Here is a 288,358-nt window from a genome sequence, read left to right as displayed (position 1 = left end):
ACACACCATCGTAAACACATTAATAAATGTGGAATGCAAACGATGTGTATGAGTAAGCTGTATCGTCGCTTTTATTCAAAATCAGGGTGTATCAGTATATTCTTAAATACAAGAGTGAGTATGGTTTTACGCCGCTTTTAGCAATATTTGAGCAATGTCACCGCCTGGGACACCACAAATGGGCCTCACACATTATACCCATGTGGGGATCGAACCATGGACTTCACAGTGGCAAGGGAGTGCCTTAACCACTAGGCTACCCCACCGCCCCCATACACAATCACACCCAATTCACTGCTGAGCTCATCTTCGCCCGCTTTAAGCTCTGGGGGACATGCTGGTTCCTGTAATCTCTACGGTCCCCTTGAACTTGTTTTCTATAATCATGAACTATACACACGTTTGAAACGAAGCGTTTTGAGACAATGGGGATTTTCTGACGACACCGATGTGTCGTATCTAGGAACGTGTCTTGTTGGCATTTGTTTCTTGAGAGATTTATGTATACACATGAGCATTAAGTAAGCACAACCACAGCGCATTTTTTTAAAATTTGTCCCAAGCAGGCGATAAAACCCTGGCATACTTGAATGCACCTGTAAGGCACGTGCCTCACTCAAAACTGTGAGACGCCTGTTCAAGTGAAGCTATCATTTTGGTATAAATTTCATAATTGTAAAATTTGCACCACAGTTTTCATAACCGATTTAAAAGACGACTGAACTAAAACTTGACTTTTGTAGAAGAAGCAAGACGTAGAGTTTCAGAAAACATACGATGATATGCACGATACAGTATGTAGCAACATCTGGGCCTATTTGAGCATTAACAACACTCTCACGCCTATGACTCGGGTTCGATTCCCCCATGGGTACAGTGTGTCAAGCCCATTTCTGGTGTCCCCCGCCGCAGTGTTGCTGGAGCTGTGCTGAAAGCGACGTAAAACTAAACTCACTCACTCATTACCTGTGAGTAAGCACGTAGTCACCCTCGCAGTAAAGGATCATCCGATACATAGATGACAACGACATGGATGAGTGAATGCAAATTCATATGTGAGACATCCCATGACCCATGACCCATGACCCATGACCCAGAAACTGCCCCTAGAAAACACAGTTAGGGGCCCGACCCCCTAGCAGTACCACCGGAAGGAGGCTGGGGTGCGGACAGCGGGTTGGGGCTGCTGCCTGCTGGTTTAAGAAAACGTTGTCCGATCAGATGCCCCTTTCTCACAGATAGGTACAAACGTGGATGTCTGATATGGCGCATTTTCATGGGAAAACACTTTGAGGTCAAGACGTAGAACCTATTGACTGATCCTCTGATGAAACTCATCAACGCGTTTGCACGGCTTTTAGCAATATTCTAGCAATATCACGACGGGGGTACCTGAAATGAGCTCCAGGCATTGTACCTTCATGGAGAATCGAAACCAGCTCTTCGACATCACCAACGTTTTAACCACAAGACCACCAACCGCTCCAACGGACATGTCACGGGAGACTCAAGCAATATAAATACAATACTTAACTACACACCTTTGTACGCCACGATCAGTAAGTGTAACACATATCATATATTTCCATACGGAAATATCATGGTTGTCAACAGCAACGGACGAGCCATGGGTAGGAAGAGCACGCTGGGGGTTCCGTGGTCTGTAGAACACGTTAATTCTTCGTCAATATTGCAACAGGAGGGCTGTTAATCCTCCCTTGCTTATAACGGCGGGTACGTCTATGAAATATGTATGCAAACGACACCACTTGTGTCTTAATCGACAGTCAAGGTTATGTGATACGTAGACTGTTGCAGCTTGAAAGTCATATTGTTTGGAAGTGTGGGATTAAAACTCTAATGTGTTTTTTTCTACCGAGACCCTGGGTGTGTGGATCGATAGACGGGTGGGAATATATTGAAGTGTGTTTATCACCCACGTGCTCCAAGCCCTTCTGATGTCGATGCCATCGTCATTTGCATACTGTATACCACATGGGCCCTTTCTTTGGGTTCATTAACAGTTGGACATCTGGCGGTGCCAATTTTGGTGAACATGGGAAATGTTCCTAGAATTCAATGCCACTTGTGCATTAGAGACAACAAACTTATTCACAGGCGAAATGTCCTGGTGAAGCGACCTAATATTGGTCAGTGATCGCCAGACAAGTATTCGTGTGATATCCCCCCTAAACTGATGGTATAGACTCGAGAATGACGGAAAATACTCAGGGATTCAAAAATCCCATTGTCCGATACCCGAGACAAGTCAATTTTCATTTCATGCGATTTAATTATGGTATCTTACATGGCTGTGAGCTGCTAGACAATTTCCGCTTGCGGTTTCAAACTGCACATAGACTTGGAGTATCTGCTCAAAATGTAGATATTTAATTTCGCAATGATAACAGAGTAGAGTTGTGTCCGATTCCCACATTGGACATAGACTGTATCCCAAATGTTCCTCGGCATGACGTGTCTTGAATATTTCTAAAAGTGGTGAATAACTTTATCAATCATTTATAAACCTGGATTTAATCCATTTACAGTCGATATAACTTAGTATAGTGTTCTCAACTGGGTTGTCAAAATTGAGGTTGTCGGCTTTAACAGACTTCACTTTGACTAAACATGTCGACAGGACCTTGATACAATGTCTTCTTTAAATAACATGTCCACTTCTGGAAGTGTCCGGGTTAGACTCTAGAGCAAGACCAGACCGAAATGAAACGTCCTCTTTAACTAAGTTGTCTTGGAAGGGTACAATAACTATATGTGCGGCATTACCTGCGTCATTTCAACCAAATGCACCTCATCAACTCAATTCTGCCACCATTTTCTACCACCCTACATACAATCAAGCCCGATTGGAAGTAATCTTACCACCATGGCGTCCCCACACAGGGGACGGAGGTGTCTAAAACAGCAACTCCCTGCCAGTACTCCATGCCGTCCGTTCTCAATATTTAGATTCAGCACCACAAATGAATCGTTTTTATTGTGGATCAAAGTGAGCAGTTTGTTATTGATGTCTCTGAAATTTGAACTTTGCGAAATCTGATAAGAAATTAAGAGGCGCCATGCTGATATTATCAAAACCTGTCTCCCCACAGAATGAGATTCGAACCGTTCACAATTTGATTTGGGTTGGCTCAAGTCAGAAATACCACCCAACCCTTTCAGGCAAATTGCCTAAATTCATTTATGAAAGCAAATCATCAATCAAAATGAATGGAGTCGGTAAAATAAACAGATTTGGCAGCTCGAGTGGAAAGACTTTCCAACCGTTCTGAAGAGTAGTGCGAGGACAAAAGACCAGAGGTTTCGTCTCCTGTGTCCGGCAGAAGCCTCCCACTCGGACAATCTCACAGATCTTCAGCAGTGATTACTGAATGATACATCAGTAATGGAGTTGCGGCAGTCACATTCACTCACTGACCGGCCGGAAGTCGACGTGATTCGGTGTTCGAGTCCAGGTTTGTCTTGATTTGGGTCATTCATCTATGCACATGCTGCCTGCGTTGTTTGACGTTTGCCAAGCTGTAAAAGTAATTTTCAGTACCCTAAAATTATGTGGCACCAGAATCAACACCACCCAATCGTAAATAAAGTTAAGGTTGTATTCCTATAATAGTAAACGTTTTCTTTGAATGAGTGTATTAAATTCCTATAATAGTAAACTAGTAATAGCTGCTGAGAGCAACTATATCACATCACACTTCTCTGAAACTAAATAATGCATTTCTCGCAATAATACTATCAGTACTCAGACAAGCTACAATACAATTTATTCCAAAACAATTACGTATTTAGATAACATTAAATTAAAAGCTTCGAATGAACCGATTATGGCGCCCTCTACCGACCGAACATATTTCAAGTTAACCAGATAGAGTTATGTCCCTTGGAGCGCTCTTTACGAACATCCTACAGTGCATTTTGTAATTGAAACCAGTTCGGAAAACACCGACAACGCTGCGTGCAACAGTTTTCGATGTACGCACAAATTGTTTACATTCCATGTATGGCAAGTGTTCTCTGTTTGGAAGCTGTTCGCCTCGAAGTTTTAAAGATCGATTTCGGACTAGTCATAAGGGATAATAAGTCTAAAGTGAGTGCCTATGCTCCAATATATACAACATAGTCCAAAATTTTGTTGGGAATGTGTGACAGTGTGCCTCTTAAGCCAATCAGCAATATTTCAGCTATATTTCAGCCTGTATATGTTCGTGTCTAGACAAACCTGTGACTGAACAACGTCCCTCACCGTTGGGTCACGATGACATGCAGCCATATAAAAGAAAGCTCATTTTGAACGCGGGGTCATCCTCCAAAATGAAAAAGGATCCCACCCCTTAGAGAACTTTAATGAGCGTTTCTCACGTTCCATATTGCATCGATAATATTGCAGGAAATTATGAAAGTCATTAACGGCAATTGTATTGCTGGTATTTTGTGAGTCGTGCCGTGACGCTTCCATGAGTGAGGGTTTACACCACTTTTGAGCCCTTGCAACAGCATGAGTTCGATTTTCAAATGCGATATGACCATTGATCCGTCTGTACTATATATCCGAGATATTTTGACACATGCTAGAATAACAATGAATCTGCAGTGCAAAGACTGTGTACTAAAAACGGGGTCCCTGTTGTCTAAGGTGCTGCAAATCGCTGTGCCGAGTTGCTTCCTTTGGGCATGCCAGATGCCTGTGATCGACTGAATTACAATCGATCGAAACTCGAATCCCTGGTGTTTCCCAGCCCCCGGCCTTTATCAAAGTGTCAAACGTCTGAGTGAGTGAGTTTAGTTTTAATGTGACACACTGTACCCACGAGAGGAATCGAACCCGGATCTTTAATCTGACTAGGTCACCTCACCACTCCTCAAACGTTTAAGACCAGCAGCAGATCCGGTTTCCACACCAGATTAAGCTGGCACGCTGTGATATAGTTGGAATAATGAACAATCTTCTTTAATCCCAGTTTAATTATTGACTCATTTATTTTGTATGCCTGCAAGGTTACAAAACGAGCGATAGATGCTGGCGGATTAATGCGTGTGTTCATGATATCAATCAGTAATTTGTATGGTCTAGACGTGATAAAATTACAAACCGGCATCATGTAGCTGGGGAACAAAGAATCAGTGCGCAATCCCTTTGTGGAAGACAAACAGTGTACAAAACAGGATTACGCCGCTCACGCCACTGCCAGTACGAATCCTGTTGTCGCGGATTAAATTTTCCCATTGTTATTTTTCGATTCTTGCCTTAAGTATCCCATGTAAAGCGCGTCTGATTTACAGACAGTAGGAAATGTAGACATTAGTCTCCCTCTTGTAATCTAGTTACAATCTTGACTGGCCATTTAGCTCGTGATTCCAGTAATGGACAGATTCCTCCCCGTTTGAAATGATTGATAAAAAAAATCACGTTAGTGATATCGACATTGTTCCTCTCCCCTCACTCGTATTGGCGAAAATTTTAGTCTCGCGAGATTTGGAATCGGCGACGCGAGTCTCGCGAGATTAGATGGAACGACTTAAGTCTCGCGGGTTCTCGGATCGATGAGATCTTGTCTTGTATTGGATGCAATTAGCGCCATCTAGACCGTGTGTCATGCGCATTGGACAGCCCCAAAGTAGCAGAATCGAAGTAGTGCTATCTCAAATTTCCATAACTGCCGCACCCGCTTGAAGCGTCCTAGGAGGCCGATTGAGACCAGTTATGAATCGAGACAAACATATTAGCTATTTCCCGGTGATTGAACATCCAATTAAGCGAATCAAAGTGAATTAGAACAAATTTAATTCAACCTCCCCTGTCAGTCGTTAAAGAGAGTTGCAGTCACCGTGTGTAGAAATTTGTGAAGTCGGCAGTTGGTCGGGAAGGACCCTGAAGGCCAATTTGGCACGAGTTCCCCATTATGAGTTTTATATGTTTTTGATTTTCGCTGGATTCCGTGCTCTTTTTCTTTCAAATCTGTGGCCCGTTCCCCGTCCGCGTCAAGAGTTGGATCAATTTTGATTTAATCTTCTTTCATTTGGTAATTTGTCTGCATGAGGGGGGCATCGACAGAGAATGAGGACAGACTGATTACCGACCACAAGGCTCCACAGTACTTAATCTCTATCGGCAGAATACAATAGAGAGGACGCTACCCTACGGGCGCCCATTTGGTTTAACTACCAACATCATGCGTAATTGGTCTGGTGGAAAGCATTGTGATACCAGATGTCCAAGACACTTGATTGCTAATTGAATCAAGTGGTCAAAAAATTCCAGTGTCTCTTTAAATCCAATGACACGTTATGCGTTCCCGTAGATGTTTCAATAAGGGTTTAGCAACAATTTCTAAGAGATCGCCACCAAGCTATAAGCAAGAAAGAACATCATGAATATTTCCGATCATGAATTCCCTAACGATCTGGCGTTACAGTTTCAACTGTGATTATAGATGCAGTGCTGAGCTGTTCTTTCTATTACGTTTAAACTGAGTGGTGTTTAATTGAGTTTAACATTCAGAACACCTGCGCTTCGTCTTTGTTTCTCGCTGGTTACCTACGGAAGAGTAGCTCCGTCGTTTTCGCCAGTTAACGTTTCAGCCATGGAGATCAGCTTTATCTTGTGTGCGCCGTTAACATAAACCTTTCTTCTCATCAAATTTGCAATTCGTTTTCTTTTGTCAGCTCGCAACGCAGACAACATGTGCATTCGGGGAAAGCTTGAGAAGGGTGAAATGAAACATTAAGGCATTAAGGCAAGGACTTTGAAGAATAAACAGATTATATATTTCACAATACTTTAATATCCAAGTATCATCATTCGCCAGCTATTCGTGAATGTACGCTATTACCTCGAATACGGTCCGCCGTGAAGATCAAGAGAGGATTCATGATAACAATATTTCATGATAATAAGTGTTCATGATATTGATAATGGCCATTTCTAAAGCTCTGAACTCCACACCGCAGGGACATGCTCTAGGTTCATACAACATAATCGACATTATTACCCCAGATAACCCAAGCTGCCTGTGACGTATTAGGAGGTTAATAGTTGTATGACTTATCCCACCGGGTACCAATTTTCTGGTGGGATAACAGAAGCAATTTTAAAGTCACTTGTCTCACTTGTTGTGATCACATAGGCACTTCGTTGTGGTGCAGGACAGGCGTCCTACAAATACTCAGGAGTCAAGCTGCCAGCCACGGCCACCCATCCATGGTTTCTCTGTGACCAGCGTGGTCTAACTTTACCTGATTTGTGATTGAACGCTATCCACAGAGCCACACACCACCACATTTCGTCAATCATAGGATTATCTGGTCCAGACTTGACTATCTACACACCGCCGTCATGTAACCGCAATATTGCCCAGTGCGGCGCTAAACAACCAACAGACCATTGCTAACATTCGAGGAGCCAAACCAAGTTGTACCATATTTAGAAAATTGTTTCGAAAACCTCATTATAACTACATTTAGAAACTCTTTATTTACTTGTGTTTTCAAGATGAGAAATTGAGATATATGACAGAAAAGAGTCAAGTTTCGTACTACCCATTTCAGGATACGATGGAGAAGAATGTTATCACAACAGGATACATTCCACGTGATGTGTACAATAAATAAATATATTACATAGGACGAAAAAATAACATTGACTTGGGCCGCAATAACGTGCGATTTCTTACATATTACAACAAGGCTATAACCTTGTTATCCAGGTTACCACAGCTGTAAGATGTAATTTTGAGCAAGCAAACAAACTTTATTCATTTTGGCTGTTGGCGACGACAGTCCGCGGCGCCTTCACCGACGACTACACAGTCGCCTCAGTTCACTGGCCCACGAGAGTTAAATCATTAATCGGAAAGGCAACTGCTTGTGTCACGTGACAAGAACGATTGAGCACATATGGCTCGCATCTCTCATTCATCCCCGAAAACGCCGTCTAAATATGAATAACAAAATGTTGTAGCCTTACGCCATACATAGCTGAAATGTTTGTATCCCGATATAATCTTCCAGAGAACATTTTAATTTTGTTCAGAACCGCAAGTGTTACCGATGTCTTCTATGGAAATTCTTTAACACCTCATCGCAGGTGACGCCATCTGTCACAAATTTCATTTAAGATCGAAACAAAATCATTATGCACACTAACCATAATTTAACCACTAAAATTGAACTTGATTTCAACATTGACACTTTAATTTTAGAGAGTGTGTAGGTCACTTGTTGCGAAAGGAATCAATCACACGACAATTCTCTCAATGATGGAGCTACAATGCCAAGGAAGTCGCGCCATTCTGAAGTGTTTATGAATATCTGAACAAGTTCAAGACATTTCCTTCGTTTTCCATCCATTCTGAGAAAAGGAGTTAACTTTCCCATTAAACCTAGGGCAAACAATCAAATTACACTCAGCAATATTCAGATAGCAGTCGGTTAGACCGGTGTCCCCAGGGGAATGTCCAACTTACATCAAATATCTCCGTAATGCCAACGTCCACACGGGGGCCTCAAAAATAAAAGCTTACGATTTGCAGATATGACAAGCACTAGCGCGGACAAATCTCAGATTATGTGTACCATTAGATTACGTTTTACCTACATTCATGTGTGCAACAGAGGCAAGATGAACCGTGAGAGTTAGTTGAAGGGCCTGTGCACAATATCGGAGTTATTGCTCGATGTTTTAGCTTGACGTGGGTGAAAGCACGACTACTCGCTTGCTAACTTTAAAACATTATGTGTAATGGGATTCGAACCCTCGATAATATGCCAAATGGACACATCTCTGCGGTGGTTGAGTAGGCTAGATGGCCGACATTCTCTGCCTACCATCCACATGCCATTTAGAAGTGGCCAAACGTAACACGTTATATTTGGGATTGCTGAAGTCACAGTGCATGGAAGCAGTGGTTGAGATGGTAAGATGGCCGACAGTCACTGGCCTGCCATACAACATATATATGTTATTTAGAAAGTGTTATATTTGGAATTACGTGGCTGGAAGCCACAGTGGGTGAGTGGGTTAGAAGGCTGACTTTGTGCGCTGGCGATTAGGTGCCTGAGAGTGGGGATTCGAAATCCGGATAGGACTCAAACCCCTAAAAGTACCCTACAATACAGAATCTGTACTTTACAGAAAAGTGCAATCCCAAACATAACATGTGTTAATGTGATGGAGTCTGGTCCGCTTGTTCCAAGTCTTTCCCACAACATCACTCACTCATCCCGTCCAATTCATCATCCGAGCAGTCCTTAAACAAAACGATGTGTGAAAAAACATAGAATTCATTGTTCCACCAGATGGATTGCCTTCCTTCAGATGCAGTTTTCTATTCATGACTGGACATGTAGATCAGTTGTTTTCTTCACCTTTCCAGGACTTCGTGTGAGATGACACAGACAACACTGCCTCACGCTAATTTCATATATCGGCGCAATGAATAATTCCTATTGTATTTGTAGCTTCATACAACAAGCAACAACAAGCCAAACGTCTGCAATAGTCCAGGAGGAGAATTTCAAAATGGGACTAGAAATAGGATTTCGTAGCCTCCCAAGTACTGATTTTGTCTGACACTATTTTCAGTTAGTATGATGTCTTGGGCTCTTGAAAATGCCTGTAATACTCTCAGATTGTGGTATCAGTTTTGTTTTTTTTCCATAGGTCATTTTATGGGGCGTGTGTGTATGTGTGAAAGGGTGGGTGGGTGGGGGTGGGGGGCTCTATGAGCATTTTCATGACATTTGGTTTGCTGCCCGACAACACCTCAAAGTTAATCGTGGATAGTTTTACTACTATCAATCTGACCACTTTCAATTTGACTTCTGTGTATTGGTATAGGATGTATCATTTTTTTACATATTTTTGCTTTTAAACATAATCAAAATGGCCGCCTTTTTTCCCGCCATCTTGAATTGTCGTGTGTTGCCTTTTCGGCAGTTGAATGTACATAAAAGTAACACCAAATGTGTCCATTTACATCCAATGTTGATACTTTTGATGTTTTTTCACACTCGTCTCTTCTGGAGTGGTGGCTTGGGGACAAAACAAGTAAGTGTGTATGGCCAGGTCGTGGTAATATAATGTTCTTACTGCTTATTCTTTGAGACACTGGATTTTATATATATGTCAACGCAGGCCTGTGGTCATCGGCTCGGGGTGAATTAGCTCATGATTTGATGAACACTACGTTGACGATGATGAAGACAAATGCATACGGTGGTGAGACGAAGGCATGGTTTAGTTGTTCAAACTTCTTTAGTTGGTTTCACAAGACATGACAAACAAGTATACATGAATGAGGTGAGCGGACTTCCAGCTCAACCCCAGGGCCTTTCCTGCGAGCGGCATAATCCTGCTCGCGGTCGTCCCTACAAAGACAGTCGAAATGCCGGTCTCCACACTCACATCTCACCTCTCATCTCTTACGTACAGTATAGACGTGAGCATACATATATATAGTTTTTAACAACAATAGACAGGCAAAGATTCAACAATGGACAGACAGAGAAGCTAACAGCACTTCCTTCTATAGCTGATGTGATGACAGACACATCCAAGGGGGATGACCAATAAAGGCCATAAATGTCATATACAGTAATTAATGGAAGTGACAAAGAGGAACAAGGAATGGAAGTGACAAAGAGGAACAAGGTAGCTGACAAAACAATGTACTCTGCGGTAGTGATAAAGATCAAGATTGCAGATTGAATAATAATAACTAAATATCATATAGCCTGGTCACATAGTTTTTGGTCAGTAGAAATATTTGGACATGGCTGTCCTGAAGTAGACACTATAACAACTTCCCCCTGTTCCGTAAAGCTTGGACCCCAAGCTTAAATAAATTGAGTTCAAACTGATAGGAGTGAAGCTTTGTAAATACCAACAGTGCGAATCAGTACATAATCACTGTAAAGTGATTCTTGACGTCGTTGACATTCCGTGCGGCAAGTATATCTATGCATAAGAGAGTGATCATCTTGTCAATTTGACACCAGAAAAATATTCATAGGATCATTGCAATGTACATTTCACATTCGGGTATTGGCTATTTAGGACAGTTTCAAGAACTATTTCAAAGTCTGAGCAGGATATTCAAATCTGGGGTCTGGATTTGTGGTGAGGTTCAGTACCAAATAATGATAATAATTAGCGTCATAAAAGTATGCATTAAACATCTCAGCAAATATTTCACATTAAGAAATTTGAAACCAGGAGTCTAACTTTACCGCGCGGCTGAAGACGGTACTTGTGGGTACTGTTGCCCTTTTAAGTATGATGGGTGCTCTTCCCGTGTCTGTGACGGAGCTTGCCCATATAGTGCGGGTGCTATGCCCAATAAAAAATAATACTCCTACAATGGGAGCTATTCCTGTGTCGTTGACAGAGCTTGCCCATATATTGTGGGTGCTATGACCAATAAAGAAGTATTAATAACAACCCTACTCTGACTTCAAAATTCTAAATGCTGAGTATTGCTTTGCTGTTAATGCCTTAATATTGACACATGATAAAAATGTGGTTATGGGTATCTGGCGAAAAGAATATTCCTACTCTGACTTCATTCCGTATCTATATAAGTAATCAATGTTCACATGCTCGAAATACAATATGATATAGACATAAGGCGGTAGTAATGTACTGGTCTGTGATCAAACATACCTGGTTGCACTTAGCAACAATAACACATTGTATATCCTCCACTCAGTTCATTTAAGTACACACAGATAAGTAAGTCCTAATGAGCTGTCTTGTACACAATGTTCATGTTGAAGATGTTCATAAGGTGGCTTCTGGATGAATACACGATCTCCATGGGAGAGACGCACCTACTTTCTTGGTCTGTCATCTCTTGCTGTTCCATCCTTAACTTGTGGGTTGTCCATTAGGTGGTTGCTGTATGATGCTCCATTCAAGATCTCTTCGTTTTGACGTAGAACTTGGGGAATCATCCTTGATACATGATGTTAATGGTAGGCACATAGAGAGGTTTCAAGATCGGGAGTAAGCTAAAAAGTTACTCCATCCGGATTCTAACACCAGTTGTCAACGGGGATCCTATGTCAACGCGTAGTATGTGATTGACGTGATTACATACATGCAATACTTTGACGAAATGATGAATGAATACGTTGATGAAGACGAAGGCATGGTTTAGTTCGAACGTCTTTAGTTGGTTCTACAAGACATGGCAAACAAGTATGTATGAATGAGGTGAGCGGACTTTCAACTCAACCCCAGGGCCTTTCCTGCGAGCGGCATAATCCTGCTCGCGGTCGTCCCTACAAAGACAGTCGAAATGCCGGTCTCCACACTCACATCTCACCTCTCATCTCTTACGTACAGTATAGACGTGAGCATACATATATATAGTTTTTAACAACAATAGACAGGCAAAGATTCAACAATGGACAGACAGAGAAGCTAACAGCACTTCCTTCTATAGCTGATGTGATGACAGACACATCCAAGGGGGATGGAGAAATGATAACTTCGGCCTTGTTGTAGCTATTCAAAGTGGTCTGTCAGACAACCCTTAATCACTTTTGACACATTCAGAAGCTTACAATTAACTCTTCTCTGTTCAATTTCTTTCTCATCATATGTTACATCATGCCAGAATTGGAGTCATCTACGAGCCAAAGCTGTTCGGGCAACAATCACCTGCCTTACAAAAAGACATGTCTCTGTGCACAATAAATCAGTTCATCTGCATTAACATAGATCTCTCTGCTGGCATGCTGACCTTTTGCATCTACTCGGCGTCAGTTCAACCAGTCCAAGGGGAGCAGGATCTCTCGACATCAGAAAAGGGATAAGCTGACCATCACAAATGCTCCAACCATGGCCAACTGGTGAAGGAATCTTCATGATTGGTTGTATCCACACATGCACATTGTAGTTAACTCGCCCAATAAGACGTTTTAGACTGCTTGATGTTGGTGGGAGTTTTTGTCAATACTTCATCTACATGCATTACTAGATTATTTGGTACATACATTGCATTAGAAACCTGTCCACAAGATGTAAAGACGTGTTTCGTGAACATTGTGACCCATTAGTTGTGTGGAGCTTCTCATCCCTGGGCTTTTGGGGAATCAATGTAGAAGATTCTCAGTTTCAGGTTCAATCGATGTAAAGGTGACCAAAAGTTCCGCTGACTACATATGATATTAATCCTTTTGCTCTGTTCAACATGCCAGAAGCTGTGATTTTTTCCTTTGAGACAACAACTTTTGGAAGACTGAATGGATTTTCCAATCAATCCTGATTAGCACATTGACATTTCTAGTGTTCCTTTTACAATGGCTCATTCAGATGGAACATCAAGAAAAAACATCAAATGCGTTTTGTAAGAGGAACTTCGAATGGGAGTGTTTGGTCCTTCATTGCCCACAAGCAGAGGAGATAATGCTGGTTCCTCATATAGTTAATGGCATGGCAAAATTGCAAATGTGCAGAAAGGGAACTGCTTCAAAATTTGGAGACTTGGCTGATATGCATTGAGATAAATTCGGAATAAAACTGACTGCATTAGAGCTGATGGTGTTTGGGACAGGTATGCCAGGCAAGAGTCGGTCGAAGTAGGGGAGCGAATCAAAGGTGGTCGTCAACGGCACAAGAAGTCAAGATTGTTGGTAAAAACGGTCCTTTCAACAAGTCTAGTTCTTGTCGCACATACGAACGAACGATGGAGTTCTGTTGGTCCGGCCATGCTACCTGTTGGTAGGCCCGAGGCGCGCCAAGGTATATTTGTTCTTAGGTCGTCCTGACCTGTCTAAACAATAACTGTAAAAGGGATTGAACGGGATAGAACGTGTAATGATAATATAAATTACAATGCTCGTTTGATCATAACCAGCTGTCATTATGTCTATCTCACCTGTGCCCAATCCCCAGACAGTTGGTAATACGTATAAACAGGGAAGAAATGCGCCTTCACCCAATGTTAACAACGTTTTCAAGCAGTTCAAACCCATCTTTAGTCAGTTTATATCCGTTCTGGATTAGACCTACCACTTTCTTAACATGCACTACCCAGCACTAACTCTTTCTTAACTCAAACAGCTCGTATTCAGGCACCTCTTCCAGTTCGCCCTTCATTTTCACTCTAGCGTGTGCAGTGGTACTAGCAGACATCTCCTGGTTTGATTTCTGTAAGTACCCAGCCCATTCTATTTCCGTTATCAGTTTCAACATCGACATCACCATGCCTCAACAGAAAAATGAGGGTGGACCAAGAAAGACATCTTATTTAATTAAGGGGTGATGCATTCAAGAATTTCAACTAATCTGAGTGAGGTGGTTCTCAAGAAATTATATGACTCATGATCATCAAGGCGGAGATCCTGTGTCAGTTGATGAAAAAAATGTTCCATAGCTGTTCCCCTCTCAAGTTAAAGCCAGTTTCTCACCCAACAAGTTCTTGTTCGTTTCCTCCTTTCTTGTTCTACCAACCCATTGTATTCTTGTTCTGATTCCAATAACAATTCCAGCAAATAAACATTCAGCATGTTGACAGCTGCAAATTTGTTCATGTTTCACAGGCAGAAGTTTTTATCCCAAATGGAGAACTTGTTAAGCACGCATGTCTGTATACCCTACCGTGTCATATCGTAATGCACACAGTGTTGGCATAGTAAGACCTGTGTGAGACATACATAAACGCAGAACGAGTAGAACTTGATGAGAATCTATTGCGCTCTTTCAGAACCGAATAAAAATGTACTACAAACTTCTTAAGAACAATTCATTTGGATTTGAGAATATTTACACGGAATACCAAAGTAACTAAGAACATAACGCGGTCGAGTTTCGTCTGTCCGCGAACGGAGTTAACTGGTGGAAACTGTGTACAAACGTGTTGCAACTGATGTCCAACTATATTGTGTCTGCACACATCCCCATTAAGTTTGCAGTATGACGATTCCGTTCGTCACTGTCCCAAATCATATCTTCATTACACCTGACAGCGTCTTATTAACACACTTCGGAAACAGGTCAAAACACTTCAGTGTAATATCAGAGAGTGTCAGAGAATGTTCCCGGTTGTATACGCATACAACGCAGCCATCAAACCCCAACGTCACGAAAAGCTGAGAGAGAGAGTGAGGCGTTTTGACAATTAGTGTAGGTTCGATACCCCAAATTGTTCGTTTCAAAGCCTCAAAGATTCTCACGTTTGGTGAAGTCCTACATTATTATGTCCTCATTTTGTGCAGTTGATCCAGCCTACCGAATATGCCCTTCCCCGAAACAAGACACAAGAAAGGTCATTAAAACATCGGAATTTCACAAGAATATCTTTAAATTTTAAGGGAATAAATAGAAATTTGATACAATTATATAAAACATGTATTAATTTATATGTTCTATTGTCTGCAACCAGATCTTAATACACGCACAGGTAATGAACGATTATTCAAATCCAGATTTAATCCATAAATGTGCAATCTACGATCATTTAGATGCAAATCTGAATATACACATGTACAATCCACGATTATGTAAAACCAGATCTAAATCCACAGATGTTTAACCTACAATGTACGATGACTGGAAAATGCATTAACACCATGACTTGTATCTACGTGACAACTGATTCAGCAAAAGAACATGTAGCTAAAATATATCCAAAAGGTATTCTAAACACTGGCTGGCAAATATAACATCTTATCACCTGGAAAAAATAGCTGACTAGGAGCAAGTACTGTTATCAATAAAACGTGTCATGTGTTTAAAGTTATATTGTTGTGATTTTTAGAATGTCTCAAACCTGGGAGTATACCATATGTCCTCTGTAAATTACCTAGGTGTCAGTATTGTGGTTTCAAATGCATATTCCTTTAACGTCAAATTCATCCATATCGAGAGATTTAATTCATTCAAAATGTATTATCCTACTTTATCTTTCTAGGATGCATGTCGCATCACAACACATCTTTAGACCTAGTTTGCACAAATCAAGGATGAACAAACCCACCACTGAACATGATGAGCTAAAACAATTCAGTGTCCACCATAGCACCATATCTTGATGATGACATGCATACAGTAATAGATGTGGTTTGTTTGTTCCAGTGGTGTAGTGTTGGGTGTAGTTGGGTGCGTCCCATGTTGTGTCGGTGGCTGTGGTGTCTATATGTGGTGGTGGTGCCCCATGCATTGGTGGATGTTGTGGTGTACCCATGTAATGTCGGTGGTGGTGCGCCATGTATTGGTGACTGTGATGGTGGTGTCTCATGTACATGTATGGTGGTGTCCGATGTTGAGATGACTTCTCACTTTACACAAAAAGTAAACCAGACATAGTGAAATTAATAGTTCGAATCCACGTAATTTTATCTTGCCAATTGAAAATTTAAGTCTTAGAATTTTATTCAAGTTAGGATAGAAGTTATTTAACAAACGATCATAGATTCAAATTGTTATTACTGGTTTGTATCGCAAGAGGGGAGGCGCAGCAGTTAGAACAGTAAAACAAGAGCACGTGCGGTACGTGATGAGCGTTAACTTAAACCAGCCCAACTTCTTCTCGGCGTCTTATTTAATGCGCATACCCCCCTGTAATACAAAGTGATTTGAAATTACGATCGTTTGTTAAACAACTTTCACACTAAGTTGAATAAAATTCTGAGAATGAAATGTTTAATAGTCAAGGTAAAATTATAAGAATTTGCAATCTTAATTTCACTTTATTCGATTTACTTTTTGTTTAAAGAGACATTCATCGGTACGTTTTCAAGGCAGACTGTAACCGCATAATAACACGAGTGAGTCACGAATGCGACGAGCAGTGATAAGCACATCACAATTTACAACATTCCCACCCACGGACGACAGTTTGTTTTAATTCATTTGTATTGAATGATCCATATACCTATGTCAGTTGGGGTTTAACTTGTAATGTTAAATTTACACTGCGTCATACCTGTATTGTATTAGCCGTTGATTATGGTTTAGCTATATTGTCTTACATAAATAAGTCTGTAATTAATGAAAGAAGTTTTTGTTTCGTTTTGTTTCAAAAAAGAATATTACCAGGTCTTTCTTTGCTCACGCTAAATTAGAAAACATGTCTCTGTGCAAACACTTCTGATTGAGGTGTTTTCAGTAGCTTTAACCCTTTGTTTCGTGTTCGGCGACTGGGATTAGGTTGCGTAAGGGGGCTGGTTTGCCCTTTGTCTTTTCCAGCTCCACACTTAAATTTCGCGACCGAAGCGAGCGACTTAAGCCCGCTTGGTGTCTGAGCACCGACTCACAATGATGTAAAATATTCGTCGTGGGGACAGAAAGTCTTGAGATCCTGTAGAGGTAGGACGACTTCAAGTATTCTTCGGAAGGGCGACAGAGGACCAGACAGGCAGGTGTTTCCAAATATATTTTGAAGAAAATATGCGTCTTCATTAATATTTGTTTAACATACAGTGCGCACTCATTCTCTCATAGTATACAGCTATTTAGGTATAGCTGGGAAAGGTTGATACTGGTGTCTTCATGTAAAGGGGGTGGTAGTGTAGCCTCCTAGTTGTTCAAGTGATGGTACGCCACGTTCACAGTCTAAGTAAACTTATCCTCAGTACTTTTCGTTACACTCCACTACTGAGTCTAACAAAACCTAATGGGAGGTCGCGTCTGGTAACCTTTGAGATTGACCAATGAGAACACAGTTTACCAAATCGCGAAAGTGGACATTCGCACATACCTTTTGAATTTTTTATCTCGAAAAGGTTTGTACCCGAACGATTCCGAATGCTATTTAGCGTACGCTCGCTTCCGGGTGATGCACACGGCGTACGTACAACCATGACAACGGTGAGTAAACAGTCCCTGAAAATGGTGTTTTGGCAATATTCAAGGATGTCGTCTTGCGGAAATATTAGCTAATGGTAACCATGTCAACAGAAATCCCAAAGCGTATATACTGCAGGTCAAATAACTGTGTTATATGCTGATTTTTGTTCTTGGAGAGATCTGTGTCAGTGTCGGGAATATTTTGAAAGTCCCTCCGATCCCTAAATAGTAGCCGTTGTCTCATTGGTTAAATCTATTTAACCGTCTCGCGTTTGATTGGAATTTCGAAGTCATTGGTCGCTCAAAGGTTACCTGACGCGACCTTCTACTAGGTTTTGTTAGACTCAAAGGTGGAGTGTAACGAAATACACTGAGACTAAGTTTACTTAGACAGGCCATGTTCAGTCAGGATGGTTGTTACAGCAACCCAGCTAGTTTAGGGTTGGCACACTCTGTGGCCCCAGTGTTTTCAGCATCCCCAGTAGGCCCAATGCTGACTGCACTTGACTGGTAGATTTAGGTGGTAGTGTAGATAGGGCCCCCTTCGTGCATGCCATGTACGATGCTATCTATAGATGGCATAACGTAGTGTTAACCCACCATTCCGTCCTTCAGTAGGTAGTTCGAGACAAAGCAAGTCCCGGATGGTCACTTTGAGAGTCAGTGTACTGGCCCAGTGCGCGGCCACCTGCTGGTAAAGTATTTCAATATTTCAATTTAATATTTCTAAAAGGTCATTTTAGACACACATTCTGCGGCAACAATTTTGGTGTTTGTGTCCAAGGATTTCGAACTGTTCTATGTTGGGAATGATGACATCAAAAAACGTAATCCGCACAGCTGGTCCAATTGTACTTGTTTGTTTTGTTGTTTTGTTTTTGAAAGTTGTGAACTCCCGAAGAACTGTTTTTGTCCATGAAAATCGGGTGTGTCCGACTTTATCGCCGAGTAGGATTGCTTGTTTAGACCATACACTGCCATACACTGCTAAACACTGCCAACACAGAAACACATCAAGAAACAAGTCCAACACCAGTATACGGGCGTAGTATATAATATCTACAAACCAGAACAAAATAAAAGTCTATCAACATTACCACACATCACATCGCACAGACTTTTAGTTCAATGTATGTACCAAACAATCCAGTGATGTCTGTAGATGAGACAAGACATTAAATGAAAAGCTCCCACCAACAGTGTAGAATATCATATCGAGCAATTAAACTAACAAGCGCATGTTTGGAAACAGTATCTGCAGCCAATCATATTCTTTCATCAGTTGACCATGGTTGGAGCATTTGTGGTGGTCAGCTTATCCGTTTTCTCGTGTTCTGATGTCGAGAGATTGTGCTCCCCGTGGATTAGTTGAATTGACATAGAGTAAATGCAATAAAGTCAGTATGTCACCAGAGAGATCTATGTTAATGCAGATGAACTGATTTATTGTGCTCAGAGACCTGTCTTTTTGTATGGCAGGTGATTGTTGCCCGAACAGTTTTTACTTGTAGATGACTCCAATTCTGACATGGTGTTTCAAATGATATGAAAGAAATTGAAGAGAAGAGTTAATTGTAAGCTTCCGAATGTATCAAAAGTGATTGAGAGTTATCTGACAGACTACTTTGAATAGCTACAACAAGAGCTTAGACGCAGTTATCAATCGTGAAGCATAGTCTTCTCATATTTTGGATAATGTTATTTCATCAAATATTTTAGGAATGTGAAGCATTTATTAACCATAACATTGAAATTATTTTTTTTTCTATACTGTGTTAAACGTGTGACACCAAATGAATTGTTTGTTTTATAGATCAGTTGTCCTCTGGTATGCATAAGTAGTAAAACTACAATGGCGGCCATATTGGCAGCCATTTTGAATTCTGGATAATATGAAATAATTCGATATAACATGCTGTCACTCTAGAAGTAAACAGGAAACAAAATCAACTGATTCTAGTTACAAAAATAATGTAAACTTTCAATAAATAAATCACCACCACACATTAACATGAAAAGTCGGAGAATCGCTAAAATCCCCTGTCTCATTATATTACCACGACATGACCATACACAATTACTTGTTTTGTCCCCAAGCCACCATTCTAGATTAGACAAGTGTCAAGAAACATCAAAAGTATCAACACAGCATGTAAATGGCCACATTCGGTGTTAATTTTTATGCAAATTTAACGGCCGAAAAGGCAACGCACGACAATTCAAGATGGCGGCCAAATTGGTGGCCATTTTGATTATTTTTAAAAGCAAAAATATGTAAAAAAAAAAAAAGGTTAAACATCCTTTACCAATACACAAAAGTCAAAATGAAAGTAATCAGATTGATAGTAGTAAAATAACTTTGAAATGTTGTCGGGCAGCAAACCAAATGCCATGAAAATGCTCACAGACCTCCATAACATCAAATGGCCAATGAAAAAACACTGATACCACACTCTAAGAGTATTACAGGCCTTTTCATGAGCCCAAGACATCATACTATCTGAAAAGTGTCAAACCAAATCAGTACTTGTAAGACTACAACATCAGATTTTTCACCTGCCTCCTCCTGGACTACAACGTAAGAAACTGATAAATCGTCACGGCCAACAACCTGGCTTTTTTGATTGTTTCATTTTGTAAACTCCTACACGTTTACCTGGCATATATAAACAAATCAATATACTATACAAAAAAAGAAACGCATAAGCCAAAAATCTGTTGTGATATTGGTATAATGCACGTGCGTGTAATTGTTGAACAACGACACATCGGAACATGAAATTTCACACCCATAATGCTGAAACACTAGAGCATAGAATCATTGACAGCGATACGGATATGACAGAATCGTTTTTGACCAGGGTCCACTGAAATGTCAGTATTCCTTGTGTCCGCCACACACACGAATAGCAGTTCTGACACGCCTTGTTATAGACTGGTTCAGACGCCGTGTGTCGCCGGGGGGAGGGTGGGGGGGGAATCCTTCTTCACTCCTCTGGAGTGTGTTCTGTAACGTTAAGATCAGGTTCTGTAACGTTAAGATCAGGTTCTGTAACGTTTAGGTCAAGGCAGCAGATTAACGTTGTTGTTAGTCAGACAAAATCTATTGTGGCACCACCGAATCTATTCACTTCACGTACACAGTTTGGAGCGTGACGTTCATGAACACGTCCATGCACTCTGCTTCTTGCATCCTGTCTTTGCAGCAGAAACCTGGATTCGCCCCTAAACCAAATACGCCTCCAGTTTTGTAAGTTCCAGACCAACACATTGTTGCGTCACCGGGGACGTCGCTCGCGATGATGACGTCGTGAAGATATTGTGCTCTGACTGACAGCATTATGTGACGTGGCACCGTGATTTAGGCAAGTAACTCAACGTTACAATGTTAATTTTCGGAAATGATGTGGGAATTTATAGGCCTACACAGCATTAAAGCATGCATATGCATAATTTGCACTTGCAAATGATTTTTGTTGTTTCACAAAAACAGGTCATGTCAATAAACCACAACACTTTCAGGATGGTCCTGTTTTGATGCATAGAGTTGTGTGAAAAGTTCCCTTTAAGAGATGTGTGGTACATTGGGACGTCTGTGTGGAACTGTGTGTTGAGAAATGGATTTAATAAGACCTAAACTCATCTATCTCTTACTCTTTTGGGATGGTATATATACAGGTTCAAAGCTGCGACGAGAAGCTGAAAACGTGCATGTCTTTGCCTTTGAGGGTGAGTGAGTGAGAGAGTTTAGTTTTACGTGCTTTGAGCAATATTCCAGCAATATCGCGGTGGGGGACACCTGAAATGAGCTTCACACATTGTGCCCATGGGGAATCGAAATCGAACTGAGTGACAAACGAACGCTATAACCACAACGCTACCCTACCGCCCTCATATCAAAGAACGCGGTGGTCCTTGACTTCCTTTTACAGTATATATCCAGATATTAGATATTACCCAAGCGCCTACATCGTGGAGTCCAGCTTTCAAATTGCTTTTTTGATACCAATAAAATCACCATAGAATTTAATTTCAACTTGTGTGTTGGAATAGGAATAATTTGTTTCGCCATTTAACATATGATAAGAATTTTATGTTAATATATCTGCGAGTGCTCGGATAAATGGCAGTCTGCTAGTAGTTTTCAAACTTGGACGTTATGAATACACTGTAATCCTAAATATTCCAAGACGACCCGTGTTAGAATTGACGCAAGCATGCAGTGTGCGAAATAGCCACTAGACCGTTAGTCCGTGGCTACTTAAAAAACAGTTGGGCCAGTAAATCTCCACTGTCACAGGCACTAGTGAGTTACACTACACTCGTCTTTTAAATTATGCAATGTTTTGGCCTGATGACAATGTTCATCATAGTGGCTGCTTAATGATGAACCCAGCGTCAAGTCGACAACTCCTCGTTCTCAATGTACCTTTTTGTAATCTTTCGCTTAGTTTCAAATTTCGGCCTAGCGAAATATTCTGTGGACCAGTAACGTTCAGGCATAGCTAGCAAAATTTGGAAACTACCACCCACAGCGCATGGGCTGCTGAAGAGCAATTCGAACCTGGATCTTCACGAAGATCATAAACTGAAGCTGTTGTACAGGTTCTTATCATGTTATTACCATACGTCATACCATTTCATCAGTTACTCAACACACTTAATAGCATATAATAACATATTCTTTCCTCAGCTATTTCCGAGTAAAGGCTACTTTGTTTAACATGTGTGAATTTAACAAATATATTTTAACTGATTATACGCTATTAACTGACAATAATCGGATAAGCTAATATCTTTATCAGCTGATTGATTAAATCTCATCAATCGGTCCATCAGTTGAATAAAAACCCAATATAGAAACAACCATCCCTTATTAAGATTAAAGCACTGCCGCGTTCTTTGAAATTGACTTTTTGGAAAGCAATGTAATTTTGCCCCAAAAAACTTTCAGTTCAGTTAGAGTTTTTTAATTACATATATATCTCCAGAGAAAAGCAAATTTGACATAAACCATTACAGAGTCCAATAAAGGTTTCACAATTAGACAGTGATAAATCATATTTATGGAGAAAGAACGAAATGTAGTTTACAGACTGGCAAGGCGATCCCAAAACGCTCAATTATTGGAGTATTCCATCCCGAAGAGCACACTGGGTAATCCTTCGTTGCCATAAAGATGTGATTCTGTTCGAGGAATGTACCGAGATACCCCTGTAGCTTATCAAACAAAGTAGCTGTTCCACTTTGAAGTACGAGTTCAAGTAAAACAATGAAAAACAAACACATGAAATGAGTCAGTAGGGAAATAAATAACAAAACACTGTCCGAAACAGACGGTTGAAAAAGTCCATACTGTTGTTTTGCCGGATACTGAGCTGAAGATGTCTCTCTGAAATAACGGCAGCCCCTGCCTGCTCGTGTTGCCGTCCCCAAGGGAGGTAAGTATTCACTTCCGTCGACAGACAACGTGACGTGACCTGAGCTGTGTCTGGCGCGCGTCTTTGAGCGATATGTACTCTTAAAGCTGTAGTCAAAGTACACTTAAGGCTTAAGGTTTCACTTACATTAAGGCTGGAGTCACTTAGACCAAGGCTGGAGTCACTTAGACCAAGGCTGGAGTCACTTGCATTAAGGCTGGACTCACGTACATTAAGACTGGCTGGAGACAAGTACACTTAGGCAGGAGTCACACTAAGGCTGGAGTCACTTAGACCAAGGCTGGAGTCACTTGCATTAAGGCTGGACTCACGTACATTAAGACTGGCTGGAGACAAGTACACTTAGGCAGGAGTCACACTAAGGCTGGAGTCACTTACACTGAACGTAGAGTCACGTACACTTAGGTTGGATTCACTTACACTTAAGGCAGGAGTCACTTACACTTAAGACTGGAGTCAAGTACTCGTAAGGTTGGAGTAACGCTATGGGCTATGTTCCAAAGTACCTACGTGGGGCTTTGCGGGAAAATACTACGTGGTGTAGGTGCCTGTAATGGTTGATATTTACCATGGATAACATGATAAATGCTTTAAAAATAATGCATAATTGAGAAATGAGCTTCACACCCTGGACTCCAGCGGGGAATCGCACACTTTAACCAATACGCTTCTCCATGCACCCTGTATGTGCGAGTGTGCACGTTGCCTCGTGCGGGTGCGCGTGCGCGGACTCGTGCATAGACGTATGTGTTGAAATGGAGTCTTCATTTGGTATATTTTCTGAGTAGCCTTGATATAGAGCTTTTCACTCTGATTCGATTCCCAAGATGGTACAAAGTGTGCAAACCTGGTTCTTGTGTTCCCCGCGCCCGCTCTTAACGTCAAAGACTCAGATTCGATTCCCCTCGTGGGTACAATGTGTGAAGCCCTTTTCTGGTGTCCCTCGCCGTGATTTTGCTGGAATATAGTTAAAAGAGGTGTAAAACCAAAGTCACTCGCTCACTTGACCCCCAACGTCATGTTGCTGCAAGTACACTATTGATAAAAGCAACATAAAACCTTACCTATTCATTCAGTGGGTTGTTACATTCAAAATTTTTAGTGTCGTTATTTATTTGTTGTTGTTTTTCAAAAATACACAGACCTGCAAAGATGTCGATGAGAGTTAATTCTTTCACAGTCTATAAAAAAATCACACATAAAAAGAACATTTACAATATCTCAGTACCTAAAAGAAGATAGAGCATGACTGATTTTATAATTTTCAAACCAGCATTTGTGACACTGCATCTCAAATTCCGATAAAATATACATTTCAGCCGGGCGCTTGTAATAAAGTCCTTCCCAGACTATACTGCCACACATTCAAGTTTTTCAAGTATGTCATTCAGAGGCATTTTTGCTGTGAATATGCAAAGATGTCTCGTTTTAACCATTTTATTCAGTAAGATTCACACTACAAAATACTAAAGTGCACTGTTAGATTTTCATGCTGCCATAAGTTCTCCAGCCATTCGGTTCCTGGGATGTCCGTGACTTTACAAGCACTGAACAGGGAACTAAAGGGTAATTGTGGGGCCGGGGACCCGGAAAATTGTCACTGTCAGAGACTGTCCATGGGCAGACATATACCGGGACGGCACACCTAACCGTAGTCATAAAACCCTTCAGACAGCCACACGAGCGAAGGACGTCGTTAAAGCCCCCAAGTTGGTCCCACGAGTGATACAATAAGAGTCCTAGTCAAGTTGAAATATTAACAGCGCATGATCCGTATGCTGAAATCCCCCTGGTAGGTTAATATCCACATGACAGCAGCTTATGCTTCACCATGTTATCAGAGTGTGTACCGCATCCACGCAGGTTGCATCAGTGTACCAAGGTAACCTTGAGCAATGGCTTCATCTGAGATGCGGGCTTTTGGGTAGTTTAGTGGTTAAAGCGTTCGCTCGACACACCGAAGACCCGGGTTCGATTCCGGACACAATGTGTGAAACCCATATCTGGTGTCTCCCCGCCGTAATATTGCTGGAATATTGCTAAAAGCGGCGTACAACCACACTCACTCACTCATTCATCAAAGATTTCCATATGCAACACAAGCATCGTCAGGTGCAACCTTTCCTCACACCACATTGTATGTTTGTAAGTAAATGAGTATGGTTTTACGCCGCTTTAACAATATTCCAGGATCTCACTGTGAGGACACCATAAATGGACTTCACACATTGTACCCATGTGGGGAATCGCAACCCCACCGCCAGTGTGTGTGTGTGTGTGTGTGTGTGTCTGTGTGTGTGTCTGTGTGTGTGTCTGTGTGTGTGTGACCCACTACTAACTTTACAAGGGAAATAAACTACATCTATTTGATGTACACATGTGAGCGTACACATGTGAGCGCGTGTGTGTGTCTGTGTGAGTGTGCGTGTGTCTGTGAGTTAGTCTGCGTGTATGTGCGTCTGTATGTGTCAGTATATATATATATATATATATACATGTGTGTGTGTGTGTGTGTGTGTGTGTGTGTGTGTGTGTGTGTGTGTGTGTGTGTGTGTGTGTGTGTGTGTTGCATTATGATCAGACTTTTATCGTGCTAAACATCTAAGTTCTTAGTTTCTCTACACTGAAGCAACAACCGAGAACCATCTTTTAACGATGATGGTTGCGATATGACGCGACAGAGGATCAAACCTTTAACTCTCCACTAACCTACGGTGACAGTGTCCTATAGATATTTCAGGATAATAACTTTCAGAAATCCGTACCCTCTACCATGATTAAAATTTTGTCAAATCACACATTTGAGAATTAATACCATCTATTAATGGAATTCCACCATGATCAATATAAGTTCCCTGAAACCCAGTACTCATCACTGAATGTTCGTAATTATGTAAACAACAGAGTATAATGAACATTCATATTACGACACTTGAGAACAGGCTCCAGTACCATAGTAGGTATCTGCACCCGAGATGGAACGTCAGTCCGTAATTTACCCGTGTCACTGGGGCAGCTGACCAATCAGCAAGAGTATACGAGATGCATTTCCTGACAAATGTTTCTGTTCACAGACATACGCTTCAGTAATTACACGGACGCTGTTCAATTAACCGCTTTAATGGACAGATAGTGTTCTTTTGTAAAGTGAATCTGTTTCATACGGATTATTCACCCCCGACACTTAGACCGGAAAATTACTGTCTGGTTTTCAGAATGTGTTCCTCTGACTATAAAAGCCTATTTTAACAAAGACCAAAACTTGAACGTCTAAACAGTTTGTGGATATAGTGAGATATTAATAGGGTTTTAGTCAAGTGTAGTTCGTATTGTAAATATTGTATGTTACAGCACTAAAGCCTCAGGCTTTCATAATAACAATGTTTATTAATAATAAAGACTTTCACAGTGAGCATTTGGAAACCAAAGCAGGTTCTACGTCATAATTTATATGTCTTTATAACTTACTTTCATTCGACGTATAAGGAGTCGTTTTACTGGAATTATATATATTTCAGAAAGCAGGAATCTAGGCGCGCCTGTCTGCAATTATCCCTTGTAGAATATAATGCGAAGTGATTTCCAGATTTAGTGTACAAATACACTTATTGTCTTAATATGTCGGCAACAAAATGCAGGTTCATGATTGGGGTTTGGTTCTGTCTTGTCACAAATTTCGTAGAAGGTGGGCAATTATATGAAACAAAAGGATTTTCAGGCTTAAAATTATACAACAGAGGCTCAAAATGAAAAATCTTTGGGTTAATATTTTATCCCCCATTTCACATCATACGTTGCGGGTACGTAGCATGTCCAATATTGAGGTCCGAATGAGTGGCATTCAGAAATATTCCACCATTATCACAGCTTCTCACGCTGTGCCCATGGGGGAGATCGAACACAGGACCTAGGCGTGACGAGCGAACACTTAAATCACATGGCTGTTCGGCAGGGAATCATATGTTCTGTCCTCTTTTGTGGGGCTAATTAAAGATATTGAATCGGATTGTATTACATGATATGAAGTACATTTCATGATAGTATTTTCATGAAACGATATCTTCCAATATACACAGTTTGAATTCAAGAGAGCAACGTTGTCACGGAGTATTAGGATCGTTTCTGCCGATGATGGGGCATTGGTGATGATTTGATGATTTGGAGGCAGGGGAGTACCCCACTGGAGGTGGGGATGGGCGTGGGGTGGTGGTGGGTCACCAATTGTGATCACATGCACGAGTGTATGTGACATGTGGGGGAAGCTATATTCTCTTGGTTCAAACCGTTCGTATAATTATTCATAAGTACCTAACCCGCTATGATTATTATGAATTATCCTTACAACCGCATCTTTCCGGCTCAATATGGAGTTTTGTATTCACCCCTCAAAGCATTGACTGATACGGAGACCCGCTGTTACAGTACCTGCTTAAGACCGCCCATTTATCTGCCTGTTGCTTTCACGCTACTTCACGCATGCATACAAAGTCAAGCTGTCGAAAGTGAAAAGTGTGCTTGATTTCACACTGAAGTGTATTGTCACCTTTCGCCACACGACATAATGTGAATGAATAAACAAACACTTTTCATCTGTCTCGTGCATGGAATGCTAGAAGGGACATTGTTCGGCTGTTTAGCTCACAAAGGAAATGGTGCCACAAATCAACATAGGACGACATCTTAACCCATAGATGCATTGGCGGGTTTGGAATAAATGAGCAGAATGTCGCATAGTCGTGCGTTTGGTACATGGTCTTGCGATTGACAATGTCTCCTTAAGTATTCCATAGTTTCTTTAGATCCAGTTGAATGTTTCGGGGGTCTGTTATTCTATGTGTAAATAGTATTTATAGGGGAAGCTGCAATGCAAAGACGTTCAGCCTTCGTTTCTTTTGTGAAATTGTGGGTTTGTTCTGTACCGCTGTCAGTGTGTCATCTACATGTTTTGTTTGCTTGGCTTTTTTAAAGACTAACTGTATGAATAAGAACTTCTTTGTTTAAAATGTTATTGTGCTTTCCATCTAACCGCCTCCCTGGTGTAATGGTAAGAGCGCCCATCAGTAGAGCGGAAGGTCGCGGGTTCGATCCCCGACCGCGTCACACCAAAAGACTTGTTGGTCCTTGGCTGGCGCTCGGCATTAATGGGTACAATAAGGACTGGTCGGCCCGGAGCCAGGATAAAGTGTCCGAGTTGGGTATTCATGCAGCATGGTATCTCAGTAAAGTGGCACTATAAAACCAGCTTGAGTCTGGCCTAGTACACACGCACGCACGTCGTCATAGGAGCGAAATACTCTTAAATACGACGTAGAAAACCTGATTCGACCTCACTTCATCCAACTTCTGGGTGTCACTGAAAGATCTTACATTATTTGTTGTTCAATACCACTCTCAGGATCATTCCGGGTGTATGGCAGTGGTCTGTGAAGATGCGAGGCTTAACCAGACAAACCAGTGATCAACAGCATGCGCATCAATCAACGCAAGTTGGATACGATAGCATGTGTCAACCAAGTCAGCGAGTCTGACCACCCGATCCCGTTAGTCGCTTCTTACGACAAGCAATTTTAAATTTTAGGTTCGATTCTCCGGACGGCGACAATGTGTGAAGTCACTTCCAGGGTTACAGTGGGAACCAGTGTCATGTAGGTGACCCCCAGTTAACAGTGGGAACCAGTGTGATGTAGGTGACCCCCAGTTAACAGTGGGAACCAATGTGATGTAGGTGACCCCTGGGTTAACAGTGGGAACCAGTGTGGTGTAGGTGACCCCCAGGTTAACAGTCGAAACCAGTGTGATGTTAGTGGTCCCTGGTTACAGTCGGAACCGGTGTGATGTAGGTGACCCCTGGTTACAGTCGGAACCAGTGTGATGTAGGTGACCCCTGGTTACAGTCGGAACCGGTGTGATGTAGGTGACCCCGGGTTAACAGTCGGAACAAGTGTGACCTAGGTGACCCCCGGGTTAACAGTCGGAACAAGTGTGACCTAGGTGACCCCTGGGTTTACAGTCGGAACAAGTGTGACCTAGGTGACCCTCGGGTTTACAGTCGCAGCAAGTGTGACCTAGGTGACCCTCGGGTTTACAGTCGGAACAAGTGTGACCTAGGTGATCCTCGGATTTACAGTCGGAACAAGTGTGACCTAGGTGACTCCTGGGTTAACAGTCGGAACCAGTGTGACCTAGGTGACCCCCGGGTTAACAGTCGGAACAAGTGTGACCTAGGTGACCCCTGGGTTTACAGTCGCAGCAAGTGTGACCTAGGTGACCCTCAGGTTTACAGTCGCAGCAAGTGTGACCTAGGTGACCCTCGGATTTACAGTCGGAACAAGTGTGACCTAGGTGACCCCCGGGTTTACAGTCGGAACAAGTGTGACCTAGGTGACCCTCGGGTTTACAGTCGGAACAAGTGTGACCTAGGTGACCCTCGGATTTACAGTCAGAACCAGTCTGGCGTAGACCTGTGTGACGTTACACATCAGCCATAACCCTGAGTCCATAACCTTAGCCCATCGCACCCGTACACTACACCCCAACATCCATCACCCATCCCCCACATGCGCACACGCATATATGCACACAACCACCTTTCATTCATAGTAAACATGTCCATGGTTTCACGCTTGATTGAACACAGTTAAAAAACATCCCCACGTCATCCAAAACCCGACTCCACCAAACCCAACGGTCACATCTTTTCTCCCGGAAGTGTACTTTTCATTCGACTGTATTCTTTGTGAAGCCGACAATTGTTGGGTTCCTGTGAAACATGGTACTCAGGAAGTTCTTAAAGTACACTGACGTCTTAAACACCACCCGAACGTTAATACCCGGGACATGTTTTATCCACACCTCTTCATACCAAATAATTCATCATGTCGCAGAAAATCGTATTCTTCCGAACATTGTTGGTCTAAACAAGCATCGGACAATCAAAGTATCAATGCTTTTTTCTCCAAAAGTACAACACACTTAAAATGCGTTCAAGTGATGTCGCCTTGTGACGCTTTGTAACGGCCGGTGCGAGGGTGGAGTGTCACTCGAAACAAAAGATCACGACTGGTAAATTTATGTATGGAATCCTGGAAGGGACATTGTCGCGTTGGCGCACTGTCCAGTTGTCACGCATTTTCAGTATTTTGGTGCGACAACGCGACATATTTTCATCTTGAAAACTGTCGCTATGTTGCCGTATGGATGAATAGGAAGATATTTTTTCAAAACGCGACAACGCGACGCAGCGACAATGCGACAAATGTTTGTTGTTGTTGTTGTTTTGTTGTTTGGTCTTTGTTGTTTTGTTTCTTTGTTTGGTTTTTAGAGGGCGATAACGCGACAGTGCGACAACGCGACAATGCCCCTTCTAGGATTCCATAATAAAGTCTGCATCGATTACAATGCGGATGGAGATTTGAGGCTGGACGGTAAGCGTGTTTATTTCGGAACATATGGACTGCAAGAACATAAACTTTTATCGGCATTGTTTATCATTCACTTGTTTCTTGTGTGAACAGGTTTTGCATTACATCTAAAAACACATAAAACGGTTAATCGACATTTTTACACGAACAGTATCAATTTTATGGACAGTGAAAAGGTAAAACGGCCAGTTTATTTCATATTGTTAGTGTATGTGAATGCCGGGAAAGATGCTTTCGGCAGTGTTGTTGACTCAAGAAGAGACCTTTGACCGTGCGATATTCCCGCGATGTGTGTGCAGTCGGGCGCGTGTGCATGGGTGTGACGGTTGCCACCGCCCCACCCCTTTTTCAGGCGCTTCACTCATAAAATGGCTTAACTCCCTCTGTCGTGTGTCGTCATTTCGTGACGTATAGTACAACAGTAATCTTATACAGGTGTTGCCAAACGTTTATTTCATCAGTCGATCGATCAGCTTTAAAGAGTGCACATAGGTTAACAAGTAAACATTATGGAGTGAGACTTATGGGCAGAGAGGGTTAAGCGCTGCCGTTTCCATCCAACCTATGGGTTGTGTGGGGCTTTACGTCGCATCGACATTATTCCAGCGATATAGTGACCCAACCTATGAATTAAATATGTACGTTATTATAGGATTAAACAAGACGATTATCTCTTTATTAGCCTATCTGATTTACATAAGCGAAATTAGCATAACACTAACATAACTTACATGGAAACCTCCACTGGCTGCATTGCTCTGACACATCGTTTTAATGGAACTGACATTTCGGCTTGGTGAATATTTTTCCGATATCAGTTGATTTCATGGAAATGTTCACTGCACACGCGTCCCTTGTCCACTGTCATATTTATATAAACGCTTATATACATGTACCAGAAATCTGTTAGCTTTTTCGATATTTTTCGTTTGTTATCATGGTATTTAGAGCGAACGAGTTTTGCTTTGAATCCATGCTGACACCGAACTGGCATGAATACACCGGCCGAAAGTTATGAATACACAATGCCAAGACCAATTAGAAAGTGGCCAAATTTTGCATATGTTATATTCAAATTATATATATGACTTCACTTTCTCGGTACTTATCCCGCATGTGAATCAGCCCAAAAAAGCATTAAAATCCACAGGGGCTTGTATTGCTGAAAATAGTACGTCCTGGGTCCAACAAGTCTTCTTTATATGTATATGGATATCAGTGTATTTATCTCGATAGAACCGTTTTAAATATACTTTTCTTGTATGATCGCAACAGTTTTCTATGCATTTAAAACAAATGGGGGTAATTTGGAAAAAATCAGTAATTCTGAGAAAAGTGATAATTAATAGAAGAACTACTTAAATAAGTAGGGAATTTCGTGATTCAAATTTCTTTCAGGCACAGTGTATATACGTGAAGAAATCTTCACATGATACCATGAAACATTTCGCTCAAAACGTCTCTCCTCCAGTCTCACATCACAGTGAGGAGTCTGAGAAGCCATCGATTTTCGCCGTGTCTCCGATTGTTGGGCCCCGCCAGTCCTCGCACAAGAGATTTTACGAGTGCTTCTTTCATCTTGCTTTTCAATTTCTGTAAATATATTTGAATATGGCGCTTCAAGCAGTACGAGGTAATTCTTTGGAGTTTACTTGTTTGGTTTGTCTTGGAAATTTACTAGTAATTTTTATTTTCTGTAGGATTTGGTTTGCTTAAAATTCTGCTGAAATCAATTTTGTTTTACCTGTAATGCTGTTATTTACAATTTATAACGCTGGCTTGCGAATAATCGAGACTGCCCCATGCAAACCAGTTGTTGATAACATGATACACACCGAGTCAGCGTAATCGATTGTCCATTCGACCCCCTACGGGAGTCGTTCATATGAAGATTAGGGATGGAATTGGTCTTCAAGTGGACTGGGTGGTCAGGCTAGCTGACTTGGTTGACATATGTCAACAGCATAGTTCCATGTCCATGCTGTTGATCACTGGATTGTCTGGTCCAGACTCTTTGTATACAGACCACCACAATGTAGCTGGAATATTGATGAGCGAGACCTTAAACAACAAACATACTATCTGCCCGGACTCACGGAAATTATGTTTCTACATGTAATAACGAGAATAATGCTTTTGTTAAAATTCAGGTTTTAATGTCACGGGATAACCTTTACCATTAACATTACGCAATATCTAATCGCGTGCTTCGACAATAACAACGTAATATTTAAAAAAGGGATATATGTTTTCAAATGAGTAATTCCAACGTTTGAATTTTCGAAAAGATCTCTATTTCATGCTCTTCGGCTGTGCATTTACATAAGCTGACAAAAACAGAGAATCTCAGTGCAAATCAATATCAAATACATTTTCAAACCATATCCTGACAGAGTATTGTCATGCTCGTAAGACTCGGGTAAATGAGTGCCTGTGTTGCGTGTGGTGGGTATGTCTGTGCCTCTGTGTGTGTGCCTTCATATGTGTCTGCGTCTGTCAGTGTGCCTCCCCGTGTGTCTGCGTCAGTGTTGTAAGTGTGTCTTGGTCTGGGTCTCTGTGTGCGTGTACACATGTCTATGTGAGTCCGTGGGTGTTTGTTTGAGTCTCTGTGTCTGTGTGTGTGTGTGTGTGTGTGTGTGTGTGTGTGTGTGTGTGTGTGCGTGCGCGTCTGTGTGTGCTGCGGGTGTGTTTGATCCTGTGCATATGCCTGTGTGTGTGTCTCTGTCTTTGTGTGCGTTGTGAGTGCGTCTGTGTGTGTTTCTAGCGTATACACGACATATGCCCAATGAATTACACTTCTACACGGACCATCTATATATACAGAACGAATACTGTCAGAATCCCAAATGAATGTTCTCATGTACAGATAGAAACACTGGTGTTTAGTGAGTGATTATGGTTTTACGCCGCTTTTAGCAGCAACACCATGACGGTGAACACCAGAAATGAGCTTTACACGTTGTACCCATGTGGGGAATCAAACCCAGGTCTTCAGCATGACTGCTACACGATCCTCCAAACCCGATTATTTACAGACCACCGCCATATAGCAGGAATAATACTGCCGAGGTAGCGTTAAACAACCAACCAAAGTAATGAAGAGGCGGCTGTCAGGGGTGTTGACTTTCTCGATGAGTATTAACATCGTCGTATCCGAACTGTGTAGATCGATGCTCATACTGTCGCTCACCTGATTGACAAATGTTTTGGAAGTCATTACTAAAAGTCAAAGTACCAAAGCTCATCCTTCAAGGTAAATGGACAATACTATAGAAGTAGACATTAATTTACGAAACACACTTTTGTAGCTGGCGGTGACGTAGTAAACAATGGTCTATATATCCTTCAACTTCCTTCAGCTCATGTGTTTTTATAACTGATCAGTGACCTCAGACAACCACTATCACTTAGTCAACTATCAGCTGAAGTGATCTATGTTTCTGCAGCGAAATAGGTCGCAAAATATCAATCTGTATACATAACACGATGCAACTATTTTATTTCCCTGAGCGTGACTCGGGAAAGACTACCAGTCAAGACTGGCCTCGTCATGACAATGTGATTAATCGAAGCGTTGTAAAATATCAGTGCCGAGGGAACGTGTACCGCTCAGCCGTGGACAAGACACGTTCAGTGGCCACTGGTATTTGTCTCGATACTCGGATCTTCACTTCATTTCGCGAGCGTATTTTTTCCTCTTTCCAATAAAAATGTTTCTACTTCAAAATGTCTTAGTTTTAAGTTAACCCACAAGAGAAGATCTGAAAAATTACTCCCTAAATCCTAATTATTGTTCTTACTTTGATTTTTCATTTAAAACGAAATCAGTACACGCAAGTATACTAAAGTTACCATGAGTATAGTGTAAGATAATACACCAGTATCGTGTTTGGCTATCGACTGTGTAGATACTATGTAGAGAGGTTCGCGGTGGATCATGAGAGACATCATCACCGGTTGTTCCATAAATGTGTTAACGCTGCTTTCAACAGCTAAATATTCATACTTTGGATTGGACAGGTATAGTGCGTGACCACCGACCTCATTCCGTCGTACTGCACCCAGGGGATGTTGTTTTTCGTGCAACTAGACTCAGTCTATCATTGGCTCGACGAATTCACAGGCTAGTGTGAATAGTATAATGGTGAATAGTGCAGCATTAGATAACATGAAGCTGGCCTGCGTATGTGACGCTCTACAAGCGTCAGCGTTTATACGTGTACTGTCTACGTTTGTCTTCACTCTCTAGTTATACGACCTTAAGAACTGAGCTAAGAAGGAACTACATTTCGTACTTTTTATAAGATAATAAATTTGAAACGTTTTCCGTTTTTCACGTTGTAAATTGTCAATGCCAAATAACAAATAAACAAAGCAAATCAATGCTGTCACTACTACTTTGAAATCCAATCTCCAGAAACATATTTAGCTAAACAAATTTCAGATCGGATGGGACTTCTGGGGTCAGATTCGTTACGTGACAAGGAACGGTCTACGTTTTAACTTCTGACATTTAATATTTACGAGATATGTCTCTACATCTAAAAATGGACCTCTCATAAGTCATAAATCTTTTTTAAAAAACGGTGTTATTTTCATGACAAAGTATATCTACTTATCACTAATTCCAAATATAAACCAAATTTATCATACCATCTAATGTCAGATTTATTTTTAAGCTGGCATACCCCTGCGATAAGGCGATTATGTGAAAGGGGGAATAACTCCTGCTACTCTAATCCACCCCGTGAGACGTCTGTCAGCCAAGCGCAACTGGCGAGAGCTATTTAGAGAGCGGGCTAATATATTGCTCTGGCAACGGTAGTGCAAGCGAGCGTCACCCACCCTCACAGTTTTGACAGGAGCAAGAGGAGCGAACGGTGCCTCAGTCTCAGAAACTTGTCTATCCCACGAAATGGCAGCGGCACGGGGCGGTAGATCCCGCGGAAATCGCGTGGATGATTTGGAGATGCGTCGACTTCGGAGTGATTTAGATCGGGTAAGTTCATCACTTTGAAAGATAGAAAGAGCATTTTATATGTTGTTCAATATTCACGCTTCATCGCTTGACCTCTGCCAGATAATACAGAGGTTACTTCTTGCTGTTTATTTACTTCTTGACAGATTAGATTTTGTCGACAAGACTTACTTTCACATACAAGTAAAACCTTCTTTCGTTGTCATTGCCGTTTTTGATTCATGAAACCTTCCAATTATTGTTTATTTATATGCACGTACAGTTAGTTTGTTAAATAGACCACGACACGCTTTGCTAGCGTTGACATCAGTTTCTCAGTTGTTAAAACTAAATACTTTTCTGGGATATATCGAGAAACGCTGATAAAGTTGTCAAACTAGTTTTTTTCATATTTGTTTTGCATAGTTAATGAGTAAATATTATACAAAATTAAAACCGTTAATTAGTTACAAGAACTCAAGTCATTATTCAAAGAGAGAGCTAAACAGATTAATGTCCTAGCAACGTACTAATGACACTGATTTGTGGATTAAGATTACACTAATCACAATAGTTAATCCTGTTGTGAGGTATAAAGTTGGTATTTGCCTACAACCACAGTTTGTAAAGTTTCTATAGAGAGTGAATGAGAGCTGTGAGTTAAGTGTCCATTCAGAACAGCAAAGCCCTGTTCTGTCAGAGATCCCATTGACTTGAAGACATTGTTACTTGGTCAACACTAGCCTTTCAGCTGACCTGTCCCTAAGTTCCCTGTTACCTTGACGCCCACGATATCTGACATTAAGGTTTCAAAACAATTCAGATATGACCACCAACCATAAGACATGGGCCACTCCTATTAATCTAATCCTTTCGTGTATACAGTGAAACACATGTGATTCTGTGACTTGTATTAAATAAAACAATTAAAGATTATGTGAGTGTATATAAATCCCATAGTTACATAACAGGGAGCCATTTAATGGTCTCTATCAGATTGGACATTTCTTTTTCGCTTTTTCTTGTATAATGCATAATACTTGTTTTGAAGTTGGCATATTGTTTAGTTCATAGCGGCTTTCGTATGATAACAGGTGGCTTAAATTGAGCTTTGCTTGATTTCGTTGGCTGCTGAAGTTAACAGGAAGCATGTGCTTTAGAAACTATAACAGACAGTAGGTAGTTGTATTCATTATTACAAGACTGATTACTGGGAACAGAAATTTGCCTTTGTCTTTATATACTCTCACAGTGCCCTATGTGCATGATAGTAGATTAGTGTTCACTACGTCGACCAACAGTTTGCACAGCAGGCTTGACCACTGACAGGAGCAGGGTGTCATACTGGGGCATATATATATACCTGTCGACAATAGTGCTAAACAGCTAATACATTCATATCAACTGCATAGATTCAACATCTTGTTTCATATGATTTTCTTTATTTGCATGTACAACAATATTCAAACCGTGCTGCTTTCCTCTTTGTAAAACATGACTATACAATGTGTTGAATGTAATATATGAATGTGTACACATTGTTTTCGTGTGTATGTGTATACAATAGTCATGTGGACATACACCTGTCGTATACATCATGTTCAGACCACTCCCTGTACACACTGAACTGTCATATCTCTAATTTCATGGAAATATTGACAGTATATAAACATGATATTGATTTTTGATTGAGCCATGACAAGAATGTAAACATAGATTGAAATAGCCTGGTTTAATTACTTCACTGACTTGATATCACTGAAACTCATCAGACCATCTTTCTTTTAAGAATGAAGATTTATGGATATCAATTTCTTTATCATAATAAAGAACTTCTTTATCATAATAAAGAAGTTGATATCCATAAATCTTCATTCTTATGTATTTCACTTCTAAATGCTCTTCAAAGACTCATCTTTCTTTTGTTTTGTACTTGCTGTTGATCATCAACACGGCAAATCTATTTAAATGGCCTTATTATGTTATAAACGTGATGCAGAGCACATTTATGGCTGTCAGCTTCATTCTTACCTTCACCAGTTTGATGAACCTGAAAAAGGAGTAAGAATATACTCCAAAAATATTCCCTATATGTAAAAATTGACAGAATAATATTTTCCTAAATGTAACAACTTTAGGTCTGACAACTTCTTGCTTATGTTTCATTTTGACTCACCAACTTCTATAATCATATTTGTCCTTTCTTTATTGCAAAAGTTGTTAGGAAATATAAAGACAGTTCATAAAGGGTAATCTCACGCTTGCAATGACCTTGAAAGTGGATGCTTCCAGGTCAGCTGGATTAAACTGGGCAGATACACTTTATCTGTGAGTGAATAATTCTTGGTAACATTTCTTAGTCAGCGTAGACAGTGTGTTTTATGGGTCATGCAAGAAATTGTCACAGTGACAGACAGACAAGGGGGAGCTGGTTTTGTAATATTTCATTAAACAAGCTTGGACTATCTGTTCTGGTGTGTGCATCGGCATGGGCTGAGTAAACAGTGTGACTAATGAATAAGATGTAGTGATACACACACAGAAATTATAGGTCATGGGAATGTGTGAAAGTTAATGTCAAAATGCTCTTGGCATATATCTAAAATTAATATATGTCTCTTTCATTTTGTAATTGTGGTTTCATAATTTTGATTTTGATTTTTTAAATTATGATTATTATGATACATCATCATTTTATCAGTATTACTTGGGATGAAACAACATGTTACATACTGTATTGAACACCAGCAACAACACAGGTTTAAAAAAAAGATGAAATCTCATAGCTGAAAGTCCTATGTTGGCATTAAACTTTCTAATTTCTGAAAATAATGACATGTTTGGACTAGACAGCTCCTGCCTTACTACAGGGGTACACACAGTGTGTGGCCTAGAATAGGCACAGTTTTGTGGAAGCCATGGTGACTGGTAGTCTGTCTCACAGCCCCTGAACCACATAATTTTCCCTACTGCCTTGCTCTCTCTGCAGTTTTAAAGCTGTAAATGAGGCAAGTGTAAATTTCATTCAGACTCAGGATCTCTCGGGTCCCTGGATCCCAATTTCAGTTTAAATGTGTTTATTTGTTACAATCAAAATTGTATATATTCATAGACTAAGCATTAGTCTAGGTGGCTGGCCACATTGCTGACTTAGTGAACTTGCGATGAGACTAAACCCAAAAGTACTAAAGTCTTTACTTTCCTGAAAATATGTAATCCCAACATATGTGGCAGTGTGTATTGTGTCTGAATTGAACTGTTCTCTACCTGTATCAGCAGGAAGACAGGTTATACTATGTGAGACAACAAGATACCATCAATAAGGCACAAACTTAAAGAGATACCCAGATGCATCACATCGTGAACCTCTTGCTGTTCCAAATTCTGTCAATCAATAATGTTTTTTTGGTTGAGAGATACCCAGAAGTTGAAAACTGATAATGAATGGAGCAGCTGCAAAATTGGACATGCTTAGTCCCTAAATATGTATAATTTTGACAATAATAAATACACACTTTATACTGAAAAGGAACCCCAGTGAGTCGGAAGGTTCAGGGGAAATCTAGACTTGCCTCATGTAGGGCGTTAGCATTGCAAGGATTGCTAGACAGGAGGAAAATAATCTGGTTCAGGAACTGTGAAACAGACTACTGCAAAGTGTACATCTTTGACAGCAACATGCTGTAACAGCAAGCCTCATTGAAGAGAGCTATTAACAGTGCATCAAGGTTACAGCACTCTCCTAGTGGTGTCATCTCCTGCTGCCTGCATCAACATGAGAGCCTTGCACTGACTGCCACAGCTGGTCTGGCACAGATCTATTTAGATCTCTCTGTTGTATCAGTTGCGGATTAGATACAATAGCCACTGGTGATGGGAGTAATTGTCCAGTAATTACTAATTGATTTTACGTATACAAAGCTGTTGTTTGGTTTGTCTTTCCATGTAGTAAGAACATGAATATTGATGACGGTTACCGTACATTTTCAGTTAGAGACCCATGATAGACCTGCTTCTAGTTTCCAAAATTTATAATTTTAAAGGAAATAAACAACTTTATTTGAATTGAACAGGAGTCATAGTGAGATGTAGAATATCTGGACTGTATTTGGGCATGAACACGGCAGTAAGGGCTAGGTTGAAGGGAAATTTTTTAGATCAGCTGAGACCCAGAAAAAAGATTATTTCCCAAAATACTTCTAATGTTGGTATACTTGAAATTGAAATGTCTTTGTTGAAAATTCTTCCATACTCTTGTCACTGAAGCATGAAGTGGTGTACTCTAGCAGGTTCATGTGTCATGTTATCAGCAATTCGCTTGTCTGCTCATAACCCTGGCTCATTACACTCAGATGTTTTAACCAAATAGAATACCTCTGCCTGAACATGTGAGGACATCTCCACAGGAGGTAACGTCAGATAAACGATTGCTGTGTGATCACACAATTGCATGGTGATTACAAATTGTGAAATGTGTGATACGGATCAGAATTGTGTTTGTTAACCTGTTATTCTAATTTTACTATTTATCACCCTTGTTAGTTGTTTACAAACATTATTGATGCATATTGAAGACAGAACAATGCTCTTGATATATCATATACCCCAAATTTACCTTTTAATAACATGCACCATGTGCTGCTCTCTATTGTTTGGTAGGCTGCTGAGGGAAGGCAGGAACAAATCAATGACTCCAGTTCATTTGTTGGTCAAAGTTAGCAAAAGGTCATCCTGACATGCCCCATAATAGGTCCTCAGATGTTGGTTTAGAGGTATTGATAATTGATATCTGATACTAATGAGAGCTGTGTTAATTAGATTAACTGATATACTCACATCCTGTTTCAAGGAAGTGTACCATATCTATGGTGAAATCAACTTCTTAAACATTTCAGTGCCAGCAATGTGCTTATGGATGTTTTACTTTAGATTGTATAATGTCTGTCCATATGGGAAATATCAAAGTATCTGTGACCCATGTTTGACAAATATCAGTTAGGTGTTTCTGAGTAGGGGCATTATCCCAACTAGTGTATAACACTTTTCTATCATAGGTTGTCATGTTGCTGTAACAATATGTTGCATATTGTGTCATACTGTTGTATTGAAAAATTAACCTTGTCTTATACATTGTTGTCATTCTTATCAGGTTTGGGGTCTTATTTAGTGTTTAGGATTTGGTTTTTTTTCACAAATCCATGAAATATTTGAAAAAGGACATTTTTTTAAGTTTGAAAGTGACAGTGTTTTGAATTTGAGAAGTTAGGAAAATATGAAGTTATCATTGGAAAAATGTAGGCAAAATGTGGCAATATGGATGACTTTTCTCATTTATAGGGAGCATTGTTATGTTATTGAAGGTGACACCCACCCACCCACTCCTGAGTCTCACTTCCCCTGACTAATTACCGTTATCTCAATCTTATTGCTAACCCCAGAATTTGGAATACTATTAAATACACATATGCTAAAATGAACTTATTGAAATATGATATGTAAAGGACATTGTTAAACGTTGAATCAGTGTTCCAAATTTGACTTTGTTTGCACACCAAATATCCTATAAGTCAATCCCCAAAATCCTGTGAACCAAGTATTTGCGTGTAGCTTGGAAAGCCTAGTGATGTAACAGAATTGTTCATTATGCCATAATCACTTTAAGATGAATTAATATCATGGAGGATGGTCACTATCCTAATGTCTTACACTAGCTACTGTGCTGAGACTACTTGTTAATATTGATAACCTGATATAATATTGTCCTGATAGTGGGGTACCTGACAGAGGTAACATTATAAATCATTCCTGATTTACGAGGAGTCGCAAGTACATGGCAATCAATCACTGAAACTCTCCTTCCTGAAATGGACGAGTTGGAGTTGCCTTGAAGTTAAAGTGTTCACTCAACACAACGAAGACTCAGGTTTGATTCCCCACATGGGCACTACGTATGAAGCCGATTCGGGTGTCCCTGGCTGTAATAATGCTGGTGGAATATTGCCTTAAGCTACATAAAACTAAACTCTCTTACTCACTAGATCCTGAAATGGATGAGTCTTCTGAAGCGAGTGACGGGACGTTAGTCTCATTCAAGATTATGGTGTAAAAAGGTAAATCATGCAAGTAGGGGTGGGTGTGGGAATGGGTAGTTTTGTTTCTCAACACTTGTCTTTTTTCGTAGCAAATATTGACAGTAGAATTCTTGGTACAGTCGAGCACCATTGTGTCAAACTGATAACTCGATATCTCGGTTGTCGCAATATTGCATCTAGGTCCCTTCAAAATCCTTTATAATTCATCATTATTCAAGCTCTTTGAACTTGATACGAATGTCTCGATATTTTGGATATCTCGATATGTCATGGTCAAAACAAGCAAAAGTACCCTTTTAACTCAACATTTGCATAAAACATTTCATGGGTAAGTGTCCCTCTTAAGTGAGGTTGTTTCCACACATTTGCACATGTTGTGGCCTGAGTCAAAGGGATGTGGTAGTGTAAACTCTTCAGGACAGACAGCAGACAGACAGACAGAATAGTTCTTTATGTGTCACGTGAATGTATGTCAAAAATGGCAGTGGTAAAATAACATAGTAGAATACAAACGCCAGGCCAGATGGCCTATGAGACACAATAGGCACTGTGTTCATGGAAAGTGTAAAATATAAGTTTAAAACATGAAGGATAGTCATTCATGTGGAATGAAAAACAAATGAGGCTAACTGAAGGTGTCACTTGTATGTTATTTAATTAGGATTAATTAAGAAGTAATTAATTAGGAAATGCTCATGTTACTACTAAACACTATAGTAAATGAGTTGTAGTTTTAAATAAAAAGCACTGAGAATCCTATGAAAGTTTGGCGCAGCATGTGATTGTTGAATTGTCTCAAAATTCTAAACAGACATGTAATTTTCTTGTTGTTTTGTATTCTTTCATAGTGATATATGATGGTATGACCTGTTCCGATATCTCGAAGTTCAGAAAACTCGATATTTTTTCTTCGGCCCATGAATATCAAGACTGTATGTTCAACTGTACATTTCATTGGCTTGTTGAACTGGCAATATGAAGTAGCTGGGTAATGAAAGCTATTGTCAGGTCTGGCAACACCGGGTCATTCAGTCAGTTAGGTGTGACTTCATCCTTCCTTAGGAATCATAATGTTGACTATAGGAAGTCCTCACTGTAGTCCTCAGGGGAACAGGATGCGTAATCTCAGCTGTGTGTGAATATGTATGTCACATGTTTTTATGTTGAATCATATTACATTACTTCACAATTGCATCCCGACCAAAATAACATTTGTACTATTTTGTATGTGAGACTCCATCTACGCATTCTGTACTTGCATGAAAGTACATGATAGTGCATCCTGGACAAACTAAGTCGAACAACGTGCCAAATCTCAATGTCCACATTTGCCAATATAAGGGCACAATTTAAGGACATTCATGTAACCTGCACTGTGTGCATGTTTATGTGAACCGCTAGTAGCATCTGACGCTCAAGTGCTGAGCTGACTGCTGAACCCATGGATGTATAATAATTCTATCCTTCAAAGTTGATCAACAATATACCAGTCTGTTATTTATTTTTGTTATGAATTATGTCTAAGTGATATGTGCAAGACTATGTTGTCCCATACCTATATGGATGTTGAAACACATGTATGCTGGTCTAACTATGTTATGTTCATCTTCGGTAATTGTGATGAAATCATGACAACATCAGGATTAGTTGTAGAGTATGGCAAACACAATGGACATACTCAGTTCTTTCAAACAAATGCTCTCCTGTGACAAGTAACGGTTAATGAGACACAAAATTGACTTTGTCACGCATTCACTTCAGGTGGATGCAGACAAAATATCAAGTTGCACCTTTAGATAATAGGGTGCACTCATGCATGCACTTTATATACCAAAATTGAGCTCTTGGTCTAAAAACTGCCAGCATGAGGAAATCTTGACTTGTTTCCTCTGTGATAAAATCCTTCCCATGATCTGAATGTTAGAAGTTTGACATTGTTAGCCATGGAATGTGTGAGTGTTTGCACTTACATATAGTGCCTTGAAAAACACCTGATATGAAGTTATAAATTAAAAACAGTTCATTGAACAATCCTTGATTAAATAAGAACCCAAAAGTTTGTCAAATTAAGGACATGAAGGTTGTGAGAGTATGGACACTTTTGGGGTCATTATTTTGTGAAATATCTGCTCAAGGGTATGTTGCATGGGAAAGTATAGGCAAATAGCCAGGGGTTAGATTGGTAGACCCATGCAGACATTTCCCATTGGCTGAACCACCTGTCCATGGTGTAACAACACCCCACAGGGCTATGTCATCTACACCCTGGAGAAAAAAAATAAAATACAAATCAAATCTGAAATTAATCTTAATCAGGGTTTTGTGCTTTGGAGATATTTTTTAAATAATATGACTATTTCTTGAACAAAATAAGTCAACTAGTAATATGTGCTTACTGACAGTACTTGGAGTTATCCTAAATTTAATCCATGAATAGTATTTTTTAAGATGTTGCTTTACAGAAAATATGTGAACTGAACTGAAAATTAGTCTTCAAAAATATATTTACTTAGGTTATTATTTTGTTCACAGAAATTAGACCAACCTCTGAAAACAATAGTTTTCTTTGATTCATGCAATGGTTATTTCACCCTAATATTTAGAATTTTTTCTGCCCCTTACCATTGCTTCAGAGGAAATCATGCCGTTCCATTTGTTTTACAGTTACCTACTCTTTGTACAAATGAAAATTCATAGGGAAATACAAGGCGTAGTGAAAACTGATGCATACTGAAATGAAAAGCAAAGATATATTCCTTGTATGGACTTAAGGTACATACACGGGAAGGTATAGTTAGTGGTTTCTCAACATGTGATAGTTGTTTGGGTGTTTGCGTTACGGGATTTTGTTTGATATTTCATGAGGAAATGGTATTTTTGTGACCTCTACCTTACAAATTTAGAAAAAGGTCAGTTTGTACAGAGTGTTTGGGTAGCACTGGGAAATGTTTCCTCATACATAGTGTGATCATGAGTGTATTTAGGTTGCATCTCTATGATGAGTAATTGAGTAAGCGAGTTTAGTTTTACGCCCCACTCAGCAATATTCCAGCTATGTGGTATTGATCAACACTATGAGCATCAATCTGTGCAACTGGGAACCAATGACATATGTCAACCAAGTCCACTAGTGTGGCCACCCGATCCTGTCAGTTGCCTCTTACAATAAGCATAGTGCCTGTAGGGGCAAGCAAGGGTTAGTGAAGACCTAGTCTATCCCAGATCTTCACGGGTCCTTTCTGTCATGAACATTTGAAGGAGCACACTAAGTGGGTTCGATAAAAACATTTAGAACCTATAATAAAGAAGTTGAACCATAAAGCACTTTTAGTTTGATTCTTCCAACTTCTAAATGCCTTTGAAACAACTTATTTAGAACCTAGGCTAGTTAAATTCTGGACTCTATCTTCTTGTATCAATATGTATTCATCACAAATGTAATACAGCATAGTCAGTGTTGACAAAAACAGACTTTTCTATTGATTGTATGAAATTTTTCACTCTGTACTGTGTGAGAGCCAGGCATAAATCAATTAAACCAGCAGTATCATCTATAAAGAGATTCATTTGATCATTTAGGGCAAGTTTTTCCAAACAGCAAAGATGATGCTCAGCAATGCCAATCATCAGCCAGTCTGCATGAGAGGAGCTTCATTTGGCCTATCAGGAGAATATCATTGTGCAGGATTTGAGGTTTCTCTTTAATCATGACTGACTGGTGAAAAATGGGGGGCTGGTACATTTCACATCAGAAAATTGATATAAGTTTTTTTAATAAATTTCTTTTGCATTTCTTTGTAGTAAATGGGTGTGTATTTAAGTTTATTCTATTTTTTTTCCAAAATAATTATGCAGATATTTTTTTTCTCTTTTTAATAAATGATCATGTATATAAAATGTTCCATAGCATATGAGGAAAATATGTAGGCTATTGATTATGCAATAAATATGATCATACACTGGGTATATAACAGACAGTTTGCTGTTTATCCATATGATAACTACATTCTTGTATTGAACTGAACTATTATACATTTGCATTAGGAAAATTGAAAACATAATTCAATAAAAGAATTTTGTATAAATATTTAGTCTTCATTGTATCTATAGAAAAATTTGGCCACATAATTAAATTGTATGCTCCTTAAAGACCCAGCCATCATTCTATAAACACGAAACATGACAGACTGAAGTGAGCTGGAGTTACTGCTGGCAGGACATGTTCATATCAGATGACCTAAAAACGTGAAGTTTGGTGTGTGGTAAATAAATGACTCATGAGTTAACTCTACTGACAAGGTATGTCGTGTCACCCACTGTGCTGTCATAGCAACTGATTTTGGATGACTGTTGTATGAATGAACATTTAATTCCAAGGGCTAATTATTCTGTAACTTATTGACTAGAATTATTTCATTATCACAGCTTGTTTGTATGTTTGTCTTGGAAAAGGATCATAGTTTAAGTCCCAACTCAGCAATGTTCCAACTATATGGCAGCAGTCTGTAAATAATAGAGTCTGGTGATCAACATAGTGAGCATCAATCTGTGCATCTGGGATACACTGGCATGTATCAGTCTAGTCAGCAAGTCTAACCACCCGATCAAGTTGTTGCTTCTTACAGCAAGCATGGGTTCCTGAAGACAAACTCTAACCCAGATCTTCACAGATGTCACCACAAGACTGATCCCAGTGGTTTATCCCCATTGTACACTAGAGGAGCTATCAAACATTGTGATGTTATATTATTACTGTTGTATATATTCGAGACTTTATCTGTATCACATGACCTTGGATATATAAGCTTTTGTCCAGAGAAATAAGGCAGTCTTGTGGTTGAAGCATATTCACTCATCACACTTAAGATCAGGGTTCGATTCCCAACTTTGGTGCAATGTGTGAAGCCCATTCACGTCTACTGCCGTGATATTGCTGGAGTATTGTTAAAAATGGCATAAAAGCTCGCACGCACACATGCACACACATACGTATGCTAAAGTACTCTTGGACGCCAAGTCACCTACCATTATGTGATGACCTGATACCTGCTGATATTAGTATGCGTGTACAAATCAAAGTTGTATTTTCTGCATGCTTTTGAGAACTGTATGCTAACCATATACCCAAATTCAAATAGTCATGTTTGACTTCTTTGTCTCCAACATGTCACTAAGACATCCATTGACTGTACAGTTTACACTTGCCCTAGTTGTGTTCTACTGGTCAGTGAACAGCAGTGAGGGTCAGGTCGGGTCACTGATATCTACAGAACAGTAACCACGGTAACATTCCCCACATACTGATGGATGTCAAGTCAGTCTCATTGAGTGAAGTGCTATACCTGCCCCTCCCATTTCATGAGCACATACCTACAGTAAACTGATATCACAATTACTTCTTTATCAGCCACAAACTGCATGAAACACACAAAGATATTGGGTTTACACACTTCATCATACTTCATAATCCTCCTGTTAAGATTTTAAGAAATGTGAAAAGTTGCATGTTCCATCATTTCATTTTCTGGTTGTTATTTAATGAGCTGAAGGTAATGCATCATTGTACATTGATACAATTTTGTACATATTTTACAAACTACATGTATTGTATGTCTATGTGTATGCAATTACTTAATTGTTTTGTCAGAGATCAAGATCATCATTCAGTTTATGTTTTGTACCTTACCTTGCAAAATGAAAGTACCAGCTGGGGATGTAAGCACAAAATTACTAGTTTTTATGATAATTTTAATGAACATATTTTACAATAAAAAAGATAAGTTTCTGCTGGTGAAATTTCATAGCATTTTTGTAATACTTTTGTAATGAAAAACCACACAAGCTGAATGTTGCTGAAAGAATTTCTGGATTTGTTCATGTCTCACAAACAGGATTTTATCATTTAACATTTCAAAATAAACCTTTAAATTCAAACAGTATAGAAAAACACCTTATCGTCTAATGAATTAACTGTGTTTTTGTGACAATAAGTGGTCACTGAAACAGGATGTGCTCTGAGCCAAGTTTATTGTGTTGAGGACGGTATTAGATACGCTTCTCTGGAGCAGGCCTACATGCTGTGTCATAAACCACTCAGGTAGTCACTCACTGTTATACACCTTGTCATATTAGAAGCCTCGGGCTGCTGTAGTTTTTGGAAGACATCTAGAAACATCATGTCGAAGGGACGGAGAAGTCGGACTCGAGGAGCCAGTGAAAATATTGAAATGCAGAGACTCATGACTGAGGTAGTACTGACCACTTCAAATTCATGACTGTTACATTTTTGCTAGTGTTTTGTATTCATGTACCTTACCACCACGTTCAGCTGTACCAAAATGCCATGTGCTCTATGTATTTCTGTACCAGCCACTGTTCATTATTGCTTAACAATTTTGCATGCATTGGCATGTCTTGTTTTGAAATCAATATATTCACCTGGCTGTTGTGAATTGATGATAATAATGGTGGTGAAGAAACTGAACTCTGGTGTACGCCATGTGGCAAAGGCCTACCTTGCCATGCTCATTCTGCTGTAGTCAAGATATAAAGCCCTGATTCAGGCTTTCGTGTATAGCCTTGCACAAAGGCAGTGAAAAACAGCACAGTTTTATCAACAGTTATTAAAACCAGTGACCTTGACCTTCTGTCTCACCTGTCCTGAGTTGTCCAGTGTGTTATGGCTGGGATAGCTTATGCATGGTTAATGCATCTGATAAAGTGTGGGGAAAGTACTTGCTTGATAATCAATATATAGTCAAGTAACAGAGTCAGGTCATGAGAAGAGCCGTTAGACAATTCATACAAATTCAGATCATGCCAAGTGTGGAAGCATGTACTTACACGATCAGCAAATGATCAGTTACAGAAATTATGAAGATGTTCCTAATTAAAATACCACACGTGAAGACACAGTTTAGAGGAAAGAGCATTGCATTCTGTTGTCACAGCTAACAAGCACTGACTGAATTCTGATAATCTGCCTGGTTCTGTTGTTGGTAGTTGTGCTATTTTTGTTTAAAGTTTGTGAAAACATATGTTTTGTAAAGTGTCCACAAATAGTATACTGTGCCACCTGTAAATGTAATGCCTAAAAACTCTTTTGCCTTAACAGCGTGCACCCTAGCGTCTCCAACCTCAAGGATTTATAATGTATATAAGTAATGAAATGAACTGTGACAATTCTGGAAGTACACTGGGGCTATCATATGGAAACCTAAGATACATATACAAGTACATGCATGTGTTGTGCATTTGTTTGACAATATAGTTTCCCCTTATAGTAATTCCTTCTGTGTGAGGTAAGGTTTAGCAAGTGTAAAAAACATCAGTATTCCTATACTATCTGTCTACACAGCATATCTCATTCATGACTCACATCTGCATTGTCTGTTGTTTCTGACATAGCAGAAAGTTTTATGATCTGACTTGACTGTGTTTCAGATAGGGTGACCCAGATGCTGAGTGTTTTGTTTTATCAATTTCAAAGTGAATTCAGTGTTGCAGATTTTCATTCAGGCCTTTGCCCAAGTTGGAGCAATTCTGCTAGTTCATATGAAACTATTAAAGTTCAGTGCAGCTTATGAATGTTTACATTGTACAACGTCATATTGGACTACTTGCATTTTCAGAAATTCATTTGCATATGTGGACAGGGATCATAGTGTGAAGTTAGTGTCACTATAAACAACCAGGTAATAAGATTTCAGTGTTTAAATTATGTACAGACATTTTTAAGGCCATTAGTTTGGCATTATGCAAATGTGTGTTCTTTTCCAATTATGAATACATCCCTTTGTGATGTAGGTAGAAATGTATTTTTCTAGCTTAAATTCAAATTCATTGTTCAACAACTTTACACTTAAGTGTAAAAACAGAAACTTCAAATTTAAAAACTAGAGTCATCAAACCCTGTTTGCACAATTTAGTTATAAATATTTATTCACCTCTCAAGGAAGCTTATTTTTAAAGCATGAAACATGCTAAATGACTGTCAACATGTCGTCTTTTTCTGACACCTTAGTTTATCCTAAGCTGCAGCACCAGGAGCAAGGTGTCACTCTTCACACAGTGAGATGAAGTTTGTTCATGCCTCACAGCTTATGATGTACCCCACAGTCACCCACTGGGATAACATTGTAGCATTGTGGCCCAAGGCTAATCGGCGTCAACAGAAAACAGGTTTTCCCGCTCTAAGTGTGTATGCCCTGTGAGTTATCAAGTGTTTGAACATAACCTACAGGATAACCTCCTATTTCTTGGCATTTCTTATACTTGTACCGTAGTCCTGAAATAATTCAGCCAATGAAATCTGATGAGTCTTTTGGATGTATGTTCACCATATAGTATGGGGAAAACCTCCTATTTCATGGCATTTCTAATACCTGCATCGCACTCCTGAAATTATACAGCCAATGGAAGTCTGTTAGTTGCCTGTTTTTTGAACCTGCAGAGTCATGTAATCCTGGGTTCAAATCCTGGTTCTCCCTGATGATGTTTTTAGGTTTGTGAGCACCATATGGCAGGCTTCATGACCTCAGATTTTCCCATCACATTAAACCAAGAAGCTGTGAGATAATTAGAATACTGCTCAAAGTGATTTTAAACCCAACTCACTCACTCACTCACTCACTCATGATATATCATTTTAAAGATACCTAACATTGATTCTTACATAGTGATATTAAAAAGTGTTCATACTGAATTTGTTGTGCATGAAATATACATTTTTAGAATAATTACTATTCTCATTGAAAGGAATCAAGGAGCACATGAAAGCACAAATGTTCCTATACAGTTTCCAGGGTGTCTTGCCGTGCTTTATCTTGCACTGTTGGTGAAAATCTGGAAATAAATAAAGGAACACTTGTACTTGTTTTCCCTTATTTGTTTTCATGAGTATATTTAAACTGTGTATTGAATTTCTCAGGTTCAGAATACACTGTTGACAGTAAAGCCTGTGTAGGAAATATATTGTATTTAGAAACTTGTGCCATGAACTGTATGAATGAAACTTTTGTCCATTTGAATACACTGTTTTTGAGTGGGATGGCTGTTATCAAGCATTTATCAGTGGTATGAAAATAGCACCATAGGGTTAGGCCTACATTAGACAAATTAAGACTGTTACAGCAAATTTTGTAGGTAATGGTTTGAAATAAGTTTTGTGTTCTACAAGTATTCCACAGCAGTATCAATTTGTTTTTTCAAATAATACATAGCAATATCAATTTGCTATACAAGCATTACATAGCAATATCAATGTTCTACAAGTATTACATACCAATATCAATTTGTTATTCAAGTACTTTGCGGCTATATCAATTTGTTCTACAAGTATTCCACAGCAGTATCAATTTGTTTTTCAAATAATACATAGCAATATCAATTTGTTCTATAGTATTGCATACCTACAATTATTACACAGCAATATGAATTTGTCCTACAAGCTTTGCATATCAATATCAGTTTGTGATTGAAACAGTACAAGTGTTAGGTATTATTTGAGACAAGAAGCTGCTACAATTAGTCTGAGGTCGGTTACCCTTATCACAAACACCTGGAATATTGCTGAGTGTGGCGTAAAACTAAGCTCACTCACTGTGACACTTGTGTGTAGTATGTTGTTGCTGGTGTTACCCTTACATCCATCACCTACTTGTGAGTTGGGGCAACATCCAAACGTAAAAATAAAAAAAACAAAACATTCCACTATCCTATTATATTTTATTAATTACGTACAACTGACAAAAGTGGTAAACATGAGTGATCATGCAGTTTTTAACTATAGTTTCATTACAGGTCACATTTTATGCTAAGCTGTTTGGGGATATTTTAACTTCTGAAGAATCGGGTTTGAAATGTTCCTGAGCAACCCATGTTTGGTGTAAGAGCCAACTAGTACTGATATAAAGTGTTGCATTAAACAGCAAATAAACAAAATAAAATATACACTATTCAGTTTAGCCATGCAGTAAATGGTGGTCATTGTCTAGTTCAAGCATCCATTAAAACCTGCACAGCCGTTTTGTTGTTGAAAAATTAATAAAAATTGATCAGTTTTATACACATCGTACATATTTAGAAAGGGTCAGCAAAAGTCACAACAACCTTCTAGGGAGGTCACATAATGTAATATGTATTAGGTGATGGATAGACTAACGCTTACTCACTGAACAACATTGTGTAATTTCTACTGTAACAAATAAACCCATTTAAATTGACAAGGAACCCTAGTGAGATAGGAGATTCTGAACATTGGGAAATCTCAACTTGCTCCATTTAGAGCTCTAGCATTGCATTAGGGTTAGGTAGTAGGGTAAATAATATGATTCAGGGACTATGAGATAGACTAGGTGGTGGGTTGCATCACCTAGTGAACATTATCATACCCCATATACAAGCACTCTGTGATATTACTCAACATACGTTGGAATTGTGCTTGTTTGTTAAACTAGCTATTTTGTAGCAGATGTCTGATGTTGAATAAGGAGTGTAGTGATTTTGAGGTGAAGTTGACTATACCATCTGTACTAGTTTTTATGCATTGCAGATGGAATCAGGTCAAGTACATAATGATTAGTTATTAACATGCAATAATTATGCAGTTTGGAATGTGGAAATTGTATGCTGCTCTCTTCCCCAGTGAAGCAGCACACTGTTATGTGTGGCATTTCGCCCCAATGTGTGTCATAAAAATAGTCCTGGAGATGATAAAGTGAGAGAGCATCTTTGAATATAACAATTCTCTGGCTAACTAGGTGCAATAGTTACAGCTAGTGTTGTAGTGTTTAATTGAGGAAGCTTGACACTTTATACCACAACTTCCTCCGTCTCATGTTAATTGTAGTAACCAAACCCATGACAAGTTTTTGAATGGGCACAGCTCAAAATATAGGCAGTCTGTTCTCAGGTTTGAAATGTGTGCAAAAAATACATTAAAAGCCCTCTTTTTATTGCATTGTCAAGAAATTGTTCAGTTCATCATCAACCTGGTACATGTACTTCAATACATGGCAGGAGCAGGTAACTCTAATTTCATGAAGATAAGATTTACTTTGGTAAATGTTTTCTTCGTAAGTCTGCATTTGTGTTTTTATGTGTTTTGGAAATGATTGATTTTGATGTAGATTTATAAAAAACATGTTGGAGTAAAATATCTATTTCAGTATTTGAGCAACGTTTAAGCTAACAAATGTTTTCTCTTCATTTTCATATTCTACACTTGATTCTGACTGGTGACAATATATCCATCTGCGTTCTCATTGGATAATGCTGATGTTACATGATGTGGATGCTGTGCTCCTGATTGGTGACAATATATCCATCTGCGTTCTCATTGGATAATGCTGATGTTACATGATGTGGATGCTGTGCTCCTGATTGGTGACAATATATCCATCTGCGTTCTCATTGGATAATGCTGATGTTACATGATGTGGATGCTGTGCTCCTGATTGGTGACAATATATCCATCTGCGTTCTCATTGGATAATATTAATGTCACATGATCCGGGTGCTGACGATTGGGGACATTTTATTCTTTTCATTGGATTTACCTGCTGTGGATGTCTCTGATTGATGAATATTGTCAAACAGAACTTCAAGCCAATATTTGATAGAGTAAGTATCTTTCACTGAGAGAAAATAAAATAATTTTGTGTTCAGATATATTGATCACCTGTTATTATGATTGCTGTTTTTGTGGCAGTGTTCAAAATAAGCCTATCTGTGTTTCAATCACTGCAAATGTATTTGTCAGTCTGTTAATCACAATATGCACTGGTTTTGTCATTTTCAAAGAGGGCTTGAAGAGTTAGTCACAGACTGTAGATAGTCTGTGGCTGGTGATGGTGGTTAGGCAATTTTTGTTAATTCATAATGATAATAAACTTCACTCCTAAATGTAACATATTACAAGATTCAATAAACTTTAAATTTCTGAAATTTTAGACTGATGCTTAGATACTTTTTGGAGTCAAATGTTTATGTCAATTTGAATCAGAAAAGGAAATGTATTTTAAGCACAAGTAAATTGTATGTAGTCTTTTATTTCTCCATGCCATTCTGTGAGAAGCATTGACAACCTTGTACAAACATATGGGGTTGCAATTATAGGTTGTGTTCGTCAGCTGTGGTGGAGGTGTTATGGGCACTGGGAACATGATTTATATCTCCTGCAACAGCTGTAGACACTTGGTCCATAGACAGAGATTGGGACACTTGCAGAATGGTGGTCACATCAGATTTTACAATATTTATCCTGGAATTTTCTACCTTTGGAATAGAACATGCCTATAAGTACATTGTCCTTATAAAAAAGATGTTGAAACTAGTTACATGAATTGATGTGAACAGAGCCTTACAGAAGTTGTTGTATAATACAGTCTAAGTAAACTTCATCTCAGTGTATTCATCACTGAGTCTAACAAAACCTAGTAGGTCACGTCAGGTAAGCTTTGAGCAATCAATGACAGTCCAATCAAATGCAAGACTGTGAAATAGATTTAACCGATCAGACAACGGCTACTATTTAGGGATCGGAGGGACTTTCAAAATATTCAGATCACCAACACAGATCTCTCCACAAACAAAAATCAGCATATAACAGTTATTTGACCTGCAGTATGTACGCTTTGGGGTTTCTGTTGACATGGTTACCATTAGCTAATATTTCCGCAAGATAACATCCTTAAATATTGTCAAAAACACTATTTCAGCGACTGTTTACTCACCGTTGTCATGGCAGTATGTACGCCGTGTGTATCACCCGGAAGCGATCGTACTCTAAATAGCATTTGGAATCGTTCGGGTACGAACCTTTTCGAGATAAAAAGTTCATAAGAAATGTGTGAATGTACACTTTCGCGATTTGGTAAGCTGTGTTCTGATTGGTTAATTTCAAAGGTTACCTGACGCGACCTCCCATAAGGTTTTGTTATACTCAGTGGTGGAGTGTAACGAAAAGTACTGAGGATAAGCTTACTTAGACTGTTGTATAACAGAGCCTTTGAACAGTTGTTACCACAGAGAATTTCAACAGTTGTTACCATAGAGCCTTATAACAGTTGTTACCATAGAGCCCTCAAGTAGTTGTTACCACAGAGCCTTACAGCAGTTGTTACCACAGAGCCTTACAGATGTTGTTGTGTAATAGAGCCTTTGAACAGTTGTTACCATAGAGCCTTACAGAAGCTGTTACCCAAGAGCCTTTGAACAGTTGTTACCATAGAGCCTCGGAACAGTTGTTCTTACAGTAGGTCCTCAGAAATTTGTTGTTATTATAAAGCCTCAGAATAGTTGTTGTTTGTGTCAAGCCTTGGAGCAGTTGTTACCTTGATGTTGTTGTTGCAGCATGGGCCGGAGGGTGTGGCGCTGGGGGATCTGCAGCGTGAAATGGAGGAAGAGGGTATCACCGACAAGATCAGCAAGCGGCGCCTCAACCAGCTGCTGGACCGAGCTGACTACAATGATGACAACATGATCACTTACACTGAGTTTGTTAATCTTGTAAGTAGTATAGTGTCTGAGAAAATGCTCACCCCCTCCGAGACATTAAAGCTTCTTATTTTAGTCCAGCTCAGGACAGCTTCTCTACCTTATGTGACTACTTGTTTCACACAGACTGATAGAGATGAGAAGATCATTTGTTTTACATAAACTTGACCATATCCGACATCAAAAGCCAAATTTTCAACTACATAATGATTACAGTGCAGTTTCCACAACACAGACCCTAGTAGGATAGCGTAGCGAGTCTAAACATGAAACACCGATGTTTATCAGTCATTTTTCAATCTTTTCAGATGACGAGTGATGAAGGTCTTACAAAGTCTGAAAGATCGGCTTTCAGAAGTGTCCTTGGGGCAGCCATTGCCAACATTGTGCCACAGAGTATGAGGAATGACTTTCTTGCCAACTACAACTGCCGTCCACCTCCTCTCTTCATAATCATCATGAGCACTGCTGAAGTAAGTCACACCATCACTGGTGCTGAAGGGGTCACTGTTGGCAGAACTGCTGGATGTTGTCACATATACGTGGTTGGTAGTAGACAATAGCAGACACAACCAGTTTCTTTCTGAACACACGTTCATCCACCAGTGGGGTTGTTGTCTTCAGGGGTACTACAGACGTACACCTCAGTTTGCTGTATGCTGTATACTGTGAAACTTAGTCAAAATTTCAGGAATTTCATTTCAGTCGGATTTCATTCCACAGGCTCCTATTTCATAAATATAATCAATATATGCAGAAAAAGTCATTTGCTCGGGGTCATAAACTGGTATTTGGAAACCTCCTTCGACACTACACGATTGGTCAGTATTGTGGGAGCCAACAACTTTCTGTCTGTCCTGAGGGACAGACACTCAACAAAACTGCAACAATAATAACAAAGAAAGTCTGTTTTTCAATCACATGTCAGGTTTTCATCTGTTCATTTCATTTCAATTTTTCAACCAAATGTAGGGGCTAACAATCAAGGCACTGTCTGGCACACAAAACATTTATTTGTGACAAATGTATTTGTGTTTGCATCTCACAACACTGTGTCGTTTTCTCAATCAGATCTGTGATACTGTTGTATTAGATGATTATTTGATCGTGTTATATAAGAAAGGCACATACAGTAACAAATGTTTCACGGTGCGGAATATCATTCACAATCAGCCGAACAGGACCAACAATATACACTTTCAGATTTGGATTACGAAATATGATTTTGTTGGCCATTTAGGATATCAGGTATGTTTCTGCATTTTGACTTTGTTGAGTGTACATTTCTGTGTGCGAAGACCTGTGGTTCACATCTGTAGCACCTGTGTTGACAGTGACTCCCGTGGTGGATGAGCTTCTGTTGAGAAAGAAACTAGTTGTGACTGGTAGTATCTAATACTGACCACTTACATGTGACAACGTCCAGCAGTCGTGTCTGATTGTTTCTGTCTGTCCCTGATTAATCCAGGACTGATTAAACCAAGGTTTGTCTGAATGTGTATGATGATTATGCTTTTGTACATTTGGTTTGGACTGTCAAGACGACATGAAATATATATTGGAGCATCAGTCTGAATGACCAAGAGTTATTACAGCTCAGTGAGATAATATTACTATTATCACCATAAATATAACATTGGTCTATCAGTCTTTCCCAGTGTTACAAACTCCTGATCCCTACATAATTTATGAATCTTCCTTTAGTTACAGTAGGGAAAGATTAATACACAGTGCCATTTAGAAACTGTTTAAATGTTATGTGTAGTATTTGGGATTTCTCTGTCTAATACAGATTCTAGTACTTTGTTGGTTGGGTTGAGTCCAAGCCAGGATTTGAACCCACACCCTCAGAGGCTAGTGGCTAATCGGCCTTGGAAGCTGCCAGTTTATATTCATCAGAGGGGTACACAAAGTCTGTGGTCTAGCCAACAATTTGTCCAACTTTCATATTTGTGGCAGTCATGTTGGCACAGTGGGTTAGATGGCTGACTTTATGTACTGATTACTAATCAGTGATTAGGTGCCTGACTCTGTTGGTGGGGGTTCAGATCATGGATGAGACTCAACCCAACAAAAGTGCTTGAATATGTACTTTACTGAGTCATTCCGACCCTTAAACAAATTTATCTAGTCTAATCAAGTGCCAAATCTAGATTTCCACACCTGTCTGTTGGCTCCTTTTTTATATTTATAATTCAGGAACTCTTTTTCTTTTTTTCTGTAGAATATGTTGATTTCAGAGACTAGACGTTAGTCTAGTGTAATCTCACATGTAACTCTTGACCACTTTCCATTGAAACATTTCTCACTTGCCTACTGCAAATACTGCAGCTCCAGACAGCATAACACCAGTGACACATTAAACTAGAATCTCAGTCAGTAATACGAGATATTCCATGAATTCATATCCACAGTATCTTTGCAAAAATCATGCAACATCTGCACAGACAGTTATGGTCAACATCTGATCAAAGGGAGATAACTCTTCACCTCCTCTTGTTTCTGTTACAGATTGTGATATTTGGTGTTTATGCTGCCGAATTGGCCAAGCAAGGTGAAGCTGTGACAGCCACAAGTGGAGTACCTATGTACAGTCCCCTTGTGTACACCCCGAGACGCAGATACGAGGCCTGGCGATACCTCACATACATGTTTATACATCAAGGGTATGTACACCAACAAACTGTTTCTGAATTATTTTAAGCAGCTTATAACAATCATGAAATTATACTAGCACTACACTGCAGTTATTACTAAAACATGGCCAGGTTAAATGCCAAGTGGAAGTATATGCAAACTGTCAAATGGCTGTATTGAGAGTTAGAGGAATAAATGTAAATTCTGTTTTACAGGATTTGGGAGTGAAAACAGGGATAAAAGACTATCAACTGAAGAGAATGACAGTATAGTTGGGGAGATATTTTATGAACCAAGCTTTTTAATAATTACTGAATTTGAATTACACTATAAATGTACAAATGTGAATTCTGCCAATTTTACTGAACAATTTTAGACATTTCATAAACTACCAGGCCAACACAAAGTACAGTTTCTCATTAGAAAGTAAATATTTTCAAAAGCCGAATATACATGCCTTCATTTGCTTCTTTTCAAATTCATAGTCCACCATTGCAGGGATAAAGCTGTGCTTAACACTTATCGTAGCTGTAGATGTGTCACAAAGCAAACCAAAACAAATCAAATGATTTTTGTATGATACAGTACATGCATCCACTTTCCAACAGTGTGTCAATGTTACCCCAAATGCAAAAGAAAATGAAGTACAATGGAAGCTGTCAAAAGTGGCATCTATCCAATTCAGCAAGTTGTCAACACTGGCATTAAGTCTCAGTACCTCTTGTGGCTTGTACATTTATTATCACGTCTACACTCCGGCACATTGTCTAAACCAAATTGTTTGTTCAGTCCCGATGAGTGCCGGTTTAGCAGTACCACCAATAGCATTTGTTAAAATTTATGATTATATAAGGAAGATATTCAAGTGTTAGCTCATAATGTCATTGAAAGATTTTGCTATATAAACAAATTGAGCTAATGGCTAGAATCTAAGATCAGGCCTTTTGTTACAGATATCTACATATACTGTCCAACATGATCTTTCAACTGTTGTTTGGTCTGCCACTAGAGATCGTACACAAGTGGTGGAGAGTCATGGTGGTGTACTTGTGTGGAGTTCTAGCAGGTAGGTATACTGACAAACTGAATAATGTTGTAATCGAAAAATAATAATAATTGGTTAAATGCTGATGGAGACTGTTGCTACTTATTTTTGTCAATACTCATCAAGCTGTACTATCATTTTAGCCATCTGACTATTTGTAGTAAACATAGACAGACTTAGCAGCACTGGTTATGGTCAGACACTGAAACACAACCACTAGCTTCAGTCACACAGTACAAGTTACCTCCCTTGTATCCAACCAGCATTTGTAACTACTTGTGTCATTCTGGCAAGCCGATGGCGATTCGTACCTTTCTCTTGGCCATGTTCATGACCGGGCGTTGTTTAAGCATGGAGATGAAAACAGTCTTGGAGTATTTCCAGGGAAAGATCTAAACTATTCCAATTATGGCTACTCCTAGAAATTATGATAAAGACACAGTGTGTAAGTTTCTTATGTCATTAACAATAATTTTATAGTCACGGAAATGATAATGAAAACCTCTATTTTCAAGGAAATTATCTGACCTCATGTCACATTTTATGACATGAGATTCAATTAGTTTGCCACAATTCTTGGCAAAATGCTGTACTATACAGATACAAGGTCATGGAAAGAGGCGAGTTATTACAGATGATGTAAACAGATGTCCATTACATATCCATTCATTTCACAGTGCAACAAATGTTTATAACAAACGATTGAAAGTTGTGGTTTTTCTGGTTAATATTTTATAAAATCATTCTCTATTGAACAATGGCATCTATGTATAGCTGAGATTGATTTCTGAATTTATGATACTTGTTTTGTTGGTTGTCTCCCTTTACAGCTTAAACTTGAGGCTTAAAATAAGAGGCTGATCTAAATGATGGGGCTAATGTAGAGCTTGTATATGTACCGATTGACACTAAACAAATGTATATGTTCTGCTTGTGTGAAACGTCACCTCTGTTATCCAGGTTCATTGGCTCACTCGGTGACAGACCATTCTGTGGCACTTGTCGGGGCTAGTGGAGGGGTGTATGCCCTGCTTGGAGCTCATCTAGCTGCAGTAGCAACGGTACGTCACCTCACATAACCTGCTTATGAGCGCAGTTCATAGGGATGTGTGTTGGCAAACAAATTGCATTGCAATCTATAGCAACTCAGGTACAGGTATTGCAATGAAGATTGTTGGGAACTTAAGTCTTTGAGTGAGTGACACTAACTGTACATGTTTTCTATGTTAGAAGTCTCTAAAAATATGTGTCCTATCGGTTCTCCCACAAAATGTCTACTCTGTGGCTTGAAGTGAAATGTAACATGGTCTCTGTTGCAGAACTGGAAGGAGATGAACTACAAGTGCTGTGAGGGTAACATCGTGCGTGTTCTACTGAGTGCCCCTGTCAGGCTCTTCATTATCCTGGCCCTCGGTGAGTCACCCAGTAGGGTCACATGTCACATGTAGAAGTAGTGGACATGTTGCTGTGTGTCCTCATGCTTATAGTGATTGGCCTATGGAAATGGCAATTCTATATCAAACAATACATGTGGTAAATGTTTCTACCATTTTTACTTACCCACATGTGCAGCAGTCACCAAGCACAGCTGTATTGTGCTATTTACCATGCCTGTTATCCTTTGTAATCATGTTGGTTAAAGACAGAAAATCAAAACTTGTAAAGGCTGCCTCCTTTCATTCAAATATTCAAATGTATGTTTGTAGTTGTGCCAGATACCAGTCTCGCAATCTACAGAAGAGTCACAGCACCAGAGAACCAGAAAGTTGGTGTGTCCGCTCATATTGGAGGGTTCCTGACAGGTGAGTGCTGAAGGACATAGGTGTCATCATGATGCCGGAGGGAGACAAGTGGTTGACATAGTAACAGGTAGAAAGTTGGTGTGTCCGCTCATATTGGAGGGTTCCTGACAGGTGAGTGCTGAAGGACATAGGTGTCATCATGATGCCGGAGGGAGACAAGTGGTTGACATAGTAACAGGTAGAAAGTTGGTGTGTCCGCTCATATTGGAGGGTTCCTGACAGGTGAGTGCTGAAGGACATAGGTGTCATCATGATGCCGGAGGGAGACAAGTGGTTGACATAGTAACAGGTGAAAAGTTGGTGTGTCCGCTCATATTGGAGGGTTCCTGACAGGTGAGTGCTGAAGGACATAGGTGTCATCATGATGCCGGAGGGAGACAAGTGGTCGACATAGTAACAGGTGAAAAGTTGGTGTGTCCGCTCATATTGGAGGGTTCCTGACAGGTGAGTGCTGAAGGACATAGGTGTCATCATGATGCCGGAGGGAGACAAGTGGTTGACATAGTAACGGGTGGAAAGTTGGTGTGTCCGCTCATATTGGAGGGTTCCTGACAGGTGAGTGCTGAAGGACATAGGTGTCATCATGATGCTGGAGGGAGACAAGTGGTTGACATAGTAACGGGTGGAAAGTTGGTGTGTCCGCTCATATTGGAGGGTTCCTGACAGGTGAGTGCTGAAGGACATAGGTGTCATCATGATGCCGGAGGGAGACAAATGGTCGACATAGTAACGGGTGGAAAGTTGGTGTGTCCGCTCATATTGGAGGGTTCCTGACAGGTGAGTGCTGAAGGACATAGGTGTCATCATGATGCCGGAGGGAGACAAGTGGTTGACATAGTAACGGGTGGAAAGTTGGTGTGTCCGCTCATATTGGAGGGTTCCTGACAGGTGAGTGCTGAAGGACATAGGTGTCATCATGATGCTGGAGGGAGACAAGTGGTTGACATAGTAACGGGTGGAAAGTTGGTGTGTCCGCTCATATTGGAGGGTTCCTGACAGGTGAGTGCTGAAGGACATAGGTGTCATCATGATGCCGGAGGGAGACAAATGGTCGACATAGTAACAGGTAGAAAGTTGGTGTGTCCGCTCATATTGGAGGGTTCCTGACAGGTGAGTGCTGAAGGACATAGGTGTCATCATGATGCCGGAGGGAGAGAAATGGTCGACATAGTAACGGGTGGAAAGTTGGTGATGGATGGTCAAGATGGTGATGGGTTGGTAGGTGGATCAGGAATGGCAATTTTATGTGCATTTCAGCTGATTTTATTTCAAACTGATCAATTTTGTTAATCATCTGAACCCCCTTTTCATGACACATTGTTACGTTTTCATTTGAAAACTGATTTTTCTGTTGCCATCCCTGGGTGATGGGCAGTCCAGATGGTGATCGGGTGGTTCAGATGGTCACTGGGTGGTTCAGATGGGGACAGATGATTGAGAGGGAGACAGTTGGTCGACATGGTGACAGCTGGAAAGATAATGATGGGTGGTCGAGATGGTGGCGGGATGATGGGCACTCAAGACTGTGGCAGGAGTTTAAAGGTGGACAAGATTGATATGTGGTCCAGCTGCTGGAGGTATAAGGCGGTCCAGCTGGTCACAGGTCTGATAGGTGAATAACATGGTGACAACTGGTCAAGATGGTGACGGGTGATCCTGTTGCTTACAGAAGATGTAAGCTGATCAAAGGTCTGATAGGCGGTTAACATGGTGACAGAGGGTGAGATGCTGACAGTGACAGGTGGCCAAACTGGACAAAGCAGCTGACTGGCTATGGATGATAATGGAGAGTGTATGGGGTATTCAGTAAAGTGGTCTGAAAGTGTGTTAGGTGATGAATATGTCCAAATGAGTTCAGTGGCTAGGACTGGCATGGAAGGTGTTCAGTGAGCAAGTCATGTCCAGTCTGTCTCCAGGTGGGATATTCTTCTGATGTTCCTCTCTATCTGCAGGTCTGTTGCTGGGTATCCCTGTCTTGAAGAACATCAAGAAGCTCCCCTGGGAGACAACTCTCGGCTGGGTCACAATGGCTGTGTTTCTGCTGCTGGTGGCGTTTGCCGTTCTCTTCAATGGTCTCTACAAAGGCTACCCGGCCACAGATTGGAGTTAGTGAGCTCAGAGTGGCAGCATGCAATTTGAACGTTTTAGGTTATATGACATTTGGCATAACTGTACATACCCATAATATTTTAAACATTTTTCAGCATATCCTCTTCTTTCATAACTTTCTCAGGATAAATTTGAGTGTAAATGTGTATGTGTCATCACTGTTATGTCCAAACTAGTATACTTTCATATGTGCCTTAAACTTGTCATGTAGATCTGAATATAAACTTGGAATATTTCTGTCCAGCTGGCATGATCTAATAAGACAATCATTTCTGTATATCAAAAGTGCAAATCAGAGTTTAGTATAGTGTGTGGTGTTTTATCATGGCAAGCTCAAAGGAAAATATGTCATGTATTGCCACACTAATATCACAGATATGGTAAATATATATCTACATGGCTCATAGTTCTGTTTCATATATCAAAACACTGGTGATCAAAATATTAACAAATATTAAAAATTTAGATATGTATTTAGAGTGATCAAAGCATCAGTGATCAAAGTCTAAAGGAAAGTTCAAAATCAGATCTTTTTAGAGTATCTGTAAAAGTTATTCCCTTTTATAAAAATGAAAGAAATGGGCTGCATGAGTGAAAGCATTTCTTAGGTTCCAAAATGATGTATTGTAAGATTTTGTACGTTGAAACAATTCTTTAGACTAAGGTATATTAAAATCAAGTTCCCAGTCATAATAAAGATATAATTGTAGAACAGGTATTTATTTTTATCAGTAATATTGAGTAACACTTCGGTATGTTATTGTTGTCTTTTAAGTAGATGCATAATATTGTTTGTTTCTATTGTCACTGAGAGTGATGACAGTTCGAGTTGATAGTTCCAAGTAGATGCTCAGAGGGTTTACTTCAGGACAATCCTCATGTTTGTTATCAGTATTGAAGAATGTACAGCAATGTCCTCTTTCAAACTGAAAGTATTGTAGAGAATGAAAAATCAGGATATGCATTATCCTATTATACTATTTATTTACCAAGTTTTGATGATGTAATCAAAGTATAAATGTTTCATTAGAGTGACTTACAAATGATTTGATGCTGGATTTGACAAGCTGATTGGACACTGGTACATCAGTCAAATAGTGACATGTTGGTCAAGTAGTGAAACAGAATAATAAGTAATAAAGGTCAATAAATAGTAATAAAGGTCAATAAATAGAAATACAGTGGTCATTGAGTAATAGTGGGCAAGTAGTAACACAGGTCCAGCGGTAACACAGGCCCTGTAGTAACATGAGTCCGGTGGTAACACAGGTCCTGTAGTAACACAGGTCCAGTGGTAACACAGGTCCAGTGGTAACACAGGTCCAGTAGTAAAACAGGTCCAGTAGTAACACAGGTCCAGTGGTAACACAGGTCCTGTAGTAACACAGGTCCAGTGGTAACACAGGTCCTGTAGTAACACAGGTCCAGTGGTGACATAGGCCAAGAAGCAATAGTTGTCAAATAGTAACACAGGATCAATTAGCAACACAGATAAAGAAGAAAAGTAAAAAAGTAACTTGCCAGACAATGACATACAGGTAAGAAGATGGCTGTACAAATTGTAATGAACTCAGGTCAGAAAGTGAAATATTGTGACAAAGAGATCAAGCAGTGAAGAAGAACCTTATAATCAACTCCTGGTCAAGTATCCAGTACACTGTATAGTGATCAGAGAGTCAGACAACATGACTTCAAATGAAATGGTTTAATATGTTTACCAGGCTGAACAGAGTGGAGTGTCAGATCAGTGTGTTTTTATATATGTAAGGATAGATTATTTATAGAATCAATATATTTGTATGAATTGGTTTTATTTTTCAGTTTTGTAGTGCTTTTGATCCTTTGCACTGCCAATTTATCTTTGTATTACTTTTGTATTATAAGAGAGTAATTATCTAGTGATGTACATGTGTATTTTGTATTTGAGTGTGAACAAGTTAATTAACTAGAAATATACAGAAAATCATAGCATCAATGTTAATGTATTTTTCTATTTTGGGGGTGTATATTATTAAATGAGAAGGATGATTGTGAGTGTAGTCCATTGCTGATAATTCACGGACATTGCTCTTGTTTCATGTAGAATAACCCCTGCAACGAAGTATGTGTATTACTGTTGACCTTCACAAAGCACTGCATGTGTTTTACTTTCCACAACAGAACAGCCCTCCTTTTCTGGAGACCAGAGGGTTGAAGTAAATGATTTCATTTTATTCCCTCACGGTATAAGATACAATCATTTTGTCATGTTTTGTCATCAAATATTCTTGCCATGTACACTACATGTGTCATATTCTTAGTTGCACAGTTGGTCCACATGACTCTGATAAAATACCATGTAAATCCAACACAATCCAGGAGTGGGAGTATAAAAGTCATGTAATCCCGCTACGAAAGCCATATCACCCCGCTACGCCTCGGTGACGACGCTAAGTGAGAAAAGCATGCATCGACAAGCCTTTAGTAACGTGCGGTGCATTGAGGTCAAACAGTGGCATCTCACATATATAAACACAAGTCGATTCGATGCTTGTTGTTTTGTTTTGATTTAGTAAAAACATTCAGCTAGATAAATGCGTTATCACATTGTGTTTAGGGAAATACGGGGTTTTATCAGTCCCTCGTAAGGTTGTATTCCCCGAGCCTCGTACAACCTTACGAGGGACTGATAAAACGCTGTATTTCTCCGGCTCGGGGAATACAACCTTACAAGGGACTGATAAAACCCTGTATTTCCCAAGACACGATGTGATAACTTATAGTGTCTACCAATTCATATTTTTATGGTCAGTGATGTTTTGAGATTTTTACTATTTTTCTACTGTTAGCTCTTTGAAATATCCATATACTGTGGCATGTCTTGACTTTTGATATGAATATTATTGAGATTCACAAGGCTTATGAATAAATACATTGAGTGGAATCAGTTGATGCTTATCATCTGCATCCAACAGTCGGATTTGCGTGCTTGCTTGTCTTGGGTTCATTCACAATCTCCACTATAGCGTCATGTGAATTTGTCTCCGAGGTAAGTCATGTCAGTAAGTGTGTCGGGAGGAATGGTACATGCTTAACCATCACTTCCTGTTGAATTTTTATTTAGTCTTATCAAATACCTTGGTTTGAGACAAATGAGATGTTGAATGTTCTTTTGTGAAACATTGCTACTTGAATTATATATGTGTACATATTTCAGTTGAATTTGATATCTTTATTTCCAGCATATCCTGTTATGATGGTTCAGTATTTCTTTACGTCAATAATTTATAATGAGCATGTTGTTATTTTGTTTTATAATGATGTTATAACAAGTGTAGATGTCATGCATGTGTGTGACAGGACATGTCAAGCAATATGTGATTCTGGATAACTTGCACTGTTTTGTAAGGAATTAAATCTTAATATACAACTTTTGTTTGAGTTTAACTGTTTCTTTCCAACAACAAGGAAACAACTTGCCCTTGATGCCATGTCATGAGAACATGTCAGTGACTGGTCAACTCAAACATCCTGTGCAGTCAAAGAGGGTGAGTGGCTAACTGAGATGAATCAAGACCACTACCAAGAGTACCTGATAGTGTTTTCAAGTTTGAAGCTGTGCCCTGGTCACTGAATGGATCAGTCAGTCAACATCATGTGGAGTGACTTAATAGATCTGGATGATATGGAGAAATAGTGAATATCAGAAGGGAAATGTTCACCAGAACTCTTTAATGGGTGATATCACACTTCAGTACACAGGACGCATGAATAGACCTGTTAGAATTGGTCTTCAGCAACCCACGGTTGTTGTAACTAATGGCTCGGGTAGTCAGGCTTGCTGACAACCCACGGTTGTTGTAACAAAAGGCTCGGGTAGTCAGGCTTGCTGTCAAGGTTGCCATCATGTCACAGTTGCATAGATTGATGCTCAGACTGCTGTCCCCGGGTTATCTTGACAGGGGTCAATTATTTGATCACTTTAGATGGGATATTGCTGAGTGTCACTTTGAACAAGAATCAAAACAAACCATGTAGACCACCTGGTTGTATGCCACTTTGGAGTTATTGTCTCTATCACTGTTTAACAATAACAAATTGAAATACCAAAATGCAGCACCAGACAACCATTCTCTGCAGAAACAGACTCCATTTTGGGCAATAGGCAAACTGGAAAATTCTTCGAAAGGAGAGATGATGTAGAGAACATCTGTACAGCCACCCGTAGAACATCTGTACAGCTCGAAACACTGTGGACTGTGGAGGCATTCACCAGGCACACAAGTTATGTATGATATAGCTTACTCAAGCTGAAACAATTCCCTTGACATAATCGGAAGAAGGGGACGGTCACGAATCTAGTTTATAAAACGTTTTACTGCGACACCCCCAGCCACTAATAAGAAACGTCTCCTTCTTAGGGATATGGCTCCCCTCGCCATCGCCCTTCCGACACAGAATCTGTCCACCCGTAGAACATCTGTACACCCGTAGAACATCTGTACAGCTCGAAACAAAACGCTCCTTCCGACGTCAGCAGACTGGTTGTTTTTCATCTCGGTGTTGGAGAAGAAATAATGATTCACTCCTGAACCAGACACGCCGTCAGATGCTCCGATTCTTCTGTCATGTCTTTTTTACACACAGTAATTATGGCTGTAAAATTACAACCAGAACTATTATCAACCAGCTATGAATGGGACAGTCGCAATGATATATGTGTCTTTGTGTGTGTGTGTGTGTGTGTGTGTGTGTGTGTGTGTGTGTGTGTGTGTGTGTGTGTAGATTGATGCTCATATATCCTATTGCATATATCCTATTGTAATTACTAACAATAATCACCCAACGTTGCTGTGTGCTTTGCTTACTCTGTGTGTCGTGATTCGTTGAAGTCAAATAGCAGACGTCCTTCATTTCACCATTTCAGACTCAGAAAGGAGATAGACAGAATGTCTGGGTCATACTCAATGCACAATGAACTTGTCAATACAATGACGCCACATATTCCGATCTCTTATTCAGCGTCTGTTATGCGCAAGCTCTTGGTGCCTTTTGCTCAATGTCCAGTGAACCATGCAAGGAATATGACGCAGAATGTCCAGATGATTGTATACACCCCCTCCCCACTTGTGTCACGTGTTGTCACGTACGTTACAGAGAAGAGGGACGAGAACAAAATACTCCCACCTCTATGTAAACAGTCGTGTCCCATACACAAGCTCAACGTCCGGGAGAATCTACATATTCACTTGAATCAACCCTGCAGCAGGCACACCTTACACTGAACGAGCACCAGTGTATGTAACATCACTCATCATTGAATATTGAATGAAGTCATTAGACGTACTGCTTTGTTTTGAAGTGTTCGACCTGACATACCTGTCGAGGCCTGCCAGTGTAGATGCATATACATGTGAACAGAAAGGAAGAGGGCGGCAGCTTCATTGGCCACAAATTCTCCATCACGACCTCATTATACGTCGACATCGGGTACGTTTTATCCTACTAGTACAAGTGTACTTAAACGCAGCATTGGCGTGTTTAAACATGTGAATGAACGAATTATACAAAAATGTCAGTTCTCATATCGGCTTAAGCTGTTAAAGCACTTGCTAACATTGGTTTGTTGACTGCAAAGTCGATACTGAAAATACAAAAACTGTCAAGGTCATAAACTCGAAACGCGGATCTACCTCTCCGTCCCACCCCGTCTCCCGTCTCCTCTCTCCGTCTCCCCACTAAAGATTTACAGGGTATATATTCACACTTGTGTTATCCTCGAATAGCTGCAAGGCTGAATGCACCGGTATTCAGTAATATTCACTCACTACATTGATATGCTTATTCCCCGTGTAGATGCACCTACATATTTATTGACATGTCAATGCATAACCCGATGTCTAACGTACCTGAACTGAGTTGCATAGACCAGCCATGTGTCACACGTCCCATATGCTACACCTGTTATCAAACAAAAATAAGATTGCAAGTTGTAATTGCGAACTGTACGTGTCCACTTTACTCTTGAAAGGTGGCTTTGAGAACAAGCACAGATGACATCCAAGCCCTGGCATCACCATCGGGAGTTCATTCTTGAATATCTACAATAGTATTGAACTGTAAGGTGGGTAAAAGGTACAGTGACATGCACATCTAGTTGATATTCGCTGCAGCAGACCGCGACGAGGCATACAGACCGACAAAAGGAACTTCCCAGGTCTGCAGTACTGTTCCTCTCCTGGGGAGGCGTGCATGCAAGATATCCCTCGCTGGTGTGGCGGCAGGGTGTCTCCACATACTACAGTGAACCTTGGACAGTTGCGGACTGTTGAGGATAAACGTGAACAGTTTCAGATACCTTACAGTTTCAGTTCCGGACAAATGGCAATGTGAAAGAGAGTCGAGGACAAGGGAAAACTGTGGAGAACAGTGTCTGATTATGTAAAGGAACCGAGCATGGCCGAAGACAGCTAAAGACGACTATGCACCATTGAAACACAAAACATATCTAAAAGACGTTGGGGACAGTTGAAGACAACTGAAACTAAGATATCATTCTTGGAAACAATCGAGGACATGTAAAGATGGATCAGGACAGATGACCTATTCAAGACAGCACAAGACAATTGACTAGAGAAAGCAGAAAACAATCGAGGACAGTTGAAAACATCTGAGGACAGTCGAGGACATCAGAGGGCAGCCATGTGTATTGGATGTGGCTGCAGATGCAAGGATGTGGTGGATGCTGAATGGGGTGATGTATGTACTCCACTCGTTACATAATACATGTACCGTGGTTATACGCCAATGTGTAACCGACATTCCCAGGTAGTGACTCATTCGGTGTAACGAGATTTCGGGGGCTCTGTGCGATTATTTAAATTATTTTAATTTAAGAATTACACGACACAGCGATATACCAGCTGATATTAGATTTGTACCACATAATCTCAGCTGATATCAATGTCCGGGTTAGAATCGACCTTCAGTAACTTGTCATGCTCGCTGACTTGGTTGACAAACCTCATAAAACAAGTAATGCATTAAGTGTCAGGTGAATGGTTACTTTGTATTCTTATAACTGTGGACAAATTATGTGATAGTATTTTTAGAACATGTTTGTGTCTAGGTAACATTATTACAGCTGTCATCCCTTCCAATAATATGCTGTAACATTATTGTACCAACTGCGTGTTACAGGATAGCAGTACAGAGCTGCATCCGTGCAAGAGGTGTATGTTGACGCCTTGTGTGACACACATCTGTATCGGGGTCAGAAAGAGTGACTACCTGAAGCACTGCAACTGTTACCCCCCGGCAATATTTATCCCTGCCATAACAATAGTCCAGGTGAGACATCTATTTTCCCGTCATAACAATAGTCCAGGTGAGACATCTATGTTCCCGTCATAACAATAGTCCAGGTGAGACATCTATGATCCCGTCATAACAATAGTCCATGTGAGACATCTATGTTCCCGTCATAACAATAGTCCAGGTGAGATATCTATGTTCCCGTCATAACAATAGTCCAGGTGAGACATCTATGATCCCGTCATAACAATAGTCCAGGTGAGGCATCTATGATCCCTGCCATAACAATAGTCCAGGTGAGAAATCTATGTTCCCGTCATAACAATAGTCCAGGTGAGACATCTATGATCCCGTCATAACAATAGTCCAGGTGAGAAATCTATGATCCCTGCCATAACAATAGTCCATGTGAGACATCTATGTTCCCGTCATAACAATAGTCCATGTGAGACATCTATAATCCCGTCATAACAATAGTCCATGTGAGACATCTATAATCCCGTCATAACAATAGTCCAGGTGAGGCATCTATGTTCCCGTCATAACAATAGTCCAGGTGAGAAATCTATGATCCCTGCCATAACAATTTTCCAGGTGAGGCATCTATGTTCCCGTCATAACAATAGTCCAGGTGAGACATCTATGATCCCGTCATAACAATAGTCCAGGTGAGACATCTATGTTCCCGTCATAACAATAGTCCAGGTAGGCATCTATGATCCCGTCATAACAATAGTCCAGGTGAGAAATCTATGATCCCGTCATAACAATAGTCCAGGTGAGGCATCTATGTTCCCGTCATAACAATAGTCCAGGTGAGGCATCTATGTTCCCGTTATAACAATAGTCCAGGTGAGGCATCTATGATCCCTGCCATAACAATAGTCCAGGTGAGACATCTATGTTCCCGTCATAACAATAGTCCAGGTGAGACATCTATGATCCCGTCATAACAATAGTCCAGGTGAGAAATCTATGATCCCGTCATAACAATAGTCCAGGTGAGACATCTATGTTCCCGTCATAACAATAGTCCAGGTGAGAAATCTATGATCCCGTCATAACAATAGTCCAGGTGAGACATCTATGTTCCCGTCATAACATTAGCCCAGGTGAGACATCTATGTTCCCGTCATAACAATAGTCCATAGTGATACACTGTGAAATTTCTGAAATATACATCTGGACAAAATAGAAACTCACATACTCGCCTTGTCAGTAGAGTTAATCGTGTGTGTACACCGACCCATGTTGATCTGTATCCGTGTATTATGTTTAGCGACAGCTTGACGCAATCATACGTGTATTAGAGATACCAGTCCAGCAGTATTGTTGGCCGTAGGTGGGGAGATGATAGCTCGGATTAGAAATTTAGACGTAAATCTTTGTGATGTATTTATTCTTTCTTTTCTTTCAGATAGCGATATTCGCTGCTTATGTTGTGGAGCTTGCTGGAACCTCGAATCCCGTGACCGCTACCACCGGGTACCCCCGGAACAGCCCTTTGGTGTACTTGCCCACACGGCGTTATGAGGCCTGGCGATATCTCACCTACATGTTTATACACCAGGGGTGAGTGAGGATTTACGTCGCTTTGGGCACTAATCACGACAAGGCACACCAGGATTGAGGTATGCGCATGTGTCCGTGTGGGGAACCCAAACCTTCGGACGCTTTTACCGCCACTGTACCCCACAACCCTGGGGGAAGCCAGATTGTTGAAAGTCACACAGTATGTTCCTATTTTGAATAAGAACTGTAAGGATATGGCTGTTTCACGACAATCAAAGGAGCAATACCATCGCCGTCTTTGTCGTATTCATCGCTGTTTTTTTTTCTGTCTTCTTTATTATAGATATGAACACCTGATTGGCAACATGCTTCTCCAGCTGTTCGTGGGCCTGTCCCTGGAGATGATTCACAAGTGGTGGCGAGTTATGATAGTGTACCTGTGTGGCGTTATTGCAGGTAGGTGCCACGCCCCTGGCAGGTGGATGCGTCTCTCTGTATTACAGCAGGTGACATGGACATGACCCCCATGGCAGTACGAGGCTCACACTATCACGATTCACGCCACGATTGAAATCGCGACTATAATCGCGGACTAGCCGTGGTGATGCTGTCAGATCTAATCAGATCGTAAGGTCAGTCGTGGCAAAAGTTTGGACGGTGCTTCGATTAACACGATTAATTGTCAGTCGTGATCAGTCGCATCAAATCGTGTTGCATTGTAAGTAAGCGCAACATATTCCATCTAATCGTACTTCAGACTCGTAGTGATCGGAATCAGTCGTGGACAAGACAAGCATCACAAAGGTTGTGCGATGTTGTGTTCATTCTGTAGAAGTTTAAGAAACTATGAAGTCCATGGTCAGTCGGGCTGTATGCATACCCGACGGGGTCCAGTCGTAGCTTCAGCCGTTATCATCCACGATCGTGATCGTGAAAGTCATCGCGACCACAAACGTATCTTGTCGCAACAGAGGGTATGGCGATGAAGGTATCGGTATGTACCTGCAAGTACCAGATCCCCAAACGTGGACTCGATGGGAACAATCCTATCACAACGTATGAGTCTGTATCTGAACGGGACACCAGATAGTGACATTGAATTGAGGTGCCAATTTCGCATTCCAGCGCAACAACTCGTATGAAAAAGCATCGACTCGTGTCAACTCGTATTCGTATCAGCTACGAATGGCCAATCGATTGCGTGGACCTATATAACTTAGTCCACTGTTGATATTCCAGGTAGCATATAGGTCCCCTGTACTTCATGCCTGTCTCCCTGTGGTTTTTCCAAAATGAACAGTTCCCAAGTATCCCTGCCCGGGCCATTACTGTGTACCAGTGGGGTATAAGCGAAGATTTGTCCAACCCATGTCTGTCTCCCCGCGTGGATTCCAGAAACAATAGGTCCCCATTTTCTCTGTTCTACAGGTTCTCTGCTCCATTCAATGATAGAACATGACCTGGCCCTGGTGGGAGCGAGTGCTGGATCGTTTGCCCTTGTGGGTGCCCACCTGGCTGTTGTTATCACGGTGAGTCAGAACACAACTTCTCCCTTGTGGGTGCCCATCTGGCTGTTGTTATCACGGTGAGTCAGAACACAACTTCTCCCTTGTGGGTGCCCATCTGGCTGTTGTTATCACGGTGAGTCAGAACACAACTTCTCCCTTGTGGGTGCCCATCTGGCTGTTGTTATCACGGTGAGTCAGAACACAACTTCTCCCTTGTGGGTGTCCATCTGGCTGTTGTTATCACGGTGAGTCAGAACACAACTTCTCCCTATCACGGTGAGTCCGGCAGAGTAATTGGATGAATTTAGTTTTACGTCGCCTTCAGCAATATTCTTGCAAAATCAAGGCGAGGGAACTGGCGAACACTATAACGACTAGGCCACCTCACCGCTGAGACAAATAAAACACAACCCGACCCGTGTGATGCTAACTGGTATCACGTTATGCTGTTAGTACAAATGTCCTATATTTATTAGATTTGATAAGCTGTACAGATTATTGAATTATACTATCCTAACTGCCAAACCGATCCATTTATATGGGATTAACCAATCTGCTCCAAAACTTCAAAAGTTCATGTGTGTTTTTACAGAAATTTTCAATTTTCATGACACAAAATAGGATCTATATTCCCAATATAACATTGATAATAGACTCTATATTCGAGACGTTCTTTTGTACTCCTGTATCAAAGTTCTGAAAATATTTATGCAATTTGAAATTCTATCTTACAAACTTTCAGAATTGTGAACCGGTACTTACTGATGTACCCTTAAGAATAATAAAAAACATTCTAACATTCTAAATTATATGCTGTTTGTGTGCAACATTGTTAGAGACATGGCTATGACACTATACCATATTACATAAACGTTGATAGGGTAAATCACACTTACGCTAGACAGCCATATTGTAAATGACCCTTCAGTACAGACGTTAATAACAGTACTACACCGTCGTTGTCGGGTTTCTTCGCTGTATTGATGATGTGTTTGCAATGTAACATTTACAGAACTGGAAACAAATGCGAGTGAGGTGTGAGTGTTCATGCAAATGTCTGCCTCGTCACATGGACCGCACCGTATCAACTGCTCCGATTCGACTCGTAGTGGTTTTGCCATTAGGTAGGTGACACTGTTAAATATGGGACAAATTGTTCATAGAGAGTCAGTCGCATACATTGAAACTGGTCGTGAGTGCTGAAGACGATTCCCCAATGTTCCAGTTGTACAAAGTTGTGAACCGTAGGGAATGACCTGTGTGGCTACAGAACCAGAAACGCGTATATCTGGCCTGTTTAGGGGATTATCCAGGTACTTCGAATACGACCCCAGTCAAAAACAATTTGTTTGCATCCCTATCGTTTGCAACGACCACTGGAAATGGTGCTGCAATGAAATAGCATCAGATTGCCTTGTTTCAAGAACCATTTTGGGTGCTAAATCTCACGATTTTATATTTTGCAGTTAAATATATCGCCTTTTGAAATTTGAATACTGTTTCACGCCATAAATGTTATCTCCAAGACACACGAGACCATTGGCTTTACGTGGCAAATGTTAAACATGAAATCCCAACGAGATATATAAATATGTTAGGTAAATTTTTTAAAAGAATCTAAATATCGAAATAAAACGAGACATTTGGGAACGAACCGAAAAGGGCGGCTCTTACGTTGAATAATAACGATATTTACCCTGTTTCAGTTTTACATGAATTCGGTCGCGCCATATACAAGCACGTGGTTTCCCATGAGGACTGGAGAATTGCAGTGGGGGCTCATATTGGCGGTGTTCTAGCAGGTATTGTACACACAACACATACCGTGTTCGACAATAACTACGTTTATCACAACCATTCACAAGAGCACGTCAAACCGTTCCTCGATGCAGGGACAGGCGTGAAAACGTCTAGTACACTCCATATTGACTTCATTTTCTATGTAAACATAAGTTCTTCAGATATTAGAGATCGGAAACGTACGATTTTCTATCAAATGTATCTGGGTTTCTTAATAACTGGCTCGGTTAATATGACTGGCCTGGTTTGAACGTTGCATCAAGCTTATGTATACTTTTATCTAGGAGTTTCTAAACCCGCGAATATCCGGGCAGTTATTGGTCTTCTTCAGCCGATGTGCTAGGCGACTTAGATAAATGCACGTCATCGTATCCCAGGTACAACAAGTACAAACAAGTACGTTTAAAAACATTTATGGTTAGATAACAAATGAGCTTGGTGGAATTGTTGTTGTTGTTGTTGTTGTTGTTGTTGTTGTTGTTGTTGTTGTTGTTGTTGTTGTTGTTATCAAATATGTGAGCACATTTTGCCGACTATTGCGATGTCATCGGTTTCCACGACGTCACAAGTAATGAGATCGTGATTATATAAGCTGGTTAGCTATATTATTTGAAAGGTCGAGAGAAATTGCTGAATATTTTACAACATAGACTGATCATTAATGACACTGTCACATTATGAATTCTTTCTCATCATCCTGATCCAGTGTTGGTCAAGATTTAACGGAACTGTAAACGGAAAACTATGCTTACTCGGCCACCATGACTGCTAACGAGGTTTTATCATTTGCACCCCAAAATAAGCGGCCTTAAGTACCTGTGATTATGAAAATGTGCTTCAGTTGAGAGATCACTTCTTATATACGAACATTGTTTATCACAGGTGTACTCCTGGGCGTGCCAGTTCTGAAGAATATGGTCAAGCACCCATGGGAGACAACTCTTGGGATCGTCACTGCCGTTGTGTTTCTTTTGTTCGTCACTGCTGCTGTTCTGTTTAACGGGTTGTACAAGGGTTATCCCCCGACAGACTGGAGTTGAATAGCGTTCGAGGGTCATGACACATCCATTTTATTGATGCTGCATCTTTGCTCATTTACATGTCATCATTATAATCTTCACATACACATCATTATGATGTCACATGTCTGTCACATATACGCCACATTGTCCTCGTCGTGCACATTAATGTTGATGTCACATGTCACATGTATGCCACATATATGCCACATTGTCCTCGTCGTGCACATTAATGTTGATGTCACATGTCACATGTCTGTCACATATATGCCACATTGTCCTCGTCGTGCACATTAATGTTCATGTCACATGCATGCCACATTGAGGACCACTCAGTGAAATCAGATCCAAGACATCAATTCCATGAAATCAAATCCATACGTTTCATGACATGTCTATATATGTCTCATTTACATGTTTATACGAATCGTGATCTTCATCATAATCATGTCAAGTGCCAGTGTGACAGCCCTAAAGTATTGCCACATTCTGGTGTTCTTCCTGGAAAAGTATTTACGTCAGTTACTTTGATAAACTTCATATAGTGACAATACCGTGGCTGGTGAAGATCTTTTACTCATCATGATTCTGCTCTTGTAACAGAAGGGTTCTATTTTCAAACAAATCTTGAAAAAACCGTAAACAATTAGTATACTTATTAATCAGTTCAGTATGCATTCATGTTGCTGGAAAGAACTTGGTGGTAAAACTAGTACCCGTACTAGTGTAGGAGTCACTCTATCTTCATTGAACGAAAACCGGTCTCAGAATCCGTATTACACTCCAATATTAAGCTGTTTATGGCCTTTGTAAAATGAATAATGAACAACAAAATATTTCTAAACAGACATGTATTTTCAGACATCTAAATTATCGACATCTCTACATATTCGAGTCGTTTTGTGCATTTACTAAATCGACCTCTCTTGGGGCAAGAGATATTTGCAGTCGACACAGTTTCTATAAGGAACAAAGTTTATGGATGACAACTTCTTTTACTTCCTGAGTGCGACGTTTCGATATAGTTTAGTGTACGTTGTCAAGCAGAGGCATTCTTGCTTGACAACAGTACACAGTTTAACAACGGTACATTCCTGCTTGACAACGGTACATTCCTACTTGACAACGGTACATTCCTGCTTGACAACGATACACTCCTGCTTGGCAACGGTACATTCCTGCTTGACATCGGTACATTCCTGCTTGACAACGATACACTCCTGCTTGGCAACGGTACACTCCTGCTTGGCAACGGTACACTCCTGCTTGGCAACGGTACATTCGTGCTTGGCAACGGTACATTCCTGCTTGACAATATAGTCACTGGTATCTTGTCATGATGCTGAACTATTTCATTTTTAATGCACGTTTTATGTTACCCACATAGCTGATACCTTGCATAACTGTTTCAAGTTGTTTATATCGTTCGATAATATGGACTTGTTCAGCTTTGAGTGAACAAAATAACTTACTTGACATATTTCAAACTTGCAAGCATGTTGATTTTATTGAATAAAATAATTCAAGAAAAAAGACTTTCCCCGTGGTCATGATAATAGCAACGTGTGCATACGAAAAATTAAAGGTCAGTTCATTAGGGCTTTGTAATGCAACCTACTTACAGGTATAAACCGGTTCAGACACATGAAAACAATAGGTAGTGCAATAAACTGATCGAAGCCCGGTATTCTGACATGCATTCGGAAAACTTCGTAACTCTCAGAAACCGAAGGATTTTTCCGTTTTACACACCGGAAGTTGTAAAGTGGCGACCCCCGAAAAGGAACAATATTTATTTATTGTGTTGCAACGGATTCAGTATGACAGCATTTGGGGCTGAACCACTGTGTTGATGTTGATTTTACTTTCCTTGTTTCATTTGTATCAAAAACTAGGTACATTTGTATTTTTCATAGTTAAAAGGTTGTATTAAAGTTTTATCAAACATATTAATTTTGTTGTGCTTTTTAAATCAAGCATTCACCACATTATAAGTATTTTGTGTAAAAAAACACAATATGTTGCATTTCATATCGCAATATATGCTTTTCGCATCGCAATGCATCTGCAATACTCAAGCCAATGAATTATTTTATAGCCGTCCTCACGTGTTCATTGAGGTAAATATTATGACGTAATTACCAATACATACCTGATTCGGTTGTTATATGCAACTTATGCAAGACAGTTCCTTCGTTTCAATATCAGTTGCAAAGACGAATAGGATAGTGAGGGATAGTAGTAGAACTGATTTAGTTACCAGAAACATTTATGACAATTGTTGGTCTGGTTCGGCTTCCTTGCAGCTTTCTGAATTCCGAAAAAGGCCGAGAACAAGATTTGCTTCATTCAAACTCAGAAAATCTTGTTTTCACGGCTAAGGTAACAAAGTTACAAGGAAAACAAGTTAACACTTGCATTAGCTATACACATTACGATCGTCACTTGCATGTTATTGGGGAAACCTGTCTGACTCCTGCTGACGTCGGGCTGGTCCGCCCTAAAGCTAAAGGACGCTTTGAGAAGAATTCATGTGTTAACGGATTTGGTGAGCATCACGTGCCACAAGACATCCCGCAATCATGAACCTTATGTAAAGGTTCAGATTGTTTGTGCATTAGCTCAATATTTCTCAAAGGGAAACACCAATCAGACTTTGACGGTGAAAATGCTGAATGAAGATAATCTGATTTACCATGAGGTACTCAATAACACAAACACGGCATAGGCGTGTGTGGAACAAGCAACAAGAGACATACCTATATTGGTCTTTGTCCAGGACCGCCATTTCATGGTATTCACTGTCGGGTAGGCCCCAACCTCAACCCTCACCCTAGGATACCAACTTTAGGTCCCCTAAATGTTTCGCAGTATCATAATATTTAATTTGACGAATTCATTGATAAACTGATCAACTGATGCTTATGTTTTTGTATGACAAGTACGACTTTCTTAGCGCTAAGAGAGCTTCGAAAATCTAGCCCCAAGTCAGACTCTGGTAGCTACGTGACTGGGTACTGTTGTGTGACGGACGCAGACACTGTCTATGGCGATCTGACGGCAGAGTCAGTGTCTACAGAAGGAGAAGCGAAAGAACAGCTCGTTGTTGTGTCTTGCCAGAGCCGTGGTGACGATAGTGTCATGGTCTGGGGTGCCATTTGCGGTGACCAGTGGACTGACCTGTTTGTTTTTGGGTTTTGTTTATTGTTTTGTTTGTTTTTGTTTGGTTTTTTTTGTTTTGTTTTTTTTCAAAAGTTTGTGTTTAACACTCGTGTACATGATTAGGCGACAGAGCAAAAGGATTACTTTTTACTTAGTTGTTGTTGCTTTTAAATATGTACAATTTTAAAGAAGAAAACGTTTCTTTTGCGCGTCAGTCTATATTAATCGAGGTGACGCACATTCAGTGAGCATTGATTATTTATCTTACCTCACGCACGAATGTCGCTTTTCTGACTGGCTAAGCGCTATTCTATTATTTCAATGTACACCGCTGGGAATTCTTCTGGTTCTTCACGGTAGTATTTTTTACCTCGAATAACATTGAATCATGCATCAAACACGGAAATTACCGATATTTTGCGATTGAAAATCGATGGAAGGGAGATAACTCTAAATCCGTTTACCTTGTGTCGTCTGCAAAATGGTGATTCTCCTCATATTCAACAGCAGTGCTTAACAGTTTAAAATTAAATTTCAGGTGTTCGGGAAGATAAATACGTTGTTCACTGGTCCCTCGAGTGAACATGAGTCCATGGCCCCCTCGCGACCAGTAAACAACTTATAATGGAATGGCCTATTACGCTACACTAAGCTATACGACGGCGGTCGTTAATGGAGTCAGAACCAGACAAACAGTCACAGGGCCAGACAATCCAGTGTTCAACAGCATAAGTATCGATCTGCGTAACTGTGATACAAAGACGTGCGTCAGTCAAAACAGAGATCCTGACGACACGATCCCGTTTGCCACCTCTTACGACAAGCATGGGTTACTGCGGGAAGACCAGTCCTAATCCGGACCTCACAGGACTTCACTGATATCCGTGTCTTGGTACACGCAATTTTCAACTGAAGTTTAACTGGTACTTTGCTGACGGTACACTTAAATCCTTTCAAAGTATCCCGCTGTGCACAAACGTTCCTTGAAAATGACAACGGTTTACATGGAGAACAGAACTCCGTATGCGTGTCATACAGCGTCAGGGATCACGTGTCAAGGTCGAAAGACCTTGTTTGGATAGTCGCTACAGCACTGCCGATGTCATGGCCCCTGACGACAACGCCGTCGCCAATGTTCTCCCACTCAGTGATCGAACATTTCTCTTCCAACTATATATTTATAGATTTCGTAACTCTAATTGAATCTTAGTAATATGCGTTCAGTGGTACCTGAATAACGTTGTTATCACCATACATTGCGTTTGTAAAGTTTGCCCCATTCCATAGCTCACTACGTCATTGTGGATGAATTCAAAGATGAAGTATCTCTATTTAAATAATCTTACATATTACTTATCCAACTCGTTTGTGCATTTACTAAACCGACCTCTCTTGGGGCATTTAGAAACTGAAATTGAAAGCGTGGGCCATTACAAATACAATGTACCTCAATGTTATATTACATTCGAATCTTTCGGTTTCAAAACACATCGATCACATCAAAAAAAAGGCCAACAGCGACTGTATTTTCTTCGCCACTTAAGAATGTTTTTATTGGAAAAACCATAATGACTGACAGTGTTATTTTTCAGTTTATTTATCAAACCTTTATTCAAACTGTGGTGACCTACATTGTTAAGGTTGACACGGGGGTCTGTCTGCTCTCAATAAAAAAACAAACATTTCAAAATTGTTAATGCTGCTAGCAAAATTACCGGTGTGTGTCTTTGTAGAAAATTTCCTTTGTCTATGCGCACCAGATTGTAAAAAGAGGCAACTAAAATTAGAATTAACAGTGCCCATATTTTATCTCACCATTTCGAACAACTTTCATCTGGAGGCCGTTTTGGATTACCTTCCCTTATAACAGACAGAGCTCGTTGGCAGTCCTTCACACCATCCAGTGTTCGGGTTATTAATGCAACAAATGTTTCTGAATAGTCGTCATGCTAAAATCCCCCCCCCCCCCCCCCCACACACACACACATACATACACACCAACACAGTGCGTGACACTGCAATAAGACAACAAGTTAACAAGTTAACACTTAATGTTACTAAGTATGAAGATCGTCACTCGTGGTTTCTAGTGAAACATATTTCAGATTCCTGCCGACGTCGGTCTGGGGCGAGTGCTGCTAAATGGCGACGTGTGACTACCACGTGACACAAGAAATTTCGATAGTCATGCATGAGGACACCACAACATCCACCAATGGATCGTGCACCGCCACCGGCATACATGAGGACACCACAACATCCACCAATGCATGGGGCACCACTACCGGCATACATGAGTACAGTACAACATCCACCAATGCATGTAGCACCAGCACCCTCATACATGAGACACAACCATCACATCCACTAATGCATGGCGCACTGCCACCGGTATAGATGAGGACACCACAACATCCACCAATGCATGGCACACCGCCACCGACGTACATGAGTACACCACAACATCCACCAATGCATGGTGCACTGACACCGGCATGTATGACTACACCACAACATCCACCAATGCATGGTGCACCAGTACCCTGACACATGAGACACCACCATCACATCCACCAATGCATGGCACACCGCCACCAGCATACATGAATACACCACAACATCGACCAATGCATGGGGCACCACCACAGGCATACATAAGCCACCACCATAACATCCACCAATGCACAGCGCACCGCCGCCGCCATACATGAGTACACCACAACATCCACCAATGCATCGTCCACCGCCACCAGCATACATGACACCACCACAACATCCACCAATGCATGGGGCACCAGCACCCTCATACATGACACACCACCATCACATCCACCAATGCATGGGGCACCAGCACCCTCATACATGACACACCACCATCACATCCACCAATGCATGGCACACCGCCACCGGCATACATGAGTACACCTCAAAATCTACCAATGCATGGTGCAACGCCACCGGCATACATGAGTACAACACAACATCTACCAATGCATGGCACACCACTATCGGTATACATGAGTACACCACAACATCCACCAATGCATCGTGCACCGTCACGAGCATACATGAGCACACCATAACATCCACCAATGCATGGTGCACCGCCACCGACATACATGAGTACACCACAACATCCACCAATGCATGGGGCGCCAGCACCCTCATACAAGAGACACCACCATCACATCCACCAATGCATGGCACACCACTATCGGTATACATGAGTACACCACAACATCCACCAATGCATCGTGCACCGTCACGAGCATACATGAGCACACCATAACATCCACCAATGCATGGTGCACCGCCACCGGCATACATGAGTACACCACAACATCCACCAATGCATGGGGCGCCAGCACCCTCATACAAGAGACACCACCATCACATCCACCAATGCATCGCACACCGCCACAGGCATACATGAGTACACCACAACATCCACCAATGCATGGGACACCAGCACCCTCATACATGACACACCACCATCACATCCACCAATGCATGGGGCACCAGCACCCTCATACATGACACACCACCATCACATCCACCAATGCATGGCACACCGCCACCGGCATACATGAGTACACCTCAAAATCTACCAATGCATGGTGCAACGCCACCGGCATACATGAGTACAACACAACATCTACCAATGCATGGCACACCACTATCGGTATACATGAGTACACCACAACATCCACCAATGCATCGTGCACCGTCACGAGCATACATGAGCACACCATAACATCCACCAATGCATGGTGCACCGCCACCGACATACATGAGTACACCACAACATCCACCAATGCATGGGGCGCCAGCACCCTCATACAAGAGACACCACCATCACATCCACCAATGCATGGCACACCACTATCGGTATACATGAGTACACCACAACATCCACCAATGCATCGTGCACCGTCACGAGCATACATGAGCACACCATAACATCCACCAATGCATGGTGCACCGCCACCGGCATACATGAGTACACCACAACATCCACCAATGCATGGGGCGCCAGCACCCTCATACAAGAGACACCACCATCACATCCACCAATGCATCGCACACCGCCACAGGCATACATGAGTACACCACAACATCCACCAATGCATGGGGCACCAGCACCCTCATACATGACACACCACCATCACATCCACCAATGCATGGGGCACCAGCACCCTCATACATGACACACCACCATCACATCCACCAATGCATGGCACACCGCCACCGGCATACATGAGTACACCTCAAAATCTACCAATGCATGGTGCAACGCCACCGGCATACATGAGCACACCACAACATCCACCAATGCATGGCACACCACTATCGGTATACATGAGTACACCACAACATCCACCAATGCATCGTGCACCGTCACGAGCATACATGAGCACACCATAACATCCACCAATGCATGGTGCACCGCCACCGGCATACATGAGTACACCACAACATCCACCAATGCATGGGGCGCCAGCACCCTCATACAAGAGACACCACCATCACATCCACCAATGCATCGCACACCGCCACCGACATACATGAGTACACCACAACATCCACCAATGCATGGCGCACTGCCACCGGCATACATAAGCACATCACAACATCCACCAATGCATGGGGCACCGCCACCGACATACATGAGTACACCACAACATCCACCAATGCATGGCGTACCGCCACCGACATACATGAGTACACCACAACATCCACCAATGCATGGCGCACCGCCACCGACATACATGAGTACACCACAACATCCACCAATGGATCGTGCACCGCCACCGGCATACATGAGTACACCAGAACATCCACCAATGGATCGTGCACCGCCACCGGCATACATGAGTACACCACAACATCCACCAATGCATGGTCCACCACCACAGGCATACATAAGACACCATCATCACATCCACCAATGGATAGCACACCGGCACCTGCATACCTCAGTGCACCACAACATCCACCAAAGTATGGGACACCGCCACCGACGTACATGAGTACACCACAACATCCACCAATGCACTGGGCACCACCATCGGTATATATGAGCCACCACCATCACATCCACAAATGCATGGCGCACCGCCACACGCATACATGAGTACACCAAAACATCCACCAATTCACAAGAATGACTGCATAGAAAATAAAAGTCACCGGAACCGTTATGTTGAAAGAAAACGTGTTTAAAGTCGGAATGAAATCACATCTGATCTGAACGCCCCGTGGTACAACTTGTCGTGTATTTGAAAGGCATTAAATCTATCGCTTCCCCAGTAACTTTTAATTTGTTTTCCAGAAACCGCTGACACAAATTGCATAGTGTTATTTCCAAAACAGCCCCCGTCAATTTCCCACACTTAGGTTCGGCTCGTGTTAAAGACGTCATTCATCCTGCCTTGCCTATTCCAATCTGTTTTTTTAGCCATCGATTCCATTCCGTTACACCAGTCTAACTTACTGAATGGTATAACAAAGGTTCCTCCTTACACGTGTCTGAAATCACATTTAGTATCAATCTTGGGATAATGCAAACACGACTCAGTGAAGAATGGCCACCCCTACCTATCGATGAACGTTTGGATGATTCAGGTGATGTATTATACCATTATATGAAGTGATGTATTACACCATTGTATGAGTGCCCATGTCAGATTGAGATTCATAATTTACCTTTACAGACAATCAGTGGTGCCTACAAAGACGAAAGTTGGCACAGGTGGATGACGAAACATTGATTATAATGTAGAATGTACAGAAAGTACCTTATTATTTAGCATCATTTCATTTCTGAGACAAGAATCTTTATACAAATATTCACCTAAATTACACAACTGTTTTACATTTCTAACACTTACAAGTTGAATGCGTTTATGCATTGTACTAATATGGTTTTATATGTTAGTAATATGGCATCTGTAGTAATATGGTTTTATGTACAGTTTTCTGTAATTAATAAAATAGCGACATACTAATATAAAATGCAACTCGTCTTAAATGTCGTCTTCACAAAAAACATAGTTTCTTTCTGTTATTTCAACATGCTGTTTCTATAGCTGAATTACGAGAGTTACGTCGGAATTTAGATAAATATTTCCCGAAGATGTGCGGGATAGCTTTACATAGATAATACAGCAGAGTGCAAATATAAATAATATTTATATAAATTACACATTCTGATCAATTGGATAAATAACAACAATCTCTTGAGATGCTTGATCGAAACTTCGTATGCAAGAAGGTAGGTATGCAGGACATACTTCATCTCTATGTCATAATTCATTGATACCAATGTTAGATTAAATATTGTTCCCCTGACACGCCCAGCTATTAACACGACGGTTCTTTACTTCTCACAAAAGACATTCATAATAATTTCGAAGGATAAGATCATTTGTGTGAAGCAACTTGCACCAATACTTTATCATGTTAAATTGTCTCTGATATATGCGAGGGAGACGACCCAATTCTGCATAAGCCATAGAATTACATGTATAGTTTTTTAACTTCAGTGGAGTAATTCAACAACGAATCTAACTGCTTTTGTGTACCATCAACTGATTCAGAAATTAGGACACGTCGTCTGCATACAGTAACAGAAAAATACTTAGGGATTTACATTTATAAGAAATTCAGTTATCTTCAAAAAAGGGGGTCTCAAAATCACTGAGAAAAAATGAAAATAGAATTGGAGACAAAACATCGCCTTGCATTAAATCCGAATTATTCTTAAAGGATTCACTAAAATAGCCGCCAACGCTAACAAACGATCTAACGTTCAGATACAAAGAATATATAACTGACATTAATTTTCCATTTACATCTAACTTTGACAACTTACCACAACTTACACCTGTCTACAGAGTGCAATACACCCTGAAAGTTGACGTAAGCACGATACAATACGCTTATTATTGTTAAGGCTGTTGCTAATTAATGTGAAACTATGTTTACGACACAAATTGGAATGTTGGTATTCCCCGAACGGAAGCGAGGGATATACAGATATTTAGGCACGAGTGTGCCTATCTATTACCAAACTCAACTTTCAAACATGGGCTGGTTACCCACAATGGCCTCATTTAGAACACAACGTTATAGAGGAGACGTGGCGTCCTTGCATTGCTCACGACATCACCTCACCATGACAAAGTAATATTTTCCCCTAGGTCATCGTATGAAAAATATGAATCCCGATATTTTCGACCTCGTAGTTAATATGGCTCATGGGCCAGTCTGGTAGAAATATTAATATTAATTCTTCTGCTGGAGTAGATCATCCTTGGTGTTGTACGTTGGAGACCCACTTGCTTTTAGCATTGTCCTTGTGATACTCCGTGGTGGGTGGGTGGCTCGGATGATGAACCATATTACACTAACCATGGCTATGAAATTCCTCCCAAAATCCCAAAATGTCCACTTGAAATTGACCCTATTGATACTGATCACAGACCTTCTGCATCGATTGAGTATTGGCCGCTTTTCCTTGTGATCGAGACTCCTGACAAGACACCGTAAAAGGTGAACCCCTTTGCTGTATCCAAGGGTATTGAAGTAGTACAGGAGGAGGCAGCTGAAAAATCTGATGTCGTAGCCTCCCCAGTACTGAGTTTGTTTGACACTATCTTCAGTTAGTATGATGTCTTTGGCTCATGAAAAGGCCTTTAATACTCAGGTTTTCACAGGCCATTTTATGTGGTGGAAGTCTGTGAGCATTTTCATGACATTTGGTTTGCTGGCCGACAACATCTCAAAGTTAATCATGGATACTTTTACTAATATCAATCTGATCACTGTCATTGTGACTTTTGTGTATTGCTTAAGTGGTGTATATTATTTTGTATATTTTTTGACATATATTTGCTTTTGAAAATAGTGAAAATGACCGCCATTTTGAATTGTCTTCTCGGCAGTTACATTTACATAAAAATTAACACCGAATGTGTCCATTTACGGCCAATGTTGATACTTTTTATGTTTTTTGACATTTGTATCTTCTAGAGTGGTGGGTCGGGCACAAAACAGGTGATTTTGTATGGTCATGTCGAGATAATATAATGTTTTACAGCTTACTCTTTGAGACGAGATTTTGTTTCCTGTTTACTTCTAGAGTGACAACATGTTACATGGAATAACTTGATATTACCCAGAATTCAAAAATGGCTGCCAAGATGGCCACCATTGTAGTTTTAGTGCCTATACAGAGCAGAGAACTAGCAAACAATTCATTTGGTGTCACATGTTTAACACACTTTAGAAGAAAACAAACTTCAATGTTATGGTTAATAAAAGCTATACATTCCTAAACTATTTGATGAAATAGCAGTATCCAAAGTATTAGAAAACTATGCTTCACGATCGATAACTGCCTCTAAGCTCTCGTAGTAGCTATTCAAATGGTCTGTCAGATAACTGTTAATCATTTTTGATACATTCAGAAGCTTACAATTTGTTCAGTTTATCTGCTTTGATATAGATCTCCCTCTGATGGCATACTGACTTTATTGCATTTACTCTGTGTCAGTTCAACCAATCCATGGGGAGCAGCATCTATCGACATCAGAACACCAGAATAGGGATACGCTGACCATCACAAATGCTCCAACCATGGTCAACTGGTTAAGGAATATGATTGGCAAACATGCACTTGGTTGTTTACTTGCGCAATGTAATATTCTAGACTGTTGGATGTTGGTGGGAGCTTTTCATTTAATGTCTTGTCTCATCTACAGACACCACTGGATTGTTTAGTACATACATTGAACTTAAGGTATGTGCGATGTGATCTAGTAATGTTGATGGGCTTTTGAATTGGTTTGTAGACATTAGAATACCCCCGTGTATTGATCTATTGTTTTAATGTTGGACTTGTTTCGTGATGTGTGGCGGTGTTTAACAGTGCATGGCAGTATATGGCTAAAAACAAGCACTCCTACAAGGCAATAAAGTCGTGCACATCCAATTTCCATGGACAAAAACAATTCTTCTCGAGTTCACAAGTTTCACAAACAAAACAGCAAAACAAACAAGTACAATTGGACCAGCTGTGCGGATTATGTTTTATTAATGTCATCATTCCCAACATGGAACAGTACCAAATCCTCGAACAAACACAAACATTGTTGTCGAAGAATGTGTGTCTAAATTGATCTTGATCAAATTTGAGATTTGAACAAGGTCAAAGGTAACTGAAGCCCGACACGTAAAACCAGAGATAAAAAACATTTTTGAGAAGAAAAAAACTCTGGAACCGTGTTCCCTCAACGTATGCAACGCTACCTATTCTACTGGAGGGTTTACAGTAGTAGACACGCAGAGTACATTGTCACAAAATATCCGAACAGTAACACATCCACATGCTGCTCCAGAAGAATCCTTGATCCACTTCTGTCCACGGAATATCTTCCTGGCAGTCGTCCTGCCTCTGGGGGACTTCAGGGTCCATTTCCGCCCCCAGGTAGATGGCATCCACGTTCCTGATAATAAAGGTAAACATATTTTACATCATTTGTACTGTGTGCATAAATGCAAAATATATGATTCCACGAGAACACATCTCAAACACGAAAATCAAGTTGTGACTTGGCAGTAGACGTCAATGTACACAAGGAGGCACTTTATGTTTTCTTTAAAAGATCGTTTGGAAGAACACAGTGGCTTCTGCTAATAAAGGTAAACAGTATTCTGTATCATAATTTATACTTCCAGCACATATTAAGACTGCATGAATGTCGTTTTCACACTGCTTTTACCAGCATACCAGCTATATCACGGGGAGAAACAACAAATATATGCTCCACACATCATTCAGATATGGAAAATCGAAATAGGTTTGTTTGGATCGTCATGAGCGAACGCTTTAACCATTCGGTTATTCGACGATCCCCTTACATTTAAATGCAAAGCAAATATATCGGGACGTGAAAAACAAAATTTCATCTAAGTTTTAAACTGAAATAGTGAATTCTTTACCAGCAGATGGCCAGCACACTGACTTTCAAAGTGACCATCCGGGACTTGCTTTGTCTCGAACTACCTATTGAAGGACGGAATGGTGGGTTAACACTAAGTTATACTATCAATAGATAGCATCGTACAGGGCATGCACGAAGGGGGGCCCTATCTACACTAACCCCTAAATCTACCAGTCAAGTGCAGTCAGCATTGGGTCTACTGGGGGTGCTGAAAAGACTGGGGCCACAGAGTGTGCCAACCCTAAACTAGCTGGGTTGCTGTAACAACCATCCTGACTGTACAGTCAGGCCCTAGCACCGAACCTACTCCATGTACGCTCGGCAGGGGGCTACGCGGAGAGCAGACGCACAATGGAGCCACCATGAGACAAAAGCTCATCCCATCGGACCCTCGGAAAGCCAGTGTACTAAAGTCCAGGTGGAAGGGTTTAGAGTGACACAACACCAAATCCAGAGTGTGCCAGGGTTCCTGCGTCTGAAAGAAATGAGTCATGCATAAGCATCAGTAATCACATTTCTCTCGGATGTAGATTGGATTAACAACAGCGAGTAAGTGTGGTTTTCTGCCGCTTTGGGCAATTTTACAACGACGGGCCTCATACGTAGGCGTGGGGCATAGTATTTAAGTGAGGACTCGAACAATGGTACTGAGCATGACGTGCCAACACTTGAACAACTAGGCTACACTACCACTCCGTTTACATGCAGAAACCAGTATCAACCATTCCCATCTATACCTAAATGGCTGTGACTATGCTGGTCGTAAGAGGCGACTAATGGGATCGGGTGGTCAGACTCGCTGACTTCTTGGTTGAAACATGTCATCGGTTCCCATTTGCGCAGATCGATGCTCGTGTTGTTGATCACTGGATTGTCTTGTTCAGACTCGATTATTTACAGACCGTCACCTTATAGCTGAATATTGCTGAGTGCGGCGTAAAACTAAACTCACTTACTCCTAAATGGCTGTTTTCTATGAGAGAATTAGTGTGCACTAAATATGAAACAAATATTTTCTTCCAAATAGAGTTGAAAACACCTGCCTCTCTGGTCCTCTGTCACCCTTCCGAAGAAACTTGGTTCACGTCTATCCATGGAATATCTTCTTGGCAGTCGTCCTGCCTCTGGGGGACTTCAGGGTCCATTTCCGCCCCCAGGACGATGGCATCCACGTTCCTAATAGTAACGATAACGAATAGGTTAATGTTTCATATCACTGATACTTACTACATAGATAATAAATATTAAAAGCATATGCTTTTTGGTCAGGAAAACGCTGTAACCTGAAACACAAGTTGTAACTTGCTCATGACGTCATTGTCAACAAGAATATATTGTATGTCGTCTTCAAAGGATAGTTTGGAGAACTTGCCTTCCTGGTAGTCTGGCGGCTTTGTGGTCGTTGTCCTGCCACCAGAGGAGACCTTGATCCACTTCTGTCCACGGAATATCTTCTTGGCAGTCGTCCTGCCTCTGGGGGACTTCAGGGTCCATTTCCGCCCCCAGGTAGATGGCATCCCTGCTCATAACAGTACAGAGAATATAGTTTACATCGCTGGCACTTACTGTGTGCATAAATGCAACTTATATGCCTACACGTAAAATCTCAAACATGAAACTCAAGTTGTAATTTTGCAGTAGACGTCATGATAAACAAGGATGCATTGCAGGTTATGGTTTATTCAAAAGATTGTTTGAGAGGAACAGTAGCGTGCGTAAGCAACGGTTCTACTTAAAAAGGCAAAGAACACTTTACATAATTTATGCCTCTCACACAGATTATGACTGCATGAGTGTCCTTTTACACCGCTTTCAGCAATATACTAGCTATATCACGGGGAGAAACAACAAATATATGCTTCACACATCATTCAGATATGGGAAATCGAAATAGGTTGTTTGGATCGTCATGAGCGAACGCTTTAACCATTCGGTTATTCGACGATCCCCTTACATTTAAATGCAAAGCAAATATATCGGGACGTGAAAAACAAAATGTAATTTAAGTTTTAAACTGAAATAGTGAATACTTTACCAGCAGGTGGCCAGTACACTGACTTTCAAAGTGACCATCCGGGACTTGCTTTGTCTCGAACTACCTATTGAAGGACGGAATGGTGGGTTAACACTAAGTTATACTATCAATAGATAGCATCGTACAGGGCATGCACGAGGGGGGCCCTATCTACACTAACCCCTAATCTACCAGTCAAGTGCAGTCAGCATTGGGTCTACTGGGGGTGCTGAAAAGACTGGGGCCACAGAGTGTGCCAACCCTAAACTAGCTGGGTTGCTGTAACAACCATCCTGACTGTACAGTCAGGCCCTAGCACCGAACCTACTCCATGTACGCTCGGCAGGGGGCTACGCGGAGAGCAGACGCACAATGGAGCCACCATGAGACAAAAGCTCATCCCATCGGACCCTCGGAAAGTCAGTGTACTAAAGTCCAGGTGGAAGGGTTTAGAGTGACACAACACCAAATCCAGAGTGTGTCAGGGTTCCTGCGTCTGAAAGAAATGAGTCATGCATAAGCATCAGTAATCACATTTCTCTCGGATGTAGATTGGACTAACAACAGCGAGTAAGTGTGGTTTTCTGCCGCTTTGGGCAATTTTCCAGCGTTAAGTAGGCGTGGGGCATAGTATTTAAGTGAGGACTCGAACAATAGTACTGAACATGACGTGCCAACACTTGAACAACTAGGCTACACAACCACCCCGTTTACATGCAGAAACCAGTATCAACCATTCCCATCTATACCTAAATGGCTGTGACTATGCTGGTCGTAAGAGGCGACTAATGGGATCGGGTGGTCAGACTCGCTGACTTCTTGGTTGAAACATGTCATCGGTTCCCATTTGCGCAGATCGATGCTCGTGTTGTTGATCACTGGATTGTCTTGTTCAGACTCGATTATTTACAGACCGTCACCTTATAGCTGAATATTGCTGAGTGCGGCGTAAAACTAAACTCACTTACTCCTAAATGGCTGTTTTCTATGAGAGAATTAGTGTGCACTAAATATGAAACAAATATTTTCTTCCAAATAGAGTTGAAAACACCTGCCTCTCTGGTCCTCTGTCACCCTTCCGAAGAAACTTGGTTCACGTCTATCCATGGAATATCTTCTTGGCAGTCGTCCTGCCTCTGGGGGACTTCAGGGTCCATTTCCGCCCCCAGGACGATGGCATCCACGTTCCTAATAGTAACGATAACGAATAGGTTAATGTTTCATATCACTGATACTTACTACATAGATAATAAATATTAAAAGCATATGCTTTTTGGTCAGGAAAACGCTGTAACCTGAAACACAAGTTGTAACTTGCTCATGACGTCATTGTCAACAAGAATATATTGTATGTCGTCTTCAAAGGATAGTTTGGAGAACTTGCCTTCCTGGTAGTCTGGCGGCTTTGTGGTCGTTGTCCTGCCACCAGAGGAGACCTTGATCCACTTCTGTCCACGGAATATCTTCTTGGCAGTCGTCCTGCCTCTGGGGGACTTCGGGGTCCATTTCCGCCCCCAGGTAGATGGCATCCCTGCTCATAACAGTACAGAGAATATAGTTTACATCGCTGGCACTTACTGTGTGCATAAATGCAACTTATATGCCTACACGTAAAATCTCAAACATGAAACTCAAGTTGTAATTTTGCAGTAGACGTCATGATAAACAAGGATGCATTGCAGGTTATGGTTTATTCAAAAGATTGTTTGAGAGGAACAGTTGCATGCGTAAGCAACGGTTCTACTTAAAAAGGCAAAGAACACTTTACATAATTTATGCCTCTCACACAGATTATGACTGCATGAGTGTCCTTTTACACCGCTTTCAGCAATATACTAGCTATATCACGGGGAGAAACAACAAATATATGCTTCACACATCATTCAGATATGGGAAATCGAAATAGGTTGTTTGGATCGTCATGAGCGAACGCTTTAACCATTCGGTTATTCGACGATCCCCTTACATTTAAATGCAAAGCAAATATATCGGGACGTGAAAAACAAAATGTAAATTAAGCTTTAAACTGAAATAGTGAATACTTTACCAGCAGGTGGCCAGCACACTGACTTTCAAAGTGACCATCCGGGACTTGCTTTGTCTCGAACTACCTATTGAAGGACGGAATGGTGGGTTAACACTAAGTTATACTATCAATAGATAGCATCGTACAGGGCATGCACGAAGGGGGGCCCTATCTACACTAACCCCTAAATCTACCAGTCAAGTGCAGTCAGCATTGGGTCTACTGGGGGTGCTGAAAAGACTGGGGCCACAGAGTGTGCCAACCCTAAACTAGCTGGGTTGCTGTAACAACCATCCTGACTGTACAGTCAGGCCCTAGCACCGAACCTACTCCATGTACGCTCGGCAGGGGGCTACGCGGAGAGCAGACGCACAATGGAGCCACCATGAGACAAAAGCTCATCCCATCGGACCCTCGGAAAGTCAGTGTACTAAAGTCCAGGTGGAAGGGTTTAGAGTGACACAACACCAAATCCAGAGTGTGTCAGGGTTCCTGCGTCTGAAAGAAATGAGTCATGCATAAGCATCAGTAATCACATTTCTCTCGGATGTAGATTGGATTAACAACAGCGAGTAAGTGTGGTTTTCTGCCGCTTTGGGCAATTTTCCAACGACGAGCCTCATACTATGAGAGAAACCATGCAGAAACCAGTATCAACCTTTCCCATCTGTACCTAAATGGCTGTGTACTATGAGAGAATGAGTGTGCACTGTATATTAAACAAATATCCATGAAGATGCATATTTTCTTCCAACTAGATATGAAAACACCTACCTGTCTGGTCCTCTGTCGCCCTTCCGAAGAATCCTTGAAGTGGTCCTACCTCTACAGGATTTCAAGACTTTCTGTCCCCACGACGAATATTTCACATCACTATAGGTGGGTGCTCAAACTCCAAGCGGGCTTCTGTCGCTCGCTTCGGGTCGCTCGCTTACGCAACCTAATCGTGGTCGCCGAACCCGAAACAAAGGATTAGAGCTACTGAAAGCACCTCAATCACAAGTGTTTGCACAGAGGCATGTTTTCTTATTTAGCGTGAGCCAAGTAAGACCTGGTAATATTCATTATTGAAACAAAACGAAACAAAATTTTCTTTCATTAATTACAGACTTATTAATATAGCTAAAACATAATCAACGGCTAATTCAATACAGGTATAACCCATTGTAAATTTAAAATTACAAGTTAAACCCAAAGTGACCTAGGTGTATGGAACATTCAATGTAAATGAATTAAAACAAACTGTCGTCCGTGGGTGGGAATGTTGTAAATTGTGATGTGCTTACCACTGCTCATCGCTTTCGTGACTCACTCGTGTTATTCTGCGATTACAGTCCGTTTGCCGTGAAAGCGTACCGATGAAAGTCTCTTTAAACAAAAACGTAAATCGAATAAAATGAAATTACGATGGCAAATTTCTTATAATTTTATACCTTGCCAATTGAACATTTAATTCTCAGAATTTTATTCAACTTAAAATAAAAGTTGTTAAAGAAACGATCATAATTTCAAATCACTTTCTTTGTTTGCATTACAGGGGGTTTGGGGTGCACATTAAATAAAACGTCGAGAAGTTGGGTTGGTCTAAGTTAACGCTCATCACGTACCGCACGTGCTCTTGTTTCACTGTTCTAACTGCTGCGCTTACCTCCTTGCAATACAAACCAGTAATAACGATTTGAATCTATAATCGTTTGTTAAACAACTTTTATCCTAAGTTGAATAAAATTCTAAGACTTAAATTTTCAGTTGCAAGATAAAATGACGTGGATATTAATTTCACTATGTCTGGTTTACGTTTTGTTTAAAGTAAAAAAAATCATCTCAACATCGTACACAACAATACATGTACATGAGACACCACCATCACATTCACCAATGCATGGTGCACCACCACCGGCATTACATGGGACACCAAAACATCCACCAATACATGGTGCACCACCACCAGCATACATGAGTACATCGCAACATCCACCAATGCATGGTGCACCACCACCGGTATACCTGAGTACACCAAAACATCCACCAATGCACGGTGCACAGCTACCGGCATACATGAGTACACCAAAACATCCACCAATGCATGGGGCACCGCCGCAGCCATACATGAGTACACCACAACATCCACCAATGCATGGGGCACCACCACCGGCATATATGAGCCACCATCATCACATCCAGTAACACATGGTGCACCGCCACCAGCATACATCAGTAGACCACAATATCCACCAATGCATGGTGCACCGCCACCAGCATGAATGAGTACACCACAACATTCACCAATGCATGGGGCACCACCACAGGCATACATGAGACCTAACCATCACACCCACCAATGGATGGCACAACGACACCGACAGGAGGCACCACCACCGGCATACATCAGTAGACCACAACATCCACCAATGTATTGTGCACAGCCACAGGCATACATGAGGACACCACAACATCCACCAATGCATGGGACACCACCACCGGCATACTTGAGTACACCACCATCACACTCACCAATGCATGGGGCACCACCACCGGCATACATGAGTACACAACAACATCCACCAAATGCACGGTGCACCACCACAGGCATACATGAGCACACCACAACATTCAAAAATGCATGGGGCACCACCACCCTCATACATGAGACACCACCATCACATCCACCAATCCATGGCGCACAGCCACAGGCATACGTGAGCACACCAGAACATCCACCAATGCAAGGCGCACCGCCACCGGCATATATGAGTCGAACACCACATCCACCAATGCATTGCGCACCACCACCGGCATACATGAGTACACCACAACATCCACCAGTGCATGGGGCACCACCACCAGCATACATGATACACCACCATCACATACACTAATTCATGGGGCACCACAACCCTCATACATGAGACGGCACCATAATATCTACCGATACATGGCGAACCGCCATTGGTATACATGAGCACACCACAACATCCACCAATGCATGGGGCACCACCAAAGGCATACATGAGACATAACCATCACATCCACCAATGGATGTCACACCCCCACCGGCATGGGGCACCACCACCGGTATACATGAGTACATCACAACATCCACCAATGCATGGTGCACCACCAACGGCATACATGAGTACACCACAACATCCACCAATGCATGGCACACCGCCAGCCTCATACAAGAGACATAACCATCACATCCACCAATGAATGGCACACCACCACTGACATACATGAGTACAACACAACATCCACCAATGCATGGTGCACCACCACAGGCATACATTAGACACCACCATCACATCCACCAATGCATGGCACACCGCCACTGACATACATGAGTACACCACAACATCCACCAATGCATGGTGCACCACCAACGGCATACATGAGTACACCACAACACCCACCAATGCATGGGGCACCACCACCGACATACATGAGTACATAACAACATCCACCAATGCATGGGGCACCACTATCGGTATACATGAGCCACCACCATCTCATCCACCAATGCTTGGCGCACCGCCACCGGCATGCATGACTACATCACAACATCCACCAATGCATGGTGCACCACCACAGGCATACATGAGACATAACCATCACATCCACCAATGCATGGCACACCGCCACTGACATACATGAGCACACCACAACATCCACCACTGCTTGGCGCACCGCCACCGGCATGTATGACTACACCACAACATCCACCAATGCATGGTGCACCACCACAGGCATACATGAGACATAACCATCACATCCACCAATGCATGGCACACCGCCACTGACATACATGAGTACACCACAACATCCACCAATCCATGGGGCACCACCACTGGCATACATGAGTACACCACAACATCCACCAATGTATGGGGCACCACCACCGACACACATGAGTACGTAACAACATCCACCAATGCATGGGGCACCACCACTGACATACATGAGTACACCACAACATCCACCAATGAATGGGCACCACCACCCTCATACATGAGACACCACCATCACATCCACCAATGCATGGCGCGCCGCCAAAGGCATACATGAGTACAACACAACATCCACCAATGCATCGTGCAAAGCCACAGGCATACATGAGTACAACACAACATCCACCAATGCATCGTGCAAAGCCACCGGCATACATGAGTACAACACAACATCCACCAATGCATCGTGCAAAGCCACCGGTATACATGAGTACAACACAACATCCACCAATGCATCGTGCAACGCCACCGGCATACATGAGTGCACCACAACATCCACCAATGCATGGCGCATCACTATCGGTATACATGAGCCACCACCATCACATCCACCAATGCATGGCACACCGCTACTGACATACATGAGTACACTACAACATCCACCAATGAATGGGCACCACCACCCTCATACATGAGACACCACCATCACATCCACCAATGCATGGCACACCGCCACTGACATACATGAGCACACCACAACATCCACCACTGCTTGGCGCACCGCCACCGGCATGTATGACTACACCACAACATCCACCAATGCATGGCACACCGCCACTGACATACATGAGTACACCACAACATCCACCAATCCATGGGGCACCACCACTGGCATACATGAGTACACCACAACATCCACCAATGTATGGGGCACCACCACCGACACACATGAGTACATAACAACATCCACCAATGCATGGGGCACCACCACCGACATACATGAGTACACCACAACATCCACCAATGAATGGGCACCACCACCCTCATACATGAGACACCACCATCACATCCACCAATGCATCGTGCAACGCCACCGGCATACATGAGTACAACACAACATCCACCAATGCATCGTGCAACGCCACCGGCATACATGAGCACACCACAACATCCACCAATGCATGGTGCATCACTATCGGTATACATGAGCCACCACCATCTCATCCACCAATGCATGGCGCATCGTCACTGGCATACATGAGCACACCACAACATCCACCAATGCATCGTGCACCGCCACGAGCATACATGAGGACACCACAACATCCACTAATGCATGGCACACCGCCACCGACATACAGGAGTACACCACAACATCCACCAATGCATGGCACACCGTCACCGACATACAGGAGTACACCACAACATCCACCAATGCATGGCGCACCGTCACCAGCATACATATCGATCATAAACTGTATATAAATAATAAAAGTGTTTGTGTATCAGCACAAAAAAGTGTTCTTAATGTTTCTTGGTGGGGAAAAAAACAATCTGACTTTGAAGGTGAAAATATTTAAGGAGGATAGTTTGTTTTCACAAATTGTAATCCTTTGTAAGGTACTATATGACGAGGGATCAGTTTACTGTGAAATCGTGACATCACTACTCCGATTGCAATGCTGCCCTGTTATATTGACAGCAAATTGAGCGAAGCGCAACCGATTGAGATCTCTTATAGCTACGCATGTGGGGCTGTTTCTGCAACTGATCTGTGTGTTTGGAGAACGTAATACGATTTTACCACAAGACTCGTAACCAGATTTGAACGTGTAATACAAACATGGTATAGGTGTGAGTGGAACAAACAACAAGAGACAGACACTTGTGTGTGGCCCTTGTCCAGGACTGCCATTTTAATGGTATTCTCTGTTGGGTGGGGATGAAGACTTGTTTTGTAGGAAGTATTTTCTCAGCCCCAGGCATACAGAGATCGCGGTGACTTTGTGGAAGATCAGCTTCATTATTCTAACAATAGAATCAGTATAGGTTCTTGTACCGTTTTCAACCATGTAGGGAATTATAGGGTACAACAGATACAAGATACATGCATATGTGATACTGAGACAAGAATAGCAAAGGTGGGAAAAAACATCAAAGAAAGTTACATGATGAGCTAAAATAAATGAGATTACAATGAGTGAATGTAAGTGAATATAAGGTAATTAGGCAGGTAGTGGGAAGCCAGTCTCGAGCAATGTGAGCAAGGCAGGTTGATGAGAAGCCAGAGTGGACCTTTATCATGCTTACAGCTGTGTCATCGCTATACTAGCAGCTCCAAACGCCATTCAACAAATCAGGCATACACACACAACTAAATTAGAACTGCAACAACGAAATATCATATATAATGTGTCGTACAACATAATAAAAAAAAAGTATACAGTATAATTATATACATGTATTTAAGGAATTTTCTGCGAAATAGTTATCGTTTGATTGTTTTGGTTTTTTTTTTTTTTTTTTTTTTTTTTTTGCTTTTTGCTTGCTTGCAACCCACTACCTAGGATATCAATCCTACGTCCCCTAAATGTTTAGTCAATCATATTAACATTAACGGGAAACTGTCATACCTTCTTTCTTAAAAGGAGGAACACCCGTAGGCAGTCATTCCTTTCGATTAAATAAATTATTTAGACTTTGCCTTGGCATATGTGGGCGCATCTATTGAGAATAATACGACGTATCTGGGGACACAGTGCAACGCTCCAGTGGTTGGATCGTCAGTAGCCCCGACCCTGTTCCACTAAACGGGTTTATTGTTAAAAGTCCTACGACAGGTGATTTGGGGGATCGAATTGTAGCTATGAAGACGAACAGTATGTCTTCGGTAAAACTTAGATTGGTGTCCCTTCGTGTATATCTATGTACATATCCATGTATGAAGCATTCTCCCTAAACATTCCCGGAGAAGAAATAGGTTTGTTTTCTACAAAACAAGGGCCCGATTTTTCTACAGAGACGGCTTGAGGAACGGAAAATTTGATGGGCTTGTGAGACAGACGTGGATGATTTAATCCGTGTCGTATATGTACAACGCTAATTTCATGAACAACAAATATCCCGAATTAGTCATGGAATAACACAATGTTTTGTACATTTTGTCCTACACATTGAGTACAGTACATAGCTGTTATATCACACTTTATTCACAGAATGTATGTAGGCCATGGGCCCACATTACAACATTACTTGCTTGCAGCCATATTTGATTGACTGTACTTTGCAGCAAAGTATATTAACATTGCTACGTTTCTAATTACAGAAGTGTTGTTTGAGGACATATTAAAATTTTGCAAAGAAGGATACGTACAGAACTTAGCAGGAATGTATTTAGTGCGCAATGAACTATATGCGGTACACACTAAAAGGAAGTGATACCCGTTTTCAGTATATCCATTATCAGACGTATTACACAACCTGTGATGTCTTGGCATATTTGTGCATCTACCTGTCTCAATAGTCAGCTGATGGGAACCACAGCGAAACTGTGCAAGAGCAATGCGAAAGTTGATAACACTAAGATATGGTTCCACAGAGAGATTAAACTTAAAAAGAGAATATGGATAAGTTTCAGAATTTGATGGGTCCTGGTCATAAATTCAGACAGAAAGGAATTTAAGCTACTACTATACTGTCTTCCCATACATATCCAAATCCCATACTGTACAGTAATAACCTACGTTTTCTATACCCAGTTTGTTTTTCCATTGCTAGCGTCTAACAGTAACAAGTTATAACACTTTCTGTGTAGACAAGATACTGGCATATTCAATAGTTTATACCAATTTTTAATACAGCGTCCATAAGCGTAAACATAAACAGGATCCGTTGATACCCGCTTTACAGTGAAATCATGAATTATGTACACTCCAGTGCTACCCGAGATGTTATATAAGCAGGCAATAGACGGAGCAGCCCCATGGTGAGACCACCTAACCACCACTGTGCCCCTGTTACACGTTTAGTTCAGGCTCTGAACCTTTCAGAAGCTGCAGTGAATAAACCTTCAACACAAACTTCACGTGCCTGTTACAAATTAGCTAAATTGATAATTTTGCATTAAATCAGGAACCATATGATATCCGTAGTATGGTCTCTGTTTATACACATCCATGTAAATATACAGTTTATGTTTACAAGCCACGGATTCTTAACTGTTAATAAAGAGATGTTACGTAAAACAGATTAGCATCAGTAAATACGATGTACTTTAACGTTTTTTGTGTTTCTTTGTGTGTGTGTGCGTGCGTGCGTGCGTTTGTGTGTGTGAGAGAGAGTTTTGCATATATACACCTAAAGGGCGTTTGTATGGGGAGGATGGGGGGGGGGGGGGAGAGAGATCATGGTGGTGATGGCGATGATGATGAGGAGGAAGAGCAGCAGCAGATATGGAGAAGCATGTACAATGTGAACATCCATGGTAAGGTTCGTGTATAAAAATAGTGAACATCCCCGTATCCCCACCCCTATACACACTCTTGTATATCATGTACGAAATCATTTACGTCCCTGCCCCCTTCCCATATTTTTAAGCATAACTTTAAAGTATTATTACGTACAAAATTGCTGATCCCTCCCCTCCAACCTACATGGTGTGTACAATACGAACACACACACACACACACACGCACACGCACACGCACACGCACACGCACACGCACACGCACACGCACACAGAGTCAACATCTCCAGTAACCATTGATTATGAACGGTCATTTACCCCGAGAAGAGCAAGTAATTATTGCGGTAAATATGGTACCGTGTGCAAACAAACACATTAGCTGATACGCTACGATACTCACACTACCTCGTTATACCGTCATCTTACAAGCGTGGGTCGACAGCCACTGTTCACAAGTCAGCAGTCAGCTCTCGGAGATAGTCGTCATGGGTTGGGGAATCAAATGCAGATATGAAGATGATCGGGATGCCATCGACGAAATTGACATCGGTATCACCGAATCGGGAGGATCATATTATGTAAGTCTATGCCAGTATTTCAGTGGTGGCTGGTTGATCAATGATACAAGTAGTCTCAAGCGTTCGCTCCGATCGTGGTATTCGAAGTATGTTTATATGTGTCAATAACGGCTCATGTGATCAAGCATGAGAGTTTAACCCATTCGCCATGGAGACGTGGTATTACCTGCGTGGTTTTTCAAGAGACAGTTTACCTGTTACCCTACTTATCTTGCCGCTGCCATTGTAACCAGGAAACTGGTCCTGTTCGTTGCAGACTTAGTCACTGTAATACCAGGAATCTCTCTGATATTGAACCAAAATCTTTAACAAAACCGTTTTCCAGTGTTCCTTATTTTATACAATCGTTCCGTCTATTTATGTCTCTGTTCATTACAAAAACATGCACTTGGTAAACCAAGTGCGTAATAACGAAATACCTGTTCATGGCGATTCCTGTATACGGACATGAGATTCTTTACCCATAATTCATATACATATGGATACAAAGTATGTATGTTATCCCCTTTTTGCGTTTATGGTTGAATTTGACAGTTATAGACCAATACCTGAATAAAACAATAGGTATCAGGACTACTTTCTCAGAGGGGATTCCCCATGTTTCACAATCTGCGATAGCTGAGACAATGTCCTAAAATAGCATCGGAAACTCCCAAATATCGAACGGCCTAAAATTAGATCTGAATAATATTTGTGAATATATTTGTGTAATGTGTGAAAAATAGACATTGATATCGAGTATGGAATGAGTTGTTTTAACGAATAAGACTGATGTTTGGATGTTTGATTATCTTTCTGAAATGGAATAAATAGGAACCAAGTGATTTTCTCTTTTTTTACGAAATTTCAGTAACATAGATTTGCTATAAACTGTAGACATAAAATGTGTTATACTGGATATGTTTGTTCTAGAAAACCCTGACCTCACATCCACGTTGGAAATCGAGGGAACATGTTTCAGTGATATTTTAGACGTTTTGACATGCAATGTAGACCATACTTAATGGATGACAAATAAAGAAGTTGTTATCCATAAAGTTTGTTCTATATTAAACGAGGTGACGCCCGTTATTTTCTGTATACTGATGACGTGGAATGCGAATTACGCTACACTCAGCAATATGGCGGCGGTAAATAAATAATCCAGTCTGGGCCAAACAATCCAGTGATCAACAGCATGAGCATCGATATGGGTACAAAGAAATTATCAACAGCCTTCAACGAAAATTGACGTTTAACAGTTTCTTTGCTCACGGTGCAGTTGATTGTTATTTAAACTGACCCCCTAGCTATATCTAAACGTTCGATGAAAATGTCTGTCTCATGCAAAGATTTATCGCATGCTCAATGTCACCGCATCACACCGGAGTTTAAAATATGAATTTGATGACAGTGTTTGAATAGTGTACAACATATTTGCATAACGACGGTTTAGAAGTAGAACAGCACTCCGAATATGTCATACCGTGTCAAGGGTCACATATGTCAAGGTCGAAAGCCCGTGTTTGAATAGCCGCTACAACACTGCTGATGTCATGTCGACAACGTTGCTTTCAGTGCCTCCTACTCAATGATCGTACAAAGGACACTTTTCGCTTCCAACTGTATTTATAGAACTGATAACTCACATTTGAATTTTAACAATCCGCGTTCTGTCTGATGAGAATAGAGTTGCTATCGCCATACATTGACGTTGTAAAGTTTGCCGGCTTCGAGTGTTTATATATAGTTCAAATGGGAGATAAATGCAGAGGTGACATCCGTGTGTTTTGATAATCTTAACGCTTACACCTGTATGCATGTGAGTCATAACTGTTTTTGATAGCCTTAAAAAGCCGCGGCAACCCGTACCGTAGTTACCCAGTTTAACACCAAATTAATAATTCGTGGTAGAGGTGTGTGTTGTTACTGAATCCCCCATTTCACTGAGGAATCCTTAAAAGAATTATCTGTTTCTTAAATACTGAAGTAGTACAATGGAAGCTGTCAAATCCGGCTTCTGTCCAATCCGATAAGTTGTCAACACCGGCATAAAATCTCAGTCCTTTTCGAGGCTTGTACATTTATCATCAGCTCTGCTACTGTAGTAGTAGTAGTAGTAGTAGTAGTAGTAGTAGTAGTAGTAGTAGTAGTAGTAGTGCATGAAATAATGAGACGTCTGACAACTGCGTTTCCTTCATATGGTGTCCAGGTCCCGGATGAGAACATGCACCCGTGCAAGAGATGCATGTTGCAGCCGTGTATCACGTTTATAGGGTTTGGGGTGAAGAAGAGCGACTACCTGGTTAAGTGCAACTGCTGGCCCCCGGCTTTGTTCATACCAATAATCAGCATGATCCAGGTGAGCTTTCATATCTACACCCCACGTCTTATTCCATTCAAAATAAAACACACAGATTGCAACCCAAACACCATGCTTGTCTTAACTAGGAGTGGTTATCTATGTGCATCATAGAGATCCATAAACGTTTTTAAATATCGATTGATTAAGAAAGATCAGTCTAAGTAAACTTAGTCTCAGTGTATTTCGTTACACTCCACCAATGAGTCCAACAAAACCTAGTAGAAGGTCGCGTAAGGTAATCTTTGAGCGACCAATGACTTCCAATCAAACGCGAAACGGTTAAATAGTTAACCAATCAGACAACGGCTACTATTTAGGGATCGGAGGGACTTTCAAAATATTCACGTCACTGACACTGATCTCTCCACAAACAAACATCCGCATATAACACAATCATTTGACCTGCAGTATATACGCTTTGGGGTTTCTGTTGACATGGTTACCATTAGCTAATATTTCCGCAAGATGACATCCTTGAATACTGCCAAAAACACCATTTTCAGCGACTGTTACTCACCGTTGTCATGGTTGTACGTATGCCGTGTGTATCACCCGGCAGCGAGCGTACGCTAAATAGCATTCGGAATTGTTCGGGTACGAAGGCATGTGCGAATGTCCACTTTCGCGATTTGGTAAGCTGTGTTCTGATTGGTCAGTCTCAAAGGTTACCTGACGCGACCTCCCATTAGGTTTTGTTAGACTCGGTAGTGGAGTGTATCGAAACACGCACGCACGCACATATAATATAGACTAGTTACTCAGGCCCCCCTAAGTAATCGAAGGAATTACAGCAAATTTGAAGGAATGGCATCTCAAATGTAAACAAACGCAGCCCACTCGCGAAACAACTGCAGCCATATCGGCAATTTAGCGGTAATAACAGAAACACATCGGCCATATCGGAAGCAATGTCGGTAATACTTGAAACACACTCGGCCAGCTTCGGAGATTTTTCAGATGTAAACAACCTCCAGGGGCATGACTTGTGACACTCTTCTGCAGTGACAGTCTGTTCCTGAAAAAATAAGCTATAGCCTCAACAACCCCTCATACCTAAACGAATTCAACAAGGGTGGTCAAAGATGGATAAGTATAAAAATGTAATAGTAGGAACTAAGAACAAAACTCACCGAGACGGGTGCTTCTTCGAACGACGCCATGTTTTGCTGCGTGGGTTTCCGTTCGCGACCGACAAATCACGGATGTGAGCCGAAAAATCTCCGAAGCTGGCCGAGTGTGTTTCAAGTATTACCGACATTGCTTCCGGTATGGCCGATGTGTTTCTGTTATTACCGCTAAATTGCCGATATGGCTGCAGTTGTTTCGCGAGTGGGCTGCGTTTGTTTACATTTGAGATGCAATTCCTTCAAATTTGCTGTAATTCCTTCGATTACTTAGGGGGGCCTGTTACTGGTGATGCATGAATTCTGTTGCACGTTTTCTCCTCAACAGTTGATAATATGCGTGGTATATGCCGCTGAACTTGCCAACACCAACACTCCCGTGACCTTTGCGAGCGGGTACCCCCACTACAGTCCTCTCATCTACCTGCCGGCCAAACGCTACGAGGCGTGGAGATTCATTACGTACATGTTTATCCACAATGGGTATGTAAACCTTTTGTATCACGCAAGCAAACATTTTTGTCGCACATATTGTACAATTGTTTTGTTTGCATGTTATTTAATGTGGCACTACATATGACTGCGGTGTGTAAACAGTCGAGTCAGGACCAGACAATCAAGACGTATCAACAGCATGAGTATCGTTCTACGCAAGTGACTTACGATGACACGTGTCCCACTTGTCGCCTCTTACTACAAGCGTTCCTGAAGACCAGGACCCGGTTGTTCAAAAGCCTGTTAAATTTTGACGGTCCGTAACTACTCCTTAACAGAACGTTAACGTTAAGAGAGCGAAAAGATGTTGCTCAAAGTTCCGTTAACTTCTAACGGTCTGTTAGGAACACGTTAATTTAACGTCATTTGTTGTCCAACCTAATACAGCATTCATCAACATTAGACCGCAAAGAAAACCTGAGGAATTCCAAAACGTTTCTGCTGATTTTAATGAAGTGGAATTACACCAGAGGTACAGATTTCGGAGAGTACACAGTCCGTTTTATCTCACGCCGCACTCAGCAATATTTCAGCTATGTTACGGCAGTCTGTAAATAATCGGGTATAGAACACACAACCCAGTGATTAACAGCATGAGCATCTATCTGCGAAAATGGGAACCGATGACACGTGTCAACCAGGCCAACGAGCCTGACCACCTGATCTCATGCAGGAAGTGATACGCAACGTATGGCTTTAAAGACGCCAACGTGTAAGGTGCTGTCTAACAACACTGGGATCCGAGCAGCCTATCAGGACTTGTTGTTCGCCAAGGGACGTTACTCTGTCCAGCAGCCACTCATTCCGTCAGAGGGTGGTCTCCCTGCCAAGACTTGCCGTGGTGTCTTTAGAGTATTGCTGATGTACCAGTCACTCAGTCATTTGTATCTTATTTTTCAGGTGGTGGCACATTTTGAATAACCTGATATTCCAGCTGGGGATTGGACTGTCCCTGGAGATGGTGCACAAGTGGTGGCGTGTCATGATTGTGTATCTGTGCGGCGTCATAGCGGGTATGTGTATAGCGATGGTGTGTGGATACCCGATTCTTTCATATTTCTATGGTTACTCAAATATGCCGTTGGCGGTAGAGATTAACTATGGTCATATGAATGTTTGGCGTATGGGTGACTGAGTGAGTGAGTTAACATTTTACGTCGCCTTGGCGTTATTGCAGACTTAAGGGGCGACTAACGGGCACCTACTGGCTTCCTATCAACTTACCATTTATTGTACAAACAACTCATCCCTAATCTATTGTAATAACAAATTATGTATATATACTCTCTAGCAGTTTCTCATGTATCACTTACGTGATAACGACATTAGAATCTTTCTCGTGATGTCGCCTTTACGGAATAAACGAAGTTGTATATCCATTAAAAATGTCCTCAGTCTTCATCAAATGCAACTTCTAAAATGCCCATCAAAGAAGCATGGCATCTTGCGTGTACACCATGTACGAAGTGGTGGGTGAGTTTGGTTTTACGCCGCTTTTAGCAATATTACACCAGTGTCACGGTGGGTGACACCAGAAATAGTCTTTACGCATTATAACCATGTTGGCAATGGAACCGAGTATTGGGCGTCTGTATGAAATAATAAATGATGCTCTTTGGTACACCATCATCATGATTCTGAGGTTATCTTTTTTCAGGCTGCCTGCTTCATTCTGTGATTGAGCACGACCTGGCCCTGGTAGGAGCGAGTGCTGGAGCCTTTACACTTGTAGGGGCACATCTAGCTGTCGTTATCACGGTGAGTCCTATAGAACAGCCTCATGGCATGAAAGTTGCTGATTATTGGATTGTCTGGTCCATGTCCGATTACTTATAGACCGTGTTCCCATAGCTGGAATATCAGCCAGCCAACCACCCAGCTAACCAGCCAGCCAGCCACCCAGCCAACCAACCAGCTAACCATCCAGCCAACCACCCTGCCAACCACCCAGCTAACCAACCGGCCAACCACCCAGCTAACCACCCAGCTAACCACCCAGCCAACCACCCTGCCAACCACCCAGCTAACCACCCAGCTCACCACCCAGCTAACCACCCAGCCAACCACCCAGCCAACCACTCAGTCAACCACCCAGCCAACCACCCAGTCAACCACCCAGCTAACCACCCAGCTAACCATGCAGCCAAACACCCAGCTAACCATCCAGCCAACCACCCAGCCAATCACCCATCTAACCATCCAGTCTATAGGACAGTCCTTGTCCCTTTCTGAAGATGAAGGTGACAACTGACCAACTGTTCTCAAACATATCATACCCATTGACCCACTTAGATGAACTGATCCACTTTTCTGGAAGTAGGCATAAAAATATGCCAATTTTCTTCAATTTTTCGATTGCACCTTCCTGAAACAGATAATCCGTTTACGTCGCTCAATTACCCGTCAGTCACTACTTTTCCATCTTCTCGAGACAAGGGAGGTAACTGACAATACAACTCATGATTCCTACCATGCCGAACTTTTCTTGAATTATGAAGGTATATTTAAACTGACATTGCTAACAAGTGTGTGCAGAGTTCTATATGAACTTCATACAACAAATATTGGCGTACGGGCCATAAACATCATTGCAACTCCTGTATAGATTTCACTCGGTTGCAGGATTTGTATGTGTATAGGTAACAATTGTATCGGTTGGTATTTCCCATGCTTTTAATCAAGTGATCTGATGCATATTGACTCGACAAGTGATATGAAAGGTAGAGTCTGATTGGTCATTTGGAGGAACATATATAACATCACTTCACATGACTTCACACATAAATGTCCTTTTGTGATTGGCTAATGTAACCCCACTTACAAGCGATGTGCGTTTCAGTGTACCCCGCAGCCAGTGGCAACTCATTCGTGGTAGTACTTCTTTATCTCGAAGTACATTGAATCATGCAGGATGCACTAAAACTGAGTCTGAGTAAACTTATCCTCAGTACTTTTCATTACATCCCACTACTGAGTCTAACAAAACCTTATGGGAGGTCGCGTCAGGTAACCTTTGAGATTGACCTATCAGAACACAGTTTAACAAATCGCGAAAGTGGACATTCGCACATACCTTTTGAACTTTTTATCTCGAAAAGGTTCGTACACAAACAATTCCGTATGCCATGTAGAAAAACGATCGTTTCCGGGTGATGCACACGACGCACATTACAACCATGACAACGGTGAGTAAACAATCGCAGAAAATATTCAAGGATGCCATCTTGCGGAAATATTAGCTAATGGTAACCATGTCAACAGAAACCCCAAAGCGTATATACTGCAGGTCAAATAACTGTGTTATATGCGGACTGGATTTTTGTTTGTGGAAAGATTTGTGTCAGTCATGTGAATATTTTTGTAAGTCCCCCCGATCCCTAAGTATAGCCGTTGTCTGATTGGTTAAAACGTTAATCGTCTCGCTATTGATTGGACGGTCATAGGTCGCTCAAAGGTTACCTTACGCGACCTCCTACCAGGGTTTGTTAGACTCAGTGGTGGCGTGTAACGAACAACACCGAGGCTAAGTTTACCTAGAGTGGCACTAAAATTGCCGATGTTTAGCGAATGCAACTCGATAGAAGGGAGATAACTCTAAATTCGTTTTATCTTGTGTCGTCTGCAAAATTTAGCGATGGTTAGGAAAAGATTTGCCAGGCATCCCAGTGAGTAAATTTTGATTGGACGTTCAGTAGTCACTGTCAATATTAAGAAGGGGAATTACACTGTGTCGACGCTACTATGGCAATGCCTGCAGAAAAAACCAGCAGGATGCATGATTCGAATCGTTTGATTCACATGGGTTGGCTGAAGTGTACGATCCGATGAAGCACCAGAAGAGTTCGGAATTCCCATCGGTGTATATCGAAAATAATACATCGCCTGTAAGCAGGGTACTTTGAAAATAATAGAAGAGCGCTACGCCAATCATAAAGCGACATGCGTGAGTGAGGTAAGACAAAGGGTTGTTGATGTACCCGTGCCCCACTCGTGACTAGTGGCGCTACGTCGGGCACGGGTAGAAAGTGGACTTTTATTGTCAATAACTCCCTTGACCTGGGAAGATGTCACTCGTTATCAGAACCAACTGTCGTACCGGGAACCGGCTGACTATATGTCTTTGTATACAGACGGCGCGCTACTCATGCTGTTCACCATTTGTTAGCTAGCCCACGTCTCAGTTCTCCATACACCACGACCACATAGCTGAAGTAATGCCGACAGTTATTTTGTCACTCACAGTTCTCCATACACCACGACCACATAGCTGAAGTAATGCCGACAGTTATTTTGTCACTCACAGTTCTCCATACACCACGACCACATAGCTGAAGTAATGCCGACAGTTATTTTGTCACTCACAGTTCTCCATACACCACGACCACATAGCTGAAGTAATGCCGACAGTTATTTTGTCACTCACAGTTCTCCATACACCACGACCACATAGCTGAAGTAATGCCAACAGTTATTTTGTCACTCACAGTTCTCCATACACCACGACCACATAGCTGAAGTAATGCCGACAGTTATTTTGTCACTCACAGTTCTCCATACACCACGACCACATAGCTGAAGTAATGCCGACAGTTATTTTGTCACTCACATTTCAGCCCAACTGCTTGTTATTTATTTCAGAACTGGAAAGAGATGCGAATGAGATGTGATTGTGAGTGCCTCGACAAAGAACTCAAAGTGCCCACTGGTCCATTTCGCCTGACCGTCATCCTGCCGCTAGGTACGGTGAAAAGGGCAATCGAACTTGATAACTGACAAAACATTAGATCAACGCTCAAGACTTAACGGTACTGATAAATTAAAAGTGTATTTTCTCCTCCAAAACGATATCATTACATTCCAATATGGCCAAATTTCACGACACTAGTTCTCTCGAAAACGACATTAGGGAACAAAAGTGTTCATCTGAGCTCATCCACCACATGATATATCATAGGTCAAAGCATAAAAAATACGTTAATACAAAACCACCGTGATATTTTCAGTGTTCTATGAAGTAGGCCGTGCCATCTATCAGCATGTTGTGGATAAGGATTCTTGGAGGATCGCCGTTGGTGCTCATCTGGGAGGTATTGCGACAGGTAATCATGGTGATAGATACTGTTTCATTCCTTTATTTGTCTGCCGAAGAAATGAGTGAATGATGGTATTGGCGTACAAGCTGCGATACGGTACGATTTCCCATACAATACGGTGGCGATGCAATACGTCTCGCGATAGAGAAATTTTTAATTCTTAACACCAGCTATAAAACATCTTAAGATCAAAACAAATACAGTTTTAAAGCATATCGTCAAATTCCGCCAGTATTATTCAATGGTCATTCGGAAAGGAGATAATTAAATTTATACACGGACATGTGAATGTTGATAACACGCGAGCCTCATATCTGACATAGTTCTTGACGCAAGAATGACCTAGAAACGTTTACTTAAAGGAAAATACGTAAGCATACATTTCAATCCTCAAATGAAAGTCTCTTTTTTTCTTGACAGATATCGCGATTCGGCAGTATTCAAAGTTAAACATCGATGTATAGTAGCACATTTGAAGTATCATATCGGGATATACAACAATGTTAAACTTTGTGTGGATTCACTGTACCGGTTTCCCGTGGATCGATGCGTATATATTGATGAATCGTCACACCATTAGAATGTATAAGTTGCTGCAACAACACACTTCGCACGTATAGTCTGGTCCTAGGTTTTCTTTGCGCTGCGAAGTTTTACTGATGATACTTGTCTTCTCCATATCCAGTGGATGTTTGTCCAACTGGGCAGGTTTCACTTTTGTTTTCATATTGTAAATATTATGTTTATTTCAAACCTTCCAACAAACTCAAAGAGCTTTTTCGGAGATAGCTGGACGCCATGTCTTAGACCCCAACAAAGCTTCCCATTCTGTGATAAATTGGTCACATTTGATACACCATGAGCAAAGTGCTTATCAAATTCCTGCTGTTGGATCATGTTATTTTATTTTCAACACGCTTGCTTGATAACGATGTTGGCACCTACACGGTGAAGTCCCACTCACTCCAACAAAGAAGTCGGTCATCCATAGAACCTGGTTTGGCTTCACCTTTACAACTTGGAGAATGCCTCTCAAAGAAGTATATTTTCAATAGACCTGATTGATTAAATTTTATGAACGATTAGCACGACACGACCTATACCTTGGGCAACTTTAATTTATCGTTTTGATTGATTGATTTTCACAGGTATATTACTTGGGGTGCCCATCTTGAAGAATATGCAACGGCACCCATGGGAAACAAGGCTTGGAATCGTCACCTCTGTAGTGTTCGGACTAGCGGTCCTGTTTGGAATACTGTTTAACATTTTCTACAAAGGTTACCCCGAAACCGACTGGGATTAAGATGCCTTAACTCAAGATTTTTCTGTGTATTTTTTTATACCTAATCCAATATCATTTTGCAGCAGAAACTATCAACTGATTATATATTTTTGTCTTTAGACTGTTGTTATGGATTTTTAGTATGTGTACGTGTATGTAGGTTGTTTGAAGCAATGAGTATATATTTGTTATTGAGTGAAGGAGTGAGTGAGTGAGTGAGTTTGGTTCAATGCTGTTTTGAACATTATTCCCGTTATATCATGCCAACCGGAATTAATGCAACATTCGCCATTCTGGTGACAGCAACACGCACGGGTATGGAGCTTACACAAGTAGAAACATGATCATGTCAACATGGATTCAATCCTTGTTTGATTCAGATAGTATTGATTGATTTTGTTAGTATTATGACATTTTGGCTCAACTGTACAAGATTCAGTATACATGGGCATTTATGCTTTATTACAGATCTTCTAACATCCATATGATTTGTTGTACAATAACACCACGTTACTATGAAGTCCTTTTGTCCGAAACTTCACCATTCCATATTATTTCTTCGAGACAGTTCACTACACAGTTTTCCATCTCAGTATTGTGCAGCTGGGCCAACGCGTGGTTTTACTGTTCATAACTGATGACCCCTTCCTCCCCAGAACCGAATGGGTGATGCATAAAATTATCAACTCCACTAGCTATAAACTGAACGGACCCTAAATGTACTTTGAACATGAATTTGGTTCGTTTGTATTTATTATATGTTTGCCGTATTTTTGTTGGTTACAATTAAAGTGTGTGGGTTTTTTTAATTTCTCATTTGTCACATTAAGAATTGTTCCCACCATGTGTATTTTTCTAATCCAAAATCTGTTTATATATTTTCTACTAATAAAACACATGTCAAATCTGTCATATCATACTTTGTATTGAAACCTTCATCATTATCGTTCATACTTTTGACAATAAAAGTATCTACCTTGCCATCGATTCTGTTTTGTTTTATGAGCATACAATGTAGGTTGTTATTTCTTTATTGTTAAGTTCGCGTTATTGTATGGAAAACGTTCAGTTTTCACATATTTATGAATATTTCATAGTAACAGTCATATCATCAAGTGAAGTCCCACTTTAAACCACGGGAACAGGAACGGAGTTCCGCTTTAAGCCACTGCTACAGGAGTGGAGTTGCACTTTAATACACTGCGACAGGTGCGACACTTTAAACCACAGCGACTAAATTGATATGACCTCTTGGGATGAAAGATTTAAAATGGGAATTAAAAACTAAACGTTACAGGCATGTCATCTCTCACTGAGTTCGAGAGTTTTATTGAGGCTGAGATATTCTGTTGCCATGTTGATGGCGTTTTACTAAATGTACAACATACAAATGTGTGTATGTGATTTTTAAGACATAAGAAGTTTAAATGTTAGGGACATCTTGTTAAAATATAAATACCCTGTGAAATGAGAGATATTTGGCGAGGTGCGGTGGGCGAGCTGAATAAAGGGCCATGGCTAGTTATCCAGCTGACTTACCTCAGCTGACCAGGTTGAGGTGTTGGGCTCGAGCCCAATTGTGACCTGGTGTAAAAACCCTAGAGTCAGCTTTGTCTGCAGACTCTTTCAGTGTTGTCACAACCCTCAGTGTACATTACACAACCCTGTCCTCTTGAAAGAACTCACGAATCCGAATCCGTTGGTATATAACCAGATAGTGGCCACATGAATACGTGCAAACACCTAGTATAGGGTACAGCCAACTGCAGTGAAGTTGACAAAGTATTGTAACTATGTGTTCCCGTCCCTCCAGGTGTGAATAGGTACTTCACCTAGATGAAAATTCACACGAACTTGGTGCGCATAGTGGCAGCAAGAGTTGTATACTCCCCAAGGGGTTGAAATTGATAATACGATGTGCCTTTGACACTGACATCCAGTGACTGAGGAAAAAACAAAACGTCTTGGAGCAGCTGAACTGGATATTGGCGCTATACAAATGTTAGTGTATATGTATGCATGTGTTAGTATATATGTATCATGCCAGTCACATCACAATCAAGGGCAAGTGGGCACATTTGCATTGGATGGAGAGGCAAACCAATATATGTGGCATCATAAGCTAATCCTTGTACCACTCAGCTACCCCCTGCCCAGCATAAATATATATAATCACACTAGAGTATGAATGTGTGTGTGCGCGTGTGTATGTGTGTGAGAGAGAGTGTGTGTGCGCGTATGTACAAATCTAAGGTATGCATAACATAAACACTTTCAGAATGTTCACATTAGCTTTTAGTTCATGTAACATCAGGTGCCCTTTGAACATTGGTACTAATTAAAGTGATTGACAGCTAAAGTATATGCAGCTGAACGCAGTCAAGTATGTTCAAGGTGTTCATGTCAATCTAGACATTTTCTGTGAAGTCCAAGTAAAGACATTTGTAAAATCCTCAAACAACGGCGTATAGCATTTCAATGGCGAAATGTCATATTTTTCACACACCTCAATCACCTCAATTTTTAAGTCTTAAAAACTGTCACTATTATTTGCAAATACCTTTCAACTAAAGGTATGTTCTCCTTCTAAAATTTAAAAGAATGAAAGAAGTTTTTTGTCGGCACAATTTAGTCTATCTTCGCACTGAATCGAGTATAGAAGCCAGTGAGCTATAACTTACCGACTTGAAACTTTACTACAAATCTACTGTCCTAATACCGACACTAATACCAATTATTTGACTTAAACTGAAGTGGCAAAATAAATCTATCTTCTACATGTTGGATTTCAGTTGTTACAACACTCAGCGAACTTAATCAGCTGTTGAAAATAAACCGGGCTCAATCTTAAATACTACGCTGCCACCATATTGGCTACACTGGTTACGTAACGACCCGAGACATACGTTCAGCGGCTTTTCAGGGAGTTTCTTCTCCCTCTCTATATAGGCTCCCTGGTCAAAGGTTTCTGAAAATACATTATTATTTCTGACACAAGCATTAACATTATCATATTTTTGTCTTCGCCCTCTAGTGTCGACTGTAGAAAATATACATCGGAACATTCTAAAAAAATTTTTGAAATATCTCTTTCAGTCATATTTGAACACGTCTACAACGTTTTTGAAAATATCTGTACAATTCAGGGATTTACAAAATGTATCACATATGATACGATGGGAACAAGCGTGCTGTGTATCATACATCATATATTATCATATAACATTCAAAACTAACATAACATTCGTTTAAACAGCTGTTTTATTAACTGAATTTAAACGCAGCAAATTGAGTCAACTTTGCAAAAATTGAGCTCATCTGTGTTTCGTGAGTAGAGATATTGTGTTAGTGTTTGACTGTGGGTACGATATGGTAAAACTGAATCTAAAGTGTCCTTATTAGGAGTTGAAATTTACCATGTGTAATACTTTAACCATATCGTGACCAGAAAAGCTACACATATATAATAAGCACATGTAGTTAATACAGAATCCTGTCATTGAATGGCTGTAAATAATTCAGCTGTATCTGACGTTTACAACCAATCGTAGACATACGTACGTAATTCGTGGACATATCCACCATGTGATCAGACCTCCCAAACATATTTTTACAAGCCCGTATATACTGAGGATGGACTATAATGTTCACACTAAAAATTTCTCTACCTGCTTTTATCATATCCTTGGAGGTGACACAGATTTCGAAAGTTGTTAAGAGTCATTTTTCATCCACGGAAATCGGTCAAATGATGGCTTAAAATATCTTCAAATGTCAAATGAAAGCTGAAAGGAAAGTATTGATGTCATTTCCATCTGAATATCATGTAAAGTGATGTGATTATGAAAAATGTATAGTTATTGCTAATCAACAGCCATTCGTGACCAACTCGTGTTATTCCGTGACAAACTTAAAAGCGATTTGTCACCTTCTAGAAAGATACATAATGGTGTTTTAAGAACTAGTTCAAATAAAGACGATATGTAACAGCAATGCGTGCCCCGGAAACACTGTTTTTAAAGAACTGAACCTATTACAGAAATTTGCTTCTGATAAGACAAACAAGGATATTTTGGTGAAAACGTATATATTTATCGATTCTCTGCTGTTTGTTATACTTCCAAATTTATATTTCTACACATGGTTTAAATGTTTACAAATAGGAAATTATGTCTGATAAGTGCAACTGAACTTCTTCAAATTTCCTTGACATTTGAGAATCGCAAATGTTTCCTTGAATAGTCAGTTGCATTAACACTTTATTTAATCATATCATTATTGATTACAAATCTAGTATTTATAACATAAACAAGATTTGAAAGCCAATATATGAAAACAACATTAGAGTGACCTCCCCTTACAACTGACATCTTTCCCGTTGTATTATATATGATACACATCACTTGTCACACATTTTGATATTGAACTAAAGTGGTTTATGTGTAAATAACATACTATACAGATGCATGGCAATCCCTGAACAAGGAAAATACTACAAAATATAATGTAATTTCACCTGTACTATCCAGTCAACGTCTGAGTCCACCCTGACGTGTCTTTCGTGTAGGGCGACGTTTTGGACGACCTTTCTGCACTAAGCATGTAGAGCAAATATTTGTACGAAACTACTTAGTGACCAGAATGGATCAAGGTCCTGTAAGGGAGATAACTCCAGTTACTCCATGTCAAAACAAGATAACAGAAAATAACATGCATCATATATGATACGCTGCTCACTAGAGGATTAAGAGTTTATTAATTTTTGGTACTGATGATAACACAAGTCCACTTGTCTTTAGAAGGTTCCATGATTTATTTCCTTCCTAGTATTTAGTCAACAAATAACGCATACAATTCTCACTCCACCACTTTTAAACCTAAGATTCTGGATGCTGTCTAGTGTATCTTTCCTGGTTAAAGGCGAGTTTAAGCGATTGTTATCTTTTTCACATTCGGATATTTCGCCATCTGTTAAGTTTTTGATCGAAAACAAATTTTTAAAGTGATCAAACCAACGTTTTGTATCAATTGTATTCGTCTCCTGCTTCGAATTGAGACGTTTTAACTCATTCCTAAATCTTTTAATCATATAAACATACTGTATTTTCTATTGTTACTTGTTTATTGTCAGTCAGTTGCCCATGTTTTGGTTTTCCAAAGTTTTCTCTTCATATCAGATGCGGCCAGACTAAATACCTCTACAATAAAATCAATGTTCTAGCAATTCACGTAAATGCGGAGTCCACGGATTTATCTAGAAGTTCATCAGCATCATCAGATAATATGTTTTGCCTTGACTGTTCTAGTTTACTACTATTCCAAATAAACTGAACGCCGATATTGCTATCTGTATCTAATGCATTAGGTTGTCGTGCATGAAGCGCTCGTAATTTTAACGAGACTGGGAGGTGGGATGACTCGCCTGTTTGTGCTCTAGCGAAATTGCCAACAAAATCAAATACAGTTGCTGAGGATATGATACAATCAATTACACTGGCGCCATTAAAACCTTTATATATGAAATCTCCAGTTTCTAAGTCAGAGCCACATCGTCTTTTCATTTTATAATTATTGAATACAGAGCATAAGTCAAACAAGTGTTTGCCATTGCTGTTTACTTCCTTGAAATATTATTCATACAGAAAGCGGCGTAAAACCTTATTCACTCACACACTCAAACAATCAGAATGTCAACTAAAGTCTTTAAGATCCTAACTCATGAGATCACGCAGTGTCCAGTACTGTACAAATGTGACTTTTAACTGTCCGAGTATTCGTAAAAAATGCGGATCTGTTTTTGTTTCGGTTGGTCCAATGTATCAAGTAATTCTTCAACGAATGTGTTTTGTTACATTACCAGATTGCACTGTCTTCATAAAATGAGGAAAACAGTCAGATGTGTGCTATTACCGACTCTAATCTTGGGACTAACAAAATATGTTGTTGGGAAGTAGTTTCGCTCTTCCTCGATGAAGATTGGAAAATGTTGAATGACAACAATTGGTGACGTCATCGATTGTAGTGCACATTGAACTGCGGCGCCACTTCGTTGTCGTTGATTTCGGGAGCTTTCAGTTGAATTCTGCATAAAGTATTGAGTGCATTTAATTTCCTGACTGGGCTTGGATTTTTAAAATTTGATGCTGATATTTATGCATGAAAGGTAAGTTTCCATGCCCCTTTTCTTCGCACTTGACACTATATGCATCGCAAAATGTGGAGTGAAAGATAGACGAATTTTGTTGATTTTCGTGAAAATTTACATGAATTATAATACATTTTCGCTCCAGTATTCAGACACCTATTTTCAAGGTGAAAAGTCACCATTGATGGTTAAGTCACCATCGGAACATATTCACAGTATTTCTTTTCTATTTCAACATTTGATTTTGTTCTAGAAAGGAAATGGGTACAAATCAAAATTATCGACACCAGAATGTTGGGGCCAGAATGTTTGTTTTCTCACGGATTATCATCAGCATTGATAGACACAGCCTACTGAAATTACCTATTTGACTTCCGTTTAGAACAAAAATACCGACAAGGAAGTGTCTTAGTTGATCGTCAACACTTACCAGTATATGTTTACGCGATACGGTTGATGAGCACAAATGTAAACACAGCATGGTCATATGTCATATTTTCAGAATTAATGATTGGAGCATCCAGTCAGATGACTAAACGTTTCTTTTGGTCATTATTCATGATTAACATTTTGATGTAATTTAATTTATGAGAGTGTAATAATTGTCAAGTGTCAAGTAGTATAATTTTTCTGTCCTCTTCATGTCATAATATTGTGGAAGTGTCTGGCTGAAATACTGGCTAGAGACCAGATATCACCGTATACCAGCTATCGCTAACACCTGCTTGTGCAGACCACTTGACTTGTACTTCTGTAGTATTTCACACAGTGATACATCACAAAAGCAGTAGGCTATAGGAGTTAAACTCACTCTAAGTAGTTTACACTGTAAATTTGTAGATGAATACCCACGGAATACTACACCCATACACGTTTGGGGGATGTCATGTGACCATTTGTGTTGACATGACATGTCATAAATGATGAGAATTGAATGAAAATCACCCTGGCTATGTTGTGAATCTGTAGACCATTCTTAATGAGGCCTCATGAATATTCATATCTGTGCCATAATGAGGCCAAATTGGGCAAGGACACATTCACATAATGGAGACAAATTTCAGTCAGTATTCTTGGTTTCAAATTTCCTTTGAACAGTACATTACGAAACTGTCCAATAGTCCAGGAAAATTGTGGAGAAATGAGAATGGGTTGCAAATACTTTTCTGAAGCATGTCCATGGAATGAAGTGTGAGTAATTACTGTTCTTCACACCACATCACGATCAGTCATATGACCTAGATATCATGTTTACAATGTTGAGTAGCACTTACGAAGGGAAACTACTCTAAGTCACGATAGTGGAAATAATACCAAGGGAAATCATTCCTGTTTACTTTGTCAACATATGAACAAAGCAAAAGATGTATTTAGGGACCTGGATTCAAATAATCCACTTCCACATGGAAGTGGTGTTCATATTTCTTGGGTAATCGAGATCATAATTAATATAATGTAGATCAAGCTTGCTCTCCTTGAGTGGATCTGGACCATCACCACACATGAATTTTCCAAATTTTTCAAGTTCAAGTTTTCTGTTCAGTTCTTTTATCTTATCCTTTTCTTTGCTGCTGTATCACTCTCTGCTTCACTGTAATATACACACTGTAAAGCATCACTGTTTATTTCTATGTCCTCACAAAGAACAAAAATTATATCTCAAGTAGTATATACAATGACAGTTCTGGACCACTTTCAAGAAATGTCTCTACAAAGCCTTATTTAGTAAATAAGGCTTTGGTTGGGCCCTTAGCTCTTGCTACTATTACCCCTACTACTTAACGTGTGTTGGAGGTAACACTGTGCCGTACGGTACGATCAATAATTCTTCTCTTACAAACCCCCTACCCGGCCCATCCCTCAAGTAGTATAAGTTAGGTTCGTCGGCTTTCATATCCACTTTATCTATGTTGTAAGTTTTGACTGACCATATAGGATCGGTGGCCCGCTTACAGCTATCACCCTCGTGTTCCCCCGGCTGGTATAGATACCTCACACTATAAAAAGTTGGGGCCTATGTCATGTTTATATCGATGAAACAGTTTAACGTGAACCGCCTACGATCTCTTTGGTGTTCATAATAAAGGCTTGTTGGGCTTTTTGTATCCCCTGTTCTATGTACTTTTTTTTCTCGTCCTCGCTGATAGCAGACTTACGAGACTTGGATCAAATATCTTGTTTCATTCCGTTATATTTTTTGAGTTCAGAGAGGATTGAACGAAACTCCTCTTCTGAGATCTTACTGTCAGAGAGTGCCGTGGAAATTCGCTCACTCACTGTGTTCAGCTTTGCTTCGGCCAGAACCCTGATCTCGTCGTGTTTCAATGCCTTACGATTAAGTCTGCGTGATACTAACTTAAGCGCCAACCCTGCCAACCCTGCCACCCCAGCTGTTATTTCAATACCTAGCACTATAGGTGCGGCCACGATGGTAGCTAACAACCCAACGCCTGCCGCCCCTAGTCCCATGCTGGTTGTCATAAGGGTAGTGTCAGCCCCGTCCACGATATTGAAAGCTCTATTGTACTTTTTACATAGTGCTTTCCGCGTGTCACGGTCTTGTTCTAGTTGGCGTTTCACATCACATAACTGCCTCAAGCGGAACCCATCTACGGTTTCCAGCGTCTTCGCTACTTCCTCTACGACTGGGTACAGACCCATCCTATAATATATATTTTGAAAGATATTTTAATTGGGTTTCAGTTAAAAATCTATCAATGAATTTGAAGTCTCCAAGTTCTAGACTACTAGTCAGGGTAATAGGTGAGAGGCTAATAGACTTTTCTGTTGTAATAAAAACCCCAAGGAGGCTTATTAAGTGGTTTATAGGACCCGTGGTATCCCGTTGTATAACAATACGACAATATTCGCCTTTGTGTACGCTAAACCAGTGTATTGACACCCCGGGTAAAATTTGGTGTACTATTTGGGGGTCTCCATTGTCTGAATACTCAAAGAAGACTTCTATGATGAGTGTGAAAGGGGGGAATATTATTTCAGGATTACTAAATGTTAATTTATTTTCGAATGAAGACGTTATCCTATTTTTGTAAGTTCTTATTAATCCCCTCTCCGGAATGAAATCCCCGGGCCAGATACCGTTGTTCCTAATCTTAGAGATACGCCCCAATTCGGTTAATGTGATATAAGGTGAGGCGAGTGTTAAGTTGATCAGCCATTTGGGCTCTTTTAAATCTGATAACGACATTCGTCTGTACACGTTGTCTTTGAATTGCAGGATGTATAATTCATCTTCCTCACCAGGCTGATCGAATCCCTCCGTATCTCCTAAGTCGTTAAGCGTAGTGTTGGGATGATGACTGGTCATTATTATACTATTACGATATAATTTCCAACTGGTTTTCTGATAATAATTCAGGGGTGAACTTCATACCCATGAAGTGTATGTTGTCAGGTAGGAAGATATTGGTTAGTGATATCTTGTTTTCCATGATCACGTTGACCCCCTGCAGACTGGTGTTGGAGCCGACACCCACCCGCACGTAAACGTTGCAAACTTGATACTGGTGTCGTTTCACCCACCCGAGTTTGATCCCCTTCACGATCTCGACATCATTCCCCGATGGTTCCCCTAGGTAGACTTTGATGATCAGTGTTGAGTTTGCCGGTAGATCCTCTAGTATAGTGACCACACCTTCGAATTCAGACACCAACTGCAATTTCACGTTTTGTATGGTCGGTTTACTCGATAGCATGTGGGCTGCTATAGTGTTGACTGGGCTGACGACTACGCTACGTCTCTGAGTTGGGACGTAAGCCACGAGCAGGGTTCCATTGTTCACGACTTTGTTTAGGTGGTTGTCTTTGTTATCCGTAAACACGTAAGGGGAGACGAGTCTAATATTGAGAAACCAGTCGTTATCGGGTAACAACACCCACTTGTCATCTTCGGTGAAGACGAGCATATATGGCTTGTTTCGGGCGACGGTAGTGCTCTCAACATCGTCTAAGTCGAACAGTTTACCCCCGAACGATGGGTATATTATCCAATTATTATTACCGGTGTTGACAAGGGCATACTTAGTGTTGACTGTTGCTCTTGTGGTATCTACTATATCACTTAGTGTTCCACCGGAGGGGATTTCAACGCGTTTGTAAATGTTGTTTTTCAGTTGCAAGGCGTACGATTTACCATCTACTCCGGGAGCATCGAAACCGCGTGTGTCTCCGAGGTCGGAGATCCCGATATTGACGCATTTTTTCACTCCGGGCCCTTGTGCGCTGGTCATTTTACATGAAGCGTTAAGCTGAGGTATCCTATATTTACAGGATTATGATTTATATCTAACACCGATATTGTCAGCTCAGGTATGTTGCCCTGGGTTAATCTCTTATACTGCCGTGGTGAAAACGACTCGGTTCTACCGTCGTTGTATTTCTCAGTTTTCACCGGCACTGCTCTCAGTATAGTGGAAGGGTGACCTCCTTGAATGTTGTACGTTGTGCTCACCTGACCGAGATGAATGTACAGCTCTCGGTACGGTACTAGGTCGGGTAACTTCGTGCCTGTGACGGTTGTTGTTGGTTTTATCTCGTCAGGAGACATACCGAGTATCCTCGCTAATGGTCGGCCGAGCCTCAAGGGGTTTCTTCCGTTGTTGATTAACACCACTGTACCGTTTGAGTCGTTCATCTTGAGTTCGGCTCCCAGGGGTTTGAAGACCTCGTCGTTTAGAGAGCACACGCTGTAGTAGCCGTCAGTTATCTGACTGCGAGTTCCACTGACGAACAGCTTATTGTTGCTGACGTTGATGTTAGTCCATTGCGGTAGGTAGGTGATATCGCAGAGTGCGACTTTGAGTTGGCCTGACGTGTTATCGATCGCGTGCGTCAGCTGAACGGCCTCACCGCTCGTTATTCCTGGAAGTGTTATGTACATATTATAATATATGAATTAAAATCGTGGTGGAAGGTAGTACGGGGTTTAAAACAACCTTTATTAATATCTTTGAAAACTATATCGTGTCCGTTAATAACGCGCAGGCGGTGGTAAACTGGAATCAAAACCCAATGCAGTTTTGGCAGAACCAACTAAACTTTGCTGTGTGGTGTGCGACGACAGGGTCGGGTGTGACACCAGACTACGGTATAGACGAACTGAGTAAGGCGGTTATTTTGTTTCATATTTATTATCAAACGAGACGAATATTGAAGGAAATAAGTGCTCCTCTTCCCCAAGATAAAGCGTGGAGTATGACGAATAACCCCTATGATAAACGCGCTTATGAACGTGTTTGTGGGGAGTTTGAGATTCCAACGAATAAAGACTTTCGCCTTCCTGGTGTGAACCATGGTCTCGGTATAGTTCTCGTGTACTTCTACAGGTCCGGAACATATTATGCCGGTTCTAAAGATGGTTCATACAACCCAAACCGTCATACATTTACAGGCCCCACAACGAATGAAAAGATCCATGTCAGCTGTATAAAGCAAACCAATCCTGATGCAGCCACAGCCTGGACTAAAATGATCTCAAAAACATCGAAAGAATTCACTCGTGCTGGTACAATACGCTTGAACGACTCGATTCGAACGTACGTGTGGGCGCTGTTGGGTGCGCAGTCGATGACGCGTTCCAACATCCTCGGTAAGGGAACTGCTTACGACGCTCAGAAACAGTTCGTTTCCAACGTTGAGGATGCTATAAATTCTCCAGTTGATCTGCCGCGGGCCATCGACCGTTACCAAAACGTGTTAGAATACGCCAGATCGAAAGTCAATTACGTGTTTGGTGTGGGGCTGTACATGGCTCCGAGTGATATGCAACTGAGAGTAAAAAAAGTGGTGGGTTATAACAACAAAATAGTCATAGCCACGGCGGATCAAAAGTTGGGTATCAACCCCGATATTAACACCCCCTATATCCCACACATCCCACCACGTGAAACGGGTATAGTGGCGCCACCCCCGGAGCCTAAAGTTCAACCAACACCACAGGAGGTGGCCCCTCATATTCAGGCCTCCTATCAGCAGCATATTGATAGTAAAACGGCCCTAGTGGTTGGTGGGGTAACTTTGGGACTTATTTGGTTAAAGATTTCTTAGCCGCTACGTACACCAGACCCGCCACGGCGACGATGGCTGCCCACATGTTTTGACTGAGCCACATGGCAGTTTTAGCCAGAGCGCCCAACAACCACGAGACGATGCTACCCAGGATGCCGGGAAGGGCTTCGGCGGCTTTACCAGCCAGTTTAGCTAGGTGTTCCCCGAGTTTTTTTATCCAGTCTTTAACACCACCGCCTGTGGGAGTTCCCCCGCCGCCAGGTGTGGGGGTTCCCCCCACCAGTGACACCACCAGGGTTGATATAATGAAACCCAATGCAGTCAGAATGCTGGCGATGGTGATCCCTTGCTCCCGGAACAATATCCGAATCCTGTTGGCTAAAGTTGTATCCTCATTCAGTATTCTATCAATTGTTTCCCGAATGCGACTGATCTGGGATCGAAGCTGTTCACGATTCGAGGAAGCGGATTCCAATCGTGTACGTCTCTCGTCTTCTAAATCACGTAGTCGTTCATTGATACGACGCTTCATATCATCGTTTTCAGTTTCGTTGAGTTTGGTTTTTTCCCTAGCGATGTGCTCGTCGATTTCGTTCAGTTTCCCCATGTTGTTCACGAGTTCTCCACGCACGCGTTTCACGGCTTCGTCTAAGCCGCGCAGTTCCCTTACCGGAAAGTCAAACCCCGGTAACGGTTTGTCCCAGTAGGTGCTCAACAGTTTTTCTATGCTGTCCGAGGCTTCTGTAGCACGCTGTGGTGTCATTTCATCTCTAGTGGTGAGGTGAGATCTGGTAGCTTGCAGATCTTCTTTAACGGCCTTAGGTATTGCACCACCGTAATCATGCATGTTTAGATTTTTACGGATAAATTCGACACCATGGCGGCTGGCTAGAGTTGACAAGGCCAGTGGTTTTTTATTGCTCGTTAAAGAGGTCAACCCCTGGGTCAGACTTAAGGCGTAGAACACCCTTTGTATCAATAAAAAAATTCTTATGGTATCGACCCTGTGGTTCAACGTAGTTTTTATCTCTTCTTAAACTTTCGTAATAATCATTTACCGTTGTTTCCAAAAGTTCTTGGTTCAATGGTGAACTAGTAAATGAGGTCTCCTGCTCATCGAATGCCTGGGCACTATCGCCCGGCATCTCCGTCATATCTATGTCTTCATCCATTAGTATTAAACATATATTTCTTTTATATAACAATGTACAGCAGAAAATTAGATCCTTTCAGAAGATTGAGAGAGCCATTAGGAGCCAGAGCCGTGCGCCAGTCGGTGACCATCACCAACAATCCCAGCAAGATAGACCAGAATCAAACTCTGCTGGTTAGATTTCCAAACCTTGGTGAGAATGACCTCATTGTACCAGGCACTGTTCGACTGGCGTTCAATATCACGTTGACCTCCGACAACGATAAACGCGAGCTAGTGCGGAACGTGGGTCGAGCTATCATCAAGAAAACGACCGTCAAGATCAGCGGTAACGAGGTGCTGAGTATCGACGACAGCGACGTGTTTCACTGCTACAGGGATCTCTGGAAAAGCGAGGGAGAACGAGTCAATGATGTGTACCAGGGTATCAGCAAATCAACCCGGGCGCGCATAGGGTATGTCTTCACGCAAGACCAGCAAGACAAGCTATCGGACGGTGAAAAGGCCATCGCTCGAGCATACGGGAATCGATTCTGCGTGCCGCTCGACTTCGAGTTGCTCACGGGACACGCGCCGTTTTACCAGGGCGCTGGGTGATAGGCTCGAATACGAGCTCACGTTTAACGACTATAGCAAAGTAGTGCGTACGCCGAACGGTGATGAGGCTAGTTATACCATAGACAACATCTCTCTGGAGTTCGACATGGTCACTAGCCCGGAGCTGGCCAGGCAGGTTCGAAGCCAGTACTCTGGGAAGATGGCTATCCTGTACGATCGCGTACTGAGGCATAGATCAGTCGTGCGAGATAAGAGCGACACTGTGTGGAATATCAACCTGAACGTGCCGGCGCGATCGATGAAAGGTATCCTGGTCGTCCCCGTGGAGGATTACGAGCCATTCCGGAGGGACAGCGAGAAGTTTTTCAACCCCGAGATTGAAAAGGTGGAAGTGACCATCGAGGGCGTGCCCAACCAGCTGTTCAGTCATGGTATGAGACCACACCAGCAGTGGGATGAGATAAAAAAGCTACCAGTGGGGGATTACATAACAAAGGACCTGGACCTCGGCTCCGTGCAGATCGGTGAATACCTGACCACCAAGTACGCCCTATGGTTGGACATGCGATCCACGGATGATGATAAACTGCACGGTAGCGGGCGCCGTATAGATAACGGCAGCGAAGGGATAACCATCCAGATTACTAAGAAGGCTCAACCCGCTGGTAAGTTGAAATTATATCTGTACGTTATTATGGACGCGCAACTTAATATAGACAATGGGAGATTCGTGCAAGCCATCTACTGATGGGGGGTACCCCCCACTGCCCACTGACCCACACTGCGCCATAGTGTGCGGGCAGATTGGCTGTGGGAAGACCGTTTTCGTGTTGGATATGTTGGAGGGTTACTACAAGGATGTGTTCGATAACATCGTTATCATGTGCCCTACTCTGAGTATGAATAAAACGTACGCGCGACCTTGGGTGATGACGGACCCGGACGTACACAAAATCGACCCTGGAACACGCCTGCAGGACTGGTTGAAAGCTCTTCACGAGAAATTTAAAGGGGAACCGACGCTGTTCATACTGGACGACTGCAGCGCTAATCGCGAGATAACAAAAAAGAGAGACATGCTATCATACCTGGCCTTCTCCGGCCGGCATGCAAATCACAGCGTCTGGGTGCTAACGCAGAAGTTCAACTCGGTGTTGAAAGACCTCAGGGAGCAGACGCGATGGGTGGCCTTATTTCACTGCAAGGACAGGGATTCGTTTGAGGAGTGTTTGAGAGAGAACGATGTGATGAGTAAATTAGAACGGGAACGGGTGAAGAAACAGCTCGCTGAAACTAAACACGCTAAGCTCGTGCTCAAGACCGACCAACCAGTAGCATATATAGTATGCTAAGCAAAGCTAAGCAAAGCTAAGCTAAAGCTAAGCAAATGCTAAGCATAGCTATGATATTTGAAGTATTTGTCGTGTGCAACTTAACCTTCATTTCTCTGTGTTTTGTCTGCATCGGGTATTATATAGTTAAAACTAAATCTTACTTGTTATATTATAAGATGGAGTGTGAGGAATTACTCGAACAATTGGGGGTCTCCCCCACGCCGCCGGCAGGCCCCACTGGGGGTGTGGGGGATTCCCCCAAGCGAGAGAAACTGGTGGCGTTGGCTGTTGGCGGCAAAGCCAAACATTACTTTGGAGACTACACTCTGGATAAAATTCACAAAATGTCAGCCGAAGAAATCGATAAGCTGTACGCTAGATACGAGTCCCGGCTCGGAGCAGAAATGACAAAAACAATAGGATCGGCTATGACCCAGATATACACCGGTATTGTATCACACTTCCTTCCCATTCCACCAGAGCGCCGACTTTACCTGTGGGAGGACCTCGAGAAAGACCCTTTTATCGAACACGCCGTGAGCTCTATCAGCTGCGGGCTGTACCACAAATATGGTATGTTGTTGGCTCCAGTGACGGCGGCGATTATCACGGCAAAACATTGTCAATTTGAGAGAAAGAATAATAATAATAGTATAGATGGATGCTGCTCCCGAGGTGACGGAAGTGACACAGGAACCAGTGAGGGAAACCCCTCCCGAGGTGATACCCCCCACAGTGAGGGAAGTGACCCCTTCACAAACAGTAACCAGACAGAAGAATCCTAAGAGAGTAGCTGCCGGTAAAAAGCGGTGGTGTAACCAACATAAAGTGACCAACCCCCGACTGTTGTTGGCTGTAGGCGTAACTGCTGCCTTGGCTATCTCGTGGTTATACGTGGGGGTACCCTCCCACAGTGAGCCACCACCCAACAGTGAGCCCCCCACCCCCATTATTGACCCGCATATCATGTTATAATTTTAATATTTTATATCATATACATAATGTCTGAGGGGAAAACGTTCGTCAACGACGCATACCACGCCACAGTGGTCGCCAGTCTAGCCGTAGGGTACGCTCGGTTGACTAAAATGGTGCTTAAACAACCAACTATCAAGCTAGATTTCAACCTGCAGGATATGGGTATGCTCATAATGAACCTTGGTATGGCGATGGCCACAAAAGACATCCTAGTAAAACAAGGGATAATACCTGATAATATAATGAAATAAATATAGGGATGGCTACGATAGCTATGATGGTCGGTGGGGCGTTAGTGAATGCCCTGGCATTTTCCGGGAGTAATTTCCTCTTCTCGAAACTACGAGATGATCACGCGGCTGAAATACAGGAAGAAAGGAAGCGGCACGATCTCGCTACTGAGAAATTACAAAGAGCACAGGCCGAGTACGCTAAAAAACGCCTCCAGAGGATCGATTTTATTAACGAACAACTCCAGCGTGAAAACCATGCCGTTCAAACATTCAACGATGTTGATGAAGCAATGAAAGAATACTACCTACTAACTGGTAAACAATTGGAACCGCTCAATAAACCCACACTCGCTCAGTACTACACACCATCCAAGGGACAAATGAATCGTGAACTGGGCTTCATAGTGTTGGGTATAGCAGCTACTGCGTTGGTTGCGAAGCAATTAAATTAAAATACCTATATAAGTAAACATGAGACCCGCTCCATATCGATGCGAATACATACTTATGGGGAAGACCGAGGCCTGTGGTAGGAAATGCAGGAATCAGGGGTTCTGTTGTTTCCATATGGGAAGTCCTAACTACACGTGTTCTGTGTGTGGTATCGGGGTTAAAGGACACTACTGTCTATGTAAAGCTCACGGAGCGAACGTAGTCAGACATCAACTCATCTACGAGAATAAAAAAGGCTACATAAAAGAACGCAGGCGACTGCTCAAGATAGACTCCAGTGCGTGAAAGGGTTATCTCCCTTTACTGTGAACCAATTAGACATTGGTTCTCTTAGGTGTAAACACTATGACTACTGTACGCAGGCTGAAGCGGGTCGCAAAACAGAGAGGTGTGATCGGGTATTCTCGAATGCGGAAGTCAGCATTGTTGAGATTACTAGGTTTAGAAGCCCCTCCTTCAGTAAAACAATTAAAAGCTCAAGCAAAACAGCTTGGATACACGGGTTATTCAAACCTGGGGAGAGCCGGGTTAACCGCATTGTTATCACATGCCCCCGTAGCAAAACCTCCCACTGTAAAACAACTGAAAGCCGAGGCACACGATTTGGGTTTAGCTGGGTATTCCCGTATGAGAAAACCACAGCTTTTAGAATTATTACGACAGAATAGAGCTATTGACCTGCAGTTCGTGCGCACTGAGCGCGCTGTAGGCAACTATTTGAGAGGTTGGCGCATGCACGTTGATAGAAACATAGACATTACAGATATCAAGCCTCTGATAGCTGATAAGGTCAACCAGGAACTAAATAACCTAGGAAGTATCAAGTTTCAGATCACAGTGAAAATGTCGCTCGATAAGCAGGTTGGGAGTACCACTGAATATGTTCAGCCTTACTTCCGAGGTAAACAAGAGGTCGTCACACATACAGAGACCATTGACGCATCAATCGATACCAGTTTTCAGCAGATACGAGAATACCTAGAACGCTACACACACTTGGGGTCCGGGTGGGCTGTAGATAAAATCGATAATGTCTATCTAGACATAGCTAACTACGTGCCATTCAGAGGCGGGTCATACCTAGCCTTGCCTCCCTACTATAGGAACAAACATGCCATAGTAAACGTTAAGAATAGAGGAAACGATTGCCTGAGGTTAGCTATCAGGTCAGCCTTATTTCCAGCTGGCACTCATTCAGATAGGCTTTCTAGCTATCCCCAAGACGATGGGCTCAACTGGGATGGTATAGGTGAACCCACCCCCATATCCCAGATCACTAAAGTAGAAAAACAGAATAATCTGGCTATAAATGTCTTTGGGCACGAAGGTAACACAACAATAGTACATAGGGTCAGCCCGGGGGTACCCCCCGCTCGCGTTATCAATATATTCATGATCCAACGAGGTGAAAAGTATCACTACACGTGAATAAAACATCTCAGCCGGTTGTTGCACGACCAGTCGAAACACGATGGGGAAAAACATTTTTGTGTACGATGCCTACACGGTTTCAGTCGAGCTGATTTATTAGAATCCCACTGGGAGGATTGTCAAGGTGTGGGGCAGACGGCCATACGAGTCGACATGCCTAAGGAAGGTGATAATATCCTAAAATTCAGTAACCACAAGAACCAAATGTCTGTGCCTTATATCATATACGCCGACTTCGAAGCCTTAGTTGTGGGTGGGGATTCCACCAGTGGTAGCTTCACCGAGCATAAAGCCTGTTCGTTTGGATACATTGTCGTCCGTTGTGACGGGGAAACGAAAGCTCCGGTAGTGTATAGGGGGCCTGACGCGGCTGAAAGGTTTCTAAAGTGTTTGCAGGAAGAAGAAAAAATTATTAGGAATGCATTGTATAAAATCGCTCCCATGCGTATGACCCGAGTCGACAGGCTAGCTCACGCTAGTAGCACTAACTGTCACGTGTGTGACTCACCACTTAACGGTGATTCGGTGAGAGATCACTGCCACATAACTGGTAAGTATAGAGGCGCCGCTCACAACGCGTGCAACCTCAAGCTTAAAATCAACCCTAAGACAATAAACATCCCCGTTGTCTTTCACAACTTGAGAGGGTACGACTCACACTTGATCATGCAGGCCATCGCGAAAATCGATGGTAATATAACGTGCATCCCCAACAACATGGAGAGATACATCTCCTTCAGCTTAAACGGACTTAGGTTCATTGACTCGTTTCAGTTCCTCCTGTCGTCACTCGACAGTCTGGTCAAGGCCAACAATACCTTCCCTATCACCGATCGATACACAGACGCCGAGACTAGACCCCTGCTTATAAGGAAGGGTGTGTACCCCTATGAGTACATGGATAGTTGGGCCAAGTTCACCGAGACCAGACTACCCCCTATTGACTGCTTTTATAGCAAGCTGAATGAGGCGTCCGTCTCACGAGATGATTACTCGCACGCGACTAACGTATGGAATAAACTGGGTTGTAAGAACCTGGGTGATTATCACGACCTGTACTTGAGAACAGATGTACTGCTGTTAGCCGACGTGTTTGAGACGTTTAGGCGGACGTGTTTAAAACAGTATAAACTCGACCCCGCATGGTATTACACCAGCCCAGGTCTGTCGTGGGACGCCTTGCTTAAAAAGACCGGAGTTAATTTGGAATTGCTCACAGATTACGACATGCACCTATTCATTGAGAAAGGCTTGCGAGGTGGGATTTCCATGGCATCCAAACGATACGCGAAAGCAAATAATCAATACGTGAAAGGTTACGATCCTAACAAGCCAACCAATCACATTCTCTATCTCGACGCAAACAACCTGTACGGCTGGGCCATGAGCCAGTATCTACCTACAGGGGGATTCGAATGGGTACCCCACGTTGATGTTATGGGGGTTGCACCAGATTCGAACAAAGGGTATATCCTCGAGGTTGACTTAGAGTATCCCAAGGAATTACACACATCGCACAACAGCTACCCCATGGCCCCCGAACGTATGAGGGTTAACCCAGACTGGATGTCTGAGTACCAACATAACTTGTTAGGTGGGCGTGTGACAGACGTTGAAAAACTCGTTCCTAACTTAATGAATAAGACCAAGTACATCGTTCACTATCGCAACCTACAGCTGTACCTGTCGTTGGGTATGAGGCTGACCAAAATACACAGGGTGCTCATGTTCGACCAGAGCCCATGGATGGAGCCCTACATCAGAATGAACACAGACCTACGAAAAAAAGCCACCAGTGATTTTGAGAAAAATCTCTACAAGCTCATGAACAACTCGGTGTTTGGTAAGACTATGGAGAACCTGAGGAAACGCGTGACCGTGAAGCTGGTTCGGTCGAGTGAGGAAGACAAGCTCAGGAGATTGATAGCCAGTCCGGCATTCAACCGTAGTAAGATATTCACAGACAACCTGGTTGCCCTACACATGAAGAAAAGCCACATAAAATTCAACCGGCCTGTTTACGTGGGGATGAGCATCCTCGATTTATCCAAACACCTGATGTACGACTTTTACTACAATGAGCTCAAGAAACAGTACGGCGACAGGTGTGAAGTGCTGTACACTGACACGGATTCCCTGCTGATGGAGATTCGAACCGAGGACGTGTACGAGGACATGAAAAAACACCTCGATTTATACGACACCAGCGACTACCCTAAGACCCATGCCATACACAGTACGGTAAATAAAAAGGTCCTAGGTAAGATGAAGGACGAGTGTGCTGGCACGCCCATAGCCGAGTACATAGGTTTGAGACCTAAGATGTACTCCATACTGAAAGCCGACAATAGTGAGATCCGGAAGGCTAAGGGGGTTAAGAAGTATGTGGTGAAACAACACATCAAACACGCCAGATTCAAGGAAGCCCTGTTCAAGACCCGTACCTTTAGGCATAAAATGAACACACTTAGAAGTGATGGACATAAGATATACGGACTGACTATAAACAAGACGTCCCTGTCGCCTATGGACACTAAACGTTGGATAGCTATTGATGGGATAAACACATACGCGTATGGACATGAAAAAATTTGAGGCTATTTACTACAGCCCGCGTGGGTACTGGAAAGGAGCTAGCGCAGTAGATAAGCTAGCTAAAATAGCGTGAGTACCCCCGGAGGAAGCCAAAGCGTGGCTTGAAAAACAAGCCCTGTGGCAGATCTATTTGCCGGCACCACGCTACGTGCCTAGAAGGAGGTTCGGTATTAACATACCTAATAGCGTTCACCAGGCAGACCTACTGTTCCTACCCCACGACAAGAGGTACAAGTATGCCTTAACCGTAGTGGACGTAGCCAGTCGTTACAAGGAAGCTGAACCCTTGACCACGAAAGATTCGGCCCAGGTAGCCAGAGGATTCGAACGCATATACAAACGCAGCCCGCTGACGTGGCCAACAGAGCTGCAAGTTGACCCCGGACGGGAGTTCATGGGTGCCGTGTCACAACTGCTAACCAAACACGATACAAAGGTCAGGCGTGGCACGGCCGGAGCCCATCGCAGCCAAGCCATAGTTGAGAGATTTAATAGGACTTTGGCTGAGCGCTTGTTCGGCCATCAGTATGCTAGGGAGATGGTCACCCCTGGAAAACAATCGACTGAATGGGTCACGAGGTTACCCAAGGTGGTGTCGGCAATCAACCATGAAGTCACCCGTCTCACCGGTAAGAAACCGGCAGACGCTATCAAACTAAAATCAATAGTTGCAGAGTCGGCCGCTCCATTGCGTGGGAAGGAGAAACAGATACCAGATAGGGCCCTAGTGAGGTATCTATACCAGCCGGGGGAACACGAGGGTGATAACCGTAAGCGGGCCACCGATCCTATATGGTCAGTCAAAACTTACAACATAGATAAAGTGGATATGAAAGCCGACGAACCTAACTTATACTACTTGAGGGATGGGCCGGGTAGGGGGTTTGTAAGAGAAGAATTATTGATCGTACCGTACGGCACAGTGTTACCTCCAACACACGTTAAGTAGTAGGGGTAATAGTAGCAAGAGCTAATGACCCAACCAAAGCCTTATTTACTAAATAAGGCTTTGTAGAGACATTTCTTGAAAGTGGTCCAGAACTGTCATTGTATATACTACTTCTCAACTTACAAATATATACTATATCAAGGAATAGAGGCTAACATCATATCATATTTTAGACAGTATGGGCAGCCAGTATGTTCATATGTACAGAACATAGAATATAGATCAAAGTTCACTTGTATGCAATACTTTAAAACCATGTTTGTGTGAGGTTCCTGCACTTGTGACATGCTCTCCAACTTTTGATCAGCAATAGCTGAAAAGAATAAATAGAACACTAAATATATTTCATTTGTTTCCTGGATCCCTGAAGTAGTGGTCAGTATGCTGTAATTTTGAAAGCACATATTTAAGCGGCTTATAACAGCATGTATGTGTCTTAGATATACTTGAAATGTTACTTTGATTACCACTTATAGTTATACAGAACATTTGCAAATAAAATTCCCTTGCCTTCACGACAAGAGTGTTTCCATGTGCCCAGTGATATAATGAACCATTCATTATTTAGTTTATCTGGGGTGGGGTGTCTCCCATTTTGTTTTGTGTAGTCCGAGGCTGGGGGTCAGTTGTGTACATGTGAACTAAGAGGGTGGTCATTGATTTTGTACTTGTCGGGGAGGGTGTGGTGGTAATAATGTGTGTGTATGCATGCATGTGCATATTTGTGTGCATGTGTGAGTGCATTTGTGACATTCACATTGTACAGTTAAAACCTTGCATAGTGAACAGTTTGTATATTTCACGCCATATCTAGACTATGCCATATGCTATAATTCGTTTGTACCTTCTATGAATAATTTTCCAGGATTTCTCTGTATTTTTGTCAAACACTGCCATCTTATGATCTTATCCTTGGGAATATGGTGAAAAGATACTGTAAAATCTGTAAAATCTTACAGGCTTCACTCTGACACAAAGGCACACAGCTGTAATCTTTCCTTCTTGAGGTCACCATTTTCAAGGCTTGCTCAACGTTTTTAAGCCTCCTTTAGATTTGACCTCGAGGTCATGTATAATGGCCAAGAATGGTCTATGACATTACAGTTCAGTCCATAGAAAGTGCAGATTTTAATACTGTGTGTCTAAACATACCCATAATGCCAGCACTCAATAACCATACTTTGAATTGACGTATATTTCCATCTCCTTTTTCTGGTCTCAACAGATACCATGCAGATGATATGAACGAAAATTAATAAGCTAACAGCAGGTCAGTTTTCAACTTTTTCTTGACCTTTTTTCCCTGAGAAAACAAACTATCAAAATTGCAAACATCTATTCAAAAAGCCAACTTCTATAAGTTCAACGGTGGCGACATCTCCATATTCCCATCAGCTTATATCAGCATCTGTGAACATTCACAGTGAGAGCCAGTTTTGTTCTATTAGTTGTTTTTTTTAAACAAATTCAAATTGTGAAATTTCTTCAACATGTCAAGGCTTGAAACATAATGGTTTTATTACCAAATTTATGTCACATTTGGTGAATAAAATGAAAAATTCAGCATTACTGATAACTGGTCTTGTTAATTGTTGGGAAAGCACAATATACGCAATGGCACTTCCCAGTCATTTGCTGGTTGCTAGCTAGTAGAGCTTGTGTAATTATTCATATTAGGTCACTATATATAGCAGAAATGACAAACTTAATCACAAAATTTTATATGTCATAATGATGCTGTTCAAATTTGCTGAGTGTTCACTCACTGTTCAGATTACCATCCCATGACATGAAGTAGCCTTACATTTGATGATAACATTCAATCTATCAAGATGGTTAATCCATGCTATTTGTTATCAGTGAATAGTTTCTTACAGTGAGTCAGATAAAAGAGAATAGTGAAAAAGTGAAAACTGCCATGACTGTTTTAAACAACATGTAACAATTTCTCTGTTAAAAAATTAAAACTGTAAGTGAACACAAACATTAGCATTACTTCCTTCATTCCCTTTTGGAATAAAAAAATCGATTTGTTCATATTCTCAGCAGCTCAGAGGTGTAATTTAAAGAGTCATGAGACCTTTCAATTTCAAATCATTTTCTGAATATGTAGCCATGTGTGTGATTTTTTAAAAATATTATTCTGTCATGTTTCTGCTTTTTTTCTGATTTGCTTTTCAAATTATCCTTTGCATTGCAATCTTATATACAAGATCTGTTAAAGACTATGACAATTTGACACCAAGGTGATGTGCACCTATCACATATTGTGAGATGTTCCAGAGTTGCTTCCCTTTGTTCTAGCAAATAAATGCTTCTCATGGTGAATCAGTTTCCACAATGATGTTACCAACTCCAGCTTTGTATACATTGTTTTATTAGGAAGTTTACACACTGACTAGTAAATTGATGAAGACAGTGGGGAAACACTATGAACAGTATCAGTAGAAGCAGACATATAAGAAGTGATCATTGAATCTTCATGCTGTAGTCAGTACAGAGTCGTCTCCCTTTTCTTCCCATATCTAAGTTATGTTCCTACTTAGAATGTGTATCATGGAAATGGAAACATCATCAATAAAATGAATGCACAAACAACATTTTGATATTATCTTGTAGTTATTTATAAGTTGCAGTGAAAGTTGCATTGTGCATGAAATCTGCACAATAGATAACTACTGCACACTTAACTCTCTGAATACATATGTGCAAGATATTTTATAAAACAAACAGCGGTATTAGAACTCAGTACGCCATTACCCTTAATAACCTTTTCAGCTTACTTACCTGTATTTGTTTTCTGGTCTTTATGAATCAAAAACAGGTATCACGTGTTTACATCATGCATGATACACAAACTTTCCAGAGAATGCTGCATAATAAGTAGTTCATATCACTAGGTGTATCTTTGACATGTATCACTGTAGTGGACAATAGTGACCTTATGTTTATAGGGTTAAATGGAAGTCATTCGAAACCACATTTCAGTAGAACTGTGTTGATAAAAGGTTCACACATGTAACATGAAAATATAGTGGATATCCAAAGTAAGGTCTGTGTACAAAGTGAATGATAGTGTGTTGGTAAATCTGCTGGATATATATGTAATAGTTCATCATACTGGGTTTTGGGGTGTTGTGGTTTTGATAGATTATTATGTCAGTGGGTTGGCTTTTTTGGTCTCCCCCAAACATTTCATGTGACATTCTTAGTTGATCTTAAAACTGTGCTAACCTCTCTTTGAAACAGCAAGAGGTGACAAATGGTACAGTTTGGTTCGTTGACTTGGTTGACACATCATCGTATCCCAATTGTGCACATTGACACTCATGCTGTTGATCACTGGATTGCCTGACCCAGACTCAATTACTTACAGACTGCTGCCATATACCTGGAATATTGCAGAGTGCAGCGTAAAACCAAACTTGCTTACTCTCACCCACTGAAACACTGGGATGTACAGGGCAGGAAAGTGGGAAAAGTATGAACATGACCAATATGTATTTTATTATAAACATGATGTCAGATCATCATCATCATCATCATCATCATCATCATCATCCACCTGAAAACATCCACATATCTGTGCACTTTATGCCAATTCTTGATCTGTTTTAATAGCATGTACATCAAACAACTGGGCTGCGTATTCTTACATGTAGCATCATTATACAGGGATTGGGAAAGGCAGGGGCCATGGACCACTTTGCACACTGGAACAAAAAATGGCCCATTACAATTTGGAAGTTTACTATTGATACAAGGGCAGTGGCCCATTCTGAATTCAGAAAATGGCTAATAATTATGAAAATGGCTCATTGTCAAAGTTCTCTTTCCCAATCCCTGAATATATGATGTCATATAGTATAGCAGTAACCTTGTAATAGTGCAGTGACAGAGTGCTTACACCAAATCAGCATTGGCAGTCAGTACAGACCTATGGTACTAGCAGCTTGTTACTTGTTGAATCCAGAATCTCTGTGTTTCCATGGTAACCATATGGTGAAGATATGATTTGTTGCAGACTTGCAAAGCCAACCTCCTGGAATGGTTGACCAGTGGTTAGTTCATTCACCCAGTAGTGTTAGGTCCTGAGTTCTATTCCCCTGAATGCATATAGTGTAAGGGACCCTATCTTGGGATTTACTGAGTTAATTTGAATGTTTAACTCAAATTTGTACAAACTGTCAGTTCAGTGTTCCAGTTTTGAACGTGTTGAATAATACCTCATTGTGAACTAATTTTACATCATACAACAAGATGGCTGATCGTACTCTTTTTACAAGGTTAATAATGAAAAGGGTCTATGCTTTGTTTCATATTGCTGCATTGAATATGAACAGGCTAATATTCCTTTGTATGGGAAAAAATAAAAAGTTACAAGCACTCTTGTCTTCAGACAATGTTGTTTTGTCTCAATTTTAGAAGTCCCTTATGTAATTGAAATTAGATAATCTTAATTGCTTCAATTATGTGCATGTGGTAAAAATGATTGTTTTAATAAATGATTGTATGCCGGTGCGTTTAGTTAAAGGATAACTGACCAACAAGTTTAGTAAGTATTAAGTTTTAAGCCACTTTTAGCAATATTTCACCAATAGTATGGTGGGGGACATCAGGGTCTGGTGTGATAAGCCTTGGCTTTAACTACATGGCTACCCTACCAACCACCAACAGGTGTAAACATATAGGCATCAATAGTCCAGATAACTTAGTTGCCATGGCAAATACACTTTTCAATTGATGGCCAGTATTTGTTTGTTGACATCTCAATGCTACTTGCATAAATCTTGCTGCTGGTACAAGTTCGACAAGTTCTTCTTAAATGTTTACTAATTTATTGAGTTAGCATGACAAGATGGGCTTTCATTTTTAGCCTATGTGCGTTTTACAAGTAAACTGTATGTTACTGACCATGATCTAATGGTTTGGCTTCATACATTTCCAAATTTTTATGTGTTTTTACATCAATATTACTTGTAATGAATGGTATGTGTTGCAATACAGGAACTGTTATGTGGTCATGATGTACTGTAAGCCTTGAAGTACAGTACTGTAAATTGTAATGCTGTATCATTACACCATGGCCAGTCATACACCACATATTTTTCCTTACCAGCAAACATACAGTATTGTGGTGATAGAATGTAATGTTAGTGAGTTTAGTTTTATGCTGCATTCAGCAGTTCCAGCTGTATGGTGGCAGCTTGTACGTAAGTTTGGACCACACAATTCAGTGATCAACAGCATAAACATCTATTTGTCCCATTGAGATATTTATCCCATTTTACGCTGCACTAAGCAGTATTCCAGCTAGATGGCAGCAGTCTGTAAATAATCAATTCTGGACCAGACAATCCAGTGATCAAAACCATGAGCATCGATCTACACAATTGTGATATGATGACATGTCAACCAAGTCAGTGAGTCTGACCACTCAATTTTGTTAATTGCCACTTACGACAAGCATGGATTACTGAAGGTCAGTTCTAACCCTGATCTTCAAGGGTCATGAACCATGTGAACTGTAATACTGCTCAAAACTTAATTAGTTAACTGATCAAATATATTCACACATTCACTGCATTTGTTGACATGTGACTATCTTCACTCTTGAGACGAGACGTAGACTGTCAGTGTTGTGATCTATGGCCACCTTCTGCTGTCAACAACAACCTGTTATTTTGACATTCAAGTAGAATCTACCAGTCTATACCAAGACAATCCTGTGACATTTGTCATTGTGTGGGTGTAGAGGCTTGGTATAAGTTTGTTACCTTCCAGCGTCATCGTCTACCTGGCTGCTGTGTTTGAAGTATATAGGTGTGCTTTGTGACAGCGTTGAGTGATGGACAAAGGGTGTTAGATTTATTCTGATTTATACAGCAGGAAATGAGATACAACTGGTTAAAGCCCCGAAAGCCTGAAGTTAGTAAGCTGACTATCTCAACTGGTCTCAGAGCAGTTGAGTTCAACTCAAGGGCATTTATATTGTTGTTTAGAGACTTAATGACCTTTCACTATGTCAGCTGTATCAGTTGGCGATGATTATCAAAATGTACTTTGAAATAAGGACAAACGTTATGGATGATTGTATTGTATCAAGCAAGTATGATACTTGACTGACAGTGATACAAGAATCTGTGTCAAGAATATACAGTCGGTCATCCGTAAAGTTCGTCCATATCTGACTCCCAAATTCTGAATATGCCACTCAAAGAAGTTAAAATATGCTTTGTCATTTGCTTCAAATTCCATTTCAGAATTTACACTGAACAAGTTTGTCTAGAATTGAAACTTTGAAATTTAATGGTTCTTATGGTTTCAGAGAAGCAAGATCAATTATTCTGAAGGCATGCTTGGGCTTGCTCTCTGATTCTAAAACAAAAGTTAGAAATGATGTTGATTAACATCGCTTTGTAAAACGTATATTTCCTGTAAATGTGTCAGCATTAGCAACGCCATAGGAATGCGAAAATTGTTAGTGTTGAAGTGTGTTAATTTATGCTTGAAAGTCAATGCTCCTTCACGCAACATTGATAAAGGAGTAAAAATATATTCGGAACTCCATGTCCATCACAGTAGAGAATTTGACATCCATAAATCCTTGCCTTTATGTGTATCACTTTGAAATGTCGTTCAAAGACTGTAATGCTAGTTGTGAAGATCTTGGAGACCCTCACATTCAGATTTGGGATGAAATCATACACCAGCATGTTAAGAATTTCATGCAACTATCAATATGTGATGAGGTATTTTTTTGTAATAGTACCACTCAAAACAATCATAGTGGGAATATCTCTACATCAATCTTTCCGTTTGGAACCTGCTCTGAAATATTTATTGTCAAGAGTTTCCAAGTGACTGACATAATTTGTGGCTTTATGGTGTTGTGTTCTTTTGGTATAGATAGTTGTAACATAACCTGGATACTGTTGTGTCTCCAAAAACATTTTTTCTGATTGAAAGCTGAAGTAATTTATAAGAGCTCTTTAGAGTATGGTCTCTAGGACTTTTTGTACATTTTTACACTTTGAAATTAGTAACTCCCTGCTGCCAATGTATAACCAACTCCAACATGTCTGTAACCCAAGGAGTTTATTGCTGGAGTCTTGCACTCCCTGACTTTGTGTACCTATATTTTCCCTACTCTGAAACTTTGTAACTTTTTGTTATTAACTTTTAATCAGCTCAAACTTGGAGTCATGCACTCGTGGTCTTTGTATGCCTATCTGACATGAATAAAAAGAGTTTTGAAAAAAAAAGAGAAATAAATATAATGTATGAATTAACATGAGAATTATGGTTTTGCCTTGAATCACAAACATAGGGGTCCTGGGGATGTCCAATTATTAGTTTGAGGTGTCATTGCAGGCAATGTGATGTCCTATGAAGTAACGGTGTAGAGAACTGTATGCTTTGATAATTTCTTTAGAGCTTGGAATGAATCATTGATCATGTTGACAGGTGGATGAAATGATGCATGTAACTGCTCTGAAACTAACAACCAAACTCATAGATGTGTTTTGGGTATGGTGAATAATATCATTCATCCCTCAGGATGCAGTGAGTTTTATATTTTTGTGTCCATTCTCTACATTTGTACATACTGGATGCACATTTGCCTGGCACATGAAACTGAGAGAATGAAGTTGAGAAAACAAAGTTTGCATACAGTAGCAGTTTCTCTGTCACTAATTGGTTACTTACCGCTGAGAAGACAGGGTCAAGGTCACCTAAGATAACAAATTGTGAGATGGACCTCTGCAGGTTCACCAAATTACCAATAAATGTTTGAACAGATAAGTGAGCTATTTATATGCCTTTATCTACATTTCTCACACATTTCACTCATAGTAGATGCCAAGGTCACTTCAATGTCATCCACTCATCAAAACAGTAGTTGCAGTTATAAGAGGAAGGAGTTGGTCATTAAGAATTCATACTTGATGCACACATTCACTGCAGCTGCACTGTACAGCATGCTGGCTTGGCAACCACTTACACGAAAATGTGACAGATTTAATCTCTAAGCAAGAATTCTTTTTCTGATTATTACAGAAACAAGAAAATAAGACCATGTCAGTGTTTTATTTGATCGAAAGGATATAGAACCCTGCTGAATATGCAGTGACACATGCATTTCGATTTTATCAAGTACTCTTCGAGTCAATATTTATGTCATTAAAACATCAGACCGCAGCAAATTAATTCCCTTTTCATTAGATTTTCATGAAACTATGAGATAGTTGATGACAGTGGCAGATAATGAATTTTAAGAAAAGTGTTATTTTTTTTCATGACACTGTTCATGCCAAACGTATTGATCCACAAAAATAGGTTTTGGTTGTGAGCGGACATCAAAGAGTGTACACCCATATTCAAGTCCATTATTGATCCAAATGGGGTGACATTACAAAAAAGAATGGTACCCAGTCACCTTTGGTGAGAGATACTGTTAGGAGTAGTGAATTGGCTCCAGGCAATCAGGCCATAGCTCTATATTACAATGACCTCTCTGAAACTTTAAAGAGAAAGTCAATACTCATTTCTTAACAGCTTAAATAAACGGCCACATCACCTTGACCGGCATTGAGTGTTGTGATGTATAAATGTGATCATGCCTTGCCTTGCATAAACATCCTATTAAGACAGGAAGCATGAGGCACATATTGCATGGCACCATATGAATGGCAGATCTGATGGTTCCCTTGTACTAGTTGACTCAAGGTTAATCAGGTTACTATGGGAAACAGTAATCTGTCATACAGTCCCTGAAACAAATATATCCAAGCCCATTAAGTCTAGAATATGTGGCAAGTGCCATTCTCACAGTTTCTGAAAATGAAGAAAGTCCATTTTTGTCATATTTTATGACTGTAATTTAGCATGTTTTTTTTGTTTTGTATTTTTGGGCTATAATGATGATTTACGATGAGTGTAGAGAATTTTAGATGTGAATATGCCATCCCACTGTAATGAAAGTGTTCACTTCAATGCAATAGCTGTGAGGTCAAGGACACCTCCATAAAAGGTCATGTCAATTGGACTGGGAGCAATTTTCATCAGCCTAATCAAATGAACATTAGAGAAATGAGAAATCAGCTTTCTGAAGCAATTTGACTTTGTTTCTATGCTGGGCTGATTCAGAACTTTCCATCACTGGCCAGAAAAATTGACAGCAAATAATAATAATTATTCAGGACCTGCTATGTAAAAGATTTGCATTTTGCTCCCCCATTTTGTTGTGGGGAGGTTGGGGGGATCATCAACTTTGTGCACGTGTACACATGCACATGACATGCAGCAGTGTCACTGTGTACATAAACTTTAGCACATCGTTCACATTGTACATGTGTTTCTATAAAGTATCATCATTACATCGCCATAACTTATGAATGGTCCATAAAAGACATGTTTTGGCTAGTTACCTGAAAGCTCTTGGCACAGTCAGTTTTTTGTACCATATATTGGTGTGGTAAAACACTGTTTGGTGTCAAGGACTAGTTCCTAAGTAACGGCCCTGAAGTTTGGAGGTGCTGAGTACTTCCTGTGCACTGTCACAAGGTCAAAGGGTGATAAAATTTGGATTACAGAGTTAAAGTGACCGAACCAGCTCTACCAAGAGATAGATTTGTAAAGCAGGAACAAAACCAATCAGTCCTTCATTTTGTTTCAATAGCCAAACTGACATTCTTCTCTACAGTAGCTGCTAACCAACATTAATTTGGAAGTAATTCGAAAGTTAAGTTCCATTGAGCCTGATTAAGAAGTTTGGAAACTGCAGAAGATGGGTTGAATCTGTGGGCTGTACAAATTAGGGACAGAGGTTACCTTTCAGACTTCACTTAAATCTGTACTTGTTGAATGGAGGCGGTTGGGGTAGCCCAGTGGTTAATGGATTCGTTCATCAAGCCGAAGACCCTAGTTCAATTCCCCACGTGAGTACAATGTATGAAGCCCATTTCTGGTGTTCCCTACTATGATATTGCTGGCATATTGCTAAAAGCGACATAAAACCATGCTCACTCACTGTTGTGACCTGAAGGGTTTGCTGTTTGTTTTAAAAGTGGGTTTTAGACAGTTTTGTTTGCATGAGGGAGTTGAGATCTTATTCTTAAAGGTATGGATGATTTTTTGCTCATGAAATGTAAAAATGATTCCCTTTGTCATCATGAGTACAACATGGGAAAGGATTGCATTGGGTGTGTGGGGACTCTTTCATGTGGTGTATACTAACTGAAAGATCGACCTAGTCATCACTCACATCCAGACAATATGATTTCAGTCTGTAAACCACTAGCCTGAAGCCACAGTCTAGTAAAATATCTTTATGTCTCTTAAGATCATATGACATTGGTCCTTGCTTAAACAGACTGAAGGTTATCCAAATTTGAAACAGGCTGATTATTTATACTGACCAAGAAAAGATGTCGTGAATGTGTTCTGATACTTATGAAATTGCGTGCTCAGTCTTTACTGGGAATGGATGGTGGGGTATCCTAGTGGTTAAAGCATATGCTCATCATGTTGAATGCTCGAGTTTGATTCCCTGAATGGGTGCATTGTTTGAAGCCCATTTCTGGCTTTTTCTGCCATGATTTTGCACAATATTATTAAACGTGGTATAAAACTAAACCCACTCACTTCACTACAGAAAACTGTCACACAAATATTGATGATGCCTCCTAACCAGTGGTTAAGAAGATATCTGACATAGTGCCAAATCTTGTAATTCCCGAAAACATTATAAGCCAAAATGGCATCTAGGGATTATAGAATCTATGTCTTGTAATGGCTGTCAGAACTTATCAGTCCCTGAGGACAAGCATTAGATTAATCCCATGTCTGCTGTGATCCATCGACCATTAACCTATGTCCAGTGTCCCTTGGTGCCATCACTGGTTTTCAGTTGCTGGCCATCATCTTTGAGTTTTGACAAACTCCATAAACAGACCGATAAACCATCACAGCTTCATAGAGATCCAGTGACTGATTGACCAGACCGTAGTGGTCATTATTGACCAGGCAGCTCAAGGTGTGATAGATACATGTACCCAACTGCTAGGTGAAGGTGCTATCACCACCTTGACCATCTTCATGTGAGCACACTCTTCACAGCCAAATTGATGCTCCTCAAGCAGTTGCTGCCAGTCTACCCCCCCACCCCGCTTCCCTGCCTCCCCCTTCCCTCCCACCCACTCTTGTTGGATCTGTGAGTGGCACATGCCTATGGAGAGAGATAGGTTTACACTACCAGAGTCTGTTCCTTACTTCTTCACCTCCCTGCTATTTTTAGCTCGATAAGTTATGCTAAGTTTTTGGAAGCAACAAGCTTTCAGACACATGGACTGGTATCATCACAAGTTGGGCGCGCAGCCCTAAATCTGAGGACAGCAATTTTTTCGACAAACTTGCCAAGTGTTACATTTCTATGATGGAGTTTGACGTTCTGGTTCAGACAATGGATGGCATCCAGCTCTGTCCTCGGAGTGCCTCGCTTTACAGGGCCAGAACGGTAGGTAAAAGATTTCACACTTACATTGCCTCTCGACTTCGAGGGCGTCCATCTTGTAAAAAAACAAAAACAAGTTGGGAACAGTGACCAAGGGATGAAGACTTTCCATTCAAGACAATGGTTGTGTGAAGTTCTGATGCCATCCATGTCTAGTCGAATTTTGCCATGGTATTGAAAAGCCTTTGACTTGCTGTTGTCTCTGTAAGTCCTGTGTGTTGCTTCTACCTCCTTTCTTTCAGTAAATTATTATACAAATATCGGACAAAGTGCGAGCTAATGAAAGGATAGCTTAGGCTTAAGGACGTTGTGTGAGACATGATGGTCTCTGTCCTGTCAAGGTTTAAACAGCTTTCTGTCGAAATTAATTTTTATCCTAGACATTGTGACAATGGTTAATGTCCATGGGTAACATGGGTGAACCCTCCCAGCTTGTTGGTTATTATACATGGTGAAGGTATGATATCACTTGTTTACTTGGTGGGTTTCAGTTACAGATTTCATGCTGTATTGGGCAGAGAAGAAGCTGTTCTTTTAATGTGGGGTCACTGGTTACTAGCTTTGGAAAAGTTATATGTTCCTTGAAGATAAAGCTATGGATGTCAGTACCAATGCTACAGTTTGTGATAGTTCAAACTAACTTTCACAACCTCCCTGATTCTATCACTTTGAAATATGTATTCATAATGCTCACTACTTGTTTTCGAACCTCTAACTTTTTAAGGATTTTATTGAGTGATTTTCTAGAACTGAAGTCACATTGGCCATGTAAATAACAGGAATCTTCTTCATCAGGACATTTGCAATATCAAAATGCAGTATTTCAAAATGTTTGAAAAGGTTTACAGGATTCTTTTGTTTTCTTGTTAGATTGGGGATTTGTTTTCTTGTAATTCATATTACAATATTATTTTCTTGTATTTACTGGGTGTGCATTAACATTTGCCTGAAATCTAAATTGATGAGAATTTTTATTTTTAATATTTATAAGCAAAAACAGCTTGAACTACAACAAGAATGTGTTTCTTTTGAGAAATTTATCTTGTTCATTTCATTACAACACTTCATTTATTTCATTTATAGAGGAGTTTTTGAAAGACAGTTGTGAAAAAGCTTTTGGGCATATTACAAAAATTCAAGGTGTGTGTGTTTTGTCATGAATTTCACTTTTAAAAGTAGGGTTTAATTACCTTGCGAGTAACTGTTCTGCATTTTTGTGGGAGCTTATCTCAGTTTCCTTCTTTAACTAAGCTTTAACCCCTTCGTCTTGTAAACATGACAGTGTTGTGATAAATGTTTATTGTTTACACTGTGTTGTTCTACAGACGAATTGACCATTCTACTTTCATTAAGTCAATAGACAAACAAAAGCACAGACAATCTGTAGCATGGCTAAACAATGCTAATTATTTTTGAAAAGGCAGTTTACAATAGAAACAATACTTAGCATTGTTTGTAAGGAGGCATAGTGGTATCATGTTTATTGTGCAGATGTGTTAGTGATGCTCATTTTACCAATTAACACATGTGTTAATTGCAATTAAGAAATACTGAGTTATACTTTCTGAAGTGGCATGTATTTCAAGGTGTTAATATCATGACTGTCAGCAAGCATGTTGCAATGCCATGATGCATGTATCAGATTTGACTTCTTGTTAATTGCACTTGTTAATTTCACTGAATGTCAGTTGGTTGTGTAATAGAGCAGGTCAGGTTGAAGTCATTTCCTGGCATCCATTTCACCATCTGCTGTACACTGTCTGTTCCGTACTCCCAAGGCTGAGGATTGTTTACAAACTGACCTATATGCCACCACCATTCCCCCATCTGGTGCCAGCCCTGCCCCCAAGGCATCAACTGGACCCCCCACCCCTACCTCTGTAAACATCCTCCCATTCAACTCTTTGTGGTCACTGGGTTTCAGTCTAATCTATTTCCAAGATGCCACTCTTGACCCTGAATGTTTTTGTGCAGGCAAGCAATTTGCATCATGCTGTACAGCTCTCTGAAATATGAAGACATGTATTTTGTGTTTACTTTGTGTAAAGCAAACATTTGAAATGTGAGCTTTACCTAGTTGGCTAACTGCCATAATTAAGTTGGCAAGAGTAATAATTAAGTTGGCAGCAGTGATTTGCTGTAGTATTTTGTGACAAATTACAATTTCTGTTGAACTTTAATATCATTAAGTACTTGACTTGTAGCAAATAGTAGAGTAGCTTCAAGGACTTGGTTTCCAGTTTTTTGTAAACAAACTGTCTGTAATTGTGCAACCATTCGAGAAACCGAACTTTACAGAATGTCACGCTGAATTAGGAGCTGACATTTATGTTCCAGAAATCAATAATTCTTTTGCAGTCAGAAGTGATGTCCCCAGATTAAGACTGGCATCACTATAAATAAGTACAACAAGACTACATTATCAGTATACTGTGCTTTTCAAACTGAACATGTTGAAAACAATTTTTAGTGATCAGCTAAAGAATGCAACTCGGGTGGGGGGGGGGGGGTCAATTTTTTTCAATAAATGACTGCTTACTTTAAGAGATTTCATTATTTCAAAACTTGCATTGGTAAAGATTTACACATACTTTGTTTCCGTTTTACTGAGAAAACAGCGTACATTACAAGTTTAGCGTAAAAAAGCCAAACATTTTCCCAAACTATCCAACCTAATTTCCATAATGCTGTTATCAAAACCCTGACAATTATGTTTAAGGCCTTAGTATGTAGAAAACAGGACCTGCAAGTACAGTCTGAACCATTCGCTGTGAAACACTTTAGCTGCCAACATATTATTGCAATATGTTTTACAGTAGAGATGTTGCAATATACTGCAATACAGTTCATTTACCAATACAGTCCTAGAGTTTTTGCAATCATATTTATAACAAACTGTCAAAATTAATCAATATAATCAGGTCTGTATACATTCACCTGATCTCAAACATACCCAAAATACACATTCTAAAGTCCGTTTCATCCTACATCTTCTCACTTTCACCTGGCTTACAACACCAAGCTGATTTCTTGCACTAACTTTCACATACCCAGAACACATACCTGAAGCAGAACCACTCAAGCGCAACCCCTTTGAAGTCTGCTAATACCTAATGATCCCAACCAGGCTGTTCTGAGGCAGTCACGCTTCACCAGTTGTTTATCTTGCAACTAGAGGCCATAGATTGACACTCCTCCAGATATGGGCTGGTGAGCAGGCTTCAGAGAGCCTTTGTCCCAGCAGGTTTATGACCGGGTTCTGACTGTGACCTGCTGCAATCTCTCCCAGTCAGCATGGAGGACACTACTACTGAGATCAGTCCTGTTGGATTATGTACCTGTTATGAGAACATCCATGCTTCCAAGAGAAAGGTATGAATGATTTTCATGTGATACCGGCAAGGCAGTGATGTACATGTATGTGTGTTGAAATGTACAGGTGTAAATTGCCTTGGAGGACAGGTAACTGGTGTTATCATGTATAGGTATTTGTAGGTGTGATGGACTGGATGGACCTAGTGTTTGAATATACATGTTACGTTTCACAAGCCAATTGTTTTGATAATTCTTGCCTTTGTTATATCTGCTCTTGTGGTATAGGAATAGGAGGTATACATGGTGTGTGTGTGTTGGAGGGGAGGCTTCTAGTTTATAACTGAAATATGCATGAAGTGTAAAGATTGGGATGTCTGTCAACATTTCACCTGGGAATATTTCACCTGTGGGTAAATCACCTGTGAAGATATTCGAGAGGTTGTTAAGTACGTGATTCAAACACATCTTGGGACTAGCCCAACCTTATTGAAATATACATAAACATCTCCAGCATCTGACAACCTATTTCTTGCTATTTACAAACTGTGTATTGTATGCCAAGCTATTGTTTCTATTATGCCATTTGAAATGAACATGTTTGTCCCCAGTCACCCTGTTTACAAACTGTCAAAATGCGTGCAGTGCCAGGAGCTATGTTCAAGGAGTAGCTAGATACTTGAAATAGACCTGAATGTACAAAGATAGAAGAATAACATAATGGAGCCCTGCACAAGTCTTTCATAGGCTGCCTTCTTTATACGCTTGTATGGTCACGATCCAGTGTTGTACAGTTGTGAAGACAGTGGTAATATGTTACACACCTGTGCACAGCTGCTGTTGATTGCAGTGTACAGTATACAGGCGTGATGCTCATGATAGTAGTTGAAATATATATAGCATGTTATGGTTTATAGTACACATGGCATTCAACAAGTGCATTACTTGACTTGTGATATAGCTAGTCAATAATCAAATAGGTCAGTCATTGAACATGTTGACTGTGCTGTTTCTTTGTTACCACTTTGAATTTAAATGTTAGCAAACACAGTATTTGAATGATGACTTTAAATATTGTTTTAGAAAAAACATGCTTGTTTTTGTTGTTAAATGAGCATGTCCGGGTTTTGCCTCATCACAAGTTGTTGATATCAGCTGTAGTGTTGTTGATCTCACTGTCAACAAGGACCATGGAATGAAAGCCTCCCTTAAGTTGTATGTACGGTCAGATACTGATAGCTTGTCAAGAGGGACACTCCTTGCCATGACACAGATGTCATATCTTGTCTGGCACTGGTACAAGAGTCGGTATCAAGTATACCACCCACTACCAGTTACGTCAGTAGGTGACACCAGATATTTTGTGTGTCAGTACAATCAAGTCTGTGATGCACTTGATTCTGTTCATTGGTTCTTGCATTTCAGTTCTCATCTTGTATTCCAGTGTGAGAAATTTGTGAATCCCATTTCTAGTGATCATAAACCTCTTTCATCAGGTTCATATGTTTCTATCATATCCATGCAGCCTTTCATGAGAACCTGTGTAGTATTGATCAGGACTGCTTGGTTATGGTCAAGTGGGTCGCTAGTGATGACCCTGTTTTGGGCCATAGATCAGCACAGACAGCAGCAGCAGCAGCAGCAGCAGCCTCAGTGCTCTTAAATATCTGTGAAATACGTCCAAAGATGTAATATGATGGGACCCACATTGATGAGATTCTGTAAAGAGTAATGTCTGTCAGTGGCTGGACTCTGAAACCAAAGTCTCATCCTTAGAGAGGTTGCTGACCCCACATTTAAAATTGTCTCTGGTTTCTGCTTGTAAGGATCTTTTAACTTCAGGTGGTGGATACTTCCAAAAACTGATCTTACTGATCTCACCCAGTTAGCCATGTAAGACCATTACATGCAGTTTCAAACTTAGAAAGTCGCAATATTGATGTTTTGGTCACATGGGGACAACTGAAGCTCCAGTTCTTTCATAGGCTGAGACAACTGCCCATATTGATGATTTCATACAGTCCACTGACAATTCATCATGTGTGAAATGACAGGTTGGGTATAGCACGTAGCAGTGAAAAAAGACCATCTAGAGGTAGATAAGTCTATCTAAGTTGTCTAACAAGCAGCCTCTTCCTGACAGTGTTATCTTCCTGTCTGTCATTCCGCGGTGATCAGTTTCTGACAAGACACCATCTACGTGGATTTTAGCAAGTCTCTGTTGATCCAGGGCAAATAAAATTCTTTATAAATCGTTAAGAGCTGCAGCTGAGGTCAAGTGTCAGTACAAGGGGTCTATTTCAGGACTTAGTTTCCGTGTAGGCAGCAGACAGTGCAGTTTTCAAATTTGAAATGCCCGCTCTTTTTTGATTTGACATGAATAGGTGTGGATTTCATTGATGTGCATTGCTCAGCGTTGTCTGTCTGACACCCGCTACCAGATAGGTAATATTAGTTTTGGAAATGTACACTTTCACCAAAGAATTAAAGTAGGGATTGTGTGATAGTCGATGTTATGTAATTTCTACGTGTAGTGTGCTTTTGTGTCTCACGGTTGCAGTAGGTTTGAAAGTTTTATTGAATGTTTGGTTAGTGTGTCTGCACACGTGATGGTTGAGAAGAACACATGTATTATTAATGTGACCGGTAAGTGTTACTGACTATGTTATAAATATAGCGTTTTGAAATGTCACATCTTTTTTTCTTAACAAGAACCAAATTCAACTTGAATGACAACAATGAAAATCGTGGTGTTTGTCAGCAAAGATGGGTCTTCAACACTGAAACAGTATTGACGTTTATGGATGGAGACTATATGGGTGGCAAACTTTAAATTATGAGGAGCACAATGTCTAAGAAAATTCTTCCTCCTTCAGGGGATCAGCAAAATTAGTTTTATTTTTATCACTAGTAATCTCCCTCCCTTCTACACCAAAATTCATTATTGACTTTGAATGACGATGAAACAACTGAAATACCCCTTCACCCCAGCTGTTTGTTGCATGTACCTGGCTCGGTACAACAGGCCATACTTGATGCTTGACCGCGACTTTTGATTACATAGTTGAGAATTAATTACTCCATGTATGTTGTCATGGTCTGACTGACAGCCTGTCATGTTCACATAATTAATTATAGAATTATGTAAGATTTCAAACTTCTTTCTAATTCACATGTTAGCACATCATCACTATTTTCTGCCTTACTCAGGCTGTGAGAGGTCAACAAATATGTGATATATCATGTTATATTTGGGGTTTCACTTTCACAGTAAAGAACAGATACTAGAACTTTTGTCCCATCAGGGACAGTTGAGCACTTTCTATATGGCATTGTGTATTAAAAAATGTGGTTGCCTCTCTTTACAGGGCAAATTGGAATTTCATCCAGGATTCATTTTTGTTGAAGGCATGACAGGCGTGCTGTGTTTGCATTGTGCATGGTTGTCACCAAGTCACTGATTGCACTATGGACACTATGAAGGTCTCAGTTGCCTGCTAACCACCATCTCAACACACATCACACAGGCTGAAACCCTTAATTGACAGGCACACATTTCAGTGTATTTGCAGGGTTTGAGGATATTGCTGTTAGGGCATGGTTGCCAGGATCAGTACACATCAGGACATGGTAATCATCTTGTCTGGAGATTCCAAAAGTCCCTGCCAAGCAGGTTCAGCTTAACTTCAACCTAGTATTGATTTTTCAATATTAATCCCAATGTTTGTACAAAATAGTCATGCTGTGTCAGACTTGAGATTGTTTTACAAATCTTGTATTTATTCTTTTAGAGCAAGGTGAGGAGTTGAAAATTGTTGTACAGATGAAAGGGAGCTATTAATAGCTTCTGCAGATTTGCAGAGTGTCTTTAGCAAAAAAGTATGTTAAGTCTTAATTTCATGTGTCCTCATAAAAGTCGACATTCATAGACTAGTTAGACTAGAATTCCAAAATTCCCATCTTCACTACAACTATTGACTGTAGTTTGAGATGGTAACGATCAAGTACTTGAAACTAGTTGATAGTTCTTTGTGACTAAAACCATAGGTGTTGTGCCATGCAGTTGTGAATCTTGTTGTGCCTGTACTTCATAAGTTTGAAACAACAAAAGCACCACAACAGTTGTTTTGTCATGTTTAAGTGATTATTGATAAACGAGTGATTGCTCCAGTCACAAGTATGGCTGTTGACTTGACCCTACGCCCACTGCCTTGTGTTGCTGAGATCTATGTAGACTTAATGTTTAGCCCCTGAATGTGTATAAGTTTAAAAATAACAAACCAATTTGAAGAGTAATCTTAGTGAGTAGGGAGATTCAGGACTTGTGGAAGTTTCAACTTGCTTCTTTTGGGGCTACTGCAACACTGTAGTGCTGGAGGTTGTGTCCAAGCCAGTTCAGCTTTGACAAAGGTACAGTGCACATTACTTTACTATGTTGAATAGCTTGTATCTATGAAAAGAGCTCACACAACCACGGAAGTCTGCAGCGAAAGGATGCTTACCGCCAAATGTGATTCAAGATAAACCAGGGTGAGATTATATAAAGTTTATGGTACATTAGACTGAGCTCAGATTTTTCTGTGAAACAGAGCCTTGGGTGTGGGATAAGCAAGCATCAAGCGGGGCTATGATAGTCAATCAGCAACACGTCTACCTAGACTGAATGATGTTCCTATGAACCATGATGTAAAGTGTTGATACCTAATGGCTCACTGACCAAACAAGAACAGATACAGATTTCCTACTAGTGGTGTTCCCATGATCAAATCAACTGAAAGAAGGATTAAAATAATTAAAACTTATTTTCGATCGGTCTGAATTTTGATTTGTACACTTGAATGAATGAACGAACGAACGAACGAATGAACGAACGAACGAATGTCCACTCATTGTATGGATTGGATTCCTTATATAATCTATTCTTGGAGATATGGGGCAAAGGGCTAGAGGAAGTGGATGAATTCCCAGGAAATGTGGTTGAAATTGAAGATGAGATGGGTATCCAGGGGACACTATGTCCATTCAGTTTTAGCAGGTGCATTCACTGTTGGGCTTGCTGACTGGACGCTTGTTAGAAAGGTATGTGAGGACGAGGTTTATATATATTGATGAAGAAACCCTCAGTGGGTGGTAGAACTGGCATATTGTGTGAGATAGTACAGGTTGTGTAGAGGAAACACCTGTTACCTCGCTGCATACAAATGATGGTGAGCAGACGGCACACTTATGCATTATGTAGTGAAATAGATGCATCACGATGAAAGCAATGAAATTCAGCTCATTGTTGGTTTAGGTAAGTCTTTTGACAACAACATGAAAAGAAGTATATTTCACTATATTGTTGTGAGTTAATACTGCCTTATGTGTGAGTGCTATGTATTTATAAAATGGAATGCATTGAAAAGCTATAACCATCCTGTTCATTGTGTCGAAGGCAGACATGATGAAAAACAGTCTGTGTTGCATGTTTGCGTAATTGTCACATTATACTAGAGGCATCCTAAGGGGATGTTACTATAAGGGTTTTGCTGTTTCTCCTGGTAGCAGGTAATACTACACAGCAATGTGGTGACAACATCCTGAGAAGGTACACACCATAACTATGTAAATTCTGCTGTACACAGAAGCCCACTCTGCTGCCATATAGCTGTCTGTTTCACTGTCAGTCATATCTCTTGTCAGTTTCCCAATCACTGGCAGGTTGTTTCTATTTGAATAGTCTTTGGGAATCATCTTTCTCTGTCAAGGGTACCAACAGAAAACTGTTATTCTACAAATGCCTAAGGTTGTTAAGAACAACATTGGCATTTTTCACTAGCAGATATAGACATGGAACTAAAGCTATATATCAAAGTTATATATATATATATATATATAAAACATATTGTATATGTACATGTATTTTTGTAAATTGACAATATTATTGTGATTTCTGTCAATGGTCTCATGCATATAATGATGTAAATAACCTGTTGCTGCCAGTATGACATTATTGCACACAGTGAACATGAAGTCTTATTTCGTTGCTATGATTATGTGTCAGTTTCACTGTTCACTGTGTTCATCATTGCACTTGAAGTCTATTGATGAGGTTGTCTACGCTTAGTAGTGTTATGATGAGATTGTACAAGGACATGTCTAGCTGCTAGGCTTCCCCACAGTGATGAGAATTCCCGGAATGTGTGCTGTATACCACCACAGGGCTACATTCAGTCATGCATGGAGAAACTACTTTCCAATAGCTGAAAGTATCAGCTGTGATCAGTTGTGAGGGAAGGGTTAGATGAAGATTTTGATTAGATAAATACCTTTCAAAAAATGTATAAATAATTTGTTAAAAGCTTGAAAATATCTGAATGAAACAGCAAATAGTTTGTATGAAACAACAAATAGTTTGTATGAAACAGCGCATAGTATGTATGAAACAGTGAATAATTTGTATGAAATGATTCAGTGGAGCTATGTGATAATTGATATATTCAATGTGGATGTTACTGACACTGAAATGGTGCTAAAGCCCAGCCATTGTGAAACCTGAACATTTTGCAACACAAGGTTAGGCCACTCAGAGTGGAAGATGTTATTCCATCAGAGAATTCTGTAAAAGTCATCCAACATGCTGCGAATGCATAAATGATTGCAGGGAATATTATCCTAAATAGCGATTGCATCAATGAATGCTGGGAATATGATCCTGCATAGCGATTGTGTCAGTTGACAACAGTAATCTGATTCCTTGTTTACAACCACCTTGTGTATTACCACACTGTTGTTGGCAGTAGAAGCTAGTATTGTACGTAAATGTTGAATGACTGTTGTTTTGTCGGGACGCTGGGAAGAAGAGATTTGTGAGAGCAGGTAACTGCTTCAGGTGGTTATTTACAGATGAACTCACCACAAAATAACGGACCCTTGTTCTAAAGTTAGAAAGTGCACAAATATTTACTGGGTGTGGGGCTATTCCTGTAGTAGACTGTGTTGATTGCTGTGATGATAAGTGTGAAGCAGGCATTGCTCCCACTGAGAGATTACCCCTTCCTTCCTGCTAAATGCGCAGATTGATATGAAAAAGCAGCCTGTTTGGTTCAACATAGCCTTGCTCTAATGCTTTATGGAGTGCTAAGCCCGTGCACGAATGGTAATTCTATCCTTTAAAGTGTACAGTAAAATGACCCACTTTTTATATTTTTAAATCGAAATTATTGTGTGAACTGTCATCTGCATTCAGCTACTTGCATGTTTGGATCAGATTTCAGCATTTGCTTTACGAAATGTCTTCAACACAACACAGAGGTACCCTTCACCATGATTTCAGCTTACTTGTAATCTAGCTGGTAGATACACTCACAATGCAACACTGGGTTACCCTTCATCATTAGTTCAGCTCACTTGTACTCTACATAGTAAATAAGCTGTAGTTACATACTTTTTGCTGAAAATACAGGAGAAGGGATAAAACTATCCAATCTATTTCAACAATGCCTTTGTAGTTTCAACTGGGGAACAACAGACATGGTTAAACTGACTGTTGAGCTTTGAGCAAGTTTAATTTTGCAGTATTGCTTAGGTTTCCATCTTTTGCAACACTGTCTGTCTGTTTAGTGCATTTTTCTTCTAGTACAAAGGCATGCGGAAAACTTTTGTAATATTTTCACACCAAGTCTGTTACTTGAACATGTTCTTTTATGCTGTAAAGGATCATACACAATCAATAATGATAGAAAATATCTATGATACACCCTTCTGGGGACATGTATCCAGCTAGCTGTTAGCTGATATTCACATATTGATATGTCATTGTGAAATTTGACATGATCCTCCATGACGATACTTTGTTTTAATGGTAAAGGACAACAACTTTACCTAAAGTTGAAATATTTGATTTCCCCATAAAAGTAATTACAATCAGACCGCAAATATTCTACTGGGATTACCATGGAAAAAGGACATCTCAGAAAGAAAGTCACACCAAAAACAGTTATGGATGAGAAGTCACAATTTTGGCTAGTAAAAGTCACCAGGAAAAAAGTCCAAATATTTGACTATAAACAATAAAGTAATCTCAAACCACAAAAAATATTACAGCAGGTTTATCACTAAAAGAAACATCATTTTACAGATCCATGCAGATTAAGCAAATCAACCCTTCTTAACAAAAAGGGTTCACATCAAAGAACCACTTTCATGTGCAGTTTAGTCAGGGGGATTGACTTTGTCTGAATTCATTGTCTCTGGGAACTCGAGCATGAAACTAAGCCTTGGTTGAAAACACACCATTGTCTGACTGATGCTTTGATGTTGATCTCAACTGAAACAAGGCTGTTTGTTTTTGTCATAAAACCCAGCATTTTTGGATGATGCAACTGATTTATTGCTTGAGGGACCAGGTGTGAAAATTGTGCAGGTAATTGGCAGTGGTCTGGACTAAGTTCCCTATGTTTATGAGGTTTTAGGGTGCCTTTGTAGGGCTCATTATGAAGATTATGCTGACTCGTCAGTAATAGGATTATAATGATTGAATTGCAAATCAGCACTCAGGGAGATTGCTAACAAGGCAATTTTCAGCTCCCCGTTATTTAGAACTTCCAGTTCTTTTTCTTGTAACATCAAGGTACATATATCATTGTATATGTGGCTGTGCAGTTGTGGTGATATACATATCATGTCATTTTCTCTCTCCTCTCTCCTCTCTCCTCTCTCTCATGGCCTGTGTGTAAAGACCAGGCATGCTTTTCAATAACAAATCCATGGCAGATACCGGTAAACATGACACTGCATCCAGGGGCATGTTGGTGTAAAATACATGCTTGCTGCCTGTTATAAAGGCCTGGGCACAATTGTTAAAGCATTTTCATTGCAAACCATCACCTGTCAGCTTTGACATACACACACAAGGCGTACTCCATGATGGATGTTGAACGTTTATTGTCATCTGCAGCTCTGCACTTAGTTCAATTGCATTGTTTATCATTTCACATCACAAGTTTAGAACTGTAACTCAAATAAACACTTCACATAGTACTATGCACAGAGAACAGAAATCTTTGTCTTCAGCTTTCATACTGCTGTATTTCTATTTTCAAATGTTTTTCTAGCAGTGATTGTAGAAATTTGACAAACTTATTTTTAGTGTACTGCAGTATTAGTAGAACCATGGTGTATATTGTAATGCAATAAAACATTCGGTATGTTCGGATTTCTTTCTGCCATTTTACTGACCTTTTTAAACTTTTTCTAAATCTAGTTCTTTCCTAGTCAGGTACGAAAAACAAAAGAATGTCACAATAATATCTATGACAAATTGACAATTTGAGATCTACTTTAATAATGTTTAGTCAAGTATGCTGAAATGGTAAAGTTTCCGTCATTAAGGACTACTTTGTTTCTAGGGTGAGGCAGTCAAATCACTACATACCTACTTCTCCTGACAACACCCCCTACTCCTTGTAAGAATGCCATGACTATCAGTCTTGTGAATCTGTCATTATCATTCTGATGACATACATCAGACAGCCAGGATGTACTGATACATCACCGGAGGAAATGACAAACCTTCTTACTGAGATTCGCTACAAGTTGATAGGCCCACTTGTGCACCTATTGATCGTTTAGCTGACGATATTGAATTTTGTCCTGATCGATTGTTGTACCGTTTTCAGACTGTAAAGCGCCATAGTTCCTACCATGGACCTCCTTCCAAGCAGCGACAACGAAGGAACTTGAGGCGACCGTCAGGATCGTATGTCTATGTCAGGTAAGACTAGGATACATTGCATCATGTTAAGGTCAGGGTCATTGGAGGAGAATTTCTCCATGCAAGATAGAGTAGTATGAAGACAAGGCATAAAAACGAATTCACTGTCACAATCAGTTTTTCACCCATTTCTCTTTCCCAATATGGATTCTGTCAAGTTTAGTCTGAACTGAACTATGAGTGGCCACAAAGATTTTGTGAATAAATATTCAGAGAGCACATATTGTTCAGAATTTGGATGTTTTAGTATTTGTGGGTGTGAATGACCAGGAGTTTACTTAAACAGGGACAAAATTAATCAATATTAACTTGTTTCTATTGCCATTTTTCCACAATGATATGATTTTGAAGTTGAGATTTGCATTTTGAGATTTTTTTGTTCACGAGAATTGAAATTCATAAGTCAAGTTTTGAAATGTGATGTTCATTTCATAGTGATGGGGACAGGTATCCCGTGCTGTATGGTGACTGGTTCCTTCCCTTCTTTGTTTTGCATGTACATTTTGCTTGAGTGCATGTATATTACACATAGGACCTACTTCCGTACAGTAAGGATGTCTTCCTACACATAATTATAACTTGCCACAGTGTAGTAACATAGTTCAACAGAGCATGGACCTGTGTCAGTACCAGCTCCATTTCAACCAATGTTGATTCAGGTAAGCATATGTTTCACTAGTGTATATTATTTTCACTGAAATAGACATCTTTGGTTAGGGTTTGGCTCTGCAGACATGGCTGTGGGCAAGTTTGTAGACAGTAACTGATATCTATGTAACACATGTTTCGGATATCTTAATACTGTCACACCCTTGTTATGTCTGGAAGGGTTTCTATGACAACGGGTATCTGATGTACTTCAACTTCAATGAGCAGCTGTTCACATGTGATGGCTTGACACAATCTGCAGTGAACAGATTGTCAAGGATTGATTTGGGAACAATGTTGCTCTGTTTGGGATACTGAGAAATGATTTTAAAGAAGTGATTCATGGAGATTGGAACTAGCCACTAGTTAAAACTTAAAGTGATTATGCTTTGTACAGATGAGACGTAAGCATAATAATAGTGCAGTTTATCAATTCGAAGTTGAATGCTGCTTCAAGAGATGATTTGAAGGCGTTATAAGTATGCTCACGATTCTAAATGATTCTTTTTTCAACACCTTCCTCCTCTTTACTATTATCTGTTTACTGTTATGAATCTGTCACCACTGGAATGCAGTACATGTTCAATGTCGGTGTTATGAGAACACAGCAGGTCTGTGGTTTGTTCTCATCAGGGAAACTGACAACACCACCATACTCATATATATCTGAAAAGGTCACTTGTTTCATTTCTTCACCAGTCTGTCCGGTGGGTGTCTGTGTCTGAAATGGGATACTTTGCAAACAAAGCCGCCAAGGCTAGTTATGTAATACTGCTGACTGGATGAAGCAGCTGAGAGTAAGGAATTTGTCGATATATTATCGGGAAGTGGAGGAAGGAAGTGTTGTGTGGCATGATCTCCTTGACAAAATTGGGTATTGTGTAGTTAAGGAGTATTTGATTTGAGAAGAATTGACAATGTTTGTGTACATACTTAGCTGTTGATGGGTTGGGTTAGGATCAATTTGGAGTTTGCCATGGTTGGATACTGTTTAGTGTTTGAATACAATGTCCTGGTTCCACTGTGCCCTCCAACATGTGTATATTTCGCCATCTGCTATGGTGTGACATAGCTGGGTTATATAAAAATATTTTTTATTTTTAAAAAATCCTTCCTCTTGGAACTTCAGTGAAAGTCATATAGTCTGATATAAGAAACACTATAAGAAGATGGGATATCAAAGGGGACAAGATTGGTTCAACTTGTCTTTAGACTGTCCAATAGTCTTGGGTTCAGATTTCAGTTCCCACTTATCATGTAGCAACCATGTCCTAGTAGGTTGCACCATAATTGTGAGGGGGTGATGGGTAGCACAGTGGTTAAAGCATTAGCTTGTCATGCCAAAGACCTGCATCCTCACATGCTGTAGTGTGTGAAGCCCGTTTCTAACCTTGATATTGCTGGAATATTGCTAAAAGCAGCATTAAACAATTCTGTGTCACTTCTCAGAAAGGTGACATGCCACTTTAACTGGACTGCAAAGAGCTCTGCCCACTCTCAAGCGAATGACTGAAAAACGTGAACAATGTAAAGTTTATAATTTTGACCAAGTTCATATTATATATCATAACCCATACATTATAGACACATCAAAGATGAAACAGGTATTAGCAAGAAAAGAAACTTGTATACGTGCTACTAGAAATGAATAATTTCATGCATTTCAAATCCAGTCCTCATCAGTTACTGGGCATCTGCTTTGAAGAGTGTGAAACTGATGTGAAATGTAGACAGTTGTAGCCTGATGTCGACTGCGGGTTCACCACTAGGGACGATTCACACCACGCTCCCCTCAAGCATGTAACAAACTGTCTGCCTTCCATCTTCAGTGGCTTACTTAATCCACTATAGAAATTAATTTTCATGCACAAACACTGGGAAGATTTGCCAGCTGAATTGATGCTGACTCGCATTGTTAACTGGAACTTCTGGAAATGGGTTTTATGAAAATGTTTGACAGATATTGACAAGAGTGACATTAAGATACAGATGAGCCTTCTTGTGTGATTTGAATAAAACCAAAATTTTAAATCCTGGCATTTATGTCCCGCTTCAGGTAGGGGACTCATCCAGTATATTTAAATAATGGACTAATTCTATCTGCTTTTAGCAATATTCCAGGAATATCATGAGGACAGAAGAAATGATCTTAGCACATTTGTGCATGTGGGGATTCAAACATGGGTCTTTGGTATGGTAATGGAACCTCTAGGCTACCCGACCGCCCCATATGTATATGTATAGGTTGATAAGGTTTCATTGTACATCATGGTGCAGCCATTGTGCTGATCAGTAAAAGATGGACCTGGGAATTGGATGGTCAATATGGACGACCCAGAGAGGAAGGTCATCCTCTATGGTCAGTCGCTGAACATGTTGTCAGTCTTCCCAGCTAAGGTGTGAGGCAGTGGGATGAGGTGGGTTTGAAAATGGCAGACCAGCACAATATGTTAATGGAACTTCCTCATCAGCCTCAGCAACTAGGCCTTTCACATTTCTGAAAAACTTTTTTTTGTTGTTAACACTATCTGACATTAATTTCGGAATCATTTGCCTAAGATTTTAATGGGATTGCACTAAGCTCTTTTTCTGACCTTGTGGTAGTCTACTGATGTGCTTTTGCTTTTCGCATATTGAACTGAAGCCATCAATCCAGCTCTGCTGACATAATGTTGAACCCAGGAGAAAGGATTGTATCATTAAAATGTAAGAGGCTTGACTTATTGAGTAATTTGCAAGGGGCTGTGACACAGATCAAACTTAAATTGGAAAGTTTTCCGTGCCACTATGACTGCGAGTAAATTATCCTGCCATCCTTCATAGGAGCTTGTGTTTTGAAAAAGCGGCTTTTAAAGAAATGAATCTTTTGAGTTTACAGCTTGGGTGATTTAAGTCTCAGCTTCACAAAATTGATGTTGCTTGTTTTGTCCATAGATTAAGGGGTTTTTGGTTGCATGTTTTGTCAACACCTTGTCGAGTATTGACAAGTCTGGCGCTAGCTGGATGCATTGTAGAAAAATAAGTAGACATTTGGTGTAATGCCAGTAAAACCAGGCCCTTAAATCTTAGTCATGGTCTTTGTGATTGTGGTAGCAATTAACAGTATCTTAGTTAGGTGTAGCACATTGCTAATATGAGCATCGTCTTCTTCCTCTACACTACACACTACTCTTCAACACTTGGGCATAGATTTCTGATGTTCTTTGCAATAGTTTTAGTAGTGGGAGCGCTGTTACCAAAGCACCATGATCACTTTGTAAAAAAACAGTCTTAGCAGTAACTTACACGTCTACAAGTCTACATCAGTATCATGGACAGAATTGGCATTGATATATGTTGTGAAGATAATAAATAAACCAATACTGTAGGACAATAACTTGAACATTGTTTACATTGTGTTACTATATACACTACTTACATGTTGAAGAGCATTCAAGCTTATAATGTAAACCCTGCATACATCCCAATAGAAGAATAAGACTATTCAACGAAAAGACAAGACAGACAGATTGACAGTAACTTTTACCTGTAAGGAAATTGTTTTGGATGGATCACTGTGCTTGAGGAAAATACATTGAATAAAAACATAAAATATGAAATTACTAAAAACAATTACTAAACAAGTTAAGTGAACAAGATGACAACTGGACAATCAACATTTGTGTAAAATGCAAGATGCTGATGTACAAAGAATGTTCGAACTCATTTAGCCTTGGTGATTGGTGGCACTGTGTAACAGCGACCAGGTTGTAATTTCATAATTTCTGTCAGATCCAAGGTTCTATAGCAGGAATAATTGTCCTCAGGAAATAAATAGTCTGGTCACCCAATTGAAAATAGGTCATTACCATCCCTGGTCAACCAATGGAAACTATGTTTCTCAACAGGTGGTAGCCATACAAATGCTTGGTGTTCAATGCAACCTACTTGCACTGGTCTAAGGGCTAATGTGATCTATATGCTTCCTATTAATAAGCGTTTGGGTGTGGCTTTTCTAAACACTTAGAGTATGGTGGATGGTTTAATTGCCACCAATATTTGTCCTGGACAAATTTATGGTTAATGTTAAAAGGGAGGCTTCCTTTCATTGTGTTACAGTGTTGTCGCCTTTTTTTTAATTCTTTTTTTTTCTTCACGAATTCATTTACCTAGAACTAGTCTTAATGGATTGTCAGATAGTATTGGACTCAGTGTTGGTGATCATTGTAGCTTACTTTATGGTTTGCTGCTAATAATGTAAAACATTATATAAAATTCAAGTTAGTGGCAATATTGTTGAGTGTCAAGTTAAGCAGATAAACTTGAAAATCATTCAGAATTCAAATTTTGTTTTAAAAATGTGTGTTATTGTCAGAGCATGTTTGAATGCTGATTTAGTTGCAAGTTAACAATGTAGTGCACATTCATATTTACATCTTTACATGTTAAGAAACCTCAGGTTATTGTCTTGGGATGTGGACTAAAGTAAGGACAAACCACAGCTGGAGCTGATGTTTGATAGTCTTGAAGACAGACGTGACAGGTGAAGTAAACTCTCAGGTCTCTTGTCTTGTCATGAAGCTGTATCATTAACCAGAAAAATAAGCCATACTTCACAGGGATGGGTCCTCCTTGACAACGGCCAGGTATGTAGGGCTGATGAGTTTTCTCCATGGCCTACTTAGATGGAATGTCAAGGTAGGGGAGACGCTGGAAGGCAGTCTGGCTTCACCTTCAGCCATTTACCATCATACCTTTGGACTACGGATTATTACCTGCATTGGAACAAATGAGATCAGATTCACATTTTTAATGGATAGATCTCATGTCTTCTCTTTGAAGATGGCTGTTTGAGCAGATTTTGAAATTTTTCCATGTGATTTTTGATGGTTTGTGAATATGAATTAAGAAAGGAGAACTTTTGAAGTAGTGGTGCCCAGAAACCTCTATCATCTTGTTCTGCCCATATCACTTCGTCCTTGGAGATTGTCATCTGTAGTCACAGCTGTTGAACAAGCTTGATTGCATTGCCAACGTAATTGACAACATTTTCTTTGACTAAAGATCCGCCACAGGGCACATCCGTGGATACACAGACTTGAGATAATATCTGCAGACGTGACTTGCAGTTCTTCTTGTTCTTCAAAGATTGAGTTGATTTTATTTTGTTTCCTTCTAAAACCTGTTCTTCCTGTGACCATACATGCTGGATGTCATCACGGTTGTACAGGTGAGGGTGTAGGTAAATAAACCCATCCTATGGTGAATACTTCTCCATGCATAATGAAGTGAGAGGTGTATAATTCAAGGATAAAAGTGCTCGGTTGGAGGTTTAGTCGACAAATACATCAAAATGTTCACAATGGAGACGGCACACACAGGGCCACAGCAAACCCTCACCATGAATATGTCTGGGAAAGTTGGGTAAGATCAAAACCATTAGCTTAGTGAAAAACAGTAGTCATATGTGATGAATTAACTATGTTTTTATTGTCATATCATGTTAGTACTTACTGTGCTATAAACTGCATGATTTGACAAAACAGAATTCAGTGATGAATTTCTGTACAAATCATCATGACTTTATGAATGACATTAAAAATCAAGTCCTTTTCAAAAATCAATATCTGTATTAGATATCCAGACTCCAGGCCCTTTATGTGTGTACCAGCTGTTAGTTTAACTGTCCGCTATGTGTAGTAGCTCTGCTCGCATTCCACGACTGGACATTATCTTCATATTACACTCCATAGTGACATTCCATAGATAGCTGAGGTCAGAGGTCACATGTTTCCTTGTAATAGTATGTAATGATACAGATTTGTGTTATAGATATAAACATCTGTCGCTTGGTGAGATGGATATTTGGAAAACAATTCAAGAAATTACAGATGGTATGTGTTCAGGAATATTTGATGTGAGAATTGGATTGCAGCAGGTTGTGGTTTAGAGAGGAGGAAGGGTGCAGGAACTTCTCAAATATCGACTAAAACATTGCTGGTTGTGTCACTTTCTGTTCTAGTCCCCAGTTCCTCAAAGATGTGGTTATCATAATTAAATTCCAGTGGCCGTAGTATTTAGTATTCACCAACTGTTTCATTGTCCCACAACAATTTTCTTGTAGTTGTAAGTGCACATGATTTAATGCTTGTCGTAAGTGCACATGATTTAATGCTTGTCGTAAGTGCACATGATTTAATGCTTGTCGTAAGTGCATTCATTGGTTGGGAGTCACTTCTATTGTTGATGTGTAGCTCATCACTGTTATGTATAAGAGGTCATGTCTAGTACACACAAAATGTTCAATACATTCCAGGCATCAAGCTGTCACTGCATTTTATTGTCAAATTGTAATCTTTTGGCCCATTAGTTTTTCTATAATAGCAAAATGATTATTGACAAAACATTTTGAAAATTGATCTTAACTAGGGTCAATTCAACAAAAATAATTTCACATCATTTTGGGATCAACATTTGAAATCTGATGTGTGTTCTTGACCCTGATCCCCAGACTGTTGGAAGTAAAGATTTTTTGGTTGATGATAATTTCCTCAGTGGGTGTGCTGGATGATGAAGATGAAGGTGATGTAACACAGTGGAGGCCATTGACATGATAGCAAGAAAGAAGAAAGAGAGAACAAACAAGGGTGGGCATATGATAATGGTTGTGAGAGGAGGTGGGAAAGGACGAAGATAGAGGGGGATTTAACCAGGCAGGGTTAGTGCTAATTGGGACAGGGTGGCGTGACTGTGATGTAACAGTCCACTCCATTGTGTGTTCATTGATGAAGGTAGGGAGACTGCAGAGGCTGGTCGCTTGTGTGGGAGAGGAATGTAGAACTGTTGTTCACTGGCTTGCTGATAGCAGCCTTAGTGGATAAAGTTCAGGGATACCTACAGGACGGGCCTTTTGTTGGAGGTGAGTAAGAGGTTTATATCCAAAATTGGACCTTTGTTCTGTGGGATGCAGGTATGGATTGGGTTTGTTTGTCTGAAGGATGGATTTTCAGTGCTAACTGTTTGATGTTTGTAGCATGCAAACAGGATTAGGATTAATTGTGTGGTGATAGAAACTGTGACCATAGTTGTGATATGGTTGTTTGATAGTTGTGAACTTGATCATTGTTGTAAGTTCATTGTGGGGAATTCATGGGTGAAAATTGTGTATAAATCATACACATATATTTGATTCCGAGGATGCTTTAGTGATCTTGGTAGATAGTGTGAGTTTCAGCATATGTTCATTTTAGGAGGACATTTCCCCTTCAATAAATGGACAATTCCCATAAATACCTCAATGACACTGGCAGATGAGACATTGGTAGCATTTAATGTGAATCAAAAGTTGGTTTGATTTCTTACCTCTGTGGTAATAGAGCTCACACAATTCTTATAGGTGGCAAAATTGGATCTGAAGCACATTATAGGTTTATTGAACATTTTGTGTGTATAGATGGATGGTCATGGGAGGGGGGAATTTTCAGTTGTCCAACACAAGTGTTGGAGACACATAACCCCATTCACTGATATACCAAAACTTGGACATGGCTTCCTTATCACAATGGCATGACCCTCTAGCCCAGTGACCAGCAGGTCCTGCTGATGAGAGGGCACATACAGCTACAACTGACCACTGCCCATGATCTAGTACACATGCAGATAACCCACATTTGACTATTGTTCACTGTCCTACTGGAATCCACTTGATTTTTAAGAAATAGTGCGGACAACTTGCGGCTGTAGCTAATTGGATGGTGTTTGATATTGAAGCTGAGTCTGGGTAAGGTAAGATGACTGTGAGTGCCATTAACCTAGATCCAACAGGAGTTGGTACTGGCTGTCACATAGTCTGTCTCACAGTCCATAAACCACATTGTTTTCCCTACTGCCTTACCCAAGGCCCCAAATGAAGGAAGTCTAGATATCTGTAGCATTAGTGTAGTCGTCACATGTTGGTCTTTAGGTCTTCCGATGGAGGTGACAGGGATGAGACGTACAGATAGAACTTGAAGAGACTCTGCTTCCTTGTTGGTATCAGAGTTCTCATTTTGAACCAGATTTGTCAGCACTAACTGTTCTGGAGGTACACTGTAAATGCCAGCACAATACATTGTCATCTGGCAGTCTGACTTCTGATGGGCTAAATTTACAGAATCTGTTAGATCATTACACTACAAAAAATGCAGGCTTATTTCAAAGTATTATTAAAGCAGCCCTTTATGAGTGAGGCATATTATTTACATATGTACTAACGTCTGCAAACACATGATGAATTGTCGAATCTCAGAAAAGAATACCTGTGAAGTTTTTCATTCAGGAACAGTGGTGAAATTTATCATGGGAAGCACTCCCTGCTGCCCCAGAATATCCCAGTTTGTAGACTGAGTGCTTGTGTTGAGAAGATTAGCTGGTCACCTGTGAACCCATCCTAATGGTCAAGCCTGAACAATAATGGCCGGTACCTGACACAGACAGACACACCAACTATAGCCCTCCATTGTCAGACTGACAGGTCAAAATACATTGACAAGGACAGAAACTGTTGTACACATTGAGCAGTTCTGATTGATATTCAAAGGAGTCTTGTGGGATGTTACTGAATTTGACTGTATTAGTCTGTCTTTGATTTGGATTTAGTTTTGCATATGTGGAACCAATTGTCAGATACGCTGAACTTTTGGATGAAGTGAGTATTAGTAAATATATTTCAGTGATCATAAGCGTGACTTGATTTCTTTGTTGTCTTGTAAACATTTTATTTGACATTTTCTTAGCAAAATAAAAATGATTTCACTGAGAATATGCAATGGCTGCTAGCTACTGTTATGGAAATCACTGAGCAGATTGAGGTTAATAGCTTGCATATGAGGTGATGTTGATGAGAGAGATTGTTTATTGTCCGGGTCATGAGCTGGTCAGCAGAGCTTGACCTGTTGCTTGCCCTTATTGACCGCTGACCTTAATGTGATTGGACATCCTAAGTAGGTGATATCAGCAACAGCTTGCTACCTTGATTAATATATAGTTGTTGATAGCTTTGTTGATATAATCAGCATTACTGATTTATTGCGATCAAGGAAAGGTCATGACTGTGATTGACATTGACACAAATAGCAATAATACTTTACAGTAAAATTTTTCTCCATGACAGTTTTATGAAAATGAAAAAATAATCAACAAAAATCTCTGCATACTGTGGTTAATACAAGTTTGGATACGAAATTGACAATTTGTAATTCACACAGCTGTCAGTTGTTTCTTGGCGAGAATTCTACTTGAAATTATTGCTCGTTTGTAATGAAGTCCTTATTAGACAGACACTGACCGAGTTCACTGATTTGATGCAGGCATGGTTCTGGCTGTATAAAGTGGCCAGGAAATAATCCTGTCTGCCCAAGATCCCCAGCAGGATTGAGGAGCCAGAATATAGGTGTCTGTTGTGAAAGGAGTTATCCTTCGGGGAGCTCCAGGCTCCAGTATGTCATTATACCACCACTGTTATTGCTTCTACAACCTGCCTTGGTAATGCTGGAATATGGCTAAAAGCGGCTTAAAGCTAACTAAGTCACTGTCTCCACTACCACACCTGCTACTACCACCATTACTACCACAACCAGTTGCTTCAAGGCTGTTTTGATGCACCCTAATATCTACCAATGGTTTCTGTGACAGCAAACAGTATGAAAGCTTATGCAATCCATCTGTTTGCATGACATTTCCTCCATGAGCAGATAATCTTGTGATCAACAAACCAGACTTGGCTTTAATCCATTTGGACCTGGTCAGTGACACTGGCCATTGTCATTCTGTGCCTGACTGCATGATGTCAGAATGGCCTTAATCAGTGATAAGTGCAAGCTTAATAGGATGAGATTATGATGTATGGGATGAGGATTACAATTTACATTGGCAGCATTGGAAATGTCTGAGAGGGGGCTCAGCGATTGTGTCTGCAGTCTCACAGACTGAGTGACATTAGAAGGGTCATAATACCTTTGGTTAGAAAGGTTGTTGCCAAAATATTGTTCTGTTCTGCTGCCAATTACAACCAAGAAAGTTTTGAAATACTTTGATGTGTTCGGGAGTGTGTGTCCTGTCCTTCCTCTGGCTTTTCCAGATTTGTAGTTACTTTCCGAAAATCACCTTTAATGGCATCTTGTCTGTGCCTCTTGTCCTTTTACTGTGACATCTGATGTTCTTGATATCAGCTACCAGCCTTGTGAGATCTTGTGTCATAAGGCTGGTGGGGTAGCCTTGTGGTTGAAGCGTTTGCTTGTCACGCCAAAAAATCCATGCATGGTTTATATGTGAACACCACTTCTCTTGTCACTGGCCAGATATTGCAGGAATATTGCTAAAAGAGGTGTAAAACTAAACTCACTCATACCCACACTTGTGTGATTATGATCATCAGTCCGCCATACCATACAGGTTAGTTACCAAGTGGGGCAGTAGGGGTATCCTACTGGTTGCTTGTCACAACAAATACCAGAGTTTGATTGCCAATATGGGTACATTGTGTGTTCTGTTCTGGTGTCACCAACGATACCATTTCTGGAATATTGTATTTGTGTGTAGATTAAGTCCACAGTGTGTGCTTGGCCTAGCTGTGTACAAGCTCTGATATGGCATGAACATGAAGTGCCGGCAATAGGTTTCTGCTCAAGACAATTAGTTCTGATGATTTCTGGGCTGTTGTTGGTGACTCAGTGATCACCCACGCAATGAGTGATGCAACGAGATATTTCAGCAATTTGATGCAGTTTACAAGGTAACCACCGAACTAGGAGTCGTGCTTACTTTTAAACCCACATCATCTGCCAAAGTGTACACACCAAAGGGATTACCTCACTGATAAATTATAAATAGCCATGACATGTTTCTACATTGATCCAGACATTCGAGACCCATTTCCAGGAGAATTGACCCAGATATGTACCTGTGTAGCCACGTAATGGCCAGTCTTAAATCAACAGGTGATTGTCCCCAGAAAGTCCCTAGCATGGGTTATGTCATGTCACTGTCAGCTACTTATATCATGAGAAAATCAAACAATTGTTGCTGACCCCAACAGGTTGTTTACAGAACAAGATTAGTCTAGATAGCAACTAAGCAGGCAACGACTTAGAAGGGACATAGGTGATCTGAGCTGTGTGTGAGAGCTCGTTCACAGCAAGTGTGTGTTGGTGACATTTCTGCAAATTGTGGAGCTGTTGGGAGGATAGTTATTACAGTAGATCTACTGAGTATCTGTTTGAAAACATACCAATATGGACGACATGAATGATGATAACCCTGATGGTGCGCTTATGTCAAGGTAATTTACAGTACTTTACTGTGTCTCACAGCATTTGACTTAGCGGTGAAATCATTCTCTTGCCATTGCTACCCTGGGGTGACTGAAAACTAGGTACAGCTGAGAGTTAGATCAGAAGATTTTTTTAATTCTTGTGAACAGCAGGTCAGAAACCTGTGAACTTGGCTTTGTTCAGTTTTCATCAAATGTTTTAGACCTGTGTAAACAGGATCCCTCCCAAAGTACTTCCCCACATCCAATATCTCAGACTGAATACCTATCCTGAAGTGCTAAGAGAAGCAGCTTAGTTTCAAATATTCAAACTACTTTTGCCAGTTCCTAACAGGTGCACAACTGAAGCTTTCTTATCAACTGGACTTTGCTCCTGTCCAGCTTACAAACCATAGGTACTCCCCCAGTATAGTAGCTGTAATAGATCCAAACATAAACATTAGGATTAATAAACTGAAACTAGGAGTTTGAACAGATTCATGTTTTTTTTGCAGTTTCACTATATTGAAAACAGATTTAATTTCTTTTCATACTACCTATTTATCCCCTCCCAGTGCTGCTGGGTGGGATCTTAAACTGTGTTAAAATGAAGCTTTTAATGTTTTGTAATGCATGAATGTTCCCAGTGTGACATAAGTGCATAGTTCACCCTACGTGTGTTATTACACTGACGCACATGCTTTGTGACCTTTCAACCCTTCCATCAAAACAGGGCGGAGGTTTTAGGTTGGCTGCTAGTGAGGCAGGCGTGCTGATGATTTGGTTGATCAGGCGAACAGTGTGGGTGGAACAAACATGTGAAACTCTCAAACAGAGTTGTGCACTTAGGATCTACAGTTGGAAAGGGAAAGATGGAGACTGATGTTGACTGGTCACTGGTCATCAGTGTACAACACTGTCCACTACCGGTCACCTAAATAGTATCAGTGTACAACACCATCCATTACCATCACCTAAATAGTAAGTGTACAACACCATCCACTACCATCACCTAAATAGTATCAGTGTACAACACCATCCATTACCATCACCTAAATAGTAAGTGTACAACACCATCCACTACCATCACCTAAATAGGATCAGTGTACAACACCATCCACTACCGGTCACCTAAATAGTATCAGTGTACAACACCATCCATTACCATCACCTAAATAGTATCAGTGTACAACACCATCCACTACCATCACCTAAATAGTATCAGTGTACAACACCATCCACTACCATCACCTAAATAGTAAGTGTACAACACCATCCACTACCATCACCTAAATAGTATCAGTGTACAACACCATCCATTACCATCACCTAAACAGTATCAGTGTACAACACCATCCATTACCATCACCTAAATAGTATCAGTGTACAACACCATCCACTACCATCACCTAAATAGTATCAGTGTACAAACCATCCACTACCATCACCTAAATAGTAAGTGTACAACACCATCCACTAGCGGTCACCTAAATAGTATCAGTGTACAACACCACCCACTACCAGCACCTAAATAGTATCAATGTACAATACTGTCCACAACCATCACCTAAATAGTATCAGTGTACACAAGCTATAATACATACATTTACACTACGCAACAGGGAGACAGAAATTGTTTTTGCATTCATTATGTCTGGATCATGACTTTCTGTTTTGCAGAATGCCTTTTGGAAATGTTCATGATTTTTTAAATGGTTAGACTGAAAAAATATTGTTGAAAAACCAAATAAGCTTCATCTTGCTCTTGAGGTGAAGACAAACTGTCTAATCATTTAAACAAATCTGCCAGCACACTGAAATTAAATTTGCAGAATTAATTCTGTGAATGGGAAGCATTGGATGAAATCCAGGATGATGGCCAATTCTTTTCACCTTAGTTCATTTATTCAGTTGGAACATTCCATGAAAATAAAAACACTGTTTTTCACAGAAAAGACTGTCATAGGTGTCTTAGATAGGGCTGCAACAAATACACAATGTCGTGAATATAATATGTATCACGAATATTAGTTAACGAATGCGATTAATCGTTCATTACTACAGTATTATAGTTCAGCGATTGCAGCACAATCTGGAACCTCCATTTCTTATGACCCTCAAATTTGGTATGTAATAGTTATTGTCGACAACATCCAGTAACATCATATATGTTACTATGAGGCTAGTACATATTCCATTACTGCATATCTCACTTTACACAGGTCTAAAACATTTGATGACAATGGTTCAAGTGAAACATGCACCCTTTTAAAAAAAGTGGGAAATATTCATAAACATTCAATTCAGGTGACCACGAATGACATATTCATGAAGGGCTACAGTTCGATTCACCAAATGTGTGATCGTAGCAGCCTTAGTCTTAGAATGGGTTCGAACTATTACAAGCAGGTGTAAACATTCAAGCATGTAGGTGCCATTATGTGTAATAGTACACCCCATTGTTGTAAACATGCTAAACATGTATTTCTTTGGTTTTCCTTTACTGCTGATTTAATACCAACTGTAGGATAAAGTTAGAAACAGCAGTATCAACTTGAAAATCACAACTGAGAATCCACTCAAGTTTATTTGAAGTCTTTATTAGCGGACTAACAGTTTGTTTACCTGAAAGATTAAAGAAAGTTGTTTTTGTTATTAAAGTAATCCTGGTGTGTAATCCACTGATTCTGATTTGAGGATGAAGATGATAAGCCTGATGCAGAAGCACCTCTCAAAGCCTGTTTGTTCTAACTTGGAAGGAAGAGGAATTTATATTGACTCCATGTCTGGTTCAAGCATGTCTTTAATCTTGTTGCATACACACACAAGTAGTTTCTGTCTGTTCTTAAGGAGCACTTTAACCTGCCTGGGCATTTCCCAGGTCAGTTTGACCAGCGGAGAATGCATGGGTAACACTGGCACATTATTACTATTATGCTGCAGGGAGAGGGCATTTTAATTATATATATATTTCCCAAAGGAAATTTAAACTTAAATGACCTTAAACTGAGGTGTGTATAGCCAGAATCTGTTGGCGTAAGGTTGATCATATTGTTGTTGGGTTATGATGAAAATGGTTTGTACACTTTAATGTTGAAAGATTTGTAGTGGTAACATGGCTTAGATAAGATTTGTATCACCACGGAGATGATGGCCAGATTACTTCTGAATTCTTCTGTGTATCACTGGTGTGAATCCCTGTGGGGAAGGCCATGCAGGTGGCAACGGTCATCATGGGCCATAGCAAGTTGTCCTGCCTCTGATTGCTGCTGATCAACAGCTATGTTTATGATGCCATGTTGTGTCCTGTAGTGGTACCCTTATGGTAGTAACTTGTGTTAAAAAAATAAATCTGATAGAAGTTAATGTAGTCCTTTGTAGACAAGTACTTGTACAATCATTTTGATCTGCATTCTAGAAGTTTGGCAGTCAGAAATGAAGCTTACAGCTTCATGGAAACTGACAAACTTCATATTGCAAGGAGTCGTATGCCAGATTTCTTCAGCATAACATTTTCATAGTGTGAAACATTGCTGATGTGACCTTATGCCTCACTCAGGGTTCTGTGGATCAGTGACCTGTGACAGCCTCTGTTGTATCAGCTGTGCCCTGTATGGTTATGACATAAGTGCTAATTTGCTCGAACATGCCAGGGACATTGATCTACGCTGACATGTATCATACCGGAGACTCTCATCATGGTCGGAGGAAGACATTGAACAGGAGGAACATGGCCCATTTTCAGCTCTTGATGGTGTGTTTATATCGACCCAGTTCATATACTCCTTATGTCAGATGTACAGTCTAGAACGTATCAAAAAGTGTTTATGTACTGTCCCCCTTGATTGAAATGTTAACGAGGCTGTAATAAATTATGTGTTTAATATACCCATAGATTAAAACATTGTTTAGATTTTAGAATGATAATTTCTACTGCTGTTTTGTTTGTTTTTTTAGCTTTACTCATTTGTAAAGTAGCGAAGGATCACTTGTTGAAAACCCTGATGCAACAGAGATTATTTTATGAGATTATTTTATCGGAGAAACCTTGACAGTTGTGTCACAGAGCCTTGCTTAATCACTGTTGATGCAACAATGGTATTATAATAGTACTGTGAGGTGTCCTCCCACTAGTCATACGGGTTAAAACAACATATGGTATGGCTGACTGCACCAACAACTACCTTGGTAAGAAAATGGAATGACCCAAGAAACAAGTACAGCTTCACATCAGTGAACTTTAATGATCTGTTGTCAGGAAGTATTAACAAATTGTAACCACTAGACACTAGCTGTAAATGTTTTTATTTTATTAGATGTCTTATCTTTGCACTTACAGTGCTCTTAGCATAGACACCTAAAGCACTAGACGCTTGAAGTCTTATTATAGCTTGTATAAATTTACAGTTGGCCACGGTCAGTTGGGCAGAGGTAGTCATCAACATCCAGCATCCAGAGTGGCCTACCTCAAGTTGGTCCCTTAATCGGACACATCTGTTTTCTTTTTCATGATACACTCGCTTTCTTCCCCGGATGGCCGCAACAAAATCAATTCAGGACATCTTGGCAGAAACTAGCCAGATCCACTTGACCACATTAGGTTGACCATGGACTAGCTTTAACTAATACAGTGATTCAGTGTGCCAGGGTCATAAGTATCTGTCATACTTTGTCATGGGTAAACTATTCACTTTCTGAACTCATGTCATTATGTCACTCTGCTTTGAAAGGTGAATACAATAAATGTAACATCATGTGGCCTCAGCCGACTCCATAAACCATCCACACTGAAAATTGTCTGGTACCCAAACAAATAAATCAGCATCAGGTCTCAGATACTCAAGTGTGGAGAGTTGTCATAAGTAGTCGCAGGCCACAAAATCACAGGTCATTTTGAATAATTTGAGCCAATAAATCAGATGGTGTAGTGTTTCCTAATCCAAGATAAGGTTGCAGTTGCTAGTATACTGTGAGAGAAATCTCCGCTGCCAGCATTGTAACATATACCTGGGCTAGGATGAGCTGGGCTCAAAATAGACTCCAACGCTGGGGAATTTAGCTGAGTTGTTGCAGTTTTATATCGGAGATGAATTGATCGGTAGTCGCAATGGGGGAACGAGGTGTTCTCATCTTGTTGGTTTTACCTGGAGCTGCCTGACTTTCAAGACACGATGTATGTCAGGATGTGAGTACGTCCATTGTTTTAGATTGTGTTGTAATGGTTGTCTGGCTAGACGAGGGTAGGGTTGGACTGGGATTTCAGGTGATCGAGGTCTCCTGGTATTTAGTTGCCGGTATTGTCTGGCTAGACTGGTTGATGTTGGTTATTTTATCGAAATTATCTTCCATTTTACCAGGCTGTCAGTTTGTTATATCACATATGCTTTTACCATGCTGTTTATTTTTGTAACTCTACATGTTAATTTCCTTCACAAGTTTCCTTGCAAGTCTTAGACTTGTGATTTTATTCATATGATCCTTCATGATCCTATGAAACATGCCACCAGTACCGACATGGCAAGACGTTTGTATGCTGCGTTTTGTTATGGAAGTTTAGTTTTGATCTTTTGTTAATCTTATGTTTGCTTAAATTATCCTCTGTACGTTTGACAGCAACATGGATGAAAATTCACATTACCTTGTTTATGTTCCTCATGAGTAACCAGTAATCTTCCCACACATGTACCCAATGATCATCTAATGTTTTTGTTGTCTGTTTGCAGGTGCGAGGTGTGTAAGATGAACATCCCACACCGCATCCTGACCCCGGATGACCCGGGCAAGTCCATGGTCAAGTCCTTGGAGAGTGACAGCAGTGGGGAGTGTTATGTCACGCCGCAGTCTTCCTTTGCTGATGTAAGTACAACATTGCTCACATTTTTAGATGCAAGTTGCCAGCTCATAACTGGGGATGTTTTTCAGGAAGCAGAGGGGGAGACATTTTTTTTTTCAGTTTTAGTCTGAAATGTGTGTTTTGTGAAATGCAGGTGTATTACAAGTCTGTGTCATCTTTTGGATATTTTTAACAAGTGCCTAGATTAGCAAGTGCCTAGATTACTGTCACCCTTGTCTCAAGTAGGACAATACAGAACAACTGAAACTCTGAATTCATACATTCCTTCTGTTGTAAGAAATAGAAATGATTTACACAGCCTTGCAGATGTACGACTATCTACTTCCCAGCAAACCCAATCTGATCAACAACAAAAAGTACATTCAGTTTTTATTGTGGGCATTCCTAATGCCCATCTAATTACTTTCACCAAGCTTTCTGAGATATACTGATTCATAATGTAGATATGATCAGGCTTGTCCACACAGTACATGTATCTATGGAGAAGCGCTTACATTGACAATTGTCAACAGGCCTCACCTGTAATTTAATGTTTAGTCATGGGGAAATAATGTGTTTACTATTTCATCCTATGCTTCAAAAACTGTTCCATTGTTGTTGATTGCTGGCAGTGTTTGAGTTGATGGCCTGGGAATGCCTGTGGATGGACCTGCATATGTGATTGTGTAGACAAGATGCATTGACCCAGTAAGAAGAGTACAAGTTGTCCTTTGTGCATGCTATAATGTAGTCATCAGGTGCTGGTACGTGTTCGCAGTATGTTATGGGGTATTTCTGCAAATGTGACTTACTTCGTGACGAGTCAGTGTACATGCATACCTGGTACATAATTCGGTTTGTGTACCTGGGCCAGGTGTCAAGATCTGGCTTTGTGCTGCAAACACCAAGCACTGTAAGATATACTGATTCATAATTAAGAAAGGTGATTGGATGAGTACCTTTGACCCCACATTTAATTATTGTGTGTCGTCTCCATTTTTTTGTTCTGAAACATTAGGTTCACTTCCCATTGGTAATTATTTGTTGTCTGTTTTGGGTATTCACCCTTAGTGCTTTTTGAAAAGAGGCCTATATCCTTTAGCATGGTTCATTAGGATTTGTGCTGTGCCTAATGATTGTGCCTCAGAAGGTGTAGTCTCTTAACATTTGATTAATTTGCTTGAGTATGTGTGCATTATTTATAGATATTCATATATCATCTTCCATTATATATTCTCAGGGAAATTAAATCGCTTGTGTGAAAAATATATGTGAACTATCAATACTACGGTAATGAGGAAGACACTTCAGTTTTTGTATTTGATGAGTTACAATGACAGTTGTTCAGATGTGCAGTAAAGTTTGTTGCAATGATATTTCACTGCATGGACTTTCAACATTAGCTACTTGTCTTCAGCAGTGTGTGGCCTCAGCTTAATTTTCATAAACTGCATGCAATTTTTATTATAATGACTTGGATGCTCAGGTAAAGGTGTTGTACAGTTGATGTTTGTTCCATTTTGTACTGCTACCTGGATCAGGTATCTCTGCTTTCTCTGAGTATCAAGTGCACCAAACCTTATGTATAATTTCTGGGGAGAACACCACTACTGATGTGTAAGTTGATCGATGGTGATCAATGATTGATCACATACCCTTCCTGTGAAGCAACAAGTATGCTCTAAGTGTAATCATTTCGGTAGTAAATCAAGCTTTTATATTTTCGACACCATCATAACAGTACTGGGGAGAACATTCTTGACAGTTATTATCCATAGCGACCCATCCTTGGGTGGAGGTGAGAAAGTAACCTAATGTTAATGCATTCTGGGTGATCAATTGTCATTGCACTGTTAATGGATCTATAAATAGGACTGTGGTGATTGTGTTGAGAGGACGGTGTATTTCAGAGGGTTTAGTGAAGGGAATCGCGTGCAACGAAACAACAGCTCAGTGCAGAATGTCATGTTCAACCCATGCAGCACTGACATTGAATTGTCCAAAAAGGTCAGCCTAGTTTATTCTGGTCAATCATACCAAAAAACCTTTTAATTTGTTCCCAGGCATTGAAAAATACCTGTAGTTGACAGGGGCCCTGTTGGGTAAGGGTAGACAAGGACCAATCAACTGAGAAAGTGCATAAAGGTGAACAGGTTTCAATATCATCATCCCATTGAACTTGTGGAATTATTTCTTTTATGATGTTTAATGCCAATCTCTTCCTGAGCAGAATTTAGGATTGCAAGGACGGAATTTTGTATTGCTTGCCCTGACAATATAACCTTCCAGTGATTTGATAGGCACACACGATTGTCTCGATATTGATAGTATGGTTGTGTTCAATAATGGTTGTCATGTGCGTGGTGTCTCTATTTATGGTATATCATGATCGGTCAGGTATAACTGAAGTATGGACTGTCCACAAGGACAGTGATTGCTTATTGAAAGTATTGTCACTGATCGGCTTAATCATCCTGCTCCGGACACATGGGTACCTGGTCAGTTGGTCAGATACTTCTTGTGGGATGGTCATTTTTGGAACTGTGATAAATCCTCTCCTTTGCCTGAGGGTAAGTAAATCAACTCAAAATATGTATAATCTTCAAATGACATTATACTGTTTGAATTTCAAAGCGTTGATAGAGGCTTGCTGGTAGTATCTGGTATGTGGGGACAACCTTCTTGGTCTAGTTGAGCATCTACCCAAACAGAGCAAGGTTAATTGCGTCAACCATTGGCAAACATCAGTTTCAAAAGATATTCTTCTTCTGTAGACAATTTATAACTAAGTGTACCTTTGAGCAGAAGAATTCTAGTACTCATTGATACTGATAATTTTCATAAAAAATTCATTTGATGTGGTCCCCAAACAGCACTACTTTTTCCTATATTGGTTTGCATGATAAAATGCTTTTAAAGTTACACAGCTTTGGCTTTGTGCAGATGTTGAGAAAAGGCCACCTGCACTTCCTATCATTGTTGACAGCAGACATAACATTGACATGAAGTCATAATATTTTCCTGTCTACATGCCAGGTGTTCAGTACTGTCTAACACTCAGTCATTTCTAGTTTTGTCAGTGTCAGCGATAAAATATAGAAAATATTGTTCTTCTCATCATATGAATTTTTACTTTCTAAAGTATGATGATTATGCTCATGTTCACCAACCAATTTGGTTTACTATGAAACACAACTGAACATAGTAAAATTCTAAAGGTATCGTGTCATTTTCATTTTTGACAGTTTATGTGTGTGTTGATGGTATTTTCACTATCCTGGTGATATTTCAGTGAGATGTATTTCAAGATTTAACTGTTGCATCTGCTGTACATGAGGATATTTTGAGACCTACAGTCCCAGAACAACAACTCTAAACAAACATACCTTTGGCCAGATATTTAGACCATGATTGATGTTGCTAGGAGCTCTCCTCACAAAACATCTTTTTATCCCATCATAAAAACTTCATAGAACCACGACAGGTTTACAGAGTGCCAGCAATTGCTTGAAAGCATTTCCTACCCATCATGCAGATAGTATTTCAAACTGCGAGACTATTAGTGGGATTCACATCAGCCGATTTGATAATACTGGTGGAATGGTACAGCTCTGCTTCACGTGTTTTGGGCCAGGCAGCTGGCATTCAGACAAGTATTAGAACCAACCATCTTTACCCATCACCAAACATCTAAGAATCTTCATCCTAGCGAGGAGGTGTTAGATGAATCTCCACTGTTCATTGCTACTCTGTATAATATGCTGTACTGACATAGTTGGCCAGAAGTGTTCATAGATGTGTAAAAGCAGCACTCATGAGGACAGAGGTAAATACTTTTAATTATTACTGAATGAGTTCAGCTTTTTCATAATAATGATTTGGATGTGAAATAATGCCATTCGTGTTTCTTGACAAGGTTGAAGGGTTTTTTTTAATGATGCTTTAATTCAATGCTATAATTCAGAACACCATGTGGTTATAATGTGACATGTGCTTGCTTGTCACCTGTGAGATTATTTTCCTGCTCCAGTTGTTGCTTTGGTTCTGTGGCTGCATCCAGAGCCTTCTTCATTGTTGATGCTATCACAGCCTCTGCTATACCTGTTTGTCAGATGTTAATTCTGGAAGACAAGTTCACAGCTCTGCTGTTATGTGTTCAGCAGGCCTGTTGTTAACTATCTGCTATGCCAGAAACGCAACCCTCCTCTCATAAATCATCAACAATAAGAGGTGTGAAGGACTCTCTTCTAGCACTGGCAGAGGGAAATACTGTTCTTCACTTGGCATGTTATGTCCTGGCATTAACTGTGAAGTGTTCTCCAGAAGATGGGGAACAGAATGAGATTTCTGCCCACGCAGTGATCATTGTTTTTGTCTTACGACCTGCTTTCCTTGCCACATATATGATGGGGATATGTTACACTGTGAGCCATACTTCCATTGTATCACAGCATGGATGTCTATGACAGATGGACAAGTTACTGACAGCATGACCTACAGAAAATGTCACAGCTCAAACATTCATTTTGTCCATCTAGTTATCACTGTGTGGTCAGTGTGACCGTCTTAGAGTACATGTACTGGTATGTCACTGCTCCTGGGGCTTGTGTAATCATTACTTCGTCCATTCATTGATTTGCACTATATGCCTCTTGCATCCGTACATCACAAGCTACTATGAAGTTATTGAAGACAATGGGATTTTTCAGGGCATATTTGTAATGGAGATAACGATGGGATAATGAATGGCTATTCAAAACTTTTGCAATATTGAAGAAAATAAGTTACAGTAGACTGTTTGTTGTGGAGGAGTAATTGATCTGGCCCTGAGGTATAGAATGTACTTTGAAGTCACAAATGGAATATTTCACAACTCTTACAGTCTTTATTGAATATACTTGAATACACAGGCAATTATAACAGGCAAAGAGAATACGCTGAACTCACTGGCAGCATGGGGTTAACTTGGTATGAAGGTCATCAAGGTGCAGGATACACCACAACAAGTGAACCCAAATTTTGTATCAGAGTGCAGACATAATATCATAGGTAACCTGTTACCTATCAAGTCGCAGGGTGCAACATGGTAAGAGAGGAAATTTGAGGCAAAAATCTCAGTACACTGCAAGCCACATCGATGTGATGGGTTACATCCAAAATTCGACGTAAAAGATTTTCCATGTGCAAGATGAGTGGTGATAGATTGACCGGGTGTTCACAGGATGATCCTGTTTATAAAGCTGCTGTTTCTATGAAGGATATAGGGTGTGATGCTGGCCTAGAGTGCAGGTAAGAGGAAACATACGGATCTGATGTGGAGTGCATCTTTCGTCACTATCATGACTACAGGATATGGGAGCCGGTGTGTTATATAACACAGTTGTGGGGCATCGGGATGCAGATGCACCAGAAGCAGCAGCAGCAGCCGCCTGTGTGTTACAGATCTGTCGACAGGCTCTAGTGGCATTTGGGATGCTGCTTGTAAGTAGGTTCAACAAACCTGGCTGTATATATTCGCTTTTAATACTATTATCATATATTCCAGGAGCATTTAATGCTGCTCTTGTTCCATAAGGGAATACTTCATCTCTCTGCACAAGTCTATAAGCATCTTCAGTTATGACCGAGTCAAGTTTGACATATGTTTGTATTTTTCCCTCATTCTAAATGTTGTGGCAAGAAGTGGGGTAAGAAGTGGGGCGTGTCAACATCGGTTGTTGCAGATTGAATGCCCAGTGTCCACTAATTCATTTATTCTAGAAAACTTTGATAAATTTCTTCAAACAAAATTTTGGTTGAGTTTGGAGAATCTCATGATGACAATAATATTACAGATATAGGGAATTGATGCAGATGCAGATCTTCTGATTGTGTCTGAAGCTAATACCCTTGAACCATTCCAAACTAGATTACTGATCCTCATGCATCCTTTGTAGTCGGAAATGATGTAGGCATCCAGACATACAATATGCATGTTAACCCTTGAAGCACAACTCGAAATGTGTATTAGCGTAGTGTTCATTTCAGCCATTAAGACATTATCTGCAACAACAGAAGTAATTTGGAATGGCATTTGAAAGTAAATTGCTAATGTTCTAAGAGTGGATAGCATCTCTTGCAAATGCTAATCCTTTCAACTATTTGAACAAGACGTGGATGTGGAATTTGTTTACATCCATTTTGGAGTACCAGTAAACTCACGTTTTGAGAAAGCCTCAAGCGTCTTATTCATTGATCAGAAGCTTGTAGTGTCAAATATCCTCTTTTTTGTATCAGTAATCATACATTTGTGAACGTCTGTTTAATAACTGCTTATGGGCTTTGTGAACATACTTGTCAACAATTTTAGTTGTTAGGTTACAAGAACCTCATAATAATATGACCCATCCAATGCCATGGATCAGACACAGATCCTGATATACATGTACCATTAACCCATTTCAATCTCTATTTCAATATAAATACCAGTATGAAAACAATGATTTCTACATGGCTGTTTTTTAATGTAAATATACAGTCAAGAGGTGCCGATACTTCTGTCATAGAGTTGTTTGTAATGCTGATGTTTGTTGGTTCAGATGAGTACACTGAATTAGTGCTTTGGTCATGTTTATCAGTCAAGTTTATCATTTATGTCACACTCGTTGCTAAGTGCCAGATCAACACCTGATTAGAATGAAATCTGCGCAGCATGTAAGTTGATGGTGTTGAGAGTTAGTACCCAACCAACTTGAAACTGGCTGTCGTGTGGATAGTGGTAATCACTGTACTTCTATACGACCCAGGTGCACTAGTCGTCGTGGTTGACCTGCCATGTACTTGTTGCAGCCAACTGTCCTAGTTCTGGAGTTGCTGAACAGGGTTGATGATTATTGTTACTTTGATCAATGGCGAACCTCCCAGAGCATATGTGTGATGCAAATAAGTCTGGTTCTGATCACAGTTTGGATTATGTTGGAAGTGGGAAACTTGAAAGCATGTTCTGTGTAAGTAATGTCTTATTACTGTTATTTATTACTGTAGTAAGTAGGTCACAACAGAATAGTTGATTGCTCACAGGAATGTTGTTATTGCTGTCGTCTGTGTTGACAGAACATTTGATTGTACAATATTTTACTATGTCACAGGCGCCAAAGAATAATTGCTATTCTCACTGATGAGTGAAAATTGCCTCAAAAGTTTCACCATGAGGATTTTTCAGATTGTGCAAACACTTGAATGAAGAAGCATTGCATTATTGGTGTCTTCACTGTCTTTGTATACTCTTGGCTTAGTGGTTAACATGTCTGCTTGTCACGCTGAACACCCCTGTGCTATTCCTCACATGGGCACAGTGTATGAAGCCCATTTCTGGTATCCTCCCCTGTCATCTTATTGCTGGAATACTGCTAAAAGCAACATTAAACTAAACTCACATGTTGTTTACTCTTGATGTGTAGTGATAGTTCTCACCATCATTATAAACATGGGATCAACCCAGTGTCAGCTCCATTTTTGATGCTGTAACATTCAAAGGGGAATAGGTACTCCAGGTGGTTTTTTCAAGAAAATATGAAACTGTGATTTACTTGTTACATATTCAATACCTAGTGATATGCATGTATGTTATTCAGTATTATTTCTCACCATGGTCTGGCTCTAACGAAAAAATCTATCAAACTTGAAATAGATTAAGAAATGGAACTTGAAACAGATAAATGCCAAAGGTCATTGACTGATTTCCTGAGGTGAATAAGATTTCAGCCCAACTGTCTTAACACATCTTCCTTTGTAGTTGTCTGGAGGCATTTGCTGTCTATTGTTACAGTGATGGGCCAGTCCTGTAGATGAATGGCTGGTCTTGGCTAACAGTCCAGCTATAGGATTGATTTACAGTGATGTCACATGCCAAAACCTGTTAATTAGACTATTGATTTCCTCATAACACTTGGCCTGCTTCGACTGACAGATTTACTGGAATGTTTGTATCTTACATATGTCTGGAGGATTGTTTGTATTGAATAGCGCAACATGTTTTACTGACCTTTGTCTACAATAGGTAGGTTAAGCAGACTGAGAAAGATTTTGTTCAAAGGTAAATAGCTGATTACAAGTTATTACCATTCATATATGATTGTATTAATTGCATAAAGATAAATTTGTTTTAATCTTCGATATGAAAGATTCCATGTCTATGATTCTTATCTTGTAGAAGACTTCACAGCAGGACATTATCAATGAAGTGAAATAAGTTTTGCTAGGCATGGCCAGCTTTTCAATTTTGGCAGTAATGTCTCAACCCTTTGAACTAAATTGCTATATATATCAGCTATGTTTGTGTAATTGCCTACCACTGACAAGCGAGAAAAGTGTTATAAAAAATGTAATATTCATTTACAGTCACAGCAGTTTTCTCTCTGAACCTGTTGCTACAAATGCGTAGCAAATGTATTTGCCTAAACTAATTTCTTTTACCTTGATAAACTAGATGGGAAGTTGTGATGCATTTCTTAACTGAATGAGTCAAGACAGGATTATTTCCTCCCTTTTAATGGCAAAAAGTTTATGTTTTTGTTTACATGGAATGACAAACAAACTAGTTTTTCTGGAAGTTTTTGTGATTAGATTATGGAAAAATATAATTTACCATCTGAGAAAAACATTGCTTTTGAAAGAATATTTGATGTGATGCAATGTGGCAAAAGTCAAGTCCTGCCACTTTCTGACCTCCAGCTTTAATGGGTTTAATTAAATATCATGACATTGTGACAGTCGTGGAGGCTACTTGCCAGAATTGCCTGTCTGAAGAATAGCCAGGCAGAGGATTCAATCCTGAGGATTAGTAATTGGAGATCGATAAAGTATTGATCCAGATCATGGCATTGTGGACCTCGTTTATTGATATTCCATTGACTTTCGGTGGGCAACAAGAACATTGTACCTGGTGAATGTCAGCTGTCTGGACCGACTGACCAAACACTAGGCACACACTCCAGGAGTATTGCCTCTTGCCTCGATTACATCTTGACATTGCAAATCTCAAGGTCAAATAATACCGAAACTACCTAGAAATTTGAAAGCTCATGGCTGTTTGGTTGACACTTGTGGTTAAAGCAAGAATATTCTGATATGCTTGATACATGTTGACCATATTTATAGATAGAGAATCAGGCTGCATGCTTATGTAGATATTATGTGGCTGACAACTATGGCTGACTTTAGTGATGGGCTGCATCTATGTTCCAGCTTCTTTTACATAGAATTCAAGGTTTATGTATGAAGCATACATTTCTCATCTAATTACATTAGTAAAACAGAAATGGTGGTTAGTCTATGCTATTTGAAGTTACTAATGTATAAGTTAATACCAGCATGGGTGAATGTTTCTGCCCATCAAAAGTCTCTTTTACCGCTGAAGTACTAGCAGGTCTTGGCTTACAGACTACTTGGGTAACTGGAGTGATTTGAATAACTGTCCTGTCTGATCTGATGAATTGGAATGCCTTAAAGTTGTTTACCAAATCTGTTAAAAAATAAAATAGGCACATCAGTATGGGTATATCGTTGCTGATATGGGTGCTATCAAATCACCATTTAAGCAGTGTTTTCTCATCATGGAAAGTGCTTAACATAGAAGTTATTTGGACAACAAGCCCCAGTGGCACTTGTTGGTGGTCGTAGACTGTTCACATTTATATCCTTTACTGTCTGTTGTTTTGGTGCCCCAAGGCAGGAATAAGCTGGCCTTCTATTATCAACAATAACAGTAGGGGTGGTCTTCAGCTACTTGGCAAATTTACTTGAAAAAACTGTGTAAGACAATGAAAGCAATATAGTATATGTATATGGGCCTTATTCTCTATTTAAGTGTAATGGTAAATTTAGTCGGTCATAGAGACCCTGAAACAAACATGCTGAGTGTAGCCCATGCAAATCTAGAATGTGTTTTCCAAGTCTCTTGGCTCCTTTCTGGTGTATTTTATTTTGATTTGAAACCTTTTTTTTCTCTGTAGAATGTGTCCGTTTCAGATACTACTTCTTTGTCTGGGTAAATTTCTCCGTTTCAAAACCATGTTGTGAGTTGATATCACTCTGTTTTATGAAATTATGACTGACCATCAAATATGAACTGAGCAGACTGAAAAATTCTCGGCTTTCTGTCTGTTCTTTATTAAAATTGGATTTTGAAATAATATTGCCCAACAACTGCAGCATGCTAAAGGTGATGAACTATTGAATTTGGCAGAGAGTTGTGAAGGCAGTCAGTACTGCGTATATTTATGAGTTGGTCTATAGTCTGCTAGGTTAGGCCTGTTAAGATAATATTGCCATGCAGCAAGAGCTGTCAATTTGTTGACTCTTTCATGAAGATGGTTGGAGAATCCTGGTACTGTTTCCATTGAAAACAGGTTGCCCTTTCTAACTGCTACATCCCCATGGAAAGATGAGGTGTTTATAACTGCTACATGCCTATGGAAAGATGAGGCGGAGAAGCTCCATCATATCAGGGCTAATATACTGGCCAGGGATGCGTGGGCCTGGGATCTAGCATCAAGTTTCCTGCTATTTTGGGCAGGCAGGTAGAGAATGGGCTAGAACAGAGGTTGGGCATCTTGTAAATTAAGCTGGGTGCCATGCAATGTGTTTCTGTGACGCCATATGCGGACAAATGGGTAGTGAAAAAGGGAGGATCTTACGATGTTACAAAAATAGGAAAATATGTTGGGGATTTAAAGGGTATGCAGTTGTTAGAGCGACTGGCTCAGACTCCTGGGGAGTTTTGTGGAGAAATTTGGAGGAATTATCACAGGAGAAGTGGAAACACATTTTTAGTGTTGGTGAAATATGTGAAAACATTCAGGTCATACAAATCTAGGGTGAAGACTCTCTGGGCTTACAAGAGATAGACTTATCACGAGATTGTTTTTATTTGGAGTGAGAAAGTTATCAGCGAGATTATAAAAACATCACACCTGTTGGCAATTGCTTCCTCCTCGAGGTCTAATCTCCGATCTCCGGGAATCTTTCATCTCTTGGTTAGCCAGACCATCACAGGTTGGCTTGAGCAGTCTGACTATCAGGAAATGAAAGCAACTTTCATGATTGGGGTTCATTTCATAATGACCAGGTGGAAAATTCGATCGGTTGAATTTTTATGGAAAGTGTGTTAATTTCCACGAGGAATAGATGCCCAATACATCATTAGAGAGTCCCTTGAGGAAAACCTTGAACATTCATTTTAGAATGAAGGAATCTGATCAGGTATTTTATGATGGTATTGAATTTATTGCTAATATAAAAGTCAATTGTGGATTCCCTTTCTAAATTTCATATTCATGAAAAAGAAAATTTTGACAGATATTATCCTGAAAAAGCTGTATGGACCTGTCTGGTTTCTTCATAAAAGTAATTGCCTTTTGCCTGGATAAGTTTGATCTCCTGTTTGGAAGCTGCTTAAAAGATGTCAGTAGTTTTAAAAAGGAGGTTAAGAATTTACATACAGTCTGACCACAAGTGATTGTGACATTTGGTAAGGTTGTTGCATGTATTGGCATCATTGAGAACACATCCTGGGATTTTTTCTCAGCAAATTTTGAAAACATCTAATTGCAGCTTTGATATGCTGAAATTCTGACCCCATATCCTGGTCATCCTGTGACAGCTGCCTGACCCATGCTTCCACAGCATTGTGTCCAAGATGCTTCCAGCATGAACTTGAGATTAATCCTCAGATTAAAGAAATGAAGAGTAGTTTCTGTACACTGTACTGTGTTGTTTCCAGGGTGTCAGCCAAGGGAGCCAGGAGTCACTGGAGAAGAGATCTAGTCTCCCACGGATGAAGAGTTATGATGCTGTAGTGTTCGATGTTCTCAAAGTGTCCCCTGATGACTTTGCTGTGAGTAAACCTGCATTACACAACACTTTACTTTCTAAAATGTTGTTCATGAGCTTTCTTTATGGTGCTTTGTATCTTCTTTTTTTCATGAGCATCAGGAATAGACAAAATTGACTAAGAGTCCTGCTTGTGTAGTGTTGTTCCTGTTGTCCATTTAGTTTTCGTATTTTGCCAAATGTAGAACTATTTTGTTCTGTTTTCAGAGTCAGATAACACTCCTAGATTTGCCAGTTTTCCAGTCCATCGAACCTGATGTAAGTAAATGGTTTCATTTACAACTTACTGTTCAAAAGTATTTTGTGGAGATGTTGAATGGAAGGATCTGCTTGAGGCAGTGCAAGTAACATACCAATAATGTCTCCAAATATTTCATTTCCCACCCATATGTGAGTGTATTCAAACTGAGCCTGATGAAACAATAACTTAGTGTCTGTATGCTGGCTTGTACATGATAAGCGGAAATGTGGAAAATGTACAACCCAGATTGACTTGACCTCGAATGGAGAATGTGATACAGTTGACACACCTATGAGCATTGTGTGACGCCTGCGTGTAGTGTATCGAGTGGTGTCTACTGAGGTAGTCTGACTCATCCACATTTCTTATCTGGAAGACTATGCAGTAATGTAGTGACTGTTCATATTGTCAAGTGATGTAGTGGCAACAGTAATGTAGTGACTGTTCATATTGCCAAGTGATGTAGTGGCAACAGTAATGTAGTGACTGTTCATATTGTCAAGTGATGTAGTGGCAACAGTAATGTAGTGACTGTTCTCAAGTTCTGTAGTAACTGTGCTCAAGTAATAAATTGACTATGCTCTTATGCTCAAGTAAGGCATAGTCTGTTTGCAGTGAAAACAAAAGACAGAATAAAAGGGGTGAAAAAGCCACCAAAAGTAATTATGACTTCTTTAAATATCCTCGAGTGACAGTTAGCATACACATGGTTTTGGATGGACCTAATGCAGCAGGAAACCATGTGTTTGGAAAGTGGCATTATCTGTCCTCAGTTTCTCAGTCTGTCTTAGTTTGTGTTTCAGTGTGGAACTAGTTCATTTCACTTGTACATCAACCATAATCTACCTCCTTGTCTAACAGGCAGGAAAGTTAGGGTAACTTTTGAATGAGCAATCTATCTCCTTCAGCAAGAGGTGTTTGAGGTACTGTAATCATCCCTGGAATGATAGAAGAATGCGTGAAGTGCTCTTGGCAACATTTGTCAGCTTCCCCGGAATTATAGTAATGAGTTACATAGGCGTACATTTCATTGTAGATAGTTTTCAATTTCAGGGTTTACATGTTTATCATTGTCAATTCCAGGAGCTTACATCATGTGCTTGGACAACTAAGGAGAAGCTCATCAAAGCCCCCAATGTCGTCGCTTTCACCAGGAGATTCAACCATGTAAGTTACATGTTCATTTCAACGCAGCAGATTTCTGAAGTAGCATCTCTCATTAGACATCATCTGTAGAAACTGTATAAATTTGGTGAAATTGGCACTCCTTTCTGTCAACTTGGATATTTCACTTCAACATATTACCTGCAATTAGAATGTAAAACATGGATCTGAAATAAACAACCTGCCATGTTTCAAACACAGCAGAGTCAAGAAGTCTGTCAGAATCGATGCCAAACTTGTCAGCAATGGACTGTTGGATGTGTAATCTTGAATAAGTCACAAGCACTATGCATTCAAAGTTTCACTCATGAAATACACACAAGGATCTAATAACAACTTTTTGCTAAAATACCCTTCAGCTGTGCAAACCAAACCCTTGTATGTTCTTCAGGGTCGTGAATGAAATGTACGATCTTGGCAGTGTGCCAAGTACCTATGAGGATTTCCTTTCAGTAATCGATTTCATGTCTGGCTTAACCAACTGGCTCGTTTGAAGCACTAACCTAACATTACTGACAAGCAAAGGTGTTATTATCGCAGCTATGAAGGTAACGATAATAACTACTCCTAAACCAAAATATTTGGGCTAATAGAAGACATGTTTCCATTTCAGCAAACTGCATGTGCTTTTAGTGTCTGAAATTAAAACTTTTTAGCAACTCATTTTCCTTGCTGTGGATTTCGACAGTCAATAAATTTAATGAGTGTTCAGGTGGCTGACTCTGACACCTGATGCGCAGCGTCTACCCTTGGCCTTAGGTTAACTAAATATGTTCAGAATAAATATATTTTTCTTTTATGTAAATATTGTAAAGAATACGCAATGCCTTTCAAAATGTAACTGATGTTATATGTGGGATTGCAGTTTATTCGTTTAACAGTTTATTTTTAGTACTTATTGGCATCCATTCTTCAAACCCACACTCTCAGTGTCTCACACCGAGGTGCCAAATTTCTGCTACAGAGAACTGGGGTATTGCCCACTCTGCCACAGAGGCTTTGACAACTTAAATATTCCAAAAAACATTGACCCTTTTAAAATGTGTTTGCTTGTATCATTATTCATGTGGACTCTCTTCCAGGTCAACTTCTGGGTACAGAAGGAGATATTAAACTGCCAAACGCTAAAAACCCGAGCTGAGGTCCTGTCTCATTTTATCAAGATCGCAAAGGTATGTTACAACAGATATGTGGAATAATTGTGTGAATGGTGTTCAAGGATGTGTTTAATCAACTTAAATATTTTAAAGTTCCATAGCAAATTTCAAGCACCTTGACTACATACCAGTACCATAGGTCTTTTCTTGGGTGCACAGTTATTGTTGGGGAAAATCCACACGAAAAGGTATTGGTGAGGCCTTTTGCCTGTAACTTTCACTTCTCAGAGTAAGGGCCATTTTAGGAAATAGGCAAAGAATATGTTATTGAAGTTCTGGAAGCCAGGGAGTATATCAGTCATGACAAGCAGGAAACTTTGTTACGTTTATGTTTTATTGACTTGATGTTCATTTCACATCTATTTCACATTTTTCAGAAACTTCTTGACCTTAACAACCTACATGCAGTTATGGCGGTGATTTCCGCGTTGCAGAGTGCTGCCGTGTTCCGTCTGTCACGGACATGGATGGTAAGTTTGGATCAAAGTCATATGTATTCACATCTCCTCCAATACAAACATCCAAAGTTTCCATGTATTGTTTTATCATTTTGTTTCATACGGAGGAGTCTGTAATTATGTGCTGTCAACATCATTATTCTGGTGTATTCCCATGACCGTCACATGACATCAGTCACCAAGAGGATCGTATGGTGATCTCATGACTTGTGTTTTTCGTGGATTGTTTCATGACCAAACTATATCTGGATTATATGTCTGAGAGGTGATCATGTCTTGGCTGCAGAGTTGTTGCTGGAAAATTACAGACATTGTTTTTAAAATGTTCAGTCATTACATGACTCTAACATCATCATAATATCCTATTAATGCATCATGATATTGTAAAATCAGTCAATACTCTCCAGGATTCAGGAATTGCCGTCAAAGGATCAGTAGAATATAAATGATATTGGTGAAATGAGTTGGTGTTACCAAAACTATACAAGTTATCCATGCAAGGCAGCACGCTCATTATTATACTGCAGTATTCAGGAATTCCCTTCAAAGGATCAGTAGAATCTTGATTTAGTATCATGCAGATCTCTCCTTCCTGCACAATCCGTTAATAAAACAACACCTGTGAAGAACATGACTGAAGGGCTTCCCATGTTCCAAATCCCGTTGAATATTTAGAAGATCAAACAATCTGCCAACAAAACAACAGTTACCTTGGAAAAGCCAAATACCAATGGAGGTTCTCTCTGTCCACGTGAAACCCAATAAGTTGGAAGAAAACCTTGAAACATTAACTACCACTGAGTGGAAGTGATTGGTATTTGCTGACTCAGTACTTTCTGTTTGTGTTGGTATTATAGTCCAGGTGGTATTCACCATCAAGACGTAGCCTTATAAACCAATACAAACCCTGAAATGCTGGCAGAAAAAATTCAATCAGTGTTTTGTATCCTGAGGGGTTTTGATGTGTGTTTTAGCAGCATTTAGTGCCCATGCATGAATAACAAATCCAAGCATGGTTGAGAGTCCTTGTTTTAAAATGCCCAACTCCTTGCTTAAATGGTGATCAACTGTTTGCCAGGTTTCTGAGCAAATATGTAAATTTCTTGCCCAATGTTGGATGGTTATTTGATGGTGTTTGTAAAGGCAACACAACCCCATCCTTCACATATGATGATTTTGTTTTGCCATCGATTTGGCCGATAAATCCTGTGGTTTTGTAATCATGGACCTCTGACTGAACTAGTAAGTGGGTCAGCGTCCATCTAAACTGTCAATATTGACAAGTCTGATTTTGGTCTAGTAAGCAATTTGTGCAACGTTATACAAAGGACTAACCCTGTTTGATTTAATATACCTCTAGACCTATCACAAAAGGGAGATTGATTGTCTGTAATCAATTTCACTGATGTGTATTTCATTGCCTGTCAGTCATACTTGATGTTTCGGTAATAGCATATACAGCAAATTCAGTTTAGATTCAGTGAGTTTAGATAATTTGTATGAGGTAGTCATTACCATTTGTGTTTTGATCCATATAATCACCTTGATTCCAGTAGCATGTAGCCCAAATTGGATTGTGTCTGTTTCTGATTTGTAACCATCATCAAACATAAAATACACAATCAAAGAAAATTAAAGATTTTTTTTCATGACATCAGTTGGACTGATGTGCCAGATTGACAGTAGTCATTTTAAAAAGTCATCTTTTCATATGTGTATAATTTGATAAGAAGAAAACATGGGTATTTTCTGTTTTAACTCACCATACAGATACAATTAGGGAACTTAACAGTAAAATCTGTTAATATCAGCAGCTACTGAAACAAAACATGATTTCATAGGATGTTATTCATTTCACACACTAATTGAAGAAGCATACATAATGTCCAAGAATCCAATTACAGAATCTTTTAAAAGTAAAAATACATTGTCTAGGTTGCTGTGACTCTACAACACAGTTGGCCAGCAATCAATACGCGTGAGTGATGTATTTACAAACGCTGTTACAATTACATTGCGCAAGGTCAAATTAGATTGGTTGTACGTGTATGGTTGATATGTATCTAAAAGCAATGCTTCCTGTTATTTGTTTCTAACAGTTAGGAAACAAGGCTGGTATAAAACCATGCTACCCAGGTAATGGTCGTATATTTCCATATAAACAACATGTCAATTTCCCCTGACATTTAGTTACACCATTCAGCCTGGCTGCATCCCCTCCAAGAGTAGTTGTGAGGAGGACGTCCTCTGATTATAGAGACAAGAATGTTTGTAATTGGGTCATGAAGGAAGATAATTGGTCATTAGATGGATTCTTTTTGTGCTTATTTTCATTTCAGAAGTTATTTTTAGATTGTTTTCCTTGATCAACGTTGTATGCTTTTGAAAATACTTGTAATGAAGCCAACATGTGTTGTGAGTTAGAGGGTGATGATGCCTTTGGTTGTGGATAATTAGATCCAATGTTCTGTAAGAAAATTATTACCATAAGATCATTTTATCCGAAATAGTAGTGTTGTACCAAAACTCCCTGGACAGACTTGGCTGGGTTAGCGTAGTTTCAGACCCTGGTAACATCTCTCAAGTCATCGTAGTTTCGATGATTGCGTTGTTGAAACAACCAAACTTGATGACATTAGTCTGTACAGCTGTCATCAATAGTCTTACGGTTAAAATAGAAAATCAATAATTGTTTCTTTCAGATGCTGTCTAAGAAAGACAAATCAATGTATGAAAAGATGGCAGACTTGTTTTCTGAGAACAGTAATCGACAGAAGTTGCGAGATTACATGGAGAATGTCAAGCTCCCATGTATTCCATATCTAGGTAAGTTGCAGCACTGTTCACAGATGCATAGGGAGGACCACTTTCACTGAGCCCTAGGCAGTGTCACAGACAGTTTGTATTTGTTACAGTATCCTCATTACCAAAAAAAAAGAAAAAGAAAAAAAGAGGCAAAAGGAATAAAATGCTATGGAAAATTGATTATTCAGCTGAATGTCATGTCAAGTCAACTATTTATTTAACACAACATTTTTCAGTTTATTGTTTCAACCAAGGTTCCAACTGAAAATGTGTTCCTATTTAACAGCCACATTGAGAAAGGGAAAGTGACCTCAATGTCAGGAGTTGGGAGGGGTCGTTCTCACCTGCAAAAACAAATTCTCTTCAGTAAAGTTATGAGTAAAATCAGAACAAGTTCCCGCACTGGACATTATCAATAAACACACATAGTAATTATCATTGTTGATACATATTAAGATCAGATCAAAGAGTTTGCTTTGATGTTATGTTTGTTGCTCGGCATATATTTTGTGTTTGCATTTGAAGGAGGGTGAAGATTTTAGTCATCTTAAAAGAGTAATTAGGGTATGTGGAAGGATATTAATGCTTGAGGGAGAGGACTGAACATATCTCCACCTCATTTCACCTGGTCGCTCATTAACTAATACATTACAGTGTAATGTCCGTCTTAAAGTGGGCCCAATCAGCCAGGATTACTCGTCAATTACATGTCCATCATTCAAGTGAGACATACATATCATTTTTCCTGTAGGGTTGTATATTGCAAACTGATAATGTTCACCAGATGGCAGTTTGAAGTCTTATCATTAACAAGCTAATCCAACTAATGCTGATGTAAATTGCTAATCAGGCAGGATAAACTAAGTTACAGTTGTGATTGCAAGATTAGTTTTGGACTCAAATGACATGAGGTATGCGACTTACTGTCCGTGAATTTCATTGGATACCATTTCAGGAATTAATGTCAATTGCAAAAATGCATAAAAACTGGAATAATCATATCTGACATTTGTATATTTCAAGTATTTTAGGAAATAAATCTGTGTAGTGATGAGCTGTGACAGGTATTTCAACATAAAAGCATCATGGAAATTTTGATGTTTATTTCATCATATTTCATGGACAGCATATGTATTTCTAGCCAAGAGAATTAAACCCAAGTTTGCATAACGAACGATGATATTAGGCTGTGTCATGATGACTGCTGATGGTGAGTCAGTGGGAGACCCTGGGGCATATTGTTCACATTGCCTGATGGAATATTGATTGTCATTGTGATGAGCCAGACAGTCCTGGCTTCTTAACAACTAGTCATACTTCTAGTGTAAGCCTAAGCCTTCTGTGGAACAACTGTACTGCACGCTCTGAATATATCATGTTTCTGGTAGATTATAACAAGAATTCTTTGCTAGAAAGGTAAAAACATAATTTTAGTTTGCTGTAATTAATTACTGAATTAGTAAAGCTAACCAGACCTTTTTTCTGTTTTTCTGTGTTGAAGTGTGTTAGGTACACAAACCTCAGCCCATGTTTAAAAAATACATCTCTTAACAAATATTTTCTTCAAATCTTGATAGTATATATTTTGCACATTTCATGTTACATTGTTAGATAAATGATGGTTGATTTCAGGGTTGTACCTGACTGACTTGATCTACATTGACGTTGCACATCCCCACCATGGTGGTATGGAGAGTCCACCTCGCAGACTTCAGATGAACAACATCCTGCGAGTCATAGCAGACTTCCAACAGTCACAGTATGGTATGCACAACCTATACACAGATGGTCACTGCATGTACAACTTTTTTTGTGTCTTTTTTTTTTTTTTTTTTTTCCTTTCAGGATTGATATCAGAAATAATGATAGATGAGTAGTTCCATATGGTGAGAGAGATTTTGTGCCAGCTATTTCATGTTTTATGTACTGTGATGTCAGGGAAACATAATCATGAGATATTAACCCTGTATATATTCAATATCATCATTTAGCCATTAGACGAGACTTACAGGTTCACACATTACAGATGTCCACTATGGACCAACAGATCACAGCAGGGTTAAAAGTTGAACTTTCTAAGATGCATTTTCAGATGAATGAATGTTTGCATAAGAACAGATAATAACATGAAAGGTCATTTATCTTTTTAGCATTTCTCACTTCAGCCTAGATTATTTACAAAAACCTATAAACCAAGAAATACCAAAATTTCTAACCTGGATTCGTAACTGAAGCTGTTTTGGTGATGTTTATATTGTTGTCCTGGTGTGTTTGCAGACCATCTGCCAGTGTTGGAGCATGTACAGAACTACCTGAAGTCAGTTCGCTACATTGAGGAGCTCCAAAAGTTTGTGGAGGATGACAATTACAAGTAAGCTCTGGACCATTTTTACATCTCCCACTCATTGACGCAGTCTGTTGTGGACCCTGGTTCAGTGTTAAACAGGGGTGGTTGGGAAGCCTAGTGGTTAAAGCATTTGCTAGTCATGCCGAAGACTTGTTGATTCCCCATATGGATACAATGTGGGAAGCCTGTTCCTCGTCATGATATTGCTGGAATATTGCAGCATAAAACTAAGCTCACTCTCTGACTTAATTTTTAACATCCATTGACTTTTCCATGTCTAACTGCCTGGTAGTAGTGATTTTGTCTTTTGCTGTAGTGTTTATAAATGCTATCTAGTTATATTTTGTGGATGTGTTGACATGATTGTCGATGTTGCAGGTTATCCCTGAAACTGGAGCCTCCTCACTCCCAGTCTAATTCCTCGTCCCGCGAGGATGTCAGTTCCCATCACCATGTGCCAGCTTCCCCCTCCACAGAACCACGCAACATGCTCTCACCTGGAGCCGGCTCCAAGTTCGCACCCTCACACAGGAAGTCACGCAGCTTAAGCGCTAAGTATGTATTATTAGCACTCAGTGACTAAATAATGCATAATAATGCATCTTCACAGAGAAAATCACATAGCTTTAGCACTGAGTAGATATTTTTAGCCTTCTAAGCATTGTAATTGTTACATATGACCTATGTATCCTCCCATGGAAAGTGACGCATGTTTTGTGCTAAGTAGATACTTTCAGTATTCTTACATTTGGTCAACTGTCACAAGAATATAGCTGCATGTTAACCAAACTTTGACACCACAACTGTTGTTGGTGTGCCTTTTTATATGGAGCCTGGTTTCTCTGCTTATTGCTGTGATGGACAGTAGAGGTGAACCACTGTTATAGACAGCAGAGACATGCAGCGTAGGGAGCTTCCTGCAGCAGCAGTATAATATAAACTTAGGGTTTTCTCTCTGCTTGGCAAGTGGATTTTCTCATTGAAGCAGATATTTGATGTATCTGTAAAATACATACAATTGCCAAAGTGTGAATGGTTGGAAAGATGTTGTTGACTAATAAGATATTCACTGTTTCAGTTTCATGAGCTGCACCCACCCCCAGGCTGACCGCACATACAGCCTCCCCTCACGCACCACCGCACCCTATGTCCAGGGCATCCGGCACCTCCTGGATGACAGCGTCCTGGAGGAGTCGCCATGTGCCTCCAGCGATGGATCCGTCTGTAGTAAATTTCAAAATTGTAAGTCATTTTTTGTGGAGTCATTTGTAAGTTCAAGTCAGGAATAACTTTTGACATTGATGTTTGATGAGTATTTGCAGTTATATACAATGTACTCATTTTGCAACAGTAAGTCTATGATGATTTTTTTTATCAAGATCCATATTAGTCCAGCTTTTTCTCCATGATGTTGTCCTGTTCCCCTGTCCTGGATCCTGTCTGATCCAGACTTGATTACTTACAGACTGCAGCCATCAAGCTGGAATATTGTAGAGTGTGGCATAAAATCAAACTCACTCAGTCACTCATATGATCATAAAATGAATGTATTTTCATAATTATCATGTTGATAATTTCAGTCGAAGGTAGAGAGCACTTAGATTCCACATCTAGTGAACCAGAGTCATTCTGGCCCAACAAAGACAGGTAGGTGTACGTTTCAGATATTGTTTTAGGTGCTAACTGATTTTACTTTAAAGAGGCAATTTTTCTCTCAGTTTTTAGGCCTCATTGTACATGTTTGCTGAGCGAGTGAAATGCTTATTTCACATTTATGTTGTCAATTCAGTGTGCATTTCCACGACTCTGAGGAACCCCCAGAAGCCATATTCCAGGCCAGTTTTACATGTGAAAGCTGTTTGAAGAGGAAGACACTGCTCAAGGAAGGAAAGAAACCAACGGTATGCTTCAATAGCACTTTCTATAACAAGCTGTGTCATCAGCTGGGATTCTGTAGGGAATGAGACCATCCCCATTAACTGTGACAACTCTTACCCTAACTTTAAGGTCACTGTGACATTGCTGACCTACTGCTGCAAGTGACATTACTGGTCACCTGAACATGGTCAGTGTTATCTATAAAATTTATCTAAGATTTGAGACATGTTGATATTCCCTCTTAAGCTTGTGTCTCATAGGTGTTTTGTGGCAGTGTAACCTTCATCCCTTACTCTATGTGCTCATGCTATTCACCACCAGGTTGATTTTACCAGGGTAGAAATACTAAGTCCCAGGACGTTCACTCACAAATTCAGTAATGTTCAAGGATCACAAGTTATTACTGAACTTTTCTTACTTCAGGTGTCTTCATGGACACGGTATTGGGTCGCAATGTGGGGCACAAATCTTCTGTTCTATCCAGCAAAATCCTTACGTGGTACAGATCGCAATGCTGTGAGTATCATTCATCTATTTAGTGTTTCTTGAATCTGATGAGGAGTGAAATAGCCACTTAAGCTACCATGTTCCAACTTTAATGAATGCATTTCCAGATTTAATTTTTAGGAATTACAATGTTCTGTGTACATTTTTGTTTTGGGGTCTGTTTCAGTTTAAGTCGAATCCCAGCAAAATGATGTCAGTGGTTGGATGGATGGTGGTAATGGGAGATAATCCACTTCAACCTGATGCATTCCAGCTTACAGATCCTGTCAGGGGTAAGACTTCTCACTGTCTTTCTACACCCAAACACAACCTATTCATCATTGATTCATCCACAAGTCTGGATTATTTGAAATTCAGAAATTGTTTTCTACATTGCAATTTAAGAATTTTAAATAATAAAAGAATATTTCATAAAAATTTAGATTTCTCACCGTTAAAGAAATTTAATAAAACATTATTTGGTACCACAGTGCTGGTCATAAACACTTAACCCAGTGACCTTTTCTCTTGATTTTCACTTGTTGATGTACAGGTGTTTGTTTATTTCAGGAAATGTGTACAAATTTCGAGCGGGTTCACAATCCCAAGCCTTGCAGTGGTGCAGACACTTGAGCGAAGCATCAAAGAGGTATTCACATCGGGTGAGTTTAACACTGTCATCTCAGAAATAAATCTTATCTATATAATCAACATTATGTGAGGATTAATTTAGAAGAGGAAGTATTTGTTGCATATAAATGTTGTGAAAAATAAAAATGGTTAAACATTTTCTGGTGATTGTTTTTCAGCCTCCTGTCAATCTGATGTCGTTTGAGTGAGGCAAGAGACTGTTCTCAACATGGTTGCTCAAGTTTCATCACTGCAAGGGCTGTTATTGGTTCCGATAGTCACATGACCAGTCACCGTGGCAACTGGCAATCAGCTGGTCTGATTCTGCTGCTCCACGACTACTATCTCACTCATGAGGTTGAGGTTCATCATCATGGTTACGGGCCGACCACCCAGCAACTTGTTGCAGTGGAATCTCATTCCTAGACCATCATCCTACTTTCAGGAAACCCTCGTAGCCAATCACTCTACACTAAAATGCTCATCATGTGACTCCATCTCCCATGACAACCAACATAACCAAGCAATGTGCGCCATGGCCAGTGCAACACCGTCGTCGTCCAAGGATTGAGTGTGTCACCAGGAGGTGAAGTCGTGTAGATTACGATATAGCGACACAGTGCAGCGCTTCCAAAAACGGGTTCTATGCAATATTACCCCTTACTCGTGCCTCCTAGATAGAGACTCAGCTGGCCATCGTAGGACTATGTTGTAGGTAGTGCCATCAGCAGTGTCCCCCTTTGTTGTTAGTGTGCTCAATAAGCAATGTGCAATCCTAAACTGTGTGCGTTCTGTGATAACTACTCCCAGAGGTTGACTCTTGAAGCCGCGACACTTGAGGTCGTGACTTATTGGATTTCGTGCGAGGTTGTAGGTGATTTTATTCATTTACACATGGGATGTGCTTTTAAATGTCACGACCTCAACACTTCACAGGGAGCTTGACGTCTTCTTGGAGGAGGAATGGTTTTTAATGATGACTCAGTTAAGTGTTCATTTGGAAACCCATGTGAATTAGTATCTCAAGACTCGGACAACCAGCTTATGGTTATAGATCATGGATTGTACGATATGTGTCTTGAAGTGAATGGACAAGACTTTTAAGCTTTCTGTGCAATGCTGTACACCACTGTACTGTGGGTGTACAGAACACAGTATTTATGTGTACAGACCTCCACAAATGTGTACAAGTGGATTCTATCCCTTATGTTAGTCTTAATTCTGTGGGAAATAACATTTTCAGTTTTTGTCATCAGCAAACAAAAACATCTCCTTCAGTTTGACTATATTAATTTTATGGAAATTCAACAAAAATTTGAATTTAAGATTGAAGTCAAATTGATTCATTGCTACTGAATAAGTTAGGAAATGTAGGTTTACACTTGTTGAGGCAGAGTATTTTTCTAGTCAAAGGAAATTTTCCTAGTCTGTGAGGATGTAGTCATTAAGTTAAATATGCAACATGTCCAATTTGAAAAATAACACAACACTTCAGTGCTGTAGTCTGTCATTGAGTGCTTTTGACCCAGTTATTCTACCCAACCACTGTATTAAACAACAAAAATAATATTAAAATGATATTTAAAGACTCAAAACAGTATTAAGTATCTGCATCCCCAATTTACAGCGTTTTTACTCTTTTTTTTTTTTTTTCTTTATTTTTGATGTTTACCTTCCTTAATGGAGGTGTTTTCTTTAACGTTTTGCTTTATTCTGCATGTTAAGTGTTCACCAACTTGACCCTTGGTTCTTGATACCTATGTAATCAATGCTATATAAGTTAAGTTCAATTTGAGTGTAATATATTTATTGTAGTTAAATAATAGAATCCAATGATTAAAAAATATTAAGTTGATTATGGAACTATTTGCCTCAACTCAAAAACTAAATCTGCATAGTTTTCGAAAATGAATTCCTTTTTATAAACAAACAAATTTGGATGTAAAGTAAAGCCTTGTTAAAATAATTGGTATTTGAAGTTGAGGCAAACGTATATTACTATAAATGTGTTCTGTAGCTAGTTTGGCAGCATGCTACAACTCTCTTGATACGTGTCTATATCATGTAACCATCATATGATTCAGATATATTTGTAACAAAAAAAAAGATGTCAATACTGAATGTATATTAAGAAAAACATGCACAAAATTATAACTGTAGCTATGAAGGATTCATTCAGAAGCAGTAAACTATGAATATTAATGAGGTGTTTCTTAGTGCTATCACATGACAGGAACCTGCTATGACTGACAGGTGCTGATGTCATAAGCTGACAGTTTCTTACACCTTGCAGTCTGAACCATTTGTTTGTGATCTTTCTGTTACAGCATGTATTTTACACCAGAAATGCATCAAAATATATGGGCATATTTATATCAAAATGGTCCAGATTGCAGGATTTTGAGAAATGTCATCCCAAAGTTGATCTCTATCTTTTTTGAGTAATACTTGCATGCTGAAAAAACACACAGAAATATGGATATCACTTATGAATTTTTCAAATTTAATACTTGAAATGTATTACTCAAAAAAATGATATATTCATAATATCATCAGCTGATTTGCCTCTCAATGGGCGACATTACATGGCTTTGACAAGTACACCACTACACCCCTTTGCTTCCAAAATAGTCAGTCTTATTTATTCATCGCTTACCTGCAAGGACAGGTTATTGAGCCCTAAACATGCATTTGTATTTTTATCAACAAGATACATACACATATTTAGGGCTGTCAATAAGTTCCTGTCAGTTTGCTGGGTTTGGATAGATTTGACAAGATTGAACTCAGACACCCACGGTGAGGGCTGACTGTGCCAACAGTTACGCCCTGATCATGTGTGTTTAGTGTTAAACAAAAGGGGTGTTGTAATAACTAACCGAAAGGAGTATTGCATTCCAGTCCATGCTAAGTTCAGTTGCTTAGCAGTCTATTTTGTAACCATTATTGATATTGAAATGTACAGACTTTTTTTTTTCATGCAGTAAAAAATACTGTAAAACTCTGTATTTGTTTGTTGTTGCTACAGTTGCTATGAAACGCAACATGCCATATTTGAGATTACACAAAGGAAGCTGCATTGGCTGAGTAGGGTAAGCAGCTGTGTGCTGGCAATGAGCTGCCCAACTCGTACATTGGGGGTTCGAATCTCAGGTGCTGGAATATTGCTAAAAGCAGAGCAACACGTAACTCACTAAATGACATTGAGTATTCTGTTGCTGTGAAGATGGGGAAACAAAAACTTGATCTCCGGTTTGAATTCCAGTTTGTAACATTCAGGATTTCATGTTTGTCAGCACTCTACCAGTGTTTGTGGTAAATGTCGAAAACTGGCATCACTTTAGGTTTTGCTACCACATTAAGCTGACAGACCATATATATATATCAACAAATATTGATATAATTGATATCAATAGACACTTGCATGAGATTCTCTCTACACACACACTTGGTAGACACAATGCTCATGCTGTTGATTACTGGATTGTCTGGTCCAGACTCAATTATTTACTGACTGTCGCAATATAGCTGGAATAAATGTAAACTTACCCACTCTATACACACACACACACATATACTGAACAGAAAACACAATTTAAAAAAACATGAAATCTCAAAAGTAAGTGTTCAAATATCTTCTTCAAATGTCTTCTATATAAAAAGCCAGAGTTGTGTTTCTGTTGCTGTTCAGTATAACAGTAAAAATCTACACATTCAAGGTAATTCTGTTAGTCATCGACAGTAGTCAGCGTACGCATCAATGTAGCTGAACGTAATTACTCTGCTAAAATCAGTGTGGCTGAACTTAATAACATGATTAAACATCCATGTAGCTGAACTTAATCACTCTGTTATACAAACACATCCAATTCCAGCTGCACATGTATCAAGACAAATTCATTTCCTTTAACATGTTTATCCATCAAACGGTAGAATAACAGCCAACATGATGTAGAAGCTTGCAACAAGCAAATGCAACAGGGCATGATTCCAGCAAAAATGCCTGATAAACATGTACAATTTATCTATTACAAGAACACTACACATTATTGCCATGTAAACAAACTAAATTAACAAACATCACCTCCACCTACAAATATGGATGACCCTCTCAGAATACAAAGTTACAAAATGTCTGGCAAGTCAGAGACACTTTTCATGGAACTGACTAATTTTGCTAAATGTAAAGATTCTGAATTACAATTTTAATTGGGACAACTCAAGCTCAAAAAACTCAAAAACCGTGGATATGAGAGTTTCTAGAGAGGCATTTAGAAGATGGTATTCAAGTAAAAGGCAAATAACATGCATGACAACTCCTTCTTTATTGCATGTCACAACGTTTTTGGGCTGTTGCTTGCCCTTCATCACGTGAATTGATGCAAACAAGATACATCAATCTGTTCATGTGCAGACATTTATCGCCAAAAGTGAAGACAGTTTCGGCAAACAGTGTAACAAAATGGGGTTTCTAAACAACAGTTTAGCACAGCTAACAAGGTAATGACTTCCAACACTACTAGCTGTTTCTGCATCATGTGTCATATGCTGTCATTACTTACAGGCAAATGTTGTCTGCTACACTTTTGCCAATGCCACCACCACCACCACCACAGGGGGTTAAATTACTGACTCATACTAAAATAGTTCCCAAGAAGACAGACAGCAAAGCAGTAGAACTAAGGAAAACTGATGAGGAATGCAGAACATTACTAATGACCATAGGAACAGAGGAAATAATACGTCGTCACTATCGTGTCCATTTACCAACACAGAGATGGTGCTGACAGCACTGATCAATGATCACTGGATGGTCTGGTCCCATAACAGTAGTAGAAACCTGGGGAAGGATGGCGAGGACAATGGTTGATGATCAGTATCCTGTTGTATGAACAGTATATTGTGAAAATATTTATATAAATATTTATGAAAATACTTATCATGAACTGTACCTGACATGAAGATTAAAGTGAATTCTCTAAAAATGGAGGTGATACTGTAACAAATGCGCTAGAATTATACAGTAATCAGGTAGCTAATACTGTCAGATTTATCATAACAAAATCTTTGTATGAACACAAGGAATATGAATGTCAAACCTCAGAATAGCATCAACTTAATGACATGTTTCAATACTTGCTTCAAGATAGTCTTGGCTAGTTCACCAATGACAGACATCAGATTTGGGTCACAACAACAGGGAATGATGTTATGTACTTAAATTCTGAATTGACTAACAAGTAGTGCAAACTTACATTGTGAAACACACAAAGCTTCTACCAGGTGAAAGTGTAATCTATACCATCTAAAACATCTCTACACCTGTGTTGATAAAATCTGGGCTCAAATGGTAATCCATCCATTAGCTGTTAAAATACCCTCACACAACTTGGTGATGGTGTTCCACAGCACTGGCACCAACATATGGAAACACAACCAGACACAATCATATGGTCATTACGCTTCATTACCAAGAAGATGAACATCATAACACATCGACTGACAATCCATATTTCACTAAATCAATCCTGTACATGTTTTAAAAATCCATTTATGTGTTCCAACAGAGATAGGATGGTACTGGCTCACAAACCTCAAGACTCAGATTGTAACAGAAACAACGTCCGTGAGGAATTCCTTCCTGACATATCACTGGATGCAGAATTGTTTATTTGTACTTGTATCATAGACTGTAAGCCAAGCAGACTGAACAGAGCACCAATAAAAAATCCATTGTAACCACAGTACCATTCCAGTTGGTGGAAACAGACTTCGTCCCCTTTGAGAAGACTATAGGTGGGTAGGAGTATGTCTTCATGGACTTGTACTCACTGTGCCCAGGTGTACCCTAAGAAGAATAAGTCAGCAGTTCAGCAGCTGTAAAGATTCTTAATGATTTCATCACAAGACTGAGTTTCCCTCAAACTCATCATCATGACTGAGGCGACGGGTTTGAAAATCAGCTGTTTCCCCATCTGTTGTCACACCACCAGTTAGCATGCACAAAGAAATGGTCTAATGGTCAAGAACTTTGTTAAGCATGTTGAGAACCTGATTGAAATAACATGTGAACAAGCTTGTCCACGCCTACTACCATGCCACACATGAAGCAACAAGTCCCATGATTTTACACAACAGAGTACCCATTGAGAAAAGTATAGACAGTTCATCCCGTGCTCCTGTGGCGAAGGGTGAGGTCAACAGGAACACCATAGCTCTCTGGCTGAGCACGACCATCCTGATTGCTTACGATGCAGCATTCATCACCCCTTGCCTCTTTCCACAACCTCCAAGATGACTCATCCCCCACTCGATGAGTGTTATGTATGAAAATACAACAAAGCAATGAAAACATGTGTAATAGATGTGGTGCTTCAATAACAACAATCCCTACTCTGGCATTACGTTATAGGGGTACTCTTGTCAAGGAATCACAACCCTCTGCACTAAGTGCTTCTGACTAAATGCTCATTAAGGTTACCCCCCCTTTTTAACGCCCACTTCAGGCCCTGCCGGCATGCCACCCGCAACCACCGGCACCCAACCGATAGCCACCGCCAAACCACCGGTCACCACTGGAATTGTGGAACCAACGACTGACACCCACACTTCACCGGCACTAGGCGGCGTTTACATTGTTCCCTGGTCAAAACACCGGACCCACCTCGAACCGGCGGCCAACCCCTCCGGCTCCTCTATAGTATATATATATATATACCCCCAGTCTCCGCTAGCTTCTCTGTCTGATGAGTCCAACTCGGACGAAACTAGTCAACTTAGTGCTAGCATCACAGCAACACGTCGCCCACTCCGGTCTCTTTCTCTTCTCCACAGATGGTATTAGTTTTGTTACTTGTGTTTACTGCATTGGTGGAAACAACCTAGCTGCACCATATACTGAAACTGTCCACACAGATGGAACTTGTGTATATACCTTGGTGAATATCTGTTTGCAGGATACATAAAAGTTTCCTTTGAAGTATGTGTTTCATTAAATTAAAGGGATATACTGCATGTTATTATTGCTATCTATTTTTAAAAAAACTGTTATTACTGACATTATTTTAAGCACAAATCAATACATATCTATCAGTTCAAGGAAGTTGGTGCGATGCACTGAACAAGGAAGCTCTCCTGAAAGCCTACAAGGAGAAGGCTGTGGCCATGAAAAAGTCAAAACAGACTCCTGGAGAAGATGGCCAGTCTACTCGAGTCTCTATCCTTGGTGGCCTCAGAAGGTGTTTCAGTAACAGAAATTACTTACTCATATGTTTACTTGTTATTGTTACAGGTAAAACTGAAAGAAAAAGTTGAAAACAATTTTAAGTCGTAACTTTTCACTGTGTTTGAGTTTTGTTGGTTGATTGATCCTTTATCTTTGCTTGTACCATTACGCTGGAGATATTGGAGGTTGCATCGATGTCTTATATTTTTGTTGTAAACGGTCATATCACGTGAAGTACGTCTTTATCAATTGTGGTAAAATTGTCTCGCCTAAAGCAAACGTTTCCAGAAACAGCATAGGAATCTCACAAAGACTGTTAAGGAAAGAGGACAGACATGGACGGCAACTATCCATGTGCCAAGCCTCGTCTTCTCCAAGATGAACAGGCCAGTAAGAACAGGGACGTAGAGAAACTAAGGAAAACTTGGATTGGTAGAAAATAGATATATCAGTTGACATATGCAAGGGTTGGAACTCAAGGATCCTGGTCTTATTGTTGAAATAAGCAGTCGGACCACGAAGCGAGAAGCGCAGAGGAGTCTAACTAGCTATTTCAGCAAGGCATTCTTCAAACAAGTACACAAACTGAAAATGAACTTTGATGTGTTAGATTCTGTTGTTAGTGACTGCACTGATCTTGAAGCAGTGAGACTTTTGTTCCTGATTTCATTGATGGTGTTGTCAGTGCTACAATAATGCTACTCTTGCAGAGATGTGAGGAAGAAAGAAGTCTGAACTGAACAAACATGATCAGAGTGTACTACATTTGATTGCAGGATTCATTACTGTATCTATTCTGTCAAGAAAAGTGCCAAACAAGACAAGGAGAAGATGTAGGCAATAGGCAAGTTTGAAAAGAGTTAAGATTCCAAGAAGAAAAACTTTCTACACTGATGTGAAGAAGTCGTCAAATAAAATTGACAGAGGTGGTCCCCTACAATGCTGTGACTCTCTCACTGTCAGACTATCTGAGACACAAGCCAGGAAGGTTCTACCAGCAAAACCAGAAACCACTCTATAAGAGAGGCCATCCTAAAAATGTTTTCATAAAGTATTGGAAATTCCATGTTGGAGACACACATGCAACAGTAGCCAACGTTTGGAAGAGATCATCCAAAGGTTCCTGAAAGTAAGATCACAGACAATTTTGAGAAAAATGGAGAGAGAGGCATTTTGAGCTGTGAAAGCTAAGAGAACACAAAGTAAGAAGTTAAGATCGCTTTGTGGTTCCCTCAAGGACATAAATATGTATTTAGAAATGAACGTTGTGTAAAACATGTATCTGATCACATACATTGCATTCGGGACGGAATATACAGAGTTCATGTTTATACAACTGGACAACTTTCTAGCAATTAACAGAGCAATTAACAGAGTTTTGTTTAATGAACAACAGTTTTTTGAGAATCTGATACTTGTATAGTCTGTTTGCTGTGAAAATGTATTGATGAATTTGAGTTTAAACAAACATAATAAACCAAATAAAAGTGAAATGAAGACTGCAAATCCTGACAATTTGACCTTGCCAGGTGGCAACGTGCGGTATGTGATAAGTATTGACTTTGACCAACTTGCTATCAGTGTTCCATTTAATATACATACCTCCTTGCAACACAAACGAATAAAGTGATTTGAAACTTTGTATATATCCTAAGTTGAATAAAATTCTGAGATTTAAATGTTCAACTGGCAATGTAAAAATATGAGAATCTGCAATCTTAATTCAATTTATTCAAACGACTTTTTTCTTTAAGATGAAATCAATCAACATGTTTTCTCTGCAAACAGACTATAGCAAGTGAGCAATAACTATGTGACTTGACCACGGATTGTTATTTTTTCACACAAACATGACAACTGTGTACCCCTTTATTATGTTTGAACATGCTAGTTACCTTTATGTATCGTGCAGTCTGATACGCTGTTGAAGAGTGGCAGACAACAGCCTATCACATTCCACGATACAGAAAGTTAAGATACTGTCACAAGAATGGCAGGTAACCTTTCCATTCACATGGCATGACATAAATAGTAGGGTCATGTTGAATTTCCTCAAACCCTGTGATGGTGCTTGGCCATCAAAAGCCCCTACAAAGAAGCGTCCACCTGCAGATGAAGTTGAATCATCAGAAAAACGGGTGTAATTGTGAATGACCGACATTCAATCCGTCATGGAAAAATGGCAGAAGTTGGTTGACCTTCACCAAAGGTAAAAAGACTGGCAATATTTATATTAAATGTATAATGCAAGAAAGAATTCACTCAGGCCTAGTTCTGATAAGAATTTTATTTCACAAATTTAAAGAAATTGACTGTGACCAATCATGAACTGAGTTGAGGTCATATTCGTTCAGTTGAATTATTCAAAGCCATGACTAGTTCGAAGGATGGAATAGCATTTCCAAAGACTGAGAGAGCTCTTCACAAATTAAAAAGTGCTGACAAGGTGACAATGACATTTCTATTTAGAAATGTGCATGCAGTTACAAATGGTTTTATAATGGTTGTGAAAACTGGACAAAGTAAATCTCTGGAGACTAAGTTGGAGACACATACCTCAACAGAACAGGTTTGATTTAAGTCACTAAAACTTGGATGATGCTCATTTTTTTCTTCATATTGAGTGGGAGCACAGACACTGGAGGCAATGAACAAGAGTCCATGTATGTCAGATAATTTTCTCAATATCATCAAGTCCAAGAAGCACATGCTCTTCAGACTTCAACAACTATGTCACTAACATCGTTTTGGAGTTTTCTGGCCTTCACAGCTTTGCCAGGGTAATTATGACCTATCATGTTAATAACAGTATCCCAACAGCATATCATACGACATGATATCTTGTCTCATATCACTGAAAATATTTTTCAGTTTTACCAAAATTGCATACAACTGTATTGTAAAGACATTATAAGGGCATGTTATGGAAGGAATTACAACAAAAATTCTTTGACAGTTGTAACAAATAAAATAATAATTCTACCTTCCTTCCATATATACTGGAAAAAAAAAACAGTTAGGTATGTATGTAAATTTTAAATTATGAATAATAAATTTTTATCAATGATAATCTATCTACTTACTGACACACTGATAAAATATCAAATATAAAAATACCAATATCCTTAACTTATTTTGTCCAGTATATTGTAAAGAGGTGTCATTAGAACCACACCATTCTTTTTCTTAGAGATCGTCCTTGGGGTACATACAGTGTTCCCAGAAATTATTGAGAAAATCTTTGGTTTTTTTCCAATGATGCTAAGATTGGAAAAAGGGCTTTTACTATGCACTAAGCATACTAAATAAGGGAAACAACTCTTGAAAGCTTAGATGGCAGCTCATTACGTCAAGAGTTATCTCCCTTGTCTGAGCAGACGGCTTCCTGTGTTGACATGGCAGAATTTACAGCAAGAGAGAAAAGAAAGCTCATTCTCGATGATTTTGAAAGGGGTGAGGCTGATGCTAAAGTGTTAGCTTGTAGACATGGTATTCCTTTGTCTACAGTATACAGAACTTTGAAGAATATTCAAACAGGAACTGGGATAGAGCGCAAAGCAGGGGCAGGTCAGAATAGGAAATTCAGTGTTGTGGATCGCCGAAGACTTGGGCAGATTGTGAGTAGGGGCAAATTGAAAAGTGTTGAGAACATCAGAAATGAAATGATTAGCAGAGGAAGTCCTCAGGTATGCAATGAAACAGTTAGGCAGGAATTACAGAGACTTACTTGGGTGAAAAAACGTGGAATTGAAAACGTTGATGAAAGATGCACAAAAGGAAAAACGTTTAAACTGGTGTCGGGCTCATGAAAATCAAGATTGGGATAATGTTTACTTTTCGGATGAAAGTTCTGTTTGGCTTTTCCCTAATTGTGTGAAAATTTGGACCAAAGATACTGTCAAACCTATCTACCAACGACCAAAACATAGCCCGAAGTTTCACATGTGGGGTGGCATATCGGCTCGCGGAGTGACACCATTGTGTGTTTTCACAGGAAACTTGACAAAAGAAAGATACATTGACATTCTAAATGGTCACCTTCTTCCGACAGCACAAACTTTGTATGAAGATGATTGGATTTTCCAGCATGATAATGACCCAAAACAGACGGCGCGCTACACAAAACAGTGGTTGTCGGGCGAAAATGTTCAAGTTTTAGACTGGCCCAGTTACAGCCCAGACCTAAACCCAATTGAGAATGTGTGGGGAGTCATGAAGGACAGAATAAACCAAAAGGGACTGAGAAATATTGAAGATATGAAGGCCGAGGTGGTCCAATATTGGGATACCCTGTCACACGATTATCTACAAACTTTGATGGGTAGTGTGCCTAGGCGTATTCAGGCATGCATTGCTGAGAGAGGAGGTCTAACAAAGTACTAAAACAAGACTGAGACTGTAAAAGGATGATGTTTTAACATGCTTATGTAAGTAAAACGCCAGAAGTTAATAAACGTAATGAGTTACATGACGCAACATGATTCTCAATAATTTCTGGGAATACTATATATGCATTTTCTGCTGCCGGAAAATGTCACGTGACAGTTGTAACGTTTTAATAAAATATTGTACAATAAACAAAAAGTCTTTTTTGTTCATTATACGGCCCCTCACCACGTGGAGTCACCCCTCTGCCGCGCATGCACAGACAAACAGGTAAGCATCCAAACCTGTATCATCATTCCTTCTGCTGTTACCGTGTTGTGTGGATGTAATGGAAAAAAGATAAGACAAGAACTTCCAAGTTGAACCTATGCGTACTTCCGAGATGACTGAGTCTCCCTCTACTGCATGTATGGTTTATTCGTTCGTCTAGAAAGAAAAGAACGTTTATTTAACCACGTGTTCACTTGTTTTTGTCAGTGACTAAACTTGTGTTAGCGCTGGCTTTCTTGTGGGTTACGCATGTGTTGCTTTCCCATGGAGGGAAGTAGGCGACCCCGCATGTGGAATATTGCGTCATATACCAACTATTTCACACTGCGTGTATTCACGTAATTTTCAATGTTTTGTAAGTGATATTTCATACTCTTACGAATTGTAATGCTATTAAAGTTATTTTTCTAAATAACACAATACATAAACACGCTATGTGTTGCGGTGCTCGCCGTTCCCTTATGCCTAGTAATTGGCTTTAAATTAGTATTTAAGGCATGTGGGATGAATATCCCGCCCCAGGATAGACATACTAAGTGCCTCTGCTGTTTAGAGAAGGCTGGCCACGACCCCGAGGTCTGCGAACTTTGCAAGGGTTTCTCCCCCCCAGGCCAGAAAAAGGAGGGCAGTGGACTTCCTTTTTTATAAGGAGTTGCGGGAGGGGAGTCATCGGAGCTTTCCCCGTCCAAGTTCAAAAAGGCTAAGCATGTTAAGTCTAAATATAAAAGTAAGCCTCAGTTGACTACTACGCATCTGCCCCTGCTTCCTCTTCTCCCTCTGGTTTCGATATGAATTTTATATCCCAGTTGTTTCAGCAGCACATGGACTCGGTGCAGTCCCTCGTCCATGAGTCCGTTGGAGGTCTCCGGCAGGAGTTTCTCACGCACTCTGGGCGGGGGACGGAGAGTCTGGGGAGGGGTGACGCAGGGATCGGAACCCCAGGAATCCTTAACGGACCCTGCGCCAAGACCGAGGGAGGGACTTGGAGTGAACCCTCCCTCTCCGGGGTAGCCGAAGCGTCAGTCAACCCGTTGCCTTTGGCTTCAGGTCCGGGCTCGGCTTCAGGCTCGGACGTCAAGGCTATGGATGTTGGGGAAGTGCAGGAGCCCGAGGGAGCTTCCCTCGCAGACGCAGCTCCACATTCTCCCCTCTCTGGTGCAGGATGTGATGGATCCTCTCCTAGCTCCTCTCCTTTGACCTGCCTGAGCTCTCAGGGGGATGCTCGGCTTCCTCAGGTGCAGCTCCGGCTACCAGGCAAGGGTGTTTAGTTCCAGCCTTTACCCAGTCGGGAGCACCCCTGCGGAAGGCATACCAGACCTATGAGGAGGTCTATCGGAATGCCATGCAGCAGGTGCGGGTGGTGGTCCATGCAGCTTACCTCTCCTCATTACAGAGGTCAGCTCTGGAGGGGGGAGAACTCTGGGGACGTTTCAATTGGCGGCGTCAACGGTGATGTGTGCAGTCATGGGGATGTGCAAGCTGTGGCTGTCGACGTCTCGGTACTCGGCAGCTACACAACAGACCTTGCTGGCCCTTCCGTTTCGGCTGAGGGCGACATTGTTTCCGGGGGCACTGCAGGTCATTCGGGCGGCTGCAGTGGCTGCGACGTCTTTTAAAGACTCGAAAGCCTTGATGGAGCAGCCGTGGGTTTCTCGCCCCCGCACTCCAGCGGCGAGTTCCTCTTCCGGGGCGCGGCCTACACCTGAGTCTGCTGGCTGGCTTCGGCCGCTGGGCAGGAGCAGGAAGAGGAGTTGCGCTGCCAAGCGCTAGGGTAAGGAGTGGATTCTTTGAATCCTTTGAAAAGAATCGTCCTTGGGGTAGGTCCTTTATGCAGAGCCCAGTCAGATCAAGAAAAAGACCTAAAACCACCTTCAGCAGTAACAAAAAAAAAAAAAGGTTTATTCTGACAACCTGGTAGAGGAGACTATGTGGGATTATTCTGCCCAATATTGTCACCAAACTTAGTCATGGAGGAACTACACCATGATGAGCATTCATTAACATCTGAAAAGATAAAAGCAACTACAAATTATAGGCAACATAGCTTTAACCAATGGAATAGTTCTTGGCCTAGTCAAACTGACAAAATCAACAAATCTAACCATGTTAGATATCCTAGAGCACCTTAAGAATCCATGCAACTTGGGGCATTTTAGGACAAAGTGTCATATAATTCACTTTATGAATATTTACAGGTGCTTCAACAAACATAAACTGGCTATGCTTGACTACCATGTTAGGTAGGTAGTGCAGACCCTCATTATTCCATTTAACAAAGTAATCTATATGTCATTATAGTTGTCATATTTACAGGAGTCAACCGACAATCACCGTCTCAACAATAATTAGTCTTATTTAATTCAAGACTCATTATTCCATCAGTATATTTCGTTGTACTTACATGAGTCAACAATCACTGTGTCAATGATAATTCATTTTTGTTTTATAAATAGTTTTTGTGTATGTAGAAAATGATGGGATGTGGAAAGAAAATTAAATTGCAGTAGTCAGAAATAAATGGAGATAAAGCTGTTGAAGGGAGTAGGTGTCACAAACCTAGTGAAGGTAGTAGCTAGCTATGTGCTGCTGTTACTGAGGTTGTAGGCTCAGGGAAAGTTGACAGTTAGCTGACTCTTGAATCAATCTCACAGTTAATTGATAAGAAGTTACAGCAATTTAAGCAGTCTCTTACAAGGCAAAAGTGGGGGACCGACAGAAGGAATGAATGTTACTTCTGCAAGGGACAGGGACATATGGTTAGGCAGTGTCCAAAGCTAGCAGTGTTGCAGGAACTTTCGGCTGCATCCAGAAACTGGGGCAACAGCATGGAATAGAATTCTGCTGATGGATGAATAGGTTTACATCCGGAGTGAATCCTCTTGTGGTAAACAAACTGTGCTCCAGGAAAATACATAATGCAAAGCAGGAGCACACACATATAGTGAAGGTTGGAAGCCAGGTTGGAAGCCAGGTTGGAAACACAAGCTGGATAGTTTTGATAAAAGTGTTATTCAGCGCACTGTCCTGAAGTTGTTGGTCACCAACTGTTGCCCTGCCTAGACAAACCCAGCATCATTATTATGGAGTTACCGTAACATACAGGTTCCTGGTACCATTGTCCATCTGGATGATTCAGCTGAGGACACAAGTACCGATCATGACACCTAGCATTTCAAGTCAACACTACATCTGAAGTCGTCACAATGATGTAGTTTGACCGGCACACTATGATATGTGAACACATGAGTTCTTTTCCCATCATTAATCTATAAGTAAATTTAATATATACCAGCACAACACAAAACAATGGCAATACAATGTTCAGTATTCTTCTACAATGATCAACTACCTTATGAGATGACCTCTTCCCATGCAATGCATGAAAATCTGTAACTCGGGTCATACTATGGTCTGTTTCATACAACTGTGTACATTGCTGATTTATTCCAATTTTTTAAGGGTAACCAGGACCCATCTGATAACAATCTCCCAAACAACTATTGGTCAAGATAGGTAAGGCTTGGTTTGTGTGATATATGGTATGAAACACTTTCCTATATAGTTGGGAGCCTTGCCACCTTGAACAACATTATTTGCAGTAATTCATTTCGGTACCAGCTTTGACAGTCATTGTGGGTATTCCTATGTAAATGCATAAAAAAATGCACTATTTCTTTGTACAACTTTGTGTCAACAGGCTTATGACTTATACTCAACATGATGAAAATGATCAGGTTCAATATTTTTTTGAGATAAGCAATGGAAATAGGTCTATTCTTTACTAGAACACTTGTTGGTAGGATAGATCTTCATATATATTTTTCACTTCACTTACTTAGTAGACATATGTAAGCAATGATACTGATTTATATCTTCATTACATCCTGTTGTACGATCAGATATAGAGGATGCCAGTTGGCCAGAAAGTCCAGACAGTTTGGGGTATCTGGACTTCTCAGAAGTATAAGTTCCCCAAAAGCAAACAAAAACCTTCTCTGAAGAGAAACCGACATTTTCTGAAACCAGTGAAGCTGAGCCGGGTCCATGTAAACGTCCAATGATCTGAAGTATTCCAAGTCTACTCAGGCCATCTTCACTGAGACTATCAGCGGCAGCCAGGTCTTCACAGACATCTGATCGAGTGTGACCCAAAGTGGTCATCACAGCAATTAATCTATTGAAACCATTATGATATTCAATATCAATCGTGTTCATAATTTCATGTTTGTTAAAGCTATTTACATCAGTTTACTCATAAGTCATCACTGTTATTAGAAACCCAGCAACATGGAAGATATGTATTAACATCAGTATGCAGGAACTCTTGAATCTATCAAACAACAAAACTGACAGACATGTTCCTGTCAACAACTGACTTATACTAACTAAAAACATAGATTCGACTTTCAAGAAGTCCTCTTTTATTTGAACACTCTTTGTGAACTAGCACCATTCTGTTCCAAACTTAAACGCTTGTTTCATCTGAAGAAAAAGATGAAAAGAAGAATATCTGAAGATGGAAAGTAGATTGAAGATTGAAGAAAGAAGATTGTCAGTAGAACGGAAAGCAAGTGTAGGTATTGTAGGTGCGATCACATCAGCACCAATGGAATCAAAATCAGAAAGTGTCACAACAGATCAGCCCATCCTGTCTACAGTGGACCCGATGCACTTGAAGATGGCAGCATCCAGCATGTTCAAATCAACAGTGGAGATGAAATATGTCATGACTGAAATTAGAAGAGTTAAGCGGCTGCATCTTAGCTTGAATATGAAGCAAAGAAGCATCAACTTCTGGAAAAATTTAACTGTCACATCAAAGACTGAATCGGGTTGGGAATCTCAGAAGAGTTTACACCCTTTTAAAGGAAAGGCATCTCAAGATTCTGACAAGCTGATGGAAGAAATTTATCAGCTAAAGTCAAAACCTAAGGCTGCAAGATTGGATGGAAAAGCTTTTGTACATCAGCTAAGAATACTGAGGAAGAAACTGCAAGAAAAATGGAATGACTTTGACCATCACATCAGCACCGAGAGATCACTTGAAAATACTATTGAATACTTGCAAATTACTTTTGAATGATATTGAAAGTGAGAAACTGCATCTATTTGATTTGAGAGCAGAAGTTTCAGCACTCAGACTAAGCTTTGTGTATATGGCCTTCTCAATAAGAATGTCATCCTTGAGATAGTTACCACAGTTATTAGTGAAGTTGCCATATTATGTGGTAAAACATCCATCGATAGACTCTACTGTGAGGGCTATGAATAAAAGAAGGTTGTTATTGTCTCAACTTCAAGTATCTGAACAGCTGTCAACAAGGGAGAATGTCAGCTGAGTGATGAGATTTCAGACAAATAAAAACACAGTAGAGGTGTAACAGTAGAGTGAAATCCACGACAAAAATGGCAGTTACTGGCTTCATTTATTTCTATACTCCAGCAAAACTTCTGTTAGTCAGTGTGAATGCTGCATGTCACCACATATATGTATACTACCGACAGAAAATAAGGGAACCAAGAAATTGAATGTAGATGACTTTGACTGTGACAGGGTCCGTTATCGTGGCGTATCTCCCATACGCAACATCCTATGACAATGGAATTTCGCATAATGCATGCCCAGCACGTGCTACACGTGCACACAGAAGTTAACTCCTGTAAATGTACTGGAGAAGTCGCAATCACTAATGCAATAGAGATTGACACTTACTGACAGAAATGCCTCCGAGGCAGTATCTCGGTGAAGCAACAAAATGGAGAATTGTGGGGATGATAGAGGGGGGGACATCATTATGTGAAGTTGCCAGGCAGATGGGTAAATCAAAAAGTGTAATTTCACGCATGTGGGATAAGTACCGTCAAACGGGTGGGGTTGCAACGAGACCTGGGCGTGGTAGACCAAAATCAACGACACCACGACAGGATCGTCTCATTACGTTAATTGCTCTATGCGATAGGTTTAAATCGGCCCCTGCCATCAATAGAGAATTCTGCACACTCACTGGAAGACGCATTTCAACCTCAACCCGTTAAAAACCGACTCTATCAAGCTCGTCTGAAAGCAAGACGGCCTTTTAAGGGTGTCACCCTTTCAGCTCACCATAAGCGCCAAAGATTGGCATGGGCTAGGCAGCATCAGGGATGGGCTATGCGCCACTGGCGTTACACCATGTTCTCTGATGAGTCAAGGTTTTGCCTACGATTCACAGATGGCAGAAAACGTTGTTGGCGTCTGAGCGAGGAGCGATATGCCAGAGCAGCAATTCTTGACCATGATCGATATGAAGGAGTTAGTGTCATGGTGTGGGGTGGGATTACACATGACAGACGATCAGATTTGGTCATCATTAACGGAGCCATGACTGGTCAGCAATACGTTGACCAAATATTGCGTCCTGTTGTGGCTCCATTGGCTGGAGTTATCGGCCGAAATTTTGTATTCCAAGATGATAATGCCAGACCACATCGGGCCCGAATTGTCTCCGCTTATCTCCGACAAGAAGGTATCCAAACATTGGACTACCCCTCTAAGTCCCCAGACCTGTCCCCAATTGAACATCTCTGGGACGTTCTTGGTCGACGGGTGTACGCCAGGGACCCAGGACCCGCCAACCTGGCCCAGCTTGGTGCAGCTCTCCAAGAGGAATGGCGGGCAATACGGCGGGCAATACCACGGGCAACCATCCAGAAATTGATTAACAGCATTGTTACAATAACTGGCACTGCCCGGTTATCAGTGTGATGCACGGAGTTCTGGCATGTTCGGATTATAAACTGTAAGATACTTCCGGTTTGATAAATGGCTGACAGCCGAACCTCGCTATCTCTCTCTTCCTTTCTTCGTGGGCTTTACACCCCCACGCTATATTGAAACATGGTGGCAGCGGATTCAGCAACGAATCTACCCTCCCGGTTTGTGTTGAAACCCTTGTTTCATTGACAATTAACTATCAATTTTACATGAACTTAACATTCTACCGGTGCGTGATAGCGCGTGACCTTGAGTATCTGAAGTGAAAACCACGTGGGACAAGTGACATGACTTTAGTCACGAATATGGAGCTTACTTGTGTTATCTGATTGAACTGGTGATATTTGTGCAACATTATACTACTATCTCACTCTGAAAATATTAATTCAAGAACATTGCATGAACTTTCTCTGAAAATTGACAATGTCGTCTGCCGAATCAACGGAAGGCACTTCTAGCCAAAGCGTGGCACCCGTCAAAAATGAAGTGAGTCATATCAGACCGCCTGACCCTCTAAAGTTAGCGGATGATCCGGTCAAAAACTGGAATCTATGGAAGCAAATGTGGGGACATTATTGTGTAATCACCGGGAGGAGCGATGATACTAGCGACAAGAAGATATTCAGATCGTATCTAATCTCTACCATGGGAGTAGAAGGACTACAGGTTTACAATTCTTGCGATCCCTCAGAGAATGATGCAGTGAAGGACATTATTGAAAAGATAGATTCTCATATTCTAGGGGAAAGCAACGAAACTTTTGAGAGATACAAATTTAACACAAGGACCCAACAAACAAACGAGAATGTTGATTCTTATGTAGCAGCCATAAAGCAACTAGTGAAAACCTGCAACTTTTGTGACTGCCTTAGAGATTCTCTTACAAGGGACAGAATAGTCCTAGGCATATCGGATGCAAATACTAGGAAACGCTTGCTTCAGGAGCGCAAGCTAACACTAGCTAAATGCATAGACATTTGTCGAAGTCATGAAAACACAGCTTCTCAGTTGAAAGTTATTACAGCAGCACAGTCAGAAGTCAACCAAGTCACAAGACAAACACAACGCACATCACGTGATCACAGAGACAAGAAACAACATCTCAGACAAAAGCATAACAACAATAACAGAAGCACATACAACAGTCAAAGGTCAAACAACTACCAGGGACAGCAACCTCGTCTAAACACCTGCAAATTTTGCGGCAGAGAACATGTATTCCGCAAAGAAAGACATGCAAACTATGCAAAAGACAGAACCATTTTGACATATGTTGTACAGCCAATCAGAAACCTGTACATGGGGTTCAGGCTCAAGAAAATTGCTCAGGTGATTGTGACCAACCAGAAGATAGTTATGTATTCACTCTCTCACAAACACAAGCAGAAGATGTTAACAAGGTTAAGACACCAGACAATGATCTCATACTAGCCGACATGGTGGTTGAAGACAAGAACACTGTGACATTCCAAGTTGACTGTGGATAGACAGTGAACATTATCCCTATCAAGTTTGTGGACAGTGTATTACAGAACAGTGAAACACAGTTGAGAATGTACAACCAGACAATCACAAAGCCACTAGGAAAGTGCACACTGATGATCACCAACCCAGAGACCAAGTTAACATATGACATTGAATTCCAAGTCATCAAGGAAAACCTGACACCTCTTCTCAGCAGGAAGTCAGCAGAAGAAATGCAGCTCATCACGGTCAACTATCACAACTTTCAACAAATCAACGCCATCACCACAGAAGATATGCTGGCAAACTTCAAAGATGTTTTCGACAAAGGCTCCCAAGGTACTTTTCCAGGAGTTGTTCACCTTCATGTGAAGGAAGGAACTATGCCGTCTCAGTGCCCACCAAGAAAAGTTCCCATTGCTATAAAGCCCAAGCTGAAGGAAGAGCTTGATCGGATGGTCAAGCTGGGCGTGCTAGCACCTGTTACAGAGCCTACTGAATGGTGCTCTCAAATATCTGTACAGGTAAAAAAAACGGGACAACTACGTGTGTGCATTGATCCCAAATCTCTCAACGATGCTCTGCAACGGGAAATATACCCGTTACCAACTATAGAAGATGCACTCCCAGAGATTGCAAAAGCAAAGGTGTTCAGTAAAGTTGACCTGACTCACGGCTACTGGCACTGTGTACTTGACGAGGAGAGCAGCTATCTTACCACGGTTATAACACCCTTCGGGAGATACCGCTGGTTACGACTTCCTTTCGGAACCAAGGTTAGTTCTGAGATATTCCAGAGGATGCTGCACAAGAATCTGGAAAGACTAGAAGGTGTTTTCTGTGTAGCAGATGATGTGTTGGTGCACGGAGAAGATGACAAAGCACATGACTCAAACCTCCAGAAACTACTTCAGAGGTGTAGTGAGAGAAACTTTAGACTGAACAGAGTAAAGTGTGTTTTTAAGACTGATCACATTGAATTCTTGGGACATGAAATAACTGCAGATGGACTGAAACCAGACAAGAAGAAAGTTGAAGCAATTCTGGATATGGAAGCACCAAATGATGTTGATGCAGTTCGCCGCCTACAAGGAACTGTCAATTATCTGGCTAAATTCCTCCCAAGACTGTCCGATGTAATGGAACCAATTAGAAGGCTCACCCACCAGGAAGTTCAGTGGGAGTGGACTGATGAACAAGAGACAGCATTAACAGAAATCAAGCAACTTCTCACTGAGGCACCTGTGCTGAGGTACTATGATCCTAGGGTGGACCTACATATTGAGTGTGATGCTTCCAGCCAGGGACTGGGCGCAGCCCTGCTACAGGAAGGTAGACCACTAGCCTATGCAAGTAGAGCACTATCCAACACTGAATGTGGTTATGCACAGATTGAGAAAGAATGTCTGGCCATTGTTTTCGCTCTGGAGAAATTTCACCAGTATACATTTGGCAGATCAACAATCATACATTCAGATCACAAACCTCTTGAGGCTATTCTTCGAAAACCTCTCTACAAGGCACCCAAGCGACTTCAGTCCATGATGTTGCGACTCCTACAGTACGACATTAACGTGGTGTACAGACCCGGGAAGCAGATGTACTTGTCTGATATGCTCTCTAGAGCATACATCAACTCCATCACTCGAGACAACAAACCGGATATGTTCTCAGTGGTGAATGCAGTTGGGCACCTGAGAGTCAGCCCTGAAAAAATAGAAGAATTACGAAAGGCAACACAGGAAGACGAGACAATGAACATTCTCAAATCTGTAATCTTCAAGGGATGGCCTGAAAGCAAGAAAGACTTACACGAATCACTTGCTCCATTCTTCTCTGCTAGAGATGAATTCACTGTCCATGATGGCCTGGTGTTCAAAGGAGAACGCATCGTTGTACCTGAAAACATAAGAACTAGAATCAAATCACTCCTTCACTCATCTCATCTTGGAAAAGAAAGTATGCTGAGAAGAGCGAGAGAGTGTGTGTACTGGCCAGGCATGACTGACCAGATCAAACAGATCACAGAATCTTGTGATGCTTGTCAGACCTACTGTAAAACACAGCAGAAAGAATCTCTGATAAATATCATCGCCAATCATCCGTGGGAAGTAGTAGGGACTGATCTGTTCACGTTCGAGGATCGTGAATACCTTCTTACCATTGACTATTTCAGTGGATTCTGGGAAGTTGACTATCTTCCATCGACTACCTCCTCAGCAGTGGTTAAAGCATTGAAAATTCACTTCGCAAGACATGGCATTCCGAACCAGCTTATCTCGGATAATGGTCCACAGTTCATCAGTGAAGAGTTCTCATCATTCACAAAAGCATGGGACATCATCCACTGTACCAGTTCTCCAAGACACCCGAACGCCAACGGCAAAGCTGAATCTGGTGTGAAAGCGGCGAAAACCATGATGAGTAAGTGCAAGAGATCCAAGATGGACCCTTATCTCTGTTTGCTTGAGCTCCGGAATACTCCGACCCAGAACACCGGGACCAGTCCGAACCAGAAACTGTTTAACCGCAGGACGAGATCTCTTATGCCAATGTCAGAACAACTGCTGAAGCCTGGAGATAAGAGTGACTACCTAAACAATCGCAGATTGATTGAGAATGCCCAGAGAAAGGACGCACAGTCTTACAACCGTCATGCAAAAGATTTATCTCCCCTGGAAGTTGGAGATATTGTCCGCATAAAACCACATCGTCTAGGACAGAAAGAGTGGGAGAAAGGAACTGTGACGAGACAACTAGATGAACGTTCCTATGAGATTGAGAGTGGGAATGGTTCTTACAGAAGAAACAGGGTTCACTTGAGGAAATCAAGTGAGACTGATGCTCCTACACATAAGCCGAAACAGCTAAAGGCAGTTGAGTCTGGTGTAAGGCCAGACGTCACACCTGTGACTCAACATTTGACACCTATGGTGTCACCCAAACCTGTCTCAGTGCCTGAGACCAACACACCCACATCGCAGGTAAAACCCATACCTGAGGTTCCAGACAGCCCGAGGCGATCTACCCGACAGAGCAGGTTGCCTGCATACCTCAAAGACTTTGAGGTGTCCGTGAAGTAAACTGATGAACCTGAGATTCAAGTTCAAACAGACTGTTAATTGATAATTGTGTTCAGTGTGTAAGGATTCTTCAAAGGACTCAGATTTGACTTCACTTACAGGATATCATTTCAGTTAAAAAGCAATAACTCTTTAAGTTCATTAACTTTCATCTTCATTCTTAAACATTTCACTCATCACTAGTATAAGTGGTGATTTGAGTGGCTGTTCATTTGTACGTTCAAGTTTAAAGTTTTACAAAAAGGGGAGGATGTTACAATAACTGGCACTGCCCAGTTATCAGTGTGATGCACGGAGTTCTGGCATGTTCGGATTATAAACTGTAAGATACTTCCGGTTTGATAAATGGCTGACAGCCGAACCTCGCTATCTCTCTCTTCCTTTCTTCGTGGGCTTTACACCCCCACGCTATATTGAAACAAGCATGCCATCAAGGTGCCGTGAATGTGTTGCCCAACATGGTGGACACACCAGATATTGAACTTGACGCCTAAAATTGATTTAGTGGCAGTGGTGTGGAATTACTATGTCCGACTCGTCCGACTCGGGAAAAAATTGACACTGACAAGTCAGTTTTTACAAGTTAGTCGTCCGCGGACAAGTAAATACCGAATCTCATTCATTCGTTCCATTAAAATACAGTGTGCCAAAAATTAATGTCCTAGATCAAATTCATTCATCAGTCCCCTCCCGCACTCGTTCTGACGGTCACGAATATTAGTGTTGTAATAAATTGTGAATGTCAACTCTTCTCTGGTTGGCTGGATTTCATAACTTCCTGGGAATTCCTTGGTAGAGAACCAGTCAAATCAATTGTTACTATAAGGCACAGTCGCGTTGACAAAATCGTGGAAGTGATCCCTCGGCTATTTCTGAGAATTCGATACGATGCAGCATTACGATTGGCTGAAAGTTATATCCCTGATTAATATTCATGAGCTCATTCGCGAACATTTGTCAAACTTCCGCTGTCAGGGAAGCGAATGTTGTATGAAAAATGGACAAGTTTGTAATACGATCAACACCTGGTCACAGAGAACAAACCCTGAGTCGATCAAGTGAGGAAGCTGGCTCTAGTAAAAGAAAATCTAAATCAGAACGCGACCGTGATTATGATAAAAAAAGAGTTAGAAAATTTCAGTCAGGTTGGCTGCACGAATTCACGTGGCTCAAAACAGATGACGATGACAATGTATATTTTTGCGAAATTTGTCGTCTGTACCCTCAACTTGCAGACACTACCTCTGGACTGTATGTTGGAAAATCAGTTGACAGAAAGGACACGTTAACGGCCCATCAGATGTCTGCCAGACATATTTCGTGCTTGTCAAAATTTGAAGGCCAGCAGAAGAAAAACACGACTGACGGCGCGCTGTCGAAAGCCTTTTCAAAAGTCGAAGAAAAGGAAGTTGAGCGATATAAAAAGCTTTTTAACACAGCATTTGCGGTTGTAAAACACGGACGCCCATATACCGATTATCCGTTTTTATGCCAAATTCAGAAGAAAAACGGACTTGAGCTGGGAAATGACCACATCGGGAGGGATGCTTGTGTAGATTTTCAGAATGCTATTTCTGCTGTTTTAATGAAAGAAACTGAAAACCACATGCAGAGTGTGAGATTTGTTTCAATTATGAGTGATTCCAGTACAGACTCTTCTGTTATTGACCAGGAGGGTATATTACTGCGTTATGTGCATCCAGTCAGTCATGAACCAGTTACTGCAGTGGCAAGTATTGAGAAGCTGGAAAATGCCAGAGCTGAAGGTGTTGTACAGGCAATTAAAACAGGTGTACAGAAATGTGGCTTTGATCTTGAAAATACTCAGAATAACTCTCCCAAATTAATCTGTGTGAATTTAGATGGAGCAGCAGTTAATATGGGGGCCAAGAACGGTGTTGCTAAACAGCTGAGTGACTTAGTGGACAATAAAGTTATTATAACTCATTGTGTTGCACACAAACTGGAACTTGGTGTGTTGGATGGCATAAAACACATGGATTATGTAAAGAAATTTGAAGACACAATCAAGAGAATTTGCAAATTTTATTCTTATTCTCCAAAAAGGCGACAAGAACTTCAGAAACTGGCATGTTTTTTTCAAGAAAATTTGATCATGTACACCGAGATCAAGGCTATCAGGTGGGTCTCTTCAAAACTACGAGCGCTGAAAGCAGTTTGTGCAGATCTACATGTCACTGTCTCTCATATGGAACAAGTGCTGTCCACATCCAACAAGGCAGATGAATTAGGCCAGGCACGGGCCATACTCAATGAATTGAAGCAAGTGAAATTTGTCAAGTACATTCACCTCATGACTGATGTTCTGTCTGTCATTACAAAAACCTCTGAACTGTTTCAGACCAAAGATCTTCTTCTCTTTGAGGTTAAAGAAGCCATTGATACCCTGTACATGAAGCTACTTGCTATGTCAAAAGAACCAGGAGAAAATTTGTCCAAGTTCTACAGTGTTTTTGACAAGGAATCTGCCCTGTTTGATGGGAAGCTAAAACTCACTGGCCATCTCCCTGTCTTTGGAGAGGACAAAGATGTTCATGATCTACTTGAAAAAGTTGCCACATACATTCTGAACAGGTTTTCAGATTTGGGAAGACCCCCTGTCTCCAACTTTCAAGTGTTTGACTTCAGGACCTGGCCATTCAGTCTTCAGGACTTGAGCACTTATGGGTGCAAGGAAATTGGAACTCTCTGTGATGAATACAGTGACATCTTGACAGACGAAGAAAGATCCAGCATTCCCTCCGAATGGCAAACCTTGAAAGTACAAGTCTCAATGCAAAGGAAATCACACCCCCTGGCAGTCTACACTTCCATTCTGCAAAGACAGGAAGAGAGTGTTAAACACATTCTGGTCCTGTTAAACATGTTGGTAACTGTTTCACCTTCGACAGCTGCATGTGAACGCTTGTTCTCCAATATGAATTTTGTGAAGAATTCGTTCAGAACACGCCTTACCCAACAAAACCTTCAGAACCAAATGCGTATCATTGTTAGTGATACACAACTTGAGGACTTTGATCCACTTCAAGCTGTTGAATTTTGGTTGCAATCTGGACATAGACACATAACTCACAGAAAGCGTCAGAGGGCTGCTACTGTAGTTCCTACCCAAGCCAGTACAGCAAGCTGTTCTGATGTGACAGATCAGGAATCTATCCAGCCTTTTGTAGATGCCATTGTTAACACACTGGGTGGGGAAGACATTGCCAGGCAGAAGCTAAAAGACATGGCCAGTGATTCAGCTAAACAATGCCTTATTATGTGAAACCTTGTTAGACAGAAGCTGAAAATCATGGCAAGTCATTCAGTTAAACATTGCCTGATGATGTGAAGTTACCATAGAGACACTTTGCTAGACAGAAGCTGGAAAATAAAGAAATGATTCAGCTAAGTAGTGCCTTATTACAAATATGTGATATTCAGTTTAGCATTGAGTTACATTGATAGACAGAAGTTGGAAGACAGCAAGTGATGTAGCTTATTGTGTGACTTAAATACTTTTTGATCCAGCCTATTGTGTGACTTAAATACTTTGTGACATTGCAAGACAGAAGGTAGAAGATACATCTGTGCTGGCTGCTTCCATTAGGTGAATGGAAGTTCCTAATTTCAAAGAATTCAGAGATTTAGTGACTGTGTTGCAAACAAATTCATTAAAATAAAGAACTTGTGCAAAGTAAACGTGTTTGATGACCTTCAACAATGTATGCCATAGTATAGTCAAGGTAATGTTGATTTAATTGTAGTTTTAACTGTCATAATTCGGACAAGTAGAGTTTAGCTGCGGACAAGTGGATTTTGGCACTTTACTTGTCCGTGGACAAGTGAATGAAAACTGTATTTCCACACCCCTGAGTGGATATTTAAATCAGTTTCAAATTCACTATTTTTTCATTAGTTCCCTTTTTTCTTGTCGGTAGTATAATATCAATCTGAAGTCCACTCTTCATAGTGTTGCTACATTATGTCAACGCTGGGTACATTTTGTGTATGAGACAGAAGCATTTTAAGGGAAAATAAAGTTAAGGGGCCAGATAGAGCAGTTTTTCTATACATACATGAAGTTAAATGCTTCCATTATTATATAAATGTATGAGAAGACAATTTGTGTAAATTAGAAAAACAGATTTGCTAATGAAGTGAAATCTTTACCTATGGCGATGTGGTGCCTTTTCTTAAGTCATACTTAAGAAGGAATGAAATTAGTCTGGGGTGAGTCGGTCAGAAGCTTTGTTGAGACAAACCCGTCTGTCTCATACCTAACTGGCATATATCCTGGTCATTTGGGAACTGTACACTCTGGGAGTAGGACATAGGTCATAAAAGCAGGTGAGGACTTTCTCTTGTGTTGCTAAAGTCAGGGGAAGAATAGATTTATCAGTGTCAAACTGAGCACAGATTTGTTTTTGCATTACTTACTAGTATATTTGAATTACTTAGACCTGACCGATGTTAAGACCAGGCAGTTAGATAAATATTAATGAACTGGTAGTTTTATCTGTGACTGGGAAAAAGGGGCGGGAAATTACATCATCCACCATTATCGTTGTTAGTATTAATCCAGCAGGGAAGTTGACCATATCAAGTGACAGGGTTGAACATTGTATCTCTCCACATTGCCTTGAAACAGGTTCGTTTTTGTATCTCTGTCAGAGGACTAACTAAATAATCTCTGAAAACATTGTACATCACATCTGTAGAAATACTTCTTCATTGCTGTACTTTGTATTGGGTGCTACTTGTCACTTTGTTAATTTGAAATAGAGATTTCAAACTTTACAGAGCTGTCGTCATCATTTATTCCTTACTTTAGTAAGATTAGTAGCTAGAAGTAGGCAAGGTAATTTACCATAGTTCACATTCCACAGTAACAAGAAGGTGCCACATTCTTTTTCAGAAGAAGTCCTCCTTGAGTTACACATTAAATGCCCATTTTAAAATGCCTACGACAGTTGTAACAATATTTCACTAATATTTAACAAAACGAAAACTCATTTTGTCTTGTGATACCATCCCCACAGGGCCATTCACTGGGCCAACTACAGCCAAGAGCAGGTAATTCTCGCCATCTACCTCGTACCTCACTTTTCATGCTGTCCTTGTTACAGTCCGTTCACATTCTTCATTGAAGCCTACACTATTCCTTGTATAGAGAAATGAGAGAGATGGGATCAAATTCTGCATGTATGGTTCCTCTTTTATCGCATGGGCGCTATTAGGAATCTATTTATTACTCTTTTCATTCATATTATGCTGTAACTTTGTGTGGTGTCCGGTTTCCAGCCATGTGGTTGGCAAGATGGTGGTCGGTATGGTGCCTATGGTCACTCTTCCTAGCTCCATGAGCATGGACAGAGGGGATTACGAGACTATATTTCAATATTAAATGCATTCTTACTTTATTATCTCATGTTTTACAGAGAGGTGTTGGTAAGTTATGTTGACTACTTCCCTATCCTCTACAAATTACTCTAGTTTGCACACGTGTATTTGCTATTGGTTCCTCATTTAGGAGTAATAGCTTTATTTAACAGTTAAAAACCACCTGTGCGTACTATTGTTTCTGCTGAATATTTGTGTGTAGTATATACGTTAAAACGGACCTTGCTACTAGTCATAGCTGTTCTGTTTTTTCCAGTTCAAAAGGTGCGCCACCTGTAGCGCTATTCTGCCACCTAAGGACAGGCATGAAGTATGTCTCAGATGTTTGGCGGAGGAAGCCCATGATAAGCAGGGCGGTGAGATATGTCTGGCTTTCTCCCCCTGCACCTTAAAGACAAGGCCCACCGATACATTTTATACGTCCTTGATTCTGGCAGGGTGGGGCATATGGGTGCAGGAGCAGCCATCTAAAAAGGCAAAGAAAGATGCGGCAAAGGAAGGATCTCTGCACCCCGTCCTGAGATTGCACAGCCCTTAACTCTAGAACTAATCTCAACTTTACTCCAAAAGCAAATGGTTACGGTTCACTCACTTATCTCGGACGTGATGTCCAGTCTCCGGTAAGAGATCGGCGTCCATTCAGTTGCAGGGGTGTCTACACTTTCAACTTCAGCTCTGGTGTGGGGATATCTGCAGCGGATGAGTCAGTACTAATTGGTACATCGGCAGCCGACCACTCAGTGGGTGCTGTATCTCAGCCTGAATCTCAGCTTTGGGTACAGGTTTCGCGGGTACTATCCCCCCTAGTTGGGTCTAGTTTGCCCCTCATGATGCCGACGTCTGTGCTGGGGGATTGAGAGTGGGGTGTTGCCGCACTGAGAGAGGTGCAGGGTCCGTGGCATCGGGCCGCTCGACTCTGATTGTGCCGCTCTTTCTTATCGATTCCACAGAGCTGTCTCTCGACACAGAGATATTGCTGCTGGGGGATCGGGTTGAGGAGACCATGGAAGAGGAGGAGGATCTGAGAGGGCCAAGCGAGTCATATTTCTCACTCGGTGCTTCAATGAGGCAGGTTTGGAAGCGTATCGCTTCTGTCCTGCCTCAGGTAGTCATCAGCTTGGAGGTGCCAGACCCTGCAGAGTTCAGGCCTCTGGGTGAAGCGTTCATGCCGCCAAGTTGGCAGATACCCGACTCCGTATTTTGCCTTCTATTTTGGCCGAGGTTATCAATCCTCTCCAGTCAGGTACCAGGTCCAGGTTCTATTTACCTGAACTGGACCGTCGGTATCTGATGGAAGACTCCAGGTTGTATAATCCCCCAGTGGTTGACGACTGCATTTATGCGTCGGTCGCCCTGGGGGTATCTCTGGCAGCTTGTTATCAAACAAGGGCGCTGGCTGCTGCCTTGTATTGTTACGTGTGTGTATTTTCTGTATATTTTGGTATTAATTAAGTAATAATTATTATTTGGTCACATTTAGTGTTTTGAATAATAATTATGATGGGTCACATTTCGGTAAATAGATGGTCAGCACTTTAGGATTCTGGTTTTCAAGAATTTATCTTCTCTTAGTTTTCTATGTGTTTACTTCAGGGAGACTTACTCGAGGGCATTCTCGTGTTGACGATGGCAGTAAGTGTTCATACTTTCGGGAAACGACTGAAAGTATATATAAAGGCTAGTTGCCAAGCTGTGACGGACACATCACTGGAGTTACATCATCGTCATCCGTCAACGCCTTATCTACATCTTCCGCTTTAAGACAGATCTCTGTTTACATTCTGCATAGTTGATTCTCTCTCGCACTAAGACTTTGGTGAGTTTGCTATGTTATATTTTGTGACCCACTGACTAAGATTTTGTCTCTCTTGAATTGTACTTGAAATCAGTATTGAGAAATTGACTTGTGACCTTGTATACCTTGCTCTCGTTGCATAATAATACATAATTTGAACGTTTATGACTTGTTCTGTTTTGCTGGTTCACAAGGGGATTTCTTTCATCGTTTATCACGGTAAATTCTTAACCGTAACAGTATATCTAATGTTACGGCACTTAAGTGTGCATATCACTCTTTTGAAAAGCAGTGCCGTAATGCAGCTCAGACTTCAATGCTTCAGCTATTGGCTGTGGGCAGGGCAGAGGATGCTGCTGCTTGCTTGACCGTCGCACAGCAGCTGACAGAGGTCCAATCTCATCTGGCACGGGACTATCAGGATCTCAGATCTCCGTTGTCTTTGGCTTTCAGTTGCACAGTATTCACCCGCTACACAGCAAGCTCTACTGTCGCTTCCCTTTAGAATGGGGTCTACCCATTTTCCTGGGGCAGTGACTGTAGTTTGAGCAGTCGGTGCACTGCCGAAGTTGGAGATTCATTGCCTACTGCCACACTCTCTGTGGGTGGGTGGCTGGCTTTCTTTCTGATGGAATGGGAAAAAGTCACCTCCAATCCCTGGGTCCTATCCACACCAAGGGATGGCCACTTATCACAGTGGAAGCGAGACCCACCCACCCATTTATGGGATCCGTTGCACTCCAGTGTCAGCTGTTCCATAGGAAGCGGAGGTCCTACATGCTGAGGTCCAGTCATTACTGGTCAAGGCAGCCATCGAGATGGTTCCCTAGGACAGGATCAAGAGGAATTTTATTCCACTTATTTCCTTGTCACCAAAAAGGACGGAGGGTTCAGGCCTATTCTAAATCTCAAAGGCCTGAACAGCATGTTGCAGGTACCATCATTCAAGATGGAGACACTGCAGTCAGTGATCTCAACTGTCGAAAAAAATCTGTCTGTTCTGGGTGATCAATCAGCCTCGAACCATGCCTGCACATCAATGTGCTAGACCAGAGAGGTTTGGAGCCAACCGAGTATGTTTATCCGAAGAAGACAAACATTCAGGGAAATGTGCTCAGTTGGGACAGACAGTTCTCACCAATGTGCAGAGTCGTGATTCTCTAGCCGAATGAGCTTTCGACATCACGATTGTGTTTATATTTTCCTGGTGGTGGCATACAACTTTTTACCCCTTCTTATGTTGGTGATGGTATTTGACTTGTGGGGGAATTTTAATTGGTTACAGCGTTGACATACACTATTATCCACTGTTTATATTCCCGGCACTGTTTCACTGGTTTGGGGGGATTAAAATATTTTTGTAAAATATTTATTGAAATATTGTTACAACTGTCATAGGCATTTTAAAATGGACATTTTAATGCTATATATGTACCCCAAGGAGGACATTCTTCAAAGAATTCATAACCTCTACCGGTTTGTATAATTAGCCATCCTCAAGGCAGTAAATGTGTCCTTACCTTGAGGGAAACGGCAAATAAACTGGGAAATTCAAGCACTGATACATTCAAAGCCATCCTTGATGACTTGACAGAAACTGGAAGGAGGGACACTGAGGCTGGAAAAGCTATTTCATCAAGAATATCTGCAACTGTGTCAGATCAAGCAGCAACATAGAAATGGTTTAATGATAATCTCCATGACTCCAAGACCAATATCACGCCTTAGACCAGTTTGAGGAAATGTCACAGCAGGAACAGTCAAGCTGCTCAAAAGAAAATAATTTTTTTCTGGGGACTTAATCTACTCCTCAACTTTGCTGAGGTCACAAATCATGTCCTCAAGAGGTATGAGGCTGCATGTGAGGAATTCACAACAGGACAGAATTAAAATAAACATGGAGAAAGTGGCAGTGTCCGTTTTGTCAGGACAACATGCGAGGATAGACGAAAAGTGGCACATACAGTCATTTCAAGGATTATATATATGGCAAACTTGGGGAAAATTTTCACCTGGTAATAGAGTTAATATCCTCTTCCTCAGTGCAGGATTCATCTATTACTGCAAGGATCTCAGTAGCTTCAGTGGACTTCCTTGAACATTTAGGAATAGACGCCTGCAATCAGTCCCTGATGATACTAAGGAGCCAGAATATCCTGTAGCATCCTGTTAGGATTCACTGCCTTTTATGAAAGGAGAGCACATGCTATTCCCAGAATATGTTCCTGTCTACAAAACTACTACTGCAAATGTCCAGTACACAAATCCATACTGGTTAAAATGGCATGATACTGTCCTTCAGAAAATCATGAAGAAAGAAAAAAACGATCCCAAAGTACTGCAGCTTACATTTGCTACCAGAGCTATATATATGTAGAAAGTTGTAAAGGCACACATTCCAAGGGGAGACAGAAAACTTTGTGCCAAAACACAAGTCCTCTGAAGCTGTGTAGAATTCTTCACAACCTACCAGAGCTATATATATGTAGAAAGTTGTAAAGGCACACATTTCAAGGGGAGACAGAAAACTTTGTGCCAAAACACAAGTCCTCTGAAACTGTGTAGAATTCTTCACAACCTGACTGCCCACAGACCAAATGCATCACTGTTGGCACATGAAGCATGGGTGATGTTCTCTTTGAACAGAACCCTGGACTGGTTTAACAACAAGCAGGTACATGAAAGATGAAAAGTTGCTGCTTAATGCAAGAGACTGTAGCAAAGATTTAAGATGAGGAAGGATATAAAAAGGAAGTGAATTCTTGCTTTGGACAAAAAAGATTGGTATGAGTCAGCAAAGAGAATTAGACAAGGAACCACTCACCAAAGATATGGTTTATTATGGATTATGGCAGACAGCAGAGGTTCAAGTCTACAGAAATGCTGTAACTTGGAAAACTTACAAAGGCTTTTTCTACTCAGCTGAAGTTCTGTAAATGTCCTTCAGAAGCAACATGATGACTGGACTCTGTTGACACTTCAAAACACAAAGCCTTTGCGGCACTATGCTGAGTTATGCAGGGATCTCAACAAGAGAAAACATATCACAGTCCGTTTGAGACAAAATGATACCAATGAATTGCAATCTTACACAAAATCAATTACACGTAAAGAATCAAACCAACGCAGAGTGCAATAAAAATAAACAGACCAACTCTAGAAAAAAATTGCACAATTTTTGTCACAGAAGTAACAGGACAAAAGTCATCAATATCTCCACAATGGCAAAATACTCTTCATGACCAGTTATGATTACAGTATGTCAAATTTTTCGGTGGTATTTGGTGTGTGAAGTATTGTAAGGTTTTACAGTACTACATCTATATTCAGTTGAAATCAAACTTGTTGCCATGGAAACAAACACAAAAATATTTACTACTGGACTTGAGAAGGACAATAGAGAGAGAGGTGGTTGGTGGTATCATAAGGGTTGTTTAACCACTGAGTCCACAATACCATTACTTGAATGGAAGATCTAAAATGTCCCTGCTAACGTTAAAGGGGATCTTGAAGTCCCACTACAGAGAAGGCAGTGTCACAGATTTGTAGTCACAGTTAGGTCAACTGTCCCAAAGATCCCCAGAGGAACCACAAGCCTATCTGCTTAAGGCCTTGGATCCTAAACGGCTTATGGACCATTTTGCAGACATCATGGTGTGATCTGAGATTTAATCAACACTGATTTGCAAGTATCAGGCCTTCATAATAGTAGCATCCTATACTTAGGGTTTGTGGAATTAGATCATAGCAGTAAATCTGCAGTTGCTCATGTGTTAATGTTACCTTTACTTGTAACAGATTCCAAGGATGTTAACCAACCTCTTGCAGGGTACAATGTAATTAAACTGTACATGTTGGGTGTAAATGACTGTTCCTCTGAAATGCCTGATTGTTTGCTAATTTCTTAACTCTATCAAAAGGTATAATAAGCAATGTTGAAAAGTTGGTTCAAACATTAAAGACACACTTTTGTATTGAGTTGATGTTATGTTACAGACATTCATTCAGTTGCTCATTAAGATTTAGTCAATCAGGGCAAGAGTTACTTGTTTGTTTACTACAATGGTGTTATTGATAATATCTTCAAATAAATCATTTCAAATCTTAATTCTGTGTCATTGTTTCCAGGTGTATGCACCATGATACGTTTTGTATCACAGGTAAAATATTGCCATATTGACAAAGTGAATCATCCCAGCCCTAGATTCAACATGTGGCAGTCAGACAATGTTGAGATGAAATAGCTCTTCCCAATCTTGCATGTATAGCAAGTGAAACCTGATATCAGCCATCTCAGATTATTGCCTTTCACACTCTTTGCTGGACATGTGCTTGGCCTGCTCTTCAGTCCTTTTGCATATGCTTGTGTCTTCACACAGATATAACCTTTTAATCTTTTTACGATGAGAATGATAGTGTGTTACACTAATGTAAATTGATGGAAAAAGAAATCTGGCAAAGATCCCATCTTTCTGTGCAATGATGAGCCCTGGCTGTGCAAACTGATGCAAAAATTTGCAGGATCAGCCCTGGCTGTGTTCAGACTGATGCACAAATTCACAGGATCAGCCCTGGCTGTGTTCAGACTGATGCACAAGTTCACAGGATCAGCCCTGGCTGTGTTCAGACTGATGGACTAGCTGACTGCCTCAGTGTTCAGGATCAGCCCTCACTGTGATCCATCTCAGCCACATACTGATGCCCCACCTCAGTGTTCAGGATCAGCACCTCACAGAATCAGCCGTTGCTGTGTTCCATCTCAGCTACACATCGATGCAGCAGCTCACTCAGCTCTTGATACACCTCATGTGACTCACCATGTGTGACTCTCAGGATGGACAATGCCTGCAAAAGAAGGAAAAACATTTTCAAATATATCAATCAATACAAGCCTACAATATTCTTCTCTTCTGATTGGATTGGAATGGCTCCTAGCCAGGCGACCTGTTGGAGTTACAACTAGACTACCTACCAGCTGGAAGGACATCCGGGCAGCCTAGAGCCATAGAGGTAATATTAGACTACCTACCTGCTCGAGGTACATCCGGGCAGCCTGGAGACGGTGGAGGTACAGCTGCAGTTTGCCCAGCTTCAACAGCTGTATTCCAACTGTCGGGGAGCCTGGTGGGTGCAGCTTCCTGAAACAATTGTTCATTAACTTTGAAGCAGTCAGACCAAGGATTCAATTTCCCACATGGGCACAATGAGTGAAGCCCATTTCTGGTGTTTGATGTCATGATGTTGCTGGAATACTGCTAAAACTAAACAGCGTAAAACTAAACTCTTTGAAATGATATCACTCAACCCAATTATGTTGTGTCTTACCGTAATGAATAAACTGATAATAAGGGTCGTTCTCTATTCACCTACTTCTCTATTCACCCACATTCTTAAAACAACACTTTGTGATCTGTTGACCACAGATTACACAATGATAAACAAGCGTCAACACCATGATCTGAAACTGCGAGAGTTTGTATGAGAGAGCATCTACTGTTTGTGTGTAGTTTTGTTAAAGGAGTGTAGATCGAATTGTCCTCGTGGCTCAGGATATGGGGCGAAGGACAAATTGAATCAACATTAGAAAATATATTATTTGGTTTTAAAGGGAAAAATAATTACTCTCTAAACATTATCTGCCTAATAGTAAAGAAGAATACTTACACTATGAGCAGAAAAGAAGTTAAACCAAACTTTCACAGATTATAAGTGATATCAAAAAAATACAACAATTCATGTAAATTTACTGCCTTACACACGACGACCAAGCTAACATGAAAAAAAAAGTATATATTTTATATATATTTTGACATGTTAGGCCATTCATGAAAATAATCACTACTAAAAGAAAAACATTCATTTGCCAATGCTTTTCATTCACCCTAATAAATAATGGAATTCATATTGGATATACTTATCTTCCTTCTCCACTAAATATTCTTATAACAACAGTCAAGCAAGATGACTATAGCCCGGTCAGGCAGTTTCATGATGAAAGTAGGGGTGCATTTTTGCATCCAAACTAGCCAGCTTTGGTTTTGTTGGCATATGGAGATGTAGGCAAATAGAGATGTAGGCAAATAGAGATGTAGGTGAATTGAGACGTAGGCGATTATAGACTAAACCAATAATAAGGGAATTAATACTAACTAAAAAAAAAAGACAAAAATTGTCTCCCAGAAACTGATTTATGGCACCAATTTTGGACTATGGCTTGATTTGACTTCATTTAACTTCAAAAGTTTCTGAAGATACTTGACCATTCAGAAGATATGCACTGAGCATGTGAAACTTCAATCAAGGGCCAGAACAGTGTGTGCTCTAAATGTCACAAATGGCATGCATTGAGTAACTCTCTGCTGATTATTGCTAGTAAGCAATATAAGCAGCTGAACCAGAAACAGATACCAGACTTCACAACAGTCTAATTTTCTTACTACTACCTAACTACACAATACATACTTACACATATGGCTGCACAGTTTGCTGACCAAAGTCTACTGCCTGTTCCCACTGTTGGCTGTCAATGCAGACATCCATTGCTTGGTCCAGTGTCTTCACATAGTACACATTGAAAGGGGAGAGAACTCTCTGCTTCCTCAGCAGTTCCTTGCAGACTTGCAGCCTGGTCTCAGGATCTGTAGCTCAAGAGAACAGGCTACCCATAAACATTACCACATTAGCTTGAAAATGTTATTTTATGGACAAGTTTGAGGTCATTACCCTTGTGCTAATTAGCAGTTGAAAGCTTTATCACTGTGCTGGAAACAATAAACCTAATTAGCAGTTGAGAGCTTTATCACTGTGGTGGAAACAATAAACCTACTCAGGGCAATCTCGGATATGACTAAACCTTTCAGCACATTGTGTGTGCAGCAACTGTCAGTCATTTACCACTTTCTTGCAACTCACAAGCATCACAACTATGGCAAATCTGGGTTCAAACCCAGGACTAATGGTCTATCGAACCAATCCATCTCTGACCTCAACACTGTCAGGAGTCTGTGACAGGCACTGTCAACTTGTCAACAACTGATTTGTCTGTATATCGCACCTCCAGATGTCTTCAGGTGGTCCAGTGTCTTCAGTGCTGTCTGGGACTCCTCCATCACTGTCTGCACCTTTAACCTGTATGCCTCGTCACTGCTCCTGGACTGACAGGTCTGGCAGGCCAAGAAGGTTTTACCTGTAATCAACAAAAGGTAATGTGTCAACGCAATCAAAGCAACAAAGGGTGTGATAGTTTTACACTGGTCAGCAGCATTCAAACCATCTGACATCAGAGAAAACACAGTGTTATCATTATTCCCTTTCATTCAAGTAACTTCAGTGGTTTCTGAGAAAGTTCTTTCATGAAAAAAGCTAAAAAGCACCAAGCATTGGTCCAATTATATCACAAAATGATAAGTCAGTGTAAAACCATAAAAGATGACACTAGCAGATCACAGAGATACTTCAACATTCAACATTTAAGTTGGGAATTCTGCATAATCACTGGTTACCACCCACCCATCATCAACATGACAACATCAGACACAAATATCAGCACTTGTAAGAAAAACACAAGGACGTCTATCAGCCACGGCTGCCCATGACAAACACTGAGCCAAGATGCTGTAGAAGTAGTGGTGAAGTAACTGTATCACCTACCATCATACATGAGGGTGCCATCACAACCTCTCTGTTGACAGGCTGCACCCAGCATCAGCCCATCCTGAAACATACACCATCACATAATCTGTTACATGGTATCAGCCCATCCTGAAACATACACCATCACATAATCTGTTACATGACATCACACTATCCTGAAACATACACCATCACATAATCTGTTACATGACATCACATTATCCTGAAACATACACCATCACATAATCTGTTACATGACATCACACTATCCTGAAACATACACCATCACATAATCCGTTACATGACATCACACTATCCTGAAACATACACCATCACATAATCTGTTACATGACATCACACTATCCTGAAACATACACCATCACATAATCTGTTACATGCTGAAACTCCCACCATTTGCACAACTGGGAACCAATGACATATGTCAACCAAGTCAGCAAGCCTGGCCACCCGATCCCTTTGCCTCTTACAAGCATAATCACAGTATCATAAGTATTATATTTTCCTGAAATGCATATACACAAACATTTCCATTCTGATTCTATGATTTACAGCAACAGTTCATTGAAAAAGTAAGTAAGCTTGCTTGATAGATGAATAGTAAGGGCCCACTGTGTATTACTAGGACATGTATGGTCACTTAAAACTTTTAAGAAAACCTCCAAACAAATTATACTTCCAACCATGTCCAGGTACAGTATGTAGTTTTTGGTAAAATCACTGCAATCCCAAATATGTAAAGCTCCTGCTAGTGTACTGTATATTCAACAGATGGTGACATAACTGACGTACCATACTCATAACAGCATAACAGTCTCTACCAAATAACTCATCTTTTTGACAAGTCACTCCAAACATCAGTCTTCCCAGGTACATGGAAAGAATCATTTGTTAAAGACCGTTGTAATTATAGACCGGTTACCTTGACATCTTGCTTATCAAAAGTCTTTGAAAAATGTGTATTTAAATACGTTTTTAATTTCATGACAGATAATAAGCTCCTTTCAAACTTACAATCTTGATTTATTCCAGGAGATTCACCAGCATATCCACTTACACATTTGCATAATTTTATTGCTAAAGCCATAGATAACGGAAAGGAAGTTAGAGCTGTATTCTGCGATATAAGCAAGGCATTTGATAAAGTTTGGCACAAAGAAATTATTCACAAGCTTAAATCCTGTGGAATAGGCGGAACATTATTGAAATGGTTTGAAAGTTATCTACAATATCGAAAGCAGAGAGTAGCTATTCATGGTAAAAAAATCAGAATCCAAACCGATAATAGCCAGAGTTCCCCAAGGATGAGTTCACGGGCCTCTTCTATTCTTAGCATACACTAATGACATAGCTGATGGAATCGAAAGTAATATACATCTCTTCGTAGATGACATGTCACTGTACATGATAACTGATGATCCTTATAGAAGTGCATTTACTCTAAACTCAGATCTAGACAGTGTATCCCAATGGGTAGAAACCTGGGAAGCTAAATTTAATCCGAACAAATCTCAAACCATCCAATTCTCACGTAAAACTGAACATTCTGTAAAACCTCCCCTCACCATGAATGGCACGATTATAAAAGAAGTTCAGACTCATAAACACTTAGGTATTACCTTTCAGGATAACTTACTTTGGCATTCCGACATCAACGAAATGATCAGCAAAATAAGCTTCATGATTAATTGTTTTCGTAGTTTTAAATATGGGCTGTCACGCAAAACACTGGAAACAATGTACAAATCCTTTATTCTACTGCCATTATATCCTTTATTATCCAAATCCTTTATTGTTGTCATCTCCAGGACAACTGCACAAATGAGCAATCCTTGTCACTGGAACACCTTCACTTAGATGCCATACGCACAATATGCGGTGCAGTCAGAGGCACGAGCCATGATAAGTTGTACAATGAGGCGAATCAAACCTCCTTAGCGAAAGGAAAGAGAAAGATCCAAATTAACATTGTTTTATAAAATTTTATAAACTGGTAAACCACATGGTTCCTGATTATCTTTGTGATCTAATTCCAGGGAATATATCTGACAATAATTATAATCTTAGAAATAACGAAAATGACCACACTATCAGATGCAGATCTACAAATTACGCCAATTTGTTTCTACCCGATACAGTCAGACTGTGGAATACTCTACCTACAAATGTGACTAGGGCTTCTTCTGCTGGACAGTGTAAGAATCAAATCACACCCCGCACAAATACTGATATTAAGTTTGAAATAGACCATGGTAGTCGATTCTGTCAAATAATACACAGTCACCTTAGACTGGGATGCAGTGACTGAGACAAGGACAAATACAACCATTTCATTTCTGATGCCTCTTGTTCCTGCTCACATGTTTCTGAGGATGCTTTCCGTGATTTCTTCACGTATCCTAAATATAACAGTATACAATATGAATCATATTTCTATAAGAAAGGTTTCACACTGAATGGCAATAATTCAGTTTCATATCAGACAAATATGGATATTCTATCATCAGTTAATCATTGCATCAAAATGATTTGACTCGTTTTTACTTCTTTGTATTTACTGGCCACAAAACAAATATCAATGTTCTTAATGTAATTTAAAGCTTATCATACAAATGCAATCTGTTCTTATTTTGGTGACTGATTTGTTTATTGTACGCAACATTCTGACTCATCTAGTACAATATTATGTCAATGTATAGTAGCATTACGTAAAATTTCCACGTACAAATGTGAACAAAGCATGTAATCTGGAGAGGCATTAATATATGCCATACAGGCTTGTTTGCCAATCCATTTCTAACTGAATAAAATATGTTTACACCACAGTATAAGTTATAGGATAACAAGAGTACCATTTTGTACCAATACTTTGTGAAATGATAATACTTTGTGAATGTAACAGTACTGTGTTGTGAGCTGATGTATCACAATGCCCCACTGACTAAGTTCAAACAGATGGTTTCAGTCACAAATACGACATCTACAAACAGAAAGAGGGCATAAACACACAATAAACAACATTGACACATTACAACTAGGTAGGGCTGAATACACAAATGAGGCCAACCAGGCCCTGCAATGAACATGCAACCTGTCCATGTTTGTCAGCTGTCACGGCTGACTGAGTGCAATACATGAGCAACAGGTGCTTGAATACGCCAGCTTCTCACATGCTGCAGTGAAATGAGCATGTCAAGGAAAGAGCCCTATTATCACTACACGCATGGTGAAATACTAACCAATGTGAAAACAGTAAAAATGACAATTGAGATTAAAGGCCTATGTTCCCAGTTATGGTTTTAAATGTAGCATTCACTCTATCCATTCTCCCATGGATAAGATGCACTGTAGTTTTCTGAATTGTATGAGCATGGACCATAGTCAGTATATTGGACATGTTTTCATGTATCAGCTGGTATATTTAACATGGAATTATATACAGTGATGCATCACTAAGCATTAGCCAGGAGTACAAAAAAGCTTTTTGTCAGTCATTATGTAGATTCAGGTGACCATAATTTCAATTAACACAATACATGTATTCAGTTACGATGGAAATTCAACCCAATCTTTCAGCCTCTTTTTCTTTCTTAACCTGAAGCTTGTTCATTCTGTATCGCCACACTTAACAATAATTCGGCTATATGATGGGGGTTCGTAGATAACCAAGTCTGGACCAGACAATCTAAAGGTCAATATTGTGGGTGGGCAAACAAATCTGACCTTCAAAGTCAACCAGCCTCCTCTGGCAACCTCACCACAGACTGGAGACATATTCTCACCCAAAATCCCTGAGGGGTTGCTGTTTCTAAAATACGAGTCATCTGTCCAAACCTAAATATTACTTATCTTCAAAACCTAACACATTGATGAACTTTTCCTTCCATGCAATCAAGTTTTGCTATAATCAACTGTAGACTTGTCCTGATTGTTTGTCTCGTGGATGCCCATTATTCCTGATTTGATTGGTAAACAGGTGATGTAATGGGTCCACACGACTTGATCCATTCAAAAGATACTTTTGCCGTACATATACCTCCCTGCAGTAATGTTACAAATGATTCATTCGTTTATTGGATCCAACTGTATCCTTCATGAATTCAATTCATTATGCATGATCACCAGAACCAAATATTTACCAATATGTTTGCGAGTATTTACAGTCTGATTTGTGTCATGTTCCTAAGACCTTTCGCAGCAATCATTTGCTATAAGCAGTTTTGTATGTGATGTATGGCACTTTTCCTTTACCGAAATTATTTCAACCTATAAAGCAAATACATGACATGTGTATTTCTTAATTTCTTGATATACAATAAAGTAATAATGAGGAAATACTTGTATTCAACCCAACACATTCATGAAACAAGTATCATATTCGCTTCATAGTGTATTCATTGCAATCTGACTAAGAAGACCTTAATAACAGAGGACCAATCATCCCAAATAACAATGTCATTGTTCCTATTTTAACAACACATACATTATTGAAACTTTTCAAAAATCTATTCAGGACCATAAGTTGGTACAACATATTTCTAATATCTCCAACTGTCAAGAGTGGTTGACAAATACAGCCATGACAAACACTGCCCATGCAGATAGTTACTTCTGCTACACATGATGAGGTTGTGACAAGCCAAGATAAAGACATTACAGCATGTATTCAGGTCACCAACTGTGTGTAGACGTAATTACACACAGCATCGCCAGACGTGTTGAGTCCCATCACGCCTCAGTCTCTGAACTCAAGGCCAATCAGGCATATGAGACACACTATCATCAGATACACTATCATCAGATACACTATCATCAGATACACTCACGTCAGTCTTGGCATGACAAGCAATATGAGTGAGTGATTGAGTTTAGTTCCACACCATCTTTAGCAATATTCCAGCAACATGAAGGAGAGGGGACAGCAGAAATGGGCTTCACATATTGTACCCATGTGAGGAATCGAACCTAGGTCATCTGAGTGATGAGTTAATGCTTTAACCACAAGGCTACCCCACCATCCCAACAAACTTTAGGAAAGGACTGCTGTGTACAATAGGTATCTTTAAACATTCTGATCACAAATATTTAGGGAAGCAATAACAATGATCTATGATCAATCTATGATCTATGCTGATGATTACAACAGTTTGTAATGGGTTCTTTAAAACATGTTTAAATGGCTCTCCAAGTGAGAGAAAAACATAAGCATATAATCGATAATCAAGACCTTATGCTTAAAAATCAATAAATAAATTGACCTACAATCATCATGTTAAGTCAAAGTATTTGAACATGTGAAATATAAACAAAACAAATCCACACATGGACTTTTTCACTTCTATATCAATTAAGTTTCTTTTATACAAAATCATTATCAGAAACAAAATATTAATAAATAGAGTATTCATCATTAGTGATTACAATGAAAATATCAATTTAAATCATATTCACACAAAGATGATTTAATCCCATCCAGCAAACCTGCTGCAGACAGATATTTGACACTGTCAGCTATAACATCAGCCTTGTGCATGATGAATTGTACTTGGATGATAAACCTAGTATGTCGCTTGTCAAATTATTTGCCTGCAGTCAAGTTTTGGTCAGGGCTGGAAAGTTTTACATATAACCATCCCTGTGGTCTGGCTGAAATTTGTGGAAGTTTCATACCCTGTTGATATTTTTAACTCTTTAACAGTCGTCTGGCTGTTTGTAACAAACTATTCAATAACAACGTCAGCTGTGGCCAGATAGTCATTGCTTTGCTGAACTGTAGTTTGTTTCCTATGTTTACATTTTTGTTTCTTATGTGTACAGGCAGATGATCAACTTTCCTTGTTCCTGCGACTGAAATTTGTATAACATGGTCCAGTATTTACAACATGCATCATGGCGATATGGAATATTTCACAATACATCTGTATGAGCAAACAATGTTAGGAAGTGTTGGTAAGGAACGAATGGCTGTCTATGCAATGACACAAACTACAGCCATAAATTCCAATGAGACAACAAGATAACAACTGTTATATGATTGGTCACTTCAGTCTGCCGATTGTTATTCAAAAAAAAGAAGAAAGAGTTATACAGGCATGATTTGAACTTCCTCAGGGTTTTGTGTACAATCCATGTACATTGAATAAGATCTTTTCACAATTATTCTTCCTAGAATAAATAATAAATGACACAATGGGTGATATTATTTAACAACAAATTCATGTCTGATAAAAGGTTTTTAGGTGCACTTTCATGAAAGGTCAAATGCAACGTATAACACAACTTTGCAGATTCTGAAACCTTTCGGTATGCACTTACCGAAACAAATAAAAAATGTCAATTCAACCTATAAAGTTGAAAAAAAAAAAAAATGCGATAAAAAACAAGCCCGCAAAATCAGAGTTCAAACGATTCACCGATTTTCCCCCAGTAATGGGGCAAAAACTGGTTTAAACCGCCATGCTGCACTGCGCTCATAACGCATATGCAGTGATTTGGTTCGCGGAGCTTGAAACAGTATGTATGCCCAGAGTATGAGGTCGTGAGCAGTAGTCTAATCTTGGTTGTGTACACAAACAAGTACATAATCTACTCATTACATAACAAAGCCATGTTGATTTTGATAAGCAGACTGTCACAGAGAAAGCTCAATGTCTGGTTCATTGACACCTATATGTCTGCCTGCCTGTCTGCTGATGACAGTATGCAATGCACAACTTCAATACCCCAAGTACAAAATATTGCACTTTTGATTTATGATTATGCGCTTATAATTCTGTTTATTTGTTTTTTCACAATCACCAATGCATTTTATTTAACATGAACAAGTGATAACTGTGTTTCAATCATGTTAGATTGTTTGGTTGCATGTGACCTTTAAAACTGTGAGATGAACTGCCCTAGACATATGCATTAGGTCAGAGCCAGACCATTTTTAAATGATTATCAGCATGCCCCAAGCTGCCATGTTTCTGATGAAAAAGAAAATTATGTTTGGTAAAGTTTATTTTTTCACAATAACTTAAGGAATACAACACAACTGTGATGGTGTGACAAATTTCAATGTTGATTTTCTTGTGGTTCATGAAAACATTAATGACATACTGTTCTCCCTTCACTTAATTTATCAGAGAATGGCTTCATTGAATGATATATTAATAACAAGGCAGAAGTGCAAGACTAATATTGGACAGAAACATATTATTTTGTGTTTCTCTTCATGACGAAAATATAATTATTATAATAAAAGTTAACAAATATTCAAACAAAAATGTACAGACCCAAACAAATATAAAAAAGAACACACGATATTTATAAACCAGAACCTGCTAAAGTTGTGAAGATAAACAGCATGTGAAATAAACTATAATATATAATATGATAATATATAAAAATATGATAGAAAACCCAATTAAATATTCCATTTTCATAAGAATAGCTGGCTTCACCTGTCCGAATCTGAATATCCCCCCCATTCCATCACATCTAATTACACATTATCAATATAACAGTGTTCCATTTATCCAGTAATACCTGGAGGTGGGGCTGTATCTGTATAAATCACCTAAACAATAGAGGACAGGTAGACTTAGTGATATGAGCAAAGGTTCACTTTAGGTGATATGAAATCAATAGCCACCAGCTGTGCAATATACACCATATAGCACACAAAACCAACAGTGCATAATCAATATGTGGATGCATGTGTGGATATGTATGACCAGACATCTGTTGCAATGTCATAAATTCAGAATGTGACAATTTAGACTTGTGATTGTGATGGAGAAGGGGAGTGCTAATTCTGTCTGACGTGGCATACAGAAAATTCATCTCAGTTTGTCTTCTGATGAGGATTCTTGAGGTTGATGAAAACTTGGATTGTGGACTGAAGTTACAAAACTCTGTGGATTTTGTAACGGAGGATGTGAAATTATATTTGGCTTCTTCCCACTAGACTTGGTATCCCGTAACAATCTGAGATAATCCAAGATAACAGTGATATACGGATACTGCCAGACAATCTTACCAGTGTTATATGATAACTCCCAAGGACACAAGACAACAAGTACCATATATCTATTTGAGAATACATCCTGGAACACGGTGACATTTTAGACACAGCACTTTTAAATCCAGAACTATTATTTCTAAAATGAGACGTCAGAGAAGCTGACTTCATTACGGCTTGTTGGTTTCCATAGCAACTGTAGAATCATGCAGAACCCTATACAAGAACTGCTACAGTGTGCAGTATGTCTGGGCACTGTTACACATCCTCGTGTCCTCCCCTGCTTCCACTCCTTCTGTGAATCCTGTCTAGCCACTCACATCAGGACCACTACTGGCGTGAGTAGGTTCAGGCCAAGAAAATTCAACTGTCCATCTTGCCGTATTTCAACAGACCTGCCCCCTGGTGGAACGGATGCCTTCCCCCGTGACTTCAGACTCATCCAGTTCACTGACGCACTCAAGACGATTGTCAACCTCAAAAAGGAAGGTCTGTGTGGCATCTGTTGTACTGAGGAGTATTTCAGGAGCGCTCAACAGTTCTGTGCCGACTGTCAGAAGTACTTCTGCAATGACTGTTCCCTGAAACATCGGGTGACTCCAGTCCTAAGTCATCACTTTATGTTGGATCTCCCTGTGGATGGTCAGGGTGCTGGACCATCCTGCCACACTCATCCCAAAGAATCAGCCAAGTATGTGTGTAGTACCTGCACGCTCCCGGTGTGTGTCATCTGTGTGATGGGCCAACACAAATTCCACAACATTGCCCATCTGAACCCATCCAGCTCCCTCCAGCGCACTGAGCTCCATGAAAGCATGAGCCACATAAGAGAACAGATTTGGTCCACCCATGAGACACTGTTCAACCTTACATGTCTGGAGGGCAAACTCAAGGGGCTGTTTGAAGAGTCACGACTGCAGATCAAGAAGAGGTCCCGGAAACTCATCAATCGTATCCTTGCTGATGAAGGACAGCTTCTGAAGGAACTGGAAGCCATTTATGACACCAAATGCAGTGAAGTCTTCAAGATGAAGGAGAAGTGTCGAAAGAAACTGTCATCCTGTGAGACTCTTCAGTCACAAATTGGGACATTGCTTCGTGCAGACGACCTTCATGAACTGCTCATAAAGTATCCCACTCTGAGTGAAGAGCTGGAGAAGATACGCCATCCCTCTGATCTACTGAATTCACAAACCCTACTGACATTCGTCAAGTTCAGACCTGGCCATTTTAAGCTTGGAAAGCTGTTGGAGGTGGAGGTGAAGGATGGACGAAGTACAGGGGTCCCACAAGAGGCCATTCTCGACACCAGCGACAGCAACAACTCTGGTGTGGAGCCTGATGCCCAGACCTTCATTCCAACATCTCTTACAAACGTAGCTGATACGGATGATCGTTTGGACCTGTCAGATGATGATGATGAGGCAAATGACCATGGGCTCCTCATGAGAACTGGAACGTCTGCTACCCCAGATTCGAACCTGGATCTCCCTTACAAAACACCTCTCCAGCTGAGGAGTGTGTTTGGAAGCTACGGGCGGTCAATGGGAAACATGTGTCTTCCATACAACATTTGTTTCACTGCAGACGATAAACTGGTGGTTGCAGAGAACGGAAACAGACGACTCCAAGTGTTTAATATTGATGGGGAATCTATCGAATTCATTGGGAGTGGTGAGATCATACCCCGATGTGTCACTCAAACACCATCAGGAGACCTTGCTGTCACAGATGAACTTTCAAAAACCATCAAGGTTTATGACTCGGGGGGCAACCTAAAGCTGACCTTAAATCCTGTTGGGGCAACATTTCCCTTTGGCTTAGCCACTTCTCAAACAGGCCTCTTCATCTTCACCGACATGATCTTCGAAAACGTCAGCATCGTCACTGCATCTGGAATCCTCAAACGCCAGTTTGGATCTCACGGTTGTACACAAGATCGATTTGATAACCCAGGATACATTGCTGTCAGTCAGTACAGCAATATCTTTATCTCCGATTCAAGCAACCATGCCATCAAGGTGTTCGACATGAATGGAACATTTCTGTACAAATTTGGTTGCTATGGTACTAATGATGGGAGACTAAGGTACCCCAAAGCTATCTGCTTTGACATCTTTGGCAACATTTTCATTGCAGACTCTGGTAATGACAGAGTAGTGTTGTTTTCCAGCACTGGACAATATCTGGGTGTGGTTGTTGACAAAGACCAGGGACTGAAAAGACCAACAGGTTTGAGCTACAGTAGCCAGGGATGCCTGGCCGTGTCCATGCCGGATATTAATGAGATCAGGGTGTATCACCTGGTCTCACAGCCATATCCAGATGTCAGGCTCTGACAGACCCTGTATCACAAATGCATCATGAAAACATGACTATTATGAAACAATCAAAGTGGCTATAATCAGTGTATGAAAGTCCTAAAAAAACAGGAAGCCCACAGGGCTGATAACTGCAAAATGTTGCTGGCCCTGTGAACATACAACCAGCCCTGTATTAAAAACAGGAAACTGAGGTAACGTCTTAAAATACTGTTATCAAAGAACTGCTTATAGTGAGGTAAACTTAAACGTGTGCAAGAGCAATTTTCACAAAGTATAACCTGGTGGTCCCTGTTGATTCAATTAGTGTCAGTGTCATTTCAATGAGACCAGCTGAGTATCAGTATCTCTGGCAAGAATGGTCTGTCTTTACATGTTCTTCATGCAATTAGCACTTGGGATTTGTAACACTCCTTGTGAAAAGTAAACATGCACAACAGCAAATTTAACAAAACTAATCTGGTCACTGAAAGCAAACTTTAGACCAATCATGTTAAGGATGATCTGTGGAAGTTACGTTTTGATTGATCACGAACATAAAGACGTCATCTAGCTACCACAATTGTAAACTATTTTCAACATACCAGTATCACCCATAGTAAATGACATGATACATGAGATCTAAACTACCAGTTGCAGTTTCTGTATAAGTTGTAGTGGCTGAGTTGGGTGCATGGCCAACATCGTGTGCTAGCACCTCATTCAGATGTGAATTGAAATCTCATATGGGACGCAACCCAAAAGTACCAGAATATGTAATTTTCTGAATAAAATTGATACCATATTCATATCCTGACTCATGCTTATTTGCTTGTAATATCCAACAGAAAAGGTGGTGGTTCATGCTACTTCAAAAGATCCTGAATACCCCCCACTTGGAGACTTGTGGAGACTTGAGTCCAGCTGCCTTATATGCACATAAACTAACTGTTCACATCCAGAGTGACACTGTCATTCTTGACACTGCAGATATCTCTGTAGACAGTGGAATAAACAGATGCTTAAATGCTTTCAACACCATAAATCCTCTGCGATTCAAATCACTTATGTCATTGTATAAATTGCCTGTAGATCTCTAGTGCAAAAGTAACTGCTTTTGACGCTTTTGCGGACTATCCTCATTTTTTCAAACATGTTTTGATGCAATCCATATGTGTATTCCTGGATTCTTGTGCACATGTTTGGTGTGCAGATGTACTAACAGGTGTGACCAATTTCGCACCTTCATTGTTGCATTTCAGAGTTTTTGAATGAGTATGGGAAACCACTTTCTCGCTGGCCACTAAGGCACAACCAAAGTCAGTTGCAGTGTTGTTATTTGTTTGATTTTTGTTAGTACTTGAGGTATTACAGGGGCACTGATGCGGAGCGAATAATGTTTCTTGCCAACGGTCTAATTACGAAACCAAACCACAAATTGGTCAGCACCCGCTCCTTCGACCATGACGGACAAAGGAACTGGGCTCCTGTCCATATTAGCAGAATTTCTTCTCCTCAACAGTCAGGAGGCCGGATGCCCATCATATGCCATTTGTTTAAAGATATCCATGGTATTCCTTGTCTAATCGTAACAAAATATCCAAGCAGTGTAGTTCTTTTCGGATGCTTGGATGGTATAGTTACTGATCCAATTTGATCCTATTTCTGTGTTTTTAACCTCGATATTTAATCATGTTACATGAAAATATGATGTCTACAGGCACGTATCAAGCCATTTGTTTCAGTCCAAAAGATTGCAAAGCTTTATACTTAGGTAGTTTTGAGTGTTGGTTCAGCTGTGATAGCAAATATCATACGTAAATTTTGGTAGCTATGGTAGCTACAATGGTTTATAATTTATGATAATAAAAACACACAGTTGATTTATTTGAATTCGTAAACAAAAAACGATGACTTTGCGTTTGGTAGAGAAATCTGAAAATTTTCTTACGTAAAAAAACCTTTATTTCACCTATTTACCCAAGTACACAGCAAATGCCTGTGTGTATTCCTTATGTCATGAAATTCCGTTGGTATCCTCAAAACAGTTTCGGCCCATAAGTGTTTTCAGGCTGCATGTGACACAGAGATTACATCTTCCTTGCTGTAACTCGCATTTGATGGTGTAAACCTACACGTGTTATTTGTCATCATTCTCTGGATGGTCAATTAATGAATTTCTAACAGGTATAATTAGTTGTAACACCACTTCAGTTACTAAACAAAGGTGCCCATTTGGCATTTCTCCCGTCTGGAGTAAATACTCAACATTGTAAATTAAGGTCTGTAATGGCAAATTTATTGTATGTTACGTAAGTTATGTAAGAGGGTTTATCAGCTGAGTTACAAAAACAAACAAACATCAAAGGATTAACCGATAACACACTAACTGATTAATTACTTTTATCTTCTAGCGGATTTGTCAAAAGGCAGTGTGTGTAGATGACTACACCCTGTTTTTCACTAACGAAAGACGTGAAACGATGTGTTACTTTTTCGCAAATGAGACAGTTGTAAGACACGCGACACAGAGCAGGATTATTTACCAGCTGCAGATGAACGGAATATGATTTCTTTTACGTGGATATTGATGGATATATTCCTGAACAAGGTAGTAGCCTGACACTGTTGCTATAAAATTAGTCTGTTTTACATTCATTATTTGCAGTGTTTTAATTTATTTGTTGTAGCATTCAGCAGAATCTGTATGACAGAAAACACACACTAGATTGCGTATGTGTGTGAAATAGGATCCACATTGGCCATCTATACAATGTATAAATGTTGCTGTTATGTTAGAAATTTACTATGAGTATAAGCAGATCGTGTGTTCTTTTATTAATTTTCAGAATCATACAAATTTGACAATAAAAAAATTAGGGTTATGAGACAAAATATAGAGACGTACATTGGCTTCGTTATTTTTCAGTCCTAATAGTTTTTTACCATTTCTACCACTGGCAGATGATTAACCTTCAAAGGGTTTCATTTGTTTTCATAATACATTTGTAATGAAGTAAAAATGACTTCACCTAAGTTGATCTGTCTATAATTAAACTATCAATTGCGCTTACGGACTGCACAGCAGAGGTCACAAACCAGTCACGAATTCTGGGATATCATCCGGGTAACTAACAGGAGAAAAACAATAACAAAAGTTTTCACCAATCCACGGAAATGGCTCTGCATCAGTGCCCCTTTAATGCCGGTGGTGGAAATGTGTATGCATTCAGACCTTCCCAGGATATGCTGAGAGTGTCTGTGTCACCCATGCTCGAACATCGGGAACCGGAGAAACAAACATGCTTATCTGACTGTTGAACCAGGTAGAATAAATGATCTATGAGTGGAGATCCTGTCGCCTGAGCAATGAGCTGACAAGCGTCTTGGAGTAGCATCCATTCTGTTGGAGATGGCTGTCTCACACTGCAAGAATGTTCTTCGCTCCTGGAATATGACATGCTTTTATGTAAATGTTCAACTTGTTGACTATGTTGAAAAGTTGAAAAGTCAGTTGAAGCAGATTTAACGATCTTGTTGATCCCTGTTTGTTTATGCAAGAAGCCACTGTGAAGTTGTCTGTGTGGACCATGAGTAATGCATTTCTTAACCCTTCCAACCAATGTTGTATTGCATTGATTACTGCCTTGATTTGTAATTGATGTGCTATCGACAATCCTGATTTGACCATGTCCCTGCTGCCACTTTGTTGTTGAAGCGAGCACACCATCCTTAAAGGGATGTGGCAACATAAATGAGTGTTGCAGTCCGGCTCTGATACTTAAGTTCTTGTGCAGACATTTGATTCCTTAGTCCACCAGAGGAGATAGGGTATCAGATTCTCCAATAACTGAATCAGGTGCACGCTGGTCAAATGTAGATTCACAAACAGCCGAAGCAGCTGTAAATGTAACCTCCCCTCTGCATGTCATGTCCTGGGCTGAGGTTAGAAGTCCTAGAAGGCATTGCAAATCGCAGAGTTTCAAAGGAAAGAGTAGTGCTTGAGAAATTCCGGCTTGAATCTTGCTCCACCGATTGTTCAGAATCAAATTACGGCTTAGAGATGTGACAAACCATATCTCCAGAAACTGCAGATCCTGTTTCGGTTGTAATTTACTACAGGCTTTGTTATCCACGTAAACAACAAAGGGGCCAGTGAAATTCCAAATGGTAGGATGCTCCATTGAAAAGGAATCTTAGGAATTCCTTGACTGTGGATGTATAGGAACATGCAGATACGCGTCTTGCAGGTCTATGCTGGCTTCATCATGAGGATGAACGAGGTGCCGCAGTTGTGAAAGGTGAATTCTTTTAGGTGTTGATACTAGAATCTTGACGATAAGCCATGAAAATGTGTCATTCTTCGTCTTTAGATGGCCAACACTCTACGCTGTGAGCGAGTTGTCATTCCAGTAAAGACTTAATAGCTGGCTGTCGTGACAGAAACTGTCATCTGTTGCTAGAAACTGCCTGATAAACAACACTGAATCTGCTGCTATAAAACATCTGTGCCTCGTGAAGACACAGTAGATTGCTATCTGGGCTGTAAGTGAAGTCTTTCTAATGTTGGAATAGTCAAATGATTATCATGAAATCTTGTGCAATCACCGATTCCTTCAGTAACATTCGGGCTTGTCTGTAACTTCACTGTTCAGCTTGTCCAGCAGATACACGAGTGAGCACATGTATAAATGACTGAGTAGAACCGCACATCCATCATCATTCCTGCGATGAACATTGGAGATCTTCCAGTATTCAAATACAAGCATAGATTCATTCAACGGTAAATCTATAACCATCCCAATTACATCCACAACAGAAAAAATAACTTTCACTCCTTCATCCAAGAATCTATCTAAGGAGTTGTATTGCAACCTTCAGGTGTTTATGCATCTTCCATCCTGCGCAAATCTTCAAGCCGATACTTCCTGTGTGCACTTGGCAAAGGCCTCCTATATCTGCATGAAAATTTATCCAAGCGTGAATCCTCAGCACATAATTCCTTGTATTTATCATCTACACATATGTCCCTTCATGTACTATCTTTCCTGCACGAATCTTGAAGTCGGTAATCTGTGCACGCAATTGGTAAAGGCTTCCTATATCTGCACAGAGACTGATACTTCAATGAGAAATCATCCTGTGGTAGAGGATACCTGCACACAAGTGTGTGTTTCCAAATCAGATGGTGAAGGTGATATGTAACGTTTTCATTTCCAAGGAGATCTTCTGCATGGAAAATCATTTCTACTATGATGTTGAAAGCTGTTAGAATCTCATCCTTGGAGAACTACTGTTGAGCCAAATTCACGAATGTATCCAGATTTAGTGACGCTGAAGTTAACAAAGGGGATAATATGTGAGAACGTAAATATTTGCACATGTCCTCTTCAATATTCAACTGGGTTTGAGAACAAGATGCGTCTTCATGGATGCAAACATTCGCTGTGGGTGCCTTCATGGCAGCTCTCTCTTCTGCAAAGAGCCACTCTATGAAGGACATCATGTGTTGCGTGAGCTGTTCCATGACATGTCTGGGATCAAAATGTAGAATTTCGTGAAGGTGAATATTCATCAGCGAATACTGATGCATCACCTGACCTACAATGTACATGCGCTGAATTGGCAGACCTGCCATCCTTCGTTGAAGATGTCTGCGTCAAAGGTAATCATCCATTGACTTATGCTGCATAGCAGTTGCAGTAGCAGTCCAGCAGATTTAGATCTGTTGGTACTTGTGGAAGGCACCCGGAGGCAGAATGTCCTGATGGAACGAGTCTTTGTAGTAGATGATGAAGATTTAGATCGCTTACTCTAAGATACAGATGATTCCTTTGATCTTGATCTCTTCTGGCCGATACAGCGTCCTTCACAAAAAGAAAGTCACGCTCTTGAGATACACCCGACATCTCAAAATAATTACAAACATCAGCTGTAGCAAGAACACAGTACTTAGTGCAATTATTTACCTTACCCGACAAGACTGATGGATACCGTCTTACCTTCTATCTTGAACGTCTAAGAATAGCAAATAAAAGTTGATTAAATTCTTTAGACGATAAATGTTGACAAAGATCACAGCGGACATCAGAAGCACAGACTGTTGTGCAAGATAGACATAATTGGTGAGGATCGAACACTGACAACCGGTATCAACAAATTTTCATCAACATGTAAACAAACTATGAACCATAGTTACAAGTTGCAAACACGTGTAAAATAGGTAATTTATACACAAAAGTTTAACATCATACAATTAAATACACACACTAAAAACCCTATACAGCAAAATTTGGATTAAAGACCAAAATAAACAAGAGATATGTGCCGTATAGGGACCCCAAGTCACCCACACAACATTCCTGATGGGTGAAGGAGAGAATGACAAATATGGCTTGTCATGTGACCACTATTGGCTCCAAATATGGAGGAAAGGGAGGGTATACACGGGAGAGTATGATTTATGTCCTCTTTTGAAGAAGGGAACTTCAAGGGATTTCAAGTTTCCAATAAAACTTTGGATAGAAGAGGGAGACAAGCAAATAAGCATGAGTCAGGATACAGAAAAAATTGTGAATTACTAAGAAAGTCTCAACCCAAATATAAAGGATATTTGACTACTTTCCAAAAGGCATAGTGTATTCATAACTTCCGTCTAGGTCTGGGAAACTGATACTTGTTCCACAAGTACTACAGTATGGAACAGACTGGGATAAATATGATTCACACAACCAGGTCAATTATTAACTATGCATAGTAAAACAAATCCCTATGGAATAAATTGAAAAAACTCAAAGCAATTGTTGAGAAAACAACAGCTGTTTCAAAAGTAGAAATAAATGTGATACTCAACACATTCAATGGATATTAACTACATGACAATGAACAATGTAGCATTATCTGACCATCTGTGTAGTATTTCAGTAATGCCACAGCATGGCAGCCTCCTGGTCACCTCTTCTGTGAATTGCTAGCAGACAGTTCATGTAACAAATTGGGATGGAGCAGCATACTGTGGTGTATTCATACCGTGGTATTGGGTTTTCGGTTCAATACACCAAAATTCACTCTGAAAATATGGTGTGTTTGGTACCAAAAGTATCTTCTTACTGTATGCACATCACAAATATTCCATGTAATATAATTCTAGGTGAAATCTTCATGTAGCTACAGTTTCTGACGTCTCTGTGCCGCTATTGTCAACAACTCATGTTACTTCGATTGGATGAAAGAGATCGTGTAATAAGGCACTTTCGTTTGGGTTCCAATTCTAAGAGGATTTTTGCTCAGAACTTTAACCAAACCAACAGTGCCTTTCCACAAAATGTTCATCCTAATTCTATTGTTAATGAACCACACCGCATTGTAGCAAACTGAGACACATACTGAACCATGGCAAGGCATACCACTTCACCCCTAGTTACAAATCTGGCAGATCTGAAATTTGAACCCACAATAAAATGTTTCTCGCACTGTTAAGTGCTGAAAATCACAAAACTAAGTTGATATGCTGTCGAAGACAACGGCACCTTGGCCCTTGAGGTGGCAATATGAAGGTTCTGCACATGCCCACAGTACAAGGACACGAAGATTCCACAGTTCATGAAGACATGTCTGGGAGTATTATTTTACGCCACTCTCAGCAATATTGCAGAAATATCATGGCAAGGGACACCAGAAATGAGCTTCACACACTGTACCCATCTGGGGAATCGAATTCGGTGTCCGACATGACAAGCGAAAGTCTCTTTCTTGATTTCATGAAGTGATACGGTTCGATTCAAGTAATATCAAGGCATCTTGACTCATAAACATTGGAGTCCGGGGAATTTAATGGCCCTTGTAGGGAATATGTTGGTCCTGTGAAGGAAAAGTGTACAGAAATGTATGTTTTGATAACTTCTTTAAAGCCTGGAATGAATCATGGATCATGTTGACTAGTGGATGAAACAATGCACGTAACTGTCCTGGAAGAAACAACAAAACACGAGGAAAGTCATACATCAGCTGTGCATTCAATAAATAATATTGTGCATTTTTGAAGAGGTGATTATTTTTAATGTGTCCTTCCTCTTCATTGGGCGTACAGAGAGCACATTTGCATGTTGCATAAAAAGCAGAAAAAGATCAGCTGTAGTAGGATGACATCAGGGAAAATGGGGAAAAAGTGGAACCAGAGAAACATGGTGAGCAAACGTTGTTTTATGCAGCATTGTTCGGGCCATGAATGCAAGCGTTAAGACAATGACAGAAGAGGTAGAGTCATATTTTCACATTTTATTTATTTGTGTAAATAGGGTATCATTTTTAAAGAGTTTGGTTGTGGTAGAATTTATTGGAGTAGGATTTTATTACAGTAAGTATGATATTTATCTCCAGCTTCATTACCCCAAGATGGTCCTTGCTCTACTGTGGGAGAACAATTCTTTTGTTCTCAACTTAGAGGGCAAGTTATTCTTTAAACTCTGACTGGCCGGTTTTAAGTTGTCTGTTTTATTCTTTACAATCATCAGCACATTTTAGATAGTCTAGGAGCACCTTGTACATATGACATGACGGACGGACGGACAGCTGATTTCTGCTCCCTGCTCATCTACCAGTGCTCTGTGTTTAAGACAGAAATGCTGTATCATTGAGGTAGATGCTGCACACCATCACCTGAGCATCATTTATCTCAGTGAAAAGGAAAGAAAACCAAAATATATATCTGAGCACAAAAAACTTATGGCAGAAGACACAACTCACACCCCAGCAGGCACTGGTCGTCTTTGAAACCGTAGCACCCCTTATCCTGCTACAAAATCAACCTACTTTCACCTACCATGTCTGCCTCTGTGCATCTTCGACACTGACATGTGAAGTAGTACTGCTCCTTGAGTTGTTTCCTCCGCTCACAAGAGGGCGCTAGCTGGTCGATGTAACTGATAAGCACCTGTAAAGGACAAATTGTAATTTTCTGAATAAAATTGACATTTTATACTTATCCTGACTCATGCTTAATTGCTTATCTCTTCTTCCCTGGAGAAGGTAGTGGAATACCTGAAATCCCTTTAAGTTCCCTTCTAAAAGAAGTGGACGCAAAAAATACACTTACCCACGAGTTGCCTCCCTGTACCCGCGCACATGGTCAGCTGATCGACCATGATTGTCACTCTCTCCTTAATAATCGGCCGACACAAGAATTATAGGAATTCAGCGTGCCTGTGAGGGGCAGCTGGGAGGGCTTTCGTCATGAATCAACATTACGTCCAATATTCCCACCCTCCCCCTTCCCTTCGGGAACTTGTAACAGCGATAATTCGGTCCTGTTCTTCTAATATTCATTGTAGATTCTGGATGGATCACATCCAGTCGAACTTGTCTTCTGTAGAGGGCTTCGTTGACTGGAACATGACATCAAAAATAACTAGCGTCCTGTTGTTTCTGATGCAACTAAATGTCAAGATATTGTAATCAAGACTAGCTGCAACCCTTCTTCATGTACAAGTATCTTCATTACAAGTACAACTGTTAGTTGCTGAGCAATGACAAGAGGCCCAAACTGATGAATGCCAGAGACGTCCTTCGTGGCTATGTCTCGTAGATAATGGTTGGCAAACACCATGTTTAACTTCCAAAAGAAGCCCTCCATTATAGTTGATAGTGAGTAATTTCCATGTAGCGCTTGTGTAGAGGCCAAGGCTCTGACTTCATGTGGGTTGGAGGCTCGTGGAGGTTCCAATCCGGCTGCTTTGTAGGCTCTCAATATAACAGCTCTGATCCACACTGAGATAGAGTTGCAGGATACTTCCGTAGGTGTCTCAGTAGATACAGGGATAAAGAGGCGCTTGAAATGTTGCCTTCTAGACTTGGTACGTGCGAGGCATATTTTCAATGCTCTGACTGGACATAATGATTGGCCTTGAGTATGATGAGGTCCAAAGATCGAAGATAATGCCAGTATGTGGAATTGTCTATCCGGTTGACCTGGCAGTTGATATTTCACAATAAAGATGAGCTGTCTTTTGATCACTTGCATCAAACCATGTGCAGTTGAAGTCTACAGCATGAATTTCTGACATTCGTGCAGCTGTGCAGGCAAGTAAAAACGTCTTCTGAGTCAGCAGTTCAAATGAAGTCCGGTCAAGTGGCTTGTATGCATCACTTGTGAGATGTTGGAGCTCTAAATCTACGTTGTTGATCTTCCAACTTGAAGGAGCGTAGTAAGTTGAGTAGCTCGGGTACTTTAGTCAGCTTGATCCCTGTTTTCATGGTGATGACTGAGCTTAGCACTGCTAAGGATGTGGATAATGTAGAGCCTTTCAGACCTCTGGAATGTCAGAGATGATAAAATAACCTGCTAGCTGCAGATGTGTCACCTTCATCGCCGTGAAGCCTTTCTTCTGGCGTATGTCTCAAATCGCTTCCACTTGTCATCATATAGGGTGCGAATGGATTTCCGTAAGGCTAAAGTAACAACTTTCACTCGCTGCTCTCGCTGAGTATCCTCTGTGTTTTAAACAGGTCCACATGTGAAGTCGGAATGCAGATGGGTTGCCGTGCACCTGTTTCGTGTGGGGATGGACGAGAAGATTCTTCAAACCTGGTAGTTGTAGCGCTGGTTGTCCTAACTCTTCTATAAATGTGGGAAACCAATGTCTCATTGGCCAGTAAGGAGCAACCAAAATCAGTTGTAGGCGCTTTGTCTGTTTGATCTTCTCGATGACCTTTGGTAGCAGTACTGGAGGGGGAAACGCAAATGCATTTAGTCCTTCCCACGGGATGCTGACAGCATCTGTTGCCCAGGCTAACGGATCTGGTACTGGTGACACAAAGTTTGTTTTCTGTTAGTTGAACCTTGTTGCAAATAAGTCAATTTGCGGGGATCCGAATGTCCGGCTGATTAGTTGAAATGCCTCCCAATGCAGCATCCACTCTGTTGGTGATGGATGAAGAGGACAAGAAAAGTTGTCTGCCTTGATGTTGCAGGCTCCTGGTATGGGAGATGCTTTTATTCGGAGATTCAGACTGTCGACTTTGTCAAAGAGTTGAAACATCAGGTGTAATAGAGATGGCGATCTCATTGACCCTTGTTTGTTTATGTAGAAGGCCACTGTTGAGTTGTCTGTGTGAATCATCAGTGGCTTGTCTCTCAGTGTTGTCGACAAGTGATGGATGGAATGAATGACTGCCTTCATCTCCAACTGGTTGATGTGAAGAGCTTGATCTTCTTTGTTCCAGATCCCTGCTGCTACCTCGTTGTCTAGATAGGCTCCCCATCCTTGCAGAGAATGCGTCTACGTAGGGATGGTTGTTGAATGCCAGCTCTAACATATAAGTCCCTGCGCAGACGTTCGATTGGCGAGTCCACCAAAGTTGAAAGGGCTTCACACTGTCTGGGAGAGGAATGTCAGATGAAGAGATGAAGATTCAAGAAGCTTTGTAACGGACGCAGCCGTATTCTTCCTCTTCTGGTCATATCTTGTGTTGACATGAGGAGACCTAGTAAACACTGCCATTGTTAAAGTGTCAATGGAGAGAGTAGTGCATGCTATATCATGTCTTTAAATCTTGACCTATATGTCCTCTGGGACAACAATCTGATTCAATGTTATGATGAAACGGATCCCGAGGAACTTCAAATCTTGTTGAGGTTCCAATACCGACTTCAGATGATTTACTAACCATCCTAGTCTTGTGAGCGGTGGGGTATTTTCCAGGGGAATTTTGTTGCTGTCTGGCTGAATCTTCATGATGTAGTCGTCGTCATTGAGAATTCTTCCAGTAGAGTTGAAGAGTCCACCCACTTGAGACAGCTGTACGGGAACGGCTGAGGGTGGAAGACTCCAGTCGTTGTGGACCTGATCTTCAATGTACCGCCTCTTCCATCCCTAGACGAACGGCCGGACATCTGAGGGTGCTTGTTTCCTCCTAAGGGGCGACGAAAAGAAGTTGACTTCTCTCCTCGAGCTTTAAACTTCTTATCCCTTGCTCTTTGTACCCTGGAGAACGGGGACTTGTTGGTGTAGTGGACTTTGATGGCTCTAGATCAAGCTAGATCAAAGAAGGTGCGTCTCATAGTGGTGTCGAGTTGAGCAAGCCTGTTGTCGTCTACCTTGTAAGATCTGTTACAGGCTGTGCTGATGACTTTATATGCTTCGTCTACATCTGGTGCTCTGATGAAGGGCTCCATGCGATGAAGAGGGAAACGACAAGTGTTGAAGGACGTTGAAGGACGGCACATGTTGTTGATGAAACTTGGTTGCTGACTTGAACACTGTAGATAAAATCTCAGGAATTGTAGAAATCGGAGCTATCGGCGGGAACGTTAGCGTATTGATGTCGTCATTCTTCATCTTATAAGTATTAACTTCGTTGGAGTCCTTGAATGGTGAGACTAAGTAGAAGCCATTCGTGATCAATGATGTGACTTCACAGTCTGAAAAGAGACCTTCCTCTGGCGATGATGCTTGGCAGTATCGATCTTCCCTCTGAGAGTGCAACACATTCACTGTATGCCGACAATCCCTCTTATGTGAGTCCAAGTCTGAAGGGGATGATGACTGCTGACAGCGCCTTTGATGAGCTGGGGAGACAGAGGAAGGTCTTCTGCATTGACGAGTATACCCGCTAGTGCACCCGCGCAAGTGAGAATCCTTACTCGCACAAGTATAACCACTCGTGCGGGTGCACTCAATCGGCGTGGGTGGATTTCTCTCTGGACTGCGGCAAGATGACGGACTCTGGTGACGATCTCGTGCGGGTGTGTGCATATGCCTCCTCTTCATCTTCAGGTGTGAGTGCAGATCTAGATGACATTGTTGACGAATGCAGTTCTCTTTCTTCATCAAACCACCACTCCATTAAGCTAATCATCTGCGTCGTAAGCTGCTGCAGAAAGGCGCCTGTGTCGAACGACTACGTTGAGTGTAGTGATGGCTGAGTTCTAGAGTCGTCTGCTGCGATGACCGATGTTGCTGACAAAGTCTGAGGCGTTGATGATGCCCTCGGGGGGTCGATCTAGACGACGATGCACATTGACTATGTTGCTTGATATCTTGCTCGCTGCATAGAATCAACGGTGGCTCGTCGAAGATGTGTCATTCGTGCAGAGGGACGATCTCTTCCCCAAACGATTCCTTCATTGAAGAATGTTGATTCTGCAATGATTTGGAAGAAGAGGACTTGGTGTTCAACAATCTAGACTTCCTAGACTGCGACGGCCCTGTCTCTAAAGAAGATCTCTTCTGTGGTTTAGGGGACGACTCGCTGGACCCCAGATATGATCTGGAGAAACGCCAGACATACCACTGGAATGAATCTCAGCAGAAACAGATAAACGGTTATCCGAATTCAATTCACCCACTTCAGACATGGCTAATGTAAGCCGACATTGCCTGTCCCTCACACGTCTGTAAACAGGCCGAGTATATAAAGTAAATTCTGAATCAGATAAATTGCTGCAAAATTTACTACTATCAGAAGAACATATGGGCTTACACCCTGGGTAAACTAAGTGCAGGTCAACTGCTGACAGCTGTAATCTACACTGTAGACACTATTTCATCAACTGAGACTAAATCTCGCTTGATGAAATACATGCTAAATAAAGACACAATAATCACAAAATTGATAAAATATGATGCATATACGAAGCCAAATACCACATACAACATAAATTTAGTTAAAGGACCAAAATAACTGAAGAACTTATTGCCGTATCAGGGACCCCAGGTGCCTCCAGACGCCCTCATTATAGGAAGAGGGTGACAATCATGGCCGATTAGCTGACCATGTGTGCGTGTAAAGGGAGGCTACTCGTGGGTGAGTGCATTTTACGTATGCTCCTTTTAGAAGCCTACCTCAAAGGATTTCAGGTATTCCACTACCTTCATCCGGAAAGAGGAGATAAGCAATTAAACATGAGTCAGGATAAGGAAAAATAATGCAGATGAAATGGCACAGTGATAACAGACCAAACTACTCAATCCCAAATCCTGCTGTGAATACATAGAATAATTTGCCAGAGACTGCAACTCATAAGTGAAAGGGTGTAGTCATTAAATGTGGAAAGTCAATGAGACAACATGATGGACCTGACACCAAATGGACCAACAGCTTCTATATATTGGACAGAGTGGCTGACCTAACATCTGTTTGTGAATGTGCTGCAAACTGAGGAGACCCGTGAAGATTGGTAGAATAGGACTTCAGTAATCAATGTTTTCCATAAAAGTCGACTATGCTTGTTGTAAGAGGCGATCAGGTGGTCAGGCTCACTGACTTTGTTGACACATAATTGGTTTCCAATCAAACAGATCAATACTCCTGCTGTTATCACTGGATTGTCTGGTTCAGACTCGATCATTTAGACTTCTGCCATATACCTGGAATATTGCTAAAGGCGTTGTAAAACTAAACTCACTCTCTCCCAAACAGACGACATATGGCCAGTATTGGTCGTAAATAGCAAGTGTTAGTCCAGTGGCTCTACTTCAGCCAATTTTCTCACTAACAGATGTGTTTACCATCCAACTATTTTTCAATAGGTACTTTCAAATTTTTCATAAATTAACCTGCAATTTTGTCTTCATTTATTGTAAATATTCTTGCAGAAATAGTACATACAAGACAAAGAGAAACTAATTAGGAATCATCTTAATAACTTTGTCCTGGACCATCCAAGATCAGACAGGACTAGTATATTTTACTGTTTACTACCTCCAGACATACTGCCAAGTTGGTATTATTTGTGATACAAATGAAATGTTTGTTGGTCGGTTGTTGCACTCAGCAATATTCCAGCCATATGGCAGCAGTCTGTAAACAATCAAGTATGGACAATCCAACTGAGATATGATATCATGAGTCAAGCAAGTCCCATCAGTTACCTCTTACAACAAGAATGGGATACTGAAGATCAATTCTAAACAAGATCTTCACAGGTGATGAAATGCATGTGAGGGAGGGACACTTACTTGTGTGGGCTGGTCACCAGGTATATCTGTCAGACACCTGACTGAGAGGGTTGTCCCAGTGAACACAGCAACAGCATTAGGGACACAGCTGTGGTCTAACAGTGAGGGGCTGCAAAAACAATAAGAATTATAACAACACATATAGCAGACCATACATTCCTTTCTGATTGGTTACCAGATTTTTTCTGTTCAAAAGAAGACAAGAATAGTACAAAAAATGAGTTTCCATGGCAGTCTAAATTACTATTGCATTATGATGTGCATTTCTCCATGTATAATGCATGCTCGAATTGCCCACCCAATCTGGCATAGTAGTTCCGGTCAAATCCCAACTTAGAGCCAACCACAGAGGTGCCAGGAGCACAAGAAGTCAAATTGGTTGAGCAGCTGGCTGTGATAGGACCTTGGAAATAACGTATCAGTGGGAACACCCTGTCTATTCAATCAAGCTGAAAAGCGTTTGTTTTCTCCACTGGATCCGGAATCTGAGAGCAAAACATCAGTATCTGGTTCGTCACTCTACAGGCAAACAAATCCACCTGGAACGACCCCAACAACAGGGATAATCCTGAAAATCCTCTGATCGAGCGTACACTCATCTGGGGCTAGTATATGCCTTGAGAGAGCATCTGCATGAATTGTCTACTCCTTGGAGATAAACTGACATCAACAGTACATTGAATTGCCTGCACCACAGTAGAAACAGCAATGTCTCCTAAAGGAGTGACAAGACATAATGCAGCCTTGCTCCAGGATGTAACTCAGAGCTGTCTGGTTGTCCATCTCTAGACATACCATGGCACCACGAACTAACTCCATGTCCTACCAATCTCATTAATATTACCCGAATACCCATCTGTGAGGCACTAAAAGGTTATAGCCATACAACCTATCTCACCAGGTAACCACTCTCCTCCTGCACAGGGCCACGCAAGTGTGAATATCTCTTAAACTAAAATGGAAATAACAATCAGCACCTGATGCATTTCCTTCCAGTTTTGCTGGTGATTCAGTTACAAACAACCAGTACTTTAACAAAAGAAAAATCACAAGAAATTGTATCTGGAACTATTATGTTCACACACCTGAGATATACTCCTGACCCAATCGGCTGCATCTCACCATCGCAGATTGAGAATGTGTTAATTACCATCTGAAATTAAACAACCAACATCATTTCAACGCAAACGGGTTAAACCCTACATGCTATGCAAAACACAACTTTGCAGACCCTGACACCTTTCAGTATGGACTTAGTCACAAATCATCAAAAATGCAAATTCAACTTCTATAGTTGAAAAACAAGGTGGGGTGAAAAGTGGTTTTTAACTGGATACATAGCACATGCTCAGTGAATACATCCTAGCAATTTGAAGCAGGATGCCCAGATTATAGGGTCATGAGCAGGAGTTGGCGGACACAAACAAGTAAATAGACTACTTGTGACATAAAAAAACAAAAACATGCTGACTGTGACAAGCAGCCTACGTCACAGACAAAACTCACTGTCTGTTTTATTGACATGTGATGTCAATATGCAACAAACAACTGAATCGACCTCATACAATTTGAACTTAACACCTATCAGGCTATACAGTGTAAACAAATAGCCTGGAAGGTATAAAAATAACAAAAAAACCCACAGCCAATGAAAATCTTCATTACACTTGACTTGTCTCTCACCAACTCTTACTTGGTTCAGTATCCCAGGTGCTTCATTTCAAGCATAGTAAACCAAAGTAAAGAAACAAAATAAAATATTGCACTTTTCATTTGCCATTGTACACTTAAACTTTCTTTGTTTGATTTTTCACGGTCAGTAAGGTATATTAAGCCATCAATAAATGACAAAGTAATTTTCTGAATAAAATTGATATTTTATACTTATCCTAATTCATGCTTAATTGCTTATCTCCTCTTCCTTGTCGAAGGTAGTGGAATACCTGAAATCCCTTGAAGTTCCCTTCTAAAAGAAGCAGACGGAAAAAATACACTCACCCACGAGTAGCCTCCCCTTTCCCGCGTAATTGGCCAGCTGACCAACCACGCTTGTCACTCGCCCCTGTAAAACACCTGACACGAGAATTATAGGAATTCAGCATGCCTGTGAGGGGCAGCAGGGAGGGCTTTCGTTGTGAGTTAGGACAAGTATAAAATATCAATTTTATTCAGTAGATTACATATTTTTCCTTATCCTGACTCATGCTTAATTGCTTGCAGAATCCGACAGAAACGGCAGTGGGTCAGGCCACGCTGGATTCTGCTGGCTGTCAAAATTACGTCCAATAATTCCCCCACCCCAAAGGGAACTTGTAATGGCGATAATTTGGCCCTGTTCTTCTAATATTCATTGTAGATTGTGGGGGATCACATCCAGTCAAACTTGTCTTCTGCAGAAGGCTTCGTTGACTGGACTGTGATGACATCAGAAATAACTAGGGTCCTGCTAGTTTCTGCTAGAACTAACTGTCAAGATATTGTAATCCAGACTAGTTGACCCCTCTCCACGTACAAGTATCTTCATTACGAGTACAGGGTCATAATCACTCCTGCTAATCCGTTTAAGACATGTGCATGGACTTTCCACGAGCAGTGACAAGAGGCCCAAACTGATGAATGCAAGCGATGTCCTCCGTGGCTATGTCTTGTAGGCAATGGTTGGCAAACACCATGTTTAACTTCCAAAAGAAGCCCTCCATTATAATTGATAGCGAGCAATTCCCAAGTAGCGCTAGAGTAGAGGCCAAGGCTCTAACTTCATGTGGGTTGGAGGCTTGTGGATGTTCCAATCCTGCTGCTTTTTTGGCTCTCAGTATAACAGATCCAAGGACTGAAGACAAGGCTGGTATGGGGAACTGCCTGTCCGGTTGACCTGGCAGCTGTCTGATTTTCTTGATGACTCTTGGTAGCAGCACTGGAGGGGGGAACACGGATGCGTTTAGTCCTTCCCACGAGATGCCGAGAGCGTCTGATGCCCAAGTTAGATCTGGTACCGGTGACACAAAAGGTTGCTGTCTGTTAGTTGAACCTTGTTGCAAGTAAGTCAATTTGGAGTGATCTGAATCTTCAGCTGATTTGTTGAGATGTCTCTCGATGCAGCATATACTCTGTTGGTGATGGATGAAGAGGATGAGATAAGATGTCTGCCTTGATGTTGCAGGCTCCTGGTATGTGAGATGCTTTTATTTGGAGATACAGACTGTCTACCACGTTGAATAGTAGAAACATCAAGTGTAGTAGAGATGGAGGTCTCGTTGACCCTGGTTTATGTAGAAGGCTACTGTTGAGTTGTCCATGTGGATCATCAGTAGCTTGTCTCTCAGTGTTGTCAACCAATGATGGAAAACATGCATCACCATTTTCATCTCCAACTGGTTGATATGAAGAGCTCGATCTTCCTTCTTCCAGAAACCTGCTGAAACCTTGTTGTTTAGATGGACACTCTATCCTTGGAGAGAGATGGTTGTTGAATGCCATCTCTAACATGCAAGTTCCTGTGCAGACATTGACTGGCGAGTCTACTAAAGCGGGTATGGTCTCAAGAGGTCCATCGTCGTAACCCGGTCAGGACGTGAAACTGTGACTCAGGAACCGCTCTCATAGACCTTGTAGTAGGCATCTTCGTCTGGTCATATCCTGAGGTGACGTGATCAGATCAAGTAGATATTGTCACTGACGTAGTGATAACAGAGAGAGTAGAACTAATTCTAATCTAATCATCAGCTTGAACTTTGACCCACTGATCAACGTATTCAATGTAGTGATGAATCCAATCCTGAGGAGTGTGGATTCTCAAGTCATTCGAGTTAGTAGCCTGACAGTGAAGTCCAACTGTAGACTGAGTTGACTTCTCTCATGATGAGCTTGTATGCCATGAACATGCGTCATTCTTCGTCTTCAGATCATCAATGCTGTTCATTATGAACGAGCTGACATTCCAAGGAAGTCTATTTATAGCTGGCTGGCTGTCAGATCAGAAACTGCCATTCATTGCTGCAAGCCTCCTGATAGGCAACATTGAGTATGCTGTTAGAAGATCTCTATGCCGCCTGAAGAATCAGATGATGCTGTAGACTGGTAATCTAGTGTATAAACGACATCTTTCCATCGTTGAAAGTCAAATGTAGACGACTTCCTGACACTGGAAGAATAACATCACGTTCTGCGCAGGGCATTGTCTCTCGGGGACCAATCAGATTTAGATGTAACGTCATCATCTTTCTTCGCAGGGCGTTGTCTCTCGCAGACCAATCAGACTGTAGACGTGATGTCACCGGTGTAGGAAACGACTGATCATCATGAAATCTTGTTCAACCGGTGATACCCTTGCTAGCATTTAGACTTGTCCATAACCATGCTATTTGGTGAGAGACTTACGCCGCTTGAAGCTGATGTAGACAAACTGTCTTCCAGGTAGATGTGTCACAATTTTTCAAATCAAAGATAATACCGTCATCTCTTGTGATCGGAGGTGTAGTTTGCAGTAATATGTTGTAGTCTTCTCGAAGAATCTTTGTGACGTATTCATCATTGCGAATTCCCCAATTTTTCCAGCAGAGTTGAAGACATCAGAGTGGAAATCTCCAGTCGTTCCGACCCTGATCTTCAATGATTACCTCCTGGACGCTCCAGTTTTAAACATCTTATCTCTCGCTCTCTTGACTCTGAAGAACTTGGATTTGCTAGTGTAACACTGACTTATCTGCTTAAACACTATTGTCAAGGTGTCGATGGACTTGATCATCATGGCTTCTCTGGAGTTTTGGTTGATCATCCTTACTACATCTTCAATCTATCTTGTTGAGGAAGTAGATTCAGTCCCGCAATAGTTGAGACAAGCTGCTCGGATGTAAACTGCTGATCCTTCTTCTGAGTGACTAAGTAGACAGGATCATTCACTCTTCCTCATTCGCAGGATTGCTGAACTTGAGATGAGATGAGAGTCTCATTGACAGCTCCATCCGAAGAAGGTGCTTGTTGTCTATCCTGTAAGATCTGTTGCGGGGACTACTGATGATCTTGTATGCCTTGTCTACAACTGGTGCTCTGATGGAGGGCTCCATACGGTGAAGGTGGAAACGACGAGCGTTGAAAGGTGGAAAAGGCTGTTGTTGCTGACTTTCATGCCGTAGATAACTTCTCAGAAATTGTAGATAGCAGAGCTTTTTGTCTTTATCCTTCCGGGAGTGCGATGTATTCCAGGTCTGAAGGGGACGACAATGCTGACGGCGCCTTCAACGAGCTGGGGAGAGTGCTGAAGATCTTCTCCGTTGACGAGTAGACCTGTAAGTGCACTCACCCACGTGAGCTTCCTCACTCACACGAGCATAGTCACTCACACGAGGTAGGAGGATCTCTCTCCAAAGTGCTATGTGATGATAAGGACGACAGTGAATGAACAGGTGCATGCATACACCTCCTCTTCATCCTCTGGAGTGCAGATCTAGATGAGTGCTCACCCAGAGCAGCTGTCGACGTAGCTGAAGATTGCAGTCTTCTTTCTTTTTCAATATGACCTTTCCCAGACTCATGCTGCAAGAAGTGTCTGCGTCGAACGGCTGCGTTGAGTGCAGTGACGTCTGACTCAAAGAGATGTCTGCTGCAATGACCGAGGCTGCTGACAAAGTCTACATTGACTGACAACCCAGAGTTTCAATGCCAGTTGACATTCTGCTCCAAGTATAGCATCGACTTCGTTGCAGGTGACTTCGTCTTCGGCGACGATGGTGATCTTGACTTCTTAGGCTGCGACAACCCTGTTCCCAATGAAGTACTCTTCTGTGGTCTAGGGGATGACTCGCTGGACCCAAGGCATAACCCCGGGGACACGCCTGACTGGTAATGAAAAAAAAAAGGTTACCTGAAGCTAAATCACCCGATTAGACATGACTAATGAATGTCAACATTGCCTGTCCATCGCACGCCTGTGAAAAGAACGAATTTATACAATAAATCTGAAACAGATGAATTTCTGCAAAATTCACAGCAAATAGTGGACGAACGTAAGGGCTTACACGCTGGAGAAAGTAAGAGCGGGTCAACTGCTGACAGCCGTAATCTACACTGTAAACACGAAATATGTGCTATATAAACACACAATAATCACAAATAAACAAATTGTGATACGTATAAATAAACCAAATACCGCTTTCGACATAAATATTGTTAAAGGACCGAAACAGTTGAAAAGTCACCGTAGTGGAGACCCAATATAACTCCAGGCACCGTCATCAGGCGATAAGAAGAGAGTAACAAGCGTGGTCACAGCTGACCCATTACTCAGAAAAAGGGGAGGCTACTCGTGGGTGAGTGTATTTTACGGTCGCTTCTTTGACACAAACATTACATCAAAGTTTGACATGGAATACATAATTAATTCAACATGCACAGACTGTATTTCGTGGCCATTAAGCTTGGTTGAAGTACTGACCCTCCCGAACACATCCAAAATGTCTCCTGCCTCAGGGAGCGACACAGAGTCCCCCACCATCTGTCTTAAGGTGAAGGTGGCCTTGGCAAGCAGATCACTTCTTTTTTCATCTTGTAGGATTTCACAAGAATCTGAAGGTTGAAAAAGGTCAACTGAGATAAAAATTCTTTCTGCAAAGTGAATGAGTCTGGTTTTATGCCATTTTTATTAATATTCCAGCAATATCCAAAGGGGACACCAGAAATAGGCCCTGTACCCAGTGGGAAATGGAACCAGTGCCTAGATTTTCAAAGCTCTCTTAGAACAAAGATAGTCGTAAGTGCCATACCTTAACGTACAACTATCTCAGCGCTAAGAAAGCGTCGAAAAACTAGGCCCTGGTCTCCAGTGTATTAGTGCACCAACCCATTAGAACTGTCAAGACAGTGAGCAACTGCCCTGTATGTCCCTACAGTTGAGTATGAGTGAATGAGCAGAGATTGACTTGGGCCACAACATTATTAAAATCTAAATATTTTAGATATTTAAATACTTACCTTACCATAGTTCTATAGCATATTACCTCAAGCTTCGCTTAACAGGAGATCTGACGGAGATGAATTGCATTCAAACTTGAATGGCTACCTCGCAACCATGACATCAGGATACGGAAGTATCTGGATCTCCTCACTGCGCATGCACGCCGATTCCTCGAAAACTTCACTTTTACTTCCCGGTCCGAAGAATCCGAAGTGGGGAGGAGCATCCAGCGTTGGGAGGGAATAACGTCCTATGGTAAGGTAAGTATTTAAATATCTAAAATATTTAGATTTTAATAAATTTTTTACTTACCCTTCCATAGGTCTATAGCATATGGATACAACAGCCTGGATGGTGGTGACGGATTCCCGAGGACCACCAGTGTGTAATAATTCCCACATACGTCTCGGGGTAGACGGACCACTACTGATTCTCTTGTGTGATGACAAGTGCTCCAGTCTAGATTCGTTATTCTCTGTAAGATCTACTGCTGTCACTGAAGTGGCTGAAGCCTGTGCCGAAATCGGCTTCAAACTGCGTCGCAACTCAGCATCAATAGCTTGCAGCATCAAATCTTGCACCTTATAGGACGTCGACGAAGATAGCCTCTTGATAGCCTCGTCCAGTCCTGCGTCTAAATCAGCAAAATCCAATCCATGCATCTTATAATCCTGTTTCTTAACCTTAGGCGCCCTTATGGTTGCATTTAGTGACAACTTGGTGAAGTCCTCGTTGAGCGAAGAAATAGCATCTGCTACCATCGGGTGAGGCGGGATCAACAGTTCCGGCTCAATCCTAATAGCCTTGTCATTGTTAACACCAGACGGATCCCTCATCATCCTCAAGCTGTGTAGGATCCTCCTCGTAGTCAGGGGAAAAACACTGTTCTTCGTCTGCCATCCACAACACAGTAGACTTACGCTCTGGTGTACGCCTCCTGAAGGATGACTGCCTAGGACGTGGCGATCCTGACGTAAAGCTAGACTGGCTATCTCTGTGTCTACGATAGCCTGATCTACCACGGCACTCCGGCGATCTAGACGTTGAGCGTCGGCGTCTGCAAGCACTCAATGAACTACTGCGAGGGCTCCTAGATCGCGATCTCCTACCACCAGAAAACTCTGAACATCTCCTATCCCAAGGCACATTGTTTGCGTTACCAAAAGCAAACACCTCCGATCCAGACGACGGTCTGCTCACAGCAGGTCTGGCTTGGGATACGCCACTAAGCACTGGCGCAGGCGCACAACCACTATCTTTGCCCTGCGCCGAAGTTAAGTCCGATCCAAGCTGAGTTGAGCCAATCAGCGGTGTCACGTTAGATGTGCTTGGCGATAATCCGGGGGTAGGCACCAGTAACGCCCTAAGAATCCTCTGTACTTCAGGATGAGCAAGGGCGTCTGACCTCATCACATCAACCCAACCCCCTGCCTGGGTGGAAGGCAAAGGCGTAGGCGTAGGCACTGAAAGCTGGATAGATGACGGAGCAGGCGCAGCACCAGACCTCGGCGCCTGCGACGGCTCAGGCCTCTGACATGCCCCCAGAAGAGCAGGCGTTCCCAAACAAGACGAAGGGAAGTCCGATGATAGATACTCCGGTGAGCCGGGAAGAGACAGTCTAGAGCCCGCCGATGACACTGGCGATCTGGACATCTTCCTAAGTTGTTGAGACCTTCTCTTTTTAACGACTGCTAAATAGGTCTTGAAGTCTTGTGGAGAGAGGTCCGCACAAACCGAGCACCTCTGACTTAAGGAGCAGGGTACCGCCGCACAATCCGGACAAACAGCGTGGGGATCCTTGCCGGATTTACGACTCTGCAAATCTGACAAAAATGTTGTGTCATACACAACAGCTGCAACAAACGAAATAACACTCTGATAAAACGGTGGAAAACAAACCCCTCTAACACAAAATGAACCGCGCCACACATCGTGCTACACGTGTGCAATGGACAAGTGAAATGACTATCACCTTAGCTGCACAAAGCAATAAATTGAATAATCCTGGCTGAGGAGGGCATCAAAGAAAGAAAATAAATGCATTAACGTAACAAATAACCATCCGAGAAACACACGGAGGTAAATGCACGAAAAAATTTGAGACATGATGACATGTGTCACGCAAGGTAGCCCACACGTGTAAAACTTTACAATTACATGTAAAATCGACACAATGACAGAAAGAATACATACCAGTTGCAAAACTCTTGGGAAAAAACAAGCAAGTATCGAAAAAATTACGACTTTATTCGATCAAGAAAAAATTCTATGCAATCCACAACCGTCTGTCACAGACGACGCTTGAAGTAAAAGTAAGCTTTCGAGGAATCAGTGCGCATGCGCAGTGAGGGGATCCAGATACTTCCGTAACCTGACGTCGTGATTGCGAGGTAGCCATTCAAGTTTGAATGCAATTCATCTCCGTCAGATCTCCTGTTAAGCTTGAGGTAATATGCTATAGACCTATGGTAAGGTAAGTAAAAAATTCACAATTTTCTCACATCAGTTGCTATAAAATCACGCTCAAATTTATCTGCAGCGATTTAAAATCACACCCTGGTCATCTGTATAATTCATGATTGGTTGACTTGAAGTTGATTGTCATTTATTCCTTTTCTTCTGAACGATCATGAACCATTAAATCTCATAAGGCTTGCAGAAAATCTCCTGTTTGGATCCATGTGACATTTTATCTCATCCTTTCTCAGCCAGGTTTAGCCTCAGTATTCCAGCTAATGGAATAAATCGAGTCTGGACCAGGCAATCCAATGATCAACAGCATGAGCATCAATCTTCAGAACTGAGATACAATGACAAGGGCCAATCAAGTCAACCAGCATGACTTCCCAATCCCATCAGTCATCTCTTACAACAAGCATGGGACTTACATGTGTCACTAATCTCAGTAACTCACGTGTTTCAAGCTCTTCAAAGGGTCGCCAGTTTGCACTGTCACATACTGCCTTCTGATTGTCTCCACGCTGCAATAATAACAACCATGAAAAACAAAATGTGAGTTGAGTATAACGCCACACTCATCTGCATATAATTAAGTCAGAACCAACAATCCGTAGGTCAACAATGTGACTAGAGTATAAAAGGTAACCAATTCTAGACCACTTGGATCATAATTGAAATATGTCATGAAAACTGGAAAAAATAAAAATAAATTTAAAATACCATACCTATGACTTTTCTTATCAAGATATACTTACTGTGTTTTTGTAAACCAGTGCTACAAGGTTTTGTGGCCTGGCAATTTTCCTGGATGCTCACAGCAATGAATGAGTGAATTTAGCTTTACACTGCATTTACAATATTCCAGCAATATCAGAGCCAAGGACACCAGAAATGGGCTTTACACATTGTACCCATGTGGGAATTCAAACCCAGGTCTCTGGCATGACAAGCAAAAGAGGGGCTTACCTGCAACCTTATAAGAAGTCGGAGTAGCAACCGCACACTGTCTGTTGGAATTCTTGGAGCAACACGCTTCAGACATGGACATTCATCTTTGTGAAGCAGCCAATCATTCTTCTGTTGAAAAAAACTCAGTGGGTTCAGTCTTTCAAAATATTTATGACTGCTACCCTATTGCATCACACTCCTTAATAATATTCATATGTGTAGGTGTTTTCTGTGTAAACATATCTGTAGTAATTGTCAGAAGCAACTAAAGACATAAAGCTTATGATACATGAATATTTAAACTCCTGCATTGCAATACACACAAATCATTATATCATAAGTACCGTATTTCCTCTAAAAAGCCCAGACTTTCGATAGGCGCAAGGTCTCCAATAAGTGGAAGGTATGTTTATTATTTATGATTTATTAAGGAACTTTTCAAAACTCTGACATAACGCTAACTAACAATTACTGTACACTTGGTAAGCACAATTAGCGCCGGGCCAAGTCTCTAATAAGCACCAGGTCTGGAAGTATGTTAATAAAGGAAATACGGTAATGTTCATGTAAAACGTAGTATTTTGTGGTTCACCATAAACAGCAGAATCTGCACATCAAGCTTATTTCATCTTTGCTATCTGATACTGGCATAAAAGTGTTTCAGTTCATGATTTGCTTGCCAAAAATAGGAGAACATACACTTCTTAAAAATAAGTACTGTATTGGAATATGAATCAGCAAATATTATCAGGGTATGTATTGTATCTCAGCTTCATGGTATCATTACAAATCTCATGGGCTAAGAGATGAAAATATATTTTGTATGACATAAAGCAAAGCATGACAGAGTAGTGTATACACCAAGGAGCAAAACTCCAATTTCATACCACCAGATATTGATTGCATGTATTGACTTCTATCAGCCTAATAGTGCAGGAAAAAACATTTAGTTTTGATCAGTGCCCCTTAAACACCCTACCTACCTGACAGGTTCGGGAACAGTAGTGCAGAAACATACATGCTGTGCATTTCTTCAGAACCTTGCCACTGAAACAGAAAAGCAAACCAAGCTTTGTCACCATGACTGGTTATTAGACAAGTTAACTGACAAATCTACTGATCAAACTGCTGATCAAACTGCTGATCAATCTGCTGATCAAACTGCTGATCAATCTGCTGATCAAACTGCTGATCAAACAGTTGATAAACTGAAGAATAACTGCCATGCCTCAGGTGGTAGAAACACATTCTGATATTCTTTATTTATTTTGCTTTCCATTTGAAAAGTTTTCACCAAAGGATCTTACTGATTAAAATCATCATCACCACCACTAATAACTTTGTCTGCTTCAGTTACCCACCTTCTGATTTTCTCAATCACCAATGCCCTTCTGTTCTAAATGTGACAAGTCTAGCTCTCGCTTTAGGTTCTGATTCTCTAACGTCTATTGCAGTTCGTAAGGGAAAGAGTTCCGCCCGTAACCCACTCTAATTTACACAGTAAATTTCCACAAGTAGCCCTTCCGTAATTTTCTCACAATGTAGACTGAGATAAGTTCAGTGATTGTTTTTCACATCTGTCCAGTTTACTGAATGTATATTTCGGGTGAGGTATACATGTCAGTTTGTAATTCTGGTTTTTTTTAAGCGAATACGGGCGGAACTCCTAGTCCTATCCAAACTGACCAAAGTGGAAAATTTGTTTCATAGAAATGTTAAACTCGCAGTCGCACCACGTGAAGCAGCTATCGCATCTTGTCCCACGATGTTTTTGTCCGAGAACATGGGCGTATGGATCTACCTGTACAATGACATCTCCTTTCTTCCAGCCCATGACTCAAATGAACGTTTTTACTTCCAACATTCTCACAGAGTAATGCACGTTTCCTCAAACTGGTGCCCAGCTTTCTTTGCGACTAGTCAGCGTGCACAAGAAGAAAAGTATACGTATGACATGCGAGACGGGGCCCAGCTTAGCCTTGCGCACGCCTATCATGTTTGAAAAGAAGATGGCGGCAAAGTGAAGTCGTCAAACCAATGAAAATGCTTGCATTCACGATCCCTTGTAGCAACAACAAAATGTAAACATCAGCACGTGTTGGTGAGTGGGCGTGTCACTGTGAACAAAACTATTTTAACTGATGATTGACGTGTTAAAAGAGAAATACTCATAATCTAATACTGCAAAATCGGAATTATATATGTTTGCATAACAAATGATGTCCACAGGAAAAATCGCGCTGATTTGATAGCAATACTTTTTTACTCGTCCATGACGTAAAATATATCTGACTGGTCACTTCTGTCCTGTCTTCAAGTAGCTACGTGTTTCAGTTTGTACCTAAATTTTCAATTTATTAAAGTAGTACAACACATGAGTACATTATCTTTTCATTCAGCAAGATTTAAAATGACGATGCCATATAAACATTAAAAATGAAAACCGGACTTGAATATTTTATCTTGCATATACAGACAATATTTCTTAGACTTTAGCAAAATCTATCACCTTCGAAGCCTGCAGGATGTAAATGTATGAACTTACTGGCTCAAGTAGGCTGTGGTCAGTAATGATTTCACTGACATTCACGAGTCAAAAAGGGACTGTTAATGATTAATGGCTGCATTGTGTGTGTGCGCGCGTGCGTGTGTTTGTGTCATGAATTGTGTGTGTGTGTGGTGGGGTGGGGTGCGCGAAGGTGTTGTTCTAGGGGAGGCGTGTGTGTGTGTAGGGGGTGTTGTTCTGGGGGAGGTGTGTGTGTAAGGGTGTTGTTCTGTGGGAGGTGTATGTGTCGGGGGGGGGGGGGTGTTCTGGGGGAGGTGTATGTGCGTAGGGGTGTTGTTCTGTGGGAGGTGTATGTGTCGGGGGGGGGGTGTTCTGGGGGAGGTGTATGTGCGTAGGGGGTGTTGTTCTGGGGGAGGTGTGTCTGTAGGGGGCGTTGTTCTGTGGGAGGTGTGTGTGTAGGGCGGCGTTTCTTCAGATGTGATGTTTGTCAGGCACCGTAATCTGCATCCTTCCGCCGTTGGTCAACTCAGACAACGTTTTCGGGCCACCGGAAGTGATGCATTTGTCCACGACCTGTCGCACCACCGTTGACGGCAGCTCGACAGGACCGCAATGTCCGAGTCTCACACTTGCGAAATCGGTTCAAAACAGTTGCTGATACTGCAAAGAGGACAAATGGGACAAGACACCGTCATGTCTGCGCTCAAACGGTGCGAAGATGTCTTAACGCAGGGTACCCATTTGCAGATCGACGTTCACAGCTCTTGCTGTGATACTGAAGTTAATTTTGCCTCTGCAGATACTTATGATTCTATGTCGAGGAATATTCTTGATTCTCCTATCCAGCATGATGAAGTTATCGATGCAATAAATGGCTTGAAGGTGAGGGAGTCGGCTGGAAATGCTGGACTTTTATCTGAAATGTTTAAAAGTGGATGTTTTAGCTCCAGTTTTGACGTTGTTGCTCAGTGATTTATTTGATTATTTTCCGTCTCACTGGTCGCAGGGCGTTATTGTTCCTCATCACAAAAAAGTGACTTAAACTATCCATCAAATTGTCGAGAACTAACCATACTTAGTATCTTCAGTAAAGAATACATATTCATCATTAATACAAGATTGCGGTTTTGGTGTCACGCCTTTAATGATATCGTTGAACTGTGGCAGGCGTATTTTAGTGTAAATATATTATTTTAGTCTTATTCTCTTAATTATTCTCCTTCTCACCTTTTTAGCTGTATTACTATTAGGCAGGTTACGGGTTAAGCTCTAGAGCTTGGTGACACCGACTAATTGCCCAAGCCATGACGCTTCTCAGTTGATTGGTCTCACTAATTCCCTGCACAATTACACTCATTCTGCACTGATTCTTTGCCACCTAAAGATAAATGAGACAGACGGTCCGTAATACCGGTGCTGTGCCTGATTGTGTACACCCTTGTACCACCCACAGGGGTGTCACTTACCAATCATATCATCCAGGCAGAAATAAACAGCCTCACACCCAGCAGAGTGTTGGTAGTTGTTTCACCCCACATTGACCCTGCTACAGAATCACAAGCATGTTTTCTTGTAGGATACTCACTACATACAATAGTTTTACCCTGCATGAAGTCATCCAGCGGTATCTATGTAACAAAAGTACATTCACTATGTGGATTTTCCCAAAGCATTCGACAGTGTTGATAGGTCTCGTCTGTGGTAGATTTTGAAGGAAAATGGAATCTTGCCTAAAATCTTCTATTGCATCCGTTCTATTTATAATCAGCTAGCGTGAAGTTTGGTAATCAATGTTCGGGTAGCTTTGAGGGTACATTTGGTGTCCGTCAGGGCTGCATCTAAGTCCCATCTTGTTTAACTTATTTATTAATGATTTAGGAAATCGAGTTAAGATGTTTCCCGGGCGTTCACTTTCACCCTGAATTGGTGCAGGTGTTCCTTTTTGCTAACGATATTACTCTCATTACAGATACGTTTTTTTGGCCTTCAAAAAAGAATATATTTTCAATATGATTTCTGCCAGAGATGTTAAGAAATCTGGAGAAAACAAAGGTGGTCGTTTTCAAACATCGCTGACTTCTATCTAAGAATGAAAAGTTGTACTATGGTAATAAGTTGATAGAGCGTGTTCCATCATTTATAAGTACATGGAATTCACTTTCGCAAGGAATTTGAGTTGGAATAAGCATCTTTTTGATGCTTTACTTCATACCAGGAAGGTTGCATTCTGTGTAATAAAGTCACTAAACAATGTTAAACCAATAGATAATGACGCACTTTTCAAGATATGTGACTCAAAGGTTGTTCCTATCTTTTTGTATGGGGCTGAAGTATGGGGACTAGATAACATTGGCGAAATATTATCAGCTCAGGTATTTTTAACTGTTAAACGTTCTGCCGACCACTGTGTTCGCGGTGAGTGTGGAAGATATCCCCTTTGTATTTCAGTCTTCAAACGTTGTCTGGCATACTGGTGTAAACTTTTGAATCTACCCCATTTTCCTAGAAAAGGGTATAATATGTTGTATCTCTAGGCTTCTCGTGGGGGGACAAATTTGGCATCTAAAATTAAATCCTTGCTTTATACTTATGGCTTTCACTTATATCTGGAAAGTCCAAAGTGTAGATTTCCTTGACTCCTTTCTGGCAGAATTTGAATCTAGATTAAAAGCAATTTACGAACAGAATTGGCATTCTGCTCTTGAAAATAGCCCTAAGATGTGTTTGTATTCTAAATTTCTAGACTGCTTTCATTGTTGATCCTTACTTACTATTACTAAACCTTCATAAGGTTAGAACAGCTTTGGCACGTTTCAGTTCTCATTCTTTAAACATCGAAACGGGAAGGTATCATAACATTCCAAGAAATCAAAGGCACTCTAAACTCTGTAATAATGGTAATGTCGAAAATGAATTTTATTTCTCCATGTATGCAACGCATGCAATAATCTTAGAAAACAGGTTATGACGTAACTATTTCACAAACTTTACAATCAACAAGATTAACCTCCTGTTGTCCAAGTAATATAGACATCATGAAACGTGCTGCAATGCTTGTACTACGTGCGAGCAAATTTCGACACCCTGTGGACAAATGGTATGTGTACCATGGGCTAATACTAATGTTGCAATCACGAAACGTGTTGCAATGCTTGTACTACGTGCGATTAAATATCGAAACTCTGTAATCTACGATGTCTGCACTAAGCCTATACTAACATTGAAATCTTGAAACATGTTGTACTGCTTGTATTGCGAGCAAGTAGAGATTGAAACTCCTTGGACTATGGTGTATGTATGTACCATGGCCCATACCACTAAACGTGCTGCAACGACTGTACTGTGTGCTACCAAATACTGAAACACCATTAATTAATGATATATGTATACTAATGTTGAAACTATGAAACGTGTTGAATACTGAATTTGTGTGGACAATGATGTATGTGTACTATACGATCAATGTACCATGGCCTGCATGTACCCTTTGCAAATAAACAACTACCATACAAAATTTATTGTGACGTTTCAACGTCAAATCAAAATGTCAGTACCGCAACGACAGTTAGTTTGATGTCCATTATTTAGGGTAACATGAATTGGCATTGCCGGGAGAGCTACATTCACACGATCATTCAACCATTCCCACTGGTTCCCACAAGTTCAAAAGAGAAAAGAAAGTGACGTCTTAACCTGTTTAACTGTAATCGTTCCTCTGTGAAGATAAAAGTAGAAGTAAAATATGGTGGAGAAGTAATCGTGCAATTATTTCAGAACTTTCTTCTTATATATGCACTACTGTACACTCCGTAATCTAACCACTTTCTTTATATAGATAAACCTGTACTTTACGGATCCCTGCCACCCTAACCCCAACCTGCTACTTCACCCACGAATTAGCGATGCCTTCCTCAGTTCATAATGCTACATCTCACGAGCAGGAACAGGTATAAACGTTGTTGCAATCAGACAATCAGCTTGGCTTGTCGCTTCATACATCTATGGCCAACACTAATCCCGTTTTTAACGATTGGGTCTGTCACGGGGTTCATGAAATGATTGGACTGTAGGGTCTGATGAAAGGTAATGCACACATATTTCTGTGCACATGTATTATCAGCTAGAAACGTCTTTCGAGGTTTGGTGAGATGACATGATGGATGTTTCTGGCAATATCGAGAAAAGCATTTCTTATGTTCAGCAGTCCAACCCCTTACTGAGACTCATGTCCCTGAGCGCTCTGTCGGTTGTCGACGTGATTGACATCATTGTCAACATAATCATCATTATCGCATTGATCAAAACGGTACTTTGGCAACCAGTGATTCTGATCAGTGAACACCGCAGTGTCTGACTTTCTGACTGGCGTTTTCATACGTCTGTGTAGTGTCCTCGTCAACAAACGACGTGAAACTCGTGTCGAACACCGTTATTCTGATTCTGTATAGCGTGGGTTCCGACTCCATGACTTGTCACGCTCTAGTTCTCTATGTCGAGGTGTGTCATTCTTTGAAATATGCAACTTTCAGTACGGTCCGCAAATCCGTCCTTTTTCTGGCTCTTACTTGGATTTGGAACACCGGCTTGTCGTGTCTTCATCTTATTCATGTGGCCGATATTTGATATTGTATTTTTACAATTATGTACATATTAGTTTTAACTCATTTAGCAATTTTATGAATGTTTGTATATTAACAGTTTATTGCTATTGCAGAGATATTACTTCACATTTGTATAGTTATTCACAATTGTATAACAATCACTTTGCATTCCAGGTATAACGTTCTGTATTTATAGTAATGAATGCTTTACTATCAACAGGTATAACATTTTGAAACAGACTATACTCAGTATTGTCAGTCAGAAACATATCTATTAATAGCCATGAGGTCAGTGCTATTCTAGTTTCATTAAGGGTGGTTAGGTAGGGTCATTACATTATTATGTGCCCTTAATTGATCCAATCTGATTGGATCATTCAAACTCTTGTCCTCTTTCACTAACCCAAGTGTTCACTCCACTCTCTTTGCCTGCACTGACAAGACATTTATAGCGTGCTGGATAATACCATCTTAGAACACCACCAAAGGTCAGTTTAATCTTTATATCAATTAATTAGTGTGTATACCTTTAAATGCTATATTGTTGATGTTTATGTGTTAATAAAAGCTGTAATTTATGTGTAAATATAAACTGCAACTTGTATGTATTTGTACAAGTTAGTCTCGGCGTGTTAGGGTTACAAAGCTTGCTAGTAAGTCAATAATGTTTTAGTGTGTAATATTTAATATGAATTCAAATAAGTTATCCATTTCATTGAAGGGTTTTCAGTCTTCCATGAGTAAAGGTTGCACTTTTGGATGGTTGATTGATTGATTTTATATACGAGAGAAAGTATGGTGTGTGTGTGTGTGCGTATGTATGTATGAATGTGATAGAAATTTGAACTAGTTATATTATGTCCTAGGCGTTGAAATGGTAGAGTGTATATGTTTAGTTTACGTTATCCTAACTTTAACGTTGATCATTGTTTATACAGATTATACGTGCGATTGACTGACTTGGCGGCTTGACAGGGCTGCACTGTGTACCCTAGTGCCATACACCGGGTAGGAATGTATATTTATGTTGTTTTGCGTGTTGTATATACTTTATCGGGGCATGTTTACTGTATTTATATGTCTCCCTAACTTAATATTCATGGCAATTACGATCGCCCTTGTAGTTTATATGTAACGATAGTATTTCACCTAAACAACTCCTTTTACAACTCCTGTATATATTATGACTTATGTATTTCTTGAATCATGTTTCAGGGTGACGTTATTAGAACGGAATAAATATTCTCACCCCCGTAACCAGTGTCCTGGAGTCATTATAATCCACGCACAAACCCGGTTACAAATTGGAGCCCCCAGTGAGGATTATCATTCCTTGAGATAGTACAGCCAGAGAGGACAGTCAACAGAGTTAGCCAGTCAGCAGATTCCGATCCAGGTGATCATAGCTCTATACAGATCGTTGTGAAGACTGTTTTAGCATACCTGGACTGTGTGGTGCACCTGAATTATGTGGACTTTCTAGAGACGCTCATATCATCGATACTTGCATATTGTACAGTTGTATACCATTGTCTTGGTCCCCCATTGCTGCAGCTAGGTTGTTTTGGTTTTTTTTGTTTACAGTCACATTGCCGGCTCATCATGTAACACTTCCGTTGATACCAACACATAGTTATTAGATACTTTATAGTATATTTCTTGCATCCTACCAAAGCCAAGCAATAAAGATGTGATTAATTCTGTTCTTAGTTGTTCACTTGACACCATACGGTGTTTGTGTTTCATTTATACTTGTTTGCATCTACCATAGTCATTGATTTCTTGGTGTGGTTGTGTGTGGGTAAGTGATGTAGTTTGACTCTTGTTTGCACCATAAAGGTATTCTTTATACTTGTTACAACAATTGCCTAAATAAATATTAAAATAAAATAATCTACACACATACAACTGTATTGCCAACCAGTATTAAAGTTAAGTTATAGTACATAACTGGTAAACCATTCATATAATCATATAGCCAAAAACAATAGTTGACCAATTGACTGCTGCACCACTGCACTTGCCCTGTCCTTTGCACATTAATACTTACTGTCTTCGTATATCTCTCATATCTAACTGGACAGTGTGTGTTAGTGGTTGATATGTTGGGTTTGTACTCGGATCAGTATATTCAGTGATATTTAGGTCAGTCTAACTTAGTTTCTAATTGAAGTCACATATAGTTATTTTGTCCAGTAGTGACTTAGTTTGCAGGAGTCAACTTTTGGGTTTGGAAATCGCCGCTTCCAGTCTGCTGTTCTCAAGTTGATGTTTGAAGACAACTTATTTCATTCCAGGCATGATGCAGAACATTACTAACTTGTTTTTTCTTTCAGCTTCTTGACTTGCTGATGGGTGTTTACACATGACTCCCTTCTTTAGAACGCTTTAGTGTTCGCTTTAGTGTCGCTTTAGTGTTAGTGTTTAGTTAGTTGGTTACCAGTAGTAGTTGTTATTGAATTCCATCAGTAACATTGGTGCGTTGCTTACATCCAGTACATTATTACCACAGGCAATTCTACTCTGTGGATGTCATATTTCTCTGAAGGCACTCATTTGGATTAACATTTGGCTTTTGGTTTAGTAACTGTGGGTTACTTTGGGTAGTTACCTCTTTCCCTCTTTCTGAAGGCATTATTCACCAATAATATCGCTACTCTGCCTATCATAACTATGGAGTTCACTCAAGAAGAACTCAAGAATATGCTCACCATATTTGAGAAGATGGGAATGTCACCAAAGACTGATAGTACGGAAGACTTCAAGACTTGGCTCGGTGACATGTCCAAACAAGAAGGTCCATTGCAGGGGCCGGATGTCAAACCACCCCCTCCATCAGCATCGGCCAAGGCAGAACAGACTCCAACTGCTTCTTTTCACTATTTCCCGAAGAAACCCTTCTTCAGTGGAGAAGTAGGTAAAGACACTCCCTATGACTTATGGCGCTTTGAAGTTGATTGCCTACTCCAGTCAAAGACCTATCCACATGATGTCATTCTGCAGGCTATTAGGACATCTTTGAAAGGAGAAGCTGCTCTCATAGCCATGAAACTCGGACGAAATGCTACGGTTGAAACCCTGTTAACCAAGATGAAGAGTGCCTTTGGGACCTTAAGAAGGAGAGCTACTCTTCTGTCTGAGTTCTACAGTTGTTCTCAAAGGGATGATGAAGACGTCACTGCGTGGGGTTGTAGGCTTGAGAATATGTTATACCAGATAACAGAGCACCGGTCTATCCCAGAGGATGAACAGGATGAGATGCTGAGGACTCGCATGTGGGATGGACTCAAGCCAGGACTGAAGAGTGTAGCTGCTCACAAGTTTGATGCCATCACCAACTTTGATGATCTACGACTTTGTTTGAGGGAAACAGAATTTGACTTGAGGAGAGACAAGTCCGCAGTACCTGTGAAGAAGCAGTCAGCCTCAGCTAAGATGGTCAATACCTTGAATCCATCTGGTGTTGCTGCAACAAAGGAGGAAGTTACAGATCTTAAAGCCATGATGGAGGAGATCCGGAGGGAGGTATCTGAATTGAAGGAACAGAGTCAGGTTCAGGCACAAGTAAATCAACAGCAAATACACAATCCACCCAGTGCCCAAAGAGTTTCCAATAAATACCACAAATACCTGGTAAATGCGTCAAAGTCTAACGTTGAAGATGCTTATCCCAGACACCCTCTGTCAGCAAAGGACAAATACTTCACCCCTCCATCTGCATTTGGATCTTCTAGATCATTTACAGGGGATCAACAACAGCCGAGACAAGATGTCACTGACGTACCTGGGTCGTCATCCGGCCTATCTTCAAACAGTTACCCACAAAGACATGGACCACCTAAATGTTACAGATGTGGATATCTTGGCCATATTGCGCGGGGATGTCGAGTCAGACTGGATCATCTTAGGCACCCTTTAAACTTTCCCAAGCCTATGGGGAAGGGCCACCTATAGGTTTACTTGGGAGCCCTAAGGATAAGCAGATACCCGGCAGATTGGTGGGGACAGCCAATGAAGTGGAAATTGCGATTGACAGTGTACCAGTTAGCGCTTTATTGGACACAGGAGCCACAGTATCAGTACTTTCAGAATCATTCTATCTTCAACATTTGCAACATATTCCCATAGAGCCACTGGATGATGTCTTAGATATCGAATGTGCAGGAGGAGAATCTCTCCCGTATAGAGGATTTATAGAAGTTGGTGTTACAGCTGAAGGTAGAGGAGTCGCCACAAAGGAGGAAGTACACTGCTTATTCCTGATTGTACCGGATACAAGATACAATGCTCGTGTACCGGCTTTGCTTGGAACAAACATTTTGAGATGTCTACTTGATGACTGTAGGAAGTCTCACGGACAAAGGTTTTTACAGAAAGCGGATTTACACAGCCCCTGGTATTTAGCCTATCGGAGTATGGTTTTGCATGACAGGAATCTCTCACGTAATGGCGGTAAGCTGGGACTAGTTAAGAGTGCAGAGGCAAGGAATGTCGTCATTCCCGCAAACAGTAATGTCGTCATTAGAGGATACATTGCAAGAGGAATCAGGTCAGCGACCGTTTGTGCCCTTTTACAGCCAACTCTACACTCATATTTGCCAGATGACGTAGACATAGCCCCTACTCTAATTTCATATGATGGATTACAAACAGATACAATAGAGGTTCATGTCTCCAATATTACAACCAGGACAGTTGTAGTACCACCCAGATCTCTACTTTGTGAGATACAGCCAGTCACGCTTCAAGGTCCACCACCTGGTTTGCCAGTAGACTCTACAACACTTCTCGACCAAGTGGAGATTGATAAAGAGGGACTTACATCAAATGAATTACAGGCAGGACTGGATGTCATAATGAAGTTTAAGGACATTTTCTCTAAGCACGCTGAAGATCTTGGACACTCTGATATAGTTCGTCATCGGATAGACCTTGATAATCCCATTCCTTTCAAGCAGAGACATAGGCGTATCCCTCCAGCCATGTATGATGAAGTTCGGACACATCTACAAGAGCTTCTATCATCAGGAGTCATACGGCCATCACATAGCCCTTGGGCTTCTAACGTTGTCTTAGCAAGGAGGAAGGACGGACGTTTAAGGATGTGTATAGATTTTCGCCAGCTAAATAATCGGACAATTAAGGACTCTTATGCTCTGCCACGCATTGAGGAATTATTGGACTGTTTGGGTGGAATGAAATATTTCTCGGTTTTGGATATGAAAAGTGGATATCACCAAGTTGAATTAGAGGAGGCACATAAACAGAGGACAGCATTCACGGTTGGCCCCCTCGGATTTTTTGAGTTCAATAGGATGCCTTTTGGAGTGTCAAATGCACCAGCCACATACCAAAGGTTGATGGAGCAATGTCTAGAAGGTCTACATCTCAAGATATGTCTGATCTACCTGGATGACCTCATTATATTTTCAAAGACTTATGAAGAGCATGTTGAACGGTTGGAATTGGTCTTCCGGAGACTTGAGCAGTGTGGATTGAAGCTTGCACCTAAGAAGTGCAAATTCTTCAAACGCAAAGTCCGATATGTGGGGTATATTGTCTCAGAGGGGGGAATTGAAGCTGACCCAGAAAAGGTGGACAAAATCAAAGACTGGCCAACACCAACAACACCAGAGGATGTTCGACGGTTCCTAGGGTTTGCTGGGTACTACAGAAAATTTGTAAAGGACTTCTCAAAGATTGCCCGACCTTTGTCAGAGCTTATGCCCAAGACTGGATCCAAGAAGTCAGGTAAACAAGCCAAGGGTGTTGATTGGAATTGGGGTCTAGTTCAAAGTGAGGCTTTCCAGACACTGAAGACCAGACTTACTTCACCCCCTGTACTTGGGTACGCTGACTATTCACAGCCTTTTGAATTGCATACTGATGCGTCAACACATGGTTTAGGTGCTGTTTTGTATCAACGACAAGATGACAAGCTTCGTGTCATTGCGTATGCCAGCCGGAGTTTGAGTCCATCTGAAAGGAATTATTCAGCTCATAAACTGGAATTTCTGTGTCTCAAATGGTCTATCACTGCAAAATTCCATGATTACTTATATGGCCATCACTTTGAGTTGTAACTGACAACAACCCACTTACATATGTCTTGACCACAGCTCGTCTGGATGCCACAGGACATCGATGGCTTGCAGCCCTTGCAAGTTACAACTTCAGCATAAGATACAGACCAGGAATAGCTAATACTGATGCAGACACACTGTCTCGTTTACCACACTGGAACAGATCAGAATCAACGGAAACCATTCCTACGGACTCGGTTAGCGCCATCTGTGGAACTATTCACACAACCAACCTGGTGGAGAGTTTGTCTCTATCAGCTTTCATAGTTGGAGATGATGAAGTGACAGAAGACAGATGTGACCTGAATGCAAGGGACTGGAGAAGATTGCAGGCGAAGGACCCTGCCTTAGTTGAGATCATTCAATATCTCACAAAAAGGACGAAACCAGATCGATCTCGCTACATTGGGGACAAGGAGATGACTACATTGCTGAAGAATTACCATCACTTCAGGCTGAAGAGAGGCGTGTTATACAGAGTAATCTGTATTGATGGAGCTTATCAGGAGCAACTGGTCCTCCCATCTAAATGTCGACAAGCAGCTCTGCTTAGTCTACATGACAACATTGGTCACCCAGGCAGAGACAGGACAATTTCCCTCCTGAGAGACAGGTTTTACTGGCCAGGGATGACAAGGGACGTTGAACTCCATCTGCAGAACTGTCCAAGGTGCCTGCGTCGAAAGACAGTTACTACAAGTCGTGCTCCGCTCGTAAACATTCAAACCTCACAGCCTTTAGAGCTAGTGTGTATGGATTATCTCAGTTTGGAGCCTTCCAGAGGTGGACAAGAACATGTTCTTGTAATTACGGACCATTTTACACGCTATGCTCAAGCATACCCAACCAAGAATATGACAGCAAAGACCACAGCTGAGATATTCTTCAATAACTTTGTAGTCCACTATGGACTGCCAAAGAGGATTCACTCAGACCAAGGTGCCAATTTCGTTGGGAAACTGATGACCGAACTATGCCATTTGTTGAGAATTGACAAGTCACGTACCACCCCTTATCATCCTATGGGGAATGGGATGTGTGAACGATTTAACCGCACTCTTTGTAACATGCTCGGTACCTTGGATCCAGACAGCAAGAAGAATTGGAAGGCACATGTTGGACCGTTAGTCCATGCTTACAACTGTACTCGCCATGAGACAACATCACTATCTCCATTCTTTTTGATGTTTGGGAGACATCCTCGCTTGCCAGTCGATCTCGCTTTCGGACTTGATATCGAGCCATCAAGGTCTATGTCAAGGTTGGATTATACCAGATCTCTTTGAGAGCGTCTCAAACATGCCTATGATGTAGCTTCCGCATCGGCTAAGAAGGCCCAGTCAAAACAGAAGACCTATTATGATCATACAGCCAGAGCTGCCATATTAGAGATAGGAGACCGTGTACTGGTGAAGATTGTTGCTTATGACGGGAGACACAAGTTGGCGGATAGATGGGAATCAGATGTTTATGTCGTTTTGGATCAACCTACTCCTTCCATCCCAGTGTTTGTTGTTGGTAAGGAAAACGGAGATGGGAAGAAGAAGACTCTACATCGGAATCTGTTGTTGCCAGTTGGGTCACTTCCAGGACAGGAAGTACCAGTTCAAAAGCTGAGGAAGTGCGGTAAAGCTTCGCCTGCATCTAAAACAGATCCACTAATGGCGAAGTCCAAACCAGTCCCAAAGCCACGGAAACAGAGTAAACCTTCACTTAAACCTCAGCCAGCTCCAGTTGCATCTGATGATGGAGAAGATAGAGATGGAGATGAGGAGTTAGTCAGGATCTGTGAACATACTGTGGATACGTCAGTGTTTGCTGGCAATACAGCAGACAGGCCAACTGAAGATGAAGTAGAACGGGAACTAGAATCGGGAGACAATATCGTTGTCACAGAAGAAGTTGATGATATTGATCATGTCTCACGTAGACAGAATCCATCTCAAGAAGAAGCTGCTGATGCTGATCATGATGCCCATGGACAGACACAATTTCAAGATCATCCTATGACTGCTGCAGATACAGAGGA

At 40.6% G+C, this 288,358-nt stretch overlaps 8 protein-coding genes and 1 long non-coding RNA gene across 18 annotated transcripts; 6 read left to right on the top strand and 3 right to left on the bottom strand.

The window, feature by feature from the left end:
• Positions 1-35,414: 35,414 nt before the first annotated feature.
• On the top strand, positions 35,415-66,229 carry LOC137273749 (rhomboid-related protein 2-like). Of its 2 annotated transcripts, none has more exons than XM_067806573.1 (10): positions 35,415-35,676; positions 53,325-53,348; positions 55,080-55,235; positions 55,532-55,696; positions 57,735-57,889; positions 58,814-58,926; positions 59,866-59,966; positions 60,225-60,318; positions 60,612-60,707; positions 62,660-66,229. In XM_067806573.1, the coding sequence occupies exons 1-10, from the start codon at positions 35,593-35,595 to the stop codon at positions 62,815-62,817; spliced, it is 1,146 nt and encodes a 381-aa protein (XP_067662674.1). In that variant the 5' UTR covers positions 35,415-35,592; the 3' UTR covers positions 62,818-66,229. The 2 variants fall into 2 exon arrangements, with proteins under 2 accessions (XP_067662674.1, XP_067662675.1); XM_067806574.1 differs by lacking the exon at positions 35,415-35,676 and adding an exon at positions 47,738-47,974.
• A 1,813-nt stretch (positions 66,230-68,042) lies between these two features.
• On the top strand, positions 68,043-77,897 carry LOC137273748 (rhomboid-related protein 2-like). 2 transcript variants are annotated; one of them, XM_067806571.1, is made up of 9 exons: positions 68,043-68,285; positions 68,827-69,554; positions 69,996-70,145; positions 71,527-71,681; positions 71,965-72,077; positions 73,050-73,150; positions 74,142-74,253; positions 74,836-74,931; positions 75,812-77,897. In XM_067806571.1, exons 2-9 carry the CDS (start codon positions 69,498-69,500, stop codon positions 75,967-75,969), a joined length of 942 nt encoding a protein of 313 aa, XP_067662672.1. In that variant the 5' UTR covers positions 68,043-68,285; positions 68,827-69,497; the 3' UTR covers positions 75,970-77,897. The 2 variants fall into 2 exon arrangements, with proteins under 2 accessions (XP_067662672.1, XP_067662673.1); XM_067806572.1 differs by lacking the exon at positions 68,043-68,285 and having other exon boundaries at positions 68,759-69,554.
• A 10,276-nt stretch (positions 77,898-88,173) lies between these two features.
• Positions 88,174-91,627, bottom strand: LOC137273746 (uncharacterized). The gene is made up of 5 exons (XM_067806568.1): positions 91,153-91,627; positions 90,490-90,636; positions 90,161-90,293; positions 89,116-89,592; positions 88,174-88,619 (listed from the first exon to the last, which is right to left on the bottom strand). The coding sequence occupies exons 1-3, from the start codon at positions 91,188-91,190 to the stop codon at positions 90,176-90,178; spliced, it is 303 nt and encodes a 100-aa protein (XP_067662669.1). The 5' UTR covers positions 91,191-91,627; the 3' UTR covers positions 88,174-88,619; positions 89,116-89,592; positions 90,161-90,175.
• Positions 91,628-92,186: 559 nt separating this feature from the next.
• Positions 92,187-102,004, bottom strand: LOC137273747 (uncharacterized). Its single transcript, XM_067806570.1, has 6 exons — positions 101,751-102,004; positions 94,444-94,525; positions 93,932-94,097; positions 93,179-93,655; positions 92,516-92,662; positions 92,187-92,319 (listed from the first exon to the last, which is right to left on the bottom strand). The coding sequence occupies exons 4-6, from the start codon at positions 93,214-93,216 to the stop codon at positions 92,202-92,204; spliced, it is 303 nt and encodes a 100-aa protein (XP_067662671.1). The 5' UTR covers positions 93,217-93,655; positions 93,932-94,097; positions 94,444-94,525; positions 101,751-102,004; the 3' UTR covers positions 92,187-92,201.
• On the top strand, positions 101,783-113,256 carry LOC137273745 (rhomboid-related protein 2-like). The gene is made up of 8 exons (XM_067806567.1): positions 101,783-101,928; positions 104,120-104,269; positions 105,725-105,879; positions 106,792-106,904; positions 107,549-107,649; positions 110,530-110,629; positions 110,895-110,990; positions 112,133-113,256. Exons 1-8 carry the CDS (start codon positions 101,836-101,838, stop codon positions 112,288-112,290), a joined length of 966 nt encoding a protein of 321 aa, XP_067662668.1. The 5' UTR covers positions 101,783-101,835; the 3' UTR covers positions 112,291-113,256.
• A 5,017-nt stretch (positions 113,257-118,273) lies between these two features.
• Positions 118,274-202,494, top strand: LOC137273736 (ras-specific guanine nucleotide-releasing factor RalGPS1-like). 5 transcript variants are annotated; one of them, XM_067806547.1, is made up of 19 exons: positions 118,274-118,432; positions 158,612-158,706; positions 176,344-176,476; positions 188,215-188,328; positions 188,532-188,582; positions 189,649-189,732; positions 190,812-190,901; positions 191,264-191,356; positions 194,047-194,170; positions 195,782-195,913; positions 196,427-196,520; positions 196,875-197,051; positions 197,575-197,738; positions 198,077-198,143; positions 198,286-198,397; positions 198,798-198,890; positions 199,048-199,153; positions 199,431-199,522; positions 199,670-202,494. In XM_067806547.1, exons 3-19 carry the CDS (start codon positions 176,360-176,362, stop codon positions 199,697-199,699), a joined length of 1,740 nt encoding a protein of 579 aa, XP_067662648.1. In that variant the 5' UTR covers positions 118,274-118,432; positions 158,612-158,706; positions 176,344-176,359; the 3' UTR covers positions 199,700-202,494. The 5 variants fall into 5 exon arrangements, with proteins under 5 accessions (XP_067662648.1, XP_067662646.1, XP_067662647.1 ...); XM_067806545.1 differs by lacking the exon at positions 118,274-118,432 and adding an exon at positions 145,392-145,643; XM_067806546.1 differs by lacking the exon at positions 118,274-118,432 and adding an exon at positions 148,883-149,012.
• Positions 202,495-203,386: 892 nt separating this feature from the next.
• On the bottom strand, positions 203,387-275,055 carry LOC137273738 (histone-lysine N-methyltransferase SMYD3-like). Of its 4 annotated transcripts, none has more exons than XM_067806551.1 (16): positions 274,873-275,047; positions 274,123-274,186; positions 273,158-273,268; positions 272,646-272,712; positions 269,213-269,343; positions 263,868-263,935; positions 262,783-262,891; positions 256,647-256,757; positions 237,521-237,584; positions 236,925-237,056; positions 236,337-236,508; positions 234,900-235,008; positions 234,688-234,715; positions 221,402-221,488; positions 221,075-221,296; positions 203,387-204,371 (listed from the first exon to the last, which is right to left on the bottom strand). In XM_067806551.1, exons 1-15 carry the CDS (start codon positions 274,971-274,973, stop codon positions 221,124-221,126), a joined length of 1,527 nt encoding a protein of 508 aa, XP_067662652.1. In that variant the 5' UTR covers positions 274,974-275,047; the 3' UTR covers positions 203,387-204,371; positions 221,075-221,123. The 4 variants fall into 4 exon arrangements, with proteins under 4 accessions (XP_067662652.1, XP_067662653.1, XP_067662655.1 ...); XM_067806552.1 differs by having other exon boundaries at positions 203,387-204,330; XM_067806554.1 differs by lacking the exons at positions 203,387-204,371; positions 221,075-221,296; positions 221,402-221,488 and having other exon boundaries at positions 232,692-234,715; positions 274,941-275,055.
• Positions 245,283-248,630, top strand: LOC137273735 (tripartite motif-containing protein 2-like). The gene has a single exon (XM_067806544.1). The coding sequence runs from the start codon at positions 245,732-245,734 to the stop codon at positions 247,862-247,864; it is 2,133 nt and encodes a 710-aa protein (XP_067662645.1). The 5' UTR covers positions 245,283-245,731; the 3' UTR covers positions 247,865-248,630.
• Positions 275,056-280,651: 5,596 nt separating the features above from the next.
• On the top strand, positions 280,652-281,949 carry LOC137272542 (uncharacterized). The gene is made up of 3 exons (XR_010956099.1): positions 280,652-280,734; positions 281,185-281,254; positions 281,462-281,949. It is a non-coding gene; the product is annotated as an uncharacterized lncRNA (long non-coding RNA).
• Positions 281,950-288,358: the final 6,409 nt, after the last annotated feature.

The sequence above is a fragment of the Haliotis asinina genome, chromosome 2 (genome assembly GCF_037392515.1).
Source record: "Haliotis asinina isolate JCU_RB_2024 chromosome 2, JCU_Hal_asi_v2, whole genome shotgun sequence".
Classification (NCBI taxonomy): Eukaryota; Metazoa; Mollusca; class Gastropoda; order Lepetellida; family Haliotidae; genus Haliotis; species Haliotis asinina.
Note: the sequence above shows the minus strand (reverse complement) of the source record. Positions and strands in the feature narration are given on the sequence as shown.

What these genes read in the sequence shown, in the direction of transcription:
- LOC137273749 (XM_067806573.1), top strand. Translation starts at nt 35,593, where the DNA reads ATGGCAGCGGCACGGGGCGGTAGATCCCGCGGAAATCGCGTGGATGAT. An exon ending in TCATCATGAGCACTGCTGAA is followed by an intron (nt 55,697 to 57,734) that starts GTAAGTCACACC and finishes TTTCTGTTACAG; the next exon opens with ATTGTGATATTTGGTGTTTA. An exon ending in ATCTAGCTGCAGTAGCAACG is followed by an intron (nt 59,967 to 60,224) that starts GTACGTCACCTC and finishes TCTCTGTTGCAG; the next exon opens with AACTGGAAGGAGATGAACTA.
- LOC137273748 (XM_067806571.1), top strand. Translation starts at nt 69,498, where the DNA reads ATGTGTATTGGATGTGGCTGCAGATGCAAGGATGTGGTGGATGCTGAA. An exon ending in CTGCCATAACAATAGTCCAG is followed by an intron (nt 70,146 to 71,526) that starts GTGAGACATCTA and finishes CTTTTCTTTCAG; the next exon opens with ATAGCGATATTCGCTGCTTA. An exon ending in CGTAGTGGTTTTGCCATTAG is followed by an intron (nt 74,254 to 74,835) that starts GTAGGTGACACT and finishes ACCCTGTTTCAG; the next exon opens with TTTTACATGAATTCGGTCGC.
- LOC137273746 (XM_067806568.1), bottom strand. Translation starts at nt 91,190, where the DNA reads ATGGTCACTTTGAAAGTCAGTGTACTGGCCACCTGCTG. An exon ending in AGTGTACTGGCCACCTGCTG is followed by an intron (nt 90,637 to 91,152) that starts GTAAAGTATTCA and finishes TGTTATGAGCAG; the next exon opens with GGATGCCATCTACCTGGGGG. An exon ending in GCCGCCAGACTACCAGGAAG is followed by an intron (nt 90,294 to 90,489) that starts GCAAGTTCTCCA and finishes CGTTACTATTAG; the next exon opens with GAACGTGGATGCCATCGTCC.
- LOC137273747 (XM_067806570.1), bottom strand. Translation starts at nt 93,216, where the DNA reads ATGGTCACTTTGAAAGTCAGTGTGCTGGCCACCTGCTG. An exon ending in AGTGTGCTGGCCACCTGCTG is followed by an intron (nt 92,663 to 93,178) that starts GTAAAGTATTCA and finishes TGTTATGAGCAG; the next exon opens with GGATGCCATCTACCTGGGGG. An exon ending in GCCGCCAGACTACCAGGAAG is followed by an intron (nt 92,320 to 92,515) that starts GCAAGTTCTCCA and finishes CGTTACTATTAG; the next exon opens with GAACGTGGATGCCATCGTCC.
- LOC137273745 (XM_067806567.1), top strand. Translation starts at nt 101,836, where the DNA reads ATGGGTTGGGGAATCAAATGCAGATATGAAGATGATCGGGATGCCATC. An exon ending in TCTGTGCGGCGTCATAGCGG is followed by an intron (nt 106,905 to 107,548) that starts GTATGTGTATAG and finishes ATCTTTTTTCAG; the next exon opens with GCTGCCTGCTTCATTCTGTG. An exon ending in TCTGGGAGGTATTGCGACAG is followed by an intron (nt 110,991 to 112,132) that starts GTAATCATGGTG and finishes TGATTTTCACAG; the next exon opens with GTATATTACTTGGGGTGCCC.
- LOC137273736 (XM_067806545.1), top strand. Translation starts at nt 145,560, where the DNA reads ATGATGGAGTTTGACGTTCTGGTTCAGACAATGGATGGCATCCAGCTC. An exon ending in TCACCAGGAGATTCAACCAT is followed by an intron (nt 189,733 to 190,811) that starts GTAAGTTACATG and finishes ACTCTCTTCCAG; the next exon opens with GTCAACTTCTGGGTACAGAA. An exon ending in GTCTGTCACGGACATGGATG is followed by an intron (nt 191,357 to 194,046) that starts GTAAGTTTGGAT and finishes TGTTTCTTTCAG; the next exon opens with ATGCTGTCTAAGAAAGACAA.
- LOC137273735 (XM_067806544.1), top strand. Translation starts at nt 245,732, where the DNA reads ATGCAGAACCCTATACAAGAACTGCTACAGTGTGCAGTATGTCTGGGC.
- LOC137273738 (XM_067806551.1), bottom strand. Translation starts at nt 274,973, where the DNA reads ATGGGCTGGAAGAAAGGAGATGTCATTGTACAGGTAGATCCATACGCC. An exon ending in ACTGTTCCCGAACCTGTCAG is followed by an intron (nt 273,269 to 274,122) that starts GTAGGTAGGGTG and finishes TTTTTTCAACAG; the next exon opens with AAGAATGATTGGCTGCTTCA. An exon ending in GATGCACAGAGGCAGACATG is followed by an intron (nt 237,585 to 256,646) that starts GTAGGTGAAAGT and finishes TGTATGTTTCAG; the next exon opens with GATGGGCTGATGCTGGGTGC.